The 288,358-nt window shown below is 41.0% G+C and overlaps 4 protein-coding genes and 1 pseudogene across 10 annotated transcripts; 2 read left to right on the forward strand and 3 right to left on the reverse strand.

Annotated features, from left to right (window-relative positions):
• The first annotated feature begins 3,428 nt into the window (after positions 1–3,428).
• Positions 3,429–104,071, forward strand: HECTD1 (HECT domain E3 ubiquitin protein ligase 1). 7 transcript variants are annotated; one of them, XM_056134463.1, is made up of 44 exons: positions 3,429–3,613; positions 5,203–5,346; positions 29,227–29,461; positions 35,356–35,583; positions 37,963–38,244; positions 38,343–38,613; positions 39,698–39,774; positions 39,858–39,956; positions 43,034–43,148; positions 43,690–43,864; positions 52,816–52,954; positions 53,136–53,306; positions 57,955–58,177; positions 58,685–58,948; positions 59,136–59,212; positions 60,923–61,057; positions 62,264–62,410; positions 63,527–63,621; positions 65,783–65,888; positions 67,059–67,193; positions 67,962–68,101; positions 68,330–68,653; positions 70,665–70,831; positions 71,187–71,363; positions 76,186–77,022; positions 77,696–77,917; positions 80,364–80,497; positions 81,595–81,666; positions 83,349–83,471; positions 87,825–87,981; positions 89,953–90,175; positions 90,457–90,511; positions 90,731–90,913; positions 91,493–91,700; positions 91,785–91,870; positions 92,064–92,191; positions 94,678–94,879; positions 97,514–97,651; positions 97,910–98,517; positions 100,698–100,776; positions 100,896–100,989; positions 102,102–102,252; positions 102,887–103,031; positions 103,115–104,071. In XM_056134463.1, the coding sequence occupies exons 2-44, from the start codon at positions 5,207–5,209 to the stop codon at positions 103,250–103,252; spliced, it is 7,905 nt and encodes a 2,634-aa protein (XP_055990438.1). In that variant the 5' UTR covers positions 3,429–3,613; positions 5,203–5,206; the 3' UTR covers positions 103,253–104,071. The 7 variants fall into 7 exon arrangements, with proteins under 7 accessions (XP_055990438.1, XP_055990442.1, XP_055990439.1 ...); XM_056134467.1 differs by having other exon boundaries at positions 76,327–77,022; XM_056134464.1 differs by having other exon boundaries at positions 38,343–38,571.
• LOC130041161 (40S ribosomal protein S25-like) lies at positions 21,886–22,268 on the reverse strand (annotated as a pseudogene).
• Positions 104,072–109,577: 5,506 nt separating the features above from the next.
• Positions 109,578–163,028, reverse strand: AP4S1 (adaptor related protein complex 4 subunit sigma 1). The gene is made up of 6 exons (XM_056133423.1): positions 162,803–163,028; positions 133,703–133,889; positions 130,219–130,305; positions 128,469–128,537; positions 123,000–123,011; positions 109,578–109,884 (listed from the first exon to the last, which is right to left on the reverse strand). The coding sequence occupies exons 2-6, from the start codon at positions 133,838–133,840 to the stop codon at positions 109,756–109,758; spliced, it is 435 nt and encodes a 144-aa protein (XP_055989398.1). The 5' UTR covers positions 133,841–133,889; positions 162,803–163,028; the 3' UTR covers positions 109,578–109,755.
• Positions 161,777–236,868, forward strand: STRN3 (striatin 3). Its single transcript, XM_056133422.1, has 16 exons — positions 161,777–162,604; positions 191,206–191,309; positions 192,270–192,343; positions 195,958–196,039; positions 201,949–202,122; positions 205,383–205,512; positions 206,214–206,355; positions 218,292–218,425; positions 220,326–220,501; positions 220,643–220,690; positions 220,943–221,064; positions 224,038–224,205; positions 227,802–227,942; positions 230,321–230,428; positions 235,057–235,143; positions 235,222–236,868. Exons 1-16 carry the CDS (start codon positions 162,296–162,298, stop codon positions 235,389–235,391), a joined length of 2,169 nt encoding a protein of 722 aa, XP_055989397.1. The 5' UTR covers positions 161,777–162,295; the 3' UTR covers positions 235,392–236,868.
• A 2,942-nt stretch (positions 236,869–239,810) lies between these two features.
• On the reverse strand, positions 239,811–253,303 carry COCH (cochlin). Its single transcript, XM_056133721.1, has 12 exons — positions 253,235–253,303; positions 252,842–252,904; positions 252,701–252,754; positions 250,765–250,921; positions 249,722–249,855; positions 249,137–249,199; positions 248,423–248,467; positions 248,189–248,336; positions 245,334–245,437; positions 243,888–244,114; positions 243,049–243,565; positions 239,811–240,286 (listed from the first exon to the last, which is right to left on the reverse strand). The coding sequence occupies exons 2-12, from the start codon at positions 252,873–252,875 to the stop codon at positions 240,111–240,113; spliced, it is 1,659 nt and encodes a 552-aa protein (XP_055989696.1). The 5' UTR covers positions 252,876–252,904; positions 253,235–253,303; the 3' UTR covers positions 239,811–240,110.
• Between the last annotated feature and the right edge of the window lie 35,055 nt (positions 253,304–288,358).

Genomic DNA, 288,358 nt, shown 5'->3' on the forward strand with positions numbered 1-288,358 from the left:
AATCGAACCTGAGTCAGCCGTGTGCAAGGCAAACGCCCTACCCGCTGTGCTGTCGCTCCAACCCCCATGCCTATAGTCTTTTAATAATACTTTTTTGTTCTGTTTTGGGGTTACACTCAGTGGTGTTCGGGATTCACTCCTGGCTCTGTGCTCTGGGATCACTTCTCATGGGGCTCTGGGGATTCTATGAGATGCTGGGGATTGAACTCAGGTCAGCCATGTGCATGCAAGGCAAGCACCTTATCCACTGTACTATCACTCTGGCACCAACACATTTTAAATAACTGGAAGTAGATTTTAAAAAATGCTTTGACATGAGTTGGAGAGATAGCATTTTTTTTTAATGTTTCAAGCAAAGGGTTTTATTTATTTATTTTAAATTTTTTATTTATTGAATCACAGTGAGAACAGTCACAAAGCCTTTCAGTTTAAGTCTCAGTCAGTCATACAATGATCAAACATCCATCCCTTCACCAGTGCACATTTCCCACCACCAAGGACCCCAGTATACCTCCGTCCCACCCCTCCCCCTGCCTGTGTGGCAGATTACCACTTCACTCTCTCTCTACACTGGTCACATTCAATATTACAACAAAATACCCATGACTATTATTTGGAATTTGCCTCAACAATCAAACCTGCCAAAAAGACATTATTAGATAATTTGTTTTCTATTGCTGATTATGAAGAGCATATGAAGTCGCGCGGCCGCTATTGAGGCCATGTGATTTTGGATTTCTGATATTTTAGTAATAAGCCTGGAGGGATTACTGCCAAAAGCTGCTTGGTTCTGAGATTGGTTTTTGCGTCTCTGAGATCATGTTCGTTCAGAAGCCGAAGGAGGTATTTGTGGGTGGCAACTCAGGGCTTTGTGAGGGCGGGGAGCAGGGCCAGTTCCACCCCCATCCCATGAGGCCCGTGCGCCTCGTCACTGCAGTCTCATACCTGGCTGTCCATTAGGCTCTGATGTCCACTGTGTGGCCGCCACCAGGGGGAAAAGGCAGAGGGACAAACACCCTTCCCCTCCCCGGGCAGCATGGTGCTATAGTTTAATGCACTGTCCAGATGTATTTCGGTTGGGCATTATATTTTGCTCAAATTTGCCCACCACCATTCAAGCCTGCTTCTAGGGACAGATGCTAGATAATTTACTTTCCATTGCTCACTTTGCATATCAGAAAAGGTCGTGTGGGGCCACATAAGTGGACGTGTGGTTCGGAAGAATAGTCCTGGTGCCCACATACCAGAGCCAGGGATCACTTCTGGCAGTGCTGGGGAGAACTGTATGAGCACAGGTCGGCAGTATGCCAGGCAAACACCTTATCTACTGTACTATCTTTTCTGCTATCTCAGTGCTATTTGCTACCTCAGTTTAAATTCTAGGTGCTTACTTTGGCTGGCACTCTCCTCTCCCTGTCATTAGTGAGGGCTGGTTCTTTGCTGGGGGCACAGCTCCTCTATCCTTTGTTTTAGAACACAATAGGCTTTCTTTGTATTCTCCCATCTCCCTTGTTTGGTACAGTCTTCAAGGCCCAGAAAGAAGGACACTTTCTCCTTGACAATTTTGCTGGCAGCCTGAAGTCACATTCAAGTAAAGTCACAAGCTTTCAATGCTTAAATAATTATTCTCATGTATTGAAGTTGTAGGAAGAGAGTGGAATTCTCCAACTTTTCCTCTTGATTAGTTAATAGATTTAGGGACCAATGCCAGCAAGTGTGGGTGGGACTTGTGCCTACAGCTATCTGAAGTATAAATCTGTAATTCCCAAAACACTGGTTCTTCAAACATATTCAGCATGTCCTCTGCTTAAAAGGAACATTTTTTTTCAAACTATCACTATCAATTTTGCTTGAAAGATGAAACAGTGGGAGTGATGTACCACTGCTTTACTTAATCCACAAATCAAGGAATTCATTGCCTAAATTCCTTGGTTTAAAAGAAGATGGGCTGGTGGGGCTGGAGTGTAGTTCAGGAGTTTGCCTTAAAGGCCTTGCCTGCATGCAACCAACTGCACAGACCCCTGCTTATTCCTGACACAGCATAGTCTCCTGGCACCACCAGGAGTGGTCCCTGAGCATACCGCGGGGAGTAAGCCCTGAGCACAACCAGGAGTGGCCCCAAAACAAAAAACAAAAACAAAAAACAAAAAACGTGAGCCTGACTGATGGCTCACAGAAGCAGCACAGCACCTTGCTCAGGGTTCCAACCCTGCCACTGCAAGGTCTCCCAACACAAGCAGAAGTGACCTGAACTCATGTGGCTGGAACTTTCCAAGCACCTAAATACATAAGTACGTTAGAAAACTAAATTCACATTTCCAAAGAACTACACCGTAAATACTCTCCGAGTGCATCCTATTAGCAAGCACGCTATTTTATTTTTTGTTTAGCATTCTTTTAAAATATTTCTTATATGTGTGAGACTGAAAAAGAAACCTTTGACGGAAATAACCACGGATGCGCTTGTAATCACAACTCACAGGAGAGTCGCTGTTGCTTTACAGGGGCCCGCAGTGACCCCGAACCGGTTGCTTTCTGGCGTCTCGATCCACTTGTCTTGCATGAGGTTTAAAACCGAGCCAGGTATTGACTGCCCAGGGCTGGACCGAAATTATTTTATGTTCTGGAAAGCAGGAGGGGCACTCTGCCTCCCGGGACCCAAGCTGGGGTAGGAGGGTGGGGGGTGGGGGGCGTTTTTTTCTGCTCGCGACAAGCTTCCGTGCACGAGGCCGGCGAGGAGTTGGGGGGAGGGGGGACTCGCAGCAGGGCACAGCCCACCCGGGCTCGAGGGAGGCTGGGCCAAGAGAGGCCCGGCCGCGGTCTGGTCGCGCGGCGCGGGGGCGCCCACAGCGGGAGCACGCTTGAGAGTGGACACGCCGTGCAAGTGTGCGTGTGCGTGCGTGCGTGTACGTGTGTGTGTGTGCGCGCGCGGGGGGGGGAGGGCGAAGGGGGTCCGAGGAGCACGCTCCGACTGACAGCGCGGCCCAGTAAAAGGCACCAGGCGGTCCGAGGCCCCGAAGGGCCAGGACGGCCGTGGAAGGCGGCTCCAAGTCCAGCAGCAGCCCTGCGTCCTCGGCGGGGGCCCACGCGCAGGCTGGGCCGCGCGGCCTCCGCAGCGCCCCACGTGGCGGCCGGCGGGGTCGCTGGCAGGAGCGGGGCTTCGCTCCGCCTACGCCGGGCTCGGCTGCCCTCGGCCGCCGCTTCCCCGCCCGGCTCTCGCTCGCCAGACCCTCCACCCATCCCCCCGCCCCCTCCCGGATCACGATGGACGCGGCCTCCCCGCGCCGCCGCCGCCGCTGCCGCCCGCAGCCGCGCGCGGGCCTCTGAGCAGCAGCTACGGCCTAAGGAGCCGCGTGCCCGGACGTGCGCAGGCTGCCGCCGCCGCCGCCGCTCGCTCGCTCGCTCGAGGGGGAGGGGGGGAAGCCCTCGCTTCCCTGTCACCGGGTCCCCGCGGAGGAAGGGGAGGGACGAGGCGCGGCTTTTCCTGTGCCGCCCGCCTGGCTCGACCTGCGCGGCCTGCGGCTTCCTGGGAACTCGAGGGCCGCGGCCGGGCCTAGCTCTGCCCGCGGCCTGCTTGGAACTGGGCCGGAGCAGTTGGAGACCACAGGCCCGGGTGAGAGCCCGGCGGGAGAGGGAGCGGGGCCGCCGGGGAGGCTCAGGGGGAAGGGCCGGGCCCCGGGCGGAGGGTGGCGGGGTGGGGGGCCCCACGGAGGAGCCGGGATCCCGGATCCAGAACGCGGGGCCGAGAGCGAGACCCGGGCCCCGGGTGAGCTCGGCGGGCGGTGCTTCCTCCCACTTGCCCTCTTTTTTTTTTTTTAAATCCCCTTTGTTCGTCTGCCCCCCGGATGCCCGCGGCAGCTCCCGGGCGGCCGCAGCTGGAGCGCCAGGCGGGCCCCCCGCGTCCTTGAGGCGGCGTCGGCGCCCGGCCCGACCAGGGACGCCCCACCGGGCCTCGGACGTCTGGGCGCTCGGCCGGCCCCTGCGGCCTGCTCGGGCCCCGCCGCTCGCCGCGTCCCCTCCCCGCCTCCCCCCCCCCCCCCCCCCCACCGCGTCTCTCTCGGCCCCGGACGCCACTCGCCGGGGTTTCGTGCCGGGGGAGCGGAGTGCGGGGCTCGGCTGGGCCCCGAGGGTTGGGTGCTTCCTGCCCGGCGCCGCCGTTGGGTGCCCACCGGGACCCCCCCCCCCCTCACCCACACACTCCCTCCCCCCTCACCACACACCCGGTTACGTGGGACTTAGAAGTGCGCGCCCGGCGGAGCGCCCAGCCGCCTCTGTAATGCCCGGCCCGTCGGGGCTGCTGCTCGGGGGTTGGTGTCGGGGTTTTGTTCTGTTTCCCCAACAGCCTGATTCCGTAGGGGTGGGGTGGGAGTGGGGGGCGCGCACGAAGGTCGGGGTAGTTTTTTGGCCTGTAGGCCGACCCGTAACTGTGTTGCTGCTGGGCCATTGCACTGACTCTGCGCATTTCTTTGAGAAAAAGTTTGAAGAACAGGTGCCCCGCATTGCCACGATTCCTAACTCTTAAAACCACCACATCGTGGTATTTGTTCAGCTTATATGAATAAGTACCTGGCTGGGAGTGGGTTTGGTGGCGGGGGCTGCGTGTGTGTGTGTGTGGGGGGTGGTGGGTGGGCAGGGGACCGGCAATATTGGTGAGGTTTGGAGGTTTCTTTGAAAGGAGCACTTAGTTTGGATCGTGGGGCTTTCAGACTGACCTGATTTTTATCGGAAGATGTGTTTGGGTGGCCGGGTGCGGGCGTGGGGGAAGTTAGCAGGGCAGAAGAGGGCCCGGCGCTAGGTGTTGTTGGCGTTTTTTTTTTTGCCAGAGGTGTTGGTGAGAGCAGTATTGGGGCTGTTGTGAACAAAGACAGCTCTGGTTTCTAGTTCAGTCAAGACATAATCAGCTTACGCTCTTGTGCGAACTAGATTTTATTTAGTGTGCTCGAGGAACGTTAAAGCCGGGAGGTAAGCAGAGTTGAAAAGCTGCTTTAAGCTCTCTATCCAAACACACTGAAGGAGTCCTGGCTCATTCCTAGGGGGAAGATCACCAAACTTTGGTTCTAGTCAATGAGAAAAGCAGTTTTGTTTTTCTTTTTTAAGCCACGTGAGTCAGTCTTGGAGTATTTAAAGGCTTTTTCTCCCCCCCCCTTTCCCCCCCCCCCCCCCCCCCCCCCCCCCCCGCTTTCTAAAAATTTAAACAAAAAGAACCATGGCAGACGTGGATCCGGATACGTTGCTAGAATGGCTACAGATGGGACAGGGAGATGAAAGGGACATGCAACTAATAGCCCTTGAACAGCTATGCATGCTGCTTTTGATGTCCGACAACGTGGATCGTTGTTTTGAAACGTAAGTACATCCCTGTATTTATCTCTCCTTTGGGTTTGCTGTGGTCACACCTGTTTTTATTTTTGCTGTCCTACGTTTCTGTAGGATTTTCTGTAGTGGATTTGAAAACGTATTTTTAAAAAAGTTTTCTGTAACTTTGCATTGCACTTAGGAAAAATTTTGAGGATGAAGTCACTCCATTGATAATTGTGATGATACAAACATATTTGATGAATGAATGGGAATTGGTAGGGCATACTCGTTTGAGAACATAGTTTGGTTGATTCATTTTCAAAGTACAGCTTGAACTAAGAAAATAGATTAAAGTAACAAAAATCTATACCGAGATAATGGTGTGAACTTGACCGTTTGAAAATGAGCTTGTATTTATACCTTCCCTCATTTCTTCATTAATATTTCTATAAACAATATATTTTTAATTTTTTTAAAGTTCTTTTTGGTCACGCTGGCAGTACTCAGAGGCTGCACCCCACTGGGTGGTGAGGGCTCAGTCCTGGTGGTGCTCTGGAAAGTATTCAGTGCAGTATGGAACTCATGTCTGCTGCCCTCTAAGTAAGCAGCCTAGCCCTCTGAGCCATCTCTTCTGCCCTAATAGTGTGCCTTAGTTAAAGCAATCATGGAGATCCCCGGGATGTGGCTTAGTAGCAGAGCACATGCTTTTCGTTAAAAAAGACCCTGAGTTCAATCCTGGACATACGGAGAAAAAAAAAAATGAAGTCACACAGCAGCCCCAACGGGCCGATTTGTAATATTGGTGTGGAGGTTAGCTGAATTGGGTGTTATACATACAGCATACTTTCTGGACTTCTAAAAACAGATTTTGAGGTATGGAGCTTTTAATATTATTTGTTCAGAGATGTAGAAGAAAATTTATTACTGGATTGATCATCATTATTTTTTTGATTTTGCATACCCAGAGGTACTCAGGAGCCCTTCTTTGGTCTGGGATCACTCTTGGCAGTGCTTGGTGGACCATTTGTGGTGCTGGGAATTGAACCTGTGTTGGCCATATGCTAGGCTAGCACCTTAATCCCTGTACAATCTCTCCTGTCCCTCCATTGTTTAATGCCATATTTTTATTCTCACATGGTACTTTCCCAGTGAGACTATTCTTTTGAATGCTGAACATAGGTTGTTTTTACTATGTATTTTATGCGTATGTTTATAATTTTGAATGCCAGTTAAAAGGCGTGACAACTCAGGTCTTCCTGTATTTGTTTTAATGCCATTTTGAGGTGTTTAGAAAATGTTTGAGATGCTGATTGGTTTATCTTTATTTCCTTGAAGTTGGAATAAAGGCAGTGACTGTATGACAGTTTTTGAATTGTCTACATTTTTGAATGAATCAGATGAATTAACATGGCTAATTATGTTTTAGTATCTAGTGAAAGAGTACCAGCATGATAAAAATCCTTATGAACAGTTTCTGAATCTGTTAATGGGATATTTATTCTCACTGTAACACTGTCCTCCCGTTGTTCATCGATTTCCTCGAGCAGGCCCAGTAACGTTTCCATTGTGAGACTTGTTGTTACTGTGTTTGGCATATCGAATACGTCATGGGGAGCTTGCCAGGCTTTGCCATGCGATTTATTCTACTCAAATTTTTTTTTAAATAAATAGTAGTAGTATTTATTCTACTATTTATTTTTACAAAAAAATTTTGAGTTCATAATAATAATTAGTCCTTTTATACACGTATTTTGGCAGGAATTAGAGAATAGTTGAGTAGTGTTTTGAATTTTCATAGATTTTATTGGAGATTCTTAATCTGAGACTTTTGGTATTTTATTATTATTGATTTGGTTTGGGGGCCACATCTGGCAGTGCTCATGGCTACTCTCAGCTTGATGCTCTGGCTTCTTGTGGCAGTGTTCCACATATGGTGCCAGGGGTAGAACCTGGGCCCTTTGCATGCAGAATGTGCACTGGGCTTGTTGCACTATCTCTCAGGCCCTACTTTTGATGTTTTAAAAAGTAAGTCATGGGACCATAACTAGTTACAGCAGGTAGGGCTCTTGTCTTGAATGTGGCCAATTCCGGTTCAATCCCTGGCATCACATGCAATTCCTGAGTCATGCTGGGAGTGGTTCCTGAGTGCAGAGCCAGAAGTAAACCCTGAGCACTGCCTGGTGTGGCCCTCAAACCAATAAACAAACAAACAAGCCATATTTGCCAGTCAAATTAACAAGTGTTTAATTTATTTTACTACTGACACATAGTAGAGGTATTTATAATGGCAATTAAATAAAAGTATAGTCATATTAAAGCAATTTCATTTTTGTTACAAAATGACTCTTTTTCTTTTTTTTTATTTTGGACCTCTTAAGTGGTGCTTAGGGGTCTCTGGTCCCCTCCTGGGCAGTACTGTCTGCTGATGTAGGTGGCAGTTTAGTAGAAGGGTCTCAGCATGGAAGACTGCTTGGGCTCTGTGGCTCTGCGGACCACCAGGGCTGCACTGGTATTACTGGCGGACTATGTGGTATTTGGGTTTGAACTTAGGTCCCAGTGTGTGCAGTGCCTTTACTTCCTGACCACTGAACTCGGATACCCCAGGTCCCGTGTTTTTTTTTTTCTATCTGTGGTATTGGGGCCACATCTGATAGTGCTCAGGGCCTACTCTTGGCTATGCACTCAGGAATTACTCCTGGCGGTGCTTGGGGAATCATATTGGATGCTGGGTATCTGACTGGGCATCAAAAGCAGGTCAGCATGTCAAAACGCCCTACCTGCTGTACTATCTGGTCCTGTGTTTTTAATTTATTTTTTACCTTTCCCTTCTTACTGTTGCTACTATGATAACTGGGGCTACCTACACTTGGTTGTGGTACTTTTATACTTGCTCTTGGAATTGCACTTTCGGCAGTGATGTTTGCATGAGGTAGTTGCGATGTTCACATGTACTTGGTTGGAATGCACTGAAGATCGCTCACTTTATTGTGATCCTGGATCCACAGTACAGCGATAACTGCTGGGATTGCATTGGGTATGTGGGGCTATTCAGGGAATTCAGAAGGGAACAGAATTTCTCATGCCTATAAGGCAGGTGCTTACCACTAAACTATCCTTGTCCCTTAAAACGATTTGGAGATTTTAAGGGAATAGAGAGACAGTACAAGAGTAAGGTGCTTAACCTTGTATGAGGTCCATCCTAGGTTGATCCCTAGGATATAGTTGATCCTAGCATATAGTTTCCTGAGTGTCACTAGGAGTGACTCCTGAACTCAGGGCAAGGAATAAGTCCTGAGCACTGCAGGATGTGGACCAACCTCACCTCCTCCGTGCCCCCCCCCCCCCCCCACACACACACACACAGGTTTTTCAATGGAACTTTTTGTTTGTTTTGGACCACACCCAGCAATACTCAGGGCTTACTCCCAGCTCAGCTCAGGGCTTACTCCTGGTGGTGTTCAGGGAACCATATGTTTGTGGTTCCAGGTAACATGGATCAGCTGAATGCAGGGCAACCTCCTGCTATACTATCTCTCCAGCCCCCAAACTAATTTATTGTTGTTGTTGTTTGCTTTTTGGGTCACACCTGGCGATACACAAGGGTTACTCCTGGCTCTGCACTTAGCAGTTAACCCCTGGCGGTGCCCAGGGGACCATATGGGATGCTGGGAATCAAACTTGGGTCGGCCGTGTGCAAGGCAAATGCCCTACCTGCTGTACTATTGCTCCAGCCCCCTCAAACTAATTTTTATTCTTCTTGTTCTCTTCCCTTTCCTCCCCCCCGTTGGGATGACCTCATATAGACTAAACAATGGTGGTTGTGCATTTTAGTTGTGGCAGTACTCTGGGGTTTATATATCAGATTTGTGTGCTTGTATTACTGGTTATGGTGCTTGCCCAGTAGTTGCAACTAAAGCACTGCAACCTTTAGTTGCAGTGCTTGCATGTGTGCTTGCTGTGGGTCACATTCCTTTTTGTTTTTTTTTTTTTTTTGCTTTTTGGGTCACACCTGGCGATGCACAAGGGTTACTCCTGGCTCTGCACTCAGGAGTTACTCCTGGCGGTGCTAAGGGGTCCACATGGGATGCTGGGAATCGAACCTGGGTGGGCTGCACGCAAGGCAAGCGCCCTACCCGTTGTGCTATCTCTCCAGCCCCACATTCCTTTTTTTTAAAAAAAAATTTTTTTTTATTAGTGAAACACCATGAGGTACAGTTGTAGACTTACGAATTTTTGTGCTATGGATTTCAATTATACAATGATCGAGTACCCATCCCTTCACCAGTGCTCATTTTCTACCACCACTGATCCTGTATCCCTCCCACCCCCCATCCCCCTCTGCCTCTGTGACAGGGCATTCCCTTTTGTTCTCTCTTTCTTTTTGGGTGCTGTGGTTTGCAAAAGAGGCATTGAGTGGCAATCATGTTCGGTCTATAGTCTACTTTCAGCATGCTTCTCCCATCCTGGGAGGATTCTCCCAACACCTTCATTTGATGCTCCCTTCTCTATCTGAGCTGCCTTTTCCCCTAGCATGTGTGGCTGGCCTCCAAGCCATGGAGCAAAATTCTTGGTACTTACGGGTATTCTTGGGTGTTAGTCTCCTATTTTGTTACTTTAAGGGTCACCTTCCTTTAGGTGTGGTGCTTTCATACATTTTGGTTGTGTTGCTTTGCGGGGGGGCGGTTAGGGAATCTCCGCTTACACATTTTAGTTGCATTGTTTGTACACACCTGGCCATAGTGCCTTGGGAAAACCTTTATGACTCCTTGAATCAGCAGTGCTGCTAGGCAGAAATAGCAGAGTTACCAGGGTTGTCTCTGGGATTGGATTTGAGTTCTTACACTTGGAAAACAGATGCTTTAAGCCACTGAACTATCTCCTGGTTACTTAATGAAATATTTTAAAATGTAAACTATATGCAGTCGTACTATTCTTTTGTTTGCCTGTGTAGCAAGTACTAGCTTGTACTAGTAGTTGTATGTCTGTTCAGTCTGAAAAGGCAAATCTTTTGGTAGATGTATTGACCTTTGCGATGGTAGATTTTTGATCAGGATGTGTGTTTTGATTTTTGCAGTTTGTGTTTGTATGTGTGTGTGTGTGTGTGTGTGTATGTGTGTGTGTGTTTTGGGATCAAACCTAGGGCCTAACACATGCAAAGCCTGTGCCCTTTGACAAGCCACATCCTAGCCTACCTTCCTGTTTGTGTTTTGTTTTTGTTTGGTTTTGGTTTCAGGTTTTATTTTTTGGCTCTGCCTTCAGGAATCACTCCTGGTGGGGCTCCTGCGACCATATATTTTGCCTCTGATCAAACCCCAGTCTGCTGGGTACAAGTTGCCTTATCCATTGTACTATTCCCTGCCTTGGTTAGGATTTTTGTAAGTATTAAATGGGAGAGTACATGTGAAATGCCCAGCATAATACTTTACATGTAATATTTAAAAGTATTTCTTTCTTTAACTTCATAATGTACATGGTTCTCCATTTCATTGTACTAGTTTGGTTAGTCTTCTCAACTTATGCTCTAAAAGGGGCTGGAGAGATAATACAGTGGATAGGGTGCTTCCCTGTCAAGTGCAGACATGTATTCAATCTCTGGTCCCTGCATCTGCATCTGGAGTAATCCCTGAGCACAGAGCCAGGAGTAAATCCTGAGCACCTCTAGGTGTGGCCCAGAAACAAAACAAAATATAAGGTCAGAGTTAGTTTTGCTTTCATTTGTGATATCGTTGAATTCAAAAGGTTATAAATATGAGTTTACATACTGTCATAAATTGTAATTTTGCCTTCACATCAAGTTCGGTGATCATTATACATGATTTATTTCCTTACAACAATATAAGCAGATAAGTTGTAGACTGGGTCATAGATCTAGCTGCTCAATTTTCAGATAATTTGTTATGTCCTAAGGATTTTAAATCTCCCTTTAAAAATCTCGAAAATGGAACACTAGGGGTATGTATATGTTTAGGTATTAGTTGAATTTTTTAAAAGGTGGTGTTTTCTTTCCTTTTAACTTCATTAAGAGTACATAAAGGGATAAACAGTGAAAAAAGTCAGTCTCTCCCTTTCCTGGCTCCTTTTACTTCTCCAGAGACAACCACCATCATTGATCATTTTCCTAGCATATCCTTTGAGAGATACCTAAGGACAGCTGTTGAGTCTTGTTTACAAAGTTATTGAACACTGTATAAAGGGGCGATAGTAGAGGTGATTAGAGAACACTCCAGGCATGTGCACAATCTGGGTTTAATTCCCTGCATCATATGGTCTCCTGAGCATCACTGGTTGCAACCGTGGAGACCCCCAGCACTGCTTGGGTGTCCCGGGTATCTGGCAGCTCAGGCTCTAATTGCACCTTCAGGTCCTTGAACTGAACCAATGGGCTGGTTGGCTGAAAATCACCCGTGAGGTTTCCTGACCTCCTGAGTATCATTTACCTTGTTCCTTTAAAAATCTGTTGAATGTTTGCAACAGAACAGAAGTCTTTGCAGTTCTCTGGTGCACTCCTTGGGGGAACTGTATTGGATCAAGAGTTTAACCTGGGATTTCCTCATGCAGAGTATGTGCTCCAGCTCTTTGAGCCATCCTCCTGGCCATGTGACAAGATGTTTAACCTTTTAATTGCCTTCCTACTTTATATTAGGTTTTAGAGTATAGTAATGACCAGAATAGGTGTAGTATTTTTAAGGTGATTAGTAGTCTAATAGGAGAACACAGATATTAAATAATTGTGGAAGTACAGTGGCAGCTCAAGGGCACTGAGACAGCATGTAGCAAGGTCAGGACTTGGAGGGGGCGGGACAGGGGTGGTCATAGAGGCCATCTTTGATGAAGTGTTTCCTAGAGATCAGAAGGATGAGTAAGCATTAAGAGATGATGGAATAGGATATGGGTTAGAAGGGTATTCAGAGAGAAGGCAGCATGTGAACAATTTAAAGTGGAATAAGCATGGCATGATTGAGGTGCTTGGAGAAAGGTAGGGTGACTGGGCAGACAAGAACATATGGAGTTCTTTATGGATGATAAGTAAACTTTTGGTTTCAAAAGCAAGGGGAAGCTGCTATTTCAGTTTCATAAATAAATATAGATGTGATCAAATTTGTCTTTAAAAACATTTCCCGCTCTTTGGAAAACTAGGTGGAAAGGATGGAGGAATGAATGCTTACGTGTACTTGGCAGGTAAAAAGTACAGTGAAAAGTAAAATTGTAATAAAAGCAAAAATAAATACAAGTATGTATGTAATAAAAGTAAAAAGGATTAATTTGATTTAGGAGGTAAAGTGCAGTAATTTCCCTCTTCTGCAGCATCTGTGCATTCATTATGGTGCATCATTTATTTTGATTAAAACTTAGGAGAAGAACATCCTGGGGCAAAAGAAATAGCTTAAAGGTCTTCCTTGCAAACATATGGTCATAAGTTCAGAACCCAGGTGTGTCTCACATGCATCTAGTGTGGCCCTGGCAGCTCGGTGGTCCCTGTCATTGCATGCTATTTCTGGCCGTACAGCTGCCAAGTATGTGTGAGCATCACAAAAAAGGGCAGGATCCCTGGCCAACCCCAGAAGTGCCACCTGCAAGTTCTTATGTGAACACTGTTAACAATTTCAGCAGGCTCCACACTCAGAACTTGTGCACCTCAGCTGAGCATAGTGATGAGTTGTGCCTGCATGGCCCCTGGCTGAGCCTGCCAGCACTGTGACCTGCTGTGTGGGAGCTATCCCCTGCATGTGCAACTCCTAGTCATCACAAGAGGGGTGGGAGGAGAACAAAAGATTTCAAGAAACAACAAAAAACGTGGTTATTGTATCATATATATTAAATGCCAAATAGTTTTTTTAAAAATGTGAATTTCTTTGAGGATTCCACATGTTTTCTGTGGTAGTTTCTGTGAGCTGTTTCTTTTCACTGGCCAACTGAGAGAAATGTGTGAAGATTTTCTTCTTCCCTCTTCCTACTGTTTTTGCCCATGGCCTGGGATGGAACTCATTGTGATGCTCACCCTGAGGGCACTCATTTTTAGTCCCAGCACTTATGCAAAGTGGGGCTCGCACTGTTGAGTTATGTTTGTGCACCTTGAGGTTGTGGTTCTCTCTAGAAGTCCCTGTGGTGTGCACCCATATGCTCACCACAGTGCTTGGCACATTTTTTCATTATAGTAGTGCTCGCCAGGAGTTTAAAGCTTTAGCTGCAGTGCTTGCCCATACCTAACTGCTGTGAAGATTTCATATCTTTTGGTGATGTCGGGGATCCCAGACAGCAGAGCCGCAGGGATTGTGCTTGATGTACATGGGCGACACACTGGGAATTGAATCTGGAGCCTCATGCTTGCAAGGCAGGTGCCTTTTCCTGCCCAGCCATCCCCTGTCCCCTAATCAGGTTTCTTAAACTTGGGCTCTAGAGGGCCTGTTAATGAGTTTTAGTGAGCTTTCCTTAAGATTACCAAAATGTGAAAAACAGGCCAGAGAGCTAGTGCTGTGGTTAAGATAATTGGCTTGTGTTCAGTCCCAACACTGGGTCAAATTCTAACACTGCTCATGTCCCCCTGAGCACTATTGGCTGTAGCCCCTCCCCCACAACTGTGTGTGTGTGTGTGTGTGTGTGTGTGTGTGTTGTGTAAACACTTCCAGTTTGTTTTGAGTTTTGGGCCACATCCATTGATGATTAGTGGTTACTCCTGGCTCTGTACTCAGGAATTACTCCTGGTGGTGCTCAGGGAACCATATGGGGGCCTACTCAAGTCAGCTGCATGCAAGGCAAATGCCCTACCTTTGTAATTAATGCTTTTGAGTTCTTCAGCGTCCTACACTGAATTTCATCTTTATATCCTACCTGCCTCCCTATCCCTTCACGCAACACACATTTAATGGAGCAGTTGGTGGATACTTGAATTACAGTCGAGTTTTTGTTTGCATTTTCAATTTCAAAGCAAGTTCTTTCCTTGGATTTAGACTTAGATAATTTTTCTTTGAGAGGAATGACTATAATTCTTAAAGGTTTTTGCCAGGTATTGATTTTAGTTAAGCAATAGAGTCAAGGTTAGAAGCAGGGGCAAATTTAATAAGACATGAAATGGATCAGCAGAGTGCTGGGGCTGTATTTCAGAAGAAGAACACATGCTTTTTTTTTTTTCCTCCTTTTTCCTTTTTGGCTTTTTGGGTCACACCCAGTAATACACAGGGGTTACTCCTGGCTTTGCACTCAGGAATTATTCCTGGAGATGCTTAGGGGACTATATGGGATGCTGGGAATTGAACCCAGGTTCGCTGCGTGCATGGCAAATGCCCTACCTGCTGTACTATTGCTCCAGCCCCAGTACATGCCTTATATGTTTGAGACTCTGGGTTTGATCCCTGGCACTTCAAAACAAAACCAAAACAATGTCAATTATAAAATAATAATAAATTTAGTTCTTGAGGATCGTTAATAATAGTACCTTTTGATGCATTTCTGGTTTGGTTTTTGTGTCACATCTGGTGATGCTCCGGAGTTTCTTTTGGCTAGGTGTTTTGGGACAGTGTTGCCTGGGAGACCATGTGGTACTGGGAATTAACTGGGCCTCTGGCATACAAAGGCCCTTTGAGTTATCTTTCTATCCCTGCAGTACTTCCACGTGTGCTGATTGGTGGCGGCGGTGGGGTGGGAGAGGGGGGGGGTCTTATTTATTTATTTTTGACCATTATATCCAGCTGTGTGTTCAGGGGTTACACCTGATTCTGTTCAAGGGTCACTCATGGTGTTCCTCGGAGGACCATATGCAGTGCTGGGTATTGAGCTGGGCTTAGTCACATATGAGGCAAATGCCTTAACCCTTGTATTACTGTGTCTCTGGTCTCTGATCTGATGCTAGGCCCCCCCCCCCCCCCCCACTTTAATTGAAGCACATTCTGATATTCTCATTGTACTTGCTAGGCATCACTGTGGTGCTCACTCACACAAATGCTTGCTTAGTTGTACTTCCTGGATGTGGTGCTCATCCAGGAGCGAGCTTACCGCAGTGTCATGGAAATTGCTTGCAGTGCCAGGGCTCAAACACTAAGGACACCAGGATTTTGCTTGGTGCCAGTGGCATCATTGGGCAGTGAACTTGTGACCATAGTTTTGTGAGATTGGCATGCTGGGCCACTGAGTTATTTTTTCTGGGCCCTGTATCTTTATTTCTATGTGCCTTTATTTATTTATTTGTTTATTTATTTATTTATGGTGGGAGCCATATCTGGCAGTTTTGGGAAGTGGGAGCACGCCAGCCAAGCTGGGGATGGGAGCCATGTATCAGGAGTTGAACCCAAGGCATTGTATATACAAAGGCTCTTTTGAGTTACATCTTTGGCCTTGTTGCTGGTTTGAAGATTTCACCCCCACTCTTTGGTTGTTTGTAGTTTAATTATGATTTGTTTCTCAAATTTGTCTTATTTGAGGTTTGCCAAGCTTCTGTTCTGTTTATTTATTTATTTATTGCTTTGGGGGCCATTTCTGGCAGCGCTCAGGGCTTCTCGTGGTTTTGAACTGAGGGATCACTCCTGGAGGCCTCAGAGGACCCTATGGGATGCTGGGGATTGAATCCTGGTTGATTGTGCAAGGCATGCGCCCTACCCACTGTACTATCGCTCTGGCCCCCAGTTTCTATATTTTCCCCTTTTCCTTTTGCTGTTGTTGTCTCACACACACTGACTTGGTTGCAGTGCTTGCTTGCACATGCGTGACTCATAAGAATCATAAAGGGCAGTGCTGCCAGGATCACACTTGGCAAGTTGGGTGGTGCCAGGGCTTGAACTTCTGGCCTCTTTGTCTGCAAGGGTTGCGCTCTACCACTGAGCTATTCCAGTACCCCTGCAGAACTTGTTGAATTTGTCTGTTTTCTACCAGACTTGAGAACTTTCTTCAAGCTCGTTTTTTGGATTAGTTTTCCCCCTCCTTTTTGGGGGGCATTCCTGCAGCACAATTGTTAGGCTTTTTATGTTCTTTCATTATTCCCTAGACTGTTCCTTTTCTTCCCTCAGTATTTTGTATCTGTGTTCCTCAAATTAGTTAAATTAGTTAATTCTTAATGATTATTGGTCTGTCATCAAGCTCACTGTACCTGTCATCCTTCTGCTGCAGCTCAGTTCATCCAGTGATGCTTTTTACTCACACAAATAGTATTTCTTACTTTTGAAATTTTCATTTGTTTATTTTTTAAAGGTTTTTTTTTTTTTGAGAAGTAATGTTTCTAGTTGTTTCAATAATGTTCGCATTTTTCTAGTGGAACATAGTTAAACTTTCTGAGAGACCTCTGATAATTTTTTAACACCTCACCAGATGTTCTTAAACTTTTTTAACCTACTGCTCCCTTTTCAGTTGAAAAGTGAAAAATCCGTGTGCAAGGATGATGGGCAGATTTGTGAAACATTCTACATTTTGGGAATGGAACTAGAGAATATCATACTGAATGAAGTCAGAATGAAAGGGGTAGATACAGAATGATCTTTCTGATATATGGGACTTAGATACACAGCTAAGTCACAACAAAGATCCAAAGATAACATAAGGCGGGAGGGAGGAGGGTATACTGGTGATGGGTGTGGTATTGGAATTATATACAAGAAAAACCATTATTACAAGAAAAACCATTATTAATAATAATATAAAACAAAAAGTAATTTTAAAAATGATAAAAAATGAAAAATCACTCAGCACCCTCCTGGAAATCTACCTTCACTAAGGGAATAAATAGAAAGCATCCCCTTGTTCCTTGTACTCACTATTGCTGCCCCCAGTCCTTGTACCAGTGACCCCCAAAGAGTAGTATCGATACGTCTTCTTGTGGGTAGCACTGATAATTGCTGTCTCAGATTTACATGTTGGCTTATTTTTTAAATAACAATCAGATTATATTGATTATGTTTTAATAACAGGATTTTATCTAAGATATAGAATATTGTGAGACTGCTTTATAAGGATCTTCTATAGAATGGTTTTTTCTTTATGGTGTATGAAGTTTGATTACCACTGAGCCACATCCACAGATATGCATAGAATGTTGTTTTTTAAATTTTTTTTAAATTTTGTTTTGGCATGCAGTCAACGGAGAATTTGACTCATATTTCTGTCTTACCCTTTGTGGGTGAAAGTTCCAGAGCCTTTGTTCATATATCTACTCTGAACATATCTACTCGGTCAGAGTTTAGTCTGAGATTTGGGTGATGAATTATACCATAATTAAGTTTCCAGTTTCATTTTTTGTTTGTCCCTCATTGGTTCTATCATTTTAGGTGCAGTCTGAAGGTGAATTCAAGACGTGTCAGAATTTTTTTTCTTTTCTTTTTTTTTTTTCCTTTCTATTCCCTTTGCTGTGATGATTGTGGTATTCACCAGGGCCTCACACATTAGTGGTGGTGCTTGCATCTGTGCTCGCTGTGGACTCAGTCCTTCATCGTGATGCTTGTGCGCTTTCTGATTGTAGTGTGCTACTGGGGTTGCTGTGGTGCTCACCAGGTGTTTGCACATTTGTTAGTGGTGATGTTCTCTTGTGCTGGTACACACAACTGGCCCCTGCAGTGTGCCAGAGATCCCACCCTGTGTTCTGTCAAAAAGCAGAGTTGCAAGAACCTGACTTGGTGCACGTGGGCAGCACCAGGGATCATAGTCATGGCTTCATGCTTGATAGCAGGGGCTTTTGTACTGACATTGCCCCCAATGGTTTTTTTTTTATTAGTGAAACACCATGAGGTACAGTTGTAGATTTACAAATTTTTGTGCTTGGGTTTCGATTTAACTTACAGAAGAATTTTGTTGTGAAAGTGGCTCTAATGTTGGTAATTGAACAGAAGGACCACACGTGGGCCTTGTTCAAGCCAGGTACTAATTTTATTTTAATGGGAGGACACTTTATTTTTTTTTTTAATTTTTATTAGTGAAACACCATGAGGTACAGTTGTAGACTTAAAAATTTTTGTGCTTGGGTTTCAATTATACAATGATCAAATACCCATCCCTCCACCAGTGCCCATTTCCCACCACCACGGATCCCAGTATCCCTCCCACCCCCCCATCCCACCCTGCCTCTGTGGCAGGGCATTCTCTTTTGTTCTCTCTCTCCTTTTGGGTGTTGTGGTCTGCAAAAGAGGCATTGAGTGGCAATCATGTTTGGTCTATAGTCTACTTTCAACATGCTTCTCCCATCCTGGGAGGATCCTCCCAACACCCTTTATTTGGTGCTCCCTTCTCTATCTGAGCTGCCCTTTCCCCTAGAATGCCCGGCTGGCCTCTAAGCTATGGAGTAAACCTCCTGGTACTTTTTTCGGCTATTCTTGGGTGTTAGTCTCCTATTTTGTTACTTTATATCCCCCAGATGAATGCAATCTTTCTATGTCTATCCCTCTCTTTCTGACTCATTTCGCTTAGCATGATACTTTCCATGTAGTACCACTTGTATGTAAATTTCATGACTTCATCTTTTCTAACAGCTACATAGTACTCCATTGTGTAGATGTACCAAAGTTTCTTTAACCAGTCATCTGTTCTGGGGCACTCAGGTTTTTTCCAGATTCTGGCTATTGTAAAGAGTGCTGCAATGAACAAACAAGTGCAGATGTCACTTTGACTATACATTTTTGCCTCTCTAGGATATATTCCCAGGAGTGGTATTGCTGGGTCAAATGGGAGGTCAATTTCTAATTTTTTGAGAATCGTCCATACTGTTTTCCAAAGGGGCTGAGCCATTCGGCATTCCCACCAACAGTGAAGGAGGGTCCCTTTCTCGCCATATCCGCGCCAGCATCGGTTGCTTTTGTTCTTTTGGATGTTGCCCCCAATGTTTTTCATCTACTAGGAACCTTGTACTAATGTTCTGGCTAGAAAGCTGAGACTCCTTAGATTTTAGCCACACTTCCTCACCTCTCGCCTTCCACCCTTCTTTGCAGCGACCTTTTTTTCTGGGACTGTTATTGATGTGAAAGTATTGAGAGGAAAGAGAGAATAAAATCACAAAATTCCTTTCTGGACTGTAGAGGTTATTGTTATTAGTTTCTAATATTAGTTAATTTTTTTAGGGCCTTAGGTGCTTGTGCTCCTCTCACACCATTGTACTGTGAATATGTCACTTAATGTTTATTCTGGGGTCTTAAACCTCGAAGTGGCTTTTTGGGGTCAGAATGGGAGGAAAAAAATTGCAGGAACTTTCCCCCATTGCCTCTGACTAACAGAGGACCCTTTACTTGGTTCTCAGCATTATTGTGACATAGTTTTGAGATTTTTGCCTATCCAGGGGTCAAAGCTGGTGGAGAAAAAAGGAGAGGAAAGAAGGACTTTCTCTAGTTCCTTCTCTAGTTTACCTGTGCTGTGTAGTCTTAGAGCCCTCAGGTGCTCTGATGCACCACATATGGTTTCCCAAGCCAGTCAGAAGGGAGCACAGAGACAGAGAGGAAGAGAGAAGAGGGGGGAGGGGGAGGAAAAGGGAGAGGAGAGGAGAGGAAGCTAGCCTCAAAATTTTTAAATGGAGTTAAATATGTGTGTTTTCAGGTGAAGGGATGGGTGTTTGATCATTGTACAATTGAAACCCAAGCACAAAAATTTGTAAATCTACAACTGTACCTCATGGTGTTTCACTAACAAAAATTAAAAAAAAAATGTAAATGATGGAGAATGGGCATTGGTGGAGGGATGGGTACTGGATCATTGTATAACTGAAACCCAAGCACAAAAATTTTTCTACAGCTGTACCTCATGGTGTTTCACTAATAAAAATTTTTTAAAAAATGTGTGTTTTGCAAATTTGGAAATACCAGAACTGTTTAAACATTAAAAAATTAAAAAAAATTTTAATTGAATCACTGTGAGGTAGACCCTTACAAAGCTGTTTATGATTAGGTTTCAGTCATACAGCGTTCCAACACCCATCCCTCCACCAGAGTACATTTCCTAGCACCAATGTCCTCAGTTTCCCTCATCACCCTCCAGCCTGCCTCTATGACAGATCCTCCTTCTCCTGCTCCTGCTCCTCCTCCTTCCTTTCTTCCTTCCTTCTTCCTTCTTCCTCTTCCTCTTCTCTCCTCCTCCTCCCCCGCTTCTCTCTCTCCCTCCCTCCCTCCCTTTCTCCCTTCCTTTCTCTCACTCCCCTTTTGGGCATTGTGGTTTGCAATACAAATTCTGAAAGGTTATCAGGAATATCCCTTTACATACTTCTAACACTCAGTTCTTCTCCAGAGTGAATCATTTTCAGGTATTTAAACAATGAAGATTTTCATACCATCTAGAAGTAAGACATTTTAACTTTTTGGTCTATCATCTCATCTACATTCTATCTCCCCCCCTCCCCAAAGTGTCACACCTGGCAGTGCTTAAGGCCTCCTTCTGACTCTGTACTCAGGAATCATTTCTGGCAGGCTTGGGGGACTATATGAGATGCCCGGGATTGAACCTGGTTTGGAGTTGGGCAAGTGCCTTACCTGCTCTGGCCTTATCTATGTATTTCTACATGATAAGTACAATGTTGGATATGATTTTAACCTGATATTTCTAGCAAACTTTTGCATCATAGCTTATTATGAAATTTAAAACTTGCATAGTGTTAGAGAAGTAGCTAAGTGGGTTGAATTCTGCATGCTTGGTTTGACTGTCAGAGGCCCAGGTTTAAACCCTAGCACTGCAAAATGCAACATCACCAGAAACCCCCTCCTCCTCCCAGCACCATCAGAAATTACCCCTGAGCACAGAGCAGGAGTATTTCCTGAGCACAGCTGAATGTGGCCCCCAAACAAAAACACTGCGTAAGAAAAATTGCACAATGCATCACAAATGTCTCATTATGTTTAGTCGTACTCAGGATTCATGAGCTATGTTGCAGTGAACATTCTGCCTGTACTCTTGCCTGATAATTTTTTTTTAAGTGCTGATTTTAAAATTATATTCAGAGTTGAAAGTTGATAACTTTGTCTTAGCTAATTCTATTTACAAGCTTGAAAATAACAGTTTTCCAAAAACTAATACGTTTTATGTTGGATTGGGAGTGGAAAAATAGGTACTCTGCTTCTGGTGTAATAATGCACTGGTATAGCATTTTTAAAAGTTATTTGATACGTATTTCAGACGGTACCGTACATAACAAACATTTCAGAGTTTCATTTTTGGTGGGGAACCCTTCCTGGTGATTTCTGGCTAATCAGATCCAGTGGTTCAGTGAATGCTAGACTTGAAGCTACTGTGTTACTATATCACCCCCTAGGTCACCTGTCCCATCAGTGCTTTGGTACCTTACATAAGTGATGCAGAGTATATTAAATGGGGGGTTGGAGCATACCTTGTGCCTTAACTTCTCACTGCTTCGTTTTTTCACATCTGAAAATCTTAAAATACTGGTAGTGTATAAAAAGAAGCTTTCAAGATTTTTCATTCTAGCATTGTTTCAGATAGTAAACCAGAAACACCTAAATGGTTAAAAATACATGGTATTAATGTGTTTTTCACTATATTGGACATTGTGTAGATATTATAAAGATTGGGCATAGATATTTTCACATTAATGTGGAAATTTGCTCAACATATCCGTTAAGGAAGTATGGAAATTATAGAATAGTATTTGTGATGTAATCCTTTTTTTGACTTAATAAATTTTTATTTTTCTGCCCACACATCTTCCTCTGCAGCTGGGGCGTCCCCACCCTTGGTGTTTCTGGTGTAAATTACTTGTGTTCTGTGCTTTGAAACCAGTTTAGTAAGTCCTTTACTAAGGAGCTCCTGAAGGGCCACTCTGGTCAACTACCCCCCGAATCTTCAGCCTCTCAGATACAGCAGCAGTTCTAAGCTTATAGTTGGGACTTGCTTGCAGAGCTTGTCATAGGTGGCTTTGTCAACTAGATGAGGTTATTGAGCTTGTCCTGAGCTTTGTGTTTGGACCACTTGTTTTTCGCCGTTCTCCTGGATTTGTTCACAAGTTCTTTGTCTTTCCTCGCCGGCTTTCTGGCATCTTTCCTTTTCTCATCATCTTTGGGAGGCATTGTGAAACTCCGAAGACAGCAGCCACCACCACAGCCATGCTACGATGTTGGGCAAAAAGCTTTGTGATGTAATCTTGTATGTAAAAGTTTAGTGACTAGGCATTGGAATCATCTGATGGCTTGTTCTCTCATGCTCTTGATACTTGCTGTTACTTGGAACCTCTCCTGGGTTTGGGTGTTGCAATGTTTTATCTGCATGTGACCTTGTGATGTAGTTTTGTGAACTTCCTCATAACATGGGGGCTATGACCCAAAAAGCAAGAGTCCCACGAGAATCAGAAGAAGCATTTATTATCTTAGCTTTAGAAGTCCCAAAGTCCTCACTTTCACCATGCTCATAAACCTACCCAGATTCAAGGATGGGATTCATAGCCTTTTTCAGAGGGAAGGTACAAAGTCACTTTATAAAAAATATATAGGCAAGCCTCACAGTTACTATGCAGTAGGTCCTCAGGCCACTGTAATAAAGCATGTGCCAATAAAGTGAGTTACAAGAATTTTTTTTTTGTTTTCCAGTCCATTTAAAAGTTTTTATACTGTGTGTGATTTATTACATATGCAATGGCATATTGTCTGAAGATGTAATGTGCTTACCTTAGTTAAATGTGACAGATGTAAAATGAGCACATGGTGTTGGAAAAATGGTGTGCATGCTTCATGCATGTTGTCATAATTTATAAGAAAGCCTATAAAATCTGTGGCTCAGTAAACCAATACATCATAAAACATGGTAGGCTTGTATCTATTTATAGAGTGGGAGATAATGTGGATGTGAATGAAATATAGGAGTGAATACTTTGCATGTGGATGGCCTCTCTATCCCTAGCACTGTATTGTTCCTCCCAGCACTGCTGGAAGTGATCCCAAGCACCGCTGGGAATGACCTCTAAGCACTGAGTAGCTCCTGAGCACTACCAGGAATGACTCAACACACAAAAGAAAAAGAAAATCACAATCTTTGCATATGATATTTTCTGTAGACTGTAATAACTTGCCTGCTCAGTCAACTTCTTTGTAGTTTATTAAGTATCTTTTATGTGCTGAACATTATACCGTTATACTACCTATTTTATACACTGTCACTGTCCTCCCGTTGTTCATCGATTTGCTCGAGCGGGCCCAGTAACGTCTCCATCGTGAGACTTTGTTGTTACTGTGTTTGGCATATTGAATATGTCATGGGTAGCCTGCCAGGCTTTGCTGTGCGGGCAAGATACTCTCGGTAGCTTGCCGGGCTCTCTGAGAGGGGCGGAGGAATTGAACACGGGTCGACCATGTTGGCTGCGTGCAAGGCAAACACCCTATCCGCTGTGCTATCGCTCCAGCCCACATAATCTCAAATTCTTAAGGCAGGGAGTTTGATTTGACTGACTTTTTCCTCTCTTCCCCCCCCCACCTCCCTAGTTCTAGGGATCAATCCAGGGCCACATACATGCAAGGCAGGCATGGTACACATCCCAGTCCCTTTTGGCATTGGGGTGTAAGAACCTCTCAGGTAGTACTCTGGAGACCTGGGGCCCCTCTTGGTGATTCTTGGCTAACCAGGCTGGCTGTTCAAAGTTGAGCATGCAGTACTATTTGAACTCTGCAGTTCTGGAAACTGCTTGGTTCACTGTGGCAGTACTTGGGGGCCTCCAGGGCTGTACCTGGGAGCTGTGTCATTCTAGGGATTGAATGGGATTAGACATGGCAAGTCATGTGCCTAAAACCCTGTATTAGTTCTCAGCCCCTTTTATTTTTGTGAAATATTTCTTTCCCCTATCTCCCTAATTGAACATCACTTCTCAGAATATTTAATGAATCTACCAATTTTAGGCTTAAAAAATCATAATCCTTAGTTTTATTTTACATAATGACTTATTCCATTATTTTACTCTTAAGACAATTTTTCTCTTGGGCCAGAGTACACTGGGTAACTTTGCGTGTGGCTGACTTGGGTTCGATTACCTGCACCTCATATGGAAGTCTCCCAACTCCCTCTAGGAATGATCCCTGAGTGCAAAGCCTGGAATAAGCACTGAGCACAAAGAACTCTTTTCCCAAAAACAACGGCAACAACAACAGTTTTTTTATTCTTTTATTTCTGGGGACTAATTCTGTACGGGGTCATTCCTGGAGGTACTAAGGAGACTGTGATGCTGGGGATCAATCTAGTATTGGCTTTGTGCAAGGCAAGCACCTTAACCCCTCCATATTAGCTCTCTACCTAAATCCCCTTTTTAAATTGTGGAGACCATACTTAGTGGTGCTGAGGAATCATGCTGATGTTGAGCCTTGCACATCACAGGTGTGTACTCTTACCACTTGAGTCACATTCTTTAGCCCTGAACTCTTTAGCTGGATTATTTTCTTCACTTGTATCATTTGTCATCCCATTGATCAGCGATTTGCTCTTAAGGGCACCATTTTAACATCTCTGTTTGTCCCTGTTGTGTGCTAGTGTAGCCTAATGGTATCTGCTTGCTCCAGAAACACGAAGAGTCTCAAACTGTTTGTTCAGGGTTTTGACACAGAAGCCTGACCATCTCATAGGTGGGTGGCCATGCATTCTTTTGACATCCCATGGAATCCAGTCAGTAACAGCTCTAGTCCAGTGATTGTCTCTAAATCGCATTACCTGTCCGGCCCATCTGATTTTCAATGCCTTGGCAAACAAGACAGCGTCCCTGATTCTTGGTCGTCAGTGGAGGTTGGAATTCCGGATTCCTTCTCTCACTTTAGTGAAACATGATATTCCAAGCATAGCTCTTTTGATTCTTCTTTGGGATAGCGTTCTCATCCTGTTTTCTTAGGGCCAAGATCTCTGAGGCATATATTAATGCAGGAAGAATGGTGGAGTCGAAAAGATGTGCCTGGAGCCGGAGGTTTTTCGTCCTCTTAACCACTTCTTTGACACTCTTAAAGGCGTTTCACGCTGCTCTCTTCCTCCTGTGCAGTTCAGGTGCCAGGTCATTTGTCATGTTGAGTTCTCAACCTACATACACAGAACTGCTGCATTCGGAGATATTTGTTCCATTGAGGGCAAATGGAACATCAGGAACTAGTCCGTTTCTCATGAATACTGTCTTTGTGAGATTCAGCTGCAGTCCAATCTTTACACACTCATGGTCAAAGTTGGCCAACATTTGTGCCGCTTGGCTGATATTTGGTGTTATTAGAACGATGTCATCAGCAAAGCGGAGGTGGTGTAGTTGCCGATCCTCTATGTTCACTCCCATTCTTTCCCATTCCAGTCATTGTATGATGTTCTCGAGGGTGGCACCGAAGAGTTTTTAACCCCTCTCATTACGTTGATGATCACTTCTTTGTAAAATGTGTAACAAACGAAGATTATTTTCTTAACAGTTGTTTTTCAAAATATTAAGTGAATGCTTGGTAGCAAGCAACTGGGTTTGATTGTAGAAAAGCAAGGCTGGGAGGAACACCTCAAGTGTGTGCTTTGGGTGAGGGAGGCTCACATTCGATCTCCTGTACCACATGGTTCCGCGAGCACCACTGGAGTAGTCCCATGGAACTACATGGGATGCCCCAAAAAAAACAGAAAGGAAAAGCAGTAAATAATTGACTCTATCTTCAACCTGCTCATGTTTTCATTCATGAGACTTTAAATAGGAAAAAATAATCGTTTTATGGATTCTTTGAGAGATGATTTTCATTGAGAATTCTATCCTGAAACCACCCAAGAATATAACTGTAAATAGAGGAAGCACTTTATGACTTGAGTTTTTATATATATGTGTATGTGTATGTGTATTAGATGTAGCACTGTCCTTCTGTTGTTCATCGATTTACTTGAGTGGGCCCAGTAACGTCTCCATTGTGAGACTTGTTGTTACTGTGTTTGGCATATCGAGAATACATCACGATTCGATGCACAGGCTTTGCCATGAGGGTGAGATACTCTCGGTAGCTTGCCGGACTCTCTTGAGAGGTCCGGAGGAATCAAACTCGCGTCGGCCTGGTCGGCTGCGTTCAAGGCAGATGCCCTACCCACTGTGCTATCCCTCCAGCCCGTATTATATGTATGTGTATACAAACGCAAACATACTCTATATATGTGTATGTGTGTATATGTACACAACACACACGCACATAGATATATATAGAGAGAGAGAGAAGAGAGAAGATAGATTTTGGGGACATAGCTGGTGGCACTCAGGGGTCACTCCTGGTAGTGTGCTGGTCATCACATGGAGTGCTGGGGATCAACCCTGGGGTGGCTACATGCAAGGTGAGTGCCTTCACTGCCATACTCTCTTCTATCTAATCTTAATAAAAGGTAAAAAAGGTAAAGGCCCTCCCGTTGATCATCGATTTGCTCAAGCGGGCCCAGTGACGTCTCCATTGGAGACTTTGTTGTTACTGTGTTTGGCATATCGAATACATCATGGGGAGCTTGCCAGGCTCTGTCATGCGCGCGAGATACTCTCGGTAGCTTGCTGGGCTCTCTGAGAGGGGCGGAGGAATTGAACTCGGGTCGGCCATGTTGGCTGCGTGCAAGGCAAACGCCCTACCACTGTGCTATCGCTCTTTATATATATTTAAAAAATTTTGTGGGAGTGGATTTTGGTGCTACAGACAGTGCTCAGGGATCACACCTGGCGGTGCTTGGGCACCAAGTGTGGTTCTAGGGGGCGAACTGAGATCTGTTGTGTGCAAGGCAAGTGCTATACTTTTTTTTTTTTTTTAATATCTCTGGCCCAGGATCTGGAAACTTTAGACTTGGAAGTATATATAGTTCTTACATGATAAATCAGGAGCAGAGTTTTTGTGGGGTGTGGAAAGGAGCAGTGGATGAGAGTGGTCACAGATCAAATCTGTAACCCTGATGAATTTGGATTATGTTCTGCATGGAGCAGAGTTAATGGAGAATTAAGCACAAAGTGACTATCAGATTTATTTTACAAAAACGGCTCTTAATAAAGTGAGTGGAACTCGAGACTCAACAGCAGTGAGCCTTAGAATTCAATGAAGCATGTGAGCACTACAATCAAGAGTGCATGTAACCTTTAGCAGCCATCATAACCGTGTGTGAGATCTCTGGTCATCTTAGAAACACAACAGTAAGGGAAAGGGAAAGATGATACAAGAAGAACCATATGGGAGGACTTGTGTGACTTTTCCTCAACTGGGTGGATGGATATAAATTAGAGCTTAAATCATTAAAGTGAGGTCATGTAACTGGGTGTGGGGGCCAGGAAAAGTAAAAACATATGTTTTAAGATAAGTTTCTCTGTTTTGTTAACTGTGAATGTTTGGTTTTTTGTACCTATTTTATATACCTATACACCCGTGATTGTGTAAAGTTTCTCAAGTAGAGAAGAGTAGAGTGGGCTGGGGCAGATTTTTCTTGGACAAGAAGGGGTTCCGAATGGAAAAGCTTAAAACCCTGGGTTATGAATTCGAATAACAATGTAAATTTTCAGTATTCACAGGGAAATTTCATTTAGTTTTGGGAAGGTTTGATTCCAAGCTTCCCCCCTTGCCCACCCATAAATCTGAGATTGACAGTAGTAATATTTAAGCTGAGACAGAAAGGATGACAAAGCCAAGTAGAGTTGGGGAGGGAACATTTTAGGCATTTTAGACAGCAGGACATTTGCACATCAGCACTCCCCCCCCATTTCTACTGAAAACCATATGTTCAGAGCTACACTTCTTCATTCTAGCCTAACCCCACAAGGTTCATTCTAATTTGATCAGTTTCCTTGTATATATCTATTGCCCATCACAGAGGTTATACCTTGCATAGATGCCCTCTTCACCTTTTGGTTTGGTTGTGCCCTCTATATAAAGTTGACGAGTTGGGAGTGGAAGCACATCATATCAGGAATGTTGTTTTGAACATGTTCCTTTTGTATGCTTGTGGTAATTCTAAATGGAGGAAAGGTGTCTTGTGGAGATGCCTAAGAAAATTTATGTCTGAGCTTTATATCCTTGGTATGCAAACTAATAAGGGAATAGATGAGATACTAGAGAGAGAAGGACTAATGCTGGAAAGAAAAATCGTGAAAGGGGCCAGAAAGATAGTATAGTGGGTAGAGTGCTTGCCTTGCAAGCTGCTGATTGTCGGCACCATCATGCCACCAGGAGTAAGCCCTGAGGATCACTGGGTTTGGCCCCCAAATAAACAAAAATCCCCACTGCTTCCTTCTTTCCCTCCTTCTGGTGGTGCTCAGGGGACCATATATGTATATACAGTGCTGTGGAATCAAACCAGGGTCAGCCACATATACTGCAGGTGCCTTATTCACTGTATTATTTCTCTAGCCTCAAAACCATGGTTTTAAGTTTCAAATCACCATTGCTCCCATAACACAGGAGTTATTTTGTCCCTCACCTTCACGAATTGACATTTCCCACTCTGTGCTCTGGAAGCTGTGTTGTTCTAATGGTGGAACCTGTGTGCTCCTGAGTGCAGAGTGTGTGGTCCAGCACTTTGAGTCATTTTTCACCCTGCTTCAGGAGTTCTCATGTAAATAACAAAATCGGAGTGATATATTAAACAAGGTAAGCACTTAGACAATTTTGTTGTTGTTGCCATCACCACACCTTGTAGTTCTGGGGAACTATGCCATGCTGAGGATCCTGCCCAGGAATATACATGTGGAGCAGATGAACCACAGTTGAACCACATTTCTAGCTATAGATACTATTTTTAGGAGCTTTTAGGAACATGAAAGTACCCCTTAACTATCCTGGAATTGAGAACATGTTATAGATCAGATAATGTTTGAACTGAGTATTGTCTAGGATTTAAATGCTACTCTTCTAAATTTTATGGCTTGATTTTTTTCAGCAGTAACGAAATAAATTGTTAAGTATTATTATAAAGGTGAAGAGCACCATAAGGAATATAACCCAATCCACATGCAGACTTAGTCTGAAAATTATGTATTACTCTGTTTTGTTTCTTTTGTTAACATTTTGATGTTAAGTATAATTTCTTTTATTACAGATGTCCTCCTCGAACTTTCTTACCAGCCCTCTGCAAAATATTTCTTGATGAAAGTGCTCCAGACAATGTTTTAGAGGTCACAGCCCGTGCCATAACATACTACCTGGATGTGTCTGCAGAATGCACCCGGAGAATTGTTGGGGTAGATGGAGCTATAAAAGCACTTTGTAATCGCTTGGTTGTGGTTGAACTTAACAACAGGACTAGTAGAGACTTGGCTGAACAGTGTGTAAAGGTAAGTTTGATTATTTCTTGGTTCACTTGAAGATCAATGAAATAAAAGCATGTTTTGCTAAATATTTGTTATGTTGGGGTCAAAGAAATAGAACAGTGAGTCGGGCATTTGCCTTACAGGAGCCGACCGAGGTTCAATCCCTGGCACTCCATAGGGTTCCCCCAAGCCCACCAGGAGTGATCCCTGAGTAGAGCGACAGGATTAAGCTCTGAATACTGCCAGGTTTAGCCCCTAAACAAAACAAAAATTATCATTATTGGGAATTGGGAACAGAACAGTGAAGGTCACGGTCCTTATGATGTGTAAGAGATCTTTTGCTTGGGAAAAACTTTCTTTGAAATTTTTATTACAATCTTTTACTTTTAAGTAAAAACACATTAATACTTTTTCTAGGCCTATTCATATTTTTCCCTTAAAGTTTTCTTAATTCTCCTTATTTCACTCTTACTAAATTATATTATTCATAGGGTTAATCTGTTTCATGTAGATTTTAAACTATATTAGCATAGACTTATTTATACCATTTAAAAAATTATATACCCATTAAAAAATAAAGATAGGGGCTAGAACGATAGCATAGTGGGTAGGGCTTTTGCCTTGTATGCGGCTGTCCCGGGTTCAATTCCCAGCATCACATATGGTCCCCCGAGCACCGCCAGGGTAATTCCTGTTTGCAGAGCCAGGAGTAATCCCTGAGCATCGCTGGATGTGACCCAAAAACAAAAAACAAAAAAACAAAAATAAAGATAGTTAAATATTGTTTTTATGAGGTTAAGAACTGTAGCACTGTCCTCCCGTTGTTCATCCATTTGCTCGAGCGGGCACCAGTAACGTCTCTATCGTGAGACTTGTTGTGACTGTGTTTGGCATCTCGAATACACCAAAAAGAAATATTTTGTTTGATGAAAATTGAATAGGTCACTAATCATGCTGTACGTACTGCCTTCTTGCTCTTCAGTTCCTGGTAGCTGCTAACAGTTTGAGATTTTTTAAAAATATTTTAATAGTTTTTAATCAACAGGTGGTGCTTGGATTTTTTTTTTATATAGAAAGATTTTGTATGAAAACAGCAGCAACAGCCATAACAACTAATACTACCAGAGCTAGATGTATTATACTGAGCATTTTCCTTGTGTTAACAACTCATTTGATCTATATTACAGTTCTGTGTGCCTATGTGCTAAGTACCACTGATACCGTTTCTGTGCTACGAGGAGGGTGGGGTGGGGGATAAAGTATATAATGGTTAAATAATTTACTGGGATGATGGAGGTTGTGGCAGAGCCAGATTTGAAGATCTGAAATTTAAAGATTAGGAAGTCAGCTGGTTCTGGGGCTCATGGATGTAACTATTTATAGTTATACTCCCTTTAGAGCTAGTTGTTTTGTTCTATTCCTGAGGGAACTAATTATAAACTTTATGGGATACTAAGTTTGATTACTGGATTAAGCATTATATCAGAAGTTTTGTGAACACATTTAACGTTTTATGATTCTCTTAGTTTCCGGTTTAAATCTTTTTATGATTCTTGCTTTCGTAGGTAAACACTTTCAAAATTTTTACCTTCAGATGCCTTTACAAGTTTAAATTTTTGAAGGGCCAAAATTAAATTTTTGGGATGCCAAAGATTGAACTCCAGTTCACTGCATGCAAGGCAGATGCCCTACTCACTGTACAGTCACTCTGCAGCCCCCTCCCCCAATTTTTCTTAAAATAAAAAACTCATTGCCTGCTATTATGCTTTCTATTTTCAGGGGCAGGTGGTGCTCAGGAGGCTTATGGACCCATCTGGGGATGCTCAAACCCTGCAGTGTCAGGGAGAACCCACACAACCTAGAAGGGGTGGGGGGGGTCTCTCAGGTTATAATCAGCAATGTTTGGGGGTATTAGGTGCTGGGTATCAAACCGGGTCAGCCACATGTAAGGCTTGTACTTTAACTCTTATCCTAATCTATCTAGCTGCCCTATGCTTTACTTGTTTTTTTGTTTTTGGACTGCATACAGCTATGCTCAGGGCTTAGTCTTGACTCTGCTTAAGAAGCACTCCTGGCAATGCTTAGAGGATCATGTGGGTTACCTGGGATTGAACCTGGGTTGACTGTGTGTAAGGCACATATCCCGCCCTCTATAAGTCGCTCCTTTCCCACTTTACTTTTTATTTTTTAATTAAAATTTTTTAAAATTGAATCTCCATGAGATACACTGTTAGAAGGTTGTTTATGATTGGGTATCAGTTATACTGTGTTCCATGTTCCAATATCTTCCTTCACCAGTATGCATTTCCCACCACTGATGTCCCCAATTTCCTTCCCGTCTTCCTTCCCCAGCCCTCGCTCTCTCTTCCCCTCTTCCCACTTTACTTTTTAAATAAATTATTTCTCAAGCAAATAGAAAATTAGTGAGAAGAATAACACTGGTAAGCATTTTTGCAAGTTAAAAATACCTGGTTTGGTGAGAGAGTTATATCCTTGTATTTGCTTCTGCATGTAGTTAATTGCTGTATCAGCCATCATTTATGCTTTGGAAAGCTTACTCTGAAAGAATAAGAATGAAAAAGACATTTGTATTACAGAAGGAGTTTTAATTTCAAGGATCCCAAGAAATGTCTTCATCTCGCGGTGATAGCAGCTGTTTACGGTGTTAGCATCATGTCTTTTTGCCAGCATGAATAGACTTATTTATATCTGGCTCTAGCCTCAAAGGTAGAGGTGTTATACTGTTCGGAGCTTTTTTCCCTCTTACTGTCTTAATCACATTACTTTATGTTTATTTTAGGACTGGGATTTTACTCCACAGTATTTTCAGTTTTTTCGTTATTACACCCTGCTTTCCTTTTTTTCTTTACAGGTGATTCTTAGCATTTTTCAATTTTCTATTATTCTGGTTTTGTTTTGTTTATGAGTAGCTTGTGGACTGCTTCTGGTAGTCGCAAATAGTCACTCCTGGTAGTTCTAGGGAACCATATGGTGCCGGTATTGAACCTGGGCCTCCTGCATGCAGAGTTTGCTCTCTAGCCTTTGAATTCTTTCTCTTGCACAATTCGCCTTGTTTTTACCTCTTAAACCTAAATTTGCCTTCACAGTCTCTTCAATCGTTACTATACTTTCATACAGAAGTTCTTCACACCTCTCTGTCTCTTGACCAACCTCTCTGAATCCGTGGTCTTCAGCCACCAAATCCATAACCAGTGCCAGTTCTAGGTGTGAAAAGGTTGAAACCATTCTAACACTTTGTTTGTAATGCTGACCCGGGGACCTGTGTACAGGACAGTTGCCAGTCCGCAGGTGTGAAAAGGTTGTAGAGGATTGAGAGAATGTACAGTAGGTAGAGTGACTTGCCTTTCATGTGGCTGACCCAGGTTCAATCTCAGGCTCTGCATTAAGTGCCCCGAGCACAGCCAGGTGTGGGCCCCACAAAAAAACAAGAAGATTGAAGAGCTCTGCTTTAGAGTAGTACTAAAACTTCAACTGTTTTTAGATCTATTTTTATGTATATACTCTTTACACCTTCATCTCTTTTTTGATGGGGGACTGGAGGCAGGGGTGGGGGAGGTTGGGCAATAACTGGCAGTGCTCAAGGCTTACTCCTGGCTATGTGATCACCTTGGCAAAGCTGGAGGACCACATACTTGGTTGCCTTGTGTAAAGAAAGCGTCTTAATCCTTGCACTGTCTGTATGGCCCCATGCCTTTATCTTTTATCCTGACCCTTCCCACTCCACCCCACCCCCTCTTGATTTCTAGACTTTCTATTCACAGGTTTTTTAAGCTCTCCGGTTGAATATTTGAATACATTATCTTTCATAGCAGGTCAACTCTTTGGTAACTGACATCCCATCAATACCCAGACAAAACTGAATGATTTTGAGGGCTGAATGATTTTGAGGGGGTGATGGCTCTCAAATGGTGCTTAGGAGGAGATTTGTTGCTAACCAGACCAGCTGTTCAGTATATGGGCCTGAGAATATGATTCTGCTCTTGCTCTGAGTGTCAGGGATACCTAAGCTACTGTGGGACTGGGGGCTTCCAAGGGCTTCACCCAGCACTGGGGTTCTAGGGACCATGTATTGCTAAGAATTAAACTTAGCTAATCCTGTGCTCTAACTCCAAACTATCTCCTGGACAATTTCTAAAAATGAGTGTTTTATTTCCTTTTTTAATACTCATTTAATTAATGGTAAATCATACTCAGGTTTATTTCCTCTTTTTCTGCCATAGGTAAGTCTTACACTCTTGAATACTAATAATTGAATATTTACGTTTGCTTTTATACTTTTCCTGTAGCCTCTTTTTCTTTCTATTTTTTTTTGGAGGGGAGGTGAGGGGCGTGCTCGAAGGGAGTGCTTGAACTTACTACTGCTTACTACTCTTGGTGGAGCTCAGGGTACCTTGTGGAGTGCTGAGGATAGAACCTGGGTTTGCTGCGTGTAAAGCGTACACCCTGCCTGCTATCCTGTCTTTCTGTCCCTGATATCTTAGAGTTATTAATTGGAAATTTGACATTTCTCTGCTTAAAATGTTTTTCTTACAGAATAAAGCCTTAAATTTGTTGCATGTATTTATTTATTTTTTATTTTTTTAATTTTTTTATTGTTTTTATTTTATTTTATTTAGTTTATTGTTTTTATTTATTTATTTTTATTGTTGCATGTATTATAAACTCCTAATTCTTTTTTATTGTTAGTTTTGGAGGGTCACACTTAGAGGTACCTGGGGGATTTGCTGTTCTGTGCAGGGGATTGAAGCCAGGCTTAACATGTGCAAGGCTTGTGCTCTGCCACTTGAGGTGCATCTCTGGTCCATTAACTTTACTTCTATATTGAATATCATAAATACAATATGAGTTGGAGAGTAAAAGTTGATTTTTGACTTGTAAGGGACCAGCGAGACAGACAGAGGTAAGGTTCAATCCCCGAACACTACCAGGAGTGGTCCCTGAGCACAGAGCCAGGAGTAAGCCCTAAGTACCACTGAGTGTGGCCCCAAAACCAAAACCAAAAATCAAACAAAATAAATGGTTAATGTTTTGGTTTGGTAACTATATATATAGTTAAAGATGTATCTTCATATGCATGTATATGAATGCATTAAAAATAGTAATAGCATTTCAATTTATTTTTTATGCTTAGGATTTTAGTAGAATTTTCTGAAATGTCTTAGTGTTTCTTAAGTTACCATGAAGAGCCCACCTTCTAATTTATGCTGTCCAGTATGATTGCACTTAAGACTATTAAACACTTTAAATTGTGATTTCCCAGACTAAAATGTTTCATAATGATAAAGTATACCTGAAGGGGCTGGACAGATAGTACAAAGTTGCTTGCCTAGCATGTGGCTGATTCCATTTTGATGGCCTGTGTATGATTCCCCGAGCACCACAAGGAGTCACACCTATCACTGCTGAGTACCGCTCCTGATGACTCCTTCCCATAGATATTCATAGAATTCTGAAGGCTAAGAGCATAAGGTGAACTACATCAATAGTATTGGGCTAAGTAAAGCCATATTAAAATTGATATCTTTGATTTTGCATTACTTTAAAAATATGCCTATTAGAAATTTAAAGGAGACGATTTTCTGGGCTGGAGCGATAGCACAGGGGTAGGACGTTTGCCTTGCACGCAGCCAACATAGCCGACCCGAGTTCGATTCCTCCACCCCTCTCGGAGAGCCCGGCAAGCTGCCGAGAGTATCTCGCCCGCACGGCAGAGCCTGACAAGCTCCCCGTGATGTATTCGATACGCCAGACACAGTAACAACAAAATCTCCAATGGAGACGTTACTGGGCTGGCTCGAGCAAATCGATGAACAACAGGAGAGCCTTTACCTTTACCTTCTGTGATTATAGAAAATTAAAATTGGACTTCCTATATTAATTTTGTTTTACTGTTACAGGTCTTAGAACTGATATGCACTCGTGAGTCCGGAGCAGTGTTTGAGGCTGGGGGTTTGAACTGCGTGCTTACCTTCATTCGGGACAGTGGACACCTGGTTCATAAAGACACTTTGCACTCAGCCATGGCAGTGGTATCAAGACTCTGTGGCAAAATGGAACCACAAGACTCTTCTTTAGAAATTTGTGTAGAATCTTTGTCTAGTTTATTAAAACATGAAGATCATCAGGTAAATAAATTATTGTTGTATTAAAAAATGCTATGAGATATATTATTTTTCAAAATTATTTTAGGGGTTCAAGGACATAGTACAGCAGCAAGAACCTGCTCATCAACACAAGGCCTTGGGTTATATTCCCATGGCCCCTGCAAAAAAAGCAGGTTTACAGTGTTCTCTTTTAATTAGTAATAAAGTTTAATTTGTTTCTTTCACTTGAAGTAGAGGTATACTTGTATTTTCTCCTTCTTACATTTTAAATCGGTACTGGCAGTTTTGTCAGTGAAATGTTAATTTTTATTTTGTTTTGTTTTTGTTTTGGGGCCGCATCTGGTGGTGCCCAGGGTTTACTCTTGGGTCTGTGCTTAGGATCACTCCTAGTGGGGCTCAGGAGACCATATGTGGTACAGGGGTTTGAACTTTGACCGGCCACATACAAGGCAAGTACCCTGTCCACTGTACTATCATTCCAGCTCAAGAAGCATTAATTTCTTTGCAGTGTTTTCCCAAAGTTTCCCCCCTAGTTAACTCTCGTTTAATTAGTTGACTCCATCCCATACTGTACCCCTAGCTTTATTTTTTTTTTCTTCCAGTTTTTATTTAGGCACCATGCTCATAGTACCATTCACAGTAGTGTTCAGGCATACAATGTTCCAACACAACCACCCACCACCAGAGTGTCAGCATCCTTGCCCCACCCCCTTGACAATCTCAGCTCTGCCTGCCCACTCTCAGAGGCTGTTACCATTAAAAGCACCAGTAAAAACACTGCTTTTACTGTGGTTTTTTTTATGTTCTACACACAGGAGAGATCATTCTGTCCCTCTCCCCCTCACTGACTTCACTCAAGTGTCATACCTTCTAGGGCATCCACATACAGTGAACTGCAGGATCATTGACACTTGGTTTTGGCAGGGGGCATCCCCGGCAATGCTGAGGGGATATTCTTGGCTCTGCACTCGGGAATTACTCTTGCTGGTGTTCAGGGGACCATAAGAGTTGTTGGGGATTTAACCTGAGTTGGCCAAGTGCAAAACAAGCACCCTACCTGCTATATACTGTCTCTCTAGTCCAGAAACATTTTAAATGAAAAATGTGATGTATGTTTTTCCTTCCAATTTAAGTGTTTACAAATATACATTTTTTCGTGATTGTGGGCAGATGTCTCCCAAGCAATGGATTCAGGTTCCAGAGCCACTCCAGGTGATGCTCAGTTATGAGACTGGATGGGTCTGTGCCAGGTAGTGCCGCGTTTAGGCCCGGTGGTGTTTGGAATCCTTTAAGGCTATACCTAGTAGTGTTGTGTGATTGTGTCTGAGGGAGAAAGGTGGTGTGGTGCTGTAGATCAAACATGAGCAGGCCCTCAGGCCCTTGGAACTATCTCCTTGGCGCCATAGAAATTATATATATATAAATTTTTTATTTTTGTGGGGAGAGAGCATTTGGGCAACACCCAGTGCTGCTCAGAGCTTATCCCAGGGATCTCTCCTGGTGGGGCTCAGGGAACCATATGCATTGTTAAGGTAGGTCGTGTACAAGGCAAGCACTTTATGCCCTGTACTATAACTTTGGCCCCTTGGGATTACTCCCAGCCCTGTGTTTGGAATTGATCCTGATGGAGCAAGGCACAGGCCTTACCCACTGTACTATTTCTCTGCAATACAGTTTTAATGGTGTGATTATACTGTGTTAGTTTGTTAACTCAGCACAATTTTGTTAATCTAAAAAGATCTTATAGGTGTAAATTTGTTGAATTAGCACACTATAGCACTGTAGCACTGTCCTCCCATTGTTCATCGATTTGCTCGAGCGGGCACCAGTAACGTCTCACAACAAATTGTGAGACTTGTTGTTACTGTTTTTGGCATGTCAAATACGTCATTGGTAGCTTGCCAGGCTTTGCCGTACGGGAGGGATACTCTCAGTAGCTTGCCGGGCTCTCTGAGAGGGGTGGAGGAATCGAACCCGGGCCGGTTGCGTGCAAGACAAACACCCTACTCACTGTGCTATCTCTCCAGCCCAGCACACTATAAAACTACTTTTTATGCTTTTGTCATTCAGTTGTAAAATATTTTAGTTGATATTATAGATGATCATGTTTAAAACGGTACATAATAATAAATATTGAGTTTTGTAAATTTAGGTTATTTATACATTTGTCTCATTTAAGCTCTGACAGTGAAGTAAGTGCCATTATTATCTCCATTTACAGAGAAGGAAAATTAAGGTTAACTGACTTCTTGGTTTACAAAGTTAGCAGAAAGTGGAGCAAGGATTCAATTTAAACAGATTGTATGCCTTATCTGTTTGCTACTGCTCTTTCTCTATAGTCTTAGAGTATTGAAATACAATTACATTACTATGTATATTATTCCTGTACACATTCATTAGGTTTCAGATGGAGCTCTCCGCTGCTTTGCATCATTAGCTGACCGCTTTACCCGTCGTGGTGTTGACCCAGCTCCATTAGCCAAGCATGGACTAACTGAGGAGCTTTTGTCTCGAATGGCTGCTGCTGGTGGTACTGTATCAGGGCCATCATCAGCTTGCAAACCAAGTCGTAGCACAACCGGTGCGCCTTCCACAGCTGCAGATTCTAAATTGAGTAACCAGGTGTCAACGATTGTAAGTCTGCTCTCAACACTTTGCAGAGGATCTCCAGTGGTAACACACGTAAGTGGTTTCTAAATCTCTGACTTAAAATCTTTTAGAAACGAAGTGTTTTTGTATGATTCAAATATATTGTTTTCCTTTTCCTGTTCTGTTTCTAGGATCTCCTGAGATCTGAGCTTCCAGATTCAATTGAAAGTGCACTGCAGGGTGATGAAAGATGTGTGCTTGATACCATGCGCCTGGTTGATCTTCTCTTGGTGCTATTATTTGAAGGACGAAAGGCTTTGCCAAAGTCTAGTGCTGGATCTACAGGCAGAATCCCAGGACTCCGAAGACTGGATAGTTCTGGGGAGCGCTCACATCGGCAGCTTATAGACTGTATTCGAAGTAAAGATACTGATGCACTTATAGATGCAATTGATACAGGAGGTTGGAAAATATTTTTTAAAATATAAAAAGAAAACTTTGAGATAAGGAATTACATAGGCATTTCTAGTTTTTCAAATTTGGGCAGTGTTTTAAACAAAATGCCTGAAAACAGAATGACCACCTCCTTCTATATTCTTCCCTTACCCCAAGTACATAATTACAAGTCTGTTTTATGGTCACACTTAAGTCTTGCTGAGTGAGAAAATGAAATTTACCTGTTTCATCACCAGAAGGTGATTATGTTAATTTTAAGTTGAAATATAATACTCATTTAGGGCTGTTAATTTTGTCTGGATTGGTGGAAATGGACAAAAGTGAATTATAGGAACGTATATAGTATTTTTTACTCTGGTTCATCAAGTGATGAATAAATACAAATTGTAGAAGGTGCTTTTGAATTGCCAAACTTGTCCTTTGTCTTCTGTTGACTATAGATGTGGATTAATTTCTTTTCCACAGTTAGGACATGAGACAACTCGTACTCTGACATAGTATTACATATGTTACATGTTTCTCTTCATGTGAATCATTTGAATATCTTTTGAATACTTTTTTTTTATAAACCAGATCTTATGTTTGCTGATTATATACTGGTTTGATTAATTTTTAAATTATAATTTAGGTAACATAGTTGCAGTAGTATTAATGTTGCTAGTTTTGACATATAGCGTTAAAGTTATTTACATTATCATTGACCTAAATATTTAAGATTTTCGTGACTATTAATAATTTTTGGAGGGCATACCTAAGGTGCTGGGGCAACCGTGTGGTGCCAGGGATTGAACCTGCTGCTCTCCATGTACAGCCTGATGCTGCTCCTTTGAGTCATCTCCCCTGCCCCATCGCTGTTTCCAAAAGGTTTCAGCTTGGGCTGGAGCGATAGTATAGTGGTAAAGCAATTCTTTTGTGTGTGCCCGGCATAGGTTAGATCCCGGCATCCCATTTAGTCCCCTGAGCACTGCCAGGGTCCCTGAGCATCACTAGGTGTGGCCCAGAAACAAAAAAAAATAAAAAGGTTTCAGCTTTAGAAGGTGTCAGTATTATGTTGGCTTTAAACATTTTTATTTTTCCTTTAAACTTCCAGCCTTTGAAGTAAATTTCATGGATGATGTGGGTCAGACTCTATTAAATTGGGCCTCTGCTTTTGGAACTCAGGAAATGGTAAGATAAATAAAAGCTAGTGTTTTGACTCAAAGATACAATGTTAATAAAGACCATGTTTATGATTCTTCTTCATTTTATAGGTAGAATTTCTGTGTGAAAGAGGTGCTGATGTTAATAGGGGTCAAAGATCATCATCATTACATTATGCTGCATGTTTTGGAAGACCTCAAGTAGCAAAGGTAAAATACAGATTTTTTTTTTTCTTTTTGAGTCACACCCGGCGATGCACAGGGGTTACTCCTGGCTCTGCACTCAGGAGTTACTCCTGGCGGTGTTTAGGGGACCATATGGGATGCTGGGAATTGAACCTGGGTGGTCAGCCACATGCAAGGCAAATGCCCACCCGTTGTGCTATCTCTCAAGCCCTAAAATACAGATTTTTAAAATGACTGATTGTTTATTATTTACATTTATGTTCCCAGATCACAGTGATATAAAATTCCATGCTTCCATACCATGTTCTTTCATCTGTATTCCCCTAGTCCACTTTATGGTAGAATATGTTTTCACTATTTCTAGTACAAGCAAACAAAATGTGTGTGTGTATTTGTATATAAGCACACACATACCCGTTTTATGAAGTGTAAAGAATGTACAAACTGATTTGTGCTTTGTTCTTTTTTTTTCCCCCTGCTTTTTTTGGGTCACACCCGGCGATGCACAGGGGTTACTCCTGGCTCTGCACTCAGGAATTACTCCTGGTGGTGCTCAGGGGACCATATGGGATGCTGGGAATCGAACCCAGGTTGGCCACGTGCAAGGCAAGCGCCCTACCCGCTGTGCTATTGCCCCAGCCCCACTTTGCTCTTTTAATTTAATATTATATAACGAAGACCTCAGTAATCAGAAAGTTTTTTACATCTAAATATTCTGCCAGTTTATTGAACCTGTTGTCAGACATTGGATTGTTTATAGTATCTTACTATTTGCCTTGAGTAATTGTACATATTTCTATTGTTTCTACTAATTAATAAAGCAGATATTTACAGAAGAATCAGAAAAGACTTTGGAGAGTATTTTTTACAATGAGGAGAAAATTATTTTCAGAGAAATCATATAATCAGGATTGAATCAAGGGACTGGGTGGTAGTATAGTGGGTAGGATTTTCCATGGCAAACCTGGGTTTGTACCCCCGCATCCTATAAGTTCTGCTGACCCCTCCAGGAGTGATCCCTTAGTTCTGAGCCAAGAGAAATCCCTGACCACAGCGAGTTGTAGCCCCAAAACCAAACCAAAAATAAAATAAATGAATTAAAAATATGATCTGAGTCTCTGGAATCTGAGTGAAGTAATTTGGCATATTTAAAAAGAAAAATCGATAAGCCTAGCAACTAGGCCTTGGGCAAGTTTTTTAACTTTGGCTTGCAGTAAGTTGTTCATGTATTTCTGTCATTTTTTTTTTATAATTTATTTATTTATTTATTTATTTATTGAATCGCTGTGGGAAAAGTTACAAAGCTTTCAGGTTTAGGTCTCAGTCATGCAAATATCAAACACCTTTCCCTTTACCATTACTTATTTTTTACCACGAAGAACCCCAATAAAACCCCACCCCCACCCCTCCCAATGCCTGCGAGGCAGATGAATTCTAGTTGACACTCTATCTGCTTTGATTAGATTCATTGTTGCAATAAAAGCTGCACCACTATTATTTAAGAGTTTACCCCCTCCCCCCATTTCTGTCATGTTTATTGTGGTAATTAGAAAAAATACAAACTTTTATTGTAATTGATACATTGTTGATGCTCACATGATAACTTCAATTATTGTTATCTTTATGTTATAAACATTTTTTCTAATAAGTGTTAAACCTGGAAAGGTGGTTTCTAAGCTCAAAGTTTGTCAATTTAAATAAGGTAGTTTTAGAGAGACATATTTCTTTCTACAAGAGAGAAAAAATAATTGGTAAAAATAAATTGAGCAGTTTTCCTTTTTACTCAGTGTTCTGTAATTAATAGTGGCTTGAGTGGGAGAGGAACCCAAATGAATTGTAGCTAATCTATCTTGATTATATATCAACCCACATTGAACTATAGCTGCTACTATAATGATACCATTGGTCATACACACTGAACAGTTACTCTGTACTGCTTTATGCATTTAGCAGGTCTTATCATTTACTCTCACAGGTTCTTATATTTTTGATTCTGAGATGTATCCCCCACGTCCCCATACACATTTAAACATCTTTCAAGTAGGCAAAAGTCTTAAAATTGTTGACTAGGTATTAACTGCAGCATGATTACCACTACCTGTTAATACAGTTAGCATTCCCAAATGGACTTAGTAACTGGGAAGAAAAAAATCTGTCTTAGATGTGCTACATGACTGTTACTCTTTATGGCATAGATGAGTATATTGCATGAAAAAAACAAATCCTGATGACTTGGAACCAAAAAGCAGTAAAAGAATTACGCTCAGGATGTGAAGTTAGAGAGATGTCTTTATTTAATTGCATTTACTTATATTCAGGTACTGTAGGAAAAAGTACTAAATGAGAAGGGTATTTTTTGTTTTGTTGTTTTGGTATTTGGGCCACACCCAGGAACACTCAGGAGTTACTCCTGGCTCTGCACTCAAGAATTACTCCTGGTGGTGCCTGAGGAGACCATATGGGATGCCAGAGATTGAATCTGGGTCAAGTTGTATGTGCAAGGCATGCATCTTCCTGCTATACTATTGCTATGGTCCCTAACGTTTTATCAGTTAAAAAATTTCAAGAAATTGAGGATCAGAGAGTACCAGAGGTAAAGCTTTTTTGCCTTGTACATAGCTGATCCAGGTTTCATCTGCTGCACCCCTTCTGGTTCCCCAAGCACCATGAGGAGTAATCCCTGAGCACAGAGCCAGTAGTAAGTCCTGAAAACTGCCAGATTTGGTACCTCTGTATCGCCCCTCCCCCCAAAAACCAACCTAGAAAATGAAGATATTCCCAAAAAAAAAGAAAAGAAATCATTGTTAGAAGATTTCATTGGCGTTGAGTTTTCTTTTATACTTCTTTATACTAGACTAGTGCTCAGAGACGTACTCTGGTGAGCTGCAACTCCCAGTCAGCCATGCAATCACTAAGGGAAAGAACTGAAATCAGCAGGATGTTGTATTGCTGGTGCTTTAGACTTAGGATAGTTTCAATTTAGGATGCACTTAGCAAGACATTAACCCATTGTAAATTGTGTCTTTAAAGATTGCACAGTTGCATAGAAGAAATAGGTGTTGTTAATTGTTGTACCCCAATTAAGTGCTTTTCTTTTTTAGACTCTTTTACGGCATGGTGCAAACCCAGATCTGAGAGATGAAGATGGGAAAACTCCATTAGATAAAGCTCGGGAAAGGGGCCATAGTGAAGTAGTAGCTATTCTTCAGTCTCCAGGTGAACTATATCTTTCTTGAGCCATCTGCTTTCACTCTTTTAGCTTCACTTGCATGGAAGTAGTTTTTTGTAGACACATTCATATTATATCATTGAACTATCCCCATGAAGTCAAAATAATTGTATATGTATGCCCTTAATGTTAATAAACCGTTAGCATTCTGATTTTGTATTCTTTAAGACTAAATGACCAAAAGTTTTCTGGATGTGGGAGTAGCATAAAGAACGATTGTGTATTGTGTATAAGAGGTACTTTGACCAAATCTTCATAGATTTCATAGAATAAATAAATGCAGAACCTCTTGGAGAAAAAAAAAATTGGGTGAATTTAGTAGAATATCCAAATAACTCTTGAATACATGTATCAGCTATCGAAGGTACTGATGTGTTTCAGTATACTTATAATGCCTTTGCTAAAACTTCCTTGATCATTGTTAATCAGGGATAATTATAATTAAAAGTTGCATACATCTTAGTATTTTTTTTGCCTTGTAGTAAAAGTTTTTAGAAAATTATTTTATTGAGCCATGATTGTTTGCAGGTGATTGGATGTGTCCAGTTCATAAAGGTGATGATAAGAAAAAGAAAGATACGAACAAAGATGAAGAAGAATGTAATGAACCAAAAGGAGATCCAGAAATGGCACCGATATACTTGAAAAGGTTATTGCCGGTGTTTGCACAAACATTTCAGCAAACTATGCTGCCTTCAATAAGGTAGTTACTTATATTATTTATATTTAGTGAGGAAAGTATGCCAATTTCCATTTTTAAGAATGATTTGAGGATTTAATAATAAAAAGGTAATGTAAGGAAGGAAAGATTTGGAAATTATTATTAACTTCTGATGATCTGATTTAAAAGACACAGGACAGTGGGGAAGGTACTTACTTGCCTTGCACATAGCCAACCCGAGTTTGATTCTTGGCACCATATGTGGTCCTCTAAGCCTGCCAGGAATGACCTCTGTTGATAGAGCCAGAAATAAGCCCTGAGCACTGCCAGTGTGGCCAAAAAAACTAACAACAACAAAAAAGACGCAAATTTGGGGGACGGAGTGATAGTATAGTGGGTAGGGCATTTGCCTTGTATATGGCCAACCCAGGTTTGATCCCTATCATCCTATGTGGTCCCCCAAGTACCACCAGGAGGAATTCCTGAGTACAGATTCAGGAGTAATCCCTGAGCATTGCCAGGTGTAGCCCCAAGACCAAAAAAATGGGAAAAAAAAATTACCTGAGAGTTCAGTGGATAAGGTGCTTGTCTTGCATGAAATAGACCCTGCTTTAATTCCCAGCACCCAGTAGTGTTCTCCAAACTATGCGAGGTGTGGCCCAAAACCCTCACCTCTCCAAAATATTCCAAGAACTAGATTTTAGAGTTTTTGTCGAGCTCTGTGAACAACTCTATAAAAGTGGCGGGGGGGGGGGGGGGTTGGTTAGTTGGTTTTTTTGAATTTTGGGCTCATACCCAGCGATGCTCAGTGGTTATTCCTGCTCTGTGCTCAGGAATCACTCCTGGAGGTACTTGGGGCACCATATGGGATGCTGGGGATTGAACCTGAGTCTGTGTGTACAAGGCAAACGTCCTACCTGCTGTACTATCACTCCGGTCCCTTTATAAAAGTTTTGGTAAGTACATGGGGCTGGAGTGATAATACAGTGAGCAGATCTCTTGCCCTGCAAAGAGTAAGCTCTAAGCATGATGGATATGACCATCTCCACTCCCCTAACTCCCCAGGAAAAAATAGTACAGTTTTGATAAGCACAGCAATATGTATATTTTAGCTTTGTGGTGGCTTTTTGAGTATGAAATGGTCATGGGGGGAATTACACAAACAAGTGAGACTGAGCTCCTGCTGACTGTGCCCTTATGAACGGTTGAGGAAGATAAGTGACTTTATTATTATTATTATTATTATTTGCTTTTTGGGTCACACCCAGCAATGCACAGGGGTTCCTCCTGGCTCTGCACTCAGGAATTTTCCCTGGCGGTGCTCAGGGGACCATATGGGATGCTGGGAATCGAACCCGGGTTGGCCACGTGCAAGGCAAATGCCCTACCCACTGTGCTATTGCTCCAGCCCCCAAGATAAGTGACTTTAGAATAAGTGATAGATTATCTGTATTACAAGAGCTCATAATCAGGGGCTGGAGCGATAGCATAGCAGGTAGGGTGTTTGCCTTGCACGCAGCTGACCTGGGTTCAATTCCCAGCATCCCATAATGTCCCTTGAGCATTGCCAAGAGTGATTCCTGAGTGCAAAGCTAGGAGTAACCCTTGTGCATTGCGAGGTGTGACCCAAAATCCAAAAAAAAAAAGTTCATAATCAGAGTTCTAGCTTTGTAGACAATTTAACTACTAGTTTATCTGGGCAAGCTAGAGATAGTTTTATGTCACACACATGGCCTGATTGTGGTGTTTACACATTTGACCATAGAATCGCACATCTTATGTGGTGCTTTCTTTAGTGATGGTGCTTGCATAAAGGTTGCTGGATGTTTTACTCCTCTGAGCAGTACTCGCAGTGTGCTAGAGATCTGCTGATGTGCTCAGGATCCCAATCAACAGAACTTGTATATTCCTGGGTCAAACTTAGAGCTTCATACTATAAGGCAGATGCTTTACCTCTAAGCCTTTCTTGGGGCCTCAACAACCATAGATTTAAAAAAATGAATCTGGACAGGGAAGAGCCCCTTTTTGTTTCAAGGCGTTTTTACTCCATGATAATGAGTGTGTACTTTCTTTTAAATTTCATTTTTAAAAAGTTGTTCACAATTCTTTATTACATTCAATATTCCAACATCAATCCTACCACCATTATACCTTCCCACCACCATGATTTCAAAATTTTCTACCACCACCCAAGCCTGTTCCAAAGGCAGATTCTGAATTTTTTTTTTTTGCAGGGGGGTCACACCCAGCAATGCTCAGGGGTTATTTCTGCTTCTGCACTCAGGAATTACTCCTGGCAGTGCTTGGGGGACCATATGGAGTGCCTGGGATTGAACCTGGATTGGATGCGTGCAAGGCAAATGCCCTACCCTCTGTACTATTGCTCTGGCCCCAGATTCTAAATATTTTTTCACCAAAAATGATCCAAAATGGTTTCCTTAGAGGAAAGTGTGTGAGATTATTGTATCTCACCGTGGAGCCATTAAGACTTTGTATAAGAGATTACTATCATGTTGTTAAAAGTTGAGCCTTGTTTACTAATACTTTATTTTTATCAAGATTGGTTGCCTTCTGCTTTATACCCCATTGAATGTGGTATGCTACTCCTGATACATCAGTGGTGTAGATTATGAGGTGTTGCTCCAGGAATTCTAAAATTTTAAGTAGGGTGATAAAGCTGGAGTTGAATTTTTAACTGGATGGTGACTTTGGGGTCCTAAGGCATCTCAGCAGCTTTTTGCTCTCTTCCAAGATTTATTTGTGTCGTTGGATCATGGTCATTAATGAACTTTAATGAGGTAGTTCGCCAGAGGTAGTTCATTAGTGTGACTGCCAGGCTCCTGGAAGAACAGGGTGATGGGGTGGGGAGGAGGTCACTCATTCCTGACTCTGTGACAGCATGGAGATTTTGGTCACAAAATCCTCATACCTGAGTTTTTCAGCAGGCTCAGTCTCATGCATGAGGGGCTTATCCTAAGCCTGTCGAGATGTGAGCATGGCTGTGAGCATGGAAGTGATTCGGTTCTGGGGGTTTTCAGTTGCCTGGGCTCTGTTGGGGTAGGTAGTGGGCTCACCCATCCCCCTCTGTGGTGGCCTGGATGGACTCAGCCTGGCGCTGGATGTGGAGGCATCTCTGTAGCTTGTTGCTATCTTCCGGGATTTGTGAGTCTGGTGAGTGCATACTTTATCCTACAGTTAAAGAAGGATTATTAAAGATTTAGGACAGAATTTGTCAGTCAACTTGTGATTTATTAAGATCATCTTGGCAGCTTATTGAAGAAAAATACTGAAGGAGAGCAAGAATGAAACGACTACTTACTGATTCTGCAACATCAACTTCAGTCACTTGCAAGGGAACTTGATTGGTGGGAATAAACTTATGAGATTAATAAATGGGCTGTATAGGGAATTGGCAGTTCGTTAAATGAGGGATAGAAGTACAGAGGGGTTAATTATGCCAGTTCTTTACTGCCTTTATTTTGTAATTTGTAGGAAATATGCCAGTCTCTTCTAGAATAATTTGAGTATTTAATGTTGAAATGACATGGCTTATGTAATTATTTCCATCTAAGTGGTAAACTGAGATAAAGTTATTAAATTATCTTGCTCATGGTAGTATTGACATTTGGATCCAGTTGGAGCTGACTCCAGTTTGAACTCTTAAAATATGCTATTTCCATTGCCACAGTTAAATGTGTTGCTATTATTGTTACCTGGGAAATAAGGATCAAAAGTAAAATTATTTTCAGAGTCTTCAAAAATTTAAAACTATAGTCGGAAGCAACTATCCAATAGGAAATTATCCTCTATCGTGACTACTTTATAACTATCTGATGCTCTTACCAAGAAACAGTTCTACTCCAAATATATCTTAAGATCTTTTAATTGGCACAATAGCTATTCTGAAAATTTCGGACAAAATTTTACTTGTGCGTTTCTTTTTGTGTCAAACCCGGCGATGCACAGGGGTGACTTCTTGTTCTGCACTCAGGAATTACTCCTGGTGGTGCTCAGGGGACCATATGGGATGCTGGGAATCGATCCTGGGTTGGCTCTATGCTAGACAAACACCCTACCTGCTGTTGTATCGCTCCAGCCCAACTTGTGCATTTCTTAAGATGACTTTTTTTTTGTTGGAGTGGACCATTAACAACTATACCTCTGAAGCTATTTGGGGAAGAATAATACCCAGGTTCTTAAATGTTCACAGTGAATTATATTATTACCGTTCTTTTATTTAAAGCAGATTGCTTGCACTTTAATGTCAACTCATAATAACGGTATTTAGGGCACTTGAAATCTACAACAAAAACTACATGCTATAAGGTTTTCCTAAACCATAGTCTTAGGGGATGGGTTGGGGGGCAGGGCATGTGGGCCAATTTCCAGCCATACTAGGGTAGCGGTGTCACTAAGTTCAGTGATCAGGGTCATTGGTAGGGTATTGGTAGGGTATTGGTATTGGTATTGCTTAGGTAATACTGGGGGCCACCAGGGCTAACTGGTGTCATGTGATAACCAGGAACCAAAGCCAGGACCTTGTACATACATGGTCCCTGTGAACACTCTCGCTTGTTGTACTCGTACTCTTCATTCACTTCAGGGGAGATGGCCGCACATGCAGTGCTCTGGGGCTGTCTGAGGGTTCCTCTGGGCAATATTTGGCCATCTGGGCTAGAAAGTACAATGCTAAAGCCTGAGGATGCACTGCTGCTCAGTGTTCTGTAGTTTTAGGGAACTCTACGCTGCACCTGGTTCTGGGGAAACCATGCAATGCCAGGATTCAAGCTTGGTTCTGGGTTTGAATTTGGATTCAAATTCAGGGCATGCTCAGCCACACGTTCTAGGGGAAAAAAGGAAGCTCAGATAGAGAAGGGAGCACCAAATAAAGGGTGTTGGGAGGATCCTCCCAGGATGGGAGAAACATGCTGAAAGTAGACTATAGACCAAACATGATTGCCACTCAATGCCTGTCTTGCAAACCACAGGACCCAAAAGGACAGAGAGAGAACAAAGGGGAATACCCTGCCACATAGGCAGGGGGGGATGGGGAGGATGGGGGGTGGAGGGATTCTGGGACCCGTGGTGGTGGAGGATGGGCGCTGGTGGAGGGATGGGTACTTGATCATTGTATAACTGAAACCCAAGCACAAAAATTTGTAAGTCTAAAAAAAAAACAGTAATTTGAAATGATGAAATAAATGTTATACTACTGGGAAAAAAAGAAAATAAATCGAGAAATTACTGAAATAAAAAAAAATTCAGGGCATGCTTTGTGGACCTTTAAGCTATCTCCCTGGTAGTTGTCAGTTTTATGTGAACTAATCTTATCCTGTTATTGAATATTTATGTTCTTTTATCAACCCCTGGCAGCTACTATTCAGTTTCTATGAGTTTTAACTTGGTTCCCCCATGCCCCTGCCCACCCCCCACCCCCCAAATTACACATATATCAGGGCTGGAGAAATAGTGCAGCAGGTAGGGTGCTTCCCTTGCACGTTGCTGACCTAGGTTCGATCCCTAGCACCCCATATAGTCCCCCAAGAACTGTTGGAGTGATCCCTAAGCACAGAGCCAGGATTATGCCCTGAGCATCACTGTGTCTGTGTGTGTGTGTGTCTGTGTCTGTGTGTCTGTGTCCCATTCCATATTTACAGATACAGGAATACATGTTTTGTCTTTTTCTGATTTATTTTTACTTATTAGCATTATGCTTTCAAGAGGCTCATTGTTTTATAGACTTCAAAATAAATTCAGCCCCACCCCCCAAAAATTGGGAGCTGGAGAAGTAGTGCTGCACCAATGTTAATGTATTTTCTTTGCATTTGGTTAAGTTGGCTTGATCCCTGACACCATATATGACCCCTGAGCAAGTAGCCCCTGACTGCTGCCGGGTATGGCCCAAAAGAAAAGAAATTAGAATAGAGTAGAATGCATTCTAGGGGCCAGCAACATAGTACAAGGATTCAAGCCTGTGCCCTGTATGTGGCACCTCCCTGGTTTGCTCTGCAGCACCACCTAGTGCAGCCCCAGAGGTCTCTGAGCATTGTTAGGGCGGCCCTGGTTAATCCCTGGCACTGGCATCCCAGAGCCTGGCTGGCATCATAATCCACAGGCCCTTATATTGACCCACCAGCCTAGATGACCAAGTTTTACCAGATCCTACAGCCCCCTGAGCACTTTATGGAAGGCCCCTTCCTCCACAGAATTTCAAGTATTAAGTGACATACAACATTAATTAAGTCTTCTAACTATGTTTTTAATGGCAGGGATTAAACCCAGGTCCTCCATATGTAAAGCATGTGTAAAGCATATCCCTGACCCGAATTTTATTTTCATTTAATTTTTGACTTTTTGGGCCACATCTGGCTGTGCTCAGAAGTTGCTCCTACTCTGCGCTCAGGGATCACTCCTTGCAGGGCTCTGGGGATCATAAGGGGTTCTGGGGATCAAACCCAGGTCGACCAGCCTTTTGCAGGCAAGCACCTTACCCACTGTACTATCTCTCTGGCCCCTTTCTAGTCTTTTTAAAAATCACTTTTTCTACTATGGTTTGGTACTGTTCTTCCAGTACACAAGAAAGTGTTTAGATTCTTAGAAGTTAGGTACAGGGGATTCTTGTACCAAAAAAAAAAAATTCCCCCCAAATAACATTATTTTATAAAATAGAAAAGTCACATATTCACAGTTTTGTATTATAGTGTGAAACTGGCAAATTTTAGTGGGTTGGAGAGATAGATCCCTGGGTGCAGAGATTGGAGTAAATTCTGAACAGTACTGAATGTGGCCCCCAAACCTCTTCCCACCCCCTTACTCCCCAAAAAAGAAACCAAATTTTGTAGCATGCAGATTATTTATGCTCTGCTAGTTGAGAGATGAGTTTGAATTTAGGTTATGTAATTTATTTAGCCCTGTGATCTCAGTAGATTTTCTTCTCTAAAACTGTGCTAAAAAGTTCTCAACGTTATAAGGTTTGTTACATGGATTAAATAAAATATAATTTTTTTTAATATAGAAAAGATTTGTTGGTCATAGAATGTCAGATAAATAATATTATACTGTTTTAATAAAAATCGATACAAAATTATCATGAATACTGGTTTTATGGCCAAATGTAAACAAATATGTCATTAAAATACAGATATAAAATAAATATAAATAGCCATTAAAAATTGGGAGGGAGTAGTCCATTCCGGAAAGCTTTTCCTCCTTTTGCCTGCCACTTTCTGTAGTCTACTTGAATTTGCAATAAGGTAGCTTATTTAATCAAAGTATGGTATTATGAATTTTAGCTAGAGATCAGGAACCACATTGCTGTAGAAATAGTTATCAGACGCCTCTTTTGCGTTTCAGAGGTTTTTTGGTTCTGTTCTTTTGCCATCCATGTTGTTGGTGGGAGAAGAGATGCTGATCTCAGCTTTTTCCTTTGGGCTCCCTGCAGTGTTAGCAGAAGCTCCTATCCTGTGTCATTGGGCCTCCCAAATAAAAATTTGTCTTTCTGCGGAAAATAATCTCATGGGTAACAGTATTTAAAGCTTGATTCCTGAGATATTGTTAGGAACTTAGAACTTAGTAAATTAATTGGCTTTTATATTCTAGATGAATTTTCTCAAAATGTATCTGTGTATGACTCTGTTTGTTTTATGTTGTTTGTACTGCTTTTGTGGGGTAATTCCTTGTGCTCAGGCCCAGCTATGTTCACCACAAAGGGTATACTTAGAGGTGTTCTGGGCTGTGGAATAGAGTTCCGGACCTTGCACCTGCAAATCTTCCTCTTTTTTTTTTTTTAATTTCTTTTTCTTTTTCTTTTTTTTTTCCTTTCTTCCTTTTGAGCCATATCCTCTGACCCTTTAAGGTGATTGTGGGGGTTTTATTTTATTTAATTTATTTATTTATTTTGGAGGGATCTCCCAAGTATTGTTTGGGAGGCCCCTAGGACCCATACTGGTGATTTTCAGACAACTGGACTAGTGGTTCGGTGCTACTCAGGCTGGCATTACCTGGACCACACCCGGACATGCTTGGGGCGCCTCCTGAGTTAGGTGATGCTAGGATCCAGCCAGGGTCAGCTGCATCTATGGCAAGTGCCTTAACCCTAGTATTCTCTCTCATAAAATTGGAGCTAGTTTCTATAACTTGAGTCCCTTGTTCTCAGTAAAGCATTGGATGACTATTCAAGGGAAAACTAATACATTAAACATTGAGGTATTTGATAGAGTGCTAGAGTATTTTGTTTTCATTTATATGAGTCAACAGTTGCAGTGAATATAGGTCTTAAATTTTGTTAAGGGCACAAAATGCTTAATTTGAAATTTGGTTATATAAATGAATATTAGCATTTTTCTCTTTGGGATTTTGCAAAATTTCAGATTAAAGTTTATGCCATTTATTTTTTCTTAGCAATTTATTTACTTGATTTTCAGAAGTTATTACTACGTTAAGTAGTTATACTAATTCAATATAAATAGAAAAGTACATTTAAATTTGGGGAAAGGGAGAGATAGTACAGAGATAAGGCATTTGCCTTGCAAGTTGCCTATCCTAGTTTGATCCCTAGCACTACATAGGTATCCCCCTAGCACCATCAGGAGTGACCTTTGAACACAGGGCTAAGAGTCAAGTCAGAGCACTGCCAGGTGTGACCCAAATAACCCTCTACCACCCCCCCAAAAATAAGAATTGAAAAAGTGACTGGGGAATGTTGCTCAGTGGTAGAGCATTTGCCTTCCTTATGTGAGTCTCTGGGTTCAATTTCTGGGGGAAAAAAATAAAGATTTATTTATGCTGCCAAAAATAAAATTGTTTTGATAAAATCAGTATATTAATATAGATAACAAATGAAATTCAAAGACATAAACTATATTGCTAGTATTAAGTTTACCTTTTAGTATAATGTATAAAACTTTGGATACTTTTATTTCATTAATGCATATTATATATTTTTTTTTAATGCTTTATCATGACTTAAAATTCTTTGTTACTGTTTTTTCAAGGAAAGCAAGTCTTGCGCTGATTCGAAAAATGATTCATTTTTGTTCTGAAGCACTGTTGAAGGAAGTATGTGATTCTGATGTTGGTCACAATTTGCCTACAATACTAGTGGAAATCACTGCTACTGTCCTTGATCAAGAGGTCAGTTTTTCATCTTTTTTTCAAACTCCTATTGCTTTGATTTTTTTTTCATGGTAGCCAGTAAAATAATGTCACCTTTTCCCCAACTTCAGTAAATCATTTAGGTTTGCAAATTACTATTTTTTTAACTGTGGCAGATAAACTTATTTTTATTATTTTCTTTTCTCGTTTTCTTCCCCAGGATGATGATGATGGCCACTTGCTGGCTTTGCAGATCATAAGGGATTTGGTAGATAAAGGAGGTGATATTTTTTTGGATCAGCTAGCCAGACTTGGTGTAATTAGCAAAGTGTCAACTTTGGCAGGTCCTTCTTCTGATGACGAAAATGAAGAGGAATCAAAACCAGAAAAAGTAAGTCATTTTAATTGCTGTGGTTTTAGGAATAGCTTTTGTATTTTTTTTTTTAGGAAATCTAATTTCTAAGATGAAATCTAAAATGGGGTTTGACACAATAACGGAAATATGAAGTTGTATAATTTTTTAACTGAATCACTGTGAGATAGTTACAAAGCTTTCATGTTTGAATTTCAGTCATACAATGATCGAACAACCATCCCTCCACCAGTGCACATCTTGCACCATGAATGTCACCAGTATTCTCTCCCCCCACCATCCCAGCCCTCACCCTGCCTCTATGGCAGACAATTTCCCCCATACTCTCTCTCTACTTTTGGACATTATGGTTTGCAATACAGATACTGAGAGGCTGTCTCGTTTGGTCCTTTTTCTACTTTCAGCACATATCTCTTATCCCGAACGGTCCCTCCAACCATCATTGATTTAGTGATCCCTTCTCTGTTCCAGCTGCCTTCTACCCCAGCTCATGAGGCAGGCTTCCAACTATGGAGAAATATTCCTGTCCCTTGTGTCTACTGCCCTTGGGTATCAGTCTTATTTTATATTCCACAAATGAGTGCAGTCCTTCTATGTCTGTCCCTCTCTTTCTGACTCATTTCACTGAGCATGATACTCTCCATGAACATTTATTTATAAGCAAATATCATGACTTCTTCACCTTTCCTAACAGCTGCATAGTATTCCATTGTGTAGATGTACCAAAGTTTCTTTAACCAGTTGTCTGTTCTTAGGCAAGTGGTGTAAATTTTAACTCAATTTTCTTAGAAAACGTTGATAAATTTTAAAACTTACAGAAAAGTTAGAAATATAGAATACCAGTATTTCCTCTACTAAATTCACTATTGATATATATACACATATATATATATATATTTTTTTTCTTTTTGGGCCATACCCAGCGGTGCTCAGGGGTTACTCCTGGCTCTGCACTCAGGAATCACTCCTGGTTGTGCTTGGGGGGGGATCATATGGGATGCTGGGGATCGAACTTGGGTCAGCTGCATGCAAGGCAAATGCCCTCCCTTCTGTACTATCGCTCTGGCCCCAACTACTGACATTTTTTTTTTCTTTTTTGGGTCACACCCAGCAGTGCTCGGGTTACTCCTGGCTTTGCACTTAGGAATTACTCCTGGCGGTGCTTCGAGGGGGATCATATGGGATGCCGGGGATCGAACCCAGGTTGGCCGCGTGCAAGACAAACACCTACCTGCTGTGCTATCGCTCCGGCCCCAACTACTGACATTTTTGTTCTGTTTGTTTTATCCTTTGTGCTGACACCTATGTGTGTGTATATGCATTTATGTACATTTTAAATATGATTTTAAAAAAATATCCACATCATGGTCCTCTGTTACTCTAAAAACATCACCAACTGGGGGTGCTGGAGAGATTGTATAGTGGGGTAGGGCTCAGGATCACTCCTTTTGTACTCGGGACCATATGGGATTCTGGAGATCAAATCCAGGTCACCCATATGCAAAGCAGTTATCCTCCCTGCTGTAGAATCTCTCTGGCCCTGAATTTTTTTTTTTAATTTTAAAATATGATACATTTTTGGAAAGTTTAAATGTACTTTATTCCTACACACACATTTGCCATGCACATGCCAACTTTATATGTTCATGGTGAATAGCCTTGATATTTAAGTACCAACAAAATTTTGGAATTTTTTTATTCAAAAAGTATGCAGATACTGTTTTTAAGTTGTATTTTTGTGTGTTCTAAAACAGGGCTTAAACTTTTTCTATTCATGACCTCATTTTGCTCCAGTAATGCAACAAGGGTGCGCCACCTTGGATTTATCATGTGTTTGATTTCGAATTGAGTTTTGGTCATTACATGTTCAGAAACCTTTTACTGTTGCCAAGCTTTTCATGATTGCATAGTCCATTTATATAACCACAAAGGAACTCATGACCCAAATTTTTGTTTTAAGGGGCTAGATTCTAAAATACGTATTTTTCAACCTTTTTATACCTGCAGACCAGTGAAAATAGGAATAGTTCAGAGACCACCAAGAAAAAAATAAAATATTTAAAAATATTTATGGATTAATAGTTATCGGTTGATATTTATATTAGTACCATGTGTTAAGTAGCAGTAACTTTTTCACATACTACAGGAGATTTCTGTGGACACATGATTGAAAACCACTGTTCTCAAATTATGATTGTCAGGGATGTGACTCAGTGATGAAGCCCAGGCCTTACAGACATGATCCCTCATACTGTCAAAAAGTGTGTTTAATATTAAGATACATATTTAAAATATTTATGATCTTATGTTCATAGGAATGATCCAACATATTTGGTTTAATTGGCTAAGATAGGGCCTTACGTTTACTCTTCTTGGGAGGGGCGACAGGTTGGGCCAAAACTCGTGGTGTATAGGGTGTACTTCTGGCTCTGTGCTCAGAGGTCATGCTCAGAGGAACATATAATGTGTCAGGATTGAACTGGGGTTGGCTATGTGCAAGGCAAATGCCTTAACCTCTGTACTGTCTATCCTGTCCCATTATCATTTATCTTCAGAAAGAAAGATTCCCTGTGACTGGCTTGCACCACTAGGTTTGCTGCCATGGATCTAGTTTGAACATGCTTTTTTACAAACTAGTCCTGAAGGAGTGCTGGAGATAGTACAGTGAGTAGGGAGATTGCTTTGCATACAGCTGACCTGGGTTTGATTCCTTACACCTCATGTACCTCAAGCTCCACCAGGAATGACCCGTGAACACAGAGCCAGGTGCAAGCACCCTGAGTGTGGCCTGGAAACAAACAAAAAGCCAAGTTTGTCCTGGAAATATGGTCAGTGTTCCAAGACAATTAACAGGTTATGTGTAGGCCTAGTCTATTAGTAATTTGTGTGTTGATCTAAGGCATTATTCATATGAATTTATTAATATTTTTATGACTTGTTTGATCTTTTAAAAGAATTAGTTGGGTGCTTGCTTCAGCAACATGTATACCACATGGGCCCGGTGAGGGAGTGTGGGAGTCTGGCGCACGATTGGAGGGCACTGGAGGCTGTGGGCCATGTCTTCGAAATCAAAAATCAATGAAACAATTACTTCAGTCAAATAAATATTGAACTACTGGCAACTATAGTTAAATATGTTTTTGTTCAAGATGCATTAATTCAAAATTTGATAGTTGTACTTTAAGAATACTTAGGAATATTTTATGGATTAAAGACCTCAACATCAGACCAGAAACCATAAGGTACATTGAAGATAAAGTTGGCAAAACCCTCCATGACATTGAAGCTAATGGTATCTTCAAAGATGCCACGCCACTGGCCGAGCTTCTGCACCTCCAAAGAAACAGTGACCAAAATACAAAGACAGTCTACAGAATGGGAAAGGATATTCACCGAATACACATCTGACAAGGGGTTGATATCCAGGATATACAAAATACTGGTTAAACTCCACAAGAAGAAAACATCCAACCCCATCCAAAAATGGGGCAATGAAATGAACAGAAACTTTCTCAAAGAAGAAATCCGAATGGCAAAAAAGCACATGAGAAAATGCTCTACATCGTTAATCATCAGGGAGATGCAGATCAAAACCACAATGAGATACCATCTCACACCTCAGAGACTGGCCCACATTCAAAAGAGCAAAAGCAACCGATGCTGGCGTGGATGTGGCGAGAAAGGGACACTCCTTCACTGTTGGTGGGAATGTCCACTGGTTCAGCCCTTCTGGAAAACAGTATGGACGATTCTCAAAAAATTAGAAATTGAGCTCCCATTTGACCCAGCAATACCACTCCTGGGAATATATCCCAGAGAGGCAAAAATGTATAGTCGAAGTGACATCTGCACTTGTTTGTTCATTGCAGCACTCTTTACAATAGCCAGAAACTGGAAGAAACCTGAATGCCCAAGAACAGATGACTGGTTAAAGAAACTTTGGTACATCTACACAATGGAGTACTATGTAGCTCTTAGAAAAGATGAAGTCATGAAATTTACATACAAGTGGTACAATATGGAAAGTATCATGCTAAGCGAAATGAGTCAGAAAGAGAGGGATAGACATAGAAAGATTGCATTCATCTGGGGGATATAAAGTAACAAAGTATGAGATTAATACCCAAGAATAGCTGAGATCAGCACCAGGAGGATTACTCCATAACTTAGAGGCCAGCCGGATATCCTAGAGGAAAGGGCAGTTCAGATAGAGAAGGGAGCACCAAATAAAGGATGTTTGGAGGATCTTCCCAGGAGGGGAGATGCATGTCGAAAGTAGACTATGGACTGAACATGTTTGCCACTTAATGCCTCTTTTGCAGACCACAACACCCAAAAGGAGAGAGAGAACACAGGGGATTGCCCTGCCACAGAGACAGGGGGGATGGGGGGATGGGGGTGGGAGGGATATTATCCATGGTGGTGGAAAATGGGCACTGGTGGAGGGATGGGTATCTGATCATTGTATAATTGAAACCAAAGCACAAAAAATTGTAAATCTACAACTTTAAAAAAAAATAAAATAAAATAAAGGGAAAAAAAAAAAGAGAGAGAGACTGCTTTAGACTTCAATAAAATAAAAGGGTTCTTTAAATTACAAAATAAAAAAGAATACTTAGGAATATTTTAAGTAGAAAATTGTTTTCCACGTTTTATTACCTTTTAGGAAGATGAACCACAGGAAGATGCTAAAGAATTGCAGCAAGGTAAACCGTATCACTGGAGAGACTGGTCAATCATTAGAGGAAGGGATTGCTTGTATATATGGAGTGATGCAGCAGCCTTGGAATTATCTAATGGCAGTAATGGATGGTTCAGATTTATCTTGGATGGAAAACTTGCCACCATGTATTCAAGTGGTAGTCCTGAAGGTGGATCGGATAGTTCAGGTAATATTTTGTTTCTGATAATAATGTTTTATTAGATTTTATAATTTTTATGATTTTCTCACGTTTTTGAACATTGTCAAAAGATGTAGCTAATGCTTAATGATCAGTATAGTGGGTAAGGCATCTGCCTTGCATGTACCCAACCCGGGTTCAAAGTGTGACACCCCTTGTGATCCCCTGAGCACACCAGAAATGATCCCTGAGTGTAGGAGCATAGCTGGTTGTGGCCCAAAAACCAGAAAAGAAGGAGAGAGGGAAGGGGAGGGAAGGTAGAAGGGGAAGGGGAAGGAGAAAGGTAAGGGGAGGAGAAAAAAATATGCCTGTGAGAATGCTTTTTGCTAAGCAAATATGTTGAACAAACTGGTAAGAGTATCCCAAAGGGGGAAAAAATGATAATTATTCTTTTTAAAATATTAAATTGATATTCCAACAAGTAGTTGCTTTATTTTTCTAAAAATGGGTATTTGAAAGGAGTGAGATTTTAACATCATCATTTTGTCTTTATAGAAAGCAGAAGTGAATTCCTGGAGAAATTACAAAGAGCTCGAGGTCAAGTCAAGCCGTCTACTTCAAGTCAGCCTATACTCTCAGCGCCAGGACCTGCGAAACTTACTGTGGGGAATTGGTCACTAACATGTTTGAAAGAAGGAGAAATTGCTATTCATAATTCAGATGGTCAGCAAGCAACAATATTGAAAGAAGATTTACCTGGTTTTGTGTTTGAATCTAATAGAGGAACCAAACATTCATTTACTGCAGAAACTTCTCTGGGTGAGTATGTATGTATGTAAGATTAGTAAATAAGAATATGGAACAGGAATTTAGCTCAGTGGCAAAGTGCAGAGAAAGCTGGATTCAATTACCAGTAACACACACATGTGCAGGCACACAAAAAGAAGTCATGCGTATATTAAATTATAAAATATGTTCTGTTGAAATGTCTCTTTTTTCTTTTAAGGTTCAGAATTTGTGACTGGCTGGACTGGCAAAAGAGGCAGAAAACTGAAATCCAAGTTAGAAAAAACAAAGCAAAAGGTGACATTTGTTGGAATGTGGATTCTTTTTTTATTAATATAGTTAAAATTTCAACGCAAGATTGCAGCTGTCAAAAAAATAAGCCATATCATAAATTGCCTGAATCTAACATTTTAGCATTTTTCCTGTGTGTTCATCATTTCTTTTTTTCTTGTTGTTGTTTGGTTGGTTTATGGTGGGGGTAGGGGGGGCTTTCCTTTCTTTGCTCAGGGGTTAGTGGTTCTGAACTGAGAAATTGCTTTGGGGGATCACATGGGATACTGGGGATTGAACCCAGGTCAGCCACATGTAATATAAGCTACCTACCCACTGTACTATCCTCTTTCATTTTTTTGATTGGACAGAATTTGTCTCCAATTCTGAAGAAGCAAAACAAAACATAAAGCTGCAAAAAGTATACATCTATCTTAGATGAAGTCACTAGATTCAGAAAGATGCAGCGACAATGTATTAGTGACTTTACCTACCAAGTCACAGTATTAATTATTAATTTCAGCCAATTAACCATTTAGCATACATAACTTTTTTTTTGTTATTCTTAATTGAAGTAGAGCATAAGGATACTATATAAAGTTTCAGGTGCTGTACACATTAAAAAAATGTAACCAGTATATTTTTATCTCTCAGTAATTCTTTTTTTGGTTTTGGGGCTGGAGGTGCTTAGGACTCTGAGCTCTTGGCAGGACTCAGCACCCCTATGGGTGCTGGGGAGAACTCAGGTCAGCGGCATGCAAAGCAAGCACCTTATTTGCTGTATGCTTCAGCCATATCATTTATTCCTGCATTTTGTTTCTTTTATTTTGTCTTTTTCTTCTATGTTGTTGCTATGGTACCAGTGTATACATTTGATACTATTGGGTAGGGCTGAGGATGTGAGGAGGTGGTAGTCAGACCTTTTCCAGCTTTGTTCATGACTTACTCCTGGCTCTGCTCAGGAATCTTTTTTGGCACTTCTTGTCATATGGTGCTGGTGATCAAATCCAGGTCAGCTGGGTACAGAAGTTCCTTACCCACTATACTATCTTACTGATCCTTTATTTTTCATTTACATAAAATTATATGTCTAAATTTGTTATTTGAATATATATCTTTTTTAAAAATAACAGATTAATTATATAAGATATAAGACCTAGTACATATATGGATTATTCTCTCAAAATATGTGTTTGTATGGATAGTAATTTTGACCCAGATTCACAGCCTTTCTCTCATGGTTACATATGTAAACATGAGGCTCATACATACTTTAAATTGTTTAAGTAGAGAAATAAACCAATCCAAAGTATAATGTAGAATGACAAGAGGGTCATCTTTGGTGTTTTTATTTATTTGCTTATTTGTATTTCTTATTTGTGTTGGTTCACCAGATTGCTTAAAAACTTTTTAAAAGTAGTTATTTTATTTTTTTACAGCTTATTTTAATTTAGCTTAAGTGAAAAGTTCCTGTTTGGTATATGTATGCAAAGTTTACTCAGAAATTGTAATTATGAGCACTTTCATAATGCTGAAGTCTAATAGATTTACTCTAGTAAAGTACTATTTCAGCCACTGTCTCTTTTTGACATGAACAGAAAATAAGCATTTTGTTTTAGAAATTGATTATGGCATGAGCATCTTCTAAAAATTACAAAGAAATACATGTAAAAGGGGAAAGTTGGTAACATTACTGATTTTAGTGAAAATTCACGTTTGCTACTTTTATTTTGCTAGGTCCGAACTATGGCTCGAGATTTATATGATGACCACTTTAAAGCTGTTGAAAGTATGCCTCGTGGGGTAGTGGTAACTCTCAGAAATATAGCAACTCAATTAGAATCATCTTGGGAACTTCATACTAATAGACAAGTAAGTTAACCTCTAGATGGTGCACTCTGATCTTGGAATCATATTTCTTTGTAACGTTTATATTTTGATATTTAGGGAGCAGCATACTAACACCCATGCATTACATTTGGTCTGCTACCTGGTTTTAAAATAATTTTCTTATTATTTGGCAATACCTGCCTATGCTCAGGGCTTAATCCTGGCTTTGTACTTGGGGATCTTGGGGGTGCTTGGGAACTGTCAGAATGCTGGGATTGAACCTGGGTCAGCTTGCAGGGCAAGCCCCTTTCTACTGTTCTTCCCATCCAATAATTATATTTTGTTTGGTTTTGGTTTTGGGCCACACCCAAGCAGTGCCCAGGGCTTACTCCTACCTCTGCACTCAGGATTTACCCCTTGGCAGTACTCAGAGATGCCAGTAATTGAACCCAGGTCTGCTGTGTGCGAAACAAGCACCCTTCCTGCTGTACTATCTTTCTGTCTCTAATTATGTTTCTGTAACTGGCTAAATTTTTTCATAATTTTATAGCACATAAAAGTTAAGTGAAAATATGCCTATTTATTCACTTTTTGGGTTTTTGGACCCCTCCCCCTGGTGATCACAATCTGCTTTGGGGCTGTTTCTGGCTCTGTGTGTGGGGAATCTATTCTAGGCATGTTGTGTCCGCTAGTGAACTGATGTCCACATACACAGCCAGTGCGGTAAACTCTGTGCTATCTCTTTGGCCCTAGAATTTATGTACTGTCATTATCTTAAGTTTTTTTTACTTACAACCCTGCTTTATATTTATTTATATATTGTCAGTGCCTGGGTTTTTTGTTTGTTTGTTTGTTTGTTTTGCTTTTTGCTTTTTGGGTCACACCTGGTGATGCACAGGGGTTACTCCTGGCTCTGCACTCAGGAGTTACTCCTGGCGATGCACAGGGGACCATATGGGATGCTGGAAATTGAACCTGGGTCGGCCGCGTACAAGGCAAACGCCCTACCCACTGTACTATCTCTCCAGCCCCAGTGCCTGCTTTTTGATGGCTTCAGTCGCCGATCTAAATAGGTGTGACATTATACAGCTCAAAATATATCCAGTTGGCCCTTTACAGAAATGTTTGCCGACTCCAGTAGAGATTATTCACATTAATAATTAAATTATTTGTGCTAGTTGCATTTTTGAAAATGAAGTATTTTTATTTATGTTTTAATTGTCTTTATTACAATTTTTTATCTCTCAGTGTATTGAAAGTGAGAACACCTGGCGAGATTTGATGAAGACAGCTTTAGAAAATTTAATAGTACTTTTAAAGGATGAAAACACAATATCACCATATGAAATGTGTAGTAGTGGCTTGGTGCAAGCACTACTTACTGTTTTAAACAATGTAAGTATATGAAGTATTAATAAAATATTACGAAACAAGGCATACTGTTTTAGTGATAGAAATTATTGGTAGCTGAATTTTTGTCAGTGCACTGTTTACTTGTTTTGACCAGAAATAATAAAAATCTGAGTAGGAAATACTAATTAAATTTTATGCAGACTTTAAATTGTGTCATTAATTTGGACCACTTGAATTTCAGTTTTTCTCATAATATATGAAAAATATGCTACATTAATCTGTGGTACTAAAATTATGTGCATAATTATAAATTTACGTAACATAAAATTTGAGAAATGACTAAGAATATTATGTGACTATTTTACAATTATTTACTAAGGACCTTATATTTCTCTAGTCTGTACATGTCTTCAATATCTTCATTGTTAGAAAAGAATTTCTTTCTGTTACAACAATTTCATATATATAGGAATTTAAAATAAAAAGTGAAAGTTTCCTGACTAGGGATATGACTTAGCTGGAAGGCCACATGCTTTGCATGTTTGAGACACTAATTTCAATCCCCAGCATTGCCCCAGTTCTCAAAAAATAGCAAAAGTAAAATAAGCTAAAGTGAAAGTTGATTCTCACCCTATTTTGGTTTTTTTTTTTTTTTTTTTGCCATTTCAATTTCTTAATCATCCTATGTAGTAATATCCTCTTAAGATGCACTGTAAGGGAACACAGGTGTGTCTGTTTAGAGTGCATGTCTTACATGGGAGAGGCCATAGGCCCAGTTCTTAACAGTATAACAATTTAATTTGAATTTTAGCAGCCTTATTTTCTTGTTTAATGTTATCATTTTCACTTATTCTTATTGAAATTGTTGGTTTTTTATGGTATATCATATAGTAATAGCTGAAATGATTATTATGATATTCCAATTTTATTTTCTCTAATACTTAAGATAGTCTGGTCAAGTAGAAAATATTCATGTTATACTGTAAAATGAAAAACGATCATTTCTAAATAATCTGAAATTCACTTTGTCTTATACTTGGCAAAAAGAAAATGTTGATTTTATGTATATTATACCAATAGATTTATAATGTTTTTATTTATGCATAATTTGTGGATCACTTTTTATTAACAGCCTTAAAAAATTTTTGTTTTCTTTAGAGCATGGATTTAGATATGAAACAAGATTGTAGTCAACTAGTAGAAAGAATAAATGTTTTTAAAACAGCCTTTAGTGAAAATGAAGATGAAGAAAGGTAAACCCCCAGATTTCTCTTAATTTGATATTTGTGGTGTTTGCAATTTTTTTAAAAAAATAGCTTAAATATAATGTTTAAACATGAAGCTCTTTATTCATTTTTAAAAGTAGCATTTGTGTAATAAGAGAAAAGCTTTTAAAACATTAAGTCTAATGGAATAAGAAAAATTTCCATTTGTTATGCATAAAACTAACTGCTTGTTTTAAATTATATATATTGCTTTAATATACACTTGGTAGGGGTGGACATGTAGTTCAGTGATAGATGCCTCAGTGACGCCCTAGGTTTGATATAATCCTACTCACACAAAAGCTGTAAGTGGAGATTTAAATATTGATGGAATATTTGATGATAATTATTCATTCTTAAATATGGCAGTGATGTTTTTCAGCATTTTTTTTCCTTTTTGAGTCACACCCAGTGATGCACAGGGGTTATTCCTGGCTCATGCACTCAGGAATTACTCCTGGCGGTGCTCAGGGGCTTGGACTCGAACCGGGTCGGCTGCGTGCAAGGCAAAAAAAAACGCCTTACCCACTGTGCTATCACTGCAGCCCCAAGCATTCTTTTATAGAAAAGCAAACTTATAAAATTTCTGGATGAGGAGCCAGAGAGATAGTACAGCAGATAGGGCACTTGTCTTGCACATAACCCACCCAGGTTCAATCCCCAGCATGCAAATGGTTCCCCGAGTCACTCAAGAAGTGATCCCTGAGTCAGAGCTAGGAGTAAATCCCTGAACATTGGTGGCTCCATATTTAAAGAAAAATTTTTTTCAGGATTAAATGGCATGCTCTCTCGTATTGTCTTAAACAATGAGAATAAGTGACTAGGGACATTATAAATATTGAAGTTGACACCTGGTTTGATGCTATGTGATTTTACTATTTTATTTATTTATTTTTTTAATTTTTGGGTCACACCCAGTGATGCACAGGGGTCACTCCTGGCTCATGCACTCAGGAATTACTCCTGGTGGTACTCGAGGGATTATTTAGGATGCTGGGAATCGAACCCAGGTCGGCCACATGCAAGGCAAATGCCTTACTTGCTGTGCTATATCACTCCAGCCCCTATTTCATTTACTTTTTTTTTTTTTTTTTTTTTTTTGCTTTTTGGGTCACACCCAGCAATGCACAGGGGTTACTCCTGGCTCTGCACTCAGGAATTACTCCTGGTGGTGCCCAGGGGATCATATGGGATGCTGGGAATCGAACCCGGGTTGGCCATGTGCAAGGCAAACGCCTGACCTGCTGTGCTATTGCTCCAGCCCCCTCACTTACTTTTAAGTATGATTAGATCTTTAAAATCAGATTTAAGTGATTTTATATTGCTATGTCCACTGTCCTATACATTGTATATTATGGATTTAAAACAATTTTTCAAGTATTACTGCATTAAACATTTTTTAACTTTTTGCGAGTAGCTGTAATACTTAGATATAATTGTTATAATAGGATTAAGGTTTAAATAAATATTTTTATATTATATTAAATAGAATAAGTGAACTTTTTTAGTGGTATTATTGAATTAAGTAATATTTTCCCCCAGTAATTTTGGATGAGGTCTCCCAAGTGGTAATGTGGTGGCCTTGAGAGGGCAAGGGGCATGGCCTGCATAGCGATTCTTCACTGTAGCTGGTAATTCAGTGCTGAGGCCAGGGTTGAGGTGCTTCTCGGACTCGGTGGTGCCAGGGATTACCTGGGTCAGCCTGATAGTGTGGAGGCCTCCAGGACTGCATCTGACAAGACCTGGGGCACTGAGAGGTGCCATAGATCAAACTGGCAAGTCTTGCTCCTTAACTCCTAATTCTTGATACAGATAGTCAAATTATTTTACCGAAAACTTTACATCATTGATGCCTTGCCAGCAAGTATTGCTTTCAGAATTTTGCCACTTTATATATTTTTATAGGTATCGTATATTATATAACAGATTAATTACATGGATCACATTTTGTGATGAGTTTTATGAGAAACAATATTTTATTAAGCGTAAGAAATTGAGAGTATTTTTGACTGTTTAGATGTAATCTAATGAAAAGTTAAATGTTCTTAAAGTGTGAGTTCTTGTTGATATTGGTTATTATAGTTTTTGCATGAACATTTTTATATGAAAGTATATAGAAACTCTTCACAGTTATTTTTTTCCCCCGTAGTCGACCGGCAGTTGCATTGATTCGAAAGCTAATAGCGGTACTAGAATCTATTGAACGCCTACCTCTCCATTTGTATGATACACCAGGGTCCTCATACAACCTTCAGGTAGCCATGGAAAATAGAGTTACTATTATTGCTTAGTGCATTTAGGGGTGGTTTTATACTATTCTTAAAAATAAAATCTACTTTCATGTTGTATTAAATGATTCTGCTTAATCACTAAATACTTAAATGTCATTGAAAATTTCTTTGATTCCTGAATGTTAATGGCATTTCTACTTTCATTTAATCAGTTCAATTTGGATAGTATTGCATTATTTATCAATAAATAGTGTAAGCAGTAACTTACATTTGATATGTTGTAAGTAGAAAAGATGCTCCCTGAAAGTAGCAGGAAAAAATTAGATGCTTTACAGGACCAGAATAACAAATTGATATACCACAATAACAAAGAATCAATATCTGTTTTCTAATAAATGTTTTTAATTCTTTGGGAGGGCCAAGTGGTAGCAGAGATTGGACCTGAAGCTTCACACACTCAAGACATTTCATGACTGCAGCAATAGGACAGTGGATTGGGTGCTTGTCTTGTATGCGGCCCACCTGGGTTGCATCCCATATGGTCCCCTGAGCACTGCCAGGAATGATTTCTAAGTGCAGAGCCAGGAGTAACTCCCAACATGTAGACCATATGCCTTGTCACTAAATATTTTGTATTTTAAAAAAGTACATTAAGGGGCTGGAGCAGTAGTACAACAGGTAGGGCATTTACCTTGGACATGGCAATCCCGGGTAATCCCCAGGACAGTGTATTGTCCCCTAGTTCTGCCAGAAGAGACCTCTGAGTGCAGGGAAAGGGGTAAGCCGTAAGCACTATCCCTAAGCCCAAAAGCCAACCAAAAAATAAAATGGAAAAGTAAATGATACTTGGTTTTCAAGACAGAAACAAGGGTACTTAAGTTTCTAAACAATTTTAATAACTTTAAATAAAATTACTAAAAGCCAGTAATCTTTAAAAATTGCAAGAAAGTATTAAGTGTCGTTTTACTAACAAATATGTAGGGATAACCATTTTAGTTAGCAGTATTTTCTATATGAATCTTAATTTCTGTAGACACATGAATAAATATATGTGTAATTGTATCACAATATAAACATATGTGTATATGTATCACTGTACACTGTGAGATTTACCAGATACTTTAGGGGAGTTTTACAGTTCTTAGGGGGGGAAAAGCAATCTATTTTCTAACCATTCTGATAACTTTTGTATAGATACTTACAAGAAGATTAAGATTTCGGTTGGAACGTGCCCCTGGTGAAACTGCATTGATAGACAGAACTGGCAGAATGCTGAAGATGGAACCCTTAGCAACAGTTGAATCTCTGGAACAGTATCTGTTGAAAATGGTGAGATTTTCTCAGCCACCCAGTGAATTCAAAACATTTTTGTCAGGGTTTAACCTTTTAGAAAAGTAGTTTGAGAAGCAAGTATCCAGAGTAATGGCAGTACAGTTTGACCCAGTGATCCTGCTTTTGGGGATCTTTCCTTAAAGTAATCTTTATATACCACAGATGGTTTCTTTTTAAACAATACTAGTGAACAAAATAACATTGATCCATAAAAGGGTATAAAATTGATGATTCTACTAATTGAAAAAATCATGTAACTATTAAAATTTATACAGATTAATGAGGAAAATGTTTTTAATGGTATGATCAAGATTTTTTTTCCCTATCTTAAAATATAAGCTAGAGAGGGGCTGGAGTGGTAGTACAGTGCATAGGGCGATTGCCTTGCATTCATCCAACCCAGGTTCTTATTCCTGAGAACCCATATTTTCCTCTGAGTACCACCAGGAGTAATTCCTTTGTGCAGAGTATCCCTAGGTAAGGCAAAACAAAACACACACACACCATACACACACACATAAAATGTGTACATATAAAATTTATTAAAGTCATGTGTTTAAGTGGTGTTGACATTCATGATCTTGGTGTACATGGTTACTTGATCACCAACAATGTGCCCCACCCATGCCTGTCTCTTTTTTTTTTTCCCCAAAAATATTCTTGAGTATTTGTATTAATGAAATACTTTATGTTAAAGGAATGGGGGAGAGTAGGCAGTGAATTTACTAATGAAATGATGTGTGTTACTCATTTTCTTTGGTGTAGGTAGCAAAACAGTGGTATGATTTTGACCGATCTTCATTTGTTTTTGTTCGAAAATTAAGAGAAGGGCAAAATTTCACATTTCGGCACCAGCATGATTTTGATGAAAATGGTATCATTTATTGGATTGGAACAAATGCCAAGTAAGTGATTCTATATAATATGGAGATCATTTGTGTTTTAAAAAAAAAAACTGTAGTAGAATAAAATTGTTAACTACTGAGTTTAATTTTTCTTGAAAGTTTAACTGAATATCCAAACTATTTTTAGGAAGGAACAATATCTATATTATTAATTACCAAACTTTAATGTGAACCAATATTGTTATTTTGATAAGGTAAACTACTAATTTTTCTTTATTTTTTGTGTAGAACTGCCTATGAATGGGTAAATCCAGCTGCTTATGGACTTGTAGTAGTAACATCATCAGAAGGAAGAAATCTACCTTATGGCCGCTTAGAAGACATATTAAGCCGTGACAATTCAGCTTTAAATTGTCATAGTAATGATGATAAGAACGCCTGGTTTGCCATAGATCTTGGTCTCTGGGTGGTACCATCAGCATATACACTTCGTCATGCTCGTGGTTATGGAAGGTCTGCACTGAGAAATTGGGTTTTCCAGGTATCCAAAGATGGACAGAACTGGACTTCTTTGTATACCCATGTTGATGACTGCAGTCTCAATGAACCAGGGTTAGTTGCGGAGTCTTTGCAAACTGGAAAACTCAATAAAGAGTTTTAAAATTTTTTATAATTATATGCTCTTAGAGCTTCCTTATTTGTGAGATACTTAAGCTAGTAAGCTAGTCTGTATTCTAAAAAATGTCACTTGATGTCATAATTTAGGTATGAAGGTTTTTTTGCTTGATTCCAGAGATAAAATTTGGGGCCTTAAAGACTGTCAAAATCTTTAGATTAAACATGAGTGGTAAGCTGGGCTTGCTTATTGAGTGAAATTGTATATCTATAGCAAACTAGTTAAAAAACAAAAAAATTAAATGATCGTTTTGCTCAGTCCTCCAGTCAATACATTTGAATGTTTTTAAATTAGTAGTGGCAATTGCTAGTTATAGAATGGTAACTGAGTTTAAATCTGTCTTATTTTTATGGATCTTATCCTAAATTTTAATCTTAATTCATTCTTTAGTTTTGAGCCACACCAGTTAGTGTTTCGGGGCTCAGGAAACCATACGGTACTGGGGGTTGAACTTGGAGGTCCATTGTGCCAGACTTGTGCACTCTTGAGCCTTTCGAACTATCTCCCCAGCCTGCCCTATGCCTGTTTTGTGTTTGTGGAGGCAGGTAGAGTCTACAGCTGAGCTTCTCCCTGCCTTGAGCTTACGGGGTTCATTTCTGCCACTGCTGGCAAACTGTGAGTGTCAGCGATTGAACCTTGGGCTCCTGCAAGGTCAGCGTGTACTCCACTTTTGGAGCTCACTCCCTGGTACCATAACCTGTTTTTGGAGGGCCACAGTGCCAGTGTTCAGGAAGCCAAGCCAAACTCCTGTGGTGCAGGGCACTGGGTTTGCCTTGGCTCCCTGCAGGCCTCCTTATCTCTTATACTACCAGGCTTGTACTATTTTTAAAATAATGCCAATATTCAAAAATCTTCAGTAAGTTTAAATTGTAGAGTGTGATAAATTTTGGGAGGTAGAGTGTTCATTTACTGTCAATGTAGTATAGTAGATGCCTCTTAACATTATGATCATATTTTTAAGCTTTAAAGTTAAATTGCTGGTGCATTATTTAAAACTTTGTAAGAATGAAAACTTTTTAGTTGTAGGATATCTATTATTCTTACCAGTTTGTCTTCTTTAGTTTACTATGAATGAAATTAATAGTATACATTTAAACATTTCACCGTAATTTTTCTTTGTTTTCATCTTATTTTACAAAGATCTTTATCACATCTTTTTTTGTTGTTATTTTGGTTTTGGTCTCCACGTAGCAGTGCTCAGGAGTCACTCCTAGCTCTGTGCTCAGGGATTACTCTTAGTAGTGTTTATATGCTGTGCCAGGGATCTAACCCAGCTCAGCTGCATTAAAAGGCAAGTGCTTAAACCCCTATACTAGTTCTCTGGCCCGGTTTTTTTGTTTGTTTCTTAAAAAATATATGCCTTTGCTTATTTTCCTCCTTCCCTTCCCTTTCTTGTTATTTTTGCAATGCCGAGGAGTCTTATACTGTCCTAGCTCTATTTTATTGTATTTTATTTTTATTTATATATCTTTGTGCTGCTGGGGGTTGAGTTGAACCCGTTTTCATGTATGCAATTCATGTACTTTGCCACTAGACAACATCCCCAGCCTAGTTGCATTGCAAAAGCTTATTTTTTTTTACTATGTTTTTTTCTTTCTTCTTGGAGGGGAAGGGGCTTTTTGGGTAACACCCAGCGATACTCAGGGGTTACTCCTGGCTCTGCACTCAGGAATTACTCCTGGTGGTGCTCGGGGGACCAGAAGGGATGCTGAAGATCGAACCTGGGTCAGCCACGTGCAAGACTAATACCCTGCCCACTGTACTATTGCTCCAGCCCCTGTTTTTTTCTTTTTTGATTTCTTGATTTTTCTAATAAACTAATAGCTATATGAAAATTAGTGGATTTTGCTATAATTCTTTGTTGTATAATTTTACTTTACCTATTGTGTTCGTTATTTTTATCTGTTTCAAAACATTACACAATTTTTACGCTAACAACATTCACAGGTCAACAGCAACTTGGCCTCTTGATCCACCAAAGGATGAGAAGCAAGGATGGCGACATGTCCGAATTAAACAGATGGGGAAGAATGCTAGTGGACAAACACACTACCTCTCACTATCTGGATTTGAACTTTATGGGACTGTAAATGGAGTGTGTGAAGATCAGCTAGGTAAAGAGATGAAAGTAGATTATTCTAACAGGCGGATTTATGGTTTTTCTTTTTTAAATTTTTTGTTTGTAACTATGATTTACAGACTTATTGATAGTTGAGTTTTAGGCATATAATAGTTCAATACCAGCCCCATTGCCAGTGTCTGTATTTTCTTCTACCAGTGTTCATACTCCCTCCCCACTCCAACCCCAGCCCATCCTTGCCTTACAGAGTTTCAGTGGTTGCAGTTTAGATCTCACGTTTTCAGTTTTGTTGGGTTTGTGTTTTGGATTTATGGCTGTACCTGATGCCTTGAACAGTTGAATTTAGAAAAAATAATTTTGTTCATGTTCCTCTAATTTCTGTATTATAGGAAAAGCAGCAAAAGAAGCAGAAGCTAATCTTAGAAGACAGAGGCGTCTAGTACGATCCCAGGTTCTGAAATATATGGTGCCAGGAGCTCGTGTGATCAGAGGCCTTGATTGGAAATGGAGAGATCAGGATGGCAGCCCTCAGGGAGAAGGCACTGTCACAGGAGAGCTTCACAATGGTGAGTGGGTGCCTAGCATTTGCAGTGAAATATTTAAAGAAAGTATCTTTTATTATTTGGGCAAAATTTATGAATTGTAAAAGTGTGGCGGCACTGTGTAGAACTGGTTTATTGAGTTTTAAAAAGGGAAGATTATTTAGAAATAACAAAATTAAAAACTTTCACGTTCAACTTGAAATTTACTGATACTTTTTTATGATTAATGAGCTAATATAAGTTTAATAACATTTTCTGATTTATTTTTTAATTCATAGTTTTTTTTGATCTTTGTTTTAAATTTTTCTTATGGTTTTCTTTCTTGTACTATTCTATATCTTGTTAGCGTGACAGAAATTAGGGCGTCATTTTTTTTGTTGTTATTCTGTATGGGTCTTTTGTTTTGGGGGGGGGTCATACTGCTTGATGCTCAGGGGTTAGTCCTGGCTCTGAACTCAGGAATCACTCCTAGTAGTGCTTGGAGGACCACATAGGATGCCAGGGATTGAACCCAGATTGACTTTGTGCAAAGCAAAAGCCTTACCCACTGTACTATTGCTCCAGACCCTAGTCTGTATAAGTTAGATGGAAAACTAGTAACATTTTTAGTTACTGTCCTTTAGTAATGTATAGAACAAAATCTGACATCTTCCTTTATTAATGCATTGCACAGTATTTCAATGTTCACCAGCTTTTTTTTTTTTTGGATGCATCATTATACTTTCCTTTTCTGTACGGGCTCCTTTTGTGTAAATCAAGATTTTGGGGCGTTTTGTTTATGAGCCATACCTGGCAGTGCTCAGGTTACTCCTGGTTCTGTAGCCCCTAAATCATCTTTTTTTGGGGGGGGGAGTCACACCCGGTGATGCTCAGGGTTTACTCCTGGCTCTGCACTCAGGAATCACTCCTGGTGGTGCTCGGGGGACCATAGGGAATTCTGGGAATTGAACCCGGGTCCACCGCATGGAAGGCAAACGTCCTACCCACTGTGCTATCGCTCCAGCCCCTAAATCATCATTTTTAACCTTAGATAATACAGATTTTAGGGACATTCATATCTATTTAATAAACTGCTGGCTATTTCTTTTTTCTTAGAAGTTAAAAGACTGATACATTAACAAATAATTTCTCAACTAGGAAATAGAATCTTACCAGTTTTACCCAGCATTAAAAGTGGGTAGGACGTTTGCCTTGCACTCAGCCAACCCGGGTTCAATCCCTGGCCAACCCGGGTTCAATCCCATATGGTCCCCCTGCACCTCCAGGAATAATTCCTGAGCACAGAGCCAGGAGTAACCCCTTAGCATCTCTGAGTTTGATCCAAGAAAGGGAAAAGAAAAAAAAAAAAGTGAAGAAGAGGGCTGGAGCATTAGTACAGCAGGTGGGGCATTTGCCTTGCATGTGACTGACCTGAGTTCAATCCCTGGCATCCCATATGGTCCCCTGAGCACTGCCAGGTATCACTCCTGAGTGCAGAGCCAGGAGTATACCCTGAGCATCGCTGGGTGTGACCCAAAAAGCAAAAAAATAAAAATTTTTTAAAAAATAGAAGACTTTTTTTTTTTTTTTTTTTTTTGCTTTTTGGGTCACATCCAGCAATGCTCAGGGGCTCAGGGGTTACTCCTGGCTTTGCACTCAGAAATTACTCCTGGCGGTGCTTGGGGGACCATGTGGGATGCCGGGGATCGAACCCTGGTTGGCCGCGTGCAAGGCAAATACCCTACCCGCTGTGCTATCACTCCGGCCCTGAAGAATAAATGTTTTAATTCTCTCAACTTATATCAAATATTTAAAGGATTATAATAGAAGCTATAATATTTAGGAGAATAACTTTTATTGTCTTATTGTATTTATCTCCTTTGTGATTAGATTTGTTTACTTGCGTAAACAATTTTATTTTAATATTTTGTTTCTTGAATTATAGCCAAAATCACTTCCCTATTTATACTTGCAAATCATTATAATCCAAGCAGATTTGCAATGAGTGAGCATATAGCTCCCATAATTTGTAAAAATCATAATAATAATCGAGCTGTTGATAGTAGCATTTAAATCAGCAACTTCACATGTTTTTAGGCATCTTCACGGTCACGGTCCTCCCGTGGTTCATCAATTTGCTCTAGCGGGCCCAGTAACATCTGTCGTGAGACTTGTTGTTACTGTGTTTGGCATATTGAATATGTCACGGGTAGCTTGCCAGGCTCTGCCGTGTGGGCGAGATACTCTCGGTAGCTTGCCGGGCTCTCTGAGAGGGACAGAGGAATCAAAGTCGGGTCGGCCATGTTGGCTGCATGCAAGGCAAACGCCCTACCTGCTGTGCTATTGCTCTAGCCCTTTAGGCATCTTAATGCTAATATTTTTTTTCTCCCCTACATTGTTTATTTTTGCTTTGAAGTATTTGTGGACTAATTAAAAATATGTCAAGGCAGTTTATTTTTCTTAGACTGGAAGGAACTAGCTAGGAAAATTGGATTTTTTTTTCTTTTTTTCAATACTTGTAAAGAGAATTTTTCTTTTATTTATTTTTTAAATTTTACTGAATCACTGTGAGATAGTTACAAGCTTTTATATTTGGGTTACAATCACACAATGATGAAAATTGGAATCTTAATATACAAGTGTGAGAGAGAAAGAAGGACAGTTGCTAATCTGATGAATGAGAGATCTGGTTTACCAAAATGGCCACATGTTAGGCCATTAGTTAACACATTTAAGCCTTCAGAAAGGGGTCTTAGCCTCTAAGTACTTAAGCCTGCTGTTTAGAGCAATGGCTATTTATTAGTCACTATCTTTTTTTAATGTTTTAGACATGGATGTTCACAGTTTTGTACTTTTATACTTTTGTATTTGGATTATATCCAATAGTACTCAGATTCTGTGCTCGGGGATATTCCGAACAAAACTCTGGGCTTTGTGTGGTTCCAGGATCAAACGTGGGCCTCCTACATGCAAAGCATGTGTTCAGCCTTTTGAGCTTTCTCCCCAGCCCTGTACTGAAATACTTCAGTATAGTACGTCTGCATCTTTTCTTGCTTCACCTTTGATATTTATATAAATATATTCTGAAGCCTAATATGAGTGGTTTAGCTTTTTGAAATTGTTTTATTAAATTGCTGTTTCCTTACTGAAGAATCTGTGTGTTGGTAGGAATATTTAGTTGTTTTTTTTTTTTCATTTTAAAATGCATTTATTTGTTTGCAATATTATAGTTTAGCTTCACAACTCTCTGTGTGTGATGCTTACTCCTTGTTCCACCAGTATTCCTGTACCATTCCAACACCAAAAATAACAGTCTGCTCATTTATCTCACTCTCCTCCCTTTTCGCTCTGGCAATCACCATAAGGTTTCCATGAATTGGAGGATTAGTTTCTGTGGCTTTTTTGCCAGTTCGTTTGTGTTAGTAGTTCATACTTTATGAGAGGAAACATACAGGAACTTTTACTTTCTTTCTTTGCTTACCCTCAGGTACCATCTGATTGTCTCAAAAGGCATTATTTCATCTTTTTTTAGTGCAGGGTAGTATCCCATTGAGTGTAAATGCCACAGTTTCTTATTATTTAAAGATTGTCGGACAATTATTGACAGTGCCTAACAAAAAAGAATGATCTGTATCCTGGTAAAACTTAAAGATACGGTTAAAATTTTTGTCATTTTTTAGATTATTTCCTATTTTTATTGGGTTTGGGCTACATGTTTGAAACTTTCCTTTCCCATATTACAGAAAGGAGACAGTTAAATATTGGTTCTTCAGAATTCATTTCAGTATACAGAATAGCTTGAGGCAATTTGAAGTAACTTCTAGATTACGTATATTTAAGGCTAGAATTTTTCTCTTTCAATTTCTCATATGCAGCTAATCCCTATGTGCAATTGGATATTGCTTCTGTCCCCTCCCGTGCCTCATCAAAAACTTGTCTGAACTTGTGTGTGCACACACAGGAGTATGTGTGTGTGGCTAAAGTGCTTTCAAACTTTCTAAGAACTTGTTACGTATTTAAAATATATAATATATATATATATATTTAATGTGTTGTATTTTTCCCTGGAGTAGCCTATAATACTAAAATCAGGTTGTAACATTTCTTTTAATTTCTTTTTTATTAGACACCTTATTTTATTGCTTTTGGAAGTTAACATTTTTTAAAAAGATTAAACGTTTTCTGAGTACGAGCAAATGTAGTTTGAATGTCACTGTTTATTAGGTTTTTACACATTATTAGTTTTAGCCTGTAGGTTCTAATTAAAGAACTTGGCATACTTTCCAACTTTGTTTTTAAAATTTTCTGTGTTTATTCAAATTTACTCAAACCTAAAAGAATCAAGTAACTACTGAACTTTGAGAACACAACCGAAATGCTAACTTAGTGTTATTTGAGCTGGTTTATTTAATATTTCTAGTCATATGTAAATATTACGTGTTATTTTTATTATATAGCCCAAACTTTGAAATGAATGTGGTAAACCAGCAGGTTGTTCTGTTTTATTTTCTGTAAAAGACATTCAATCACAAAATCTTCTTTAGCATCAAAAAAACCCTTTTACTTAAAATTCATGTATACATGCTTAAGCATCAGTTCTTTTATAATTTTAATGGTTCTTTCACTTAAAAAACACCCAATAAATGTAAACATGACCCTTACATTGTTTTTAAATCACCAAGAGTGAACAGAACAGGAATAAGAAAATAAATGGAAGAATTTAACTTTAGTTGGCAGATCTTAAATAACTATAAAACCTCAGAGAAGTACAGCAGTGATGAAAAGCTGATCCCATATTGTGGAGCTACTGTCTGACACGCTCCTATCTGCTTTCTGCTGGGTCTCACAAACTCCTGTCCCTTTCCAGGCTGGATTGATGTCACCTGGGATGCTGGTGGCTCAAACTCTTACCGTATGGGCGCAGAAGGAAAATTTGACCTCAAGCTTGCACCAGGGTACGACCCTGATACAGTGGCATCACCCAAACCTGTTTCATCCACTGTTTCAGGCACAACGCAATCATGGAGCAGCTTGGTGAAAAACAACTGTCCAGACAAGACATCAGCTGCTGCAGGCTCCTCAAGTAGAAAAGGAAGCAGCAGTTCTGTGTGTAGCGTGGCCAGTAGCAGCGACATCAGCTTGGGTTCGACCAAAACGGAACGGAGATCAGAAATTGTAATGGAACACAGTATAGTTTCAGGAGCTGATGTCCATGAACCAATTGTTGTTCTTTCATCTGCTGAAAACGTCCCTCAAACAGAAGTAGGGTCATCTTCCAGTGCAAGCACCAGCACCTTAACCGCGGAAACGGGAAGTGAAAATGCTGAAAGAAAGTTAGGCCCTGATAGTTCTGTTCGTACTCCTGGGGAGTCTAGTGCAATATCCATGGGAATTGTTAGCGTTAGTTCTCCTGATGTTAGTTCAGTATCTGAATTAACTAATAAAGAAGCAGCTTCACAACGACCCCTTAGCTCTTCAGCAAGTAACAGACTGTCCGTGAGTTCTCTGTTGGCTGCTGGGGCCCCCATGAGCTCTAGTGCAAGTGTTCCTAATCTGTCCTCAAGAGAAACATCTAGCTTGGAGAGTTTTGTAAGGAGAGTGGCAAACATAGCACGGACTAATGCCACGAACAACATGAATCTAAGCCGAAGCAGCAGTGATAACAACACTAATACTTTGGGGAGGAATGTGATGAGCACAGCAAGTAAGTGAGCTTTTCCTTATGGAACCCAATGCTTTTTCCACTCAGTGCTACCAAGTAGGGTTTCTTATCTAGTAGATTCTGACTATTGTCTTTAACTAGATTATTAACCATTTTAGCTACAACTACATCAAATTCAGCATTTCACGAATACAAAATTAAGTTCTATAGAATAATTTTAAGATTTCAGATCAGGTGTAATAAAGAACCTCTTATTCTGAAAGAATGAAACTTAAGTTGCTTCTGTTTTTCACTCTGATAAATCATTAAGTATAGTTGCATGAGGAAGTAAATGACTATTAACTAACATCACAGTCAGCTGAAACCAGAGCATATGCTGGTCTAACTTTTATTTAGACCTAAATTGATATTAGCTTGTCAAAGTTTAAATAATTTTGATTTAAGCTACTAACAACTCAAATGTAATTCCCTTGAATTTTATTACCAGTTTCACGTCTTTAAAAAGTTAGGCTTGATTTAAAAAAAAAATAATAACAGTTTTATAAAACTAAAAATTTTTAGTTGGATTTCAGTTGGGTTCCCAAAGTTGTTGCTTTTCAACGTTTTAATAATGTGTGCTAAGACCTTATTTTATTTTCTAAATACAAAATCTGTTTTATTTAAGGTTTTTACAGTCTCACCTATTTGTACTGACGTGCTTCATTTTTTTCTTTAGCTTCTCCTCTTATGGGTGCCCAGAGTTTCCCTAATTTGACCACACCTGGTACTACATCAACAGTGACTATGTCAACGTCCAGTGTTACTAGCAGCAGCAATGTAGCTACAGCAACAACAGTTTTATCGGTTGGTCAGTCACTTAGTAATACTTTAACCACCAGCCTTACATCAACCTCCAGTGAGAGTGACACAGGCCAGGAAGCAGAATATTCCTTATATGGTAAGTGACAGTTTTAAATATTTAGATATTTACCCGTGATGTATTCAATATGCCAAACACAGTAACAAGGCTCAAAATGGAGACGTTAGTGGGCCCGCTCGAGCAAATCGATGAACAACGGGGTGACAGTGACAGATATTTACTGAGTGATTCCATAATATTTTTCATTATATTTTTCTGTTGAGTGTTTATGAACCTTTGATTGGAAAAGAATTACTTTCACTTATAAGTATAGTACCTTTAAGATTGAAAAACATATGAGGCTCCGTGAATTGATTATAAGTAGACATCTGGGGCTGGAGAGACAGAACAGTGGGTGAGACATTTACTGTGAATGTGGCAACCCCACTTCCATCCCAGACTCTACACGTGGTCCCCCAAACCCTGCTGGGAGTGATCTTTGAGCATAGAGCCAAGAGTGAGCCCCTGACATTGGTTGGTGTGGCTCTCCCCTCCCCCTCACCAAAAAAAAATATATGTACCAATGAAATAACTATGGATAGTGTTGCCTTTTCTTATACCTGTCTAGTAAAAGGCATTGCATATTTAGTTCTAATTATTAGACTTAAAGTTATATATTGAGAAATATATGTGTGTGTATATATTTATTTGACCCAGAGCCTTTTCAGTTCTGGTTCCTAAACAATTAGGAATTATATTCTTCTTTTTCGGTGGACGGGCGGGTACTCTGAGCTGAGATGTGAGCCTGTCAAGTGCTGACTGGACCTGTAGCAGCGAGGATTGAGCTGGGCCATGGAGCTCATGGGCTCTGGTCCTTGTTTGCTTCTTTGTTTCTGGTCACACTTCACTGTGCGAAGGGACAGCTCCAACTCTGCCCTAGGTTCTCTTCTGGAAGTTCTCAGGGAATCATGAACTGTTCGGGGTTGGTCCCAGACCTGCTCATGCTAAGAATGTGCTTAGCCTGTTGAGCTCTCTCCAGCTCAGCGCTTTAAGTCTTCAGTTTGGGGGTGGGGGAGGCGCACCCTGTGGTGCTGGGGATTGCACTGGGACTCTTCCATGCAGAGTATGTGTTCAGTTCGGTTAGCCGTCTCTCTAGCCCTGGTATTTTCTTTAAGAGCCAGTAAATGTTTTAGTTTCACTTTTCCTTTTTTGTTTTCAGTTTGAGATATAATGAGACTGTAAAGGGATAATAAAATTGAGCATCTTTGTTATGAGAGACAATGTAAATTTGACCCTATATTTATTTAGGTGTGAGGCAGTAAGATCTTAAGAAGGAAGGCCACATAAAGGATTGTTTTGTTGGACTTCTTCATGCACAATATAACATGAAAAAGAGTCCTCCTTACTTCTGTCCCTCCACTATTCTTTCCCCTTTCCTTCCCTCTCTCCCCACACCCAGGGTGCTGAGAGTCACACCTGGCCTTGTTCTCAGGGGTTGCTCCTTCGATGCTGGAGAGCAAACCTGGAGTTCTTGCCTGCAAAGCCTGCACCCAGCCTGCTGAGCCATCTTAAGCCCAAATGTTATTCTTTAAGCAATAAGTTAGTCCTTAAAGTTAATCCTTAAGTAATCTGCCAGATCATATAGCTAAATTCCTAACTCTGATTCATTCTTTCAATCCTATTCTTTTCTCTCATCTTTCAGTCATTTTAAAATAAAACCCATATTGTTAACCAAAAAAAAATTCTTTTTTTAAGTGTTACGAACCATGATATATACGATGCTGTTGATAGCATTTCATGCAGAGACAATATTCCAGTGCCACACCCTCTGCTAGAGTGTCCCCCCCTACTCCTTAATCTACCCTCCTCACCCACCAGGGTAAACTTGTGCTGACCTTTTATTTATTTATTTTAAAAATAGTTTTTTATTTTCCATTACTCTAGTAATTTACATACTTTCGGGGGTGATGGGGATCACTCACACCTGGTAGTGCTCAGGGGTTATTCCTGACTCTATGCTCAGTAGTTTATGTGGTGCTGGGAAAAGAACCCAAGTTGGCCACATACAAGGACACTTACTGCTGCTGTACTGTCTCTCCAGCCCCCCCTTTTTTTAACAGTGATCATCTTATTTAATATTTGCACAAATCCTACAAAACAGATGATTATTGTGATAATTTCACAATTTATAAAGTCACTATCCTCAAGTCAGTGAGCTCACTCAGGTGTTCTACTCTTAGCTCTGAAAAGCTGAAATTTTAACCCAGAAAGACTCGTAACTACAATGCATATATTCTTCCCTCCACATTCTTCAGCCCCTTTTATAGAGTCATATTTAGTTGACGTCATCCTTTATCCTATGCTGTTTTCTGCCATCCTTATGGCTTGCTGATATTGTTTCTCGTCTTGTTTGTGTGGTGGTGGAAGAATTGAGTGGCATAATAATAGTTTTTATATTTGTTCATTTTGAATTTAATTTTTTTTTATAACCCATACACAGTTTTGTTTTTGTGTTGTGAATGCGGTTGTTTCTTTTGGTTTCTAGATTTCCTTGATAGCTGCCGTGCCAGTACTCTGCTAGCTGAGCTAGATGATGATGAGGATTTGCCAGAGCCAGATGAGGAAGATGATGAAAATGAAGATGACAATCAGGAGGACCAAGAATATGAGGAGGTTATGGTAGAGAGAAAATCCACCATTCTTTCTTTGGGCTGTGGAGCAGGGGTGGTACACCTGAGGGTGGTGCGCAGGGTTTACTCCTAGTTCTGTGCTCAGGGATCCCTCCTGGTGGGATTTGGGGGCCATATGTGGTGCAGGGGATCAAACCCAGGTCAGCCATGGGCAAGGCAAGAGCCCTTCCCACTGTATTATCTCTGGCCTCCCTCTGTTCTTTTAACTAAGATAGGATGTAATAATTGAAATAAGGAGTGGGAGAAAGATCTCTGGAGCACATGCTTTTGCATGGGAATGCTCCTGGTTTGATTCCTGGCATTCCATGGTCCCCCTCTCCCACCCACCCCCCAATAAGCACTGAGTCAGGTAACACCCATGCACTGCTGGTGGGGGCCCCAAAATAAAACAAAGCAAAAAACAATTGAAATGAGAAGAGGAAAAGCAAAGTCCTAAATGAACTTTGAAGTGAGGAAATTTGGTTCCAGTATAAAAAATACAGAAAATTACTCCCTTCCCCTGCACCCTTATCCTCCTTGAGTGCCATGGGTGGAAATCAAGGTCTTACACACACACACACACACACACACACACACACACATACACACACACAAACACTTAACCTGGACATTCATGATTCTTTTTTAAATGAAAATAAACTTGTTTATGGGTTGGAGAGATAGTATAGGGGTTAAGGGGCTTTCCTTGCATCCTGCCAACCCTGGTTATGTCCCTGGTATCACATATGAGGTCACTTCTGAGTACTACTGGGTGTGACCCAGCCCCTCCCCCATGATTTGTTTACGTTTGAAATATACAGTGCCACATGCTGATGTTTTGTAAGTTTTTAGAGCACATGTTTTATATATCAAAGTTTGTGTGTAGGAGCTCCAGGTTAAATATCTGGTACCTGAACAGTGCCAAGGGAGGCCTTTAAGGACAGCACCTTTGGGTGAGGGCCCCCTTCAAAAAAGAGAGGATGCACACACAGACACATACACATCACATACACACACAAACACACACACTACCCTGGTATATTTGTTTTGATGGGGGGGAGGGCAGACCTGGTAATGCTCAGGGCTTACTTCTGGCTCTGCGCTCAGAAACCACTCTTGGCGGTGCTTGGAGGACCATATGGGATGCTGGAGATCCAACCCGGGTCAGCTGCGTGCAGGGTAAGAGCCTTACCCACTGTACTATCTCTGAGGCCCCCTAATTCAGAAAATTTTTTGTATATTTGGGGGCCACACCTTGGTAGAACTCGAGGGCTGTTCCTGGGTGTGTGCTCAGGGGACCTTATATGTTCCTGGGGATCAAACCAGTGTTGGTAACATGCTGGGCAAGAAGAATAGAAAATTTTTACAATATTACACTTGAGATTTGCTAGTACCTACTGTTTATATAAATTATAACTGTATTAAATTGACATTCCTTACACAGAACTGTAAGATAGAGGCATAAAAATAGGTGTTCTCCAGGAAAATAGTACAGAGGACTGGAGTATATCCTGTCTTCCATCAACCCCAGGTGTGACTGCTGGCATCATAGATCCTCGGTAGCACTACGTGTGTAGCACCGATGACCCCCTGTGCTGTTTGGGGTCCTCCTCATCCCCCAAAAAATAATTTGCTCAATTTTCAATTTTAGGCTCTCTGATTTACAGTACTGTTAGTGACAGGGCTTCCTGCATAACAGCCCAGCATCACACCCTCTACTAGTGTGTCCCCTTCCCTCCACCAGTGTCCCACTGGTACCATACACCCTCACTCCAACCCTTTCTCTCCCTGTGGAAAACTTCGGCTAAAGCTCAGTTCTGTTTCCTTCCTGTTTCTGTTGCCTTGGGGCATTTGTTAATACCCTGCTATCATTCTTTGTATCCCACGAAGGGAGAGGTCATTCTGTGTCTGGCCCTTTGCTTCTAACTAATTTCTCTTAGCCTGATAATCTCCAGATCTAACCACATAGCAGCAGATTGCATAATTTAATCTTTTCTTTTAGCTGGGTAATATTCCATTGTGCATATGTATCATAATTTCTTTATCCAGTCATCTGTTATTGGATATGGATTGTTCTTAGATTTTGGCTATTGTTAAGTAGTGCTGCATTCAACATAGGAGTGTAAATGTCTTTTCTGAATGTTGTTTTTGAGCCCTTGGGTAAATTCCAAGAAAGGGTCATATGGAAACTCAGTTCCTGTTTTGATTTGTTTTGCTTTCGTTTTGGACCACAACCAGCTATTTTCAGGGTTTACTCCTGGCTCTGTGCTCAAGGATCATTTCTAGAGAGCTCAGGAAAACCATATGTGGGTCAGGGATTGAACCTGGGTCAGCCATGTACAAGGCAAGTGCTCCACCTGCTGTGCTACCTCTTTCTCAAGATGGCTAATGAATATAAAGGGTTTTTTTTTTTCCTTATTTTTATTTTTGAACGCACACCTGGCAGTGCTCATGGGCTAGTCCTGGCTCGGTGCTTCGGGGTACCAGATATCAAACCAGATTCACTCCAGCCCATTGAGCTATATCTCTAGCCCTGATTGTGAATATTGTTGTTTTTTTGGGGGGGAGCGTTGTGGGGACGGACCTATAATTGCTCAAGGGCTGTCCTGGTTCTGTGCTCAGAGTCACTTATAGCAGTGCTGAGGGAGCCACACACAGTGCACCAGATTGAACTGGGGTCAGCCATGTGTCAGGCAAGCACTTTAACCCCTGTACTATCTCCCAGGCCTCAGTGTGGAGTTTTTTTAAATAGCAGTTTTGGTGATTTGGTTGATAGTTTCAAGTCAAAGTTAATAAAGAGAGATAAATACACTGGCCCAACAATCGAATGCATCTTTGCACGTTTTCCTTTCTTTCTTCAGATTCTGCGCCGTCCATCCCTGCAGCGTCGAGCTGGCTCCCGCTCTGATGTCACTCACCATGCTGTTACCTCCCAGCTGCCACAGGTGCCTGCTGGAGCAGGGAGTCGGCCTATCGGTGAACAGGTAATAATACCTCAGTTTCTCTTCCCAACTGTGCATTCTCCTCTTCACAGTAAAGCATAAGCCAAAGTGCATAGAAAAACAAAAAAGGGTGGTACTGAGTCTCTAATGAGAGGAGCCTCCGCAGTGCTCGTGTCTCCCATGGAGTCCGTGATTGCAGTTTGTGTTGAATATATATTTCTTCAAATGCCATCTTGGCTTTTCTTTTTTCTTTCTTTCTTTTTTTTTTTTTTTGTTAACGTCTTTTTTTTAATGCCTCCCCCACTTTGTTTTGTACACTGTGGATCACACACTTGGCTGTGATAATGTCTAGTAACTGTTGTGGTCTGTTTCCTGCTACCCCTTTAAGGGCCAAGATGGGACTCGAAGGGTGGAGCAAGAGCCTAGGTTGTCTAGTGGTTGGAACCAGCCATGGTGCTCGCCAGGGATTAAACTCTCTAGCTGTGGCACACAGCACACACACTGTGATGCTTACCAGGGTCATGATGATGCTGCCACATGCCTGGCTCACAGCTCTTTCTGTGATGCTCACACACACTTGGCTGTCTTGCAGCCAGAAATCATTTTTGACTCTGGAGCAGAATGGACAGATTTCACTCAGTGTATATGAGCTTTGGATATCTGACCATAGGCTCATAAGGCAGGCATTCTAGGCTCTTGCTCTACTCCTCTGAGTCCTATCTTGGCCTTTGAGTAACAAGGAAACAGACCAAAATGGTTACTAGCGATTGTCAAGTATTTATAGCTTTTATAATAGCAGTAGAAGTAGTATTAATATTATATGATTTTATGTTTTAGACACAGTTCTCAATATATTAGATGTTTTTAGTATTTTAAGTCAGCTTAATTTTATGGAACTTTTTTTTAATGGAATCACTATGAGATACACAGTTACAGAGTTCTTTATGGTTGAGTTTCAGCTATACAGTGTTCCAGCACCATCCCTTCAGTACACATTTCCTGCTACCAATATACCCGGTTTACCTCCTGCCAGCTCCCCCCACCCTGCCTCCGCAACCTTCCTCTGTGGCAGATTCTCTCTCTCTCTCTCTCTCTCTCTCTCTCTCTCTCTCTCTCTCTCTCTCTCTCTCTCTTTCTCTCTCTCTCTCTCTCTCTCCCCCCCCTCCCCTTCTTTCCCCTCCTTCTTTCTCCTCCCCCCCATTTTCATCTCCTCTTTTTCTTTTAGGCACTGTGGTTTGCAAGTGTTACTGAAAGGGTAATATGTATATTGCCCTTTAAGCACTGTTTTTATGGAGTGATAATTTCTACATATCATTGTCATAATGGTCCCTACTTCAACCTAACTGCACTCTCCCCCCTCCCTTTTTGTGGCTAGCTTCCTATCTTGGACCAATCCTCCTGGCCCTTGTTTCTACTGTCTTTGGGTATTATTTACATGCTATGTGTTTTTGTTTTTGTTTTGTTTTTTCATTCTGCAAATGAGTGCAGTCATTCTCTATCTGTCCTTCTCCTTCTGACTCATTTCATTCAGCATGATACTCTCCATGTCCATCTGAATATAAGCAAATTTCATAACTTCATTTTTCCTAATAGCTGCATCATATTCCTTTGTGTAGGTATACCAGTTTTTTGTGTCTTCTCATCTATTCAGGCACTTGGGTTGTTTCCAGTGTGTACTAGCCACAATTTTCAGATTGTTTGTTAATGGTCATATATAAACTTTTGGATCCAGGATGAAAATTCAGATATTCTAACTCCAGAGCTGTCAGATATCAGTTTGGCTTGTTATAAGTAATTTCAGTTAAATAGTCAAAATACAAGAGTCTTCAGGTAATTAAATAGTCAGTAGTTAAATAGTCAAAATACAAGAGGCTTCCAAGGTGAATCAGGCTTTTAGGATTCATCTGTTTTCAAATGCCCATTGATCTGGTCTTAAACTCCTGGAAAGAGATGAGTGGAGCAACTGCTTCCTTTTTACCTCTGAAAAACGTCCAGAGTTCAAAGGTACTATATTGTCGATGGTCTGCTTGTTTGCTACAAGGTCCATAAGAATGATTTATGGGGGGGGAGGGGAGCCTGGAGTGATAGCACAGCGGGTAGAGGGTTTGCCTTGCACATGGCCTGACCCAGGTTTGATTCCCAGCATCTCATATGGTCCCCCCAAGCACGGCCAGGAGTAATTCCTGAGTGCAAGAACCAGGAGTAACCCCTGTGCATCACTGGGTATGACCCAAAAAGCAAAAAAATAAATCAATAAATAAAAAAGAATGATATATGGGGATCTGCAAGTTTTATTTCTTGCAGAAATAAAACTTCTGTCTGAAATTAGAGTTTTGAAGAAAAAGACAAGGTACATATAATTGAATCAGCTTTTAGAAGACATCAAAATGAGAACTCACAAGGCTCAAGGCTCTGGGTTTGATCCCCAACATGGCTCAGCACCCTCTCTCCCAGCACCACTTTATGTGGTGTTAGGTGGTGACCACCAGCATAACTAGGCTTGAGCAGCACATTGCAGTCTTGAGCGATGACTTTCGGGCTCATTGCCTGGCTGAGTAATGATGGGGTGCCTCCAGACTTCCTCAGTAATATTCAGGAGACTCCTCTGACCCCATCCCTATAAGAAAGACCAATCCCAGTTTGCTCCCTGGTACCCCCAATGGTTCCCTGAGCATCGCCAGTAGTGCCCTCTCCAGAAAAGAATTTTGAAGTTAAGTTCTTGTACAACCTAGCTATTTGACTTACTTAAAGAGCTGTGTGTACAGGACATAATATGATTTTATTTCTTAAAATTATTACAGTAGATACTTTAAAACATAGTTCAGGGGCTGGAGCGATAGCACAGCGGATAGGTCGTTTGCCTTGCACGCAGCCAACATGGCTGACGCAGGTTCGATTCCCAGCATCCCATATGGTCCCCCGAGCACCGCCAGAAGTAATTCCTGAGTACATGAGCCAGGAGTAACCCCTGAGCATCGCCGGGTGTGACCCAAAAAGCAAAATAAATAAATAAATAAAGTGTTGTTAAAAAAAAAAAAAACATAGTTCACTGATCTCTTTTTTTGCTTACTATAAAAGAGGTGAAGAGGAGACTGTTCCTTCAAGAAATTTTGTTACAGAAACTTTTTTTAAAGCTGTTTAACAAAATTGTTATGGGTAGTAGTTTAAAGTAGCTCCCAAGCATTATATCATTTTGTATATAATTTAGCATATAATGGGGTTTACTTGTTTTTTAGAAAGCAATATATTGAGGGATGGGTACTTGATCATTGTATAACTGAAACCCAAGCACAAAAATTTGTACATCTACAACTGTACCTCATGGTGTTTCACTAATAAAAATTTAAAAAAAGAAAAGCAATAGATTGGACTGGAGAGAAAATACAGGGATTAAGGCACTTACTTTGCATGTGGCCAAGCCTCATTTAATCTCAGACACTGTATATGGTCCCCTGAGCACTGTCAGAGTGATCCTAAGCACTGCCACCAGTGGTTTCAAATGTTGTTTCAAAACAAAAACAAAAAGTAGTATATTTAAAAATAATAAGTGTAGGCTCACAAGGTTACAGGAAGTTGCAGAGATAGTGCAGAGGGGTCTTATGTGCTTTTTGCCCAGTTTTTCCCAGTGGGTACAATTTATAGAGAGTGTGGCATCATACTATTTAAGTTGTCTAATTTGTTTAATATATGTGCAGTTCTTGGTTTAATATATGTGCAGTGCTTCTATTACATTTTAGCAAACATTTTGAATTGTTAAATACCACGAATGCAACTCCTTTTTTTCTTTCTCTTTTTACTTTTTAAAAATTTTGGGCCACAACCAGAGATGCTCAGGGATTTCCCCTGGCCTTTGAGCCATCTATTTGGTTCTGCAACTTACTTTTAATAAGTTAAAATCATTAAGTGCTATGTACGTTTATATTGGGTCATTTTTTGCTTAGGAAGTAAGGCTTGGGACTGAAAATGTAGCTCAAGTTAGGTAGAGCCATGCCCTGGACTAGAAGGCCATGGATTTAGTCCCGAGCACTTTGTGCCCCTACCCCCTGCCCTAATACCAACCAGGTTGTTCCCCACAAGCTGTTCAAAGACAGAAAAGAAGTCTGACTAAGAAAAGGCTAGTAACTATAGAGACTGCTTAGCATACGTAATTTCTGCAGTAATGGCAAGTTTGGGGTTGGTTTGTTTTGCAGCCACCCCTGGCAGTGCACAGGGCTTACCACCTTCCTGGCTCTTTGATGAGAGATCACTCCTGGGTGTGCTTGGGTGACCATATATGGTGCCAGGAAACAAACGGGTGCATGCAAGGCAAGCATCTGCCTTAACTCCTGTACTATCCCTGTGGCCCCAGTAATGGAAAGCTTTATCTTTCAGTGTTTGTGTATGGAATTTTAATAGGAAGAAGAGGAATATGAAACTAAAGGAGGACGCCGGAGAACGTGGGATGATGACTATGTGTTAAAGCGGCAGTTTTCTGCTTTGGTTCCTGCTTTTGATCCTAGACCAGGCCGTACAAACGTCCAGCAGACAACTGATCTAGAAATTCCACCCCCAGGTACAGTATGTTTTAGTTTCTGTGATTTAGTTTGAGTAGATAACAAATAAGGTAGAAAAATAAAGGGTCCACTGTTTGTGAATAAAAGGTTTCAGGAAAACTGTTTCTCTCCCAAAACCTTAAAATTATACAGATTTATTAAATAAATCTGCATAATGGGGGGGGGGCTTTTTGGGTCACACCAGCATTGCTCAGGGGTAACTCCTGGCTCTGCGCTCAGGAATCATTCCTAGCAGTGCTCAGGGGACCATATGGGATGCTGGGGCTCGAACCAAGGTCCCCTTCGTGAAAAGCAAATGCCCAACCCTCTGTGCTATCCTTTCAGCCTCAAAATCTGTATAATTTTAAACCTTACCTTTTCTGCTTTGTGTGATAACCAGGGATCACATGAGGTTTTGTTTTTTTGTGGAAGGCTTTATAATTGATTGTGGTGCTCAAAACACCCTTTGGTTGCACTGCTTCCCAGGGGTTACACACTTAAAGGGATCACTATTTGGATGTAGCATCAGGAATCACAAATGCCGTTGTCATAAAGGTCAAAAATGGCTGTGCCACTATGGGTGGGTCAGTACCAGGGATCAGACTTCAGCCTCAGGCCTTGTGCTTAATGCTTACAGAGCAGGTACTCTTCCACTGTCTTTTGGCTCCCTACAGATTCACGTTAAATAAGCAAATGTTTATGTATGAGTTTATGTATTTATGTATGAGTACTTCTATTTATTTGGGGTGGGGAAGCTACACCCGGTGGTTCCCAGACCTTACTCCTGGTTCTGTGCTCAGATCACTCCTGGTCGGGCTCAGGGAACCATATGGGTTGCCAGGAATTGAACACAGGTTGACCACGTGCCAGGCTAGTGCCTTATCCACTGTACTGTCTTTTCAGCCTTATTGGTGTACTTAAAGAGCAAGGTCTTAGTCAGAAGTGGTTAATTTATATTCTGTTTTCTTTTTGAGGGGAAAGGCACATCCAGCAGTGCTCAGGGGCTGTTTCTGGCTCTGTATCTGGGATTCGAACCATGGTGGGTTTAATCCATACTAGCTCTCTGTCCCCTGTATTCTATTTTCTACTGGGTCCAAATTGCCATCGATTTTTCTTTTTCTTTGGAAAAGCTATATAGTGGTTTTAGTTATGACTTCTGAAATTAGCTTGGGTGGTACTCAAATCTTTCACAAATCTATATTGGATATGCTAGGGACACTAGTTGCTCCCATCCCACAAAAGAGACTTGAAGTCCTTATCTGCTGAATCAGAAATAGGGCCTGATTGATAATATATTGGGTAAGACACTTGATATACCATTAGATATATCATGACCTAATTGTGTGTATTTGATATGTTTACAATCTACTTACTCATTGTAAGAAAAGGTTGACAGGCTATTCACCAGAATGTGTGGTTTTATATGAATATAGAAGGAATAATTTCTGCTTTCTCATTTATAAAAATGTCTCTAAAAATAATAATTAGCATGTTTTTACTAATAAAAATGGAGTTCATGTCATTATACAGAAATACCATATTTTAGTGTTCTGTCATCTCCATTTTTGGCAGTGCAGGTTCTCAAACCAATGGGATCTCATAGGTACAAGTATTCCCAACTTGCAAAGCAAAAAACAAATTGTGTTGAATCCAGGAGAGAGTTACGGAGTTGACATCTTAATTTTTTAAATTTTGGGAGTTTCTTTGTTTGTTTTCAAACCACACCTGGCATACTCAAGGCTTACTACTGCCTCTGCACTCAGGAATCACTCCTGGCAGTGCTAAGGGCACTGTATGTGTTGCCAGGAAATGAGCCTCGGTTGGCTGTGTGCAAGGCAAGTGCCTTACCCACAATACTATCTGGCTCCAGTAGTTGACATCTTTAGCTAATATATCACAGAAGAATTTGGATTTCATGTAACTATATCTCCTAATGCAGTCTTTTCTAAACTATTTTAATTCATTATTTTGCATGTGTTCTATAATTTTAGGAACACCTCATTCAGAGCTCTTGGAAGAAGTTGAATGCACTCCATCACCTCGTTTATCCCTTACTCTGAAAGTAACAGGTCTTGGAACAACTCGTGAAGTTGAATTACCTCTAACTAATTTCAGATCAACCATCTTTTACTATGTACAGAAATTGCTTCAGTTGTCTTGCAATGGCACCGTGAAATCAGACAAACTTAGGCGTATTTGGGAGCCAACATACACGTAAGAGATTCTAACTTAACATTTAAGTAAATATTTTCTTAGGAAGTATTCTGTAGAAGCATTGCAATTCAATAATTTGGAATGTAGGACCATTCCTTGTTCAGGAATACAATTCTTTATTCTATTTTCCCTCATGTGTAACAGTATTTTTCTTATAAATTCTCCCTGAGTTAGTGTTTGCTGTTAATATGGCTAATGATCTCACACATTTTTAAAGAAGCCTTATGAAAATAACCATAAATGATTTTATGAGTTAACTTGAATAATATTTTTATATCTAGAATCATGTACAGAGAAATGAAGGATTCTGACAAAGAAAAGGAAAGTGGAAAAGTGGTAAGCTATTTTTTTTTCTTTTTAGAAAAATCTGTTTTACCGGTACTTTGTTAAAAAAAAAAAACTGGTTAAAACTAACACTCTCAGTTAAACATTTGAGGGAAAAAAATACCATGAATTCTTTAGGTTAAATGCATGGTCCTAAAGCTACCTCATATAGTGCATGTGAAATAAATTTTACAGTAAGGAAAGGCCAACATTTGGTTTTTCCTGTTGTAGGGTTGTTGGTCTATTGAGCATGTGGAACAGTACCTTGGCACTGATGAATTACCAAAGAATGACTTGATAACCTACCTGCAGAAGAATGCAGACGCCGCTTTCCTGCGCCACTGGAAATTAACTGGCACTAATAAAAGTATTAGGAAAAACAGAAATTGTTCTCAGCTCATAGCTGCATATAAGGTATATTTTGGCATTAGAATAATACTTTGATTGGGAATGGCTTTGTGCTTTTTTGGGGGGTGACAGCTTTTTAAGATTTTTCATGATTAAAAATTCATTGGGAAAAACTAAAAAAATTAGAAAATTAAGTTAATCAACATTAACATGCCAAAGCTAAAAATTTCAAATATATGGTTTGTGGCATTGAAGCTGACTAATTTCAGATCTGTAGAACATAGTAGTTATGTTTAAGGATTTTATTTTGGTAAATTTAATTTTAGAACACATTTATTTTCCATTTTAATGATAATTGCTTTACAAAGGAGATTATTTGAAAAAACCATTTTAATAAGTTTTATTTTTATTTAAACATGTGGAGTTTCAGACAACAGTATTCTCAACTCCAGTCTCTCCGCCAGTGATCCCAGGTTCCCTCTCACCCCAACCTGCCTCCTAGACAGACATGTTTTTGAGGTTTTTTTTTTTGTAGTTTGGGTCCCATTTTTTACAATAGTGTTGTAAAAGTAAAAGTAATTTTAATAGAACAATGTATTATTTTTCTTGAAAATGTGATGACATGTTTTCAAATTTTATCCACAGGATTTTTGTGAGCATGGGACAAAATCTGGGTTAAACCAGGGAGCCATTTCTACTCTTCAAAGTAGTGATATTCTTAATTTGACAAAAGAACAACCTCAGGCCAAAGCAGGCAATGGTCAGAATTCTTGTGGAGTAGAAGATGTTCTGCAGCTTCTACGTATTCTGTATATTGTAGCAAGTGACCCTTACTCAAGAATATCCCAAGAAGGTCAGTAAGAAATCTTACTTCGTTTTTATCATATTTTTAAAAGTAAGTCCATTTATATTTTTATTTATTTTGTTAATTTTACAGAAGGTGATGAACAGCTTCAGTTTACTTTTCCACCAGATGAATTCACTAGCAAAAAAATCACAACAAAAATTTTGCAGCAGATTGAGGTAATGAAATTAGATAGTTGAAATTATTTCCTGTCCTTTCTTCCTCTCATGATCTTTCCTTCCCTCAGATTTGTTGATTTGGGCCAATGATTCCTTTGCATTCATTTCGTTACTGACACTTAAGAACTGACATCTTTCTTTTCTTTTTTTATCCAAATAATTGTCTTACGACAATGTTACTGTGAATTTGCAGGAACCACTGGCACTAGCAAGTGGAGCTTTGCCAGATTGGTGTGAACAGTTAACCAGCAAGTGTCCTTTTCTCATACCATTTGAAACAAGACAGCTGTATTTCACATGTACAGCATTTGGTGCATCAAGGTAGGAAAAATAGAACCTTTTTTTATCTTTAAAGATGCATTTATGTTATATAAGCTCAAAGTATACTGATACGCTTTTATGTATCAAGATTGATGGGAGTATATTTCTTTAGAGTCCGCAAGTTTATTTCGGTGTGTAGGTTGGGTTCGGCCACACCCAGCGATGCTCAGAGGTTACCCCTGGGTTTTACACTCAGGAATCACTCCTGGTGGTACTTGGGGGAATCATATAGGATGCTGGGGATCGAACCTAGGTCATCTGGGTGCAAGGCAAAGCATCCTTCACGCTGTACTATAGCTCCAGTTCCATAACTACAAATCTAAACATTTACTTCCAGTGGGACATGTGCTCTGTTGCAATAATGTGAATTGAAGTACCATTTTCTAGCTGCTGACATTTGAAGTACTGTTCTTAAGTAGATTGCATAAACCATTTCTTGAAATTCCGAACAATATAAAAATTAAAATGTTTATAAATAGTTTTGATAGCATTGAAACACATCTTTCTTCTGGCTACCATTTTTCTCTTGCCACATGGAATAAGTTTCATGAAAGCATTAATTTCAGTATTTCTTTTGTACAGTTTCCAAAGTAGTGTATAACATTGTATAAGTGCTCAAGTAAACATTTGTTGAATGAATGAGGTTCCCTCGCTAGTACTCTTTCATAATAAATGTTAGCAAAGTATAGTTTTAAATCAAGCTGCTTATTTCGTTGGTGAGTTTCTCTTAGAAATTTTATATCATTTGCAAAGCATTTGTATATACCTTAAACCTATAGGCTTGTGATAATTGGTTGTTATTTTTGCTTCAAAATAATATTGGGAGATGAGCAATAGCACAGCAGGTAGGGCATTAGCCTTGCATGTGGCTGACCTGGGTTCAATTCCCAGCATCCCATATGGTCCTCTGAGCACTGCCAGGAGTAATTCCTGAGCGCAAAGCCAGGAGTAACCCTTGAGCATCACCAGGTGTGACCCAAAAAGCAAAAAAAAAACTGGGGTAGAGGTACATTGGGCTGTTCTGGCTGATTTTTTTTTCCCCTTGTTTTCTGGGCTCACCCAGGGGTGCTCAGGGCTTACGCCTGGCAGATTCTGGGGTGATTGAACCTGGGTATGCTGCATGCAACGCAAGCACCTTACCAGTTGTACTGTCTCTCTGGCACCTGGCTCTGCTTCTTTAAGTTCTGAGATAGTGTTCCTTAGATTTTTTTTTTAATTGTTTTTTAAATTTTTTAATTTTATTTTTAATAAAAAGATCTTTCCTCACTTTATAAATAAAGGTTTTTTTCTCCTTACCTATATGAGTCATCTCTGCATTTTTTTTTTTAAATAAAAACTGCTTAAGTCATAATAGTATCTGGAGCCTTACATGTGATTCAGTGTAGGCATTGGATTCATTTCCTCACATGCCACAGATCATAAAATCACTAAATGACTTTGCATTTATTGTCGTAATAATAAATTAACTAACATTTATTTTCAGTCTGTTCTCCACCTCTCCACTTTGTGGGGAGGCGGGATTTGAACCTAGGGCATCAATATGGGAGACATGCAGTCTTATCACTAAGTTAAATCCCAGCTCCTAGCTTAGCCAACTTTTTTTTTGTCATGCAAAGTTAGTCTATTTATGTATAACATGTGGTTTGACCCCCAGACCTTTTTTCTTTTGTCTGCTAATTGCTAAATTCTAATGTGAAATGCTAAATTCATTCTGCTAAAATGAAGAAAGGAAATAGAGAATAAATATGTTCTCAGTTTATTGAAGGAATATGAGAATAAGGAGGGGTGGCAGGGAGGTAATACAATGGTGGGACAAGTGGCCTTGCAAGTGGCCTATCTGGACTTGATCCCTCGCACCCTAATATGTCCCCTAGGCCTTACCAGGAGTGATCTCTAAGAAGTACAGAGCTAGGAATAAGCCCTGGGGTCTTCTTGGTGTGGTCAAAAAAAAAATCTTTAAAAATCTTTTTTTTTTTTTTTTTTTGGTCACACCTGACAATGCACAGGAGTTACTCCTGGCTCTGCACTCAGGAATTACTCCTGGTGGTACTCAGGGGGCCATATGGGATGCTGGGAATCGAACCCGGGTTGGCCGTGTGCAAGGCAAACGCCCTACCCGCTGTGCTATCACTCCAGCCTCTCATTAATTTTTTAGGATCAGGGAGATAGCATAATGGCTCTGAATGCATGCTTTGTACCTGGAGCTCCTTTGCACAATTAATCTCCAGTACCCCATGGTTCCCCGGGCATTTCTAATTATGCTACCCCCCCGCCCCATTTTGTGTTGCAACCACTGGCCATGCTGTGGGGTGGAGGGCATACAGTGCCAGCAACACAATAACTCTGGGTCTCATGCTTATTAGTTGTGTCCTCTTAACCACTGAAGCCTTGGCCCCTAAATAGTCTTAAATCTTTGAATTAAAATGCCAGTTTAATAGTATATTCAGTTGTTGTCTTGTGACTGCATAGATATTTTTTTGTTTCAGAGCAATAGTGTGGTTACAAAACCGACGTGAAGCCACTGTGGAAAGAACAAGAACCACAAGTAGTGTCAGGCGAGATGATCCTGGAGAGTTTCGAGTTGGTCGTCTCAAGCATGAAAGAGTAAAAGTTCCACGTGGTGAATCACTGATGGAGTGGGCTGAGAATGTCATGCAGATACATGCAGATCGGAAATCAGTTCTTGAGGTACTCTAATATTAGAGATTTTTTAGTGTGCAGAAATGTCAGGGAACCAATCATCTCTCAGTCTGTATCCTCATTTGCATAAAACTGCATTTGATAAAAGTGGGAAATTTCTCTACCCTACTTGCAAAGGCTTTCATAAGAGGATGCCCGCTCAGTTCCTCAGGTCAGGACTTCATAACTTAATAAGCAGCAGAGATAATATTTTCTCAAGGTAGAAAGGGGTTTGTTTGGTCTGTCTGAAGGATACTATCCATTTCTTAATAAAGCTTAACCTAAATAGTGGTGCTCATGGGTTGGGGGGAGGATATTTTTTTTTTGAAAGTTTAAATTTTACCTTTCTATTTATCTGTGTATTAGGTACCTGCATTCTTGGAACACACTGATTTTTAATTTTTTTCTTTTTAATTATTACTATTATTAAAGTTGTGCTTGTTGTTATAGCATTGATTTGACTGAGAGATGTTACTGCACATGACTATAGATATGTTTTTGTGAATATGTTGATTATATTCTACATACATGTTACTATATAAGGGACAGTTACAGTTTCTTACACAGGCAAGAAATTCTTTCCTTATACATGTGAATCAGTTGGTGGTGGAATGGCTTCCAAGCTGTATTCAGGTGCCGTTGGGGACCATCCCCGGGTAATATTCAGCCAAATGGTAGGCAGGACAGTCCTAGGGCTTGAGAATAGGTTGCTGTTTGGACTCTGTGGTATCAGAAACCATTGGGGTCACCTCGGCAGTGTTCAGGAGCCTCCTGTCTAGTGCTCAGTGATGCTCAGTAGCCCTCTGGTGCCAGGATTAAATGGGGGTTGAATGCATACATTGCATACACCCTAACCTATGCTATCTCCCTGCCCCCTGGTTTATTTGCCTTTAGGGTCACATAGTAAGCAATATAAATACTGATATATCTCTTGGAAGTAGACAGGAAGACTTTTACTACTAACCTTTTTCTTCCTCTTACTGTTCCTACCATATATTCTTGTAATTGAGATGATCTTCAATCATTATTCATGTTTAAACCTTACTCTTATATTCTTGAGAGCTGTTTCAGGTCATTTTTGGAACAAGTAGCATACTGTTTTTCGACTTCTTTATGCCTGTATGCCCCTGTCCTGCACACTGGTCCATGGGTCAGCAGTTATAACCAAAGCAGTAAGCCAGTGGTTTTCAACCTTTCTACACCTGTGGATCAGTTGTTGCAGACCACCAATGCAGAGAATCAGTAAAGCCCTTTAAAGTTATTCCCTGGGGCTGGAGTGGTAGCACAGCAGGTAGGGCGTTTGCCTTGCACATGGCCAACCCAGGTTCGATTCCCAGCATCCCATATGGTCCCTTGAGCACCGCCAGGAGTACTACCTGAGTGCATGAACCAGGAGTAACCTCTGTGCATCGCCAGGTGTGACCCAAAAAGCAAAAAAATATTAAAAAATTTAAAAAAAATAAAGTGATTTCCTAAAGCTTTGGGATAGGCCTTGAGATAGGACACTTGTCTTGCATTGTGTAGGCTCTGGGTTTTATCCCTGGCAAAAATGTTGGTTCTGACCCCCACATATATTTGAATAGCACTACACTGTAGCACTGTCCTCCCGTTGTTCATCCATTTGCTCGAGCGGGCCCAGTAATATTGTGAGACTTGTTACTGTGTTTGGCATATCAGATACATCACAGGTAGCTTGCCAGGCTTTGCCATGCGGATGAGATACTCTCGGTAGCCTTTCAGACTATCCGAGAGGGGCAGGAATTGAACTCAGGTCGGCCATGTTGGCTGTGTTCAAGGCAAACGCCCTACCCGCTGTGCTATCGCTCCAGCCCATGTATTTGAATATAATCTGATTATATATATGAGAGAGAGAGAGAGAGAGAGAGAGAGAGACCATTGGGTATACATGTGGTGTTGGGGAGGTCCTTGCATACTTACCCGTATGACACACACCTGTGGTTTAAAAGTGAAGAACCACGTTGCCTGAGCTGGGGTTTTTTTGTTTGTTTTTGTTTGGCAGGGCAGGGGAGGGTTGTGCATAGGTGGGTCTTAGGATTTGCTCCTGGCTCTGTGCTCACTTAGGGTGGAGCTTAGTGCCAGGGATCAAGGGAGATCTGTCACATGCAAAAGCAAGCACCTTAATCGCTGTACTGTCTCTCTGTCCTACCCCAAGAATTTGTAAACAAGCAACTCTATACAAGGGATACTTAAAAAAATAAATAAATAAGGGGTGGAGCAATGGTATTGTGAACAAGGCATTTGCCTTGTACACAGCTGACCCAGGTTCAATTCCCACCATCCTGTCTGGTTCCCTGAGCCTCCAGGAGTTAATCCTGAGTTCAGAGCCAGAAGTAAACCCTGAACATCACCAGGTGTGTCCCAAAACCAAAACAGACAAACCCTACAATAAAAGTTTTTAGGATTATTGTGAGAAACAAATTCATGTATAACCCATAGTATTTAGACAAGCAGTACACTAGAAATTCTTGTCTTGCTAGAAAAAAGGAATACAGCCTCTCTGCTATTTATACCGCTGGTACATAAAAGGTTTTGCATGATTGAATATGACAAATTTTAACAAGAATATTAAAATATTTTAAGCTGCTTTCCCCCCCTCCCTAAATACATTTGTTCATATTTCAGGTTGAATTTTTAGGAGAAGAAGGAACTGGCTTGGGACCCACTTTAGAGTTTTATGCTCTTGTGGCAGCAGAATTCCAAAGAACTGACTTGGGTGCTTGGCTTTGTGATGATAACTTTCCAGATGATGAATCTCGCCATGTAAGATTTATTTCCCAGTTTGTAATTTGATGTGATTTTGCTTTTAGAAATTGTTATTCTCTTCAGAACATAAACTAGATATTCAGACTTTTGAATAATCTGATATTTAAAAATAACTCTAAAGATAAAATTTAGTCACTGAAAACTAATAAAGTATGTAAATAGAAATTCTGAGCTGACTAAATTAATGGGAGTGTTTAGCAATATCTGTGTATGTTTTGTTTAACTATTTTCATCTCTCCCTCTTAAAAAATACAGGTGGATCTTGGAGGTGGATTGAAGCCTCCTGGATACTATGTACAGAGATCATGTGGACTGTTTACAGCACCTTTTCCACAAGATAGTGACGAGCTTGAAAGGATCACAAAACTCTTTCATTTCCTTGGAATTTTCTTGGCCAAATGCATTCAAGACAATAGACTTGTGGACTTACCCATTTCTAAACCTTTCTTTAAACTTATGTGTATGGGTGACATTAAAAGCAATATGAGTAAACTGATCTATGAATCACGAGGTGATAGAGACTTACACTGTACTGAGAGTCAGTCTGAAGCTTCTACAGAAGAAGGGCATGATTCACTCTCAGTAGGAAGCTTTGAAGAGGATTCAAAATCAGAATTTATTCTAGATCCTCCCAAACCAAAGCCTCCTGCTTGGTTTAATGGAATTTTAACTTGGGAAGACTTTGAACTCGTAAACCCACATAGAGCCAGATTTTTAAAAGAAATTAAAGACCTTGCTATCAAGAGGCGACAGATTTTAAGCAACAAAGGACTTTCTGAAGATGAGAAGAACACTAAATTACAGGAACTAGTGTTGAAGAACCCATCAGGTTCTGGGCCTCCACTTAGCATAGAGGATTTAGGGTAAGATTCATACGTACATTCTTCAACTTTCTTATCCATTGATGGGTAAACTCTATTTCTTTGTCCCACTGACTTGCAATATCTGAGCATATAGTATATAAGGAATAGTAATGGGATCTTTTTTCATTCCTTCATTCATCATCCTGTTATTCGTCGATTGCCTTGAGCAGGCCCCAGTAACGTCTCTTTCATCCTAGCCCTGAGATTATATTCAAGGCTCTTTAGGAGAATGAGACTCATCATTGTTACTGGTATTTGGCATATTTGGTACGCCACGGGGAGTTTGCCAGACTCTACCCTGTGGGCAGGCTACATTTGATAGCCTGCAAGTTTGTCCAAAGTAGGAATGAGATAATAAGATGTCATAAAAAGATGTCCTGATAAGATGTCCGGGAACTGGATTTTATAGTCTCTGAGTCTTGGCCGCTGATGGGATTACACGGCGCCAGGAGGCCAGGTGGTGGGTGTGACCCCCGCCTACTGGAATTTGGAGGATCTGGGTGGAGGATGCTCAACTCCAATCCGAGTAGGCTTGGAGATCTCGGCCCCGGAACCCGCGTGGCTTTGTCCCTCTGCCAGTACCTTCATGTGTGTGGAGAGTGATCTCGGCATGGTGGTGGCTGGTCCTGGGATCTAAGGAATTGATTATTGGGGCTAGAGAAATAGTCAGTGTATAGGAGATTTGCCTTGCATGCTGTCTACTTATTTGGATTCTATACCCAGCACCCTGAGCTCCCTTCAGGAGTGATCCCTGAGTACAGAGCCAGGAGTGAGCCCTGAGCACTGTGAAACGTAGTGCTTCCTCCCACACACACAAAATGAGAGAAATGGTGATTACTGATTTTTAAATCTTTGCTTTATTATTATGAATATAACTTTCCAAGTGGAACCAAAGATGATCTGTGGCTTATTAAATGTGATAAATGTATATTGAAATCTGGGGTCTGGGGATGTAGCCAGTTGGCAGAACACTATCTCATGTGTCTGATGCCTGTTTTTAATCCCCAGCACCAAAAAAGATAAATTCAAAATCAGAAATATTTTGACAAATTTATTAGCTAATCAATGCATATAGCTCACTTGATAATACTTAAAGCTGTTTGTATTTAAGCCTTATCCCCAGTGATTGCATTGATTAATTCAGGCACTGCAGGCTTTCAGAAATTCCTTTAGTTTGTGTTGCTTGCATGTATTTGTTATGTATATGTACGCAAACAAATACCTTGATATATTTCAGACTAACCTCATGTTGACTGCGAGGCTAGTTTAACCTCCTTCACTCACTTCTTCTCTCCCTTCTGTTAATAGTGTTAAGAATTTGTTCGACGAGGGGGAATAGTTTTAAGAATTTGTTTTGCGAGGGGGCTGGAGTGATAGCACAGCAGGTAGGGCGTTTGCCTTGCACAAGACCAACCTGGATTCTATTCCCAGCATCCCATATGGTCCCCTGAGCACCTCCAGGGGTAATTCCTGAGTGCAGAGCCAGAAGTAACCCCTTGGCATTGCTGGGTGTGACCCAAAAAGCGAGAAAAAAAAATTTGTTCGATGAATTGCTCTATAATCAAGGTTTGACGGAGAGGCAACACAGTCAGTATGTGAATAATTATATTCATTAATTTTATGTGTATATTTAAGGCAGAAGTAAAATATGGAATGGTGACATCACACAGTCTTTGCAGCGTCGGGTTTGGTAACTGTTAGCCTAATAGTTTTTGTTCAAGAAGGATTATTTTAACATTTAGTCTTTTCATGGAGTTTTGTTTTTACAAAATTGAGCTGGTGAGCCAGAGAGATAATGCTGCATACAGCCAGCCTGGTTTCGATCGCTGGCATCCCATACAGTCCCCAGAGCCCACCAGGAGTGATTGCTCAGTGTACTTCGCATGCAAAAAAGAATTGGGCTAGAGAGATAGTACAGTGGGTAAGACCTTTGCCTTATAAGCGGCAAATACCTGGCACTTCATATGGTTTCCTAAGCCCCACCAGGAGCTTGAGCTCCTCCTGAGCTCATAGCTAGGAGTAACCCCTGAGTACTGCCGGGTGTGGCACCAAGAACAAAAATGTTAATAGTAATAATAATCTTGTCATAGAGGGTCAGTTTTATGCTTTTGACAGTGGTGTAATAAATTTATCACTAAAAGCAACTGAATATTGATCTAATTGGTTTTCTGTCCTCCTAGTTTAAATTTCCAGTTTTGCCCTTCCTCAAGAATATATGGTTTTACAGCAGTGGATCTTAAACCAAGTGGTGAAGATGAGGTAAAAATTTAGCTTTTAATATGGTTGTTTAAATTCAGAAATATCCTTTTAATGAGTCTAATTGTATTCCAGGGACTCTTGAATTCTTAGCAATAAGTTTGTTGACAATTTTTCTGCAGATGATAACAATGGATAATGCAGAAGAATATGTGGATTTGATGTTTGACTTTTGTATGCATACGGGTATTCAGAAACAAATGGAAGCTTTTAGAGGTAATTTCTGTTTTTCTCTTCGGGCCACCTGTGGTGGTAGACAGGGGCTATTTTTACTCTGTGCTAGGAAGTTGCTTCTGGTGGTTCTTAGGGGACCATGTGGATGCTGGGGTTAAAACCCTGGGCCTCCTCCGTCCAAAGCATATGTTCAGCTTGTTGAATTATCTCTGGTCCCAAGAGATAAGATAAAAATTTTAAGGAATCTTTTTTTAACTAAATCATTGTCTTTTTGAAATAGTTTACATTTGGGTACTGCTAGAGTCAGTAGATTTGTGGATACTTAGGTTTGCCTTCCAGTTTTTTGTCTTCCAGGCAGATCCTGTTGAGTATCCATAGCAGATCAGTACAGTCGCAAACTGCACCCCTAGTCTTAATTAGCATGTTCCTTCTGGGTAACTCACTTCTGTAAGTGAACATAAGACTGTATGTTTTCAGAGTCAGAATTACTAAGTCGTAGGTGAAGGTGGAGGCAAAACTTGATAGACTGTCACTAGTAATTTTAAGAGAGAACATAGTTTTGGCTAGCTTGTCCAGACAACACAGAAAGATGACTGGGTAATTGTGGGACTTTGGCTACTAACAATAGTAATTGAGTATGATGTCTGATCACACTTGTGACATTAGGCAGAGATTATGTACCTTAAAAGACCCTAGCATACTGGGGCCAGAGAAATAAGAAAGGGGGCAAGACACTTGCCTTGCACACAACTAGCCCTGATTCAATCCCAATACATATCTTCCTCTCAGCACTCAGGATGTAGCCCAACCACCCCACACATTCACCCAAAAAAATCGTAGCAGAGGGCTGGTTATAGTAAAGGGGCTTAAGGTGCTTATTTTACATGTAGCTAATCATGGTTTAATTGCTGCCACCAATATGGACGCCCCTGAGCAATTCAAAGAGTGACCTCCCCCAGAACATAAGGCCAGGAGTAACCCCTGTACAATTTTGGATATGTCCACCCACACCCAAAACAAACCAAAAAAACCTAGCAAAGTAACATCCGTTAATATTTTATTCATTTTCTGTCTAATTGCTATTGGGTATTTTACCTTGAAATTAATAACTTTGGAAACTAAGTTTAATTTTTTTTCTTTGTAACGTAATGTAGATGGGTTCAATAAAGTTTTTCCAATGGAGAAATTAAGTTCCTTCAGCCATGAAGAAGTCCAAATGATTCTTTGTGGAAATCAGTCACCATCGTGGGCAGCAGAGGATATTATCAATTACACTGAACCCAAGTTGGGTTATACTCGTGACAGGTATGTGTTGGTATTTTTTTTAGATAACTAAATTGTTTATATCCCCAGCTCAATAGCAGGTTCTCTTAAGAACTCTTGGGGCTCGGGGGAGGAGAGGTTTCGGCAACACCCAGTGGTGCTTGGGGGGGTCACTCCTACTGATGTTTTGGGGTCTAAACTTGGGGCTCCAACATACAAGGCATGTGCTCGGCCTATTGAGTTATCTATCCAGCCCGTATGTCCCTAATATTTTGTCCCTATATCATTTCTGTTTTAGTTATTGCCATTTATAAGTACAAAATCATCTTTAGAGGATTTTTTTTAAATAGCTTTATCAGCTCTTTTCCTGATTAGCTCATTTCCTGATTACTCAACAGTACTGGTTTTCTGTCATATGGTTGTTGGCTTATTTTAATTGGTACTAGCTTCTAAAGTTGTGATTGTCATTTTCATTTAAATCAGATACTCTGGGGGCTGTAGCAGTATTATGTGGGAAGATGCTAGCCTTCATGTGACCAACCTCGTTTCTATCTCCTGCACCACATCTGGTCAGGAGTGATCTCTGAGCAAGACTCAGCCTGGAGCACCATCACTTACTGTCCTAAAACCAAAAAAATCAGATATTAAATCATAGTAACTGTGTTTCTTCTTTTAGCCCTGGTTTCCTGAGGTTCGTGAGGGTTTTATGTGGCATGTCCTCAGATGAAAGGAAAGCATTCCTGCAGTTTACCACTGGTTGCTCAACTCTGCCCCCAGGTGGACTGGCCAACCTACACCCTAGGCTCACCGTTGTACGCAAGGTATAGACTCTTAGCTGGTGGGGAATATGGTTGTTTTGGAGTAGAAAGAAATTTGTTTTTCATATATTCACTTCTCTGTGTAGGTTGACGCCACTGATGCCAGCTACCCATCAGTGAATACGTGTGTGCATTATCTCAAGTTGCCTGAGTATTCGTCTGAGGAGATAATGAGAGAGCGCCTTTTAGCTGCTACGATGGAGAAAGGGTTTCATCTCAATTGAGTTTTGACGTGCAATGAGAGAGACATCACAGACTTTTAAATTCTAGTGAAGCCTCTTGTGTTTGTGTGCAGAGAAGTACATGATTCTCCACGCTAATGACACCTGCCTTTTTTTCCACCATTAAGGCTTTAAGAACATGTGGAGTAAGTTTGTTAGCTGCTAATGACAAAACAAAACCCTTTAACTACCCAGCCAGCAAGTATATAGCACAGAACACTATGTGTTGCTACAAGGGCTTATGTGACTGGAATAAGGTGGTCCTACTTGACTGTTCCAAAGAGCAGCTTCTCAGATCTTCAGTGTTCACTGGTAAATTTCTAACAGTGCATTTGTGTAAAGTTTGTCATTTCATACTTCATACACTACAGTTGCCATCACTGATCCCTGTTTTGCTGGCTTTTAAGCTACTTGGTCAAAAAAATCCTACTTCCTTAAAACATAGTTAATGAGCATCTCAAGCTTTTTCTTTTCCTTTTTATTGATGCCTGCACTATCAGAGTATTCTAGTGTTCTCTTTTGTTTGGAATATAATCATGCACAACCTTTTTATTTCTTTGAGGTGGGAGTATATTTTTATTTCCTAAATGCCATACTATAAAGATCAAATTCTTAAGTGTGTTTGTGCAGCTCAAAAATAAAGATATATTGGGGGGAGGGGAACACTGGTCTAGGTGCAAGGCACACTTAAAGCAAGTTTTACTTTTGGTTGTATTTTCTTTGTATATTATAAACATTTATTTAACTTGTTGCAGTTTGAAGTAAAAAATTTCCAAAATGTATGCTCAACAATAATCATTAAAATGTTTGCAGCGTACAAAACTGTGTCATGTGACTATTTCACTGCAATCACTAGGCCTAATAGCCAGTCTTCATTTTGAGTTATTGAGACTTGGTATTTTGTAATTACAACGTGAAGAAACATATTTTTCTATAGTAAATATACTTATTATATGTATATAAGACTAGGGAAATATATGTTTACATGTTTGTGATCAAACTGCTGTTTTCATTTTCAGAGTTTTCAAGTAAAATGGCCATTTTATTTCTATTAGCTTTTTTTAACATCAAGTCTGCTACTGAACATTTATCTGCAAGAATGTTTAAGCCTATATTCCAAGAATGATTTTTGAATTTTGTACTAGTGTTTAAGAAACTTCAGGATAGTGATATTTCTTGAAGGCACTCTACTCCCGTTTTCCAAGTTCCCATTTGTTCACAACTATGTGTACAGATGAAAGAAATGTTACATGTTTCAAGGCCTGATTTAGCCAAGTAATTTTTTTTTCTTTTTGGGTCACACCCAGCTATGTTCAGGGGTTATTCCCTGCTCTGCACTCAGGAATTACTCCTGGCGGTGTTGGGGGGAACAATATGGGATGCCCGGAATCAAACCCGGATCTGCTGCATGCAAGACAAACACCCTACCCGCTGTACTATTGCTGTGTCCCCCCCTCAATACTTTTTTTAGTGATAAAAGCATTGTTGAAATTGCCCATTATTTTCCTGTTTAAGGGTATGTACCCTTTGTACGTCAAAAAGATTGTCTTCCACTTGAGTATTTGAACACTTTTTATTCTCTGTATGAGAACATTGTGATTATGCTGAGGCAGCATTGAAACAGTTTTTCTTGCTCAGTTCTCTTTGAGAATAAAAATTAAGTGTAGCATCAGTATTTAAAAATTTTTAAATACTATGCTTTAATACGATGTCAGTGGTGGCAATTGTCTCAGTTTCATGTATGCATGGCCAAAACGCTACAATAGTGTTAGAGTTAAAGTCCAGGTTATGAGCACTAGCCAACTTTTCACCCAGACTAGTCTAGCTGTGAGGTCAGCCTACTCAGACTAGGGTCTCACCATTTTACGAACAATAAGCAAAACATACTTTAAAATTTTTCAAATGATTGATTTTAAAAAACTTCATGATGTGAAATTACATGGAATTCAGATTTCAGTATCTATAAATCTTTATTAGAATGAGCCATGTTTACTCATTGATGTTTCCTATGACTGTTTTAGTTCTACAGTGGTTAAAACTTAATGATTACAGCAAAGACACTACTGTTAGCCCACAAGCCCAAGATAACTTCCTATATAGCCAGAAACAGTTTGCCGAATCATGGTCTAGTAGTTTTGCCTCAATAGGTGAAATTGATGAGTGTTATAAAAAGAAAAACACCAGTAACTTCTTGAAATGTCAGGAATTTTCCTGAAGGATGAAAGATCAAGGACAAGGTAAAGCTGACCAATCTGAGACTGGAACTACTTTAACAGTAAACCTGAAGTGAGATGTGTATCCAGAGAACAGTCAAAATAGTTCACTTGTATGAGTCAAGTGTTCCATGAAACCATAAGATCTACTTAATACTATAGGTTTCAAATATTTCTCCCCTATAGTTTTCTACCTAGTATTTTTTTTTTTTGGTTATTCTCTAAAGGTATTAAAATCTGTGCCAAGATGTTATTCCAGTGCTATTTTGGTGTGACCCCAATATTAATTTTATTCACTCCCTTGTTACTTCTGGTGTACCAGTTTCAGCAGCTACCTGAATGTGCTACTGATTAAGTGCCTACCAACTAGGACAGTGTTTCCCAACTGAACTGTCTCATAAAGACCTCCAAAGTACTTTGATCAAGGTTGGGCTTTCCCCAGACCCAGGCTACCCACTGCAAGGATGCATCTATAATCTACATAAACAGATCACTCTGAGTAAGTCAGAAGTATTTCCCCTGCCCTCCTGAATTAATTCAAAACAACTTAAATTTTGATTCCAGTGACCATCTGGGTCTTTATAAATGTAGACTTTGAACTGTGTTAAGTATATTTTTAGAAAGGATAAAGAACTAGACAGTTCATGTAGTATCAAATGAACTGTTGGTGTTCATGTCCGCTTTAGTCTTTTTTAAGACCACATAATGTAGTAGATGAATGAACTCTTGGAATTTTGTATGAATGCACAATGTGCCAGTATTTGAAGAACTGTATTATATTTTTCTCCAGTGCCTAGAATAATTCTGTGTTTTAAGTGACTGAGGAGTATATAGAAACACTTTAGGGGCTGGAGAGATAGTATAGGGAACTCTAGCCTTGGTTGCAGTTGGGCCCATATGGTCCCCCAAGCCCTAGTAGAAGTGACTTTTGAGTGCAGAGCCAGGAGTAAGCCCTGAGTATAGTCCCAAACCAAAAAAAGTTTTAAAAACCTGGTTCCATTAGCACCTCCAACATATGTGTGGACCCTGATTTTTCTACTTACTTTTTAATAGAAAAAATTTAAAATGAAATATAAATTAACTATAAAAATTCTCTTAATGCATAAATATTTTAAATTATTCTCTGTAGAGCTAATTATATGATAGCCTTATAACTGCTCAGTGGTCACAGAATGACAGGCATTTCAAAGTTGCAAGTAAAACTCAAAATTCTGCAATTTTAAATACATAAGACAGTAGACCTTTCACTTTGTAAGGGAAAATGTATCATTTAGAAAATACTGTTAAAAGTGCCAAATATGTTGGGGGGTATGGTACCACCAGCAGGTCAATCTGTACCTGTGAGGCGAGTGCATCAGCAGCCTGATGGCACCTTCAGACTTCCAGGTACCCCAAAATTGCTGCTGTGCCTTTCGCCAGACCCCAAAAACTTCAGGCAAAGTGTACCAAGAAAGTAAACGACTTAAAAGTTAGGTATATGGAAGACACACACACAAACCACTTCCAGCTCAGCTATAATTGGAGACAAGGCCTCTCTGGTTCCTGATTGAACTGCTTAATGACCATGATCCCAGAGACTCGGAAACAAATCTCGAAACCCAGCAGCTTTTGGCAGAAATGCATCCAGTCACTGCAGTAGGTTATAGGCGCCGAGCCACCCAAGGTGGGAATAGCTTTCATGCCTTGGCCTGTTCCTCCTGGTGGCCTAGTGGCTGCCATCCTCCAGAGGCCATGGACAGTCAGATTTGGGCCCACAGTGACGAGACACACAGGGCCTCACGGGATGGGTGTGGAGCCGGCCCTATCCCTCCCACCTTAACAAGACCCCAAGTTGCTGCGAACGAATGGCCTCTCTGGCTCCTGATTAAGCTGAGAAACAAACCTCGGAATCCAGTGGCTTTTGGAGAAATGCATCCAGTCCCAGCAGTAGGTTACTGGTGCTGGGCTACCCCAGGTGGGAATAGGTTTCGTGCCTTGGCTTGTTCCCCCTAGCGGCCTGGTGGCCGCCATCCTCCAGAGGCCACTGCAGAGTCAGGTTTGGTTCCGCAGTAATGAGACATGCGAGGCCTCACGGGATGGGGGTGGAGCCGGCCCTTTCTTCCTTGTCCCAGCGAGACCCCGAGTCACCATCCACAAATGGCCTCTGTGGCTCCTGATCAAGCTGCTTAATGACCATGATCCCAGAGGCTGAGAAACAAACCTCAGAATCCAGTGGCTTTTGGCAGAAATGCATCCAGTCCCAGCAGTAGGTTACTGGCGCTGGGCTACCCCAGGTGGGAATAGGTTTCGTGCCTTGGCCTGTTCCTCCTAGCGGCCTGGTGGCCAACATCCTCCAGAGGCCACTGCAGAGTCAGGTTTGGTTCTGAGTGACGAGACACGCAGGGCCTCATGGGGTGGGGGTGGAGCCAGCCCTTTCCTCCTCGTCCCAATGAGACCCCGAGTCACCATCCACAAATGGCCTCTTTGGCTCCTGATTAAGCTGCTTAACGACCATGATTCCAGAGACTCAGAAACAAATCTGGGAACCCAGTGGCTTTTGGCAGAAAAGTGTCCGGACCCCACAGTAGGTTACTGTCACAGGGCCACCCCAGGGGGGAAAGGGTGCTGTCCCTCCACCTGCTCCCCCTTGGTGGCTCGTTGGCCGTCATCTGCCAGAGGCCACTGGACAGTCAGGTTTGGGCCCACAGTGACAAGACACGTGGGGCCTCATGGGATGAGGGTGGAGTCAGCCTTTTCCTCCCCATCCCAACAAGACCCCTGAGTCGCCTCGCCGTTCAGGAACAGCCTCTCTGGCTCCTGATCAAGCTGCTTAATGGCCACAATCCCAGAGACTCAGAAACAAATCTCAGGACCCAGTGGCTTTTGGCAGAAATGCGTCCGGACCCGATAGTAGGTTACTGTCGCCGGGCCATTCCAGGGGCGAAAGGATGCTGTCCCTCCGCCTGCTCGCCCTTGGCAGCTCAGTGGCTGACATCCTCCAGAGGCCATTGGACAATCAGGTTTGGGCCCTCAGTGATGAGACACAGGGCCTCATGGGATGAGGGCAGAGCCGGCCCTTTTCTTTCCGTCCCAATGAGACCCCGAGTCGCCGCCCATGAACGGCCTTTCTGCCTCCTGATCAAGCTGCTTAACGGCCATAATCCAAGAGACTCAAGAACAAATCTTGGAACCCAGCAGGTTTTGGCAGAAATCCCTCCAGATTTGTTAAAATTTCAGAATTTCAAAATCACGTGGCCACTACTGCAGCCACATGTCATGTTATTCATAACCAGCAATAGAAAACAAATTGTCTACTGTTGCCTTTTTTTCAGCAGATCTGAGTGTTGGGGTAAAATCCCAAATAATGGTGGGTCTGTTGTCAAAACATTGAATGTAATCAAAGTAGAGAGAGAGGAATGTGGAAATCATCTGCCCCACAGGTAGGGGGAGAGTGTGGGATGGGAGTATACTGGGGTTTTTGGGTGTGGAAAATGGGCACTGATGAAGGTATGGGTGTTTCATTGTGTGACTGAGACACAAACCCGAAAGCTTTGTAACTGCTCTCAATGGTGATTCAATAAATAAAAAATTATAAAAAATGGAAAAAAAAAGTAAGGTGGAGTTCATGCCCAATTCAATCAGCTAAACAGTGGCTGAATAAATAGCAGTACTCCTGCATTAAAAAAAAGTGCCATATACGTTGAAGTCAGTTTTTAAATTTTTATTGTGTGTGATAGAACTACACATTTATTTTCTTACCCAGGCTACTTCTCTTGAACTTAAATCCACAAAGGAAAAGAGTCCTCCAAAATTCCTCAAAATTCAATAAAATATAAACAAGCAGGGGGCAAAAGCTTATAGTTAGAAAATACAACTTCTGGGGCTGGAGCAATAGCACAGCGGGTAGGGCGTTTGCCTTGCACGCGGCCAACCCGGGTTTGACTCTCAGCATCCCATACGGTCCTCTGGGCACCACTAGGGGTGATTCCTGAGTGCAGAGCCAGGTGTAACTCCTGTGCATTGCTGGATGTGACCCCAAAAGCAAATTATATATATATATATATATATATATATATATATATAATACAACTTCTGAGTTTAGAAAAAAAATTTTCTTTGGACAACATATTTGTAAATGTTTTATTTTTCATTTAGGAATTGGGAAGAACACCTATGTAACTTGACTTCAGACAGATACTCTTTATTTTGCAGTATGTGATCCTCCAGATTCTTCTGGGTTAAGTAAGACATGAGAGGTATTCCATGGTGTTTCCACTTCTCCTGTAGGTCATTGTTTGGTAGAGCCTTTTATTTTCAACTTTCTGACATCTTATCAAGAATCAGTAGAGGAGCAAGAATTCTTGCCCGATTAGTTTCCACAATGCAGCCATTTAACACCATCTCATCCAAAATGATATGTACTTTGTCTAAATTAAACATTATCTAGGTTCACATTAAGGAAAATTCAAATTTATAAGATGTTGTTATCATTCAGTAAGATACTTGACTTTGTCTAGAATTTTTCCATTAGAAGGGTTGGGGGGGGTTGCTTTTTGGGTCACACTCAGCAATGCTCAGGGGTTACTCCTGGCCCTGCATTCAGAAATTACTTCTGGCGGTGCTCAGGGGACCATATGGGATATTGGATCAGCTGTGTGCAAGGCAAATGCCCTACCCACCATCGCTCCGCCCCCCCCACCCCCAGTGTAATGTTTAGCGTACGATTTTTTTTCCCACACACTTAGTTTACTTTTGTTAAGGTGACTGGGCAATGTGCACAAAAGTGGAGCAGCTGGAAGAAGGGAATCCTGTGAAGAGGTGGAGACAAAAAACAGGTTAATAACTGACTTAAGTATGACTGGACTTCACGAATAATGTCTCCCAGATAATAGAATAGTGGAGCCAGAGCGATAGTATAGAGGTAAGATGCTTGCCTTGCACATGGCAGACTAGGTTCAATCATTGGCACCACATAAGTCCACTGAGCCCCAACAAGAGTGATCACAGATGGGTGCGGCCCATAAACCATCCTCCCCCCCCCCCCAAAAAGGATAATAGAATAGTTATGGGAACAACTGACTTCAGAATCTTTCAGGTACTGCATTGAATGTTTTACATTTATGTTTCAGTCTCTCTACAGCTCCCATATACATACTAATTTTTATTTTATTTATTCATTTATTTTGCTTTATGGGTCACACTCGGCAATGCATAGGGGTTGCTCCTGGCTCTGCACTCAGAAATTACTCTTGGCAGTGCTCAGGGAACCATATGGGATGCTGGGAATTGTACCCGGGTTGGCCGCGTGCAAGGCCCTACCCGCTGTGCAATCACTCCAGTCCCTCCCATATACAAATTATAGGAGCAAGAATTCTTGCCTGATTAGTTTCCGCAGGGCAGTCATTTCATGCCATCTCATCCAAAATGATAAGTAAGTGTTGTCATCTAATTAACAGGCTCAAAGCCGTATCTGATGTGACAAGTAGTAACTGCCACGAGTTGTGTGGGTGTCCTGCTCTCATCCTTCTTCCAGAGGTGCCTGAGGCTATTGCGGCCACACCCACCTTTACCTTCAAACCTCTCCCAATCAGATGCCTTTATAACCTTGTACTTTAAGTAAATCTCCAGACAAGCCTAAGAATAACCATAAGGAGAAATAATGGAGAAGGCATGCTGACTCAATTTCAAACATAACTCCTGAATTTATAAATGGATAGCTCTTAAAATACTCATTTGCAAATTAAGGATCCAATTTAAGAACTGACATTGGTGGGCCGGGAAACAGGTGTGAGTGCTCCGCATTTGGGAGGCCCACGCTCCATCCCTAGCACTGCATGGTCCCCCAGCACTGAACTGGGAGTAATCCAAACACCAGAAAAAGAAAGAAAAAATTAAAAAAAAAAACAAAACTGATACTCTTATGGCCAGGCATATAGCTCAGTGGTATAGCACTTGGCCTGGCATTTATGAATTCCGTTCCTAACACTACAAAAATAAAACACCAAGTTAAATGGTCTGAGAGAAGAAAATATTGTTAGGTTGCAATGTCCAGCTAGGCAGTCTAGTCAAAATCTCCCCAGAACCCTTAAAGTTGCATCCTTTTATGAAGATAGAAGGAGAGCTGAAAGTGGTTCAAATGCTTATGAATTCTACATTTTAATACCTTGAGATTCCAAATCTATTTAAAGGGTACAATCATGGGTCTGCTGGAAGAACAACAGCAGCTATGGCACTCAGGGGCTCTCAGAAGCAGGAATGCATGCTGCCTCCCAGCACTGCTCAGGGACAGGTACTGCTGGTAGACCCAGAGCCTGCTGAGCACTGTCTGGGAGAACCTACCTCCTCTCTCTGCCAAAACCCATACAGCTAGACCTTTTCCAGTAACCATTAAACAAGTGATTAAACAAGGGAGTTTATAACAGTGAATCTTTGTGAATTGTTAGCACCTTACATTTTATCAACTCCAGACGTTCAAGCCTGTACTGTGTTTGCTTTAGTGAAGTACATATATTGAGAATGAGTCAATACAGCAAATGACTTTTAAATTTCTATTAGGCTTTGTGTTAGTACCTCATTAAGCTCTGAGCAAATAGTCCTTCATCAGAATAAACTGTTTTATAGGAGCCCAGGGGAACTGTCCTTATGTGGCCCAGAAAACAAAAAAAAAAATCTTGACTCTGATATATCTATTAATGTCTTCCAATTATATAGATGATTGCTTTGAACATAGCCAAATAGGAGCTGGACTAGCAGGTCCTTGACTCAGTCCTGCCCACCAGACCCAGAAACCAGAACAGAGGGGATGAAGACTTCCTACAGGGGATTCGAGGAAAAACCACCTGCACAATCCTCTGTTCTATTCACTAAGGTCAATGAAGGAAAAGCTGAATGCCTTTTGAAAATGACAGCCAAGATGGTTTGGTTTTGGGGACACAACTTGCTGTTGGGTACTATATGGGATGCCGGGGATCCAACCTGATTGGGTTAGGTGCATACGAGGCAAGTGCCCTACCCGCTGTACTCTCTCTCTCTCTCTCTCTCTCTCTCTCTCTCTCTCTCTCTCTGGCCCCCAAGATGATTTCTTTTAAGATATTTGGGAACATCATTTTTTTTTTGGCTTTTTGGGTCACACCCGGCGATGTTCAGGGGTTACTTCTGGCTCATGGACTCAGGAATTACTCCTGGCGGTGCTCGGGGGACCACATGGGATGCTGGGAATCGAATCTGTGTCGGCCATGTTGGCTGCGTGCAAGGCAAACGCCCTACCCGCTGTGCTATCGCTCCAGCCCCAGGAACATCATTTTAATCTATTCGATTCTAAATGGTTCTAACAACTCCAAACAGACAGTCTTTAGCTAGTAGTAGATGATCTGCAAGTCAGATGTTATCTTGAGCAAGTGCTCAGTTTAGAAATTCACATTTCTAAACCAAATTCATCAACCTCTAATAGCTTCACATAGCAAGAACAAGGCCCTTTAGCTAAAGTCTGAATTTCCCAGAATCTTGGAAACAGGATTTGCTCAATCAGGTCCTTCTTTATTATTTAAACATGACTGCTCGTCTGTCTGGGTATCTGGTTCAAACCCTTAATATTCATGTAGTTTGCTGGCACTATACAGGGAAACCACCAAATTCAGCACGAGGCAAATGCCTGGATGGTGATTTCCTTCCAGAATCATGTGATGCCTTTAAAATAAGAATCCAGTTGTTCATATCTTGATTTGGTTTATGACTAACTAGTGAAGCCAAGAGGAATGGCATGCAGGCTCTATGCCAAGTGAGTAAGGACCAAAAAATACCCCATATGATAAGCCCCATGGCAAGAGACAAACACTTCAACCCCAACATTTGGATGCTAGGAAGTAAAAGGCCTAGGCGGTTGGTTGTCTAGTGTATGGAGAGTGACTATTCCTTTTGGGGTCACACACGGGGATATTCAAGGCTTAATCTTGGCTCAGTGCTCAAAGATCATTCCTTATGAGGCTTGGAGCCATATGTAGTGCAGTGCCAGGAATCAAAGGGGTTGAAGCAAGGGGTATAAGCAAGGAAGCACCTTAACCTCTGTACTTTCTTTCTGGCCCCTGAGTTAAAGATTCATAAAACAATTTGTTTCCCCATGGTAGAAGCTGGGTGATCCACAGTCTCCCAAAGAGCAGGTGTGTTAAAAGCTCCACATTCTCCCACCCTAAAACCCAAGAGCTTTCCTGAGTTTCTATGCAGAGTGGACCAGACTTGAACATCATAGGGCCCCAATAATGCTAGCACCATTAGAAATATGCTAATAAATTCAAACAGCACCCCTAAAGCAACCCCAGGGTAGAATCCAGCCTTGAAGTTAAAATTTCCAACACTTATTTTTAGTCTCTAGATCCCCTTTCTGGGGCCAGAGAGAGCGCTCAAGAGGCCAAGTACATGCTTTTTACAGCACAGAAGGGCAGGGTTTAATTTCCAGCACTGCATGGTAACCTGAGTGACACCCTGAGCACAGAACTGGGAGTAGATCCTGCTACTGCAGGGTGTGACATAAAAACCAAAAAAGTAGATTGCTCATCTTGATTTCTGTTCTTTTAAAGGTCCTTACTTGATCGGAGAGTGCTCAAAGGGCTGAGTGTGTGCTCTGCATTCAGAATGTGGAGGTTCACACCCCACGCACCAAACTGGTAGTACCTTCTGTGCAGTACCAAGTGAAGCCCCAAAACAAAAAGATTTTAGCTAACTCCAAAAGGTCTTGTAATCTGTCACCTACACAAAACCAATACTAACACTCTCTACGAAAAGAAACACCTTTTGGGGGGCCAGGGAGACAGGGCAAAGGGCTGGAATGCAGCTTTGCATGCTGGAGGCCTGGGTTCCAACCTTCACACCACATAGCCCCTTGATCATCGCACAGAGTAGCCCCTAAACAAGACAGATGTATCCCCCCTCCCCCACAAACCTCTGGGGCCAGAAAGAGTTCAGAAGGTAAGAGTCCAGAAGCTAATCCCAGTTAGCGCCCCACCACCATGTCTGGTCCCCCAAGCACTGCAAAGCACTGAACACAAAGCCAGAGACAAAAAGGCCCAAAAAACACCACCCACTCCCCTCAAAAAAAAAAATCCCATATCTCTCTGGTAAAAAGAGAAAAAAATTTATACATGACCTTTATGATGATTATATTTATGTTCATCACAGAGTTGAATATATCTTGCTATTAAACACTGGTTTGTTTCTGTAGGTATCTTAGAAAATAGCAAATACTTCTGATGAAAGCATGATAGTTTAAATGTGTATGTGTCCACTGGAAAAAAAACCCTAGTTAATTTTTTTTTAATACACACTGAACAGGAGATTCTATCCGTGACGTATTCAATATGCCAAGCACAGTAATAACAAGTCTCATGATGGAGACGTTACTGGGCCCGCTTGAACAAATTGATGAACAATGGGAGGATGTGACTGACTGTGACTGACTATATCATAGTAAAGAATATATCATATATGCTAGAATACATTCTATATGCTAGTTAAGTAAAGTTTTTTTTTGTTTGTTGACTGGTTGTTTTTTGGTTTTTTTGTTTTGTTTTGTTTTGTTTTTTGTTTTTGGGGGGGTTTTTTGCATCATACCCGGCAATGCACAGGGGTTACTCCTGATTCTGCACTCAGAAATTATTCCTGGCGGTGCTCAGGGGACCATATGGAATGCTGGAATTCGAACCCAGGTTGGCTGCATGCAAGGAAAACACCCTATCCGCCGTGCTATCGCTCGCCGCCCCCCCCTTTTTTTAATATGCTGGAGAAGGCTTAATTCTAATTCCATTTGCCATTCAATTAGATAAGCTATCAAGGGTTATTACCTCTGCACTCTCACAGAAAATCAAATACTGCAGTACAGAGTACTTATCATGAAGACTGCTTTATCCCTGACACACTCTCCTGTACCACAGTCTTCTGTTCACTTTGAGACTTAGAATTGCCTCTTGTTAATTAGGCCTCTAAAAAAAGATTTGATTTTTTTTTTCTTCTGATAGGTTTTCCTCAAAGATCCTTCCATTCATACTCTGAGAGTAGCATCTTGTGCATGGTCCTCCAAGCACTGCTGGGAACTGTCCTGAGTACAGAGCCAGGAACGGACATTGAGCTCTGCTGGGTATGTGCCCCACGTCCCCCCTAAAAAGGGGAAAATAAAAGGTGATTTTTTTCAAGTCATATTCAGCAATACTCAGGGGTTACTCCTAACCCCTGAGTAACCTGGCTATGCACTCAGAAATTACTCCTGGCAGGCTTGAGGGACCGTATGAAATGCAGGAGATTGAACCCACTTAAGTCACATGCAAGGCAAGCCCCCTACCCACTATACTATCCCTCCAGCCCCAAGGTGAGGTTTTTTGATTGTGCTGTTTTGTTTTGTTTTGGGATCACACCCAGCAATGCTCAGGGGTTACTCCTGGCTCTGCACTCAGGAATTACTCCTGGCAGTGCTTGGGGGACCACATGGGATGCCGGGGATCCAACCCAGGTCGGCCACAAGCAAGGCAAACACCCTACCCGCTGTACAGCCCCGAAGATGAGTTTTTAACCTAATGACTGTGTAGGTTTCTTCCAGCTCAAAAGTACTTAAATCCTATGCCTAAATGTAAGCTTTAAGGAGAGGGGATCTAGTTTTCTCTTTCCTAGTACTACCAAAATTTCCTGATGTCATATCAATGCCTTAAAAAAAAAAAAAAAAAACAGGGCTAGAGCGATAGCGCAGCCGGTAGGGCGTTTCCTTGGCTACCCCAGGTTCGATTCCCAGCCTCCCATATGGTCCCCCTAAGCACCGCCAGGAGTACTTCCTGAGTGCAGAACCAGGAGTTACCGCTGGGCATTGCTGGGTGTGACCCAAAAAGAAAAAAAAACAAATCCTTTCATAATGATTTGATCATTGCACCTGAGAGAACGCTTAGAAAATTTCAGTTCAGGAACAACAGCATAGCGGGTAGGTCATTTGTCTTGCATGCGGCCAACCCAGGTTTGATTCCCAGAATCCCACATGATCCCCTGAGCACCACCAGAAGTAATTCCTGAGTACAGAGCCAGGGGTAACCCCTGAGCATCGCCAGGTGTGACCCAAAAGGAAAAAGAGAAAATTTCAGTTCATTTAGAAACTGCTCTAGTGCTGGAGGCTTCCATGAAAAATTTCTTTATTCTGGTTACTATTTTCATTGCCCCTAGTTGAACAAGTACTTTCATAATGTCACTGAGTCAGGCTGAAATTGCCTCGTGCTTGGAGAACTCTGCTCTGGTTACTGATATAAAAGAATGTGGGATTTGAAAAAAGAGGAAGAAGGATGAGAGGGCATTGCCCCACAGGGATCTGAGTGCCCTATCTCCAGCGAGCATCAGGGAGACCCTTCCCCTTCCCCTGGAAAGAGGGCGTGAAGGGGTTTTCACATCACTCACATGGATTTTTATGTTCTCCAGAATCCAGTGCTTTGGGTTTTGAGTTTTAAGGATTTAAAAACATGAATATTTGGGGCTGGAGAGATAGCACAGTGGGTAGGGCCTTCCACGCAGCCTTGCACGCGGCCAACTCAGGTTCGGTTCCCAGCATCCCATATGGGCCTCTGAGCACCGCCAGGAGTAACTCCTGAGTGCAGAGCCAGAAGTAACCCCTGTGCATTGCTGGGTGTGACCCACAAAAGCAAAACAAAACAAAACAAAAAACATTCTAAAGATACTTGTTTCACGGGCTAGAAATGTAGATGGAGCTCAGAGGTTAAATGCATGCAAGGCAAGTACCTTACCTTTTGTACTAGCTCTCTTGGCCCTGTGATTTAAAACAAAAAGGAGAGAAAGAAAAAAGAAACAAAAGGTTTATTGAAAAGCAGAAGAGGAATAAAAAATAAAAGATTAAAAAAAAAAACACTTCCCCAACTGGGGAGGAATTTGGCACAGGACTTAAGTTCTCTCATGAATCTTTATTTATTTATTTGTTTTGCTTTTTGGGTCTGACCCAGCGATGCTCAAGGGTTACTCCTGGCTTCGCACTTAGGGATTACTCCTGGTGGTGCTCAGGGGACCATATGGGATGCTGGGAATTGAACCAAGGTCAGCCACGTGCATGGCAAATGCCTTACCCACTGTACTATCACTCCAGTCTCTCTTATAACTCTTTAAAGGCACCAAAATATCAAAAATATTATTAATATCTTCTGTATGTACACATTGCTCTGAAATGAAGGAGTTGGACATTTCAGGCTATGCACTGGTGCTATCCTCAAATATTTAGTGGAATGGGATGAAGACAGTTGCTTTGAATTCTGAGCTCTATGAAGAATTCAGCAACCCTGAAGTTCTAGCTCAGCATGTTTTGGTAAGTTCCTCAAGTAGTTCCTAAAGCCTCTCTTAACTCACAAAATCTGAAATTTGCACTGGGCACACTCCACTGAATCTGCTGGTACATTTCAGCTCAGTGACTGAGTGGAGTGTGAGAAGCGAACCGTACTGGGGCTGCTCCAACAGCATCTGAGTGATGTAGGTCAGTGATGAGCTGGGTCCCAAGGGCGCCCCACCTGACACCATTGCACCAGCGAGTGACACTTAGCAAAAAGGTTTTTAACACCAGAATTTCTGTCCTGTTTTCTTATGCTGAGGTCACTTCTTTTTTACTTATTTTATTGTTTTTCTTTTTGGATTTGAGCCCTACCCATTGGTGCTTGGGGATTACTCCTGGTGGGGCCCCAGGGTCCATATATGAAGCCAGGAATCAAACTCGAGTCAGACTTGTGCAAGGCAGCGCCCTACCTGTTGTACTCTCTCCAGTCCCCATTTCCTTTCAAGGTCTCATTGTCTTCCTTTGTAATCTACTAGACGTAGAAAAAGCCCATACCAGGGATACCTCTATAAAGGGTGTTTTTATTTCTCAAAGTCTCACTGTGCAGGCTTGGGAAATGGTCCCTTTCTTAAAAGGCCAGCATGATTAGGGTTTCTGGAAAGAAAGATGGCAAATGAAGGGCTCTGTGGGAATTCACTGAGGTTCTGACTTCCAGCCACCTATTATTGCAGCTGACTGGAGCCTTAAATCATCAGTTGCACTGATAAGACTTTGCTGAACCTAAGCAAACTCTGATGGAAGCATCCTGAGTGCTGGAGAACCAGCTCCAGGCTGCAGTGATACCAGCATGTTTTTCATTTCTTTGCAAGGCCTATGCTTTCCTGGGCTGGAGCGATAGCAGAGTGGTAGGGCGTTTGCCTTGCATGCAGACAGCCCGACCGAGCCTGGTTCAATTCTTCCGCCCCTCTCGGAGAGCCCAGCAAGCTACCGAGAGTATCACGCCCACACGGCAAAGTTTGGCAAGCTACCCATGACGTATTCAATATGCCAAACACAGTAACAACAAGTCTCAAAATGGAGATGTTACTGGGCCCGCTCGAGCAAATCAATAAACAATGGGGCAATGACAGTGACTCTTTCCCAGCACTGCAAGTGGGGACATGGAAGGTCTGGGCTTCCCCAGAAGGAGCATAAAGTTAAGACTGGCTCTGTTTGGCCTGGAGAGGTCCTGGACACATGACGGTGCCAAGGAACTTTCTAAGAGGCTGAGTGGAGTCAGGTTTCTAGCATGATGTTTTCCTGATGCCTGAGCGAGAGACTTTATAATGTCAACAGGAGAGTTGTCTCCGTAGGCACTGCCCATCCCACAACTGCTCCTCTGGAGCTGCGTGCGAAATCCTATCTAGAGCAAAGACACACACTTCCTGGCGGGAGTGATTTCGTCCTCCTGACTAAATAATATAAAATTCCTCATCTGTCAACAGATATGTTCTTCAGTCAATTCTGAGAGGCAGTAAATATGTATTTTAATAAGAGAAAGGGAAGACGAAGTGTAACGAGGTAAAGGGTGGGGAATAAAAGGGCTGGGGAAATAGTATAGGAGGTAGCACATTTCCCTTCCACCTGGCTGATCAGAGTCCGATACCCAGCACCACATATGGTTTCCCCAGGCCCCATGAGAAGTGATCCTTGAGCACAGAACCAGGAGTAAGGAGTAATCCCTGGGCACTGCCAGGTATAACACCCCCAACTCCAACCCAAAATGTGGGGGAAAGATACAAATAGTGTGTTTTGGTGTGTAAACATGAAAGAAAGAAAAAAAAAGTCAGAGGTCAGGGACGTGGCTCAAGTGCAGAGCACAGTTGAGGCCCTGGACTGGATATCTCCAGCCTCGTAGGTCCCCCTCCAGCAACAATCAATAAAGTGATCGAAAAAAAAAATAAGTTCAAACCAAATGCTGGAGCAATTTATGAACTTATGATAGACACCAAAAGAATATAAAACAAATTTACCTTCTCATAAACATCTAGTTAGGGGTCAGAGTGATAGTACAGCAGGTAAGGCGGTTGCTTTACATTGGCTGACCTGGGTTCGATCCCTGGCATACCATATGGTCCTCTGAGCACCGCCAGGAGTGACCCCTGAGCACTACCCAGTGCGGCCAAAACAGAAAAAAAAGACAAAAATAAAAATAAACATCTATTCAATATAGTCTAATGATACATATCCTATTTATCTAATTTACTTCTTTTCTTTGACTTTTCAGTGTGACTAGAGTACGGTAATTCAATTCAGCCAGAGTCATGGTAACATTAAATATTAAAGTCAAGAAGGTACTACTGCTCTTCTGGTCTAATTATATCATTTGAGCACAGTGGATTGCGTGTCTTGTTTAAAACAAAGCTTGTCAGTAGCAGAACCAAAGGTGGATCCTGGGTTTCTGTACTACATTTGAAGTGTGTATTAGTCTTTGCTGTTTTCATGATGACTTGTTATATATAAAGGCATGTTTCTCACTTGTTGCTGAGCTACAGCCCCAGATGGAATTTATTTTTAACTGCTTTAAAGGGATTAGCTAAATGAAATGCTATCTGCTGAATAAAAATATAGTATCATGTACCTCCTAGTCTGGGGGTCTGATCTAATGTACAGCCTATTTGGAAAGGGGTCTTGGTTTCAGGTCACTCACCGCTAGAGGGCACTCAGATTGTCCCACTTAATTTATAGAGGCTGCCAAATCCAGCCTGCAAGTAAAATTTATCAATGTGATGACATTGTCTATGAATGAAAAGGGTAAATCGCCATTTCTCTAGAATATGATGACTCTGGACAAAGAGTCTTTTATGTATTTGTGATCTGTATATTATATGTATGACTATATGATTGAATATATGCATATACACATACATATTAACATGTATACATATTGCAGATACATAATTCTGTTATATGTTATATTCTATTAAGTACATTTTGCATATTATATTTTTCTTCTTCTTCCCTCCCGTTGATCGTCGATTTGCTCGAGTGGGCCCAGCAACATCTCCATTGGAGACTTTGTTGTTACTGTGTCTGGCATATCGAATACTCTCGGTAGCTTGCCGGGCTCTCCGAGAGGGGCGGAGGAATCAAACTCGGGTCGGCCATGTTGGCTGCTTGTAAGGCGAACGCCCTACCCGCTGTGCTATCGCTCCAGCCCTATATATTATATTAATGTTATAATTAATGTTACTATTCAAGCCTCATGATGTATGCTCAAAAAACTTTTTTTGTTGTTGTGGTTGATATGGTTTTGGTTTTTGGCCCACACCTGGCAGTGCTCAGAGATCATTCCTGGTGGTACTCAGGGGGCCATGTGGGATGCCAGGGATCAAACCTGAGGTGGCCAAGTGCAAGAAAAATTTGCCTTATCTGCTATACTATTGCTCTGGCTCCCTCGTAATTTTTACTTCTATATTATACTTTGTTTTTTTTTTTTTTTCTGGATCACACCCGGCAATGCACAGAGGTTACTCCTGGCTCTTCCCTCAGGAATTATTCCTGGCAGTGCTCAGGGGACCATATGGAATGGTGGGAATCAAACCCGGGTTGGCCGCGTGCAAAGCAAACACCCTACCCACTGAGCTATTGCTCCAGTCCCAACTTTGTTTTTTATTTTAGGGTTTTGGGGCCACACTTGACAGTGCTCAGGGCTTACTCCCAGCTCTGCTCAGGGATCACTCCTGGTAGGAGTCCGGAGACCACATGTGGGTGCGGGTCTATAAGGCAAATGCCTATTATCTCTCCTGCTGTTACTTTAAGTAAAATAATTAGGGGAACAGGGCTGGTGAGAGAGTCAGCAGGTAAGGCACTTGCCTTGAATGTGCCTGACTAGGGTTCATTCCAATCCCCATCACCTCATATGGTCCTATAAGCCTGACCAGGAATGATCCCTGAGTGAAGACCTAAGAATAAGCCTTGTGCACGATCAGGTGTGGCCCCAAAACTACAATCTATAGGCCTGCAGTATTCTGCACAAAGAATATCTGTAGGGACCCCTAGATACTGCACTTTAAAATGAGGAAGAAAACAAAGGAGAGTTTTCTCAGCTATAAAAAGAAATGAATATAAGCCAAGCAATTTCTTTAACCTTCCATTTATCATCTCAGAAGCTTTATTCTGATCTTGTGAGGGATTTCTGAAGATTTATACCTGGAGCCATGAATAGCCCGTCTCTAGGAGCACCATGCCTTCTAGCTGTGTTATTTAAACTCTAAAAAAGTCTATTCCATAAGCAGAACAAAAGTTAAATTAAGGGGCTGGAGAGAGAGTCCAGCGGGTAAGGCATTTGCCTCTCATGCAGCCAGCCTGATTTCAATCCCCAATCCCTGACACCACATAGGATCCCCTGAGCCCTGATGGGTATGGACAATGATCACCCCCCCGCCAAAAAAAGCCCACAATAAAGCCTCAAAGTTCAAGTAATATTATTAAAGTTAAGATTAACAGCTTCCATAACATTACCTTGTCTGCAACAAATCTTTTCCTGAGGGAGCAGAGTGTTTCATAAGCAGGGTTCAGATGCCAGGGCTACCCCAGACATTCAGCCCAGCTCTGTGGGCCAGGCAGAAAAAGAAAAGAATCTTACAGTCCAGAGAGAGGGCTCAATGGGGTGGAGTGCATGCTTTACACATGGGAGCCCCAAGTTTGAGCCCCAGTACTGCACAGTCTTCAGTACCACCTGGAGTGGACCCCACCCCATCCCCAGCACCACTACATGTGGCCAAAGACAAAAACCAAACCAACAAGAGACCCTTCATAAGAGGTCTGTGAAAGGGACCAGAACAGGAGTACAGTGAGTAGGGCACTTGCGTTGCACGCGACTGACCCAGATTTGATCACTGACATCCCATATTGTCCCTGAGCACTGTCAGGATTGATCCCTGAGTGGAAAGCCAGGAGTAAGCCCTGAGCATGGCTGGGTGTGGCCCCAAAATAAAACAAGAAAAAAAAGATCTGTGAAAAAAGGAAATGAAACTCAGTATGTGCTTTGCATGCATCCGGGAGGACGAGATTCAGCCCCTGCACCACGTCTCTCCCGAAAGAAAGATGGGAGGGGGGTTCTGCAAAGTGTGTGTTGTCACCGTTGCCTACCAATAACCACTCCACAATCCTCCTGTATTCTGCTGAATCATTTTCCTCCCCCATGGCACTTACCTGATCAACATTAGCATGTGCTTTGCCAAAGGTGGTGAAAACCCTGGCTCACAGTAATGAAAAAGGATACATCTAATTCACTCTAGAAAAGAGAAAAAGAGGACAAGGATGAGGAGGTGGTGACACAGAAGGTTAGCAGCTGCCCTGGAGAGGCTCTAAGGAAAATCCCAAAAGGCACCTTGAGTCTGGAATTGCCATTTATTAAAAAAAAAAAAAGACTGCAGTTTAGAGGAATTTACTGGTCAGAACAATTAATATTTATTTGTTTACTTTTGGTTTTGGGGGTACACTCAGTAATACTCCGGGGTTACTCCTGGCTCGGTACTCAGGAATCACTCCTGGTGGCACTCCAGGGACCATAAGAGATACTGTGGATGGAACCCGGGTTAGCTGTATCCAAGACAGGTGCCCTACCTGCTGTGCTATCGTTCTGGTCCCAGAACATTCATCTTTAGACTATGGAACACCTCTTTAGAATAAGTCATCAGAGGTGTAACATACACCCTGGTGACAAACACTAATAAAGTAAAGGCCCTCCCTTTGATCATCGATTTGCTCGAGCGGGCCCAGTAACGTCTCCATTGGAGACTTTGTTGTTACTGTGTTTGGCATATCGAATACATCATGGGGAGCTTGCCAGGCTCTGCCGGGTGGGCGAGATACTCTCGGTAGCTTGCCGGGCTCTCTGAGAGGGGCGGAGGAATCGAACTCAGGTCGGCCATGTTGGCTGCATGCAAGGCAAACGCCCTACCGCTGTGCTATCGTTTGGCATAGCACAGCGGGTAGGGCATTCGCCTTACAAGCGGCCAACATGGCTGACCCGAGTTCGACAAACACTAATGTAGTTAATAATACTTCAAATGATATTACCTATTTGAAAGATAAGAGAATAGACCTTCAGGGATTTTATCACAAGAAAAAAAAGTCTGTTATCCATGTGGTGATAGCTGTCTACCACATCAATTTGATCAATTCACAATGTATATAAATATTTATGCTGTATACAACTGAAATCAAAATATGACAATTATACCTCAATTAAAAAAAAAGAAACAGTGGGGCTGGAGCGATAGTACAGCAGGTAGGGTGTTTGTCTTGCATGTGGTCGACCTGGGTTCAATCCCTGGCATCCCACATTGTCCCCCAAGCATCACCAGGAGTAATTCCTGAGTGTAGAGCCAGTCCTGAGCATTGCTGGGTATGGCCCAAAAAGGGAAAAAAAAGGAACAGAGAGGGAATGATTCAAACTTTACAGGTATTTTGATATGTGGATATGTGGATCAAAAACCTTAAAAATGTATACCATTTTAATTCATCAATTTATTTCTAGAAGTCTATCCTAAGAAAATAATTAGATAATAACAAAATGCTTTGTAACAGGATATCAGTCGCTGGAGGGGGTGATTTATGTATTGCATAAATCATGACAGATCCACAAACAATGCTGTAGCATTGCCTGAAAGCAGTGAATTAAAAAGCAAGTGACAAAAAGGTACAAACAATAGTTTTCTACATATATGTGCATATGTAAGTATCACTTGCTATAGATAGATGAAGTTAAGAGGAGATGTATCTAAAAGTATATGTCAAGTTATCAGATCAATGAATGACCCATTCCCCCTTTATTCTGCTTATTATCATATTAATCTTTCCCAACGGACATAGTAGTTGTATCATGAAAAACTGAGAGCTTCGATGTGGTGTAGGATTATCAGTGCTAAAGCTCATGCTTTGCATGTATGAGACCTAAGTTTGACCCTTGGCACTGCAAAGCAGAAAAACTGTCAAGGGGAAACAGTAGCGAGAGGTAAATTCCTGTCTGAGAGCACTAGAAGCCTGTGAGTGCAGCACACAGTTCTTATCCCGCTTCCTAAACAGCAGCAGCCTTTGTTTCCTGCAAGACTGCCTCCTTTGCAGCTACCAGGGAAGCAAGGACTTGTTTGTTTTGAAATGTGATGCTGAGATGCCTCTCTCTGTCCTGGCAGCATGAGACTGATGTCCAAATTTAAGATTTGGAAACTCTCAAATTAAAAATAGTCCCAAAAGAATGTTTAAAACTCTCAAACCTAAAAATAAACCCTAGATGACAAGGCACTCTCCATGCAGAGGACAGGCTGAATTTCCTTTCCCATTTAACTTTTTCCTCCACTTTTTTCTCTTTTAGCTGTGGTCATCCTAAACCTGGTCATCCCTTCCTCCGCTCCCCGTCTGATATAATAACCTGGCCTAAGTGAAATTCTAATCTTTACCCCTGTGTTTTCTATACTCTCTAGGATTATAGCAAGAATTTAACTGTCTGCTCTATTCTCAATTACCAAATACAATCTTAATTATTCAAAAGACCTGAGCAACCTGAGTAAAGTACCACCTTTGATTCTGCCAAGTTTAGAACACTGGTATGCAGGGAATTACATTTTTCTCCATAGGTGTTGCCTTACAGTGCCAACATGGCTGTCTCTAAATCACAGACCCGGATTTGCGATCAGTGTGTCCTAAGACAATTGTCCCAAGACAAGTGGGAGCTAGGGCTTTGCCATCCACTATGGTAAACAACAAGGGATGACCAGGTTTAGGATGACCTCACAGGCCACTTTACATTGAAATGGAGAGAAAAGTTCAACTTCTCAGTTACACTAATCACATTTGAAATGTTCAAGAGGGACATGTGGCAAGTGCCCCAGTGTTGGATGGCACAGGACGGGATGTTTGGTCACTGCATAAGGTTTTGTTGCTTCCCTGCTGGTCCAGAGTGTGCTCTCTGAGCAATCAATTCACAGATGAGTTGTTTGGGGGGCCAGTTTTGGGACTCAGCTTAGCTATGTTTACTAGCCTGGCTCTGTGCTCAGGAACTTGGGGGAACCTATGCAGTGCCAGGGATAGACCCAGATTGGCCACATGCAATGCAAGTGGCATACCTGATGTACTCTCTCCAGACTCACCCCCTCCAAAGAGCATTTTAAAGCCAGACTTAATCTCTCTCTGGTACCTCCCAGCCAATTGCTAGAATGGCCTGATCTCTTACCCACTTTCTGCTTTGGAACATGCTAGTCCCTTCCTAGTTGGAAGTATTTCCATGTCACAGACCATCAGGAAGATTCCTGGGCCACATCCTGAATTAGGAAACGGCTGATAACAGGCAGTGGTATCTATACTTTAGGCACCAGAACCAAGTGGAAGTCTTGTTAAGGTAACCGTCTCAACCTACATTTCTACTCTAAGATTAGAGTACTAGATCATATAGCCAGAACGCTTATTTCTAACAAGTCCCTAAGTAATGCTTATGCTGCTGATCCAGGAAGCACCATTTGATACCCACTGAGTTAAAGCAATAAAGACTGAAGACTACTGAAGGACCTTAGCAACCTTCATTTTGAATAAGAGGAGTTAACTTGAAGGTGCAACTATGCATTTGTGCATGTGTGTATGTGGGGCTTTGCTGGGGTTTGAACTTGAGGCTTCATGCATACAAAGCATGAGCTTTGCCACTGAGCCACAAATAACTTCTCAACATGAGTTTTCCCTTTTCTAGGCTTTAGTGTACCTATTATGACTATTTGTAGAACAGATATTGCAGACTGCCTCAGGAAGAACAACTTAGAAACACTTCCTTCCTAACTCTTTTATTTAAAAACAAAATTAAATAAACAAACAGCTTTGAAAAATCAGCATGCATCACTATTTCACTACTTCTCAAGAATGCTAGCCATAGGGCTGGAATGATAACTCAGCAGATAGGGCATTTGCCTTGCATGCAGCCAACCAGAGTTCGATTCCCAGCATCCCATATGGTCTCCTGAGCACCGTCAGGAGTAATTCCTGAGTGCAGAGCCAGGAGTAACCCCTGTGCATCGCTGGGTGTGACCCCCCCCCAAAAAAAAAAAGAATGCTAGCCATGGCTTAGGAAGGTCTACAGTAGTCGAGTAAAATGTCTTCACTGACTCTCCTTTTCAGAAATAAATAAATATATATGTGTATATATTTGGCGCAAGGGAACATCAGGTGGTGCTCAGGAGTTAGTCCTGGTTCTATACTCAGGAATTATTCCTAGTGATACTCAGGGGATCACATGTGATGCTAGGGATTGAACCTAGGTCCACCGCATGCAAGGTAAGCATTCTACCTGCAGTATTACTACTGTGGGCCTTATAGATTTTTTTTTTAAAGACTGTTGGAATTTCAAATTTATTATGAATCTAAGTCATCAAACTGTGGTAGTGGAAGCAGGACAAACATAATGATTGAAACAGAACTGAGAGTTCAGAAATAAACTCTTACATGTATGGGTAACTGATTTCTGATATGGGTGCCAAGATAATTTAATGGGGGAACAAATAGTTTTTTCTCCAGATGGTATAGGGACAATTGAATAGCTACATTTAAAAGAACAACAGTAGATCCTTTCTTCATATCATATACAAAAATAACTAAAAGACCCAATAACTCAAAGGGTTAGTGTGCATGTTTGTATGCCAGAGACCAGGGTTCAGTCCTTGGCACCACATGGACACCCAGCACTGCCAAGACCCCCAAAGCACTGTCCAGGAGTAGCCTGTGAGCACCACTTTGGGTATGGCTCCCCCAAAACATCCCAGACCTAAATTTAAGGGCTAAAACTAAATCTAAAAAGAAAAAATAAGAATAAATATTCATGACCTTAGATTAGGCAAGGCCTTTTGACACGACACCAAAATCATAGATAAAAAAAAAAGATTAAACTTAATAAAAAATAAAAGCTATTGTGTTTCAAGGGGGACCACCAAGAAAATGAAAATAAAATCAATGAGTAGGATAAAATACCTTCAAATAATATCTAGTGAGAGATTTGTATTTAGAATACCCAAAGAATTCCTAAAAACAAAGAAAAGGAAAGAAATAAAGAAAAAAGAAAAGAAAAACAAAATTAACTCTTCCAGTTCTATAATTAGAAGGCTAATGCTGTACAAGCAAACTTTTTATTTAAAGACTGGGGGAAAACTCTTATTTCCTAAAGAAGAGTTGGTTTTGATCCTCAAAAGAAAGGTTTGGAAATGCTTCACAAACTAAAAAGAGGTCTGATTTTTTTTTTCAAGGGTAGAATCATAAGAGGGGCTGGAGCGATAGTACAGCAGGTAGGGCGTTTGCCTTGCACACAAAAGATCCGGGTTCAATTCCCAGCATCCTATATGGTCCCCCAAGCACCATCAGGAGTAATTCCTGAGTGCATGAGTCAGCAGTATCCCCTGAGCATTGCCGGGTGTGACCCAAAAAGAAAAAAAAAAGAGTAGAAGCATAAGAAAGAGAGAAAAATCTCTTAATAGTGAGGAAGATATCAGAGGATCAGAGGTTAACAGTTTTGTAGAACAGCTTCTTTATAACAGCCAGGGGCACACATAGATTTGTAACACTTTTGGATGAGACAGCAGAAAGGTCAAGAAAATATGGCATCACTGGAAGTTTGACTTTTCCATATAAAAGGTCTATATGACACATAATCCTGATATAGTCCCATTATCTGGGAAATTGGACAGGACCCAAACCATTTTTTGGTCATCAGACTTACCACTCGGCTGAAATACTCATCTAAAACTTCCACAAAATTATGGATGAATTCATAAATTGCCATCTCATTCTGGAAAGGAAAAAAAAAGAAGGGTGCAATTTTTCAGAATGTTCCATGTGTAGGTCAGACTTGGAGCTGCCCTGTCAGAACCTGCTTTTAGAACATGTGGTTTGGCCAGCAGATGAGACCAAAGTAGTTTCCACTGACAAATAGAGTAACTTTGTGACTTGTTTGTTTAACAGAAACCACTAGGGAAAATGGAGGAAACCTTACTCTCTAAGATTTTTCTCAAAGTTCAAGATGAATCCAGGTAGATTCAAGCTGGATTGAGTATTTAGAGTTCTGCAAGTTTAATTCGTGATTTTTATCACAAGTAAACTGAAATAAATTTTCAGGTTCTTCCTGACATTTTTTCCCCATCTGTGAAGATGGAAAACCATCTCAAAGCTTGGCTAATTGATTAAAAGAAAAAACACCAATTAGAGAGGAGACGGTCAGAGAAGGAAAGAAATCAAGGGGAGAAGAAGAGAACAAGAAGTAATGGGAGAACAGACATCAGGTCTTCAGTTGTATCAGTGACATGGTTTAGGGGTATAGCCATATACAGATTCAATAAAACTGGAAATATGAGACAGAAATCACTGAAACTTTGTAATGTGCCTGTCAAGTTGACAGGCGGGGGGTAGAGTAGAGGATTGGGGTGGGAGGGAATCTGGGAACACTGGTGGAGGGAAGCTGTCATTGGTGGACGGATGGGTGTTGAATTATGCCTAAAACTCAACTACCAGTAACTTTGTAAACCATGACTCTTTAATGAAAATTAAAAAGAAAAGAAAAGAAAACAATCAGGCTTTCAACATATTTTAGGTTTCAACCTTTCTTCAGGGTTATATGGCCATAGGTGCTGCAGATCTGGAACCAACACTTTTCTTTGGGGGGAAGGCTACATCTGGTGATGATCAAGGGTTACTCCTGGTTTAGTGCTCAGGGTTCATTCAGAGGACCTGTTAATGCTGAAAAGCAAATCCAGGTGTCTTGCACTCAAAACAAGCACTGCAGCCATTTGAGCCAACTCTCTGACCCCTGGAACTTACATTTCTGAAAAGATAAACTACATCTAGGGAAAGGTGGTTTCAATGCCATCAAATTTTTAGTTTTCTCTGGCTTTGATATGTCAAGTTAGGTTTAACGTCCCACCCTGTTTAAGCCTCCCCACTGTACCACCCTTGCTTTGGGTTCAGGAAGGCATTCTGTGATTATATGCTTCTCTACTAGCTGCTGGTAGTAACCAAGAAATACCTTAGGTACTTTTCTTGCACATGGCTTTACTGGTTTTGTTTAGTCCTTTTTATTAAATGTTTTTTGTTTGTTTTCTTTTGTTTTGCAGTACTAGGGATTGAACCCAGGGTTTCACACAAACACATGCTCCACCTTGGAGCTATAACTAGTTCACATGCAGTCTGTCCAGACCATGATCCTTCAGAAGAGTCTGGATAATACTTTGGGAGGCAAATAAGGAAGGAAATGTCAATTAAAGGAGAAACACGGAGGCTGGAGAGATAGACCAGAGGGTAGGTTCTTGCTCTGATACTGTGTTTGATGTCCAAACCTTGCCAGGAGTGATCCCTAAGTGCAGAGCCAGGACTAAGTTCTGAACACTGCCAGGTGGGGCCTCAAAACAAAACAAAGAAGGAGGAATACAAATCAACTATTACTCTTGCATTTTTCATAGGCTCCTCTATCATCTTACCTCAGTGTCATTAACTCCAACCACAATGAAGAGAGCTGCATACTGTCGATAAATCAGCTTAAAGTCCTTATATTCGATGAAAGAGCACTAGACAAGACACAATTTGGTATCAGTTCCAAGGATTGACAGGTTTGTGAATTTCTTTAAAACAGCACTCATAATTTCTGGGTTCTTGTTTGACTATGTACACTTTGTAGAAATAATTTAACATTTAAATGTTAGACAACCTTTGCTGGCCTTGTCCTCACAATTTGTAGGGTCTGAGAACACCTCTAACTAGGGATATAGAGACAAGTTGTCTGAAATAAAAGTATCCACTCAGGTTTCACCTGCCTCATTCTTTCATTTGGCTCTGTGTGGAATTCAGTATTATAAATAACCACCATCTTATTTATTTTTTTGGTGGGGCCAGGGTTTAAACCCAGGGCCTTCCACATGGAAGGTTGCATTTGTTTCCTTAGCTGAGCAGGTACCATCCTGGTACTAGGGTGAGCCCAGTGCTGTAGACTGAGGCTATCACCTTCACCCTAATTTTAAAGTAAAGCCTCAAATCTTGCCATGTTTTAAAAGAATTCCTTGATCCAAAGTTGGAAAGCACCAGAGAGATAATATCTTAGTGATGGAGCAAATGACCCTTTTTAAAAAAATTTTTTTAGAAAATTTGTTTTCATAAGGTTGTTCACATTGATTACATTCATTATTTCAATACCAATCCCACCACCGTTACACTTTCCAATCACCATTATTTCTAATTTTCTCACTACCATTCAAGCCTGCCTGCCAGGAGCAGATGCTGGGTAATTTATTTTCTATTGCTTATTATAAATATCATGGGATGTCAAGTGGCTGCAAACTTCTGGAATTCTAAAATTGTAAATGGTTGGGGTCCAGAGACATCTCTGTAGGGAGCTAATCCAATTTTTTTTTTATTTTTATTAGTGAAACACCATGAGGTACAGTTGTAGATTTACAAATTTTTGTGCTTGGGTTTCAGGTATACAATAATCAAATACCCATCCCTCCACCAGTGCCCATTCTCCACCACCAGTAGGGAGCTAATCCACTTTGAGATTCATTTGGGATTCTCTGGATCAAGGCCGATGATGTGCTGAGATGGCGCCTGGAGACAGATCGTGAGTGTGACAGCCAGGATCCCAAGTGGGTAGGGAGATGGGAAAGGACTGTCTGTCTCCGCTGCCTCCATGTGGCCTGGAGTCGTAGTCCTTGATCTGGGGTACCTAGGTTTTGCTTCTGGAAGCTCTTGGCCATCAGGGTTTCATCTGGAGTGGGTGGAGAGGGCACACCTGCTCCATCTAAGGTGCAAATGGCTCTTAATTATGTTTACTTACTGTTACATTTTCACCTTAAGGTGATTTCAAAAGAGGCATTGAGTTGCAATCGTGTTCGGTCTAAAGTCTACTTTCAGCACGCATCTCCCATCCTGGGAGGATCCTCCCAACACCCTTTATTTGGTCCTGCCTTCTCTATCTGAGCTGCCTTTTCCCCTAGGGTGTGTGGCTGGCCTCCAAGCCATGTTTCACTAATAAAAATCTTTACAAAAAAAAAGTGGTTTCAAATGCTTGTTTATTGACTTATAGGGGTCAGAGAGATGCTCAGTAAGCTGGTATGATCCCTGACACCACAGAGTTCCCTGTTAACCACTGGGAATGACCCCCAAGTACAGAATTGGGGGTAGCCTTTCAGCACTCCAAGATGTAGCCCACAAAACAAAACAAAGCACAGTAGGGCTGGACAGTGCAGTGCATAGGGCACTTACTTTGTACACAGCTGACCTGGTTCAATCCCTGATATCCCATATGGTCCCCCGAGCACCAGCAGGAGTAAGGAGTAATTCCTGAGTGGCAAGCCAGAAGTAACCCCTGAGCATTGCCAGGTGTAGCCCAAAACACAAAACAAAACAAAAATGCTGATTACTGGATTGGGGGTGTGACTGGGGGTCCTCAGTTGAAAAACTGAGGACAAATTTCAAAGAGACATTAAAGAATGTGGAAGGCAATTTTTTGGATTAAATTAAAATGAAACTAAAGTTGTGTGACTCTTTGCCCGATTATGCCCAAAGCCCATAGGATTCCTTTGAAAATCTAAAATAATTTAGGACACATTGAAAATGCCTAACATGGAGCCGGAGCGATAGCAGAGCGGGTAGGGTGTTTGCCTTGCATGCGCCAACCCGGGTTCAATCCTCAGCATCCTCAATGGTCCCCTGAGCACTTCCAGGAGTAATTCCTGAGTGCAAAGCCAGGAGTAACCCCTGAACATTGCTGGGTGTGACCCAAAAAGGAAAAAAAAAAGAAAATGCCTAACATTATTAATTAAAATACCAAATATTCATTCCAAAGCACAGATTTCAGTGGGTAACCTCCTATAAGTGCAAAAAAATTGAAATTATGGTGTGCCTCCATTCCACAGGACTCAAACAGGCATGGTGCTGGAGTGTCTGCTTTTACTTCAAGTACGTGGCAACTGACACAGTCCAGTAAGAGTTTCTGTTTCCTTTGACAACTACATGAAACAGTGTGTGCCTGGTCAGCCAAAGATGACTGACTCTGCGATGTTCCTGCTGGAAAATTAATTTAGAAGCCAAGAGAAACACATTTCTAATGTGTGACTTCTGATCTCAGAGGGAGTTGAGTTTATGACTTAGCAGTGGTTCCCACAGCAGTTTTTCCCCCCTATGCAGGGAAATGTGGAGAACCAGCAAGTTGAGCTGGTAATATCAACACCCTGATTTCACCTGTTTTTTCCCCCTAGTCATTTCCAATGAATTTGAAGTTTACGACCCGAATTAAGTAATTCGCCAATAAAATTTTTTTATCAAGATAGATTCAGTTTAAAATGTTTTGTAATAAAAAATTGGGAAATAAAAATTTCCCATTATTTTAATGATTGTATTTACCCTTCATTTGGCACAATGGATAGACTTGTTTCACATGAATTTAAACCTCCATTTCTCCCATCAACTTATTAACATAAGAAACTTCAAGAGAAATTTCTTTTTGCTTGAACAGAATTATATTATGATATTCTGGCACAAAAAAATCTTAAATGTTCCCCTCTATTCCAGACATCTGTCCTTCATCCTTGATTTAAAGAAAGCCACCTGCTATAGAGACACTCCTAAAATTCCAAGGGCTGAATTCACATGAACAAAAAAAAAAAAGAAGTTAAGTTAGCAGGAGTGAATCTGAGCTACCATTTCCACAGAGCTTAGACAGATCTGCTGACCTAAAGAGAACCCAAGATCTTTCCTGGTTTCCTTTTTTGACTTTCCTGAAGGGGATGTAAAAAGGGCTAGGTTGCAGTTTTTCATTTCACTTCGTCTGTTATGTTTCCAAACAGCTGTTGAAATAGTGTGATTCAAACAACACGATGGTCCTTGAGCCACGGAGTAGCCTATCTGCAGTAATAGCAGACTTGCTATACTGTTGAGGGGAAGAGAGGAGAAAGAGAATATGAAACGGACCTGCTCGCTGGACCGAGAGAGGCAGCTCTTTATAACTTCTGTTTCCAGCAGTGTCCGCTTGCGGATCTCCACATGTTCATAGTACTTAGAGAGCCGGGTCTGCCCTTGCTTATTCACCATGAGAAAAAATTTGATCATTTTTCCCTTCTGCCCAGTGTTAAAGGCAACTTGTGGCTGTAACTTGAACCTAAAGGACATAAGAGCAATAAAAGGCAAGATCAAATTTCTCAAACAACCGTACTATTTCAATTGTTTTGGTGTGCTGGGGGCCCCAGTGTTGTTGGTCCTGATGGAGCCGATGGAGGGGGTAGTTTAGTGTTAGGGTTTGAACCCAGATACCATGTAACATGCAAGGCCTGTACTCCACCACTTGAACCGCATTCCATACACACACACACACACACACACACACACACACATCCCCGTGGTCAAATGTCTAAGCACCACAACTAAGTGTACGACCCCTGGCAAGTGAGTGTTTGAGTAGCAATCACTGCAGTAATAGCCACAAGGAGGAGGGATGGGCCAAAAGAATCACACTATACAAAACCAAATCAAATACAGTTTCTACTGATAACACGGGTATTTATTTTTATGAACAAAATAAGTTTTTAATAACTAACATTAAATTTTCATTATTTTACAAAACACTTCCCCCCCCTCACACACACACACTTGTTCCAGTGACCAGGAATGTGGGTAGGGAGCAGGTGGTCACACATTCGGCTGCACTAGAAACCACGTGGGCAGCACCAATCAAATGAAGCACAGGGGGCTGTGCTAAGGATCAAACTCATGGCCTCATGCCTGCAAGGCAGGTGCTCTATCAGTAAGTTGTATCCCTGGCCCTCCATATTTGAGTCACTGCTCTCTTTCCCTTCAAAACTGTTCAATTTATTCGCCAATCTTGTTGGGCACCAACTGTGTGTCAAGCAGCAGAGGATGTAGAAATGAAGGAATGATTTCTGATATTTTGATACACCTAGCAATAGTAATCAAGTAACAGTGAAGGAACAGGTAGATATCTATGGGTATAAGGAGGGAGGAATAAGGAACATCACAACAGGGTTAGCAATGGTTTCCCAAAGAAAGGGCATTTTCTCTGGGACAGTGGGTAGGTCCTGAAAATGTCAAGAAGAAAAAGCAAAATATGGGAATCTGAAAGTCCTGGATTGCTCAACCTTGGTGGTCAGCTATAGAGCAGGAAGATGGTAGAAAGGAACTGGGCTGGTCACATAAGATGAAATTAATTTTACGATCATGCTAAAAACTTTAGGGTCTGGAAAGATAATATGGTGGGTAGGGTGTTTGCCTTGCACACATGGACAACCTGGGTGGTCCCTTGAGCAATGCCAGGAGAGATCCCTGAGTGCAGAGTCAGGAGTAAGCCCTGAGCATCAGTGGATATGGCCCCAAAATAAAGCAAAAAACAAAACAAAAAAAAAGATGTTTATTTTATGAACAATGAAGACAAGATATAGATGAAGCTTTTCTTTCCTTAGCCTTTTTTAAAAAATGTAGACAAAACCCATAACTGTTTATGGAGTTTCTAGAGTTGAAATTAATTAGCTAACAAAGATCCAGTATTAAAAGTCAGTAAGTATAAAGAAAATCCATTTTTGTTATATTGTTATATCAGATGACAGGGTTGTGAAGTCCTTATCCATGAATTTATTAAGCTGTTTGTTGCTAGTTGAGCCTTCTGTGTTATTGTTTTTGTTTTTTGTGTCTACGTTAATTTCCTATATAATATGGTGTACTCCTGATAGAAGTATAGAGGAATTAGGAGGTGTTGGGCAGCCCAGAGGTCAGGTTCATGGTCTGGCTCTTTCTTTAGTCTTAAAAACATTCAAAGAAGAGGGAACTTGGGGACACTGGTGGAGGGACACTGACACTGGTGGAGGGATTGGAGCTGGACCATTATATGCTTGAAATTCTATTATCATTGTTGTTGTTATTATTTGGTTTTGGAGCCACACCGGCAGTGCTCAGTCCTTACTTGTGACTGGGCTCAGGGATCACTCCTGGTGATGTGAAGCTTTTCTTTCCTCAGCCTTATTTTTTTTAAAAAAAAAAACGTATTTATTTCATTATTTGATTAAGCTGGTTGAATTGGGCATGAACTCCACATTACTTTTTTTTTAATTGAATCACCATGAGATAGTCACAAAGCTTTCATGTTTGAGATTCAGCTGCACAATGATCGAACACCCATCCCTCCACCAGTGCACCCCTCCACCACCAGGGTCCCCAGTATATCCCCTGCCCCCCCTTCCCCCCTGCATCCCAGTCCTCATCCTGCCTCCATGGCAGGCAATTTCCCCAATACTCTCTCTTTACTTTTGGGCACTATGTTTTGCTCGAATTTTCCCACCACCATTCAAGCCTGCCTGCCAGGGGCAGATCATTTATTGTCCATTGCTCATTTGGAATATCTTGGGTGCCACGACCATGCGCTTCTGGAATCCTAGATTGAAAATGGTTGGATTCCAGAGATATTTTCGTAGGGCACTAATCCATTTTGGGATTCAATTGGGCATCTCTGGACCAGGGCTGATGGTATGCTAAGATGGCGCCCAGAGGCACATTGTGGGTGTTGACAAGCCAGGTTGACAAGTGGTCAGGGAGCCAGCAAGGGACAGCCCGGAGCCTCTCCTGCTATGCGGCATGGATATTTAGTCCTGGAACCTGTATACCTGGGCCTTGCTTGTGGAAGCTCTTGGTCACTGGGATTCCATCTGGAGTAGGCGGGGAGCCTGCACCTGCTCCATCTGGGGTGCCCCAGTGAAATTGGCTTGGTATGGGACCTGGAGAGATCTCTGACTCTGTGGTGTCTTCCGGGACTCACTGCAGTGTCTCTGGACCAGGGTCCTTAGCCTTTTTTTAAAAAAAATAAGGGAACACGTAGGTGCTAGGGATTAAACCCAGGTTTGGCATAAGCAAAGCAAGCACTTTAACCCCTGTGCTAACCTCTGATCCTGAAATTCTATTATTAACAGCTTTGTAAATCATGGTGCTTACATTAAACAATCTTTAGGAGCAGTAGTAATAGTAGATATTAGTAGTAGAATCGACTATTTATTAAGGCCCTCTAATAAAGCCCTACAATAAACCCTAGCAGGACTTCTACTGAGCAATTTATATGTATGCTATTTAAATATCACACTTCTTGGATTCCTACATTAAGCATAAACATTTAGGAATGTTAAGTTACCCGCAGTCTTGGATTACCCAGTCAGGGGTGAGCTCTGGGACAATGCACACAGGGATCCCAAATTTGTCCTCCTCATTCAGTTGTTCATGTGAGTGATTTCAACTCTAGATAAAATAATTTTATATCTAGGGGCTGGAGTGATAGTACAGCACATAGGGTGTTTGCTTTGCACATAGCTATTCAGGTTCGATTCCCAATACCCCCATATCATATGATCCCTAGTGCCTGCCAGGAATGATACTTGAGCAGAGAGCCAGGAGTAAGCCCTGAGCACCACTGGTTATGGCCTAACCATTGCTCCCCAAATTTATATATAAAATAATTTAAAATTAAATTAAAACATTTTTAATCGAGACACAATGAGATACAGTTACAAAGTTGTTCATGATTGGGTTTCAGTTATATAATGTTCCAATGCCTGTCCCTTCACCAGTGTACATTTCCCACCACCAATGTCCCCACTTTCTCTCTTGCCCCTAACCCTGTCTGCCTCTATGGCAGATACTTTCTCTCTCTCTCTCTCTCTCTTCTCTCTTGAATTTAATTTTAAAAAGAATATATTTGAAAATTTTTTCTTCTACTTAATTTTTTCCTCTTTGGAGCCATATCTGGTGGTGCTCAGGGACTACTTCTGGCAGGGCTCAGTGGACCATGTGGTGCTGGGAATGAAACCCAGGCTTTAGTATGCAGAGTCTGGATTCCAGTATTCTGTGCTGTCTTGCCAGCCCCCAGTTTCTGTTTGTGAAATAAATAAAAATCCAGTAATGTTGACTCCCATTTCCTCTCATCTCAACTATGCATTTTGAAATAGTGCAAAATAATACAGGATGGTCAACAGCTAATCCTTCCACATGGGCATCAAAGCCACCCAAATACCCGATCATAGTGCCAAAGATCAGGATGAACAGTGACTCTTAAATAACCTTTTCATAGTAGTACTCTTACCAAAAAAATAAATAAATAAATAACCTTTTCACATTTGCAATAGGCACCAGGAAGAGCCAGGCAGCAGAACCCATATGGCAATCTGTGGGAGGCCCTGAGTTCAACCCCCAGACCCCTGAACCCCTGACCTATCAGGCCTGCTCTGTCTGCTGAGCACTGCCTGAAGTGGCCCCAGATCCCCAAAAGCACTGCTGGGCTGGGTGGGGTGACATGAAAAAGTGAAAAATGGGGCCAGAGGAATAGAACAGAAGGTAGGGCACTTGCCTTGCATGTGGCTGATGTGAGTTCCATCATCCCTGGCACCACATATGGTCTCTTATTTTTTTTTCTTTTTGGGTCACACCCAGCGATGCCCAGGGGTTACTCCTGGCTCTGCACTCAGGAATTACTCCTGGCAGTGCTCAGGGGACCATATGGGATGCTGGGAATTGAAACTGGGTTGACCGTGTGCAAGGCAAATGCCCTATCCACTGCGCTATTGCTCCAGCCCCCACATATGGTCTCTTGAGCTCCCCAGGAGTGATCTCGAAAACAGAGCCACTAGTAGGCCTGTCATATGTCCCTCCCCCAGTCCCTACCACCCCAAGAAGTAAAATATAAAATAATAATAAAATCTGGAATCATTTTACAGAAAAATTGCTGTCATTATGAGGGTGACATTTGAATTCTGTTTCTCTTCAGTTTGCCCTCACAGCTCATTTCTTATCTCCTAAACCCTAGCAGACAGGTGGTGATCTCACAGTTATAAACACCAACAGCTAAAGAGAGCCAAGCCCAGTCTGCAAAGCCCAGGGCTGCAGTGTTCACTCAATAGCAGAACAGGATGGTGTTGAGACCAGTTCAGCTGGGGCCATGACAGCTGTGCCATGGGGAAGCCTGCGGTCATTCACTCCCTTTTCCAGGAAGAAAGACTCATGACTGTAGGTGGGGCTGCAACAGTCTGTGATTTTTAATGATTTGGCATAAAGTGTTGCTTTTAATTATAAATTATTGCCCAGAAATTAGGATAGGTGACTTGAAAATGAAGAACACTAACTTCTCTATTATTCTCTTTCAAGAAGTTGTTTTAAAATCATTATTATGGAGAAAGAGAGAGAAAAACAGAGAGAGAGAGAGAAACAGAGAGAGAGAGAGAGAGAGAGAGAGAGAGAGAGAGAGAGAGAATAGCAGGTAAGGCACTTGCTTTGCATGTGACTGACCTGGTTCGATTGCTGGCATCCCATAAGGTCCCTGAGCACTAGTAGGGACCCTTAACACAGAGCCAGTAGTAGCCACTGAGCATTGCTGAGTGTAGCCTCCTAAATTGATCACTTGATCACTTGACTTCCCATGAATCGTCTATTTGCTCAAGCGGGCGCCAGTAATGTCTCCATTTGTCCCTGCCACGTGCTAGTGTAGCCCAATGGCGTCTGTTCACTCTAGGAACATGAAGAGCCTCAAACCGATCGTTCATAATCTTGATGAAGAAGTCTGATCATCTGGTAGGTGGGTGGCCACGCGGTCTTTTGATATCCCATGGAATCCAGTCTGTAACAGCTCTAGTCCAGTGGTTGTCTTTAAATCTCATTACGTGATCAGCCCATCTGATTTTTGACACCTTGGCAAACGAGACAGCATCCCTGATTCTTGATTCTCGATGGATGTCGGAACTCCGGATTCTTTCTCTCATTTGAGTGAAATGTGATACTCTAAGCATAGCTCTTTCAATTCCTCTTTGGGAGACCCGAATAGCATTCTCATCCTGTTTGCATAGGGCCCAGGTCTTTGAGGCGTATGTTAATGCAGGAAGAACAGTGGAATCAAAGAGATGTGCCCGGAGCCGGAGGTTCTTTGTCCTCTTAGCTGTTTCTTCGACGTTCTTGAAGGCGTTCCAAGCTGCTCTCTTCCTCCTGCGCAGCTCGGGTGCCAGGTCATTTGTCATGTTGACTTCTCGACCTAGGTACACATAGCTGTTGCATTCGGAGATGTTTGTTCTGTTGAGAGTGAATGGGGTGTCAGGAACGAGGCTGTTTCTCATAAACATTGTCTTCGTAAGATTAAGCTGTAGTCCAACCTTTCCACACTCACGGTCAAAGTCGGCCAGCAATTGTGCCGCTTGGCTGATGTTTGGTGTTATTAAAACAATGTCATCAGCAAAGCGGAGGTAGTGTACTTGCTGACCATCTATCTTCACTCCCATTCCTTGCCATTCCAGTCGTCACATGATGTTCTCGAGGTTGGCACTGAAGAGTTTCGGTGAAATGGTATCACCTTGCTGAACCCCTCTCTTGGCATCAATGATTACTTCTTTGTAGAATGGTGAGATCCTGGTAGTGAATCCATAATACAGCTCACAGAGGATCTTGATGTATTGAGCTTGAATGCCCTGATTGGCTAGGGCTTCAATGACCACTTCCATCTCAACAGAATCAAAGGCCTTCTTTAAATCAATGAACGTTAGACAGAGCGGCATCTTGAACTCCCGAGAAACCTCAATGAGCTTGGTTATCGTGTGGATATGGTCAATGGTGCTGAATCCTTTGCGGAACCCGGCTTGCTCGCATGGTTGTCCTTCATCTAGTGTTCTGCTAATCCTATTTAGGATGACTCGGGTGAACAACATGTAGATGATAGACAATAGGCAGATCGGGCGATAGTTGCCAATGTCATGGATGTCTCCCTTCTTGTACAGTAGTACGGTCCTGCTGGTTTTCCATTGGGATGGAACCTTGCATTCAGACAGGTAGAGTGTGAAGAGCCGAGCCAGTGTATTGATGAGTACTGATGGTAAGTTCTTCAGGTGTTCAGGTCTGATTTTGTCTGGGCCAGGTGCTCTTTGTTTCTTTACCGATGAGATGGCATGTTGGATTTCGGAAGGGAGAACATTGGGAACGACATATCCATCATGTGGAATGTGGTATGTCGGCAAGTGGACATGGCTGTCGAAGAGATGTGAGTAGAAGTCATGGATAATCTTCTCCATTGCCCTTCTGGAAGATGTGATAGATCCATCAGGTGTGATAGATCCATGTGTCAGATCCTCCTAAATTAACCGCTGAAAAATCATCATTATGAAAATTAAAGAGTATATAATCTTATACTCTGGATTTCGGGCTGGAGTGATAGCATAGCGGGTAGGGTGTTTGCCTAGCATGTGGCCGACCTGGATTCGATTCTTCCGCCCCTCTCAGAGAGCCGGCAAGCTACCAAGAGTATTCTGCCCGCATGGCAAAGCCTGGCAAGCTCCCCATGATGTATTTGATAATGCCAAGCACAGTAACAAGTCTCACAATGGAGATGCGACTGGTGTCCGCTTGAGAAAATCGATGGAACAACAGGAGGACAGTGCAGTGCAGGATACTCGGGATTTCAATTGCCATACGAAGGAAAAAATGTTGCCTTAAAGGTATTCCTGGCTGCAATAAGAGTTAAGATGATATGTAAAAAAACAATCCCAGAGATTTTATATCAAGGGATCAAATTGGTTTCTACATTCCAAGCATGATATTCATTCCCACTGTTTTGATGGCAGGGAAGTAGGAGACTATACTCAGAGCTATAAATATAAATATGCAAAAATCAAAATCAAAGCCAAGGAAGAACCACGAAGAACAACTCTATTGGGAGAAACATTAACCAAATGGTGTTAGGATGCTTAGAGATCAAAAAAAGAGAATTTGGAAGCTTCACAATACAATATGAACAGATCGATGTCCCAACACTGCATGCTGTTAATGTAATATAAACTTAATGTCTCAAGAAAAGACTCAAAGGAGACAGAGAGATAGTACAGTAGGTAAGGTGTATGCTTTGCACACGGCCAAACCAGGTGTGATCCCTGGTATCCCATATGTTCCCCTGAGCAGACCAGGAGTGATCCCTGCATGCTGAGTCAGAAGTGAACCCTAAATACAACCACGTGTGACCCAAAGACCAAATAAATAAATAAACCAAAAAATTATTAAAAATTGAGGCTGGAATGACTCAAGTAGATATAGAATTGGTTATGGTTTTCATAATTCAGTTGGTATATTACAGGGCATCAGAATGGCAGTCTTTACAGATTATCATATCCAAGATGACAAATTCCAACATGGCTGCCAGCTGTGACTTATTGTCTGAGCTGCTGTAAGCACTGTTTTGGGAAGGATTCAGATGCTGTTTGTAGGTTCTGAACAAAGGATGCCAGGAATGATTAGTGATGTCAGTCATGAGTTAGGGAGCAGAGTATGGCTCACATGCATCTTGTATCTGTCATCCCTGATGTACACGACCTTCATTTTGCAGATGGAAAAACTTCTTATCACGGCAATAGATTTAAGTGCTGAATTTTGGTCTCATGACTAATTAAATAATGCTATCTTTAATTCACCATATTGTCTCCTTGCCTTACTCCATGTATTAGTGTTGTTAAATGAAAATTTAAGTTTAATACATCAGCTTTAGGTAACTTCAGGAATTATCACATATGTTTTTACAAATAATAAACACAGAACATGCCGTAATATTCCAACTCTTGACCTAAACCACATCCACCTTCTATAGACAGAGCCAAAGTATTTAAGATAGGTATAAATCTTTCTTTTCTAGACATTTATATGTAAAGATGAATGAACAGCAGCCTTAATTTTAATTTTATTTCGACCACATTGGCCAGTACTTGGGGTGGGGGGTCACTTCCTGGCAGTGGCTTGGGGGACCATGTAGTAGTGCTGAGGATCAAACCGGGGTCGACCACATGCAAGGTAAGCACTTTAACCTTTTTGTACTACTTCTCTTGCCCCTTCTACCTTATTTGCTTTCATTATGTTTTGGGACATCTGATCAGGACATCTTATTATCTCATTCCTACTTTGGACAAACTGGCAGGCTACCGAATGTAGCCTGCCCACACGGCAGAGTCTGGCAAACTCCCCGTGGCGTACCAAATATGCCAAATACCAGTAACAATGATGGGTCTCATTCTCCTAAATAGCCTTGAATATAATCTCAGGGTTAGGATGAAAGAGACGTTACTGGGGCCTGCTCGAGGCAATCGAAATGAATGTTTTGGGAGCACATCCGGCTATACTCAGAGCTTACTCCTGGCTCTGCACTAAGGGATCATTCCTAATGGGCTCAGGGGACCTTATAAGGTGCCAGGGATCAAACGTGAGTTGATGTTCCAGTGTCCTACCTGCTATACTATCTCTTTGGCCCAATTCTACCTTTTAATTTAAGCATTTCAGTTGTGGGAATCTATCCAAAGGCATAATTAAAATACTATATACCACATTTGTCAGAAGTGATCCTTGAGCACAGAGCCAGGAATAGTCCTACCCCTCAAATAAAAATAATGTATGTGAAAATGTTTATAGCAATATCATTTATAAGTGAAAAATGAGACAAGTCCAGATACTATAAACTGAGAACTAAATGTTAAATTAATAGCAATTTGATCTATTTTAACCACTGAAAGAAAGATTCAGGGATGGGGGATAGATCAAAGGGATAATGTGTGTGCTTCATATACTGGGAGATCCTGCACTGCCTGAGCTCCTTGAGCACAGCTGGAGCTGCCCTGAGCACTGCTGCGTGTTACCCAACAAAAAAATAAATAAATAAAATAAATAAAGGGACAGACTTACAGAATTGGAAATCACTTAATCACTTAACTTCCCGTTAGTCGTCGATTTGCTCGAGCGGGCGCCAGTAACGTCTCCATTTGTCCCTGTCGCGTGCTAGTGTAGCCCAATGGCATCTCTTCGCTCCGGGAACATGGAGGGCCTCAAACCGATCGTTCATGACCTTGACAAAGAAGTCTGACCATCTGGTAGGTGGGCGGCCACGCGGTCTCTTGACATCCCGTGGAATCCAATCAGTAACAGCTCTAGTCCAACGGTCGTCTTTAAATCTCATTACGTGACCAGCCCATCTGATTTTCGACACCTTGGCAAATGAGACAGCGTCCCTGATCCTTGATCGTCGACGGATGTCAGAACTCCGGATTCGTTCTCTCATTTGAGTGAAACGTGATATTCCAAGCAGAGCTCTTTCTATTCTTCTTTGGGAGACCTGAATGGCGTTCTCATCTTGTTTGCGTAGGGCCCAGGTCTCTGAGGCATATGTTAATGCAGGAAGAACAGTGGAATCAAAGAGATGTGCCCGGAGCCGGAGGTTCTTCGTCCTCTTAGCTATTTCTTCGACGTTCTTGAAGGCGTTCCAAGCCGCTCTCTTCCTCCTGCGCAGTTCGGGTGCCAGGTCATTTGTCATGTTGACCTCTCGACCTAGGTACACATAGCTGTTGCATTCGGAGATGGTCGTTCCATTGAGAGCGAATGGGGCGTCAGGAACAAGGCTGTTTCTCATAAACATTGTCTTCGTAAGATTCAGCTGTAGTCCTACCTTTCCACACTCACGGTCAAAGTCGGCCAGCATTTGTGCTGCTTGGCTGATGTTTGGTGTTATTAAAACAATGTCATCAGCAAAGCGGAGGTGGTGTAGTTGCCGACCATCTATCTTCACTCCCATTCCTTCCCATTCCAGTCGTCGCATGATGTTCTCGAGGGTGGCACTGAAGAGTTTTGGTGAAATGGTATCACCCTGCCGCACCCCTCTCTTGACATCAACGATCACTTCTTTGTAGAATGGTGAGATCCTGGTAGTGAATCCGCAATACAGCTCACGGAGGATCCTGATGTATTGGGCTTGAATGCCCTGATTGGCTAGGGCTTCAATGACCGCTTCCGTCTCAACAGAATCAAAGGCCTTCTTTAAATCAATGAACGTTAAGCAGAGCGGCATCTTGAACTCCCGAGAAACCTCAATGAGTTTGGTTATCGTGTGGATATGGTCGATGGTGCTGAATCCTTTGCGGAACCCTGCTTGCTCACATGGTTGTCCTTCATCTAGTGTTCTGCCAATCCTATTCAGGATGACTCGAGTGAACAACTTGTAGATGACAGACAATAGGCAGATCGGGCGATAGTTGCCAATGTCATGGATGTCTCCCTTCTTGAACAGTAGTACGGTCCTGCTGGTTTTCCATTGAGATGGAACCTTGCATTCAGACAGGTAGCGAGTGAAGAGCCGAGCCAGTGTATTGATGAGTACTGACGGCAGGTTCTTCAGGTGTTCAGGTCTGACCTTGTCTGGGCCGGGTGCTGTTTGCTTCTTTACTGACGAAATGGCGTGTCGGATTTCGGAAGGGAGAACGTTGGGAACGACATACCCATCCTGTGGAATTTGGTATGTCGGCAAGTGGACATGGCTATCGAAGAGATTTGAGTAGAAGTCATGGATAATCTTCTCCATTGCCGTTCTGGAGGATGTGATGGATCCATCAGGACGTCGGAGGGCAGTCATCTTGGTCTTATAGTTGGCGAAGGACAGGCGGGCGTTACGAATACTTTTCCCGGCTTCTGCCGCATCTACCAGTACTTCTGCTCTTCTCTCTTTGAGGTCTTCCTTGATCGCATCTCTGCACTGCTTTGCAAGCTCGGATGTTAGCTTGCGGTTGCCTGAGGCATGCGCCAAACCACGCTGGCGAATTAGCTCAAGAGTTTTCGAAGATAGGCGACTTTTTGTGGCTATCTCTCTCTTGGCGTTCCTCGCACATTCATGGAGGTGCTGAACCAGTCGATCGTATTCCTCGTCAATGTTGTCAACAATGGCATCTTCCCATGTTGCCGCAATAGTACCAAAGAGTTCCCAGTTGGTGGTCGTTCTGGGAGTTCTCTTTTTGAACTTTGCAGCCCTTTCTCCCCGCTCTGTGAAGTAGAATTTTGCACGAAGGAGACGGTGGTCCGATCCCGTTCGAAATTTTGGGACAACAGCGACATCAGTCAGGCAAAACCGTCGATTGAATATGATGTGGTCTATTTCGTTGTGGAATCGTCCACCTGGAGACTCCCATGTCCATCGTTTAGATTCTGCCTTCTGGAACTGTGAGTTACCATGAATGGTCTTGGTCGACATGATGAACTCAGACAGTCTCTCACCCTGTTCGTTCCATTCTAGGCCATGGGTTCCGATGTGAAGTTCTTCAGCTGATCTTCTCGGTCCTATCTTGGCATTAAAATCACCCACAATGATCTTGTAGAAGGTGTGGTCTTCTTTATAGAATTTCTCTAGCTCCATGTAGAACTTCTCGATTTCTCTTTCATCATAATGAGATGTTGGTGCGTAGACAACGAAGATAGAAACTGCAGGCAGTGAGCCACATCTATTCAAATGTAAACGTCCGATTCGGGTTGTTAGGCATTCGAATGAATCAATGCTCTTGGCCAAGTTTGTGTTGATAAGGACACCGACGCCTCCAACACCTCTTTTATCGCATGTTCCGAGGAACAATTCTTCTCCAGTGTCGAAAACGGCATGGTGAGATTCATGTCTTCTTGTCTCGGTCAGACCAATGATGTCGTACTTGATCATTCGCGCTTGTACCATCAGGTCCTCGATGGATGCATCTGATGCTAGCGTACGTGCATTGAAAGTACAGACGATCATTTTTGTCTTCCTTCGTTGTGGCAGCCTAGGTCGGCCTTGAGATTTTGTTGGCCTCTCCTTTCTCATCCTTCTCAGTGCTGCCATGTCGGTGAAGCCTTCAGGGTCAGGTGAATGAGACCAGTTGTAGTTACTGGTTTTGGCATATCGAATACACAGCGGATAGCTTGCCAGGCTCTTCCGTGCGGGCGGAATACTCTCGGTAGCTTGACACTACTTCCACTACCCAGCCGTCGCCACACTCCAGGACGCTTTCCGGACCCGCGCGGCAGCTCCGGCCGAGACCCACGCACAACTGAAGACCCACAGAACAAGGTAAGCGGAACTCTCTGAGACCTTGGACTCCAGGCTCGGCGGACCCAGGGACAGAGCTTCTCTGCTTGCTCCCACCACCACAGGTGACAAAGGGATTCTAATCAGGAGCCCCACCCTACCCTGCCCTGTCTGCTTCCATCAACCACCCAGGGATCGAATTGTGCACAGGAGACCCACCCTACCCAGATAAATACCCCACTGGCAGACTTCCACTCTTGACACTACTTCCACTACCCAGCCGTCGCCACACTCCAGGACGCTTTCCGGACCCGCGCGGCCGCTTGCGGCCGCGCGACACATCATAAGACACTAAATACCCGTCTTCTGGAATTGTCGTACCATATTTGATAGGGTTCAAATATGGTAACACCTACAAGGGTGATTAGAGGTCACCCCAAAAGCCTCTACAGAATTGGAAAATCTAAGTGAAATTATGTTGATTCACAAAACTAGAACACCAAATTCTAGGCCCATGTGGATTACAACTATGGAGAAGGAACATCTAAATAAAGATTAAAAAGAGATCAGACAGATGAACCTTGAAAACACTGTGGCAAGTGAAAGAAGTCAGTCCCAAAGAAAAACATATGATATGATTCCCATATATGCCAAATATCCAGAACTGGCAACTCTGTAGGAACAGAAAGCAGGTTAAGGGTTGCCAGGATTGGAGATCAGGGGGTGAGGACTATGAGGTTATCCTGATGGCTGTACAAAAAATGTAAGCATATGAAAGTTACTGAATTGGGTATTTTATAGGTGATTGTGTGATGTGAGTTTTCTCAATAAAACTATTTTAAAAAGACAATTTGGAAGGGCATTCAATGGCTAAAACTGGAACAATATAAACAACTAATAACATACTTATTGGATTATAATCCAAGAATAGGAGCAAGAGAGTACAGAGGTTAAGATGCTTGTATGACATGCAGTTGACCCCTTTTCCATCCCTGGCATCATATAAGATCCCCCTTCCCATTTGAAGATGAGCTGGACTTAGTAACTCACTTCCAAAGAATGGAGTATTAAATAGATTGTAGCAACTTTATGGCTGAATAACCTGGCACTCTTCACTTTAGGGGAGTGATGAAGGCTACTACTCCCTTCACGATGTCATATCATATGCTGTGACTTGATAGGAAAGGAATTTCACTTCTGTGCTACACTCCCCCAAATCCTAATCCCAACCTAACAATGAGGAGAAACATTATATTAAACATCTACGGCAAGGCACATTCTCAAAAACATCTGGAGAACCATCAGGGTCATGAAAAACAAGGAGAGACAAATTATTTGCAACCAGAGGAGATTAAGGATAATGATGACTAAACACAACATGATGTCTTAGAGAGAATTCTAGGCCCTCTTTGCACTGTTTAGAAGACTTCCAAAATTATATAAAGCAGAGGTGAGTTGGAAGCTTTACCAAAAAAAGAGCTATTGTATTTTTATGGGTTGTGGTTGGTTTTGGTTTTGTTTGGGATCCACACTCGAAGATGCTGGGGGCAACACCTAACTTTGTACTCTGGGGTCACTCCATATGGTGCTCAGGGGACTATGTGGTGTCAAGGATAGGACATGGGCTTCCTAAATGCAAAGCATGTGCTCAGTCTGCTGCACTATCTCTCTGCCTACTCAGAGAAGCCCAGGCAACCTTCAGGGCTTGCAAACAGGGTGAGAAGGAGGACAAAGAGGCTCCTCCCCACTCTGTGCTCAGGGGTCACGTGTTGCAAGAGAGTAAAGCCTACTGAGCTATCTTTCCATCCTCAAATATTGATTTTTTTTTTTGAGAGGGGTGGTGGTGTTCGGCCCATACCAGCAGGAGCTAATGGGTTATTTAAGCCTGGCTGTTTTGAGGGGAACATGTGTGGTGCCCAGGAATTGAAAGGGTTTGTAGCCAGAGAAGTCTCACTATAATTCCTTACCTTCAGTACTCTCCTCTCAGCCCTGGCTATTGTGTTTTTTTTTTATTTGGGGGTCACACCGGCGATGCACAGGGGTTACTCCTGGCTCATGCACTCAGGAATTATTCCTGGTGGTGCTCAGGGCACCATATGGGACGCTGGGAATTGAACTCGGGTCAACTGCGTCCAAGGCAGACGCCCTATCTGCTGTACTATTGCTCCAGCCCAGCGATTGTGTTTTTAGTTTGTTTGTTTGGTTGGTATTTGGTCCACATCTGGCTGTGTTCAGAGCGTACTCCTGGATCTGCACTCAAGAATCACTCCTGGTGGGGTTCAGGGGACCTTCTGTGGTGCTGGGGATCAATCCTGGGCTGGCCTCATGCGAGGCAAGCTCCTACCTGCTATACTATCTCTCCAGTCCCTTGTTGTGTTTTTGATGTTCAAGTGTCAGATTTTTTTTATCATAAGTGGTAAGATGAACTAATGATTTATTATTTATATATTTGGGGGCCTGTTCAAAAAACTGAGGATGAAGACTTCATACACTATGAACATGACATTGTCTGAAAGTACTTTGTTCTACTTGTATTCATTAGTCATCGTGTGAGTATGGAACGGGGGTTGGAGGAACTGAGAACAGACTGTCCATCAGTCATCTGACAGGGAGGCCTGGACTAACAGTTCTGGTGCTGGTGGGCGGTGTAGGCACAGCCACAAACCTGATGGCTGGAGTTCACAGGCACTGCGAATTATCCCTAGCTTATCTCCCACTGTTCTTTTTATTTATTTTTGTTTTGGGTAAACTTGGCGGTGCTCTGAACTTACTCCTAGCTCTGTGCTTGGAAATTACTCCTGGTGGGGTTTGGGAGACCATATGAGATGCCAGGGATAGAATCCTGGCTGCCTGCATGCAAGGTAAGCGCTCTAACTGCTATATTATTGCTCTGGCCACAGCTCTCCCACTGTTCTTACGTTAAAGTTTTTGATCTCTGCTGAGAGTAATCTCGAAGTCCCAAGAACAAAGTAAACAGACCCTGAGCATGACAACCCCCCACCCCCAAAGGAAATGGGCATAATTTATTATTATTATTATTATTATTATTATTTGCTTTTTGGGTCACACCCGGCGATGCTCAGGGGTTACTCCTGGCTCATGCACTCAGAAATTACTCCTGGCGGTGCTCAGGGGACCATATGAGATGCTGGGAATTGAACCCGTGTGGGCCATGTTGGCTGCGTGCAAAGCAAATGCTCTACCCGCTGTGCTATCGCTCCAGCCCCGAAATGGGCATAATTTAAGGTGCCAAAAATGAATGTTCTATGGCTAAAAAGATAGTGCAGGTGCTTACTTTGCACAATGCCAACTTTGTTCAATGACCAGCACTGCATATGTCCCTGGAATTCCTGAATACCATCAAGAGTGATTCCCTGAGTGGAGTCAAGAGTAAGTCCTGTGCATAGCTGGGTGTGCTCCAACCCCTGCAGCCTCCCCACCCCCCATCCTGCAAAAAAAGGAAAGAAAAATGATGAAAGTTATATTTCTAATTGCAAATTAATTTTGTAGATAATTTAAGAATAAACATAAAAATTATAGTATCAAATGTCAATTCATGGATCAATTTGCTTACTTAATTAATGGGACTTTTTTTTTTTTTTTGCTAGTGACATGGCCACACTAATTCAACTGAGTAACTAACACTCCCAGAGCTGAATGGTGTGGTTGTTAAGTGATCGCCACTGTTGTTACTAGCTTGAAAGGCATTGTTCACTCTTTGTAATACAATGTGCTAATATAACTGCACAAACCCATTTCTATGAGAGAACAGTAGAAAACACACACTGTTTCCTAACCAGACAGGTGTTGCTCTTTACCTACAACGATTCAATCCTCATAGTATGAAACTATGATCACAGATGCATAATCACAGTGAGTATAAATACAGCTCACTTTATTTGGCAATTTCGATCTTGACACTGCAACAAAGGCACAATTATTACAGATTAATTGACTGAACTTAATCTTTATTTTCTTTTTTAAAAAACTTATGATTGAAGCTAATGGTATCTTCAAAGATGTCACGCCACTGACCAAGCAAGTGAAAACAGAGATAGACAAATGGGACTATCTTAAACTAAGAACCTTCTGCACCTCAAAAGAAACAGTGACCAAAATACAAAGACAGTCTACAGAATGGGAAAGGATATTCTCCAAATACACATCCGACAAGGGGTTGATATCAAGGATATACAAAGTACTGGTTGAACTACACAAGAAGAAAACATCCAACCCCATCAAAAAATGGGGCGAGGAAATGAACAGAGACTTTCTCAAAGAAGAAATTCGAATGGCTAAAAGGCACATGAGAAAATGCTCTACATCATTAATCATCAGGGAGATGCAGATCAAAACCACAATGAGATATCATTTCACACCACAGAGACTGGCCCACATTCAAAAGAACAAAAGCAACCTGTGTTGGCGCGGATGTGGAGAGAAAGGGACCCTCCTTCACTGCTGGTGGGAATTCCGACTGGTTTAACCCTTTTGGAAAACAGTATGGACGACTCTCAAAAAATTAGAAATTGAGCTCCCATTTGACCCAGCAACACCACTCCTGGGAATATACCCCGGAGAGGTCAAAAAGTATAGTCTAAGTGACATCTGCACTTGTTTGTTCATTGCAGCACTGTTTACAATAGCTAGAATATGGAAAAAACCTGAGTGCCCGAGAACAGATGACTGGTTAAAGAAACTTTGGTACATCTACACAATGGAGTGCTATGTAGCAGTTAGAAAAAAATGAAGTCATGAAATTTACATACAAGTGGTACTATATGGAAAATATTATGCTAAGTGAAATGAGTCAGAAAGAGAGGGACAGACATAGAAAGATTGCATTCATCTGGGTAACATAAAGTAACAAAATAAGAGACTAACACCTGAGAACAGCTGTGATAAATACAAGGTTGTTCACTCCATGGCTTAGAGGCCAGCTGCACACTCTAGGGGTAAAGGCAGCTCAGATAGAAAAGGGAGCACCAAATAAGGATGCTGGAAAGATCTGCCCAGGATGGGAGATGCCTGCTGAAAGTAGTCTATGGACCGAACATGATTGCCACCCAATGTCTCTTCTGCAGACCACAGCACCCAAAAGGAGAGATAGAACAAAAGGGAGTACCCAGCCACAGAGGCAGGGTGGGATGGGGGGTGGGGGGTGGGAGGAATACTGGGATTGGTGGGGGTGGAGAATGGGCACTGGTGGTGGGATGGGTACTCGATTATTGCATAACTGAAACCCAAGCACAACAACTTGTAAGTCTACAACTGTACCTCATGGTGTTTCAGTAATTAAAAAAAAAAACTTATGATTTTATTTTATTCTTAATAAGACTACAGACTTTTAAAAACAGGAGCAACTTTAGCCATCAGCAGGATGACTTCTCCATGGGTCTCAAGGCATCTTATTCTTACTCTTGTCTTCCTTCATTCAGACAGTTCCTGGAATAATTTTTTGTTTGGTTTTGGTTTGGGGTTACATTTGGCTATGCTCACAGCTTACTTCTGGCTCTGTGCTCAGGGATCACTCCTGACTGGGTTCAGGAGACCAAATAGAGGTCCCGAGAATTGAACCCCAGTAGGCCACATGCAAAGCAAGCTTCTAACCTGCTGTACTTCACTCCAGCCCCAGATTACTTATTTTAGCTGAACTTCACATGAAGCCGAAAATGTCTCAGAAGAAGCTCAATGAGGTGATGCTGAGGACTGAAAACCCCATAGCACTGGATTCACTCCAGTGTATTTAACATTTATGAATTAGAACTAACTTTACAAATCCTTTTTTTCCCCCAAAAAAATACCAACCAAATTCATTTAATGGCAGCTGGTAATCATTCAAATTAGCACTGATTATTTTCAAAAGTATTATACTGCGGCTGGAGAGATAGTATAGTAGGTAGAGTTCTTGCCTTGCACATAGCTGACTGAAGTTCGATACCCGGTACCCCATATGGTTCCCTGAAGCCCCGCCAAGTGTGATCCCTGAGCAGAGAGTCAGGAATAAGCCCTGTGCACTTCTGGGTGTGGCATCCAAACTAAAAAAAGTATTATACTAACTACGCTATTAGTTCTCCAAATGGACCAATGAGATACCAAGAGCCACTGACCTCTCCCATGAGACTTGGTTTTGCACTATCTTTTAAGTCCAGACGTAGGTTAAAAAAAACTAGGTTTCAGGGACAGAGAGATAGTGCAGTGTGTAGGACACTTGCCTGGCATGTAACCAACCAAGTTTGATCAGCCCTAAATATTTTCAGGAATGATCCCAGAACTCAGAGCCTTAAACATTGCCAGATGTGACCCCAAAAACCAAAAAAAGGAAAAAGAGCTAAGTCTGGAAACAAATTTGTTGCTTACGCTAACAGATGTTTAACCTGTCCTTAGCTCTTAAAAAATCAGAACAAGGGTGATAGAGCTATAGTACAGTGGGTATGGGATTTGCCTTGCATGGAGTCAATCCAGGTTCAATCCCCGCATCCCATATCCCGAGCAATGCCAGAAGTAATTCCTGACTTCAGAGTCAGGGGTAACCCCTCTGCATCGCTGGGGATGACCCAGAAAAGAAAAAAAAATAAAACTGAGAACAGGGATGTAGAAAGCACAGTTGCCTGGAGCACGGGCTGTGCAGGCAGGAAGCCCAAGTTCTACCTCCAGCACCATGTGGTCCCCCAAGCACCACCAGCAGTGACCCCTGAGCACTGAGTTGAGAGAGTTACCTGAACATTAACCCCTGTTTCCCAAAATCAGGACAGCAAGAATTCCTAGTTGAGTGGTCATACCTAGTGGGTCTCAGGAGCCACTCCAGGTTTGGTGTTCAGCTCTCCCTAGTAGAGCTCAGGAAACCATGTGGTGCTAGGAATCAACCTCAGAGCCTCACACATGCAAAACCCACTCAAGGCTTTATTACTGAACCACTCCATGGTTCTCAAAATTGGGGACAGGGGCAGTGAGAACCATACCAGATAATGGGGCTACTCCTGCTCAGGGGATGCTATGCAGTGTCAGGGAACAAACAGGGATCTGCTGTGTGCAAGGCAAGAGCATTAACCCATGGTACTCCCTTCAGCCCCAATTCCCAAGTTCTTAAGTCTGATTTGTTTTCAGTTCAGTTACCCTCCCTTTCTGGTTCTAATAAATAAAACATACTTGGAAAATGCTGCCCAAGGCAAATATTCAGATAAGTATCTAAATTTAGTATCATTCTCATTCTGATCAGATGTCAGGGTGGCCTGCTTGGCTGAACCTCTGCCCCAGAAGCACTTTTTGCTTTTCTGAATTTCATAATAGAGTAGTGTAATATATCACTCCTCTCACTGACAATGTAAATGAGAGATTAAAGTCAGACAAGAGTCTGCCAACCATAGCCCAGAGGATAGTTATGCTGAAGTTTACACTCACTCAGATCTTACACTGTCTGAATAGCGAAAAGGCCACCATTACTTTAGTAGTGGTCAAATAAAAATATTTCAATATCAGGGCTATAATAAACAATTTTAGGTTAAGAAGCAAAAATAAATAAATAAATAAATAAATAAATGGAAAATGCCCAGAGTGAAGTGCAGCAAGAGAGCCTTGACAGAGGCAGAGTTGTTTGGGGCTCTCTGATTGCCGCCACAGAAGCAGAGAATGGTTAGACAGACCCACTCAAAATCTACAGGTGGGCAGGACGAGGGTGCAAAAGGCTGGCTGATCATGTGCTTTCCATGCAGGAGCTCTGGGCTCCATTCCTAGCACCAAATGGTTTCCTAAGCACTGTCAGGAGCAACCTACCTCCAAGCACTGAGCTGGGAGTAAGTAGCCCTGGAACACTAATGACCCCAAACCAATCAAACAATTGTTGTTTCCCCAGCATGACCGGTTCCCCAAGCCCTATCAGAAATCTTCCCTGAGTACAGAGTTAGGAGTGAGCCCTAAGGATGGCTGATTGTGCCCAAACACCACCTATAAATAAATTAAGAAAACTGTGATGAAGGAGTTAAAGCGCCTGCCTTGCATTGGCTGACACTGGTCCTCAGCACTGGGTGTGTCCCCCAAACTAGTAAAGTTTAGGTAAGGTGTTATAGTATTGTTAAAGTTTATGCTATTGATGTACAAACTTAATTGCACCCTTTCCCCCCAACAAAGTGCTCAAGACCCTCCACCCTTGTATCCAGGTCAACTTCAGTCACCTCTCCTTCCCTGCAGTGCTCCGCAGGGCAGTGGTTTTGTAAACCAAAGTGTGGTTGCAGGGCATTATCTATTCCCTTGTTTTCTCTCTGCTGTCTTCCAGGTTTGTTCTGTTTAAGTGGGGCCACACCCAGCGATGCACAGGATCAGGTATTTGGGGTGTGGCACCAGGGCTAGCTCATGGGAATGTGCTGGAGAGGAATTGTGGGTGTTAAATATGCTAAGCATGTCCTCTCTCACTTCAGTCATGTCCCTAGACTGGTGTGAGTGTGTGTGTGTGTGTGTGTGTGTGTGTGTGTGTGTGCTTGAACATATGCCATCTCTTCTCAAAGATTTCGCTGGGCTCTAATAATTGCTTGTTCATATATACATATCTGTATATGTATATATACATATCACTTGATCACTTGACATCCCATTACTCATTGATTTGCTTGAGTGGATGCCAGTAACGTCTCCATTCATCCCTGTCACGTGCTAGTGTAGCCCAATGGCATCTGTTTGTTCTAGGAACACGAAGAGCCTCAAACCGATCGTTCAGGGTTTTGACAAAGAAGTCTGGCCATCTCGTAGGTGGGTGTCCACGCGGTCTTTTGACGTCTGTGGAATCTAGTTGGTAACGGCTCTAGTTCAGCGGTCATCTCCAAATCTCATCACGTGTCCAGCTCATCTAATTTTCGACGCCTTGGCAAATGAGACAGCATCCCTAATTCTTGACTGTCGACGGAGGTTGGAACTCCAGATTCTTTTTCTCATTTGAGTGAAACGTGATACTCTAAGCATAGCTCTTTCGATTCCTCATATACATATATGAGTATATATGTGTGTGTGTATGTGTGTAAACACTATAAATCCCTCCAAGAGGCTGAATTACTCTAGAATGAAATAGAAATGATTTCAAATGGGTAACTGTTATCAAAATAGTGATAGGAGGGGCTGTAGCAATAGTACAGTGGGGAGGGCATTTGCCTTGCTCATGGTCAACTGGGTTCGATCCCTGACATCTCATATGGTCCTCCAAGCACCACCTGAAATAATTCCAGAATGCAGAGCTTCTTAGCATCTTTGTTGATATATACCCAAAAAGCAAAAAAAGAAAAAAAAAGAAAAGAATACTGATGGGATAATTTTATTTATTTCCATATACCCTTATATTTGCCTTGCACATGGCCGACCCAGGTTCAATTCCTCCACCCCTCTCGGAGAATCCAGCAAGCTACCGAATCCTGCATGGTAGAGCCTGGTAAGCTTCCCGCAGCGTATTTGATATGCCAAAAAAGGAACAACCAGTCTCACAATGGAGACATTACTGGTGCCCGCTCAAGCGAATTGATGAGCAACAGGAAGACAGTGCTACAGTGCTACCCTTATATATTCACAGAGAAGTGGAAACCCTTTCTTATTCCACTTGTGGAATAAAGGCTTGTGGAAGTGACTAAGACCTCTTTTCTTTATTTTATTATTGGGCCAGACCCAGTGGTACTCAGGGTTTACTCCTGGCTCTGCTCCTGGTGGGGCTCAGGAGACCATATGGGTGCTGGGGTTGAACCTAGGTTGTGTGTGAGCATCTTACCCACTGCACTCTCCTCTGGCCAACACTAAGAACTCTATCTTAGTTTTCTCCCTGTTGTTTCCCCCATCACCCTAAAATAGAAGTAATATCTTTCCAGAGATTGGAAATGATGGATACAATTAGTGTTGATGAACCAGTTTGAGCTCTTTGTTAGAAGAATGTTAGGCTCACAGTGAGACAGAAAACTGGATGGTTGGGTAATGATGGGAACCTTACTTCTTTAAGGCAGGGCTAAAACTTTTTTGTTCGTAACTCAGGTGTGCAGTAATTAGGGAGAAGATATTGATCCTTAACTACTAGCACACTTTATTCTTCCTTACTAGGGACCCTAGAACTCAGAGCAGTAAGGATTGCTTTCAACATGCCTGGCACCAGTCACTAGGTTCACCACCTCATGCTTGCCCTGGCTTCTTCCCAAGCCCCTGAGCTGTCTTCTGGGCCCTTCCTCACAGAAGAAGTCAGGACTGTCTCAGCGCTGTGGGCAACAATGGGGTATGAATTCTTAGTTTTGTGCTTGCTGGGCAAAGGTTTTAAGCCACTGAGCCATTTTCTGAGCCTCCCTGATTTTAAAAGCCTGGCACTCCTTAACAACTTTGCTGATATATATGCAGATGAAATACAAGCTCCTTTTTTGGTCTGGTAGAATAAGCACTTAGGTATTTAACATTAGTTGCTGGGAAAGGGGTAAAAAAAAAAAAACCACCTGAAATTCCACACCGATAAAACATGTCTTGTTCTGTTTGGGAGATGCACCCAGCTATCTCTCCAGCCCTTAGAAGATACTTCTAGACAAGTATTCTTGTGGACCACCAGCAGTGTAATGAACTGAAACAATCAGTGGGCTTCAGTAGTGGTTCGGGGAACATGAAGGGAGGATCCTAAGACAACTGTGGAGGGAAGGGGACACTGGTGGAGGGTATGTTGTTGACTCATTGTATGCATGAAATACTACTACCAACAGTACTGTAAATCCTGGGACACAAATAAAATTTTTTTAAAAAGTAGAAAGTGGAAAAAAAAGTAGAAAGCACTGTTTAACAAATCAAAGGAATTTCAAAATCTGTCACTGTCACTGTTCTCCCTTTGTTCATTGATTTGCTCAAGCGGGCCCAGTAACGTCTCCACTGTGAGACTTGTTATTGTGTTTGGCATATCGAATATGTCACGGGTAGCTTGCCAGGCTTTGCCATGCGGGCGACATACTCTAAAAAGGAAAAATATCAATTTATGGCATGAATGTGACTCAGAGACATGTAAAAGGCTGTGCGTTTAATTCCTGATACCAAATGATCCCCCTAGCTTTACCAGGATTTCTGAGCACTGAGCAGTAGTTTCTGAACACTGCTGGGTGTGGACTCCCCCAGAAAAAAAGAGGGGCTGGAAAGCTAGCACAGGGATTAAGGCACTTGACCTGGTTCAATTCCCAGTATCACATATATATGGTTGTGTCAACACTGCCAGGGGTGAGCCTTGAGCAGGAAGTAGCCCCTGAGTATTGCCAGGTGTAGGCCACACACCCACCACACCCCCCAAAAGAATCAAAGGGAGTGGGGAAGGATGAATAGGCCTGATGAAAGAACAGAATAAATGAAATGTTGCAATAATGGGATGAGAGGGAGGAAATGACTCAGCCACCATTTGAGAGGGAGTACTAGTTAGGTGAGTTGTAGGTAATAAAATGGCTTGGGATAGCTCATTACCTACAGAGAACTAGATTCTAGAAACTCACTGCAGAGTGTCCACTCACTGCGGGAGTCATAAACACAAAGTACAGTATCAATACTGTAAAAAATATTTTCCCAACATAGGTCAAAGTCTTGGTGTACTTTCCTCTCAGTATGCTGGTCAGTTCTAAACATTGAAATTTATCTAATAGCTCATATGGTAGTGGGAAGAGCTCATAAAATGGGGCCAGAATTATAACTCAGTAGTAGAGCACATGCTTTGCATGGGTGAAGCTCTGGGTTGATCCTTGGCACCATATAGCCACACACATACAAAGCAAAAAAGATGATACTGAAGAGAAAAATATTTATATTTGTCTAATTATAAGTTATTTATCACATATATATTGAACATCTCACCATCACTGACACTTAATCAATAGCTGCGAATAAGAGGGCCCTGGACCCTGCCTCTCTATGTGGGTACCTGCAGGTAAATGACTATGATCTGGAACAACAAAAACAAAGAAAATATTACTGAATTTTATGGAACCAAATATGAATGTAGACATGTTTGGTTGGAAATTTTAAAAGAGGGAACCTACTTCTACTTGAAATCTCAAATACTACAGTTCGGGAGGGATGCGGACCATACAGAGGATGCAGCGGTATGCTGGTGACTTAAGAGATGGGGATGGTGGTGTGGGAACCCAGACTTTAAATTTACATGCAATGCTAAAGTCTAGCTTTTCTCAAAATTAATCATGAAATTTTGGAGGGTCTTCATCCAGTGGTGCTTGGGATCCTGGGACCACTTCCACTGATACTCAGCACAGCAGTCTGGGCCTCATGGTGCTGGAGGTCACCTGGGCTACACCTTGAGACCCTCCAGGAACATGTAGTGCAAGGGATGAAATCCTGAGACCCCAATCTTTACTTCTATGAGCTATTTCCCAGAGATAATAGGCCCCTAAATAAGGCCCCTAAGACCTTTTTAAGCAGCAAATGACAGGACCAGATCGAAATTTCAGGACCAATACTTGAGCCACCAATGGTAATGGGAAGTGGAAAAAGAGTAAAGGAGGGAAGGTTTAAACTAAGACATGCACCAGACTGGAGAGTGAGTAAAGGTAGTTGGCTTGCATGTGATCGAACCCAGTTTGTTCCTGCAACTGCATGATCCCCTGAGCACTGTCAGGAGTGACTCCTAAGAACAGAGGTAGGAGTAAGTGCTGAGCACTGCAGGGTGTGGCCCCAACTCCCTAACAAAAAAAATAAGACATGTGCCAGAGATGTGGTTCAGTGGAAGAGTGACCCCTTTGCAGCTGGGTTCAATCCCTGGCAATACATACATACAGTCCTTAAGAAATGAATGAATAAATAGATATAATGGAACGGATATGAAAAATGTTACTGAGAAAGACATTGGATGGGGGATAAGTTTGAATGTAGTACCATTTAACAAGGTAAGAGAAGAGTAGCAGAGTTGGTCATCCACCCTTTTAGAAAAAGGCGTGGAATAAAAATGTTTTTTCTCTTTTCTCTTTTTGGGCTTACACCCAGTGATGCTCGGGGGTTACTCCTGGGTTTGCCCTCAGGAATGACTCCTGGTGGTGCTCGGACCATATGGGATGCTGGGAACTGAACCCAGGTGGGCCGCATGCAAGGCAAATGCCCTACCGGCTGTGCTATTGCTCCAGCCCCCAAAATAATTTTTCTTGAACTCAATTTACCAGTGAGAATATTTTCTTCTCGTTGACACTAACACTATAAAGGTCAACTATACCCTGTCACCAATGTTCTTGGTGTATATGGGGCACATAGGACTTCAGGTATCAGAGTATTCTATACCTTAAAGACCAGCGCAAGAGGCTAAGGATGTGACTTGCTGGTAGACTACATGCCTACTATGTGTGGGGCCCTGGGTTAGATTTTGTTTGGAAATAAAAAAACCAGGACTGAACAAGCAAGTTTTATGTTGATTGCTATAAAATGGACAAACAGTACTTTTACAATATGTAGAAATAGTTCCCAATAATAATGTAACCTAAGAGTTCACTTAACGTATAAAAAAATTATGGCATGGTAGGTAACAAGTTCAACACATTCTTCATGAAACTATAGTAACAACAACAAAACCAAAATAGGATAAAATGTACTACTTTATTTCTTTGAAATTAAACCAAGTTTATGTCCCATTAATAAAATTCTATTGCTGGAAATAGATAAGAGTGGATTAGGTTCTTGTTTTGTATGTGGCAGACCTGGGTTCTATTTCCAGCACTGAATATAGTTGCACATATGCACTATGCACTCTCCCCCCCCCCCACAAAAAAAATCCCAACTTTACTTTTAAGAAAATTTTATTGCTAGTAGTGAAGAAAAATTTTAATGCAATGTTTTTATTCTATATATACTCTAGCATGGTAGCACTGTCCTCCCCTTGTTCATCGATTTGCTTGGTGTCTCACAACAAATTGTTAGACTTGTTGTTTCTGTTTTTGGCATAATGTTATATACAAATTCCTATAATTACATTTTTGTTGTTGTTGTTCGGTATTTCCTTTTTTTTTTAGTAGTTATTAACTTTAGGAAACGTAATTATATTTAGACTTTTTTTCTGGCAACCTAGGCACATAAAACACTACGGTATTTAATTGATTAACGAGCGATAGCACAGCGGGTAGGGCGTTCTCCTTACAAGCGGCCAACATGGCCGACCCGAGTTCGATTCCTCCGCCCCTCTCGGAGAGCCCGGCAAGCTACCGAGAGTATTCGATATGCCAGACACAGTAACAACAGAGTCTCCAATGGAGACGTTACTGGGTCCGCTCGAGCAAATCGACGATCAACGGGAGGGCCTTTACCTTTACCTTTACCTTTTATGTGTCACTGTCACTGTCCTCCCGTTGTTCATCGATTTGCTCGAGCGGGCCCAGTAACCTCTCCATTGGAGACTTTGTTGTTACTGTGTTTGGCATATCGAATACCTCACGGTAGTACGCCAGGCTCTGCCGGGCGGGCGAGATACTCTCGGTAGCTTGTGTAACAACAAAATAATAGAAAATCTCAAAAAAATTACTCAACAAAATACTCTGAATTACAATTGGAGACCATTCGTCTCTAAATGTATATTCATGTTTTATGTCTTTTTCTCGATCTCCATCAAAATCCTCTGCTATGAATGACGATATCTGTCAGCGCATTCACTTCCAGAACAAGAGTTAGCCTTCAAAGTGATCTTTCTCCCTCTTACTACCACCACAGTCTTTTTTAAATCGCCCCTTTAATTCCCAAGGGGGTAAAACAAACAAACAAACAAACAAACAAAACACATCCCGTTCCGAACTAAGCAAAAAAAAAAAAAAAAAAAAAACAAGAGGAAAGGAAACTTGGAACGCGTCGCGCGGGCGACCAGAACCGAAGTGAGCCAAAGCAGAGACCCTGACGCTTGGTCCGTCAGTGCTATTGGGAAGGGTCTGCGCTACTTGCCCACGGAGCCGGTCTCCCCGGCCCCGGGACAGCGGAGCAAAGAGCCGGTGAGCAGGCGGAGAAGAGCCAGGGGTCCGGTCCCCCGGGGACGGCCCGAAACACGCCAAGAATGCCAGAGCAATGTCAGGAATCTGGGAGCGCGGCTGCCGGCGCGACACCAGGCGGGTTTCTCGGCCCCAGCTCGGGAGGGCCCGCAACGCCGCGGAGACGCCTGAGGAGGGGGAACCACGTCGGAGAGTCGAGCCGCCCGAGGGCCACCCGCCAGCCGCGTCCCGGGGCGCACCGGCTCCCCCAGAGCGGGCGGCGCCTGAGGGCGGGGCGGCGGGGCGGGGCGGGGCCTCTTCCCCGCCCCTTCACGGCCCGCCGGGCTGCGTCCTCAGCGCGCCTGCGCCGGGGGAGGCCCGACTCCTCGCCGGCCGCCGGGCGTGCGGCGGCGTCTCTACCCGGCATGCCGCGCGGGCGCGAAGGACCTACGTCTCTCCCCTTCCCGGCCCAGCCTCCTCTCCCCCCTCCCGCCCCGGCCCCCCCCTTCCCCTAAAGTGAGTGAGACGGGCAGATGGAGGAGGGACTGTAATGGCGGCGGCCGGCAGCTCCCTGCTCTGACCCGCGGGCCGGCGTACGGCAACGACCTTCCCCTCCCACCTCGCCCCTCTCCCCCGCCGCCCTCCGCCCCGCCGCCCGCGCGGGGCCACCCTCCCCGGCCCTCCTCCTCCTCCTCTCTCCCCAACCCCTAACCCCCTCACCCCCCCGCCCCAGCCGTCGGCGTCTCGCCCTGCGCCCCGACCGGGGCCCCACACACAATGGACGAGCTCGCCGGAGGTGGTGGTGGCGGCGGCGGCAGCGGCGGCGGCCCGGGGCTGGCGGCCCCTCCAAGGCAGCAGCAGGGACCCGGGGGAAACATGAGCCTTTCTCCCGGGGGCAACGGCGCGGCGGGAGGCGGCGGCGGCGGGGGTCCTCCGGCCGCCGAGGGAGCGGCCCCCGCGGCAGGCCCCGAGCTGTCCCGGCCGCAGCAGTACACGATCCCCGGCATTCTGCACTACATCCAGCACGAGTGGGCTCGCTTCGAGATGGAGCGGGCGCACTGGGAGGTGGAGCGGGCCGAACTGCAGGTACCTGTCCGGGCTGGGCGTGCGGGACGGCGGCGGCGGGGTTCCGGGCCGGTGTGAGTGTGTGTGTGTGAGTGTGTATGTGAATGTGTGTGTGTGTGTGTGAGAGAGAAAGTGTGAGTGGGGAGGGGGTGGGGGGTGGGGCCGGGACGCCCCCTCCGCCGGAACTTGGCGGCGGCGGGGAGGCCGACCCGAACCTACCTGCGCGGCTCGGTGGGGGGGGCGGCGGTCCCGGCGACGGCTCGGCGGGCGTCCCCCTCCCCCTTTCCCGCAGAAGCTCGGCCCCCGGTCCTCAGTCGCGGCGCGGTGCGGGCTTCCTCGGGGCAGCCATTTTGGCTTTTAGTATGGCGTCTGCGGGGGCGCCTCGGGAGGCGGCCTGGCGGGGCGGCGGGGGCCCGGCGCGGGGCTGTCAAGCCTCGGCTCGCTTCACTTCAGCGCTTCCGGAGCCGGGAGCCCGCGGACGAGGTCGGGCGTGTGGCCCCGAGTGCCCCTCCGTCCCCTCCTCTCCAACCCCCGGTGCGGACTGGACCCGCCGGGTCGCTGGTCCCGGAGGGCCTCGCCTTAGCGCCCCCCCTCCCCCCAGCTTGACAGCCGCACCGCTCCGGGCGCCCTGACTTTGGCGCCCACCTGCCAAGTCCGCCGGTCTCCGCGCCAACTTGGGGATGTCTTCCCGGCGGCGCTGCCGCCTCCCTCCGCTTCCGTCCCTCTCCGCGCTGCTTGGGCCCGGGGCTCCAAGTGTTTCTTTTTTTCCCGAGAGCCCCTCTCGCCACATCTCTCCGGTCCCTCCTGGCCCCGTCCAGAGCCAAAGCCCCAACTCTTAACGGGGCGTGCGGGGCGAGGGGATCCCGCTCTCGCTGTCCGGACCCACGAGGGGGAGGGAAGCCCAGTGCAAGGTCCCCCTGACCCTTCGAGCACCGAGCAAGAGGGGCAACCGCCGCCGCCGCCGCCACCTCTGGGGGGTTAAACTCTTGGAGAAACTTCTCGGACCTAACTTTGGGGGAATGACGATCCCGTGGTTTTGCAGAATGGCGGTCTCCTACTGTAAAATGTTCAACTTTGGGGGAGTTGGGGTTTCTTTTCTTTCTTTCTTTTTAAAATTCCTTTGCTCGGCATTGCATTTAGGAGATGAGGAGGGCTGGGGAAGAGGCGTGTATCTAAGTAGGGGTGCACCTGTTCTTTCACTCTGGTAAAGAACATTGTGAAGCGCTGTTTCACACTGGTAAAGAACACACTGGTAAAGAACAGTGTGAAGTTAGGAGGTAAGCGCTCTTGTGCACTGACAGCTAACGTCCGTGCCTGCATCCTCTAGAAGTGTGGGGAGAAGTAAGATTTGGGTGAACTTCCAAAGGGTGTCTTTAGAGTGATCTCTTCCTTGTTATATTGAGCGAGTAGAACTACTTTGATTTTGATTCTCCAAAACCAAAATTCCCTTGAGAGAGTACTACTATTTTTGTGGCAACAAATTTCTTTTAAATAACGCCCGTTACAGTTCAGTGCTTTTAATTATTGGGGAAAGTTTAAGTTAAAAGGATGCGTTTAAATGTATGTACTGTCTGTTTTAGGTATCTGAGTACTGTCGAGTTCTTTTATGCAACTTTTTGTTACACCGTGTTACAAACTTACTGTATGTGAATGATGTTTGTAGCATTTGTTTTTAAAAATTGCACTTCACCATGCATTGAAGCACAGACTTACTAAATAATACTTAACCTACCCGAAATAGCGTTGGTGACCTTTGATACCCTTGTTGAAAGCTTGTATTCTTACACTTCCCAGTTAGATGTTCAGAAGCTTCACCAGTGTAAATAGCTGAGGAAATACTTGTGTTTAGATTAGTCAAATCTGTAATGCTGTTTCTGTCCTCTGTTTTAGTCCTTGCTTTCTCTTCGGGTTTTCTCCTCCTGCACGGTAACAGAAAAAAGTCTTGGGGGAGATCCTTTTGCTTTCTTGGTTTCAGTTAGTTCCTCATCTCTTGGCATATTAGTTCTGATAGTTACAATAAGTTTTTCTGTTTGCTTATTTTGAAGAAGTTCTATACAAATCATTTTTTATAGGTATTATTTCATAGTAATTCTTTTGGAATAGTTCATTTTGTTCTTTTCATACATTTCTCTAAAATGCATTATTGAGTCACTTAGTTAATAGGTTTTCAGTTTTCCTTTAGAATATTAAATTTGCTTTTTTGGGGGCCACTCTAGGGGTGCTCAGGGCTTACTCCTGGCTTTATGCTCAGAAATTACTCCTAGTGGTGCTTGGGGCAACCATATGGGATGCTGAGGATCAAAGCCTGGTTGACCACTTCAGGGCACTTCAATACCTGCTGTACTATCTCTTCAGCCTGTAAATTTACTTTTGTTGCCTTCAATTTTTAGTAGAATTGCTTGTGAGATATATGTTTACAACTGTGTGTTGAACAAACCTGTTGTGGAAAGGTGTAAGTGCAGTATTAATGAATTTTTAACTTTAAATATTTTTAAGAAAGCATAGGAATCACATGTTAACATACTATTAACATACTATCTATAGCCTTGGGTGAAATGCTTATTCTAGTCATCTACATACATGTTTAAATGGTCCAACATTAGAGTTACTTGTCTAGTAATAAACACAGGGAGGCCAAGGTCTTTCTAAATTGATATAAAATTTCAGTATGCTCTGAGTCTGGGGAGAATTTTCAGTTGAAACTTTGCAGTATAGTTAGTGTCTCTGTAAATTAAAGTAAAAGACTCTCTTCCTCATTCTCCAGCAGTTTGAATAAATTTGGTCTAGGACTTGGGAATAAACAGTTGTTTGTGGGGCTTTGGCTATTAATGCTATTATAGTTGCATTTTAATCAACCTTAGTTTTGATAACTTTGCCAACTTCGCCCAACTATGAAGTATTTCAGCTAAGAAGTGAATGCAGATTTATCTAAACTCAAAAGCCTAATAACCACTCTTGTAACCAAGTTTATGTTGTTTTCATAACTTTTTTTTTAATAGAAATGGATTCTGACTTAAGTTCTTTACCATTATGGGGCATAAAACACTTAAGTACATTTCAGCAAAAGTTTTATAAAACTTCCTATATATCTCTATATCTATATACACATGTATATAGATATAGATTTATATATCTTATTGCCAAACACAGTTAAAATACATATTATAAAACTGCATTTGGTAAGCAAAAATGACGTTATGGCATGTACAAATTTTTTTTTACTAATTAAAAAAATGTAGCTTAGATAACTGTCGCTGTCAGTGTCCTCCCGTTGTTCCTCGATTTGCTCGAGCAGGTCCAGTAACATTGTGAGAGTTGTTACTGTGTTTGGCATATCAAATATGTCACAGGTAGCTTGCTAGGCTTTGTCGTGTGGGCAAGATACTCTCTGTAGCTTGCCGGGCTCTCCGAGAGGGATCAAACTTGGGTCGTCCATGTTGGCTGCGTGCAAGGCCAACACCCTACCCGCTGTGCTATCGCTCCAGCTTGGCTCTGTGGGTTAGTGGATAGCGCATTGGACTTCTAGCTTAGATAATACATAAGCTATATCCAGGAGTTTGATTTTTTAAACTAATCCTGGTAAATTTTATTAAAATTAAAACATTACAAATATTATTCAATAATACGTGTTATTGGTATTTAGATTTGACATAGCATAGCACAGCAGGACAGACATTGCCTTTTGAAGATCTTTTTTCTTGTTCTTGTCTTTATTTTATTTTATTTTTTTGGACCACACCCAGCTTTCTCAGGGCTTACTCCTGATTCTGCCTTTAGAGATCCATCACTCATGGCGGTGTGTGGGGTACCATAAGTGATTGAACCTGGGTCAGCAGGTACAAGGGAAGTTGTTTAACTCTTTGTGTTCCCTGGCACCACTACCATGACCTTTTTACTTAATGACTATTTTCTGCTATTATCTTTGACTGTCCTTAAACTCTGGGGACCAAACCTGGGTCAGTTATATGCAAAGCAAGCACCTTACTTGCTCTACTGTCTTTACGGCCCTATTGCTTACATTTTATCATCTTTTCTATTACTTTTGCTACAGAGATCAGGGTTGCCTACCTGCCTTTGTATATATTGAGTGAATTATTCATTCTCATATAATTTAACAGTGAATATTTGAATGCTATTTGTGCTAGCCACTGCATATATAATAATGTATAAAACTGTGTCCTTGGGGCCAGAACCTAACAGGTTAGGGCTAAGTGGCTATCCCAGTTCAGTCCCTGGTACCACATATGGTCTCCTAGAGTACCCCCTGAGAACAGTCTTATCTCTGAACATCCCTGGGTGTGGCCCAGATTCCCTGACCCCCAAAATAGTCCTTGCTGTCTTTTCATTTATACTCAAGAAATAATAAAATTTGACAAGCCAGAATTTGATAGGATGCTAAGAAAATTAATAATAATTGGAAACCTATGTAGATAATGAACATTTAGCTAAAAAATTATTGAACACTTTCTTGCACCAAATTTTGTTTGAAGTTACTCATATCAAACTCTTCTAAGTCTCAAAACTCCTGAAGGATAAGCATACATTTAGAGTTGATGTACTCAGCTCTACATATTTCAGTTGTAAGAAACCATCATTAGCAGGAAAGAGCTTTAAGTGAGTGAACTTGACTGAGTGATTCAAGAGGAATAGTATTTTTTTGTCATGTTTTTTTCTCCATGAAATATATTTTATAAGATTTGGTGGAGGGTAGTAAAATAGAGGTAAGACACTTGCCTTACATGTAGCCAACCCTGCTTCGATCCCTGGCTCTGCGTATGCTTTCTGGAGTACTGCCAGGGGTCACCCCTGAGCACAGATCCAGAGCAAGGCCTGAGCACAGCCAGGTGTAACTTAACTTCCCACCCCCAAAATGAAGTAAAATTGTTTTTTTCTTTTCATCCTTCTCTTCCATCTTTTCCTCTTACAGACTTGTGTGTGTGAAGGCTTTATCAAAATTGAATAATTTTAAGTTTTATCGAAATTGAATAGTTACTAAATAAATCTCCATCAAAGCTCCCCAAATGTTATCAGCCTCTACAGGCTACGTTTTTTCATGAACTGTCATAAATCCATCATTTTCAACCAGTCTTTATTTTACATTGGGATTCATTCTTTGACTTTAACATTCTTTGGGTTTTTCAAAATGTATGATGCTACGTTATACATCCTTAGTAAGTATAGTTTCACTGCCCTAAAATTACTGTGCTTCACCTTTTCTTCTCCTACAAATTCCTATCAACAACTGCTCTCACTGTTTCTTTATAGCTTTGCTTTCTCCTTAATGTCATAATTGGAATAATATGATATGTAGCCTTTTCAGACTGATTAGTAATGTATGGTAAATTAGTAATGTATGTGCTTTAGATGTCTTTGTGACATAATTTTTCTTTTTTTAGTGCTAAATAATTTCCACTATCTGTATTTACCACAGTTTATTCATTTGCCTATTGAAGGACGTCTTTGTTACTGTTCCTTGTATGTTTTGGCATTTGCAAATAAACATTTATTTGAAGATATGATTTTTGGTACCAAGGATCCTGTCAGGCTTTATTTGTGTGAAGGATGTGCTCTGCCATTGGGTTCTGGGAGAATTTGATATGTGTGTGTGTTTTTTTTTTGGACCACACCCAGGGGTGCATAGAACTTACTCCTGACTGCACTCAGGGATCACTCTTGGCAGGCTTGGGACCGTATGGAATGCTGGGTATCGAACCCTGGTTAGCTGCATGCAAGGCAAGCATCTTACCCGCTGTACTATCACTTTGGCCCTAGAGGATCTTATTTGCTTGTTGTTGTTTTGCGGCCATACCCTACTGTACTTACTCCTGGCTCTGTTATTAGGTATCACTCCTGGAAGTGCTTAGGGGACCATATTCAGTACTGGGAATAAAACTGGGACCATCTGTATTCAAGACAAATACCTTAAACCCCGTTTACTTTATCTCCTGTTCTATCTCTTCAGTCTTTACTTTTTTTCCAGAGCCCTCAGACCTGCTACTGACCGTTCTTGGCTTGACAAATTTTGAGAGAGATGGTTTGGTGCTCCTGGGCTATCAGGGTTTTGAGGAGCAGAAGGATATTGGACTTTTAAAGTTATCTAAAAGCCAGTGCTTGGGAGCAGTACTAAAAGTACAAAGATGCTACTGTAAAGTAATAATAAAATCAACTTCTGGAATGTATCTTTTATTACCCTGTAAGTTATTTTGTACAGATGAGTGATTTATTTTTAACCAGCTTAGAAGATTTCATAATGTTTTGAATTTTTCCTTCAGTTCTTTTATCAGGTAATTAGTTATCAGATAATGTATTTGCTGACAGGACCATGCATTGAACATAAGATTTTCAGATAATGTCTGGAGGGCCAGGGATCTAACTCAGCAGTAGAGCACTTACATTGCATATGTGAGGTCCTAGGTTCAGTGCACAGCAGTGCAAAATAAAAGTGACATCTAAAAGTGCTCTTAATGGGGCTGGAGCAATAGCACAGCGGGTAGTGCGTTTGACTTGCATGCGGCTGACCTGGGTTCGATTCCCAGAACCCCATATGGTAGCCTGAGCACCGCCAGGAGTAACCCCTGTACATCGCCAGGTGTGACCCAAAAAGCAAAAAAATAAAATTAAATTAAAAAAATAAAAGTGCTCTCCAATTTTAAAGATGTGTTTTAGTGTCAATGATTATTTAAAAATATTATGTATCTTCTGTTTAAGAAAAATCTATATTATTTTAATTTGCCATAATTGAAAACAGTTGGGTGACTTGGATTAAACTTTTTTTTTTTTTAAGTATGCTGTACAGTGTTATTGATGGTTGAGTGTAAAATCTTAGCACGCCGAAGGTTGTGTGTTTGCGGTCAGCTCTCTCTCTCCGCCTGCGTTCGGTGCTCTTGAGCCACTGTGTGTGGCCTGGATCGGGATGGCTGTTGGCCAAGGACAGAGGAAGGAAGAAACAAGGGCCAGGCTGCTCGGTATCAATTGTAGTTTATTTCAAACTTCTTCACTCCTGTCTCTCCTCTGCCTCCTTTTCTCCTGGGCCCCAATCTGGAACCCCTTCTCCTTCTGGCTGACTCTGCTCCTCTCTGAGCTTACATTCTTAGTTTATATAGCAGTCACTTAGGGTGGTGACTAAAAGGTGGGTTGAACATTAACAAATCAACAAAGAGAGGTAAGACCACTCCTCCAGGAGATTAACTCAAGGATAAAATCTCATCTAAAGAGATTACTCCAGATTACTAGGAGATCTACTCAAGGGTGGGATCCTAACAAGGGTTTGTTCTTTCCTCAGCTAGTAATCTACTTAAATAGTTGTAGTAAATCTACTTCTAGTATTTCTAGCAGTGTCATTCTGTGTGAGCACAGTAAGAGATATAGACATCTCACTATACATTCCACAGTCCTCAGGCCAGGTTAGTCTTCCTAGCCCCAACAGGGTCCTAGTCTTGTCGTTACTTACTTTTGGATCATGACAGCATTTGTCCATGATCATGCCCTCAGCTTATAGTTGAGTATCGTGGCGTTTTGGCCTGGCCCATCTCGATGCCAAGGTAGCTCACAGCTTGCCCTGGTCCATTCAGTCCCTCGTCGGGACCCTGCTTTTGGGGTGCTAGGAACTAAGAGCAACTGAGTCAAGAAAGCAGATGCCCAGGAGTAAATATTATTCGGAGTCAATCAACTCCCAAGTTACAAAGCATAATATTAACTGTCTTCCTGTGTCCATACAGAAAGGACATTGCTTACAATACAAATTCAGTGCGCTGGGATGGGTGTGACCCGATAAACATAAGCTACCTGAGGAAGGACAAAACAGTGTTATCCTACAGTTGAGTTTTAGATACAAAATGTTCTGCATCAATTATATATCACCAGTGTCAACTTCCCTCCACCAGTGGTCCCAGGTTCTCTCCTACCTGTCCCTAACCTGCCACCTGGACACACACTTTTAAAAGTTTGATTATTGTAGTTTGGATCTCATTTTCTGTGTTGTTGGCTCTGTGGTTTACATTTGTATTTGCTTTTGGTGATGTTATTATTTTGATTGTTGAGAATTAATTTCGGGGAGTTGGGACCACATCTGGTGATGCTTAGGACTTACTCCTGGCTTTGCACTTGGGGATTATTCCTGGCAGGTTTTGGGAACTATCTGGGGTGCTGAGGATCGAAACTGGGTCGGCCATGTGCAAGGCAGGAAGGGCTCTACCCGCTGGATTATTGCTTCAACCTAAAAAATCTTGAAATGTCAATATAGTATTACTATATTTTGTTGTGCCAGGTATTGAAACCAGGTCTGTACTTTACTGCCAAGTCACATCCCTGACCCAGATATTCTTACTGAATAAATGCCTTTGAATTAAAAGATAACCAAGTGAGTTTTCTAGTGTATGGAACTGTTTAACAGTGCCATGCAATCAATTTATTAAGTATAGCTTTTTAGAGATGTTTATCAATAAAGCCCTTCACAACATGGCCTCTGTTAGTCTTCACTTTATTTTTTATTTTTATTTTTTTATTTTTTTAATGTAGGAGTACTACTATTTATTCAGCCACTGATTAGCTGATTGAATTGGCCATGAACTCCACCTTACTTTTTTTTTTCATTTTTTATAATTTTATTTATTGAATCTCTGTGAGAGCAGTTACAAAGCTTTCGGGTTTAAGTCTCAGTCATCCAATGAAACATCTGTACCTTCACCAGTGCCCATTCTCCACCCCCAAAAACCCCAGTATACCCTCACTCCATACCCTCCCCCTACCTGTGGGGCAGATGATTTCCACATTACTCTCTCTACTTTGATTACATTATTTTGACACCATACCCACCATTATTATTTGGGATTTTACCCCAACACTCAGATCTGTTGAAAAGACAACAGTAGACAATTTGTTTTCTATTGCTGGTTATAAATAACATATAATGTTGCATGGCTCTAGTAGTGGCTGTGCGATTTTGGAATTCCGAAATTTTAACAATTACATCTAGAGGGATTTCTGCCAAAACCTGCTGGGTTCCGAGTTTTATTCCTGAGTCTCTGGGATCATGGCCGTTAAGCAGCTTGATCAGGAGCCAGAAAGGCCGTTCGTGGGCGGTGACTCAGGGTCTCGTTGGGATGGGGAGGAAAGGGCCAGCTCCACCCCCATCCCATGAAGCCCTGTGTGTCTCATCACGGAGGGCCCAAACCTGACTGTCCAATGGCCTCTGGAGGATGGTGGCCACTGAGCCACCAAGGGGGAGCAGGCGGAGGGACAGCACCCTACCCCCCACCCCTCCCCCTTGGGTGGCCTGACGACAGTAAGCTACTGCAGGGTCCGGATGCATTTCTGCCAGAAGCCTTTGGGTTTCAAGATTTGTTTCTGAGTCTCTGGGATCATCGTCGTTATGCACCTTGATCAGGAGCCAGAGAGGCCGTTCGTGGGTGTCGACTCTGGGTCTCCTTGGGATGGGTAGGAAAGGGCCGGCTCCACACCCATCCCGTGACACTCCTCGTGTCTCATCACTGCGAGCCCAAACCTGACTGTCCAGTGGCCTCTGGAGGATGGCAGCTATGAGGCCGCCAGGGGGAACAGGCCAAGGCACGAAACCTATTCCCACCTGGGGTGGCCCAGCGCCTGTATCCTACTGCAGGGACTGGACACATTTCTGCCAAAAGCTTTTGGGTTTTGAGATTTGTATCTGAATATCTAAGATAATGGCCGTTAAGCAGTATGATCAGGAACCAGAGAGGCTGTGTCTCCAAGTATATAGCTGACCCTGAGGTGGTTTGTGGGTGTGTCTCCCACATACCTAAGTTTTGGCCGTTTGCTTTCTTGGTAAACTTTGACCCAAGTTTTTGGGGTCTGATGAAAGGCACAGCAGCAATTTTGAGGTATCTGGAAGTCTGAAAGCGCCATCAGGCTGCTGATGCACTCGCCTCACAGGTACAGATTGACCTTCTGGCGGCACCATACCCTCATGTTAGTTTTCACTTTATCTCACTGATGTTTCTTCTTCTCTGCTACCTTGTTCAAACAAAGTTCCATTCATGGGTGTGGAGATAGTGCAGAGGACCAGTGTATATAATTTGCATGTGAAGTCTTGTGTTTGATCCCTAGTACCATATGGTGCCTCAAGCACTGCTGGGTCAGGTCCCCCAAACAAAAATATTCCACACATATTTTGTTTCTGTAAATTCTGACAAAGTTAAGGTATTCTCTTGCTCTCCAGACTTTATTTATGCTGTTTTCTGTACCTAGAATACTTCCTTTTTTGTATGAACTGTGTTTTTCAGCTCAGAGTTTAATAGCCATTTCATGTGACAAGCCATTTTTTGACGGGAGGTGGGAATCCACATCTGAATATGGTTTCACTGGTAGTGCCCAGTGATCTTATGCTATGTCTGAGATTGAGTCAGGGAAAGCTGCATGCAAGGCAAGTATATTGACCCCTATTCTATCTTTCTAGGAAACCTTTTTGAGCCAGCAAGTATAAAAAATATTCCCTTGTGGTGAATACCCTTTATCATAATATTTATTGTTAATTTGCACAGGCCTGGAATTTTGACTCTTACATTAGATACTGTGAGAGTAGAGAATGATTATATAATGACCTTGTATGTCATCATATTCCCAGATTGTAGGAGACATACAATAAAGAGTGACTACCAGTTACATGATTCTTTAGATAGATGCACATTTCTAATATATTCAGGGCACTCTAGGAGATAGAAAGTAGGGGCCACACCCAGTACTGTGGGCTGGGTGTGCACATGTAGTGAGGTTCAACTCAGTGCCTCATACTATTTATGTGCCTTACCAATAGAGTAGCTCCTTGGCCTCTACATTATTTTTGGTAGAAATACAGGTTATTGAAAGATAAACTATGGTATATTAAAAATTGAGAGTATTTGAGAAAAAAATTCATCTTTAACTGTGGCTAGGGGAATCGTTTTTGTAAAGAAGAGCCAAAAGCAGAGCAAGAAAAAAAATATTTTTTGGGTTTGTTTTTGGGCCACACCTGACAGGATTTAGGGGATGCTCCTAGTTCTGTGCTCAGAGATTGATCCTGGTGGTTTTTGTTTTGTTTTGTTTTTATTTTCCTGGTGAATTCTTTTTTAATTTTTATTAGTGAAACACCATGAGGTACAGTTGTATGTAGACTTACAAATTTTTGTGCTTGGGTTTCAGTTATACAATGATCGAACACCCTTCCCTCCACCAGTGCCCATTCTCCACCACCACTGATCCCAGTATTCCTCCCACTCCCCATAACCCCGTTCCACCCTGCCTCTGTGGCAGGGTATTCCCTTTTGTTCTCTCCTTTTGGGTGCTGTGGTTTACAAAAGAGGCATTGAGTGGCAATCATGTTTGGTCTGTAGTCTACTTTCAGCATGCTTCTCCCATCTTGGGCGGATCCTCCTAACACCCTTTATTTGGTGCTCCCTTCTCTATCTGACCCTGATGTTTTAGGGACCATGTGGTGCTAGGGATTGGACCCGACTGAACTCTCCTTCTGGCTTGCAAGGAAACACCTCATTGACTGGCAATGACTTATGTCATAGCATTATTTGGGAAAGTCTGGTAGGAAATTTGTGGTTGATTGTCCTTGTTTATTTTTGGTGCCTGGGACCGCTCGAGCAAATCGATGAACAACGGGAGGACTGTGACTGTGACTGATTTTTGGTTGGGGTAGCTTAGATTATATCGCGGTGCTGAGGCTATTATTGGATCTGTGCTGGGATTTGTTCATAAAAAAGCTTGGGAGACCACGAGGCGCCAGACAAATGAATCAGGGTTGTTCACCTGCAGTGCAAGACCCTTAACTCCTATACTGTCCCTCCAGCCCAGCACTTAGATATTAATTAATTAATTATTTAAACTTTTTAACCACAGCTTGCAGGTTTAGATTCTGTATGCCTGCCTGCCTCCTTCCTATCCTCCTTCCTTTGGAAGGGAGATGTGGGCAACATGCTCTCGGGCACCACATGCGTTGCTTATGGTCGCCATGAGCTCTAGCAGTGGTTACTCCTGACTACAGAACCAGAAATAACCCTTGAACACCACCAAATATGGTTCAAAAAAACCTCCCAAAATAAAAACATAAAATCAAGTCTGTACTCTATCAAGGACTTTCTTGTTATAATACCTTCGTGTAGGACCTAGAGCTGTACTGTCAGTGGTGACTATAATAAAATCCTTATTGACCTGTTTTCTTATTAACATAACAAATATATCCCAAGGGCTGGAGTGATAGCACAGCAGGGTAGGGCATTTGCCTTGCAAGCGGCCAACATGTGTTGGCCAACCTGAGTTCGATTCCTCTGCCCGTCTCGGAGAGCCCGGCAAGCTACCCAGAGTATCTCACCTGCACGACAAAGCCTGGCACACTACCCATGACTTATTCGATATGCCAAACACAGTAACAATTGTCACAATGGAGACATTACTGGGCCCACTTGAGCAAATCAATGAACAACAAGAGGTCAGTGACAGTGACATCTATATAACTACTTATGGATGAATTCTGTGCAGTTATTACTACTATATTTGCTTGTATTCTAGAAGATGTTTTCAGCCAGATGCATATAATTTGTGTATTTCTATGTTTATGTGTGCATGTGTAAAACTACTCTACTTGCAGTATTCTATAATGCCTCTTAATTCTGACTACAAATCTGTGATTTTTTTTTCGGGGGTGGCACCCAATGATGCTCAGGGGTTACTCCTTGCTCTGTGCTCAGGACTTATTCTTGGTGGTGCTCAGGGGACCATATAGGGTGCTGGAGTCAAGTCAAGGATGACTGCATGCAGGACAAATGCCCTACCCACTGTAATATCTCTCTGGCCCAGATACGTGAGCTTTTTAAGAGCTATGTAATTCTTCCCGTATTGGGTGTCCTTGTTTACTCAGTTCTTATTTTGTATGTCAGGAGATCGGACTTCATAGTTAAAAACTTAGTTCTAGACCTCTTCTCCCCTGCCCATTCAGACACTATTACAAATCTAGGTTGTCAGCTGTGTTTCTGACAGCTGTAAATCTGAGAGTCTCATGACCCCTCTTCAATATTGATAAATTTGCTATGTGGCTCTTCATTACAGAGGCTATTAAAGAACATTATTAACAGCTGAAGAGATGCATAGTGCAAGATCCAGAAGAATCTGAAGTATAGGAGTTTTGTCTCTTTGTAATTTGGGGGTACAGCCATCCTCCCAGGAAGTGATGAATTTTTTTCACCGATGGGACTAGCTACTAAGCACCTCTTTGTGTAGCACAAAAACAAAACCACAGGGGTTGGAGCAATAGCACAGTGGGTAGGGCGTTTGCCTTGCACGTGGCCAACCTGAGTTTGATTCCCAGCATCCCATATGGTCCCCTGAGCACCGCCAGGGGTAATTCCTGAGTGCAAAGCCCCGTGCATCTCCAGGTGTGACCCAAAAAGCAAACAAAACAAAAAACAACCCACAGGAGCATTCAAATGAAGACTTTATATACATACAGGAAGATAGTGAATAAACTGGGAATGTAGTCTGCCCAGCACAGGCTATAGTGAGAGCTTTGAAAATGGTAGGTTAAGTGGTTCTTGACTTCCTTACCTACTGTAGAATCTCTCTGCCCCCGATTATGTTTTTAATGTATAAAGTTTCTGCACCATTCTTCACCATCACCAAAGAGCCTAAGAGCCTCCACCACTGTCTTTATGTCGCATCTAATTTGCCTCTTTCTCTTCTTTCTATCTCTTAACCTTCTCCCCATCTTGATAATCTGTTTTATAATCAAAAGGCCAAGGGTTCGACATCATTTGATGCTGCTGTATTCCTTTTTCCTCCATGTACATCACGTATGAGTGAGATCATCAGCTATGTCTTGGTTTTGAACAGAAGAAAGGGGGAGAAAAGTTATACAAATTCAGTTATGATATGTGTTATAGTTATTTTCAATTTTTATAGTTGAGAAAACTGAGAAGCTAATTATAACTTCATTTATTCAGCAACAAATAATGAGTCCTATTATTATTAAGACTGTACTCATCCCAGAAGACTATTCTGAGTGATAGGAATAACATCATCCAGATGCAAACAAATTCTGATAGCATCTAACTAGTGGCAAAACAAAGACAAGTGATAGTTTAGTATTTCAGTTTTCTTTTTTGGAGTTGGGGGCACACCTGGTGATACTCAGGGAACTTTATGGGATGCTGGGGATCCAACCCAGGTTAGCCTCGAGCAAGGCAAGCATTATTCACTGTACTATTGTTCTGGCCCCATTGTTTCAATTTTCTTTCTATAAAATTGGGCTGGTGTGAAAGTATCTCATCCTGCTGCTGGCCAGTTCACAGACCTCAGTCATGCTGCCTGGAGCCTATTTTGTTGTTCTTTTGTAGTGTTTTGTATGAAACCCTATCAACAACAGAACTGTAAACAATTAGTGCAAAAACTTAGAAGCAGACTAGTGGGTGGGAGGTTAATGGATGTGGGTTATTGGTGGAGGGAAGTAGACACTGGTGAAGGGAAGGTATCTGTGTTGAAACATTGTATGCCTGAAACCCAATCATGAGTAACTTTGTAATTTTTATGGTAGCACTGTAGCACTGTCCTCCCATTGTTCATAGGTTTGCTCAAACAGGGACCAGTAAGTCTCCATTGTGAGACTTGTTACTGTTTTTGTCATGTCCAATATACCACGGGGAGCTTACCAGGCTCTGCGGCTCTCCGAGAGGGACTGAGGAATCAAACCCGGGTTGGCCAGGCAAACGTCCTACCCGCTGTACTCCAGCCTTGTGTATGTCCAACAATCCCAGTTCTCTCAGCTCCTCATTTAGGGCTCTGCTCTTTACTGTTATTCTGTCTAGTTGATCTGTCCAGTGGGAAAGTGATATGTTGAAGTCTACTATTTTGTTTCCATTAATGTGTTTCTTTAGATTTGTGAGCAGAAGAATTATGAACTTTGTTAAGCCTTCATTTGGTGCACAAATGCTAATGAAACTATTTCTTGTCCTGTTGTTCCACTGACCAATAAGTAATGTCCATCATTGTCTCTAATTACTTTCTTTATATTGAATACAGTTTGGTCTGATACAACAGCTTTTTTGGTGCTGTTGTTGCCCACTCGCTAGTATGATTGTTTTCCATTAATTCTGTATTTATCATGTGAGTTGAGCTGTGTTTCCTGTAGGCAACAAATGGATGGATTTTCTTTCCTGATCCACCCAGCTACTCTATGCCTTTTTATAGGGTAGTTTAGTCGACTGACATTCAGAGATTACTAACATAAAGGTCTATGTTGCCCCGTGTGTGTGTGTGTGCATTTTTCCATTTTACTGTATAGGGGACAATTGGTGATAGCTTATAGAATATAAGATGTAAGGAGTTAAATGCATTTATACACTAAATGTTTAAAACTCTGTTTGGCACATACCATACTTGACAATTTTTTTTTTTTTGCTTTTTTTGGGGTCACACTCGGCGATGCTTAAGGGGTTACTCCTGGCTTTGCATTCAGGAATCACTCCTGGTGGTGCTTGGGGGACCATATGGGATGCTGGGAATCGAACCCTGGTTGGCCACATGAAAGACAAACACCCTCCCCATTGTGCTATGGCTCCAACCCCGACAAATCAATTCAGAAGTTCATATGTCCGGAAAACTAGGGGTTTTCTTTTGGGGGGGGTGGGGCTACACCAGTGATGCTCAGAGGTTACTCCTGGCTCTGCGCTCAGGAATTACTCCTGGCTATAATGTAATGCCAGAGATCAACCCTGGATTGAGTGCAAGGCAAACACCCTTTCACTGTAACCAGACCCCGAAAACAAAACCAGATTTTTGTTAACAACCAAAGAACTATTTGATGACAGAAACTTTACTTGAAGGGACGTCATATTCCTAGTTGTATTTGTGATTGCCCAGTTTTTACTGGATGAAGTATTAACTTCAGACCTAGGTTTAGGTAAATGTATTTGGACCTACACTAGTGAAAATCTAGCCAGGTCTTTTTTCACAGTAGTAGTCTCAAGATTTGTGATTTTCTAAATAACTTAAGTGATTAATAAATTGCCTTAATCAACTACCAAACGTGTTTTGAGTTTTAAGAGAAAGAGTAAGAAATTCAGCTGTTTTTGAAAACTTGCTTGGAATCTCTCCCTACCAGTTTTTATAATCTGTTTGTTCTCATTAAAAAAAAAAAATTTGGGGGGGGCTGAAAAAACCCACCTGGCTGGGGCCTTGAATGGCACCTGGAATTGGATTTTCAGTTTATTCCCACTCACATGATGACTGCTGTCCTGTCAGCACTGCTACTTTTGATCCCCCAACCAAACATGGGAGTGCCATAGCCCCATGTGTGGCCTCCAGTTTATCCAATAATAACAAAGGGAAACAGAAGGAGAGAGATTTATTTTTTCCACACCCGATAATCAGGGGTTACTCCTGATTCAGGAGCAACTGAGCACTCAGGAATTACTCTTGGTGGTTCTCAAGGGTTCATATGGCATGCTGGGGAATCAAACCCTGATCAGCCACATGCAACGCAAGTGCCCTACCTGCTGCACTATTGCTCCAACGCCAGGAGAAAGATTTTAAAAATAAAATAGTGTATTTTAGTTAATAAATGTTTTAAAATAAAAGAACCACACCTAACTTTATATTTGAAAATAGGAAAGAAACAAAGATATAAGTTTCGGCTTGCTTTTCAAGTTCATGTTTTCCCTTGAACAAGTTATCTGGCTTGCTTGTCTTTATGTCTCTGTTGGCTCTTAACGTGTGGTTTTCTTGTCGTTCTTTTGGCTCTTAACGTGAGGTTTTCTTGTCGTTCTTTCCTTACGTCTTTTTATTGTTGCTATATTTTGCATCACACCTGGTGGTACTTGGGTTACTACTGGCTCTGCCCTCAGGAATCACTGCTGGCAGGTTTGGGGGGACCATATGGGATGTTGGGGACTGAATCCTGTCTGAAGCATGCAGGGCAAGCACCCTATTTGCTATACTAGCTCTTCAGCTCCTCCCCTCATGTCTAAGTAAATTTCATTCAATAAAAATTACCTTGCTTTGAATAAAAGAATGATACAAGTCTTGAGAATCATGTTTGTCCTCCAGTAACTAGAGACGGCGCTTTTTGGGTCACACCTGGCAATGCACAGGGGTTACTCCTGGCTATGCATTCAGGAATTACTCATGGTGTTATAGCTCAGGGGACCATATGGGATGCTGGGAATCGAACCCGGGTTGGCCGCATGCAAGGCAAACGCCCTACCCGCTGTGCTATCTCTCCAGTTCCCTAGAGACGGCTCTTTTTCTGTAACTGTAAAGTGCCATGGAACCATTCTGTTGTTTTTATTTTAGTACAGTGATCATTTGCTCCACATTTTATTATTTTTCTTATTGCAGAGGATTCTTGCAACTGAAAATTTAGGTGACAACCACGTGTACAAGTCTTTGACAGATATTTAAAAAATGTTTTACCTAGTTATATTCTCCAAAGTTTCATTTTCGAGTACACGTAAATAATATATTAATTACTAATTAATGGAGTGATAGCACAGCAGTAGGGCATTTGCTTTGCGTGGAGCCGGGTTCGATTCCTCCGCCCCTCTCGGAGAGCTTGGCAAGCTACCAAGAGTATTTCGCCCCGCATGGCAAAGCCTGGCAAGCTCCCTGTGACGTATTCGATATGCCAAACAAAGTAACAACAAGTCTCTCGATGGAGACGTTACTGGGCCCGCTCGAACAAATCGATGAAGAACGGGAGAACCAGAACCGTGACCGTGACCATGAGTAATTAATAAATTACATGGGCTGGACCGATAACACAGCAGTAGGGCCTTTGCCTTGCATGCAGCTAGCCCGGCCGAGCTGGGTTCGATCCTCCACCCATCTCGGAGAGCCCGGAAAGCTATGGAGAGTATCTCGCCCACGTGGCAAAGCCTGGCAAGCTACCCGTGACGTATTCAATATGCCAAGCATGGTAACACCAAATATCAAAAAAATGGAGGCATTACTGGGCCCACTCGAGCAAATTGATGAACAATGGGAGAACAGTGTGTGTGTTTAATAAATTACATAAATAATAATAAAATATGTTAGCTATAGTGGTGTCTCTTTATTTCTTAGTGTAGATATAATTTGGATGTCTGTGTTGGTACAAAATAGATTTACGAAAAAGGGCACCTCAGTAACAGAGAAAAGAGAATCTACTGAGTATCATTTTATTCCTCAGAGTTTTGTTTATGAAAAATGGGTTTACCTAACATTTAATTACCTACACTTCTCATAAAAAAGATGAGAACTTAATTGGAACACAGTATTTATTTTGGTTTTGGGCCACACCAGCAGTGCTCAGGTCTTGTTTCTGGCTTTGTGCTCGGGGATCACTCCTGGCAGTTTTGGGGGACTATATGGGATGCTTGGGATGGAACCTGGGTTGAACTGTGTGCAAGGCCAACACCCTACCCACTGTATTATGGCTCAGCTTCTACAGTCTTGTTTAAAAATTGAAAATCTCTTATGCTTTAAACCTGTAGTTATTAAACTTATTTGATCTAAAACTCCATTTTCATAAATAATAATAAAAAAAATGACCCCTGAAAATCTATCTTTAAGCACACAAACAGAAAGCTCCCATTCTTAAACTCCCATTCTTTCTATTTTTGTTGGGTGCACAACTGCACCCAAGGCTCCTGTTGTGTCCCAGTCTCCTCCCTGCTTTCTGTGCTTACGGCAACATCACCCATTGTGGGAAACACAGCTTTCAACCAATGATTGCTGTTTAAAACAGGACAGGACTTTAAAGGATTGTGGGCTGTTTCATTGAATCTTGTTTTAGGGTCTTACTAAATTAAAACTAAATGTTATAATTATTCTAGTGTTAAATTATTTTAGTGTTTAAATTACTAAATTATTCTAGTGTTTCCCTTTTCTCTTTTCCCCTGGAATATTTACCTATAAAATTGGAAAATGTTACTTGAATGACAAGTTTAAGCTATGGCAAGTAAGCGCTTCTGTTTACTTTCCTTGAAAAGAGAGCATGTGTTTTCAGTGTGTACTGTTGAACAGGGAACTGTTAGCTAGTTGATCAGATAAGTTTGTTAAATTTCATCTCACTGAATGAAGGTGAAGTGTGTGTGTATGTGTGTGTGTGTGTTTATGTATTTTTTCGGTCACACCAGGAAGTCCCTGTGGCCCTAAGACACTAACGCCAGTCCCTCTGCACAGGAGCAATTGATCAGTAAGTGATGAACATGCATTGCTGGGATTGAACCTGGGTCAGCTGTGATCCTTTCAGTGATCAGGGGTACACATGTGTTGCGGGAATTCGAATCAAGGTCAGCTGCATGCAAGGCAAGCAGCTTAGCTCTGCACTGTTTTTCAAGAGGGGACGTGCCTAACACTACCAGAGAAACGGGGAGCATGTGGTGCTTTCGATTGAGTTCAGGGCATTGCAAATGCAGACATATACTCTCTACCACTTGAGCTATCACTACAGCCTGTTCTTTGTCTTGTCTTTGCTTTAGGGGCCATACCTGGCAGTACTCAGGACTTTCTCCTGGTTTTCTGCTCAGGGATCACTGCCTGGCAAGGATCAGGGAACCATATGTGGTGCTAGGGATCAAATCTCCATCTCCTATGTGCAAGACAAGTGCTCTACACACTGTACTGTCTCTCTGGCCCATGTCTTTATATGCTTGTATCTTAAGTTCCATATGGCTGAATGTTTAGTTCCTCATTTTAAAGTATTTTGGACAGAATAACATAATTTTAGTTGACCATTAGTGGACTACTAACATTTTTTAAGAGAACTGTTTTAACTAGTGGTGTTATGAATTTATTATTGTTACTTTAGTTATTAGTTGTTAATAACCTGAATTTTTTTATTTTTTAAAAAATTTTATTTTAATGATTCATCATGAGATACTGTTACAGACTTACAAACTTTTGTGATTATGTTTTAGTCATACAATGTTCAAGTACTCATCTCTCCACCAGTGCCCATTCTCCACCACCAATATTCCCAGTATCCCTCCTGCCATCCCCCCTCCCCCCCCCCCCCACACACCTCTGTGGCAGGCACATTTTCTCTTACTCTCTCCTTTTGGTTGTTATAGTTTGTAATATAGGTACTAAGCGGCCATCATGTTTGGTTCATAGTCTACTTTCAGCAGGCATTTACCATCCTGAGCGAGCCCTTCAACTACCATTTACTTAATGGTCCCTTCTCCATCCCATCTGCCTTTTCCCCCAGCACATGAGACCTGCTTCCAAGCCGTGGAGCGATCCTCCTGACCCTTAACTCTACTGTCCTTAGGTGTTAATCTCCTATTATGTTACTTTATAATTCACAAATGAGTGCACTCTATCCCTCTCTTTCTGGCTCACTTCACTTAGCCCTTTCTCTTCTATTTCTTCCTTTAAAGCCAGTACTTCCTTGCTGAGTTTTAGTCTTGCTGATCTATCAAGAGGTGATAGGGCGGTGTTGAAGTCTCCGACTACTATTGTGTTGCTACCAATGTCCTCCTTGAAATCTATTAGTTGTTTTACGTATTATTTATTTATTTATTTATTGAATCACCGTGGGAAAGGTTACAAAGCTTTCAGGTTTAGGTCTCAGTCATGCAAATATCAAACACATTTCCCTTTACCAAAACTTATTTTTTACCATTGAAGAACCCCAATAAAACCCCACCCCCCACCCCTCCCAGTCCCTGTGGGGCAGATGAATTCTAGTTAACACTCTATCTGCTTTGATTAGATTCATTGTTTCAATAAAAGATTCACCACTATTATTTAGAGTTTACCCCCCCCAATAACCTGAATTTTGTCTTCAGTTTGTTTTCAAACTATTCTTTGTTGATGCCTTGGTTTTTTTATATATATAATGTAGGAGTACTACTATTTATTCAGCCATTGATTGAGCTGATTGAATCGGGAATGAACTCCACATTACCTTTTTCTTAAAATTCTGAATGTTAATTTTATTATTTTAGTACTATTTTCCCCCGCCCTCTTTTTTTTGTTTCACCATGAGATACAGTTACAAAGCATTCATGTTTGAGCTCCAGTCATACAATCATCAAACACCTATCTCTTCACCAGTGCACATTTTCCACCACCAAAATCCCCAGTATTCCTCCCCACCCATCTCCGTTCCAACCCTTCCCCTGCCTGTGTGGCAGACAGTTTCCCCCACACTAACTTTCTACTTTGGTAACATTCAATATTTCGACATCAGTCTCACCACCACTCAGACCTACCAAAAAGGCAATGCTAGATGATTTGTTTTGTAATGCTTGTTATGGATAGAATATAATGTTCAGGACATTCTGTGTTGTTTTCTTCTGGGAGCTTTAGATTATAGTCTCTGGGTCTTGGCCATTGATGAGATTACATCGTGCCGGGGGCAGTTTGTGGGCAAGACTGTCAAGCTACCGGAAAACTGGGGACCTGGGGGAAGGAGACCCAGTCCCGATCTAAGTGGGCTTGGAGATCTCAGTCACGGGTTTCTTCATATCTGGGTTTTCCTGTGGGGCTGCTCTCTGGTGAGGTTCATCCTGTCTTGGGTAAGGCTCGTTCCCTCTTGGGTGAGGGTTGTCCAAGATTGTGGAGGGTGGCCTTGGGCATGACTGCGGTTGGATTCTGGAGGTTTTTGGCTGCTGGGGTTCTGTTTGCAGCGAGGAGGGATACTCAGCCCGTTCCCCTCCAAGGTGCCCCTGTGAAGAGAGCCTGGCATAGGGATAGGACATTCTGTGGTGGTCTCTTTCGGTAGTTTTAGTTTATAGTTCCTGGGTTTTGGCCATTGATGAGATTACATGGCACTGGGGGCAGTTTGTGGGTGTGACTGCCAAGCTACTGGACCTGGGGGGGAGGAGGCCCAGTCCAATCCACTGGCAATCTCAGTCAAAGGTTCCTGCTGCAGGCCCTAACTGTCTTTTGATTTCTTTCAAGATTTATGGGTCTCTGAAATAAGGCCAATAAATGAGCTTATATAAGCTGAGCCAGAAGTAGTTTGCGGGTGTGGCTCCCACATACCTAACTTTTGGCTGTTTAATTTCTTGGTAAACTTGACTCCAAGTTGTTGAGGTCTGGCCAAAAGCACAGCAGCAATTTTGGGGCATCTGGAAGTCTGAAGACACCATTACCTGCTGATGCACTCGCCTCACAGGTACAGGTTGACCTGCTGGTGGCACCATACCCCCTGATTTCTTGGTCCTTAATGTTTTTTTGGGGGGGGGTCACACCCGGCGATGCTCAGGGGTTACTCCTGGCTCATGCACTCAGGAATCACTCCTGGCAGTGCTTGGGGGACCATATGGGATGCTGGGAATCGAACCTGTGTTGGCCATGTTGGCTGCGTGCAAGGCAAATGCCCTACCCGCTGTGCTATCGCTCCAGCCCCCGTCCTTAATGGTTTAGTTGCTATTTCTCAGTTTCTCCTGAAGTGCTAAAAATGTTTTAAGGCTTTTCTTGTTTTACTTGTTGTTATTGTTGTTGTTGTGTGTGTGTTTGGTGTTGTTGTTGTGTGTGTGTTGGGATTACATTTGGTGGTGCTCAGGAACCACTCCTGGTTGGATCAGCTCATGATGGGATCAGACCAAGGCCAGTCACTGGCAAGGCTAGCATCTTAACCCCATACTCATTTCTCCAATACTTTGTTGATATTTCATCTGAAAAAAAGAAAACTCTTTAGAGTGAAACATTTTATTAAGTAATTTGTTTTGAGAAAGATGCTAAGTAATTTTTTTTGAGAAAGATGCTCTTATTTTGGAAAACTTGGGAGTCTCTGTAATTGAATAACTAGGTCTTTATGAGCACAACTTGCGTACAAAGTTTTGCTCTGGTGACCTCTAGTGGTCTTGCACTTTTGAGAAAATCTAAAATATCTAGTAATTGATTTTGATTTTGATTGATAATCACATGTTGATTTTTAAAATAACTCAATAAAATGCTTTCAATACTACCTTTATCTATGTCCAAATAAAAATTAATCTTAAAAATAAACATCTTTCTGGAGGCTGGAGAATGTTATGCTAAGTGAAATGAGTCACAAAGTTAAAAGCAAATATTCAATAATGTCACTCATACAAAAGTATAAAAAAAGAAAGGAATTAGAATAATATTTCTCAGTCTTTTTCCAGCTGTGTCCCCTTCTGGCCTTGTTTCCTTTCTATGAGCCCTGGAGTGTGTAGGGGGAAAGGTGCTTATCTTGCATGCATGTTTCAATCCCTGGTTCGTGGCCTTCCAAATACTACCAGGGGTCACTCTTGAGCTCACACATCCTTCCTCTCCCCCAGTAGGCAATGAGATAGCTCCTGAACAGGGGCAAATGCCTTGCATGCATAAGAATACTGTGTGGTAATCCCCAGTAGCACCTGACTTTCCATTCACTACTGGGTGTACTCTTGAAGGCCCCCCAGCACCACAGGGCCTCAACAGTGTCACATTGTCAGACCCTAGCATTGATCTGATTGGCCCAGTGGACTGAGAATGGCTGTGAGTGAACCTTATGTCTCCTGAGCTGCTGGGAGCACTCCTCACCAAAAGAAAAAAAGGTTTTTTTAAATTTGTGTCACTTGGTATCAGTTAAGACTAGATATGAATTTAAGGTTATAGTTTTTTTTTTTATGTTCAGTAAGTTTGTAGTAATGAATTTCTAGTTAATTTTTTTCCTCACTTTTTTTTCTTTTTTGGCTTTTTGGGTCACACCTGGCGATGCACAGGGATTACTCCTGGCTCTGCACTCAGGAGTTACTCCTGGCGGTGCTCAGGGGACCATATGGGATGCTGGGAATCGAACCCGGGTCGGCTGCGTGCAGGCAAACACCCTACCCGCTGTGCTATCTCTCCAGCCCCATTTTTTATCACTTTTTAAAAGAAATTAAAAACATTGAAATTTAATGGCTTAGGTACATAAAAAGATGTATTTTTTTAAAATGCTGTTTCACCTGTAGTCAGCTTTATCATTGTTATTGTAATAGATTCATTTTATTTCTTCTCTACTGTTCATTGTTACAGTGATAAGGGGTTATATGCCGTGCTGTGATACTCACCAAGTTTCGCACTCTTAGTTGAGGTACACAAGTTATGGTTGTGATGTTCATCAGGGTTGCTGTGGTGTTCACACATGTCCTTGTCTGTCTATGACACTCACATGTCTCTTAGTTATTGTATATGGCAGGTGGTCATACACCTTTTTTTGGTGCGTAAACATATCTCGTGCAAGGAGACCAGCACTTTCTGCAGCTCCAGCAATTACAGATAGCAGAATTACCTGAATGTGGATGTGAGACATTGGTGATTTGAACTTGTAACCATCTGCTTGCAAGGCAGGTGCCTCTATGACCCTACTTTATTCCTCTGGCCCAAATTTATAGTTCCTACTAAAGTCCTTTTACTGAGACAATTACCCATTCCATTGTAGAACCTTTTGATGCTCTTAGCTTTGATTTTATCTCCACAATAAACACAATAAACAGTCTCTTAACTTTAGACTAATTGTTTAACTTAAAAATAGTGAAATAAATTTATATACAAGATTGTGCATAAAACGTCATTCTGCAACTTATTAGACAGAGAACTATTCTTGGTCAAGACAAAGTACTGCTAACACTGCAGCCCATTCCTTCCAAATCATCTATTTGCTTCCTTCAGGACTCCAGGGTCTGATGTTGCTGGTGTATGAGAGGGGCCTTTGAAGTGTCAGGGATCTAAATTGGAACTTTATGTTCTAAAACCCCCAGAGCTGTCATTCAGGATGAATTTTGAATGTTGTTTTTGTGTCTCAATGTTTTCCTTTTTTACCCCTGGTGCTAGCGATTGGACCCCCCCCCCCCCCCCCCCACACACACACACACCACTTTCTCAGTTCCCCAATTCTGGTGAGCATATTTCAGATTTGTTTCTATTGAGAATTGTATAAGCCAACGTTTCTCTGCCCAGGACCATGAGCCTAGAATAGCCCAAGAGCACCAGAGGTGAAAATCTCGTAAGTGGGGCTCATAGCACTAAAACAAAGGGGTTCATAGAAAAGAAACAAAGTCAGAATGGGACACAATTGGAAAAAGATTGAGAAAGACTAGTCTGATTCCTTTCTTTTTTATACTTTGCAGAGTGAGATTATTGAATTATTTGCCTTTATCTGTGTCACTTCACTTAGCATGCCATTCTCCAATTCCATTGTTCTTGACAATTTCAGAGTCTTTGTAAATTTTAGAATCAACTTACCAAGTTTCACACCTGTACACAAGTTGGCAGTTTAATTGGAATTATACTAACTGCCTGTCTCAGTTTTTTTTTTTTAAATACATTTAATACTGGGGATAGAATGCAGGCCATCGCTTGTTCAAAGCATATTCTGTACCACTAAATGTTAAATCTTTTATTTAATTAGTCTTAGCACAGCGGGTAGGGCGTTCGCCTTACAAGCGGCCGACATGGCCGACCCGAGTTCGATTCCTCCGCCCCTCTCAGAGAGCCCGGCAAGCTACCGAGAGTATTCGATATGCCAGACACAGTAACAACAAAGTCTCCAATGGAGACGTTACTGGGCCCGCTCGAGCAAATCGACGATCAACGGGAGGGCCTTTACCTTTACCTTACCTTTATTAGATATAACCATTACCTTTATTATTGTTAGTTTCGTGTTTGGAGGGCTCCCAGAATGCCAGAAGCCACTTTCTGAGATAGTCTGCTGAGTGACTGGTTTTATGCTGTGGTCCAGGAATGCAGCTTGGCCTGGTGGTCCTGGGAGATGTGGTGCTGGGGATCAAACTCAGGTCCCTGTTCATGCAAGGCCCCTTGACCAGTGAAATATCCTAACCTCTGATCTTTGTCTTAATGAAAGTATATCTGTCTAGGTAATGTCATAAAAGGTCATAAGGTCAGTTCCATTCTTCATTACTTAAGTGTCATCTGCTTTTCACTCTCATCTTAAAAGTATTTTTAGTTGGGCTATGTTTCCATTCAGAGGTTTCATTTTAATGATTTCTCACCTTTTTCTTGTCCTTTCATCTTGTGAATTATTTTCCTTAGCTTCTGTTCAGTAACTACTCTAGAAGTCCTTTTTTTTTTTTTTGTGCATGGCTTTTTTGCTTAATTTACTAGATTCTCCTGAGAATGGGTAATTTCTAATACGAAACTGCCAAAGGAAAGACATGATAACTAATTTTCATAATAGTATGGAATTGCAGTAAGAAACATTGCCATTTTTATTTATTTTTTTAATCTCATAGGAAGCATTATGACATTAACTTAGTTTTGTAGTTTCAAACTATTTCAAACAAAATGTTCAATTTCTACTTTAAATTTTAAATAAGCAGCTTTCAGTTTTTTTTTCCCTTCCCTCCCATCCCTTTGCTCTTTGTGATATGCTTTTGAGATCTAAAAGTCACAAGATGGTTCTATAGCGTGTGATTTATGTTTGGAAAAATGAAACAGCAAATATAGGAAGCAAACTCAATTTGTTGAACCTGTATAATAAAATTGACATATTTCACCTTTGTCTCATTGCTTTAGTCTTAAGTGCTACTTTTCCTTTTCGGGTTTTATGCTACCAGATTTTGAATTTTTATCATTCCACTCAGTCTTCTATTTTTGTTTTGAAACATGCCTTAGAAGTATTATACAGCTATCTGTAACTTTTCTAGAGTTATAGGTGGTTTCAACTGATGCTTTTTCTATTGGGGGTAATTGGGATTTGTGTTAGACTCAGCTGTACTGAAGGGCTGCTTACTGCCGCCTCTCTGCTCAGTAGTCATTTTCTGGCAATGTGCTGGGGATCAAGCCAAGATCAGCTGCATTCAAGGCAAACAGCACATTAACTCATACTATTTCTCCTGTCCCTCACTGTTTTTCTTCTCTCTTGCTCGCTTGCTCTCTTGCTCTCTCTTGCTCCGGCTCAAACCTAAGGCAAGTCTTTTGTTGCTGTGCAACATCTCTGGCCCCTTCAGGTTATTTGTTCATTTATTTTGGGACCATGCCTGGTAGTGTTCAGGGGGGCTGCTACTGCTGTTACTCAGGGAACCATGCAGTTCTGGGGAACAAACCTGCAGCTCTCATATACTAAGTTGTGAAAGGGCTTTCTTTCAATGTGTAAAAAATAGTGGGCTTTCTTTGAATGTGCAAAAATAGTGAGCATTTATTATACTTTTAATTAAGCTGATGTGTTCTGTTCATTTATTTTAGAAATGATTAGATCCCAGTCTAATGGATTAAATCATTTTACTTAATTTCTTCTAGTTCATATTCACGAAATTTATTTATTTTTTATTTTTAACCCGGTGATGCTCAGGCTACTCCTGGTTCTGCACTCAGAAATCTATCACTCAAGCCCCCACTGAATTTTTTTAAACTAAAAAGTTTTAATGGCTAAGGGTTTCATTCCTCTCCCACCCCCCTTTTTTCTTTTTTTAAATCATAACTGTGATTATTTTGATTAGTTTTTTCTTATGAACTAGTAATACACATAGAATCTCAGCAGAAGCAATCGTCCCAGTGTAAAAATTCATTTTTTAGGTTAAAGTTCTGTTGTAAGTGCACATATTATATCAACACATCATCTATGATAGTTTTCTTTTTTTTTTTTTAAATGTAGGAGTACTGCTATTAATTCAGCCACTGTTTAGCTGATTGAATTGGGCCTGAACTCCACCATAGTTTTCTTTAACTACTATTAACATGGGCTTGAATAGCATTTAGGTATTTTATGATTATGAAACGTGCTTTTTTGAATTATAGCATGTTTTAAAGCAACATCATTTTAGGAAAAATGAATGGACTATGTTTTGTGACTTAAATTAGGGATTGGTATAGTTTTTAACACATAAACTGAAGATTTGTTAGTGTTAGACACATTCTAAATACATCACGGTCACGGTCCTCCCGTTGTTCATTGATTTGCTCGAGTGGGCCCAGTAACGTCTCCATCGTGAGACTTGTTACTGTGTTTGGCATATTGAATACATCACAGGTAGCTTCCAGGCTTTGCCGTGCAGGTGAGATACTCTCAATAGCTTGCCGGGCTCTCCGAGGGGGTGGAGGAATCGAACCCAGCTCTGCCGGGCCGGCTGCGTGCAAGGCAAACGCCCTACCGCTGTGCTGTCACAGCTACTTTATTTTGTTATTTATTTATTGGCTTGTGGGATCCCACCCATTGATACTCAGGGGTTTCTCCTGGCTCTGCACTCAGTAATTACTTTGACAGTGCTCAGGGGAACATGTGGGATACCCCTGGTCAGCTGTGTGCAAGGCAAACGCCCAAACTGCTTCAACTCCCATAGCTATTTTAAAGTTAGCTGTTTGATTTGTTTTGGGGCCACACCTGATAGTGCTTATGGTGCTGGTATATTTTAAGGTACCTCCCTGTCTCGTGCACTATTCTTGGCTCTGTGCTCAGGAGTGAGTCCTGCCTGTGCTTGGAAACCATATGCAATGCCAGGGATTTAACTAGGGTCAACTGCGTGCAAGTCAAATTACTTACATAGTTCACCTGTATTATCTCTCTGGCTTTACATCACAATTATTTAAGTTATTGTATTACCTACAAGTGAGTGGATTACTTCTGATTTTTAGGTCTTACTGTCTTGAATAAAACTAAAAGTTTCTACTTGGTGTTTACCTGTTTTCAATTAAAAAATGTAAAAGAAGTAATTGAATCTTCCTATTTTCATTTTCAGGCCCGGATAGCATTTTTGCAAGGAGAAAGAAAGGGTCAAGAAAACTTGAAGAAGGATTTAGTAAGAAGAATAAAGATGTTAGAGTATGCATTAAAACAAGAAAGGTATGTGTGCCTCATTTTTATAATGAAGTAGAACAATATTATTACTATTCAACAGTTTTTTGATTGAATGCAGTTTAAAACTCTTTGAAAGATCACTGTATCACTGTCATCCCGTTGTTCATTGATTTACTTGAGTGGACGCCAGCAACATCTCCATTCATTTCAGCCCTGAGATTTTAGCAGACTCTCCTTACTCGTCTTTCCCAATGCTGTCATATTGGAGGCTCTTTCAGGGTCAGGGGAATGAGAACCTTTATTGTTACTGTTTTTGGCATATCGAGAATGCCATAGGTAGCTTTACAGGCTCTGCCGTGACTTTGATACAAAATTATATTCAAAATACAAGGTGAGATTTTGTTTCTGTAAAAATCTTTATATTGAAATCATTTTATGAAATATAAGTTTATGATTAGTATGTGTGGGGGGGTATTGTGGTTGGGGGTGGCGTTGTCCACACCTTGCAGAGCTCAGGGGCTATTTCTAGCCCTGTTCAGGTGTGATCCCTGGTAGTACTAGATATGTGATACTGGGGATTGAATTGAGGTCTGCCACATGCAACCTTACCTCTCTGTAATATCTCTCTGGCCTCAAAGTTTGTGATAGAAAAAAAAATAAAAGAAACTTTCATGTTTACTTGGGTGTACATGTTAGATTATGACATCTTGGTTATATTTATTGTTTTTGGAGTCCTACCTGGTGATGCTCTGAGGATCATACAGTGCTGAGGTTCCCACTTGCAAAGCATATGCTCTGGCCCTTTGAGTTTTCTTTCTTTCCCCAGCTTTTGTTTTTAATCACTTTTATGGTGATACACTTTTTTCTCCAGCTCCTTTGCAGATAAAATTTAAGAAGTAAACATTCACTATGTTTTGCTTGTTATTGGAAATTATGTACCGCTATTTACATTACTGTGTAGCAAGAATAACAATGAAAATTAACAATTTGTTATTAAATTTTCAGGGCAAAATATCACAAATTAAAATATGGCACAGAACTAAACCAAGGTGATTTGAAAATGCCAACTTTTGAATCAGGTAATCACTAGTCTTGTTAATTTTCTCTGCCACTCCTAGTTCAAGACAAATTGCTTTTAAGTTTATTTTTGTGTGATAGGCTTTCCTTTACCTCCATTTTTCTTTTTTCAGCATTCGTTAGTCAGATAGGCTGTCTACTGTGATACTGTTTGGAATTTGGTGGAAGATAGTAAGTAACTAGAACCTAGGAAGTAGTTTGATCTGCTTCTTAACTCATTTTTCATGTGCTAAAACTGTATAAACTATTTTTATAGTGATTTGAGTTGAAAGATTTTCCATCTGTAGACAATTTTTGTCATACTCTATAAACTTTTTTTTTTAGTTTTCTGAGTTATTTTAGAGTTGGAGTCTAGTTTTATTTTAATTAATTAATTTTTTGGATTTGGGGCCACATCTAGCGATGCTTCGAGTTACTCTTGACTTTGTACTCAGGAGTTACTTTGGGGATAGGACCTGGGTCGGCCATGTGCAAAGCAAAAGCCCTACCCACTATACTATCACTCCAAACCCTAGTTTTAAAGAAATTAGAAAACTTTAGTTGAATTTTAAGACTACAGATGCAGGCAATATAAGAGAACAAAAATTTATGTCCAGTTGATTTGCCTTTTATTAAACAGAGTTAAACTAAACTGATTTAGGGAAGAGAAGTCAGGATATAGGAAAGGCTGATCATTTAATATTAATTTTAGGTTTCCACTTTATTACTTTAATATGAAAGTCATAATAAAAAATCAATCATGCAGTATTTAGGAATACTATTAGCAATTTCTTATTTCTTTGGTATATTTAAAGCCTATTTATGTATATTATTTTTTCCTCCTTACATTGGGGATTGAACCCAAGTCTATTGCATTCATGTGTTTTGCAGCTGAACTACACCCCCCAGCCCTGTATATACATTTTTGAGGACACAGTTTAAATTGAGCTCTAGATCGTAAGTGCTGGTTAATAAGGCAAAGGGGAAAAACATCTAAGGTTAGATTTAGTAAAATAATTTTCATGCCATATTAAAAAAATGTGCATGTTTTCTTTCCTTTGTATTGTTTCTCTACCTAATTGTTAGAAGGTATGTGGTGGGGAAAATAAAGCTTAGTATAGATGTTTTTAGTTAGGTATTGTAGCACATTTTGTTTGTTTTTGGTTTAATTTTAAGGCTTTTGTTGACAGGAACACTTCATACATCAGTTGATTTATTTTTACCATCAAGCTATTTGTCTTCTGATTGTTGGTATGAAACAAACTTTTAGACTTGCTGATATTTGAATTGTAAATAGAACTGCTTTGAAATTGATACATCCATAGTACTAAGGAAAATATAAAGTACTTTATGATCCAGTAATTTTGTTCCTGGGTAATTCGTTTTCTTAAAATGCTTATACATGTTCAACCTAAGATTGTAAAAGAATGTTCCCAGCATCGTTTTTCTTTCTATAAAAGCACTGAACTCAGATGCCCTTCAACATTAGTGAGTAGATATATTGTAATGTTTTAGCATAGCAGTGCAAGTTAGCAATGAAAGTGAACAAAAATAATAACTAAACTTGATTACATAAGGTCACATAAAATTGAAAATTGACATAAATGACTTCATTTATGTCATGAAAACAGTTTTTAGAAATGATTATAGAGTTGAAGAAAGAGTACCTAATATTTGGTTTTGAAAAATAGTAATGCTTTTGGAATGCTGATAATGTGTTTCTTCATCTAGGTACTGGTTACATGGATGTGCTCAAAACTTCATTGGAATATAAGTTTACAGTTGACTTTAAAAAAAACAGCATTATATTTATAATAGGAACAAGTGGACATGCATTTCACTGTTAAGGGACTAGTTAAATCGACTTTCTATAGAAAATTACATAATTTGTATTATCTTAATCTTTATTGTCATAGATTGTACAAGCTACATTAAGGGTCTAAGCAGTTTGTAGTGCAGCATACACTTCAGCTCACTCTCTTTGTTTGAAAGGTTTGGGAGCCCTCCCCAGCAAACCTGGAGGCCTTGGGAACTGCTCCCAGCCTTACTTGGCCAGCGTTTGCTGACAAGATGCTCAAGCCAGAAATGCTGGGAGCCACCACGGTGTCATCCAGTGTTGCTCTGGGATGTTTTGGTGTGGGGAATAAAGTTTGGCACTTCTAAATACAAGGCATGCACCATAGTTCTTTGAACTGTCTCCCTGACCTTGTTGCACTCTTTCTTCTTAATGGTGGGAAGGACACTTGTGCATGTATTTTCAGGGGAATTGGAATGATAAAGTCTTAAGTATCCATTGATGATGGAATTTTTGTAACTAACTATTTTTCCTCCTAATTGGACAGGGGGGATTATATGTATAATTAAATTAAAAATTATTATATGTGATTTAAATATAAACAAATGACAAATAGAATTCCACGTAAAAATAGGAACTATTTGAATGAAATAATTGCTTCTGGAAGTTATAAAACTTTGTCATGGGAAGAATGAAAGATAATAATAATGGAATTCATAAGTTTAGAGAAATACTTCTGCAGAAAATATTTATTTACAAATTTTATTTTGGGGCCACATCTGTCCTGCTGGTACCCAGAACTTACTCCTAGCTGCACTCAGCAGTCACTCCTGGTTACCATATGGGGTGCCATATGGGGTGCCAGGAACCAAACCCTGGTTAGCCGCATGAAAGGCAAACATCCTATGTGCTGTCCTATTGCTTTGACCCTGCAGAGAATATAACAGCGAAGACTTTTCAGACTCCTAAACACTTGGTTGTGGGAGATGATTATCTCTGACCTCTTCCTTGTCTACTTATTTTTTATTATTTTTTTTAAAGTAGGGAGAGCACTCAGTGCCGAGATATGAGGTGCCAGGCATCAGACTCGGGGACTTGACCTTGCTGTGCATTTGCTCTGCCACTTTAGCTAGCACCCTTACCCCAACTTAATTTTGTTAATGGGAGTATATGGGAAAATGCTTCTTTATGTCATTAGTGGTCATAGTTTTAAATTTCACGTCAGTGATTGTTGACAGGTTAATTTACTTGAAATTATACTATTTATTAAACTATAATGCCTGCACATATTATAATACGTAACCTAGAGCACTTGAGAGTATCTCACCCGCATGGCAAAGCCTGGCAAGCTACCCGTGATGTATTTGATATGCCAGAAACAGTAACAAGTCTCACAATGGAGACGATACTGGGCCCGCTTGAGGAAATCGATTAACAACGGGAAGACAGTGCTGCAGTGCTACCTTAGAGCATCAGTATCTCTACCTAGAATAACAGCTATTTTCTGGTTTAACTTTTAGATCTGAAAATGAAATTGTTTATATAAGATCTTGTTTCATAAACTTAGAATATAACAATCTCCAGTAGTGATAGTTAATGTACTCTTTGGTTTAACCAGTGTGAAAATGAGGGATGGTGGTACATAAGAGTTTAGATTATCACAATAAGCAAATTTAAAATGAGTGTCCCATAGTAAATGCTCAAAATTTAATTTTTTGTGTCCTCTATAAGAATAGGTACATTTTTTTGGGGGGGTGGGAATTTATTCATTAGACAACTGGAAATATTTTAAAGGAACTAAAATGTGTTTAAAACTTTCTTTGTTCTATTATTAATTTTTAGAAGAAACCAAAGACACAGAGGCTCCCACAGCACCTCAGAATAGCCAGTTAACGTGGAAGCAAGGCAGACAGCTGTTAAGACAGTGAGTAATGGTTCATTTTTGCCTTTTTAAAGGATCTAGGTATGAGAGAGTTTATATCCAGTCAGATTGCACCTAAAGAATTGATTGTAGTGGGACAGTGTGTATATTTTCCTGTCGTTTCTATAGATGCTTGGGTCTTTTAAAACTTTGAGAATGACACTGGGGTTTTTTTTTTGTTCTATTTTTTTTTTTTTTTAAAGATGATACCTAGTGGTGGTCTGAGTCTAGGACTGCTAAATTCATGCTAGGCATCTAGGCATGTGCTTTATTTCTTAATCTATTTTTCTGGGCTGCTATATGTTTGTTTGTTTGTTTGTTTTTTAATTGAATCACCATGAGATAAAGTTACAAAGCTTTCATGATTGAGTTTCAGTCATATAATGATCGAACACCCATCCCTCATTTTCTACCACCAATGCTCCCAGTATCCCTCCCACCAACCCCACCCCCTGCCTCTATGGCAGACAGTTTCCTTCTCTCTCTCTCTCTCTCTTTCTCTCTCTCTTTCTCTCTTTCTCTCTTTCTCCCTCCCCCCCTTTTGGACATTATGGTTTGCAATACAGATACTGAGAAGTTAACATATTTGGTTCTTTACTTTCAGCACATATCTCCCATTGTGAGTGATCCCTCCAATCATCATTGACTTAGTGATCCCTTTTCTATCCCAGCTGCCTTCTCTACCAGCTTACGAGGCAGACTTTAATATAGTTTTCTTAATTGCAGAGAAGAATGTTTTAAAGATTGGAGGTATTGAAGGCTAGAATAAAAATGGTACGTAGTTCATACTTGTACAGTAGAGGCTTCCTAAACTTACTTGGTCTACCACTCCCCTTTCAGAAAAAAAAAAATTAGCCTGTGCCCTCCTGGAAATCTTATCTGTAGGTAAACAAACAAATGCTCCTGGATTGATCCAGCTCCAGTGAAAGGTGTATCCATTTGAGAAGAGATTGTTGTAGACAACATTCATTCCCATGATTACAAAACTCAGATACTTCATTTCTCTTTAGAGCAGGAATGTGATTGTTTTAAAGAATGAGTAGAGTAATTATTTGAAACTTTTACCAAACCCTGCATGAATTTTTTGAGGAACATTTTTGATAGTTGAATTCTTTGTTGTATTTAGAAGTAATTTTGTGACTGATCTCGTTTTACAGTCTTTTACTGATTTTTTCCCCCCATTTTACTGTCTTTTATTGATTTCTTTTTTTATATTTTGAAATCATTGGAGCTTGCACACTGCTAATATCCTGGGTAATCTACAGGTGTTCAGCCTCAACTCTAGATACCTTTACTCTCATTTCAGTAAACCAGTGAAGTCCAGTCAGACACTTGATTTTGTCATCTAGATGTCTGGAATAATATGTGGTCTGACACTGATTTATATTTCACCTCACTAATTATAATTTTTAGGTTAATTTTCTCTATGACCTTACCTTGACTTATGTATTTGTGAGTGGGGAGTGGGGCCTTACCTGGCGGTGCTCTAGGCTAATTTTGACTCTGCTTGGGGTTTGCTCCTGGTGATACTTGGGTCAGGGGTGAGGAAGGCAAGTTTGTAGTGTTGAAAGTAGAACCCAGGTATTATCTTTAGATTCCCCCTCTCCCTCAGTTTTGTTTTGGGGCCACACCTAGTGATACTCAGTTTGACTCAGCACTAATGAATTACTCCTGGTGGTGCTCAGGGGACCATATGGGATGCTGTGGCTCAAATCCTATGTGCAAGGTCAACGTCCTACCCACTGTACTATTGCTCCAGTCCCTTTACTTTAGTTTCTTGACTTCAGCTTGACTTAGCTTCTCCATAGTTGCTGGTTTTTGTCTCACTGTAACTTAGACCCCATTTTTTGTTAGACCTCCTTTGCTCTCTTGCTACCCCTTTCACACTAGTTCTTTTGCTGTGCCTACCTGAAAACCCCAGCCTTAGTTCAGTTTTACAATCTGTTGCTTCCAGAAAAGTCATAAATTGTGTACATATCATTCATTATATGCTCCTTTCCAAACATAGAAAGACTTCCTTTCTAACACTGGTCGTCTCTTGCTCTCATTCCCTTTGGATTTCCTTTTTTGTCCCCCTCCTTTTTTTTTTTTTTTTTACAGGGGGCAGTTTATTTAAAATTTTTTATTTTGGGATGGATTTTCTAAATTTAACACGTCTCATTTTCCCCTTTCCCCATTTTCCCTTGCTGTTATTAGAGCTTCTCGGGTTCTCCGTCATTAAAATAGGAACTCTCTTAGGTGAAAACTTCATTATATTTTTGCTTTCCGGGCAGCTCAGATAGAGAAGGGAGCACTAAATAAAGGGTGTTTGGAGGATCCTCCCAGGATGGGAGATGCATGTTGAAAGTAGACTATGGACCGAACATGACTGCCTCTCAATGCCTCTTTTGCAAACCACAACACCCAAAAGGAGAGAGAGAACAAAAGGGAATGCCCTGCCACAGAAGCAGGGTGGGATGGGGTGTATGGGGGTGGGAGGGATACTGGGATCCATGGTGTTGGAAAATGGGCACTGGTGGAGGGATGGGTATTTGATCATTGTATAATTGAAACCCAAGCACAAAAATTTCTAAGTCTACAACTGTAACTCATGGTATTCCACTAATAAAAATTAAAAAAATTTTTTTTTTTGCTTTCCTTCTGTTAATGTATTTTACTGTCATACTCTTCATGCTGGACTCCTGAGTGACTAAAAGTTTATGTTTTGAACTTCCTGTTATTTTGGTATTTGGCCATATCCGGTAGTACCAAGGGTTTACTCCTGGCTCTGTGCTCAAGGATAATGTATGGCATAAGTAGTGCCAGGGATTAAATTCAGGTGATGACACCATATGCAAAACTCGTTCTTTACCTGGACTGTACTTCCTGATACTCAGGAGGCTCTACTATTCTAGGATCAGATCTGCCTTGTGCCTACCAGACGTACTACCTGATCTTTCAGGCTATTCCCCCCAGCCCCAGCTCTACCCAAAAAACTTGGACAAGGTTTTCAAAGAATTAGTTGTTGATTGAAGAATTCTAGGGGGAGGTATCAGAATTGAGAGAAGTGCTGAGCACCTTAGTGTTGGGAAGACAATAGCGATTGTAGCATGTCCTGAAATGCCACTGGATTTTAAACTTGAATATTTTTAGGTGGGGGAGGAAACACAGGTTATGTGGTTCAGTGATAACATGCATATATCTCATGCTTAATCCCTGCCCCACAAAAGAAAAGAAAATAAGTGGGGGAGGGGCACACCTGGCTCTGTGGTTAGTGATCATACAGGGTGGTGCTTTGGGGAATGGACCATATATGTTACTGAGATTCGAACGATTGTCATAGCCATAGCCACATGCAAGGCAAGTGCCTTAACCTCTGTACTGTCTCTGTGACTGAAAAAAAAATTTTTTTTTCGCTTTATGTGTATCGCTGGAGCAATAGCACAGCAGTAGGGCATTTGCCTTGCATGCAGCCAACGTGGCCGACCAGAGTTCGATTCCTCCGCCCCTCTCAGAGAGCCCGGCACACTACCGAGAGTATCTCGCTTGCACGGCAGAGCCTGGCAAGCTACCCATGATGTACTCGATATGCCAAACACAGTAACAACAAGTCTCATGATGGAGACGTTACTGGGCCCGCTCGAGCAAATCGATGAACAACGGGAGGATCGTGACCGTGTTTTATGTGTATTTTACTTTTAAACAAGGAAATGTGAAAAGTTGAGGTGTGAGGGGAAAAAATCTGTCTTCTGGGGCTGTGGTGATAGCACAATAGGGCGTTTGCCTTGCACACGGCCGACCTGGGTTCCATCCCTGGCAGCCCATATGATCCCCTGAGCATGACTACGAGTAATTCCTGAGTGTAGAGTCAGGAATAATCTCTTAGCATCGTGGGTCTGACCCAAAAGGCAAAAAAAAAAAACCCTCAGCTTTCTTAAACTTATTTTCCAGACAGGTCAGAGAGACAAATTAGTGGGCTGGAGCTCATGCTTTGAATACTGGAGATTGGGTTCAGTCCCTGGCACAACATGGTCCCCTGCGTACCAGAAGGAATGACCCCTGTGTACCACTGGATATAGCCCCAAACCAAAAGAAAACATTTTTTTCGGTTTACTAGAGACTAATATAGAAAACTAGAAATGTATGATGTTCATTGTGTAAAAACCCCTTTTGCTCTGCAAAAAAACAAAACAAAAATGGATGTAACATTGGGGAACTAGAAATACCTCAAGGAACTAGAAACTCGTGTGTTATATTCTCTCTCTCTCTCTCTCTCTCTCTCTTTCACTCTTTTGTGATTAGTTTTATGTCTTCGTATTGAAAGCCACTTTTTTCCTAGATACAAAGGAAATTCCTATTTTAGTCTGTACAACTTCTGAGGATTTGAATTGTCTTACTTCATTACATAACTGCTTATAAATCTGTTATTTTTACCTGGGTTATATAAGATCTTGGTAATTCATTCAGACCCTATGTTTAAAATGGGGTGGAAATTACACCTTCCACAAAGGGATCACATAGATCATAAGAGTGGGACAGTACACTTTTAGAGTAGTTCTCTAAGAATTACCTAATCCCATTCACTGGATTCATATTTTCTTTTGTTTGTTTTTTGGGTCACCTGTACGTTATCTCATCTTATCTCACTCCGAGAGTAGTTTATCTACTGTAGTCTTTTGTCTTCTTTGTTCATTTCTCAGATATATAATGTGTTTTCTATTTTGATGTTCTCCTGAAGCAACTCACAAACATAATTAAGGGGTGTATGGGTATGTGTGTGTAGCTGGGGTGTAGGGCATTGGTTTTTGGGCCACACCTGCCTGTGCTCAGGGATTACTTCTGTCTCTACAGTCAGGGATCTGTTTTTTTTTTTTTTCCCCCATTTTGGGTCACACCCGGTGATGCACAGGGGTTACTCCTGGCTCTGCACTCAGAAATTACTCCTGGCGGTGCTCAGGGGACCATATGGGATGCTGGGAATTGAACCTGGGTCGGCCACATGCAAGCCAGACCCCTACCTGCCGTGCTTTCTTTCCAGCTCCCAGGGATCCATTCTTTGTGGAGCTAGAAACCATGTGCAGTGTTGAAGATTGAACCCTTTGAATCATTTTTCTAGCCCTTAGTGTTCCGCTTCCCAACTTATTTTAACAATATGTTTTTGTATGCCCTCCCACACCCACTAAATCTTGTACTGTACTCTGCTGTGCTCAGGGCTCATTTCTGGCTCTATATTCAGGAAGTCTCACCTGGTGGTACTCAGGGACTGTTTGCAGTGCCAGGGTTGAAATGAGTCAGCCAGGTATAAGACAAGTTCCTTAACCCCTGTAGTAGCTTTCTGATCCTGTGCTACAATTTTCTTTGTTTTTTTTTTTTTTTTGTGTGTGTGTGTGTGTGTGTGTGTGTGTGTGTTTGGACTACAGTGGTGGTTAGGGGCTATTTCTGGCTCTGTATTTAGGCATGATCCCTAGAGGTGCTCAGGAACCATATGTGGTGCTGGTGCTGGGAATTCAAGCCAGGCCACAAGCAAGGCAAATAATTTGCTTTACCTCCTATACTATCTCTTTGCCCACAACCTTTTTCTTAGAGTTAACATAGCTTATGTGATTGTGTATGTTTTCAGCATATAATTTTTTTTTGCCTCATCAGAAATGCATTATGAGATTTTAAAGGTTTCTTAAGGTTCAAGACTTTTTAGGTTTCTGAATAATTGACCCTTTAGTGTCAGCCATACAGTATGCTATCTCAAATTTTCATTTGTAATTGGCTCTGTCTCTTAGCACTTGAATTAGTCTAGAGAGAAGAAAATTATTTCAAAGTAATTTTATAGGATTTTGAGTTTGAATAAAAATCTTTACGTATGATTTTTATTTAATGTGTGATTTTGGCATCTATTAACAATATATATGATTTAATATTTTAAATTTTTCTTATAGATACCTTCAGGAAGTAGGTTACACAGATACAATATTAGATGTACGGTCTCAGCGGGTAAGGTCATTACTTGGATTATCCAATTCAGAACCAAATGGATCAGTAGAAACAAAGAATTTAGAACAGATTTTGAATGGAGGTGAATCTCCTAAGCAAAAAGGACAAGATATCAAAAGGTATGAACTATACTTAGTTGGTTGATACTGTTTATATAATGGGCCTTCTGTATATGCTATCTCTCTATTATTGTTACTACTGTTAAATTTTTTATTCTTTTTATTTTTTAATTTTCTCTTGGTGGGGTCCTATACCTTAGGATGGCAAGAATTATCTTGACAGATGTGTGACTGTGGGGATTAAACACAAAACCTCATACTTGGCATTGGGAGTTACCTAAGCCACCAAGACATCTTCTGGCTCGTCCCCTGGGGATCTCTAATAGCAGATTTGTCAGTGTTGCCTCCAGACTTGGTCACAGTCACTGGGGATTGAACTCAGTGCCATGTGCTTGCCTGGCAAATGGTTTAAGTCCTTGAGTCATCTTCTGCACCCCAAAATGTAGTTTATAAATTTCCCTATGTTCCCATACATTTGCTATCACAAGTAAATCAGTTATATTTACTTTAAATTTTTATGTTAAATTTAGATGCCAAGAGAATGATTGTAGTTCTGAAGTAGGTACAGAATTAAAATTTGGAGTTATTTCTTGCAGTTCAAAATTATTTTAGCTTCATGGTATTTTGATTGAATTTTTTTGTGGGTGGAGGCTAGAGTACTTCTAGTAATTTACAATGCTACTCTAGAATAACAGTGGTTATTGGACACTAATGTGAAAGAAATAAGTCTGTTATGCTTGATCTCAGAAATCTACCAACTACTTAATGCTTTTTATGACAAAGGTCATATTATCATAAATTCACCCATTTAAAGTATTGTCAATTATTTTTAGAATATTTGCAGAATCATTCAGCCATTGCCACAGTTTTGAACATTTTCATCACCCTAAAAAAACACATCTCCTAGTGGAGACCTGCCCCTTTCTATTGTTCCCTATACCTGTTACCTCTATTGGCATTGGCAATGACTAATCTCCGTTCAATGTATATAGTGTTTCCTACTTTAGATTCTTCATATAATTGTGAGTGACATCTTTGACTTAGCTGTCTTGTGTGTCATTGCCTGGAATATTTTTTTCTATGAATATGCCAGATTTTGTTTATCCATTGTTCATTTTATAAACATGTTGCTTGGGTCCTCATTTTTATTTTGTTTTGGATTTTGGACCATAGTCAGCAGTGCTCAGAGGCTACTCCTGGCTTTGTGTTCAAGGACTATTATTGGCAGTGTTCAGGGAACCTTTTTTTGGTGCAGAGGAGCAAACTAGGGTTCGCTGCACGTAAGGTAAATGCTTTACCTTTGTACTATCTCACTGGCCTTGTTGGAGATAGTATACCATTATATGCATTTTTGAAATAGTATATAATACATTGATCATTGGTATTTACATTAAAATTTCTTTTTTAGTATATATCAAGGAATGGACTTTTTGAGTCATAATTTTATGTTTACTTCATAGAGGAACTTCCAAGTTTTTTTCCAAAATGACAGGACTATTTTGCTTTCATACCCGAAATTTGTACGGATTGAAATTTTGGGGGGCTGGGAAGGAGGGGTGAGAGGGGTTTGGTCCATATCTAGCAGTATTCAGAGTTTACTCCTGGCTTTGAGCTCAAAGAACCATATATAGTGTAAGGGATCTGAACCAAGGCTCACAGCATGCAAGGTAAACCCTTAATCCTGCACTATCCCTTCAGCCCCAGGATTCCGATTTTTTTTTTTTTTTTTTTTTTTTGCTTTTTTTGGTCACACCCGGCAAATGCACAGGGGTTACTCCTGGCTCTGCAATCAGGAATTACTCCTGGCGGTGCTTGGGGGACCATATGGGGTGCTGGAAATTGGAACTCGGGTAGGCTGTGTGCAAGGCAAACGCCCTACCCGCTGTGCTATCGCTCCAGCCCCAGGGTTCTGATTTTTTATATATTAATTTCAGCACTAAATTTATGTCTGTCCCATATTTTTTTTTATTAATGTAGGCTTGATAAATGCATGGAATCAAACAGATGACTTAAAAAATAGATTTTTCAATTTTTTACCTGTAGATGTTATCTGAGTAACAAGATGGAAGGACAATAACAAAAAGAGACTGGTGTGGGTTTCCTTTGAGATAGCATAGAAATCAAGAAATTCATAAGATCTATAGTTGAGTATAGGTTCTTCCCTCAATCGTGTGTGTATTGGGGTGAGAGCAGGCTTTATTATTCAAACTTTTATGAATTTATGATTTAATGATATAAGTACAGTTTATAATCTAGGATGTCAGGTTTTTATTTGTTGACATTATTATGCAGTTATCTAAAATATGTTCTATCACTATTAAATAAGCGTAATCTTTAGTTAGAAATTTTATTTCTGAGAAGTAAGGTCTCTTTAATAAAAAGTTTGACTTCTTTTAGAGACTTTATTTTCTTTCTTTACTCTGGATTTCAGAAACATACAGCCTTTTTGTTTTTTGTTTTTTGGACCACAACTGGCAGTCTCAGGGCTTTTACTCATGGCTCTGTGCTTAGGGATCTCTTATGGCGGGGCTCAGGGACCATATGGATTGCTGTAGATCAAATCCAACTTGGTCACGTGCAAGGCAAGTGCTGTACCTGCTGTACCTTTTTTTTTCTTTTTTTTTCTTTTTGGTTTTGGGGCCACACCTGGCAATAAATAAGGGTTATAGCTAGTTCTGCACTCAGAAAATAATTCCTGGCCATGCTCTGGGGACCATATGGAATGCCGGGGATTGAATCCAGGTCAGCCACATGTAAGGCAAGTGCCTTTCTGCTGTGCTATCTCTGGATCCCTTCTACACTATTTTTCTAGCCCCACATGAAACATTTTATAGCATAAGAGAAAATGTAAATATGTCAAAGATTGTTTGGGGAAGAAGGAAATTTTGGGGAAGTTCTCAGGGGATACTCCTGGTTCTGTACTCGGGCATCACTTGCCACTGATACTCAGGGAACCACATAGTGCCAGGGATTGAACCTAGATCCCCTGCAGGAAGAAAGGTGCTTTAGATAGTACAGGGGTTAAAGTACTTGCCTTTCATGTGACCTACCCCATTTTGATCCACAGCATTGCTTATGATCTCTTGAGCACCACCACGAGTAGCCCCTGAGAACCGCCAGATATGACCTAAAACCACAAAATGGGGGCCAGAATGATAGGTCAGTGGGCTAGAATTCATGCTTTGCATGCAGGAGCCTTGAGTTCAATCCCCAGCTTTTAAACATCAAGTTTTTTGTTTCTTCTTTTATTTAAATAGCAATAGGAAGAAACATTAAAATTAACCATTCGAATGTTTGGGCTCATCTTTCCCCTTCTGTAGGCCCTCTGGTGATGTTCTTGAGACATTCAATTTCTTAGAAAATGCTGATGACAGTGATGAAGAAGAGGAAAATGACATGATTGAAGGCATCTCAGAAGGAAAAGATAAACATCGGATAAATAAGCACAAAGTAGGAGTTTGAATCTATATTTTATTAGCAAGTATATCTATATATGTAGATAGATAGGTAAATACTCTTATGTTTAGAATAAGAATTTTCAAAATGTTTTGATTTACATTGGGAGTATAATCAGTTTTTAATTTATCATCTTACTTGAGAGTTTTATGTAGTCATTTCATACTTATCTACATGTGGATGGAATTGTCCTTTGCTCACTAGTTTTATAAAGTTAGCCTAGTGGTTTTGAAACCATTTTGAATAGAGATGCTGATCCTTTTCTGAAGTTGCTAAAGCACTATTGCAGTGATTACAGCTATTGGCATACTTTAGTTAATTTCCTTATTAGTTGCGTGTTTCATATCCCTATAAATCATGGATTTTATGTATAATTCTTAGTAAGACCAATTCTAGTAATATATCAGTATGTAAGCTAGTAAATGGGCATTTAATAAGGGTAACTGAATCTTTCGTAATTAAAGAAGTTAACTAATTTTAATAAGCACTGTAACCCTACCTAACTTCACATTTTAAAACTAATTTTGTTCACATAACTGTGCTGAGAACCATTTATCCAGGATATAATTTAAAACCGGTGAAGTCTACGAAAAACATATCTAGTGATTTTGAAAAGGGAATTTGAGGATGATTGTGTGAAATATAATAGATCCCTTTGAGCTTGAGGATAAAACTTAAGTCTGTTCCATTTACAGATAGGTAATGAAGGTTTAGCTGCTGACCTAACTGATGATCCTGATACTGAGGAAGCCCTGAAAGAATTTGATTTTTTAGTGACTGCTGAAGATGGTGAAGGAGCTGGGGAAGCACGGAGTTCAGGGGATGGCACAGAATGGGGTAAGATTATAAGGAATTATGGGGGTGGGAGAGAACTTAGAACTATATTTTTGTTAAATATTATATTTTTCTTAAATATATGTTGAACGTATGTCTGCATGGTGATAGAAACTGAGAGCAAGAAAATGTGATATTGAGTATTTTCAACATATTTCGCACCAGTTTATTGAGATTGGGGAACTAAATTCTTTAATACGACTTTTGGTAGATTTCAGCCTTAAAATTTATTTTGATTTAATTTTTAAACATCTAGTCAATGCCAAAATTAAATTCACTTCCTCTTTGCAGATTTTTTTTTATAGTGCATAGTTTTTAACATTTCTCTTTAATATGGTATGAATCTTGGTTTCAAGAAAATCTCTTTGTGATGCCTGTATAATGTTAAGACTTACTGCTAGGTAGTGATAAAACTACCAATACTGAATTACTGCTCTATATTGAGCAATATTTAATGATCATATTAAATTTTGTTATGATTTATTTTATAAATATTAGATCCTAGATTTTAGAACTTGATGCATTATGCAATAATAATCCAGACATAAATAAAAGGGAAAGAGAGTCAGTCCTATTTGTATGACTATACTGTTTATACCCAGTTAGAAAGTAAAATAGAGATAAAAAAATATAATAGCTAGAAGGTAATAGCTGAGATCTGCTATGATGTTCCTCTTACATCTGTTAATTCAGTTGTCTTTACAGAATCAGCATGTAACTTGGTAACTAACTCAAAATTGTGCTTACTGAGCTTTATTACTAAATAATTTTCTATAATTTCATATAGTACACCAAAAACTATCTTGATGATAGAAAGTACACTTGGTCTCCCCTACTGCCACCAGTGTTTTATTTAAACACTATGGTTTTCAAAGTTTATGATGATTTGTTATAGGCATTAATATTCCAACACCAATCCAAGCACCACTACACTTGTTTTTTAAAAAAGTTTCACTTATGTCTTGAAACTGAATCTTGCTTAATAGCCGGAGAGGCAAAGCCTAATAAATAACACTCATTGAGTATCCTGTCACAAAAAATCTGAAAAGATCTGAATTTTGTTACCTGTCTTTTTATTGTATTTAAAGCTCAAGTATTATTTGGAGGGGACAGTGTTGAGATCACACCCAACGGTGCTTAGGACTTGCTCCTGGCTCTGCACTCAGGGATCACTCTTGGTGGTGCTCAAGGGACATTATGGGGTTCTGGGGATTGAACCCAGATCATCAGTGTACAAGGCAAGTGCCCTACCCACTGTACTCTCACTCCAGCCCCATGATTTCTCTTTTCTGTGTGAAAAGACAACTATTAAAAACATGAAAGGACCCACAATTCCTTTCTAGATTTTATATATATACATTTCTAGTTACCATTTAAAAATTACTATACTGCAGGTTATCCCTTTTTTTAGGGCCACAACTGTTAATTCTCAGGGGTTACTTCTGGAATTACACTCAGGAATTAATCCTGGCGGTGGTTGGGGAACTATATGGGATGCCTAGGATCAAACCTGAGATAGCTGCATGCCGGGCAAGCACCTTAACTGCTATACTACCTCCAGTCCCCCACCCAATTATCCTTCTGGCCTTGCTTTGAGAGAAATTTACTTCTTAGTATCTGGGTATCTTTTGATACATGTAGGTATTTTTTTACTTTATATATCTTGATCTATTGTACTGTGAAAGTGTAAATTTTGCAGTAAACATCTCTTTAAAAAGAAGTGAATTAATTTTTATCTTGAGAATCAAACTTAAAAAGAGCTACATGTAAAGCCTTTTAAGACTTAGAGTATCAAGTGAAGAAACTTGAAGCATATTTTTGGAAAATTTTATTTTGAACTGGCAATTGATTCCTGCTAATCTAACCTTTTTTATTGTATAAAAGGGTAAAAAGAGGATAACAGGCAAATATCATATAAACTTTTTTTATATTAGAAGGCAAATTCATTATTAACTTTTAGGTATAATGTAAAAGAGTTTTAATTTCTTTAATAAAGCATTTTTTAATGGTTTTATTTATTTATTTATTTTGCTTTTTGTGTCATACCCAGCGATGCACAGTGGTTACTCCTGACTCATGCAGTCAGGAATTACTCCTGGCTATGCTCGGGGGACCATATGGTATGCTGGGAATGAAACCCGGGTTGGCAGCATGCAAGGCAAATGCCCTACCTGCAGTGCTATCGCTCCAGCCCTCTGGTTTAATTTGTTGTGGAGGCTTACTGTGGAGTTTTGTGTAGTGTTTACCTGTTCGATATTTTGATTTATAACTACTTTTTTATTGCATTAGTATAAAAAAACCACTATTCTCTAAGAAGTTTAAGCCTGGTGAACTGTTTATTATAGTTAAGAAAATGCAGTGTATTCCGTTCTTAATGTCACTTACTGTATAGATTCTGAGCGTCATGATATTAGAATTTGAGTTTTGAAAAAAATCTTTGATACCTAGTATTGGACCCAGGGACCTACACGTGCACTCTATGCATTCTACTGCCCAGCTAAATTCCTTGCCTTAGCTTTATTTTACAGAAATAAAAGTTTAATTAGATTATTTATTCTGTGTTGATTATTCATAAACTGACCTATCTGCTGAAGTTTTCTTTAGATGATCTAACTCTTGCTTCTAATTTAAAATATAATACCCTATTTTTCCTGATAAAATAAGGAAAGCAGTGCTCAGAGTCCTGGGGACTTGCCTCTTGTACTGCTTGGGCCAACTGGTCTAGGACTTAATGCTTGGTTCTAAAGATTCAGTGCTGCCCAGCCATGCCAGGAACCTCTAGGGCCAAAACCACTGGTGCTCAGGGGTCTCTGGGGCTATGCCTAGCATTGTTCAGGTGGATATGCTGGGGAACAAACCATAGTCCAGCAGTCCAGCAGATGTGTTCCTGTTTCTTCATTAGAATATTTTTGGGGCCAGGGAGATAGTTCAAAGGGGGGGGTGGGGAATGGGAGGGAACATGCCTCAAGTGTGCTCAAAATCCCTGTTCAGTCTCTGTCATCTCTGCCTCCCAAGCCCCACCTAGTATGGCCCTGTTCTGAGTAACACTGCACTGCCCACTTCCCTGCCAGGCTGACCACACTGAGGACATCTATGCAGGAATGAAACATGCTTTTGTAAACCTACTTGTTTTTCCAGGTTTTTAACCTAGATATAAGGATGTGAGTTCCAGCAAGTGTCTTAGGAACATTCAGTTAGGAAAATATAAAAATTTTCAAGTTGAGTAGTCATATGATTCTAAGGATCTTTATGCAGCATAATTGCATCTTTCTATTGGGATTGTAGCTTATAGTAGAACACTTGCCTTCCACTTATAAGGCCTTTCAGTTTGATCCCCACCAAAAATAGAGAAAGAAAAAAAGAAAAATAACCCCTACCCCAAAACTATAGCCTTTTACTCTTTTTTTTCCTCCCTTTATTCCAAAATATTAGTATATCACCGTACTTATTAGATTATTGACTGCATAGTTCCTCTTCCAAGTTCTTAACGGTTAAAAAATTTTTTTTGTTTGCCTTATGGAATCAGCAGATGTAGTCTAATGTGAGTGCTATTGCTTTTTAACAGAATGATAAAAGTGGCGAGAGTGTCAACTTCTAAAATTTTGTGATGACATTAACTAAAATTTGATTCTCTTTTTTTAAGTTTTTATTTTTAAAAAATTTTTATTAGTGAAACACCATGAGGTACAGTTGTAGACTTACAGATTTTTGTGCTTCGGTTTATGCAATGATCAAGCACCCATCCCTCCACCAGTGCCCACTTTCCACCACCACGGATCCCAGTATCCCTTCTACCCCCCATTCCCCCACCCACCCTGCCTCTGTGGCAGGGCATTCCCTTTTGTTCTCTCTCTTCTTTTGGGTGTTGTGGTTTGCAAAAGAGGCATTGAGCGGCAATCATGTTTGGTCTGTAGTCTACTTTCAGCATGATTTTCCCATCCTGGGAGGATCCTCCCAACACCCTTTATTTGGTGCTCCCTTCTCTATCTGCGCTCCCTTTCCCCCTTCTTAAGTGGAGAAATGCTTATAAAAATCAGCTAAGGTGTGGGAACCATAGTATGGTGAGTAGGGTGCTTGCCTTGCACGTGGCTGATCTAAGTTTGATCCCCGGCATCCCTTATGATCGCGAAGCCTATTAGGAGTGATCCCTAAGTGCAAAGCCAGGAATAAGCCTTGAGTGCATGTGGATGTGGCTCAAGATGAAATAAATCAATTGCTAAGAAGCTAAAATTGGCCAGCTCATAATACAGCAGGTAGGGCACTTGCCTTACACATAGCTAACCTGGCTTTGATCTTTGGCATCCCATATGGCCTCTTGACCACCACCAGGACTGGACTAATTCTTGAGTACAGTCAGGAGTAACCCCTGAGCATCACCTGGTGTGGCCCAAAACAACCTCAACTACCAAAAAATAATCTAAAACTTATCCATCATCTAGCTTACTTTCTTTTTTTACCTTTTTATTTCCCACCAGAGGTAAAGTTGTCATTTTTCTGCTAGGATTATAGATTTTATTCTATATTTATTACTGAGATATAGTTAAGAGTACTTTACTAATTCACTTGCAAGTTCGAACCATTAAACCAAGGAAGTTTTTCTATTATTTTAGTCTAAGCTACAAAGGATTAACCCTCATACTCCTTTTTAGTTATTTTGACATAATTTCAGACATGAAAAATGTCAAGAATAGTACAGAGAATTCCTGTGGGTTTTTACTCAGATTCTCCAAATATATTTTTACGTTGGTTGTTCTGTCTTTTTCTTTTTATAAATATGTACAAATTTATTGCTTTGAACACTTGAGAAAATCACTTGCAGGCACAATGTTCCTTATTTGCTTCAGTATATGTTACATGATCACAAAGACCTTTTTTTTTTTCTTTCTGCTTTTTGGGTCACACCTGGCGATGCTCAGGGGTCACTCCTGGCTCTGCACTCAGGAATCATTTCTGGCATTGCTCGGGACCATATGGGATGCTGGGAATTGAACCTGGGTTGGCTGCGTGCAAGGCAAACGCCCTACCCACTGTACCATTGCTCCAGCCCCCAAAGACCTTCTTTCATATGATCACAAACAATGAGGAAAATCAGAAAATTAAGTGGTTCAGTACTATTTTTTTAATCATTTTAAATTTATAAAAATTTATACTCATTCCAACGAGTAACGGGATGTCAAGTGATCAAGCTTTCTATAAATGGGTTGAGAGAAAAGGATAAGGTTCTGAGTTAATCTTTCATTGAATCTTGGTTAGGATTTTCTCTAGTTTCCTTTAATCTTCATATTTTTACATTTTATATCAAAGGAAAACATGTAAATAGGTAGCATTGTAGCAGTGTCCTGTGTTCATCGATTTGCTCGAGCGGGCACCAGTAACGTCTCCATTGTTAACTGTTTCTGGCATATCGAATACACCACAGGGAGCTTGCTAGGCTCTGCCGTGGGGGCGGGATACTCTTGGTAGCTTGCTGAGCTTTCTGAGAGGGACAGGAATCAACCCTGGTCAGCTGCGTGCTAGGCAAACGCCCTACCCACTGTGCTTTCGCTCCAGCCCATGTAAGTAGGTAATTGAAAAATTGCTCTGACATATGAACTGGTGGAGCATCAGAAATTTGAAATGTTTATTTAGAATATAGCACAGTGGTAGGGCGTTTGCCTTGCACACACCCAACATGGCCGACCCGAGTTCGATTCCTCCGCCCCTCTCGGAGAGCCCGGCAAGCTACCAAGAGTATCTCGCCCGCACGGCAGAGCCTGGCAAGCTCCCCGTGACGTATTCGATATGCCAGACACAGTAACAACAAGTCTCATGATGGAGACATTACTGGGCCCGCTCGAGAATATGAGGTAAAAACTAAAAATCTTTTAAGCACTCAAGTTTTTTTAACTTTCGTATAAATTGTGGATTTTAATATATATTTTCTTTTGATAGGTACTCTTGGTTTGATATGTATTGTTTTGCTTATAAAAATGTCTTAATCAAATTATTTGAGGTCCTTTCTTCGAAAGTTTTAAAGGTTTGAACTGGGAGATAACTCAAAGGGCTGCAGCTACAATCCTTGTACTGCATGGTTCCTCCAAATACAAGTGAAAAAACAACTTAGATACTCCCCAGTTTAAAATTTCATATTATGGGGATATGTATATATGTATGTATGGTTACAGTTTTAATTTTCAGTTGATAGCTTACTTTGCTAGTTAATTTTTCCTAACTTGTCTCCTTTCCATGCATACAATACCATATTTTCCCCTTTTTTACTGGTATTATAAAATTGCTGTATGTGATTATAAATACCTCTTGAAACATGATTACAAATTCATTGATGAGGGAAAGTTTTTCAGTTACCTTTTTCAGTTTTTACTATAAACTATAATTGTACCCCCCCTGATTATTTTCTAATTTTTTTTCAGTTTCATTCGAGTGTCATGTATTATTCTAGATTAAAGATAAAAAAAACTGTCAATAGGAAATTCAGTGTTTTAGAAAAATTTAAAGATTTTAATTTTTTTAAAGCATTTTAAAACATTTGAGGAGAAATTATTCTTTTGTAACAACAATTTTTATCAGGCTTTCAAAAATACATTAGCACATGCAATAAAATACGTGAATCTTCCAGAAAGTATTAATTTGAAGAGCCCCTGAGAGTGATCTCTCTCTCTTTTCTCTCTCTCTCCCTCTCTCTCTATCTCTACTGCATCAAGTCAAAAATAAAATACAATTTCTTTCATTATATCTTATTCTTTTCAGCTAAATGATGCAGTAATTTTATATTTCTGATTTTTAATTTCACAATTTTTTGTTTTGTTTTGGAGCCACACCTGCTGGTGCTCAGGGTTTTGTTTCTGGCACTGAGCTTAGGGATCACTCCTGCAGGACTTCAGGGGACTGGGTGCCTGGCAGTGATTGAACCTAGGTTGGCCGTGTGCAAGGCAAGTGCCCTACCTGCTGCACCACTATCTCTGTGTGTGTGTGTGTGTGTGTGTGTGTGTGTGTGTGTGTGTTGCTCTCTGCTCAGGGGTCGTTCCTGCCACTGTTGGGGTATGTTGGTGTGTATGCACGCACACGTGCTTATTTCTGGCTCTGTGCTCGGATCATTCGTGCCAGTATGATTGAACCTAGGTTGGCTGTGTGCAAGGCATGTGCCCTTCCTGCTGCACCATCTCTCTGGCCCGTGTGTGTGTGTGTTGCTCAGTGCTCAGGGGGGTTTTCCTGCCAGTATTGGGGTATGTTGGTGTGTATGCACGCACATGTGCTTATTTCTGACTCTCTGCTCGGGTCAGTCATGCCAGTATTGGGGCAACCTGTGCCATAACGGGTAAAACCCAGGTCACCTGCATGCAGGTCGTGCCATGACAGGGATAAAACCCAGGCCACCTGCATGCAGGCAAGTGCCTTTAACTTCTGTATTATCTCTCTTGCCCTAATTTCACAGTTTTAAAACAGTGACCACTAAACTCAGATCCTCTAAGAAAGTACTTAGGATTTTAGGAATTTTAGTTTTGGCTGGAGTCAAAATATAAGATTTTCTTTGTTTGGATTTTGGACCACTCTGCCTGACTCTGGGCTTATTTCTGGTTTACTCCTAGTTCTGCACTCAGGGATTATCCTGGGGGGATTTGGGGGTCCATATGGGTTGCCATCAATTGATCCCTGGTTGAATGTTTACAAGACAAGCTTCTTACCTGCTGTGCTGTCTTTCTGGTCCCTGAATGCTCAAGATTTACTCCTGGGTCTGTGCTTAGGAGTCACTTCAGCAGTTTTTTTAGGAGACAGTACACGAAGTCTGGTTTCAGGATGTGAAGGCAAGTACCTTAATCCCTATTCTACCTCTGTGATCTCTATTTTTTTGTACTTTGACATGTTTAGAGAATTGTGTATTTTATAGGCTTGTTGGTCCTGGTTAAGAAAAAGATGTGTAGGGCTAGAGAGATAGTACATTGTGTGGACATTTGCCTTACATATGGTTGACCCGGGTTCGATCCCTGGCATCCCATGTGATCCATCAAGTATTGACAGGAGTAATTACTGAGCACAGAGCCAGAAATAAGCCCTGAGAGCAGCTGGGTGTGGCTCATAAACTATTAAAAGAAAAAAGAAAAAGGTATGTAATGTTTAATAATTCATAATAAAAAAGTTATTTCTTCTTACAAAAATTAGATGTATTTCTCCTGTGGATTTTGGCAATAGTTGAAAATAATTTTTTATTTAATGCTTAGCTGGTCTTCAATTATGCCCCTAAATATTTTTGTACATTCTAGTGTTAAAACTTTCTCATTTGTTGCTGATCAGACTTGGGTTTTATTTATTTATTTATTAGAGATGGCATTTAGTTGTAGTCTTGTGTGAAGATCAAATGCTCTACATGTTTGAGCCCTGTGTTTGATCTCAGGGATTTGGTGGAGGTTAGGGTGTGGGGAGAGAGGATATTAAGATGCATTAAATATGTGGTTGAATGATGCTGTATGGAGTAGGTGCTTGATGATAAGATTGTTATATCTATTTACAAAATCTGACTAATCTTTAACAGCTTTTGAAAGGGGATATTAAAGTGAAGATGTTATATTTTCCCTTGTGTTGGAACTATGCCACGTCGACTATTTGTTGTAGTATGAAATAAGTAGTAATTACATAGTTTTAGCTCTTCAGTTTGAATAACTTTAATATGTCCCTCCCCCCCCCACATCTCTTAGTTCAAGTATTTAGGAATTTAGTGGTTTCACATTATATATAATGGTAGGTAAATATTTTTCCTTGTCTTTAGTATACTTGACATTAGTTCTCCTTTGTTGAAATTTTAAGCTAATATATAATGAAGTTAGATTTTTATTGCACATAGAAATTAGAGTGACCAAGAGAGAAAGTTAAGGCCCACCTATTAGAATTTAGTGTTTATGTATGTGCGCTTTTTAAAGAAAAAAAGTGTCATACTAGAATTTGTTTGTAAAACCAAGTCCAATTTTGTAGCTGAGAAGGAACTTATCAGCTAAACTCAAGGGAGTTCATAATTTCTTATTTTTCAGTGGCAACCTTCAGCCTTATGCATTTCTGTTGAAGTTAATGCCTTACCTTGTTTCATAATAAAAAATTGTTTTTGAGGATAAAAACTTCTGCATTACAGTCTTCTAACTTCTTTTAGTAAAGATTTGTTCAGTCCCAAGCATCACAGAAATGAACAAGGAGTGGGGGATTTAAGACACTATAGCATAAATGCAATTATCTATTGGATACATTCTTTAGGTTTGATTAAGAGTAGAGAAGAAAGGATATTAATTTCGTATGTCAGTTCTGAATTTCTTTGGTCATTTGTGTCGACAAAAAGAAAGTTTAGAAGTACAGAAAAAAGGAATTATGAGATACCATTTTATAAACCTTAAATTTTTTTTAAAGGGGAGTGCTAAAATGATGATAGTATTAAGTTATTTGATGAAATCTTTTGGTTATCTAATAAAGCTTTAAATTTTCATCATTAAAAACTGCCCCTTTTTCTATTGTATACTTCTTTGCATTGTTACTATCTAATGCTTATGTGCTCATGTGCTAAAACTATCTTTAAATGAATGTATAGAAAAGAACTTTATTCCCTCTGCAGGGGAAACAGGGTGAATAAATTGTCAACTGCTGTATTCCACAATATTGGGTGTCTGTGGAAGGTAGAAATACATCTTAAAGGATTTTCCCCCCCAACATGGATCTGAATACATAAGTAAATGTACATTTATTTAGTTGTATATTTACTTATACATTTACATACATAAACATATAAGCAGAACAACTTGTATATAAATGAGTTTGTCTATAACGAGAAAGATAAATGTGATCATACATTTAATTAGAAAAGTGTATATAATACTAACCTTTTACTATTTTAATAGTAATTCTAAATTCTAATAAAACACTGCAACATTGCGTACTATTACCACTTCATATGCCCTAAATTTGTGAGCAGTTAAGAAATGTCTCTTATATGTAGTAATGCAAAATAGTTTGCGATTCTGTTATTTTATAGGATATTTTTCAAGGTTTGTATTACTATGTGTATAATTGTGAGAGTGAGTAATTATGGGATTTCATTCTTATTTTATATTCTTGAGCTTAAAAGAAAAGTATTCTTGGAACTCACAGAAAATGCCTGGAATAAATACCACTTGAAGAATTATATATATTTGATCTTAAGCATAATTTAAAATTTAATTTTATAGTTGTTAGTTGCTTCTAATGTTACTAACACTTCATGCTAGATATTGAGAAGAAGGATCAGTGTAGATTGTTCAGTCAATAAACATTGAAAGGTTAATAAGATCATTAGAAGGTTATTTACTACTAATATTCTTGAGTTTTATTTTCTGTCAGAGTTAGTCCAATTACCGACTTACAACTTTGTTTTAGCAATGTTTTTGGGCCCTACTTGACTCTGTTTTTATATGACTAACTTTGGTAAATAAGATACTGTTCATAGAGATGAATTTTACTTTTGCTCTATTATGTATTTAGGAAAGTTGAATTGCATCTTCTCAGAATTATTTTCAATAGTATTAGTAAAGTCATAGATAAATTTCATTAATCCTTCTGTGCTTCTTTTAAAATATTAAATTTATTTAAAAATTTTTATTATTGTGGTTTGAGGGCCATACCTGGCGGTGCTTAGCACTTTGCTTCTGGTTCTGCACTGGGATCACTCCTGGTAGTACTCATGGAACCATATTATGTGCTGGGGATTGAACCCAGGTTGGCCACATGCAAGGCAAATGCACTACCTGCTGTACTTTTATCACTCTGGCCCAAATTATATCATCCCCGTAGAAAATCTTCAAAGTTAATAATTCGCCCAAGATTTTTATTGTTGTTTGGTGTACTCTTGAATTGTAAATGTGTTGTGAATAACTTTGTAGATGGTGACTTTTGGTGTTTCCCCTTACATCTTAAAATTTCGTTCTCAGAACATGTTTGGAATTATATTCAATTTATTGCTTATGCCATTATTGTTAGAGAAAAATATAGTATAGTAATTCATATTATGACAACTGGGTTTGATTGAAGTATATATAAAGAAAAATATGTTAATAACTTAATTGAAGTAGTTACAAGGAAAACTATAGTACACATAATGATATACCTGATAAAACTCAGTCATATGAAGCTTTCATTCAAGTTTGGTTTGAAATTAAGATAGCAAATAATTTGGGCCAAAATTTGAAGTATATTTAAGCAATATAGAATATTTTATTTTAGAGTTATTGTGGAATATAAGAGCAAGTTTTAGTATAGCTGAAGGCATTCTGAAAATTACATGGGTTAACCTTTTATAGAAAGATGATAGCATTGTTGATATTGGGAGAACTGCCGTTGGTCATTGCTGTGGTTCGAGAAATATAAGCAATTTGAGACCCATAGCCATTTGTGTTTTTTACCAACTACTTATAAAACCTGGTGTCTTTAAAACCTAACACTTTTAAGTAAATACAGCATAAAGCAAAAGGATTTTAGCAATAGCCTTTAACATTTTAAAAATCCTGTACGAGCTGCTTGAAATTAATGATAGTTTATTCCTATGAATAGCTGAAACCTGCAATATAATGCCTTTATATAATCAAGATATGTCATGTTTCTTATTTAGCATGTAAAACTATAGTTAAATTGTACCAAAGCTATAAGTGATTTAAATAAATAAAACTTTTGTACTCTATTTTTACCTTGGGGTAATATATCTTGTACTCATTTTATTTGTGGGTGATAATGTTTCAGTTCCTAATAATAAAAAAAAGAACATTTAATAATTACTAAGTAACAGGTTTTCTGAGTGGAAGAAATAATGGAACTGGGAAAATAAGAAAATTTTATTACTATATATTGTAACTGTTAAGTGCTTACATTTCCCCCCACAATATTGTCTTGTACTGTATGATTTTTCAGCATTTAAGAAGCGGTTTTGTTCTTTATAGCTGAACCAATAACGTTTCCATCTGGAGGAGGCAAATCATTTATTATGGGTTCTGATGATGTTTTGTTAAGTGTACTGGGCCTTGGAGACCTTGCAGACTTGACGGTAACAAATGATGCAGACTATAGTTATGATGTAAGTGCAGTTTTATTTTTAATTTTTTTAATGGTTTAATAGACAGCTCCTTATTTTTTTGGAAACAACATAAAACAGAAATAATTTTCAAGGTGCATGGAAAAGATAAGTTTAGTGTGTGTCAGTATGTTGATTTGAAGTGACATGTAGTTTTCTTTCATAATTGCTTTGTGGTATTTAAGTTTTTCATAGGTATTATGGTGTATTAGCTAGGACTTTTGGGTGATTGATTACCTTAATGTATTGGTGATACCTTGAGTAGTCAACTCTCAACTACCTACTCACATTAAGCATATATTGGTGCTAATAAGGAAAAAACCAAAACGATAACCCTAATTCTATAATTGCTTCTGGGATGCTCTTTGAAAATCCCATTTTACTTTCTTTTTTTTTTTTTTAAAGGATAAAGTTAAAGTTAGTATATCATTTCTGTAATACTTAGTCCTTGGGAGATGAGATGTGGATGGAAAGGGAAGGTGGGAAGGACAGTGTAGAGGTAAAGCTGGTCTTGCATTAAATTTTGCATACAGCACTCAATTGACAGTAAACTATACATTAAGATGTCTGTAGTAATGAATTAGATTTTCAGCACATCAGTTTTTTTTTTCTTTTTGGGGGAGGAGGGAAATATTTCATTATCATTTTTTTACTGTTACAAAACTGTCATATTTGAGTTTCAGTCATACAGTGATTGAACACCCATCCCTTCACCAGTGTACATTTTCCATCACCAATGTCCCCAGTATCCCTCCCCCTCTTTTTTCCTTTTATAGCAAATACTTTTTTCCCCCATACTTATACTTGTGTAAGTATACTTTTTAGAGACATCAGCTTTAAGCTGGATTATACTTAGTAATATTTTTAAAATAACAAGTAATTAAATGTTAAGTTTTTATTTGAAAATGATTTCATAGCTTATATATACAGAAGGAGAAATGAAGGTTAAAAAACAATTAACCTCTGACTAGTATCAACATTAATGAAAATGGGAGTAAAATATTCTTAAATTATCTTTAGTTCACACTTTTGGAAAGTACCTTATCTTGAAAATTTTCACATGCTAATTTTTTTTTTTTGGAAGTAAAGCAAATTTTATTTGGAGGTTTTGAAGGGGAGGAGGGAGAGAAAGTGAGAGAGAGTAGAGAGTAATGCGCTCAATAGAGAGTGCTGGCTTCCCCAAAGGCAGAGAAGCCCACTTACTAATTTTTTTTATCTTTTTTTTTTGCTTTTTGGATCACACCCAGTGATGCACAGGGTTACTGCTTGCTCATGCACTCAGGAATTATTCCTGCTGGCAGTGCTCGGGGGACCATATGGGATGCTGGGAATTGAACCCGGATAGTCTGTGTGCAAGGCAAATGCTCTACCCGCAGTGCTATTACTCCAGCCTGTACCAGATTTTATTTGGAGGTTTTGAAGGGGAGGAGGGAGAGAAAGTGGGAGAGAGTAGAGTAACACGCTCAATGGAGAGTGCCGCTTCGCCAAAGGTGGAGAAGCCCACCTTTGGTACTAATGTTTTTACTATTTTTTTTTAATGGCAGTTGTACTGTTAGAATGGTGCACTTGGATTTTTTAGAGAATTTATGTAAATCTTACTGTTTCCATGTAAGATTTTATACCATAGTACTTTTTTTTGCTACTCTCTGACATTTTAGAGGACCTTTTGGTTTAGCTTAAATAGGTAAAATGACATGTTTGACCTTAGTATTTAAAAAAGTGATACAATTAACAATTTTTATTAAGTGATAAAAGATTTGTTGAAAAGATTTTTAAGGTACATTAAATTTCCACTGGACTTTTTACCAAAGCACTTCAAGTGTGTTTTAAGCACTCCTAAAAACTCCACTGGTCTATCAGCTTATTCCTTTTACCACTAAATATTGTACTCTTTCTTTTTTAGTTGCCTGCCAATAAAGATGCCTTTCGAAAGACATGGAACCCCAAATACACACTACGTAGCCATTTTGATGGAGTCCGGGCATTAGCATTTCATCCTGTAGAACCTGTGCTGGTTACTGCCTCTGAGGACCATACTCTAAAACTATGGAACTTGCAAAAAACAGTTCCTGCCAAAAAGCAAGTATTTCAATATTAGCCTATATTTATTCCTTCCAAATTTGCAGATTTATTTTTATTTATGATTCCATATATTTTACACACTGATTTTATGTCAGCCTGTGGTTTCTGGTTGTTTAACTTTTTTCCCTCTTTCTTTAGGAGTGCCTCTTTAGATGTAGAGCCTATCTACACATTTAGGGCCCATATGTAAGTTCTATTAAATTATTACTTAATATCATAGTTGCTAGCTATTTATCAATTATAAACAATATAATTCTTATGTTTTACATTTTAAAATTGGTAGTTGAGTATTAATTTGTTTAGTAATTATTGAGATTAATTAGTGTTCTTCAAATGTTTGTTTAGATACAATTTTTAGATATTACAAAAATTTAGAGGCTAAGAGGTTGAGTTTCTTCTTAGGATTTATGAATTACTTTTCTCATTTTTCTGTTACAGTGGTCCAGTTCTGTCATTAGCTATTAGTTCTAATGGAGAACAGTGTTTTAGTGGTGGTATTGATGCAACCATTCAGTGGTGGAATATGCCTAGCCCTAATGTAGATCCTTACGATACATATGGTAAGTAAAAGGCTCCCCAACATGGGGTTTTGTTTTTTGCTTTAGGTAATGGAGCTGAAAAAAGTAATAGCGTAAAATATTGTCATTATTAAACATCTTTTTGTTCTCTCATTTAGTTCTTATGTCTGTTAACATTTTATTTTGTTTTAAAAAAAATCACATTGCATCAATGGTTTATGAATTGGCATTTGCTTTCTGGTGTCCCCAAGAAACCTATTAAACCTTTAACTTTGGTCCTAATTACAAAAAATAAATTGATGTAAGGGAAGAAAAAGATCAGACTTTTTTTGATTTTGTTTTGGTCCAAACCTGGAGGTGCTCTGGGGCTATTCCTTTCTCTGCACTTAGGAGTCATTCCTGGCAGGCCCTGGGGACCTTACCGGACACTGGGGATCCAACCTAGGCTGCTGTACTATGGCTCCAACCCCCAAAAATTCAAACTTAAGATATAGTTTTTAACCAGAAGAATAGTTCAGTGGCTTAGATCATCTCCCTTGCAAATGTATGATGATGAGTCCAAATCATTGGTGCCCAATATGTACAAAGCATGGACCTGGCCGTTCTCTTAATTGAGCCTGATACTCTGCTGTCTACACATTCTGGGCACTACAGTTTCTGACCTCACTGCAGCCACCCCACAAAAAGGAGTATGACCTAGGCAAGTGTAACCATATTTGTCAGCAACACAGCCAATGATCAAGTGCCTGATGACAAGGTGTGTGAGCACCATAGTGACTCCTGATGAACACCACAGCCACAACTTCAGTGCCCCAACTAAATGTGAGAGCCATGGTGGGCACCACCATCAAATGTATGAGCACTTCAGTCCGATGCCCATGCCTAGTGAATATTGCAGCAAGATGTGCAGCCACCACAGACAGGCATGTGGCAATACTGTCATCATCATCATCAACAAAGGGCGACAGGGATGAAGATAGGGAGATAGTGCAAAGGACTATGGTGCATATGCTTTGCATACTGGAATTCTGGGTTTGCTCCCAGAACTGCGTGCTTCCCTATAACCACCATGCCAGAAGTGACCCCTGAATAGTGCTGGCATGGCCTCAAAACAAAAAGAAATAGTTTATGTAGTTTGGCCAACCCAGGTTCGATTCCTCCGCCCCTCTTGGAGAGCCTGGCAAGCTGCCAAGAGTATCATGCCCACACGGCAAAGCCTGGCAAGCTACCCGTGACGTATTCAATATGCCAAACACAGTAACAAGTCTCACAATGGAGACATTACTGGTGCCCGCTCAAGAAAATTGATGAACAATGGGAGGACACTGCTATGTAGTTTGAAAATATTTAGTGGAAGATGCTCATTAGTAAAATGAGTATAGCACTTTGAGGACAAAAGTTTTTTTAATTTACTCTTGGAGAGCCTGGCAAGCTACCAAGAGTATCTCGCCTGCACAGCAAAGCCTAGCATGCTACCTGTACCGTATTCGATACGCCAAACACAGTAACAAGTCTCACAATGGAGAGACGTTATTGGGCCCACTCGAGCAAATCGATAAACAACGGGAGGACAGTGCTACAGTGCTACCAAAAAAAACAAGTGAGAGTTGTGAATATGACTCAACAGTTAGAGCATTTGCTGTGTATATGTGAGAGGCTTGATTCCCTGCTTGCCCCAAACTTTTAATTTATTTATTTATATTTATTTAATGGGCTGGAGCAATAGCACAGTGGGTAGGGCGTTTGCCTTGCACGCAGCCAACATGGCCGACCCGAGTTCGATTCCTCCGCCCCTCTCGGAGAGCCTGGCAAGCTACCGAGAGTATCTCGCCCGCACGGCAAAGCCTGGCAAGCTACCTGTGACCGTATTCAATATACCAAAAACAGTAAAAACAAGTCTCACAATTTGTTGTGATATGTTACTGGTGCCCGCTCGCTTGAGCAAATTGATGAACAATGGGAGGACAGTGCTATTTATTTATTTTACTTTTTGGGTCACAACCCGGCGTTGCACAGGGGTTTCTCCTGGTTCTGCACTCAGGAATTACTCCTAGCGGTGCTCAGGGGACCATATGGGATGCTGGGAATCAAACCTGGTTCAGCCGTGTGCAAGGCAAACGCCCTACCTGCTGTGCTCTCTTTCCAGCCCTCCCCCAAACTTTTTAAGAAAACAGAATTTTGAGGGCTAGAGAGAAAGTACAGGGATTACCTTGCTTGTCTTGCATACAGATGTCCCTGGTTTGATTCCTAACATCACTGTGGTTCCCTGAGCCCCACCAGGATTGATTCATGAGCACTGCTTTGTGTGGCTGCCAAACCACAACCTCCTGTCCCCTGCCCCCAATCCTAAAAACATTTGTTCAAAAAATCCAAAATACCACTTTCAGAAATCTAACAGAAATTCTTACACGTTTTCAGAAATATTTACGAGGACATTAATTGTAATATTTTTTAAGTGAATGTTAGTATGAAAATGACTGAATAGTTTTCTATTTTATGGTTGGCTCATTTAAAAGGAATTAAAGGGCATTTCTTTTTTTAATCTCCTCATAGTTACTGATGTTGTTACAGTAGGGGTTGCACACAAATTTGTGGTGGTTATACCTAAGGTCAAGTTGCTCACACCCATGACCGTATTACTCACCAAGTTTTGCACTCTTTAGTTTAGTACTTGTACACATGTTCTCCAGGGGTTGCATTTCTTTGCTATTGTGCTCACACATCTTTGGTTGTTTTAGGCCACACCCAGTGGTGCTCAAGATTTATTCCTAGCTCTGCTCTCAGGAATTATTCACTTAGTACTCACTTAGTTCATACCCCTGTTTGCGGTGCTTATACATATCTGACTGCAGTGCCATTTAAAGATTGTGTAATATATACTTTGATTTCTATTCAGTTGTTATTGTTAAATTGTTATTAAATTGGATTGTTATTAAACACTTATTAATTGGTAAATTGTTATTAATGTTTCTTTCAAAATTTTTTTTCAGCTAATTTTTTTTTTTTCCCCCCCAGAGCCAAATGTTCTAGCTGGCACTTTAGTTGCTCATACAGATGCTGTCTGGGGTCTTGCCTATAGTGGCACAAAAAATCAATTACTGTCTTGTTCAGCAGATGGCACTGTTAGGTTATGGAACCCACAGGAAAAATTGCCATGTATTTGCACATACAATGGGAACAAGGGTAAGTAAATTTTGCCTTTCAGAAAAGGACTTACTTTTTTTTTTGCTCCCTCTTTTTTTAAAAATTGGAAACTAAAAATGCAAAGCACTGGATTTCTTTTTGCTGCTCTAGGAGATTCATTAAAACAGTTTTACAAAGTTTATGTTAATCTTTTTTGCCTCGGTTTTTTTGTTTTGTTTTTTTTTGCTTTTTTTTTGGCGATGCTCAGGGGTTACTCCTGGCTCATGCACTTAGGAATTGCTCCTGGCGGTGCTCAGGGGACCATATGGGGTGCTGGGAATCAAACCTGTGTTGACCATGTTGGCTGCGTACAAGGCAAACGTCCTACCCACTGTGCTATCACTCCAGCCCCAAGGTCTTTTTTTTTTTTAATAAACAAGAAAAACACTTTGCAAGTTTATTCTTGCAAAAAAAAGAATTTTGACCTTTTCCATAAACATGTTTTTATTTATTTGTTTATTTTTGTTTTAGGGGGGCCATAACTGTTGCTTAGGACTTTCTTCTGGCTCTGCACTCAGGGATTACTGTCTCCCCCCCCCCCTTTTCTTCTTTTTATTGAGTCACCGTGATATACACAGTTACAATGTTATTTATAATTGGGTTTCAGTCATACAACTTTTCAACACATCAGATATCACTTGATGAAGCTTGGGCAACCATATGTGGTACCTGGAGTCGAACCCATATTGGCCTTGTGCAAGGCAAGCACCTAACCTGCTCTGCTTTGTAGCTCTAACCTATGAAACATGTTCTATTTGAAAAAGAAAAGTTACATGTTAAATGTTTGTAAGATGGGGGAAGACAAATCAAGCTACTTTGAGGCCCTCCACTTTCTGCAAACAACTGCTCACAAGATTGAAGGAATTATAGATTCCAACTAGTATTGTCCGTAAACTGCATTGACACACTTATTGAAGAGGTGGTCCACTATAATCTTTGACTAGGGAATTAAAATTGGTTATTTGTGTGATTTCAGACCCTTTTCTCTCAATGCTTTAATATATCTGTGGTGATGTGTATTTGCATGAATATATGTACATAATTATATTCCTATTTTCCAAATTATTCAATATTTTTAAAAGTTAGATCATTTGTTTTTATTATGAAATGTTTCAAGGGGCCGGGGCTATAGTACAGAGAATAGGGTGTTTGTCTTGCATGCGGTTTGACCTTGAACTCCATCTAGTCCTTTGAGCCCGGGAGTCATCCTTGAGCACAGAACCAGAAGTAACTAATGTTTTGATTACCCAGACTTTTGAAGTAAAAATTCACATTTTGAAGTTGTTTCTTCTTTCATCCAGGTAATTGGTTAGCTTAGGACTCACCTATTTGTGCATTGATCTGGTCAGTTGAATTTATTTTTGGGGGGAGTGCCCACATTTATTGATGCTCAACAGTTACTCCTGGCTCTGATCTCAGGAGTTAGTCCTGGCCATGCACCAAAAATGATATGGGATGTTGGGGGGTTAACTCAGGTTGGCCGCATGCCAGACAAGTACCCAAGCCTGTACTATTCCTCCAGTCCCAAATATAATATGTCAAAGAGAAATCGCTGCTCAGGGCACTTTACGAAAGTACTGCACAAGTCTGGTCTAACATCCATGTGGCTGATTTTTATTTATTTATGTTAGAAACAAAAGCCACACCTGGCAGTGTTTGGAGTCCCAGGGCTGCTTCCTGCTGGAGGTGGGGCCCAGTGGCTGGCATTCCAGCTCAGAGCCTGGCTTATGTTTTACCACTTAAGCCATATCCCCACCGAAGTTTCATTTGCTTACATCCAAAATTTGACTTAGTTACTTATGAGGCTCACAGATCTCAGTTGAATAGTATCCCAAGACATTGATTTGAGAGTGCTAATTAATTTGTGGGCCAGAGGGTTAGTACAGCACATAAGGTGCTTGCTTTGCACACGGCCAGCCTGTTTCAATTCGTTATTGCATACAGTTGTTCCCTGAGCACCACCAGGACTGATCTTGAGTACAGAACTGCGGTACAACTTGAGTGCTTACAAATAAAGCCAAAAACAAAAAAGAAAAATACTGTTTGCAAGGGGGTCAAAAGACTCAAATGGGTTGTTTTTCGTCTTAAAAGGAAATGTATGGGGGCTGGAGAGACAGAGTGGGTAGGGCACATTCCTTGCATGTGGCCCACCAACCAGGTTTGATCCCCGGTATCCCATATGGTACCCATGAATATCTCCAGGAGTGATTACTGAGTGCAGAGTAAGGAGTAAGGAGCAAGCTCTGAAATTGCCAGGTGTAGCCCAAAAACAGAGGGAGGGAGGGAGGGAGAGAGAGAGAGAGAGAGAGATTGAGAGAGAGAGAGAGAGAGAGAGAGAGAGAGAGAGAGAGAGAGAGAGAGAAACAAGTAACTTTTATGTAGCAGTGTCGTCTTTAAGAGCTTTGCCTACATGGCTAAGGATGCTCAGAGGCTCCTCAGGACTATATACAGCAGAGCTGGAGTGGGGATGAGGGAAGGCATGACAGTGTCAGAAATCAAATTCAGAGCCTTCACATGTTTGAGCTCTCTTCTTTTCCTCTAAAGTGGATATTTTTATTTTTATTATTTTTAAATTTATATATATTTTAATGTAGGAGAGTCTAGAATGTCTGTGGACTTTGTGAACAACAAAACGTTGTTCACAATAATTTATTACATTCACTATTCCAACACTAATCCTGACATCATTACACCATACCACCACCATTATTTTGAATTTTCCCATGACCACTCAAACCTGCCTCAAAAGCATGTACTAAGTAAGCTATTTTGTATTGCTTGTTATGAATAATCCACTGAAAAAGATCCAAAAAAGTGTGTGAAGAGTGCTCTATCTCACCCTGGAGCCATTAAGCCTTTGTATAAGAGATTATGAATATGTTGTTACAGGTTGCCCCTGTGTGCTTATACACACACACACACACACACACACACACACATATATATACATATGCACACATAAGCATGTATATATATTTTTTCAATCGAAATTTGCCTTCTACATTATACCCCATCAAATATGATGTGCTACTCTTTGTACGTCGGTGGGGCAGAGTATGAGATGTTGCTCCAGGAATTCTAAAATTTTAAATAGGGTGATACAGCTAGAGTTAACTTTTTAACTGGATACTGACGTTGGGGTGTGGAGCCATCTCTACAGCGTGTTGTTTAACTTCCAATATTTATCTTTGATTCTCTGGATCATGGCCATTAAAGAGCTTATATGATACCAGGCAGTTTGTGGGCATGATTGCCAGGCTCTGGGAAGCACAGAGATGGGGGAAGGTCACCATTCCTCACTCTGTGAGAGCCTAGAGATTTCAGTCACAAAACATGCATGCCTAAGTTTTTCAGCAGATTCATTCTCATCGGTGAGGCTTGTTCCAAGCCTATGGAGATCAGCTATGAGCATGGCGACATTGGGTTCTGGAGGTTTTTGGCTGCCAGGATTCTGTTGGGGCGTGGTAAGGGACTTGCCTGCCCCACTCAGGGGCACCAGGGATGGGACAGCCTGGTATGGGGTCAAAGGCATCTCTGTGGCATCTAATGTGGATATTTTTAATTGCTGTCCTTACACTGTTTTCTCTTTGTTTCAGAGCATGGGATACCAACTTCAGTTGACTTTATAGGCTGTGATCCAGCTCATATGGTGACCTCTTACAGCACTGGTAACACAGTCATTTACGACTTAGAAACATCACAGTCATTACTGATGCTTTCATCACAGGCAGATTCTGGTAAGTTTCCATGAAACGTAAATGAAGATGATTACAGAATAGTTGAATTCTCTTTGGGGCCATACTCTGCAGTGCTGGAAGTCACTTCCAGTGGTGCTTAAGAGACCATGTGGTACCAAGGCTCTAATCGGGGCTTCTGGATGCACTTATCAATTAAGGCTGTCTCTCTGGCCTCTGGCTCCTATTTTCATTTTAACTGAAGTTAGGGTGGAAAAAATTAGAAACTTGCACTCAGTGTTTTTCTCTTATTATTTTTAAGCAATTTCTTCTTTTGTTTTGTTTTTTGGGTCACACCCGGCGGTGCTCAGGTGTTACTCCTGGCTCTGTGCTCAGGAATTACTCCTGGCATTGCTTGGGGGACCATATGAGATGCGAGGGATCGAACTCAGGTCTCCTGCATATAAGGCTAACACCCTCCCCACTGGACTATCACTGTAGCCCTCTACTTAAAATTTTTTAAATATGTTTTTAGCAAGACTAGTGATTTGTTAACATCAGAAAAAAAAAATTGCCTGTGTGTGTCTGTGTTTGCAGGGGAGTGTGAGTATGCACGCACATGCACCCCCGAGCGCATATGTGTACATGCACAAACTCTGAATCTAACATTGTCCTGATTTTATGATTTTTTTAAGGATGCTTTGATTGTATCGTTCCATCTCCATGTAGCAAGAATATTTATATAAAAAGGGATATCACTCACCAGTAATTCGATTACCTTAAAATTAGTGAAATTTTTTTTTTAAATTCTTATTAGTGAAACACTGTGAGGTACAGTTGTAGACTTACAAATTTTTGTGCTTGGGTTTCAGTTATACAATGATCAAGTACCCATCCCTCCACCAGTGCCCATTTTCTACCACCACGGATCCCAGTATCCCTCCCACCCCCACCCCCCCATTCCCTCCATACCACCCTGCCTCTGTGGCAGGGCATTCTCTTTTGTTCTCTCTCTCTCCTTTTGGGTCCTGTGGTTTGCAAGACAGGCATTGAGTGGCAATCATGTTTGGTCTATAGTCTACTTTCAGCATGCTTCTCCCATCCTGGAAGGATCCTCCCAACACCCTTTATTTGGTGCTCCCTTCTCTATCTGAGCTGCCTTTTCCCCTAGCATGTGTGGCTGGCTTCCAAGCTATGGAGCAAAGTTCCTGGTACTAATCTCGGCCATTCTTGGGTGTTAGTCTCCTATTTTGTTACTTTATGTTCCCCAGATAAATGCAATCTTTATGTCTATCCCTCTCTTTCTGACTCATTTCACTTAACATGATACTTTCCATGTAGTACCAAAATTAGTGATTTTTGAAGGAAAGTAAGATACATGATTTTTCTCCCTTTTACAGTCTAGGGGTTTTTTGTGTTCCTTTTTTTTTTTTGGTGAGGGATGGGGAGGGGAGAGTGGCTTTACCTGGTGCGCAGAACTTACTCCTGGCTCTACATTCAGGGATCACTCCTGGCAGGGCTCAGAATTTTTGATGGGGTGCAGGGGATTGAACTCATATTGGCCAACTGCAAGGCAAACACCCAAACACCTCACTGTATTGTCTCTTCTACCCCTAACTTACTAGCTTTTTTAATATGGAAATGATTTCCTATTCTAGTTTATTTTTTTGGGGGGGGGGTGATTGTTTTAGTATAGCACAGCGGTAGGGCATTTGCCTTGCAGGCAGCCAACATGGCCGACCCGAGTTCGATTCCTCTGCCCCTCTCGGAAAGCCCGGCAAGCTACCGAGAGTATCTTGCCCGCACGGCAGAGCCTGGCAAGCTCCCCGTGATGTATTCGATATGCCAAACACAGTAACAACAAAGTCTCCAATGGAGACGTTACTGGGCCCGCTCGATCAAATCGATGAACAACAGGAGGACAGTGACAGTGATTGTTTTAGTATCAACATAGTTTCTTTGGGATACAAATGTATTTGACATGTCTCAATCTATTGCAGGAATTATTTTTATTGCTGCTCAGATTGTTTTATTTTTGTTCAGTTGTATTTTATTCAGGTTGTCTCCTGAGTCCTTTTGCTAACCTTACTTTCTAACTTTCTAGTATGAACCTAGAACACAAGATAGGTTTATCTTTTATTTTGAGGCATTTTTGTACATCAGGTCTAGTAACAGCATTTTCTCTGTGCAGCTCTGGTTTCTTTTAGTAAAAGGACCCAATGTGGTACCAGGGTTCACTCAGGACCTTGCATATGTGCCAAGGTTTGTACTCTTTCCACTAAGTTTTGTGCCTCTTTCCACTAAGTTATTCTCAGAAGCCCCACAAGCTTACATTTTAATTTTATTTTGCTATATTTTGATAAGACTTTAAAATTAAAAGTCCATCAATGCAACTTCTAACTAAAGGCTTGACATTTAATGACTGTTTCTTCCCTCTGCAGGTTTACAATCCAGTAATCATATTAACAGAGTAGTAAGTCATCCCACACTTCCTGTCACAATAACTGCTCATGAAGATAGACACATCAAATTTTTTGACAATAAATCGGGTAAGGATTTTCAGTTAACTTTTCAGATAACATTAATAGTATAAGTTTAAAGTGGTTGAAAAAGCTATTTATATAATGTATGGTAATTATAGCCTAACTTGAATAAGTTAAACCATTTGAACTAATTTTTGTTTTAAAGTATATTATGCTGTTTTATCCTTAATGTATATAATATAGTTAAATACAAAAGTTAATGTTAAATACAAATCCTTTCATTTAGTGAATAGAAGATAACTCTGGTGTTTTGTTTGAATATCGTATAAAATTACTTCTTAGTCTATGTAATAATTACAAATAATGGAACCTATGTTCAGATACATTGTTTTCAAAGAAATTCTTAAAGTTGATGGCCCTTTAAATATAGTTAGAATATTCCCATAAATACTGTTGTTGGTGACTTTTTACTATTATTGCTAATTTTGGTAAGGAGATTCCCAAGTGGTACTTAGTGGGTCTAACAATCACTCTTGGTGATATTTAGCCAACTGGGCCAGTAGTTTCAATGCTAAGCCCCACAGATTTAGTGCTATTATCTCCATTTTGTAGGAAATAAAAGACTTGAAAAAAATTTTTGTAGTAGTATGCAGCAGAAAAAAAGGTAGAGTTGTGATTCAAACCAATATGCCCTTCTCTGCCAGAATCTTCCTGATTACATCAGCCTGTTTCTTTTCATTTTATGGAAGCTCACCCATAATATTGATTACCTAAAGGGCTTAAGATGGTAAGGAGAGGAGAACTATTGACTACATTTGTCTATTACCTCAGTTACATGGGGAAAAGTTAAGTTCAAAAAGCTGCAAGAATATGTTCGTGAAAATGTGGGTTCCTAATTTCAGGAGAGAGCAGAAGCCCCGCATCCAGCTTGGTTAGGTATCACACTTTGCTGCACATGGTTCATTCTGAAGGGGTCAGTAATTTTTCAGTGACTTCATAGTTATATAGAGAGGGTTAGCTCTAAGTTGACTTTATCAGAGTGATGGTTAGTTCAGTATATGGGCAAAGGGACTAAAGTTAGGCGTGGTAAAATACAGTAGCCTTAAAGAAATGGATAGATCTACGATTTGGATGAAAAGGTGCTGGAGAGATGGTACAGATAGACCCTTGCCTTTCTTGCTGCCAAGCCTGGTTGAATTCCAGGCACTGCTAGGTGTGGACCAAAAAGCTGGGTAAAAAAAAATTCTCTTAATGTTAGATTGAGGGATAAAGTTTAGGAGATGAAGGTTCATTCTTAGGGGAGAAGTCAGAACTAGATGTGTTAATCAAAAGTTATTATCATAGGGGCCAGGGAAATAATAGGTTGTAGAGCAGATGCCTGGCAGTTTGATCCTTGACACCACATTCTCTCTCCCACCCATACTTGTGGCCCAGTACCCCTAAGAAGCAAGCCATTGGGCCCCAGTACCAAATTATCATTCTGTCACTAAGTAACACCAAGAGTGGTCCTGGGTATCCTGAAACCTTCTGAGGGGTCACCGATTTATTTTGGATTGGGATTGGGGCCACATCTGGTGGTGCTTTGAGGCTACTCCCAGCTCCAGTGTTCAGGGGACCATATGGTACCAGAGAAAAAATCAAGGCTTCTCCCATGCAAAGCATGTGCTCAACCCATTGAACTGTCTAAATCAGTGGCCCCTGTTTAAAAATTGTCATCATAAATTTGAATTCTATGGGAGGCTAATGATGCTTCATACCTAATTAACAGTTTTGAATTGTTATTTCATTCTCTGGTATATTAATACTGAGATTCTGTGAGTAACATGTATTTTAGAACTGACTGATAAATTCTTTTAGACTAAATTAAAGATCCTATGTTGAATGATTTTTCTGTTCCTCAAGAGAACTGGTAATTCTAAAATTATTCTTTCCTGTGAATGAGAAGCAGGTCATTGTAATGATATTTCAGTTTTGTACTCAATTGATAAATGTTTAGTGTGCCAAAAAGTGACATTACTTTTGTGTTTGTTTTTTAGTAATTATTTGCACATTTGTAGTTGTAGTTTTTGTATTCAGGTCAATAATTGTAGCTTGGGGCCAGAGAGAGGTAGCTCAATGGGTTGGAATGAGTGCTCTTGAAGGCAGGAGACCCCCTTCAGTCCCTGATACCACATGGTCTCCCAAACCCCTGAGCTTACTAGTTTTGACTCAAATACAAAAATAAATCACTGTATCACTGTCATCCCACTGTTCGTTGATTTACTCGAACGGATGCCAGTAACGTCTCCATTCATCCCAGCCCTGAGATTTTAGCAGCCTCTCCTTACTCATCTTTCCCAATGCTGCCATATTGGAGGCTCTTTCAGGGGTTAGGGGAATGAGGTCCATTATTGTTACTGTTTTTTGGCATATTGAAAACGCCACAGGTAGCTTGCCAGGCTCTGCCATCTGGGCCAGATACTCTCTCAGCCCAAGCGTGTGGAAGGCATCCTGGAGTGTGGCGGGGTTGGGTAGTGAGGTTGACTGCTGGGGCTGGGTCCCTTGGGGTAGGGAGGGCTCTCATTCTTCCCCCCTCTGGGACACCCCGAGTGAAAACAGCCTGGCGAGTGAAAACAGCCTGGCGTGGTGTCTGGTGGCATGGTTATGGGGGCCTCCTTTTATACTCCCGGGGAGAAGCAGCCATGAGTTCTGGAGGGTGGCCAATGAGGAGATTATCTGGCGCCAGCAGGAGGTAGCTGATAATTGTGATCCCTGGGTCGCCAGAGACTGGGTGAAGCAGGCAGAGGATATCTGCTCCCAGGTCCCATTGAGCCCAGAGTCCAAGGTCACAAGGTTCCACATTACAAAAGTAAATAAATTTTAAAACTTGTACTCCTAATGTAGTTCTTTCATACCCCATTGTAGAATGTCATTAAGGGATCAGAAACATGTCAATTTTTCTTTAATTGAATCACCATGAGATACACAGTTACAAAGTTATTCCTGGTTGGGTTTCAGTCATGCAGTGTTCCAGCACCTGTCCTTTCACCAGTGTACATTTCCCACCACTGATGTGCCCTGTTTCTCTCCCACTACCCTACCCCTAGCTGCCTCAGTGGTTCTCTCTTCTCTCTCTCTCTCTCTCCCCCACTCCCCTTTCCTCTCCCCTCCCCTCCCTTCCCCCTCTTCTCCCTTTTTCCTTCCCCTTCCTTTTATGTATTATGGTTTGCAGTACAAGTTAGCTCCTTTTCAGCATTAAATTCGTGTCCAGAGTGATCATTTCCAACTCTCATCGTCATAGTGGTCCCTTCTTTATCCTAATAGTTCTCCATCCCCACCACTCGTGGCATGCTTCCAACCATGGACCAGTCCTCCTGGCCCTCATTTCTATTGTCTTTGGGCACTAGTCTCATACTACACTTTTTTATATCCTTCATGGCAAATAATTTTAGCCAGGATTCTGGAGAATTGGGAGCAGCCAACACATTTTAATATAAACTCATTACTGAATGAAAAGGGAAGACATTATTATTTTCCAGTGTCAGCAGTTGGTATTTCATTCTCCACCCATCAAAATATATATATTAGCATTGCAAGGTTGCTGCCCTTTTCCCAGAGTATTTGTGCAACACAGCTTTGTAGTCACAATCTTTTTTTTAAAATAACTCAGCTTACTGTTGAATCCCTCTTGCTTGCAAAATCTTCAGTAATAATCCATTTAATTATATTTTTCAGAATACTGTTTTTGTTATTATATGGGGAAATCCAGAGAAATTTCTCTTGATGTACTCCTACCCCTCTCTTCTTTCTTACTGCTAATATATAAATGTTGACATTCAAAAGTTTGACGATATTGGAAATTTTAGGTAGGAATATATTTTGTTTATCATTATATAAAATATTATGTCTTCTAATGAGAAACATTTTGTTTTCATTTTAATTCTAGGTCACATGTGATCTTAAGCATTGAGACAACCTGATTTATTATATTTTCTACTACCTTCCAAATACTGTTAAATTCATGCCACATAGATGTATATGTTTTGTTTTTGTTTTTTGGCCATATCCAGTGGAGCTTAGGGGTGACCATGTGGTACAAGAAATCAAGTCTCAGGCTCCCATGTGGCAAGCAAGTGCTCCAGTCCTTTGAGCAATCTTCCTGGCCTCTAGATGTTTTCTTAGGTATAACTGGGAATGTTATGTGTTGAAATTCAGAATATCTTTATTATTTCATCATAATGAATGTACGTTTAAAATATAAGTGACAAAAGACAGACACGAAAAGCTGCATTATTATATTTTACTTGTCCAGAGATTCCGTAATAATACCTCTTTTTCTTAGAGAAAGCAGAGTAATGGTTTCTAAGGACTTCGGGGTAATAGCAAGAAATTGCTTTAATGGGAATGGTATTTCCTTTTCGTTGCTGAAAATGCTCTGACCTAGATTATAATGGTCAGTTTCATCTCAGTGTGAATGCTTTAAATGCTGTTGAACTATACCTTGCATGTAGTTTAAATGGTAAATTTTATGTGTGTTTTCTCAGAATTTTAATTTAATCCTTTTAAAAATTCTTTAAAAACTGTTTATTGAAGCTATTTGTTTATAATATCAGGTATATTATAGTCTATTTTTAATGTTGGTGTTATATTATGGTTCTAATCTCTCTAGATAGGAACTTTGAGAAACTTACTCTTTTTTCTTATGTTTCATTTAGGTAAAATGATCCATTCTATGGTAGCTCACTTGGATGCTGTTACAAGTCTCGCAGTAGATCCTAATGGAATCTATTTGATGTCTGGAAGTAAGTCTGAACTTCCTATAAGCCCACATTCTGTTTTGAAGGATTATTATTCAGTAACATACTTTTATTCTTTTACAGGCCATGACTGTTCAATTAGATTGTGGAATTTAGACAGCAAGACTTGTGTGCAGGAAATAACAGCACATAGGAAGAAATTAGATGAATCAATATATGATGTTGCATTTCATCCTTCAAAAGCATATATTGCCAGTGCAGGGGCTGATGCCCTTGCCAAAGTATTTGTGTGAATCAATGAAAATTTACATCCTAACATCTGATTTGCTTGGACAGAAAGAGGGTTCTGCATCACTGCCATCAAAAAGGTTACTGACATGACACTACTTGTGATCTACCTGGTGAAGGATACTTGGGGCAGGCATTAAATGGTGGACATCACATCTTAACGTCAGGTTCATTAATTCACTTGTAATTACTGTATTTTGTGGGACATAAACTAAAAGGACTTCAGAATTTGTGGCCTGTACTGGGTATTAACTGAGAGTGTGTCTGTCTTTTAGGTATCTTTAAGCCAATGTGGAGTCTGATCTTACAAAAAGACTTTTGTTTTGGACTCTGTGTGCTGCCTTAGGGTTAGGAATGTGGTGCTCTTGTGGGGGGGAAGTGAGCTCCAAGAGTAGCTTTTTTTTTTTATTCATCTCTTAGTGATTTTGTGTTAATCAGTTGAATGCCACAGATTCCCTTTTAAACTTATTTTGCTTTAAAAAAAAAAAAGAAAGAAAATTTAACTTAAAATATTTTAGCATTAGTTGCACAAAATGTTTGGATAAAATTCTAGTTTTTATAAGTCTTTTTATATAATTAGCCTGTCACAACAGTGCTCAAGATTGTATTGAAGTTTTTCTGCATTGTAAAACTCTAAAACACAGAGATCTCACTGACCCGCTGCCGTGTAACCACTCTTTCCTTCTTTTGCCTAATACAGCTCAGCTAAGTCCTTCCATAAAGATGCTAAATCACCTTCATCATCACATATTTGTCTTCATAAACCAAGGACTATTAAGTGTATTAAATAATAAACAGTGGAGTTTAGTACTCCAGTTGAACTCTTAAAACTAATCTTGACATCCTATCACTATGTGATATTTTGTACATCTTACTGTATTTACAAGTTTATTTATCGAGGATTATCCATCTTGCTAATAGCCTATTATTTATTTCACTTTTTGTTGGTCTTTATATCCTTTTTATTAATGTGCTAAAGGAAACTGTATATCTATTTTGGAACTCTTTGAATAGTCTAAAATAGACTAAAAAAGAATAATAGTTTATGTTAGAAACCAAGGTAATCTACCCCACCCCAGATACATATCTTGGTTTACCATGATCCAACCAAAACTTATCTTGTTTAAGAATATTTGGCATAAATTTTATTTGCATTACAAATAGTATACAAAAATAGTTGAATCAGGATACAGAAATCTGTGTTTGGACTAGTTACCCCTGTTTTATTTTTCAGATGTGCTTAATTTTATAGTGTAACTAAAGATTTTGTTTGTGTAATGCATGATTAAGACAATAAAGTATTTTTTCTAGTCTTCCAAAAAACTTTTCTGATCAGTTGCGGTTTTGATGAGTTTTGTAAGGTTTTTGTTTTACAAACTATGAATCAGCAAATTTTTAAGATTGTACGACTTAGCAAACTACAACTGTTGAAAAATAATGTATATAAAATGCATATAATAAATATTAAATTGTGTACCTGTATGTTACTGTTGGCTACATTATTTTGTGTTGAATAATAAAGTGCAATACATTCTCCATCGTTAAACTATCAAATGGAGATAATTTCTCCGTGCGTTCTTCATTTTAATGCTGTTCTGAAGTTTGCACTGATTATGAATAATTTAGTAAGATTGACACTGTTAAGAATGCCTTTCTAAAAATTTCACCCCACGTGGGGATAACAAATTTATCAGAATAGGTTAGATAATTCAAAATAACCAAAAATTATAATGATTTCGTTATAAATAATTTTGTTATTAAATCTAAATTTCATTAGCTTTGTCGTTATTACCTAGCCTTACATGTTTCCACAGAAAAAGTTTAGCGAAGAATAAACTGCATTTATTAAACATTCTTACAATATTATATGTTAATATCTTAAAATTTTTCTTTGAAGGAAATTACAAATGAAATTAGAAGGTTAACATTAGCAAATATATGTAGCAAACTTTTCTTTGCCTGGTGCATTGTGTGTACCCATATTGAAAAATTGTGATATATATATACCATGAAAATCCAAGTAGCAGCCATTGATGAAACACTAAAAATTTTCAGAAATTTACTTTAAATATCAGTTATTCTGGCTTTAGAGCTGAGTGTCAACTATTGAACAAATTATAGGGGCATTTTCTTTTTCTTTTTGAAAAAACAGCAGGAACAAAAGCTTGTTCCAATCAATTCTAGTATTGTTTATGGTAGCTATTAAAAACTAATGCTTATTGTCTAACTGAAATGTAATCATGATTGCATTGCATAAAAACATTCACTTCTTTTTGGAATGTATTAAAACAAATTAATAAAATAGTATATTTGTTAATTTTTCTTTTATACTTTGGTAATATTTTTGCTACAATATTAAATATTTGAAAGAGACAAAGTTATTTAAATAGAAATTTTTTGTTACTACCAATGGACTTGAAGAGGCTGGAGCCATAGCACAGCGGGTATGGTGTTTGCCTTACACGCAGCCAACCCTGGTTCGATTCCTCCGTCCCTCTCAGAGAGCCCGGCAAGCTACCAAAAGTATCCCGCCCGCATGGCAGTGCCTGGCAAGCTACTCGTGGCATATTCGATATGCCAAAAATAGTAACAACAAGTCTCACAGTGGTGATGTTACTCGTGCCCGCTTGAGTAAATCAGTGAACAATGGGAGGACAGTGCTACAGTGCTACCAGTGGACTTATAGGGAATTATGTAGACTACTAAGTGCTTTTTTGTATAAAGGTTAAGACATTTTATATACAAACTCCAGTATGTTGACTTCAGATACTTAGTTGTATACTGCCTTTTTAGTATTTCAGTTATCCATGTACTTTTCTTATATTTTGATTAAGTTAATACTGCAGACCAGCATCACATTAAAAATTATTTATAAATGAGCTAGTGTATTTGAAGTTTAGGCCTATCTGCTAAAGTTGGGTTGCGGTACAACTTTTTAAAAATATCTCTTTTACTTTCTGATCCTTTCATCTTGGTTATGTATAAAGCTACTGTTAACTTCTACAAATAAATTAAAAACATCTTTTTTTTCTGTTCTCACTTCTACCCCCTCTAAGTTAGACTGCACCTTTGCTCAAGGAGATATTCTACTCTGTGCTGGGACTTTGTTCCTTGTGATACTTGGTGAACCAGTTGTGAAATCAAACCCAGGCTTCCACATGCTTTTTGCTCAGCCCACTGAACTCTGGCCTCTCTTGTTACCTCAGATGATGCACAAATGATAGAAAAGGCTTCTTTAAAATTGTTTTTGTTTTTGGCCATACCTGGTGCTGTTCAGAGGATACCGCTTGCTGATGGGGGTTTCTCCAGGAACTTTGCAGTGCCAGGGATCAGACCTAGGCCTCACAGTGGAGTAAAGCATGTGCTCCAGCCGGTTGAGCCATATCCCTTGAAAAGGCATTTTAAAAAAGAGCTAACAAGGGGCTGGAGAAATAGAACAGTGGGCGGGGCACTTGCCTTACACATGGCTGACCTGTGTTCAGACCCTAGCACTCCTTAGGTCCCCCAAGCCCCAACAGAAGTGATCCCTGAGTGCTGAACCAGGAGTAAGCCCTGAGCATTGCTGGATCTGGGCTGGGTTTTCAATTAAATATGTGTTCAGAGAAATGGGGTACAAAGGTCGGGTGGTGGTGGGGGGTCTGTCAGAAGCAGCTAAATGCCTGGAGTGATGGAGCCACCATTGAGAGAGAGCCAATATTCACTTTTCTCAGGAACCAAATTCACAAGCATATTTAAGTTCCCATAAAGTAGTTGAGCACTTTTGTTGCACTAGGTAGCCAAAACTGTCTTGTGCTATATTGCCTAGAACAGTAGGTATTCAAAGGTAATTGAAAGTAAAAATGTCTTACTGTATGATTTTAAGAAAAAAATGCTGGTTGGTCTTTCCACAGATATAAATGTTGCTCCACAGTTACTTTAATAGAAGTAAGGCAGCTGGTAATATTAGTCACTAATAATTTTATTGTGTCTGTATTCCCATACAATACTCTTCCTGTGTCTGCTATTTGAGATGTGACTGAAGCTAAATGTAAGTGTTAAGCAAGAATTTTACCAACTTAATCTTTTTCAGAACATGAATGACTTTTAGATTAAATTTTTTATATATGTACATACTTAATATATACACAGACACACAAGGATATAAAAGAAAAATATTCCTGATAACTTGTTCTGTGTAATATTTCATTGGAGTTCTTATTGAAAATGTACAAGAGAAATTTGATCATAACCATATGATCCATATCCATCCCTTCCATAACCGTAACTTCTCTGTATTAAGTATAACCTTATGTTGTTGATTGCTAATAAGCCATCTACTTGGGTCAGAAGAGCTTTCTATTTTTTTCATTTGCCGTAAATATTTAATACACAATGACTTAGAAAAGGAGTATTCCTTAGAGTCTAAATACTAAATATTTTATTGAGCAAGGTATAGAATTTGCATATCTACATTTTAGTAGGTTAGAACTGATATTTTAGTCCGTGATAACTCATTTTTCCTGAGTTTTTAAGAATCATGAGTATGAAGCCTCAGCAGTGTCCTGAACATGTGTCTTAAGTTGTAGTTAGAAGGTAGTTTTAAATAAATGCTTATTTGCTTAAAACAGCTGTTGACATCTTTAATAGTTTTGATTCTGACTCTAGTATGCTCTATATTATCGCAATAGTACAAGAATACAACTTAAACATTAGATTTCCCTTGTGCTTTTTCAGTTGACAAAATATTATTGCTGGGATTCTAAGAAATCTCTACAAATGCCTCTGATAACATCAGAAACAATTGGTTCTAATCCTGTGAACTCTCTTGTGAAGAAAGCATGAGACTCCTTTGGTTTAGAAGCCATATCTTTCAGGTCATCCAGAGGTGCCCAAGCCACACCAACAGAGAAAACGGTGATACCTACAATGAAAAGTATTTGTAGAGTAATTAAAACCAAGTTCCATCTTTGTGTGTGTGTGTGTGTATACATATTTCATATACTTGTACACAGTTCCAAAGAAAACTGCCTATGTGGATTTATCTGTAGACCTATTTGGATCACTCCAAATAGGTTTAGCAGCCATTTCGTTGAGTGGCTAAACAGTTTTGGTAATATCTGAAGCTTATATTCAGTGTAATAAGCCACGTTAACAGGATAAATTAGTTCATGTGACTGCTATTACAGGAAAAAATTACATTTGTGATAGAGGTAAAAGGAAAATTCTTTTTTTTTTTTCTTTTTGGGTCACACCCGGCAAGGCACAGGGGTTACTCCTGGCTCTGCACTCAGGAATTACTCCTGGTGGTGGTGCTCAGGGGACCATATGGGATGCTGGGAATTGAACCCGGGCCGGCCGTGTGCAAGGCAAACGCCCTACCCGCTGTGCTATTGCTCCAGCCCCGAAGGAAAATTCTTTAATAGTATTTTTAAAATAACCAAAATCCTACAGCTTACCTCTCTAAAACTGGTGTGAGAAAAATCCTGAAACACCCTCTGAGACTGGCACAAGAAAAAACTTGCCTGCTTGATTATTCCTACTAGAGCCATCGCCAGTGCATAAAGAATTGCACAGAAGATAACATTGTACAAAAATTATGTCAAGTTTCCTAGGTTGTTAGATTAAGGAATGGTCCTCTGAAAAATACCTTTCTTTCATTTCTAACTTTATATACTTTATACAAACCGACCAGTTGTCAGAAATTGTCTTCAACAAAAAGTCTGGTTAAAAAAAAAGTCAAACTAATGTTTTTGAAACTGAAATTCTTCCAGTTATATTTGAGTTCTTCCACTTCCACCTCTATAGTGTTAAAAGAATGCTTTTAATATAGATGTACATTTTATTTAGGGTAGTATTTGACTTACCTTCATAACTTGTAGAAATAGTTTTTAGCAGGTTCTTAGACTATTTTTTGGTGGTGCCAGGAATTGAATACATCATGTCAGAGGCATATGCTCTAATACTGACTTTATTTAGTCATCATCTCTCTGGGTGGAATTCCCTGTAACTGTTTTTGAAATAGCTACTTCTTATCTTAAGCCTTAATACACTACCCAGATGTAAAATATCCAGATTATTTTAGCCAAATTTAAGACCAGGGCTGTTATTCAGCGGTAGAGCATATAGCTTATACACCAAGCCAAATACAGAGATTTTATCGCATGTATTAGATATCTGTCCTAATCAAAATCTTTTAAGTCTGTAAACATGTAAATGTTTTAGCACAGGTACTTGAAAGGACAGAGAATGTGACAAAAGTGGTTGTAGAACCCATCTTAAAAGTGATGCTCAGGGTTCAATCTCTCTCATGGAAAAAAAAGGGCTGGGGGTCATTATATAGATTAAATAGGGGGAAAAGAGTAAAGAAAGATGCAAGGCTGTTGCTTGCCCCCTACTATGTTAGCAATTTTGGTTTTAGACCTGATTGAACTTCAGTCACTCAGTTACATATCTCAACAAAGGGACGCTCAGCTTTTTGTTGGCCTGTTTGATCTCAATAACATATTGTGTTAAAGTCTTCAGGAACTAGTGGCCTTAGCCAAAAGTAATAAGGATGGTTTAAGGGAGAAAGGAAACCTTTTTATACCCTTTCATAACATCAGAATGTTTTATTTGTCTCAAAGAGAAGGATGTTTTTATGGAATAGGATTAAAGCTAGCAGTAACCTTATCTTAGAAAAAGCATGCCAGCCTGAAAACTTAAAAAGTACAAAGCTGGATCTCAGGAATCTGGTGTATAGAATAACAACACAAGCTAACGGAAGTTATCAAAGGTGGGCAAACTCTTGGCCCTAGATTATAAAAATGAAAATGTCAGGGAAGGAGAGAGTGGAGGGGGTGAAGTGAGAAGAGACAGTTTGGAGAAAACAGCCAATGTTCAGAGGCCTTGGGCACATGGATGGTAGAGAGCTGAGGTAATTTGTACATATCAAAACCACTAGAAACAGCACTAGTAAACAAGGGACCCAGACTACAACAATTAAACCTAAAAATGCATCTGTATGGAGGTGGACTGGGATGGGGTGAGGAGTTTGAGACATTGAAGGGATGCTCATACTGGTGGTGGGTTCGGATAAACAATTTTGTAAATAAAGCAGACTAAGCACTGTGGCACTGTCATCCTGTTGTTCATCGATTCACTTGAGCAGGCACCAGTAACGTCTCTATTGTGAGACTTGTAGTTACTGTTTTTGACATATCGAATACGCCATGGGGAGCTTGCTGGGCTCTCCGAGAGGGACAGAGGAATCAAACTTGGGTCAGCTAAGTGCAAGGCAAATGCCCTATCCGCTGTGCTATTGCTCCAGCCTGAAAGCAGGCTAAATAACTAGAATTATTAAGGTTTATACTGTTATGATAAACTGGGGTTAGGAGGTTATTCATTTTGGGCTAAACGGCCACTGATAACATACTTCCTCAACACATGGCACGGCTCTCCTCAGAATTGGGTGAACTATATTAGTGATCAGCCAGCTTCACTACTACTATTAATTTGAGGATGTTTATTTCCTTTCCACAGAATAAAGTTTATAGGGCTACTTTGACAAGTCAGTAAATACTAAGTAAACTCTGAGTAACAACTCCACACTGTTGATGCCTGTTCAATAAAATGTTTACCTTCATCTGTTTAATCATAATTTTACTGGAGCCACCTCAGTTTCTTTTCAAAGTACAAGAACCTTACCTGCATCATGGGCAGCAGCAGCTGGGCCTCGGACATCGTCATAGGACTGCCCATCTGTGATGATTACCAGGAAGTTCTTGTTGGGGCTATCCCTCACAGGACCAAACACATTTCTAACAGTAAAGGAAATGGCATCTCCAGTAGCTGTTCCACCGCTCATATATCGTATATTTCTAATAACTGCTAGGACATTCTCTTTCGTGTTGTAATCGAAGAAACTGAATTCTGTGCGCTGATCATAGGTGAACTGTACAGCAGCTATCTTTGCTCCAATGTCTGAGATTTCAAAGGTCTTGGCTATGTTGGATACAAATTCAAGCATAAGGTGGAAATTGCTGTCTCCAACACTACTAGAGCCATCAATTAAAAAGGCAATATTCACTGAATTATAACAGGTCTTGCTGCACATCATTTGCTCGTGAGTGCACAGTTTCTGTACCAGAGGCTTGACATATTTTGTGGTGCCAAACCAGTTTGGCATGTGGTAAGAGAAGAAACCATTATTCCGACAGACAGCCTAAGTATGGGGAAGGAGAAAAGAGTCAAGGGAATTAGAAGTTTCTTCTTCAGAGTTAGGCCAGAGAGATAGTTACAGGGGTTGAGGTGCTTGTGTTGCACATGGCCAACCCTGGTTTGGTCTCCGGTAGCACATGGGTCTCCCATGCACCTCTACGAGTGACCCCTGAGCACTAGCACGCGCACACACACACACACACACACACACACACACACACACACACACAAATTAGACATATTGTGAATGCTCAAAGTCTATCCAGATAGGTACCAGTCACCTCTCTGCCTCAGTTGAATTTGCAAGATACCTGCCATCTCCTTACCTTGTCAACAAATGCAACATCCTGAACCATGCCCAGTTCTTCAGGGATAGGCTTGGCCACAGAAACGATAAATACATTGACACCAAACTCTCGGGCCACAATGCCTGCTTCCTCAATGTCATCAGAAGGCCAGCCATCGATAAATACTACCACCACCTTGGGGATCCCTTTTCTTACTCCAGTGTCTGCTGTGAAAAATTTCTGGGCTGTATGCTTCAAGGCTTTTCCTAGGTTTGAAAAAGAAGCAAAATGGAGGATCACCCCTTGCTCAAATAATATTTCTGTTCCCCTGTATCAGTGTGATGCCACCAACTTTAAGAATTTAACTTTCATAGAATTCAATCCTAAAATAGGTGCATCAGATGGAAATGTTTAACTATTCATCAGCCCTATTTTTTGTCACAGCCCACATAACTTCCCCCATCAGCTCCCAGAAGCTTCATATTTCACTTTTTCACATCAGTCAAAAACACTACAGTGACTCCCACTTTTTTTTTCTTTTTTCTTGTTGGTATTTGGGTCATACTATCTGTATTCGGAACTTATTCCTAGTTATGTGCTCAGAGATCATTCTTGGTAGGGCTGGAGGACCACAGACAGTACTTGGAATTGAACCCTGGTTGGCCACATGCAAGCAGATACCTTAACTCCTGTTTTGTCAATGTTGTGCTCCCTGTCTATCCCTGAGTTACTGAGTAAATACCTATTATTATTATTATTATTATTATTATTATTATTTGGTTTTTGGGTCACACCCGGCGATGCACAGGGGTTACTCCTGGCTCTGCACTCAGGAATCACCCCTGCTGGTGCTCAGGGGACCATATGTGATGTTGGGAATCGAAACCAGTCAGTCGCATGCAAGGCAAATGCCCTACCCGCTGTGCTATTGCTTCAGCTCCTGAGTAAATACCTTTTAAAGACTCAGAACATCAGCCTCTCTTCAGAGGGTCCTGACCTGAGTCACAGTCACTCTAATTATATTCATCACAGCAGTGTTCACTAGATAAATTTATTGATCTTTGTTTTTAACAATTTGTTCTCTACAGCGTCTAATAAAAGGTTTATAATTTCCAATGCTCATTTTGTTTTGCTTTGGGACCACAGCTGGCTGTAGACAGGGCTTACCCCTGCCTCTGTGCTCAAGGGTAACTCCGGTAAGGTTCAGGGGACTATATGGGCTTCTGGGGATTGAACCCAGGCAGGACACATGCAGGGCAAGAAACTTACCTGATCTACTACCTCTGGGGTCCCTGCTTTGTTTTTTTAAGCTATATTTTCCATTGTAAGTTGCATGTTTATCCCAGAGGATCATTGTAAACCTAATCAAGATTTTATGCCAGGAAGTAGCATTTCACATCTTATACAAAATGGGTAATCACTGTTTACATGCCTGATAACTCATAGCCCTCTTTTGTCACATCCCAAATACCTGATTTTACTTACCTGTATTGGAATTACCCCCTCTGAAACCTACTTCCTTTATGGCAAACAAAACATCTTTGGCTGATGTAAAGTTTTTCAAGTAAAATTCTATTTTGGGATGTTCACTAAGAATGAAAAAATGAAAAAAATATGTTATCCAGGGTAATTGAAAAGATAAACATATACCTGTTTTAAAAAGTCTTTATATCATACACAGCCCTTTCTTAATTCTATCATATAGAATTGTATTGCATCTTAAATTTAAAATTTCAGGTGCATTTGTAGCATACAAAAAATTGTTAGCTTGAGGGTTTGCTATATTCTAGGAAACATGCTAAATAGTATATTAATGATACAGCATATTATGTATATTTATAAGTTATGCAAATAAAAAATAGGTAATTTGTCCAACAAAAAAGCTGCATTTTACATTCAGATTTTCCTGGCTTAGAGCACCTGGCTTTATAGAAGCTTAGTGGAATGTAATTTTCATTTTGAAAAAGAATTGGGTAAAAATATAAAAAAAATGAAATAATGGTATAAAACTCAAAACATAGTAGAAAAGACCTAAAGAATTAGCATACATATCAAGAATACAGATTTGCCCAAAGTTGAATATATGCCAAAAAATTCTATCTCAATTAAAAGTCAGTAATAAAATATTAATGTAAGAACAAAGTTCAAATTAACACTGCTGATAATTTCAACTTTATCAATTTTCTAGAAAGAAATTAAACTTTTGAGTTAGAGAGAGCTCAAGTTTGATCCCAGGTACCACATTGTCCCCATAGCACCATGAAGAGTGATCCCTGAGCACCAAGCTATGAGCAGCCCTTGAACACTGCTAAGTGTGGCCCCCAAACAAACAAAAATAGAGATGTAACTGGTTATATAAAAAACCTTGAAAATGTCAGTACCCTATGAAGTAATTTCACTTTCAGACTAAACAAGAATGCTATGAGGATGTTCCTAATAGCATAATGTATTAACAGTGAAAAACCAATAGCAGAATGACTAAATAATGATGACAAGAGAGAGATAGTACAATGGGTAGGATGTTTGCCTTGCACACAGCTGACTGAGCACTGCCAGGAGTAATTCCTGGGCACAGAGCCAGGGGTAACCCCTGAGAATCATCAGGTCACCAGGTGTGCACTTCCCCAGCCCCCACAAAAAACCCCAAAAATCCATTTCTGAAGAATATTTATGTTAGGGTCATATATTAATACTAAGGTACTATACAAGATAGAAGACAGTCTGGGGTTTTTTATAGTCTGAATTTTTGAAAAATTAATCTGTATGGTTAAACATTTTCTTAAAGCACTAGAACGAAATAAAACATAGTTATTATATCAGAAATATTTGGGAAATTTGTTTTTATATTTATTGTTTTCCCAGCTTTCTATAATCAGTATATTATCAGCCTAAAATTTATATTTATTATTTTATTTATTTACTTTTGCTGTTTGTATTATATTTATTTATTTTTGCTGTTTGGGTCACACCTGCTAATGCACAGGGGTTACTCCTGGCTCTGCACTCAGGAATTATCCCTGGCAGTGCTCAGGGGACCATATGGGATGCTGGGAATCGAACCCAGGTCGGCTGCATGCAAGGCAAACGCCCTACCCTTTGTACTAATTGCTCCAGCCCCACCAGTATTATTTTTAAATGAATGAAATTAGAAGGTGAATCTTCAGATCATGAATCAAGAGCACATGAGAATCAAACAATAGAATACAGAGGAGGAACAGACACACCACTGCTTCCTTTCGTGAAGAAAAATTAGCAATTGAGCAGAGTAGATGTGCAGGGTTAACATGTTTAAAACTTTCAGTCTACTTTCTGGTACTTAAAGACATAGCAGATGAGCCTCTAAGTCCTTTCATAAGAAAGGAAGGAAGGAAGGAAGGGAGGGAGGGAGGGAGGGAGGGAGGAAGGAAGGAAGGAAGGAAGGAAGGAAGGAAGGAAGGAAGGAAGGAAGGAAGGAAGGAAGGGGAGAAATAAAAAGAAAGAAAAGAAAAAAGAAAAGAAAGGAGAAAGAAAAGAAAAAAGGAAGGGAAGGAAAGGAAGAGAAAGAAAGAAAGAAAGAAAGAAAGAAAGAAAGAAAGAAAGAAAGAGAAAGAGAAAGAAAGAAAGAAAGAAAGAAAGAGAAAGGAAAGAAACAAAGAAAGAAACAAAGAGAGACTTAAACAATTCAGTCTTTCCACACAACTCAACATGTTTATACTGAACCTGCTAAAAAGATCAATCATTTGTCAGCATTTAAAGTGTCCTCCCACGAAGTCATGAAATTTACATACAATTTACATGGTACTACATGGAAAGTATCATGTTAATCGAAATGACTCAGAAAGAAAGGAATAGACATAGAAAGATTGCATTCATCTGAGGAACATAAAGTAACAAAATAGGAGACTAACACCCAAGAATGGCCGAGATTAGTACCAGGAACTTTGCTCCATGGCTTGGAGGCCAGTCACATATGCTAGGGGAAAAGGCAGCTCAGATAGAGAAGGGAGCACCAAATAAAGGGTGTTGGGAGGATCCTCCCAGGATGGGAGAAGCATGCTGAAAGTAGACCATAGACCAAATATGATTGCCACTCAATGCCTCTTTTGCAGACCACAACACCCAAAAGGAGAGAGAGAACAAAAGGCACAGAGGCAGGGTGGGATGGGGGGGTTAGGGGGTGGGAGGGATACTGGGATTCGTGGTGGTGGGAAATGGGCACTGGTGGAGGGATGGATACTTGATCATTGTATAATTGAAACCCAAGCACAAAAATTTGTAAGTCTACAACTGTACCTCATGGTATCTCACTAATAAAAATAAAAAAATAATAAAGTGTCCTCCCATTAAAATAAAATTAGTACCTGGCTTGAACAAGGCCCACATGTGGTCCTTCTGTTCCAATTCCCAACATTAGAGCCACTTTCCCAACAAAATTCTTCTGTAAGTTAAATCGGCGCTGCCCGATATTAAAACTTCCATCAATCAGAAATGCAATGTCTGCTTTACAGTCTGTGAACACCCAAACAAGTTTTTGTGTTAGCAGTTTCAAAGGGAGACAGGGAAGAGAAAATGGCTCCTCCCTCAAACAGGCTCACCTTTATTACCAGCTTTCTTCTCAGATGTTTTCTTTAGTCGTTTACCTGAGACAAAGGAAACACTTGGAGTTAGCAAAAAGAAGACAGTTGCTTAGCAAGAGATCTTTGTGGGGAATAACATGACATGTCATTTTCATGTCATTCTTGAAAATACTTTAAAAGTTAATTTCCTCATAATTTTCTGGAAGGAAGAGGCAATCTCTACCCAAGGAAAGTCAGGACAGCAGCAGGCCTCCAATTTCACCTGCCTCCAATCCACAGCTTTGTTTCATCAAGCCACACTTGAGGCAGGACTGGAAACTCAGTGTTAGGTACTAAAACATTTAATTTATTTGACTTGGAAGTCTTAGAAAAGAGTTAAAATAGTTACACACTCATTCTTTTAATAATATGATAATGAATCTAGAAAATACTGGATTCTTGGTATTTTCACTCTGGCCAGGTTCTCAGAGGAAAACTGGTAGCAGTTCAAGAGACTATTTGGTAGTGGAGTTTATTATTGAAAAATAGAAGAAATGGGAATTTAAAATATAAAATGGAATGTTTCACATATAGTATTGACATTTTCTTTGTGTTCCCTTAACATCAATTTTTTTATAGGGGTAACACCCTGTAGTGATCCAAGGAGCCACATTTTTTAAAGGAAAGTGTCTATCAAGGAAACAAGTATAACTCCCAAGTACTAGGCTCAGTTATAGCTTCTATATCTCATACCTGTTGGTGGACGTGCTGTGGACACGATTCGTCCTGTGGCTTCCTGGGGACCACTTTTGCCTTCTGTGAAAATAAAGAGATCAATATGTCCCTTTCCATCTTTACTAACAAAGCATCAAAGCTCAATTAATCTAAGATTCTATGGGTTGATGCACATATTTGGAGTGGGGGCATTTGCGGGAGTAATTGCTCCATGCTCTTTCTAAGAATCCAGATGGATTATTCTCTTATTCTTATAAGAGATTGCTTTGAAGAATAATCCAAAGTGAATTCACATTCCCTCACTAGTCTTTTTTTTTTTAATTTAGAGTTGCATGGTAAATGCCAGGACACTTCATTGTAAAAAATACAAATTTCCATTTCTGACTTGTGATGGCAAGATTCTTCTCTTGCCCCCACCTCCACACATTTGATGAGTGAATCCTGGATCATCAGGTGTGAAACTCTAACCTATAAGTTGACCTCATCCGTCCTGCTCACAGCTGTTTTCTCTGTGTCAAAGAAGTTGGGTTGAGGAAAACAGAAAACTTTTTCCTGGGTGGGAAGCCATTTTTACCCGAGTAAGAACAATATAATTGTACCTACTTGTCACTGTGAAAGAAGCTGACCATCTGGAGAGCGACTGAGATTGGATACCATTGGCAACTACGGAGGAATAGTTTTCTCTGCCTGGCAGACTATAGATCCGTACTGGTCCCCCTGCGTTGCTGATGACTCCCCTATAACATGAAAATGACATGCTTTCCCAGACATCTGGCCCATGTAGAATGCCATGTTGCACACGAAGCTCTTAGTTAATTCAGAAAAGAGCAGCAGCAGAGATGCCATCTAAGGATGATGCCTGTCTTTGTAAAAACTTGCTTATCCAGGTACAAAAATCTGTCCCAGATGGGGTGGCAGCAAAAGTTGTATGTGGGGAGTTAGGGTAGTGGGGATGAGGGATGGTTTTATTCTGTCAAATCAGGGATTACTGGCTCTGTACTTAGGAATTATTCTTGGGGACCATATGGGGTTGGGGACTGAACCCTGAAAGGCTCTATCAAGGCAAGCACCTTATTCACTATACTATCTCTCCACTCCTCTGTCAAATTTCTTAAACATTATATGAACATGTAGTAGCATCCTGTTCCCTACAGCTCAGAAATTCAGTGCTCATAACTATTCTCTGAGAATCCTTGAACTACATGTTTTCTTGGATTTGATTTTCAAAAATGGTTTGCACTGGCCATTCTGTCGGAGGCTGTCCTGGAAACCCATTGCAGTCTTTGGACTTGCTGACTGCAGTGACCTGAGAAAAGGAGCCATCAGGCTCCAAATCCAGCTTCTTCCTCTCCATAGTGGAGTGACATGGTGAAGGTGGTAGAGTTGTCCCACAAGCTAAAACATTGGGTGGCAAGAATGCCATGAATACAGAGATGTAATGAGATGTAAGGCAATTGTTCTTTAGTCAGAAGTCCCTGGACCAGTGGGTGTTTTAGGTATAACCAGGGGGAAGAATGTAAATGCATCTGTAGTCTACAGCCAAAATCAATCCCACAAAGAGAAAAGGGTGGTGGAAGTCATGGATTCCTCAGGAAGGGAAAGAAATCAACTTCTGTTGTTTCACACTATCTGGCTTGTTTGCTTACCTGTGAACTGCAGCACCACAGATGCTTGACACGGAAGCATACACGATGTTGCCAAACACAGGGAACTCCTCCAGGGGACAGTCGCCTGGGCACAGCACATCTGCTTTCTCTCTCCGGATGTCCAGGCCTCTGGTGAAGCATGTGATCGCGATGGGAACTGAAGAGAAAGGAGGAAATGTAACCTCCTTCCTTAGGATTCGAAACTGCCTAATGGTGGTAGGAGTGGTGTGGAATGAGCCTCTGGGGTGCAAGCCCTCTAGTCTCTATAACTGGTAAGAATACTGAAGTATGTACCATTCCACCATTCCAGATCTGGAAAGCCCCAAAATTTCCAGCTTAATCTAGTCTTCAGACATGAGATGCATAAAGTCACTGGGAGCATTTTCTCAGATATTTCTCTCATTTTCGGTGGGGGTCCAGCAGTACCCAGGGGACAATGTGGTGCCAGGGATTAAAGTCTGAGTTTCAGCCTGTTACATGCTTTCTCTGGCCCTAAAATGTCAGCTATTTTTGGAGGAGTGGCTCTTTTTTTTTTCTCTTGTGGTGCCAATGATCAAACCCAGGTCTCATGCATGCACAAGGCATGTTCTTTACCCTGAGGCTAATGTCTAACCCTTAACTTTTAGAAAAGCACTGTAAATACTCTCAAGTTTTACACACTCAGTGCCACTAACAAGGAGTTAAAGCTTTTATTACATGTGTATTACATGCTTTTATTACATTATTTATCCTGGTAAATTTATCAAGATAATATAACAAGTTAATCCACCCATTTACTGTGACTATTAAATTGCTAATATTATTAAGAAAACTATTTTCTAAATACTGGAAAAGGTTACTAGCCAAATCTTTTTGAAATGTGCTAAAAAAAACCCCAAAAAACCCCTAGACCTTCCCAAGACGACATACTACTTAGTACCTGGTCATATTATTGAATCCCAGTAGAGCACTCGCTGCGAATCTGTACCTTGGCCTGTCAGGTCCAGAGTGGGGTGCAGGATAGCAGGGACTAGCCCCCAAATACACTATAATGCTCAAGAACTCAAAATCCTCGTCGAAAACAGCACCTCCAATCCGTAGCAAGGAGCCCAGGTGAGTGAGTCTGTGTGTGTGTGTGTGTGTGTGTGTGTGTCCCGGTGTGATACTTACCTTGATTCTTTCAAGGAAAACGGATTTTAGAAAAGACTGTCTTTTGGAGGTGCGGGTGTAGGGGGCTCTGAGCCATAGTACAGAAGGTATGGGAGCTTACCTTGCACGCTGCTAACCCGTATTGGATCTGCGGCACCCCTGGTCCCCCGAAACCTCATCAGGTGTGATTTCTGAGCGCAGAGCCAGGAGTATGGTCCGAGTAACCCCCCCTCCCCCGCCCAGTTCTACATAAAGGACATTTCTTTTTCAGATGCTCCGGCAATGAAAGGAACGTGCAAAAATGCTGCTTTTTATAGTGGTTTGTCTTAAGGGGGTGGCGGGGGGGGGGGGATCAAACAAAATGGGACAGCATGGGAAGTTCGTTTCTCCCTCTGCGTCTCTGCCTCTGCCGTTCGCCATCAGCTTTAACTTTGAAGTCGTGAGTTTCTGACCCCCAATACAGCGCAACACCCGGGTCGCGACTCCCCCAAGCCCCAGCCTCGACCTTCAGCTGTCTCTGTTCGACGTGCGGGAGCTCCTGGCGAGGCGAGGCGAGGGCAGGGGGGCTCTGTGGCACTGCCAAGGACGCCCCCATCGGTTGTGAGGGCAGAGACCGAGCCGGAGCCAGGAGCGGGGGGCGCGGGGTGGGTGCTGCAGGCGGGAGCCCCGATGCCCGGGCAGTTGCGCACTGGCACCGACTCGGGCCGTCGCACGGTGGTAGGTCGGATTGCGGGGTGGGGAGACTCGCAGAGCGGGTCTCACCCTCCCGCCGCGGGACCGAGCCCTTGGGTGCGGATCCGCCACTCACCCGCTCCCTCGGCGGCCGCGGGCTCCAGCGGCGACATCAGCAGCAGACACACACCTGCGGGCAGAAAGGACCCGGGATTGCTGGGGTCTGCACCCCGCTCGGCGTGAGGGGGCCACGGCCGCGAGTGGGGAGCGTACCCACCGACACAGAGGAGCGAGGTCCAGCCTGCGGACATGGTAGATGGGAGTCCAGGGGTGCTGACACCTGGGAAAGAGGGAGAAAGCGCAAGAGGCTGGTGGAGACCGCGGTTTCCACGTCCTCGCTGTCCCGTACCTCCCTTCTTCTCCTCGGAGCTCTGGTACCCCGCGCAAACCCAGGAACGGCCAGGCATGCGGGACCCTCAAGAAGCCCTTCCCCGCCCCCCGCATCGGGGAGCGGACGCCCCTCGCCACCTAGAAGCTGTGATGCTCCCGCTGCAGATGGAAGCAAACGGAGTGTCTCTGCACGGCCAGCAAGCAGCACGCCGGGGTGCACTCTGCAGACAGACAGTCGAGGGAGAAGGGAGGCGCTCGAACCGATGTCAGGGCTCTGCACCTGACTCGGATCCGCCCCGCTGCGCCCGAGTGCGGAGCGCCGGGCTCCCGCGGCCGCTATAAAGGCCGTGCCGCGCGCATGAGCACTGTGAGGGGGGCGCGGGAAGGGGGCTGGGAGCTCCCCGGGGGCCGGGCGGCGGCCTTCCACCCAGCTCCGCCCTCCCGGCTCGGCGACCCGCCGAATCCAGCACAGAGGCGCCTCCATCCCCCACAGCCCCCAGGGGCGCGGCGCGGGACACGGCCACCTGGACGCCACAGCAGTCCCTGCGGGGCGCGGGGGGCGTGGGCGCGAGCGTCGGGCCACACCGGGGCTGCGCCTCCTGGCGTCCAGGGAGAGCCCCGAGCCCCGGTGTTGTGGCCGCCCCACGTGCAAAGACTGCGCGAGCAAGCAGACACCCCCAGCCTCGCAGAAACAAAACAAAACAAAACAAAACACAAACTTCCCAGCCGCCTGCTCCCCAGAAAAACAGTTTCACTGCTGTCAAGTGAGACCGGTCAGAGTGAGCCAAATGCACTCACTCCCCGTCGAACGATTGGTTCTGCGGCCTCAAGGACCCGGCCTTGCTGCGGGAGAGGCGTGGGCTTTCTCCTAGCGGGCTCTAGTCCCCGCTCAGGACAGCAACGCTAAACATTTAGGAGGCCCCTTATTGTAATCTTTGCTTTCTCTTTTTTCAACCAGCCAGGAGAAAGGCCAAACTTTCGGTAGAACTAAAACTTGTCTTTTCCATCACTGTTTATCGAATGAATGCTCTCAGTTAGGGTTGGGCAACCTACTCCAGTTTGGCTGTCCAGATTGTCGGGATACTATATAATTAGGGACAGTTTACATGCTGGCCGAAGGAGTAAAATCCAAAGAACAAACAAACATCAAAGTCCCGCTCAGCAGGCAGGCGGCCCAGGGCCACGGAGAAAGCTAGCTCAGGCACCGTGAGAGTGAGCGCGCCCACGGGGCTCAGCCCCCAGGGATGTCTTCTCACCGAACCCTTTGGAACTTCAGGGCTCTTTTATCAAGGACTATTTAAAAAAAAAAAAAAGAAGAAGAAAAGAAAAGAAAAAACTAAAGGACCTACCTCGTTGACTTGCATGAGTTTACCCAAATTATTTTGCTTTTGAAACGCTGAAGAAAGCGAACTTTCATTTATTTATTTATTTACTTCTGCTTTGAAAGATCAACCCAGGAGACTTCTCGTGCTCCGAAGTCAGTACCTCATGCTGACTACAAGCCTGTTGAAGAAAAATCTCTGCACCCGAGGAGTACAGGCTTCTGCAGTGGATGTGCCTGGAAGAGAGTGGGAAAGTAAAGGAAACACTGGGTATGTTTGCCTTAAAACAGACAAATCATTAAGATGATGGGTTTTTTGGCGGGGGAGGGGGCGGAGATCAGGATTCTGGAGAGGTAGTGTTGCAGATAGGGCTTTTGCCTTGAGTCCAACTAATCAGTGTTCAATCCCTGGCACCACCTGGACCAGTCAGTCAGGAGGGATCACAGAGCGCACAGCAGGAGTAAACCCTGAGCAGCCCAAACCTAAAAACAAACCAAAATGTTAGTTTTGCATTCAGCTGGGTGACATTTTCATGCTCAGGTATGCCTGGTTTGTCCTGCTTTAATAAGAACATCTCATATTCAATATGGAGGGCTCTCTTAAGCACCGGAGCAGCCCACATCCCACCCTTGAGATTCTAATGGGAGTTGATTTGTGATGGTGCCATGGCATGCACAGTTTTTAAACTTCGTCCATGAGTCTTATGTATTTCCTTGACATAAAATACTTAGTGTATGTTAGAAGTTAAGCAGATCATTCTAGTTTCACATTCATCGTTCATTACATTTTCATTAAAAATCCACCTTCGATGGGCCTTCTGTGTCCCCTTGGTAAAACATGTTGCCTTCTCTGACCTGCTGGCCACTCGAGAGCAAATGTGGAAGTTCAGTTTTAGAAGTAATTTTTCAGAGCGAGTTGTCTTTGACTTGGAGCTGAATAACTAAATGACATCATTCGGCTTCAGGATACCACTGGCAGATGGAGAGAAATTTCTCTAGAACAGCATGGAGATCCAAGAGGGTTTGGCTCATTTTTCACATAGAGATGTGTCATTTTGTAGGACCCTCCTCTTGTCCTGTTCTTACCTAAGTAGGAGTCTGGAGTTTTGGGGGTTTCTTTTGGAAAAATACACATATTTTTAATTTTTATGATTTTTACATTAATTCTTCTCTCTTTTTTGCCAGGGGCAAAGTTATAGTTCTTTGGGATCACTCTTGGTAGGCTCCTTATAGAGTATCAGTAATTGAACTTGGGTTAGCGGTGTGCAAGATAAGCCCTACTCATAGTACTATCGCTCTGCCCCCAATTCTTTCTTTTCATTGAAGTACCATGACTTACAAAGTTATTCATAATTGAGCATCAGACAATGTCCCAACAGCAATTCCTTCAACAGTGCTCACTTTCCTTTACTAATGTCCCCAGTTTTCCTTCTACCCACTTCCCCCCACTCCACATCTATGGCAAACATCTTTCCTTCTCTCATTGGGCACTGTGTTTTTACAATACTGTTACTTACAGGGTTTCATGCATAAGATCTCTTTCTTTTTGTTTTAATTTTAAAGTAATATTAATTCTGTCTCACCCCCTATACATTTTTTTGGAGGAGTGGGTTTTGGGTCACAACCAGCTGTGTTTAGGCTAGTACTTCTGGCTCTGTGCTCAGGGATCACTCCTAGTGGTGCTCACAGGACCAATATTATAGTCATAGTGAGTGAATATACATTATTATATTGGGGATTCCATATCTCTTCCTATAGTATGTTCAGGGGACCATGAGTTTCTTGCCCAGGTAACATGTATAAAGCACACTCCAGGTCTTTGACTTACCCCTTCCCCAGTATACAGTATTATTGGCTAAGGCTTATAAATGATCCACATTTCCCTAAGTTTTACTTAATGTCCTTTTTCTATTCCTGAATCCCATTCAGGATATCACACTATATTGAGGGGAAACTTTTCTTAGAACCTCTGATGGGTGATGTTTTCTCAGATTGTCTCCAGACTGCTGACCTCGACAGTTTTGCAGAGAACTGGGCAGGTATTTTGTACCATGTTCCTCAGTTGGGATTTGTCTGGTGATTTTCTTATTAGACTGGCATTCTGTGTTTTTTGAGGAAGACCACAGAGGTGAAGCAACATTCTTATTCTATAATATCATGGGGACATACTGTCAACATGACTTATCACTATTGATGATGACCTGGGCCGTGTTGCTGAGATTGTGTTAGCTGTGTTTCCCCTCTGAAAGTGCCTCTTGCACTTCGCTTTTCTCTGCTCTTCTCTTTGGAAGGATGCCACTGTGTGCAGCCTGGCCAGTGGGGGGCTCTGTTCATTCCTCTGATAGGCACAGCTGCTATAAATGTTTAGTCATTCTGCAAAGATTTGTCTCTTCTCCCCTATTTGTTTACCTTTTTTTAAAAAGAAAAATGTGTGACAGTCTTTAGCGAGACTGTAAGCTTGAAGACTATTCTGTATGCTTCTCTATACTACAAAAGCTTGCACAATGCTTTGGAATACAGAATGAACACTTCAGTAAAGATGGGCCCATAGTTTCAATCCTGGGAGATTTCTGCAGATTTGGACCAGGAAGTTTGACATTTGGCTCTTGGCAGGGGTGTAATGAAAATGTTAATAATAGTGATCCTGTCACTGTGTCAAGATCTCAATACTTGTTCTTCTGCAAGCTTGGTGACATTTCTGCAAGATGGATATCATCTGAATTTAGAAATGAAGACACTGGCACCCAGATTGATTAAAAAAGGTGTTTACAGACACACCGCTAGAAAGCAGTGCTGAGACCAGATCTCTGAAGCTCATGCTCTCAATCACAATAAAGTCATAAAGAGGGCTAGGGATGTGGCTCAGTGAGAATCATACCTCACATGTCTGAAACCATAAGGAAAGGCTTCTGTAGGTATCAGAGGGTAATAGAAACAACAAGGGCTATAAAAATATGGAGAAAGAAGGACTAATTCTCTGAGTGGGAGTGCCTATGAGCTCTTCCAGAGGGGTTTGGCCTTTTCTGCTATGAAACTGGTGTATCCGCAATAGAAATGCATAATTTATGAGTTAGCATAAAACAATGATCAAATATTACTAGGTATTTCTAACACAAACCAGCCAATTCTGCTTATATTATTAACATTCAGGTCAAGCAGTAATTTCTAAAATATATTTCTATGAAGGAAAAAAACCCCTACAGTGTACGATTGGAGGGCTAAGTGCTAATCCCAAGCCCTTTTCTCCAGAGATTCACTTAGAAATGACTTTTATAACATGCATATTAGAGGTCTATTCATGCTCTGCATCCCTGGGAGATGCGGTTGATTTGTGGTATAGCAGTCAGATGACAGTGACAGTGGTGGTTGGTTACTAGGAGTCTTTTACCCAGTAAGCTTTGTTGAGTGAATCACTGGGATCTGAAATACAATATGTTGTACATGTGTTCTTGGGGAATTATATGTTGATGATGCAGTTAAAATATGAAGTTCTTAGTTTCTTATGGAACAGAGTATCAGCTGAATACAAATTATTATACATAGCAAAGGTCAATTCCTCTGTTATACATTAATTGTTAAAGGTTTGGGCATGGAAAGCAGCTCTCTGAAACAAAGTAAAGATAAACTGAAACATTTAATGAGTCTTAATTCCATCCCTAGTCTTCCAGTTTTAATGTTGTACTGTAAAAGTATTTATATATTGCAGATAATCATTGAAGGAATTCTAATATTTTTCTAATATAAATTTAATAAAATATAAGACACATTATTATTAATGTAATTTTATTTTTATGTTATATTTTAAATGTAATTTTATTTTTATTTATTTATTTTTTTTGCGTCACACCTGGCGATGCACAGGGGTTACTCCTGGCTCTGCACTCAGTAATTACCCCTGGCGGTGCTCAGGGGACCATATGGGATGCTGGGAATCGAACCCAGGTTGGCCGCGTGCAAGGCAAACGCCTTACCCGCTGTGCTATCGCTCCAGCCCCCTTAAATGTAATTTTAAAAACAAAAAATGATCTTGGTAAAACCGCTGATTGCAAAATGCATATTAATTTCATAGGGGTTAAAATGTGAATAAAATATGCATTTATTATGTATATATTTTTAATTCTAAAGAAAATAATTTTATAATAAATGAGTCATTTTTAAGTAGAGAGTTCTTTAACTGTATAAAAGGGAATGGGGAAAAATAAAAACCCAGAGTAGTAATTAAATTTAGCTTTAGGCTTCCTGGATAGTTAGACAAAAGTAATTCATTATACTAATTACTAAATGATAGAAATATTTATCTCTCTGAAAGAAAAACTTTTTTTCTTCAGAAACTGAGTTATAAAATAAATCGTTGATTCAGAGAATATATAAAGAATTGTAGGCTATATAAGGATATTTTCTCCAAAAAAAAGGACTATGTTAAAGGAGACACTTTCATTTGACCATTTCTTCAACCTTCAAATGAGGGAAGATTGGCCAATGTATTTAGAAACTTGAAAATAAAATTCACTTAAATTGCTTAACCAACACTTCACACTAAGGAACATCCTTAATGATAGTGTTGCACCATGTATGACAAATAGATCAATGAGATTTGCCGAGCTTTATATCAAACTGGAAAGCCACAATTATTTGAAATGTAATTGGTTTCAAAATTTATTTTCATGAATGGGGGAAGAAAAGGACAAGCTTCAGAGTATTTAGATTGAATTATTTAAGATTAACAGTCTTGTTTTGTTTTGTTTTTGAGTCACACCGGCGATGCTCAGGAGTTACTCCTGGTTCTGCACTCGAGAACTGCTGGAGGTGCTTAGGGGACCAGATGGGATGCTGGAGATCTAATGAGGGTTGGCTGCATGCAAGGCAAAGGCCCTACCCACTATACTATGGCTCCAGACCCTAACTCAACAGTTTTTAAGTTGTAATTCACCAAAGCTAAATCAAATTATGTGACAAGCCAAAGTGTTTCATTTTGAGTTTTAGTTCTATTTCTTTAAAAGACATTGTTATATAAAGTTTCAAAGATGTAAAAAAGTAGAAAAATATTATAGTAAACTCCTTTTTATCTATTATTGTGAGTGATAATTAATTGACGCCATTTTTGTTTATTTTTGTTTATTCTATGTTCTTACTCTTGACTATTTTGAAGAAACAACAAACATTATACTCTTTAATTTTGAAAGATCTTTCTCCATGACAAAGGCTCTTTTTTTTCTCTCTCTCTCTCTGTTTGTTTTTGGTCCACATCAGATAGTGCTCAGGGATTCCTGGCTTTTTACTCAGACTTACTCCTGGTGGTTCTCAGGGAACCATTTGGGGTGCCTATGATTGAGCCCTGTTTGGCCAAGTGCCCTATCTGCTGTACTATCGACCCAGCCTCAAGGACTCTCTTTCAAAATATAATCACATTGCTATTGTCGTACCTGAAAATTAATTCCTTAATATCATAACCACCTATGGTTTACATTGTCAAAATGATTTTGCGGATTTTGTTTTAAAACGGATTGCTTGTTGAAAAAAGATCAAAATTAAGTTTATGCAAAATATTCTGATATACTTTTTTTGTTCTATAGGTTAAGTCCCTTTTGATATATACATTTTCTTTTTTTTTAATGTAGGAGTACTGCTATTTATTCAGCCATTAATTAAGCTGATTGAATTGGGCACGAATTCCACATTACTTTTTTTAGAATGTTAATTTTATTTTATTGTGCTGCTTTTATAATAAAAAATAATAAAATAATAAAATGAAATAAAATAAATAAATAAAGCAGCACACATGTGTTTGGTTTTAACATACTTGCTTGTATTCTCTTATATACATTCTCCATCCCTCTCAAACCCGGCAAGCTATTGAGAGTATCCCATCCACATGGCAGAGCCTAGCAAGCTCTCATTGGCGTATTTGATATGCCAAAAACAGTAACAATAACGGTCTCATTACCCTGACCCTGAAAGAGTCTCCAATATGGCACCGTTGGGAAGAACGAGTAAGGAGAGGCTGTTAAAATCTCAGGGCTGGGACGAATGGAGATGTTACTGGCATCTGCTCAAGCAAATAGATGAACAACAAGATGACAGTGATACAGTGATTACTTTATTATTTTTTTAAATCAATGTGAGATACAGTTACAAAGCTTTCCTGTTTGAGTTCCAGTCATACAATGATCGATCACCAAACCCTCCACAGTGCACATCTTCCACCACTATGGTCCCCAGTATCCCTCCCTTCCACCCCTCCCCCTGCCTCTATGGCAGACAATTTCCTCCAAACTCTCTTTTGTTTTGCTTGTTATGAATAGCATAAGATGTTGTGTGCTCCTGGAACTCCAAAATTCCAGATAATTAGAGTCTGGAGAAATCTCTGCAGTGAGCTGCTTGGTTAGGAGATTCTTTTGTGTGTCTCTGGATCACGGCCATTAAGGAAATTAAGTAGCAGCTGGAGTCAGTTTGTGGGTGTGACCTCCAGGGTCCCATGGGGACGAGGGGATGAGAGGGACTGGCCCATCCCCAACCCTTGAGGCCTGGCATTTGCTATTACTGTACCCACATACCTGCACTCTCAGTGGATTCTGGAAGTTGGCGGCTGCCAGGGCTTTTAGGGGGAAGGTGGAGGGACGAGGCCTGCCCCTCTCTGAGGCAACCGGGTAAAGTCGGCCTAGCTTAAAATCCAGAGGCATAATTGCATTGAACTGCTGGGTTCGGAGATTCGTTTGTGTGCCTCTGGATCATGGCCTTGTTTCCATCTTTGCCAGAGAAATAAGCTATTGGCATATGCCCTGCAGGGTGTGTTTGTTCACCCTCATTGTGCTGCCAGCCCTGACTGTGGCTTTTTGTCTCTTTCGAGATTTGTGGGTCTCGAAATAAGACCACTAAATGAGCTTGTATAGCTGAGCCGAAGGTGGTTTGTGGGTGTGGATCCCACATACCTAACTTTTGGCTGTTTAATTTCTTGGTAAACTTGGCCCCAAGTTTTTGGGGTCTAGCCAAAGGCACAGTGGTAATTTTGGGGTATCAGGAAGTCTGAAGGTACCATCAGGTTGCTGATGCACTCGCCCCACAGGAACAGGTTGGCCTGCTGGCAGTACCATACCCCCATGATATATAAATTTTCTTAACTCTCTTAAGTATTGTTTTATCTGCTTTTTATTGAAAAAGGGTCATTTTTTTTAGCTTTCTTCAGAGTCTGTGTTTTGCTGACAGTATATTTGTGGTGTCATTAAATACATTGCTCTGTCCCCAATATTTCTTATAAACTTGAGAATGATCTGTAGAGGCTGAATAAGATTTAGGTCATTTTGCTGCAGTTGCTAGTATATACAAGGGGTGTGTGTGTGTGTGTGTGTGTGTGTGTGTGTGTGTGTGTGTGTTTACTTTGAAACATCAGGAGGTATAAAATGTTTTATTTTGTAATGGTATCAGCCATTAATAATCACTGCCGTAATCCATTCATTTGTTGGCATGATATTCTTTTTTTTCTTTTGCTTTTTTTAAGTCACACCTAGCGACGCACAGGGGTTACTCCTGGCTCTGCACTCAGGAGTCACCCCTGGCGGTGCTCGGGGGACCATGTGGGATGCTGGGAATCAAACCTGGGTCGGACACGTACAAGGCAAATGCCCTACTCGCTGTGCTATCGCTCCAGCCCCGGCATGATATTCTTTTTTTTTTTTTTTACCATTTAAAAAAATTTTTTTTATTAGTGAAACACCATGAGGTACAGTTGTAGATTTACAAATTTTTGTGCTTGGGTTTCGATTATACAATGATCAAATACCCATCCCTCCACCAGTACCCATTTCCCACCACCACGAATCCCAGTATCCCTCCCACACCCATCCCCCCCCATCCCACCCTGCCTCTGTGGCAGGGCATTCCCTTTTGTTCTCTCTCTCCTTTTGAGTGTTGTGGTCTGCAAAAGAGGTATTGAGCGGTAATCATGTTCAGTCTATAGTCTACTTTCAACATGCATCTCCCCTCCTGGGAGGATCCTCCAAACACCCTTTACTTGGTGCTCCCTTTTCTATCTGAGCTGCCCTTTCCCCTAGAATTCCCGGCTGGCCTCTAAGCCATGGAGTAATCCTCCTCGTACTGATCTCGGCTATTCTTGGGTATTAATCTCCTATTTTTGTTACTTTATGTCCCCCAGATGAATGCAATGTTTTTATGTCTATCCTTCTCTTTCTGACTCATTTAGCTTTGCATGATACTTTCCATGTAGTACTACTTGTATGTAAATTTCATGACTTCATCTTTTCTAACAGCTACATAGTACTCCATTGTGTAGATGTACCAAAGTTTCTTCAACCAGTCATCTATTCTCGGGCACTCAGGTTTTTTCCAGATTCTGGCTATTGTAAAGAGTGCTGCAATGAACAAACAAGTGCAGATGTCACTTCAACTATACATTTTTGCCTCTCTGGGATATATTCCCAGGAGTGGTATTGCTGGGTCAAATGGGAGCTCAATTTCTAATTTTTTGAGAATCGTCCATACTGTTTTCCAAAAGGGCTGAATCAGTCGGCATTCCCACCAACAGTGAAGGAGTGTCCCTTTCTCGCCACATCCACACCAGCATTGGTTGTTTTTGTTCTTTTGGATGTGGGCCAGTCTCTGAGGTGTGAGATGGTATCTCATTGTGGTTTTGATCTGCATCTCCCTGATGATTAATGATGTAGAGCATTTTCTCATGTGCTTTTCTGTCATTCATATTTCTTCTTTGAGAAAGTTTCTGTTCATTTCATTGCCCCATTTTTGGATGGGGTTGTATGTTTTCTTCTTGTGGAGTTCAACCAGTACTTTGTATATATCCTTGATATCAACCCCTTGTCAGATGTGTATTCGGCGAATGTCCTTTCCCATTCTGTAGACTGTCTTTGTATTTTGGTCACTGTTTCTTTTGATGTGCAGAAGCTTCTTAGTTTAAGATAGTCCCATTTATCTATCTCTGTTTTCACTTGCTCGGCCAGTGGCATGACATCTTTGAAGATACCATTACCTTCAATGTCATGAAGCTAAGGGTTTTGCCAACTTTGTCTTCAATGTACCTTATGGTTTCCGGTCTGATGTTGAGGTCTTTAATCCATTTTGATCTTACTTTTGTACATGGTGTTAGGCAGAGTTTTGAGCCCATTTCTTTTGCATGTAGCCGTCCAGTTTTACCAGCACAATTTGTTAAAGAGGCTTTCCTTACTCCACTTCACATTTCTTGCACCTTTATCAAAGAATAGATGATCAGATGATTGAGGGGAGATGTCAGTGTATTCAACCCTGTTCCATTGGTCTGCAGCTCTGCCTTTGTTCCAGTACCATGCTGTTTTAATTATTACTGCTTTGTAGTAGAGTTTGAAGTTAGGGAGGTTGATTCCTCCCATTTTCTTTTTCCCAAGAATTGCTTTAGCTATTCGTGGGGGCTTATTGTTCCTTGAGTTTCAGGAGTGTTTGCTCCATTTCTTTTAAGAATGTCATGGGTATCCTTATAGGGATTGCATTGGATTTGTACAATGCTTTGGGAAGTATTGCCATTTTGACAATGTTAACTCTCCCGACCTATGAGCAGGGGATATCTTTCCATTTTCTCATGTCCTCTTTTATTTCCTGAAGTAGCGTTTTGTAGTTTTCTTTGTAGAGGTCCTTTACTTCCTTAGTTAAGCTGATTCCTAGGTACTTGATTTTCTGGGGCATAATTGTGAACGGGATTGTTTTTTTCATGTAGCTTTCTTCTCTCTCACTGTTTGCGTATAGGAAAGCCATGGACTTTTCGGTATTGATTTTATAGCCTGCAACTTTACTATACAAGTCTATTGTTTCTAGGAGTTTCTTGGTGGAGGTTATAGGGTTCTCTAAGTATAGTATCATATCATCTGCGAATAGTGAGAGCTTGATTTCTTCCTTTCCTACCTGAATGTCCTTAATATCTTTCTCTTGCCTAATCGCTATTGCAAGTACTTCCAGTACTATATTGAATAGCAGTGGAGAGAGTGGACATCCTTGTCTCGTCCCTGATCTTAGAGGGAAGGTTCTCAGTTTTTCCCCATTGAGGATGATGCTTGCTGTAGACTTGTGGTAGATGGCTTTAACTATGTTGAGGAAAGTCCCCTCTATACCCATTTTGGCGAGGGTTTTCATCATAAAGGGGTGCTGGATCTTGTCAAATGCTTTCTCTGCATCTATTGAAATGATCATATGCTTTTTATCTTTTCTTTTGTTGATATGATGGATTATGTTGATTGATTTCTGAACGTTAAACCATCCTTGCATCCTTGGGATGAATCCTACTTGGTCATGGTGTATGATCTTTTTGATGAGTAGTTGGATTCTATTTGCTAGTAGTTTGTTGAGAATCTTTGCATCTGTGTTCACAAGGGATATCGGCCTGTAATTCTCTTTCTTTGTGGTATCTCTGTCTGCTTTTGGTATCAGGGTAATATTTGCTTCATAGAAACTGGAAGAAACCTGAATGCCCAAGAACAGATGACTGGTTAAAGAAACTTTGGTACATCTACACAGTGGAGTACTATGTAGCTGTTAGAAAAGATGAAGTTATGAAATTTATATACAAGTGGTACAACATGGAAAATATCATGCTAAGTGAAATGAGTCAGAAAGAGAGGGATAGACATAGAAAGATTGCATTCATCTGGGAAATATAAAGAAACAAAATATGAGAGAAATACCCAAGAATAGCTGAGATCAACACCAGGAGGATAACTCCATAGCTTAGAGGCCAGCCGGGCATTCTAGGGGAAAGGGCAGCTCAGATAGAGAAGGGAGCACCAAATAAAGGGTATTTGGAGGATCCTCCCAGGAGGGGAGATGCATGTTGAAAGTAGACTATGAACTGAACATGTTTGCCACTCAAAGCCTCTTTTGCAGACCACAACACCCAAAAGGAGAGAGAGAACACAGGGGATTGCCCTGCCACAGAGGCAGGGTGAGATGGGAGGGATGGGGGTGGGAGGGATATTATCCATGGTGGTGGAAAATGGGCACTGGTGGAGGGATGGGTATTTGATCACTGTATAATCGAAACCCAAGCACAAAAAATTGTAAATCTACAACTGTACCTCATGGTGTTTCACTAAAAATAATAATAAAAAAATCATGCATAAAAAAAGATGATTGAGCTTTTTTGTTATTCTCTATTATTTTAAATGTTATTCTGAACTCAGATATTTTAGTATATTTTATGTATTTCAAACACATGTTTTTCCTCATTCTTACTTAAATTGACCTTTTTTTTGTTTATGTGGCATTTGTAGTTGACTCCTGAATCCTTTTGACATCTACTCTACTTGTCTTTAACAGTTTTCTTCCTCTGTAGTGTGACAGAATGTTCCAGGCTCATCTTGGAAATGCCTTGTTCACGAAAAGAAACTAGCTAGTTCTCCAAGGAACTCTGGCTCCCTGTAATGATCTTGAGATTATAATCTGGGTGCTAGACCTGATTGTGGATGTTGAGTTGATAATTGTTTTTAGTCCTTTTAAGTGAATATTATTAGAGATAGCTTTTTCCTTTTTAAAGGCATTATGGCTTTGTGGTGAATAGTTCAAATTTTAACTCAGGATCAAATGTTATTTGTTTTTTGGGCAACATCCAACTCAAAAATTACTCTTGGTGGTGCTTGGGGATCACATAGGATACCAGGGATCAAACCCTGGTTGACTGTGTGCAAAGCAAGCACCCTATCTGCTGTACTGTCGCTCCAGTCTTAGACTTAAACATTTTTGTTTTGTTTTAGAGCCACACCTGGCGATGATCAGGGGTTACTCCTGGCTTTTGCACTCAGGAATTTCTCCTGGGAGTGCTTGGGGGACCATATGGAATACTGGGGATTGAAACCAGTCAGCCTTGTATGAGACATGTGCGTTTCTTACTGTACTATGGCTCTGACCCCAGGACTTAAACATTTTTATAATCTTTCAAACACACCTGAAATCTTAATTTTCAGTAACACTATTTAAATCTATTTAAATTATTAGTTTGATGAACTTCACATTACCTAAAATGGTTCTAGAACAATAGTAGTTAAAATATACAACAAAATACATGAAGTTTTGACTGATTTAATTTTTATTCTTACCATTATGGAAGTCAACCAGTTTGGGACACATTTCAAATAGATAAACAAAAACTCAGCAAAAATCAAATGAAAAAATAAGGAAATGTATTTTCTGTTGAGGGAGTTAATATTAAGACTAGCAGTAAAACTATTTAATAAATTTGTAGAAGTAGATACCCCCTCCATTAATGTCAGTATGACCTATTCTGTGGTTTATGGGAAGCACAGCTTATTGTGAAGAAGTAGAATGTACCTTTCAGGCACTGCAGAGTAGCAATTACTGAATCAGTTTTTTGGAACTCATTTTCAGAACATGATTTGACCATTTTCTCATTTCTTTCAATGAAGGTACTTTACAGATGCAAGAGAATATTACTATGGATGCCTTAGGACATAGGGTGTGGGGAGTGGGTTGAGAGCCCCTAATTTAATTGTTTTAACAAATTCTAGTGAATTCCTCTCTTTGGCAAAAGTTCTTTAAAATTAAAGGAACTTTGGCTTGCTTAACATTTCTATAAAGGCTAAAAAAATTCTGATCTGTTCTTTTTTTTTTCCTTCTGTCAAAAAAACTTTTTTTGGATTGAGGCTTAATTGAAACAACTATTTCTATATTCAGTGATGTTTGTTTGCTTGGAACTCTAACTAACTCAGCTGAATAACACATTATTGAATCTGACACTGCAATTTTGCTGTTTTGTGTTACTTGGTTTAACTTTTTACTGACTTCTTTTCTTTCATTCATTTTGGTGGTAAAGTTGACTTGTAAAATGTTTTGGTGGGAGGGGTCTTTTTAATTTTAATTTTTGAAAATTTTTTTGATGGTTCCACATTTGTTTCATTGTAGTGGGTTTGAAGAAGATGGGACAGATTCTTTCAGTGTTAAAAAAAAGTTATCTCAAGGTGTTGTGTGTAAAGTTCATCAATGAATACATGGCCAGATACATGAGTCCTGGATTCAGTTCCCAGTACTCTATCTCTATCTCTATCTCTATCTCTATCTCTATCTCTATCTCTATCTCTATCTCTATCTCTTATCTATATCTATATCTATACCTATATAACAGACTTGTTGTGGGGCGGGGGGCGGGGAGACACGCTTGGCAGTGTTCAGGGATTACTTCTGGCTCTGAACTAAGGATGGCTGGGGATTAAACCTGGGTTGGCCACTTGCAAGGCAGGTGACCCACTGTACTCTCATTCTGGCACCTACCAGATTTGGGGGGCAGGGGCCACACCTGGCTGGGCTCAGGGAACCATGCAGTGTTGGGAATTGAATCTGGGCTCCCACACTAAAGCATACACTCTCTGTCTCTTGAATAATTTCCTCAGCCCTAAAACCTCAGATTTAATCTTTTCGTTTTTGCTCATTCCGTGTCCTTCATCCCCCCTCACCCCCTTTCCCCCAGGAATTGAATCCAGGACCTCACAGTGCAGGGGGAATCATATGCAGTATCAGGAGGTGAGTGGAGCTTGCATCTTAACCTGTGCACTATCTCTCTGGCCCCATAACTCTTTTTTCTAGGTACAGTAATTCTAAGAACCTAGTCCCTGCTTGGACTAGGTGATGGAACTGCAGTCCTACTCAGCAAACTTCTTTTTAATGATTTATTGATTTATTTTATTGAGTGACTGTGAGACACACACTTACAAAACTGTTTATGATCAGGTTACAGTCACACAATGTTCCAATACCCATCCTTCCACAAATGTACATTTTCTATCACCAATGATCCCAGTTCCCACCAGCCATGCCCCCACCCCCCAGCCTGCCTCTGTGGCTGGCAGTTTCCCCTCCACCCCTGGACATTATGGTTTGCATCCTTTTGGGCATTATGATTTGCAATACAGATACTGAGAGGTTATCATGTTCGTTCCTTTACCTACTTTCAGCATGTAGCGCTTACGTAGAGTGATCATTTCTAATTATCATTGTGATAGTAGTTCCTTTTCTATCCCAGCTGCCTTCTTTCCCAGCACCTGAGGCAGGCCTTCGACTGTGGAGCAATCCTCCTGACCCATGTTTTTGCCGTCCTTGGGTATTAGTCTCATACTATGTTTGTTTTTCTTTGTGGGTGTGTGTGTGTGTGTGTGTGTGTAACACCCAACAATGCTCAGGGGTTACTCCTGTCTCTGCACTCAGAAACTGCTACTGGCGGTTCTCAGGGAACCATATGGGATGCTGGGAATTGAATCCGGGTCAGCCGCATGCAAGGTAAATGCCCTATCCACTGTGCTATCGTTCCATCCCACCCCCCCTTTTTTATGCCCCACTAATGTGTGTAATCATTAAGTCTTTCCTTCTCTTTCTGACTCACTTCAGTATGATACTCTCCATGCCCATCCATTTGTAAGTGAATTTTAGGACTTCATTTTTCCTAACAACTGTGTAGTATTCCATTGTGTAGATGTACCATCTTCATCTGGTCGTCTATTCTCGGGCACTGATCAAAAACTTCCTCGAACAAGAAATACAAATGGCCAAAAGGCACATGAAAAAAATCTCTACATTGCTAAACATCAGGGAGATACAAATCAAAACAACAATGAAATATCTCACACCACAGAGACTGGCACACATCCAAGAGAACAAGAGCAACCAGTGTTGGAATGGATGTGGGGAAAAAAGGGACTCTCATCTGTTGTTGGTTGGTATGCTGACTGTGAAAACAATATAGGCATTCCTCGAAAAATTAGAAATTGAGCTTCCATATGATCCAGCAATATCACTTCTGGGAATAAACCCTGGGGGTGTAACAACACATAGCAGAAACACCATCTGCATGTCTATGTTCATTGCAGCACTATTTACAATCACCACCCTTCTTAACTTTTCCATTTTACAAAGGAGGAAATAGAATAGGAGATTCTGAGCGAGGTACTTACAGTGAGATTGCCAGTTCCTGCCAAGATCAGAACCTTCCCAAGTCTCCTGAACATTGGCCATTGTGTTATGCTGCCTTCTGCTGTGCTAGGAGCTCAGCCACTGCCCTGAATACAGCAACTAGGATTTCTGATGATCAACAAAATCAGGCCCAATCCTAGTGAGCAGATTAAAGGACATAGCAATGAAGCAGATGTTGGGTCAATGGGAGGCCACCTTAAAAACAAAAACAATACGGAGAGATATTGCCGTCAGAAGACCCCCTGGTAGTTCACTAAAACAAAAATAGGGCTAGAGAGATAGTTCAGGGGAGCAGGAGCACATGCTTTGCACATGGGACGCCTGGGTTCAGTCCCCAGCACTGCCAGGAGCAACACCCAAGCACCCAGCTAGGGTTATCCTCACCCAGCTAGAGAGCATGGTGAAATGTGCCCTCAAAACAAGAAAACAAGAGGAAAAAATGAAAAGACCCAACATTCTTACAGTTGGTACATGTGTAAAAAGGGAGGAGGTAAGTGAAATGTTCTTTTGTCTCCTGCCCAGGAACTGGTTTCTTGTTCAGAGAAGGGATAACAATGGCTGCGGTCTCAGCTTCTGCATGTGTCCTCAGACACCTTGACTGAGGGCCCACAGGCACAGGTCATGCCAGGAACAAGCAAACAAGGAGGCCTTGAGCCCCAACATAGAAGAGTGCAGCATGCCAAGGAGTATAGAATGCTCCTCTTAGCCGGGCATCTTTTTGCACCCCTTACTTCCCCACTGGATTAGAGAGGAATTTCTCTCTAATCCTAATCCTCTGTCACCTGTTTCCGCTGTTTTTGTTTTTAGTGCACAAAGAATGCCTATCATTCCACACCAGTATTATTGCAGAGAACAATTTTTGTTTACTTGCAGAAGATGAGGTTTCCTTCTGTGTTTGCTGAATTGTTGAGTTTTGGTTTTACCTTTCGGCCCTTTTGTTGCAGTGCTCCACTCTCCTACCTGCCATGTGATTTGTAAAACTCTCAGGCCCACAATTCTGTGGGAGATGTATTATCAGTTTCCATTTGGAGAAATAATCTAAAATGGATGTCTTGACCAAGGATCCTGAACTCATAAGTGTTTCCATAGAAACAGAGGGGTTTGAGTTGGATTCAGAAGAGATGCTTTCTAGTGTATAAAGTATAAATGGCAGCTTAAAAACTCTTACTTTCCTTCTCAGAGTTGGCTGATTCTACTTTTTCTTTTATTTTCTTCTCTTTTCTCTTCCTTAGCTCCCTCCCTCCCTCCCTCCCTTTTTTCCTTCTGAGTGAGGTACTTACAGTGAGATTGCCAGTTCCTGCCAAGATCAGAACCTTCCTTCCTTCCTTCCTTCCTTCCTTCCTTCCTTCCTTCCTTCCTTCCTTCCTTCTTTTTCTTTCATATCTTTCTTTCATTTTTGGGGGGCCATACTTGGTGGTGCTCAGGGCTTACTCCTGACTCTGGGCTCAGGGATCACTCCTGGTGGGGCTCAGAGGATCACATAGGATGCTGGGATCAAACCCAGGTCTGCCACATGTAAGATCAGACCTTATCCACTGTACTCTCCTGTAACTCTGATCCTGCCTTTTCTGAATCTGTAGCTAACCTACCTTGTGGACCCTGCCCTTCCCTGAGACAGTTGGTGGCCAAGAGCAGACATCTAGCTCTAATGTAACAGTGGGCTCCTTGAGGTTCTAAAATTAGCTTAGAAACAGTTTTCTTTTTTTTTTTCTTTTTGGGTCACACCTGGTGATGCACAGGGGTTACTCCTGCCTCTGCACTCAGGAATTACTACTGGCTGTGCTCAGGGGACCATATGGGATGCTGGGAATCAAACCCATGTCAGCCACGTGCAAGGCAAATGCCCTCCCCGCTGTGCTATCGCTCTAGCCCTGAAAAAGTTCTTTTTTAATATCATTTTTTAAATAGTAACGGCTTTTGAGAAAGAATTATTAAAGTGAGGGTTGATCCATGGACAAACTAAGCTAGAAAAGCTGGTTGTGACAGAGAGAGACTAAAACAACCAAACATCCATTATTTGGTCAAATGAATCCAGTCCCTTTCAAAGCCAGCCTCTCCTCCTGAGCAGGAGGGCTTGATATTCATTCAGTGAGGTTCTTCTTTGCTTAAGTACTTTAGATATATTTCAGTTCCATGCAGTCAAATGAGTCTCAAATCCCAACCAAATGCTTTACCAAGGCAAATTTAGTCATCTTTTTGTTTTTCTGAGGGGCCACACCCATAGGTGCTCAGGGCACTCTCCTGACTCTGTGCCAGGGATCAGTGCTGGCAGGTCTGAGGGGGGCATGTGTCGCCTGGGATTGAATGCGGTCTTGCAAGGCAAGCACATTAACCCCTATTTTATCTCTCAACTCCCAAAAGTTTAAGTCATCTTAAATTCATTTCTCCTGGCATTATTTTCTTTGTAAATTGAGACCACTTTTGTGTCAGTGGTACTGCTGGAACATTCTCATGGAAAAGAAAGAATAGGAACTTTCATTATTGAAAACATGCGCAGCAATGGGAACTTTTTCTTTTGCTTCTCAAGTTCATTCAGATCTGGAAGAATCAGAAGGAAGGACTGGGCCTGGTTCTCACCTTTTTGACCTTCAGAACTGCCTGGAAGTTGACAGTGCTGGAATTCCAGGGAGCCCTGGGACACATCTTTGCAGGGTAGGATCACAATGGAGATTCTTTTGGGCATCTAGATAGTCCTGGTCAGTTCCTTCCATGCTCCTCTTTCCTGTCTTCAAGGTTTAATTTGCACTGTAGCATTGTCCTCCCATTGTTCATCGATTTGCTTCAGTGGGCCCAGTAACATCTCCATTGTGAGACTTGTTGCTACTGTGTTTGGCATATCGAATATGACATGTGGAGCTTGCCAGGCTTTGCCCTGTAGGCGAGATACTCTCCGTAGCTTGCCAGGCTCTCCGAGAAGGGCAGAGGAATCGAACCCGGCTCAGCCTACCGCTGTGCTATATCGCTCCAAGGCTTAATAGGAGGCTAGAAATCAGAGAATTCAACTTTATTTATTCTCAGGTCACAAGCACCAGTTTACTTAATTTGAACAAATAAGTTGAAAATTTCTGTAATCTGTAACATAGAGTGTCAGCAGTTTCCCATGAGATTAATTTATTCTAATTGAGTTATCCAGCTGACTTAAATATATATATATATATAATTTCCTTAAAGAAGATTTTGGAATGCACTGTCACCCATGAAACATTCCCTGAGTTATCACAGTGGATCTTGTGGTCCTGGGGGATGCTTATTCATTTCACCCTTTCCCACTGGCTGCCTACTCTTGCCACTTACACTGGCCAGTGCACAGTCTTATCACAATGGCTAGTTCTAGGGTCTCCAGACTCTGGTTCATTGTGCAAACTCATGTTCTCTCTTCCTACAGGGTCACACCTATAGCTGCTGGTAGGTATCTACAGTAACAGGAAAGCAGCCCTGAGAGAGAGGATGACTTAGCTGACCATATGTGGTGCTGGGGGTCAACCTGGGTTGGATACATGCAAGGCAATGCCTTACCCCCACTGTACTGTCTCTCTGGCCAAATTTTCTTTCTTTTTTTTAATCCTAAAATGTGCTAATAGATATAGAGCTTTTTTTTTATTTTTCTTTTTGGGTCACACCTGGCAATGCACAGGGGTTGCTCCTGGCACTGCACTCAGGAATTACTCCTGGCAGTGCTCAGGGGACCATATGAGATGCTGGGATTCAAACTCGGGTCGGTTGCATGCAAGTCAAATGCCCTACCCACTGTGCTATCACTTCAGCCCCAGATATAGAGCTTTTCAACTCACACACTTCTTTCAGATTTCGTTGGTAAATTTAGATCTAAATATTGAGTTACCACTTAGTACCTCAGTGAACTAAACAGTACTAGGAACTCCTCATATTATCTTTTACCTAGACAACAACCTTATGAGATAGATACTGTTTGATGGAATTTCTGCTTTTCAGGAGAAGAAACACAGGTTCTGATTGAAGGTGACTTCTCTAAAGACATAGAGCCTTTAAGTAACAGTCTGAAGTTTAGCCTATTGCAAACACTTTATTGCACTGATTGATCAGAGCAAAAAATTCAGCTTTGTGGGAAGCTGACAATCACTTGTATTTATGAAATGCATTTCCTTTTTTCAAAGAGAGTTGAATCTATGCTATCACTATGTTGATCACTATCAACAATAGATTCTTACTTGCATAGAAGATATCAAAGTCAGACACAGTTACACAAATGCTCCCCTGAATGAAATAGGTCAAGAGGTATTTCTCTAAAAGATAGGTAGGGATGGGAGGAGGAATATAATAAGGATACACAGTAGAGATCAACAAAATTTCCCAACAATAAACATAATCTTCTGGGATTCTTTTTACCTCATTATATTAGCAAGTCTGAATGAATTAGGTTCATACTGGTTCTTGGGATGGCAGCAATGCCTGTTACTGGTTAATGGGCAGAATCACCCCTTTCAACCCTTACCCAAGTACAGCTGTATCTTTATGATCAGATCAACAGTCTTGGAGTCACACAGTCTTTTCATGGGGACTGATATATACAGTCTACACATCAACACACCCTCTTTGAACATCTTTATTCCCTCCAGGCTCGCAGAGTCTGATTGAAGTCTTTCCTCCACTGTTTTGTTTTAGTTTGTTTCTGGCCACCCCCAACAGTGCTCAGGACTCACTCCTGGCTCTGCACTTAAGGGGTACTCCTGGTGGGGCTCAGAGGAGCATCTGGGATGCTGGGCATTGAACTCAGGTCAGCTGCATGGAAAGCAAGAACCCTACCTGCTGTACTATTCCCCCAACTCTGGCTGAGAGTCTTTTCTGATTTTGGAGGTACAGAAATAGAGCAAGAGCAGTCATCCAGCTGTCTCTGAGAATCTTGCTTCCCTCAGAATATCTATATTCTGTCAGAGCTCTGATGATAATTTAGAGGTGAGAAAGTTAAAAACAAAGCATTAAAATTCATTTTTCCCTCCAAGTGCATATAGCTAAGTGGTAGCAGAACTGAATGAGAACTGAGATGCCTTAACTTGCTGAGCAAGGTTTACTTAACTAGACTGTATTAATGTTTTGACTACAAGAAATTACCTAAGCAAATATTGTTGTAATTGAAGCTCAGAGTAAAGGAATATGATTATAAGACCAGGATTGTGCTCTTAAGTACAAAACCTGCAAAGATTTAAGCTTGGATTAGTTTGCCTTGATTAATATTAAAGAATTGATGATGAGACTATAAAGTGGTTTAATCAGACTGTCTGTTGATAAGCCAGAAGAGAGATGCTAGGGCAGACTGTTACATAAGTGAGGAAAAGCCATGGCTTCTTTGTTAAGGGACTGATTGTCAATTCCGAGGACAATGTGGGTTTCCAATAGGATCAGTGGCTTCAGGCTCATAAGAAGATGTTCCATTACTTTTTCAAGTTTCTTGATTAGTATATTTTTGATTAAATAAAAGAATGCTATAAATACACATACAGGGGAATCATACTTTGGAATATTTGGGCACCATTTTTCTGAGCAAGTAATGTTTATGATGAGAACTGAGAGATCAAAAAGAATCACTAGGTAGAGCAGGACTAAGAGTTTTTGAGACATAGAAAAACCCTGTGGGGTTTAACTGACAGGGAAGGAATGAGATAAATAAGGAGAGTTAGTGGGTGCCAGTTCTCTGGTCACTTGAGCTTTGTGACCAGAGGATATCTGGGGTTTTTGACTTCTACTCATATTTAGGGTCCTGGACATGTGACCTAATTTGACGGTGAGTTTATTTCCATTGCACTAAAATAGTAAACTTCACCACCATGCCAATGATAGCAGACTCAGTGACTAAATGTCTGATCCACAGCCGTGTTTGTTACTGTTTTCTACTATTTTTTCCTTTTCATTCCTGCATTTTTACCCAGAGGTATTGTGTCCACCTTAATGGTCATTTCCTGATCATTTTCTTTGCCTTCTACCACTATCTCGGATGGAAGCCTTTTACAACCTGGATGAAAAATTCAGAGTTTAGTATAAGAAATTTTCGTTACCTGTTTGACATTAATTACCTTTATTAACGATGCCAAATGGGTTTAGAATCAGCCATCAAAGCTTGGTTTCAAGTCTGCCCTTGAAAGATACCCAGGCTTGTATTTACTTAATGTTTTATTTATAAACTATCTCTGATTTTTGTACATGTGGAAAAGATGGTCTATTTTGATGCATAATATGAAAGTTTCCTGTGTGACTTAGCAAATCAAAATATTTATTTGGGAAATACTTCATTTCAGTCATGTATCATGGTGGAAAGGCAGCTTTCGCTTTAGCATCAGCAATGTCATGTGGTGTGTTTTCGTTTGTCAGCTCTGCTCTTTGGAGAAGTTATGAGAAAACGCTTGGGAACCTTTCCCAAATATTACAAGTTCTCTGGTGCTTAAACATTAGGGAGATTTCATAGGATATACCTATTTTTTTCCAAGTAAACGAAATAAGTCTGGGGCTGGAGCAACAGCACAGCGGGTAGGGCATTTGCCTTGCACACGGCCGACCTGAGTTTGATCCCCAGCATCCCATATGGTCCCCCCGAGCACCGCCAAGAATAATTCCTGAGTATATGAGCCAGAAGTAACCCCTGTGCATCGTGGGTGTGACCCAAAAAGCAAAAAATAAAAATAAATAAATAAATAAAAATAAGTCTTAGGTTCTTCTATTTATTTTTCCTTCCATTCTTATAATCACAAAACATATCATGAATGGATTTTCTGAAGTTAGAATAAGCACCAATGTATTTCCAAAAATGCTTTTAGAGGGAGTTAATGCTTCACAGCATCTTACTTTTGTAACCTACAACTATTCACAGAGCATCAGGGGCCTTGGTGTAAAAGAGAAAGCTGTTCTATTCCCTACCAACAGGAGTGCTGGGGGAGTCTGGAGATGCCACTTATAAAGTGGGTGAGAGAGGGAACATTCATTCAACAAATCTGACTCAATGGAAAGAATTAAAAATGTTCTTTACCAATCCGCTCCAGGCATATTACCTTTGGGATTTATTTATAATAACCTTCCTAAGTAGTCAGGACAGGTGAGTGTATGGTGCCAGACAAATAATAAGTGTTGTGCGGTACAGGTTTCTTAAGAGTACTTTTTTGCTTTTCTCCAAGTAATTGCATTCCTAAACTCAGTAACACATTTTTGATGTTCCATCAACCTATTTGGCCAATGGGTTCTTTTCACCATTAGCCCCCTAACCTTTCATGTATTACTTTGTTCTTTTATTTTTCTAACCATTTTTTATCGAAGTACCATGATTTACAATATTGTTAATTATACTTTTTCCATGCACACACTATTCCAACACCACACCCTCACCAGAGTTCTCACTTTTCTCCACCAGTGTCCCAAGGGCCTCTCCCATCATTCCCCGGTATGGTCTGTTCTGTGAATAAATCTCCAGTTCTGATCCCTTTGGCCACTGGTTATTTCTTTATTATATTTCTTTATATCCCTCATATGAGAGAGATTTTTTTCCAATTACAGAGGGACTGATCCCTATTCATATAGTTGTGTAAATCAATGATAAGTTGATAAAATTATTTTTCAATAACTATACATATTTCTTTTTCTTTATTGGTATGTAAGTTTAAAGAGCAATAGTATGAGTAATTCTATACCAGTATATTTTAAAATGTACATGAAAGATGGCAGAGCCCGGCAAGCTCCCCGTGGCGTATTCAATATGCCAAAAACAGTAACTACCAGTCTCAGTCTCACAATGGAGATGTTACTGGTGCCTGCTCGAGCAAATCCATGAACAACGGGAGGACAGTGCTACAGTGCTACATGAAAGATAAATCTTACAAATGTAATTTAATAAGAGTAAGGAGAGGAGTATTTTACAAAATTAAGGAAAATTAGAACAGACTATAATAATATGAAAGTTCATTTTATCCTGGAAAATGAATGTTGGATTTATATTAAAAAGTGTTATATAATATTTAAGTTTCTGCATTAATAAATAAAAGAGAATATCTCTACAGATGTAAAGGAATCACTGAATTAGTCATTTAATATAAATGAAACAATTATTGAAAAAGTATAAAATCCTTAGCAAGCTATGAGTAAACTGACAATAAAAGCACCATGAACAAATACCATACTCAATGGCAAAGTGCTGAGAAGTTTTTCTTGTCTTTTAAAGAAGCTTCTTTATTGCTTTTTGCAAAATTGGTTTCAAAGCTTTGCATTTCCGAAATTTTTGCCTAACCATGAAGTTCTGTATCATTCCTTTAAATATAAACTATAATTGGATACAGTGCTCTTGGTAAGGTCTTTATTTCACTTTTTAAAGTTTAAAAAATATTAAAAAGATTTTTTTTTACTATAGCCCATCATTCTTTTTTGGTTCTTAGAGTCACATTTGATAGATCTGCCATGAATCTTATGAGAGTTCCTTTGTACTCTTTAAATAGTCTTGCTGTTTTCAATATTCCATATCTTTTTTTTGTCATTCTGAGTACAGTGTGTCTTAGAGTTTTTCTGTTCGGGCCTATTTTCCCAGGGACCCTTTGGATCTAGATCCCATACTCCTTAACTCTGGAAAATTCTTGTCTAACTAAAATTCTTCTCTAACTAATGGTTTTTCATCGAATTTGCCTTCCTATTCCTCAATTTTTTTTTAAATATGTTGCTCCTCTTGAGCTCATGCTATACTTCTAGTATGTGTTTATTTCTTTTGAGATATTTTCCATCTTCTGTTTTTTTTTTAGAGATTTCTTGCATCTCATCTGGGACCTTTCTGATCTTTTCCTCAGCTGCTGTTATGCTGATCAGACCTGCTACTGAGTTTTTATTTCTATCTCTTCTGCTTGTTGTGTTTTCATTTTCACTCTTTTATTTCTTGTGCTTTGTTGACTACCTATACCACATTTTCCTTTTGAGCACATTTAAATATCCTCAAAATGGTATCAGTGACGTCTTTCTCTAAGAGCTTACAGAACTGACTGGTACTGGTAGAACCTTCCTTGCTACTGTTTTCATTCACTGAGCTTAGTGGGCCTCCAAGTGGCTTCCCCATTGTAGTTCCTGTGATCCGGGGATGAATAAATTTATAGTTATTACCTCTGAAAGTCTCTGAAAGATTTGGCGGGGTGTTGCCCTGCTGATCTGCACCCAGTGACAGGAGGTAAAACTGTATTCAGTTTGAGATGCCGTGAGTAGAATTTTTGTGGCTGTGTGGCTCTGGGTAGCAAGAGAAACTATTGGTGGGGCTGGAGCGATAGCACAGCAGGTAGGGCATTTGCCTTGCATGCAGCCGACACAGGTTGGATTCCCAGCATCCCATATGATCCCCCAAGCACTGCCAGGAGTAATTCCTGAGTGCAGAGCCAGGAGTAATCCCTGTTCATCGCTGGGTGTGATCCAAAAAGAAAAAAAAAAGGAACAACTATTGGTGTGTGGGTGGATGTGGGCCCGCTGAGATGGCCGAGGTCGAGTGCGGAGGCCACTGAGGGAATTAAAAACAGCCTCAGAGATGCCAATGTGGAGGTTAACCTCACCTGGATGGTTGAACGAGTAAGAAGAGGATCTGCAGTGTGGATGTAGACCTGTTGAAGTGGCAGAGATCAAACAGAAGACTCACATTACCTTTTACTTTCTTCTTTCTCTTTCTTTCTTTCTTTCTTTCTTTCTTTCTTTCTTTCTTTCTTTCTTTCTTTCTTTCTTTCTCTCTGTCTTTCTTTCTTTCTCTCTGTCTTTCCTTCCTTCTTTCCTTTCTCTCTCTCTCTCTCTTTGAGGGAAAGCCCACTTGGTAATGCTCAAGGCTTACGCCTGTGAGGTGCCGGAGCCCTGCATGCAGAGTTATGTACAACTAACCCTTTGAACTGTTTTACTGGTCTCACCCTATGACTTCTTTTTAAGGCAGTAGGGTTTTGGAGCCACATCTGGCTGTGCTCAGGACTTATTCTTGGCTCCGTGTTCAGGGATTACTCCTGGTGGGGTTTTTGGGACTATATTTGGTTCTGGGGATCAGACCTGGGTGCTGATTTCTTAAGTTTTTGAGTAAATTCTTAAATAGTTCTCAAGGACTTAAAAACAATAATCACATTGTTTTGCAGAGGGTGGAGCAGGGGATGGGGGGAAGTGGGTTTCCTCTATTCCTCTATTCCTCTCAGCCCAGTGTTCAGAATTCCGGGGGGGATGGGGGGAGCTCCTGGTGATACTTGGCCAACCCTGCCAGGAGTTTAGTGTGAGGCCCAAGCATAGGGTGCTTCTGGGCTCTAGGGCTGCAGTGGATAATGCTCAAGGGACCGTGTGGATGGGGCCAGGGTCAGCTCATGCAGGCAGGTGCTTTAAGCCCCAAACTATCTCTTTAGCCCTTGTCATTCATCTTTTAACCTTTGTTTAAACATCATAGTTCTATTACATCTTAAAGTTTTCTTTTCTATCCTTTCATTATTCTAAATTGATCATTTTCCTCCCAAGTCTCTGAACATTTCCAGCTGAATCTTTCCTCTTTCCTAGTTTCCTTGTGTCTTTACAAAGCAGTCAAATCCTTCGCAGGAAGTTTGCAGCTTCCCCTTGAGCCCCTGAATGAGCCGCCCTTGTTTTTCTGGCACACTGGGCAGAACCCTGCTGGGTGCTTTGGGGAGCCTCCTGTTGTTTGGATGGAAAACTACCACTGGCTTAGCATACCGGCTGTTGACTGCCCCTGCCAACCGAGGGCGCCCCAATGCCGAGCGGCGTTCTCACCGGGTAGCGGTGAAAATCTCTCTCCTGCTAGGCGGGCGGGCAGGCGGGTGGCTGCTGCATTCAGTGCACAGGGCCGCTGGACTCGGTGCCTGGGAGCCCCTGGCGGTGTGGGTGTCGCTGGAAGGAGCAGGACACCGAGGTGGGTGTTTTGCTGTCACATTTCTGTGACCGAACTTTTGTGGTGTGTCTTTCTTGCCCCCAAGCTCGTCTTTCTTTCCCAGAGGTTCCCGCATAGAGTGCCCCCAGCAAGGTGATAAAAAAGGGAAAATACGACGGGATCCCAGACAAATGGGGAGACAACAGGGTAAATGTCTCCCTGAGGTTGAAAAAGTCCCAGATGGAAATTCTTGGAAACACACCCTGCGAATATATTTTCACCATTATTTTTCTGAGACTTTTTTTTTACCCTGGAGAAACAAAGAGAAAAGAGGTAGAAAAGAGAGAGAAAGAGGAAATAGCCAAGAAAACATAGGAACTCGACAATTTCAAGGTATCCATTTGAACAGTGGTGGCCTTCCTGCACTACCAACTGTTGAATGGCTGGGATTTGATCAGAGCAGAAATTGGTTCATTTTTGGAAATGGCTAAAGAATGAAGTGTGTTAAATTGGTTCATTTTTGGACATGGCTAAAGAATGAAGTGTGTTATAGGGTTAAAAAATAAATAAACTGCTATTCAAAAAGAAAAATGGGACCTGGACAACAGCACAGTGGGTGGGGCATTTCGATTTCCAGTATCCCATATGGTCCCTCCAGCACCGCCAGGAGTAATTCCTGAGTGCAGGGCCAGGTCTAACCCCTGAGCATCACCAGGTATGTCCCAAAAAGCTAAAAAAAAAAAAATCATATTCAGCTTTAATCAGGGATCCCTCCTGACAGTGCTCAGCAGACTTATGCGATGCCAGGGATGGAACTAGGGATTAGGAAATACCTTAACCCTGTACTATCTCTTCAGTCTGAAATTCCTTAAGAATTGAAAATGTCTTCCTTATTGAAAGTAAGGTATTTATAGCAGTAAAATACTATTCCTGGTGTTTAAAAGATAGGTATCATTTATTGATCACTTGACTTCCCGTTAATCATCGATTTGCTCGAGCGGGCACCAGTAACGTCTCCATTTGTCCCTGTTGCGTGCTAGTGTAGCTCAATGGCGTCTGCTCGTTCTAGGAACACGAAGAGCCTCAAATCGATTGTTCAGGGTCTTGACGAAGAAGTCTGACCATTTTGTAGGTGGGCGGCCACTGGGTCTTTTGACATCCCATGGAATCTAGTCAGTAACGGCTCTAGTCCAGCAGTTGTCTCCAAATCTCATCACGTGTCCAGCCCATCTGATTTTCGATGCCTTGGCAAACGAACAGTGTTCCTGATTCTTGACCGTCGAAGGAGGTTGGTTCTCCGGATTCTTTCTCTCATTTGAGTGAAACGTGATACTCCAAGCATAGCTCTTTTGATTCCTCTTTCGGAGACCCGAATAGCGTTCTCATCCTGTTTTCGTAGGGCACAGGTCTCTGAGGCATATGTTTATGCAGGAAGAACAGCGGAATCGAAGAGATGTGCCCAGAGCCGCAGGTTCTTCGTCCTCTTAGCTATTTCTTCGACTCTCTTGAAGACATTTCAAGCCACTCTCTTCCTCCTTTGCAACTCAGGTGCCACGTCATTCATCATGTTGACTTCTCGACCTAGGTACACATAACTATTGCATTTGGAGATGTTTGTTCCATTAAGAGCGAATGGAACGTCAGGAATGAGATTGTTTCTCATAAACATTGTCTTCATGAGATTCAGCTATAGTCCGACCTTTCCACACTCACGGTTGAAGTCGGCCAGCATTTTGTTCCACTTGGCTAATGTTTGGTGTTATTAGAAGGATGTCATCAGGAAAGTGGAGGTGGTGTAGTTGCCAACCGTCTATCTCACTCCCATTCCTTCCCATTCCAGTCATCGCATGACGTTCTCGAGGGTGGCACTGAAGAGTTTTGGTGAAATGGTATTACCCTGACGAACCCCTCTCTTGACATGATGATCACTTCCTTGTGGAATGGAGAGATCCTGGTAGTGAATCCATAATACAGCTCACGGAAGATCCTGATGTATTGGGCTTGAATGCCCTGATTGGCTAGGGCTTCGATGACCGCTTCCATCTCAATAGAATCAAAGGCCTTCTTTAAATCAATGAACGTTAGACAGAGTGGCATCTTGAACTCCTGAGAAACCTCAATGAGCTTGGTTATTGTGTGGATATGGTATATAGGTACATAGGTATCATTTATTAATATTTTTTTGAGAAACAGTACAACAAATAAAAACTGTCTCTAAAAATAAGGCTCCTACCCTGTAATTTGAGAACTACCCTGTTTGAATATGAATTTTTTTGACGAGCTCTGTTTCTTTTGTGAGAGAATGTCTCTTTTTGGGTTGAGTCATCATTGCACATTAATGAAACCTCACAGCACTGTTCTCATACAGCCTGAGGTATCTTGGTCAAGGTGATGAGGGAGAGATTGTACAGTTGGCGTGATCCAACTGGTGGAAAAGGTTGGTGAAAAGGCTTACCTGGAGGTGGAAAAGGGTTGGAGGGGGCACAGAACCACCAAAAGTCCACTTACCTTTACCACTTTGCCTGCCTCTTGAGTTTGCCACTATCCCAGGCTGTGGATCACACCCATACCTTACTCTGTAACTAACCAAAAAAGGAACTTGCTCTGCAGCCAAGGCTACGGTTCTGAAATGGGAGTTAGGGGTTAATTTCCACCTTTCTCTACCAAGTGAAACTTTCAGTTCCTTTTAACTAACAATGATGGTTATCTTGGGAGTAAAGCATGTGTGTGTGGGGGTGGGGAGGGGTGTCTGTTTTTGTTTGTTTCCTATTCTTATTGACAAAATATCAAGGGCCAGATTTCTTGGCGTGTGGGACCTGAGGGCTGTAGGAGACTGGGGAGAAAACGAGAATTTCTCATGGGCTCTCTTGCAAAATTATCACCAGCAGCCTGGCATTTTAGCATTGGAAGCCCACAGCTGTGAATGCAATGAAAGGCCCTTACATTTGCAAAAAGCACAGATCCATAAACTGGATGACGTCCTTTTTTAAAACGTGTGCCATATTTGGGGAGGGGAGAGTGTAAAAAAAAATAATTCACAGGCTGTGTGGGATTATGTTTAAAGCAGATAAATATAATTGTAATATGTCCTGGGATGGGGTGGAGCAGGGGAATGACCAACTCTGCCATAACATAGTAAAATCTGCTGGCATTCTGGATTTTTTTTAATGGTCACATCTGTGGTTTCTGCATGACCTCTGCCTTCTCTCCAGATCTAGATCAAGGTCCCTGCTAGTAAAGTAGCAACAAAATGGTTCCATAGGTTACAAGCACCTACATTTTAGAAAGCAAAGTCAGGAAGCGTCTAGACGTTGGGAATGTGATTTAGTGGCAGAGGGTTCACCTTGCAGGCAGGAGGCTTTCAGCTGGACTCTCAGGGCATGTGATGCCAGAGGTGCTGCTGTCCCTGGTGCCACTGCAAAAACGCATGATCTCTGCACCCCAGCAGCCCAATGTGTACAAATGCCACACAGGAGTTGAACCAGTGTGTGAACCCTCGAGATTACCACAACCAGAGGAGGTGTGATCCCATATTCCTTGCAGCAACAGCAATAGACAACAACAAAACAGGACGAAAAGGTAAAAAAACAAACAAACCCAATTCTGTATTGATTGAGATTTTGTGGTTTGCAATACTATTAATAATGGTTTTTCATGCACATAATTTTAACACAACACCCAATCAGTGTACCCACCTCCCTCTCCCAAAGACCCCAATAATCCCTTATTCTTAGGTTTCCCCCAGCTCAGTTGTGTGGATCAGTTCTTCCACTATGTTGTCTTTAGATCTTTGTTGATACTTTACCGTGTATCTTTAAGTCTCACATACTTTATCTGATACATTTTTTTTTAAGTTATTGGGCTTGTTCTACAAGCCGGTGTTCTTTCTTGAACATGTATCTCTTTTTCTGCTTTTTTCTACTCTGGATAAAACCATGTTCTGTCTTGAATACCTATATCCTCTTATTCTCTTCCCTCACATCTTTCTATGTGAATTTTGTTGAATAAAAACTATCTTGCTGGAGCAGCTTTTTTAAACTGTGTGGCAGCTTTGGGGGTATGGATAGCTTTGTAATGGTGGATCTCACAGAAATTCAATAATAATAATAATACCTTTCTCTCTCACACATGCACACACACAATCTAATGGACTACTTTTCTTATCAGCTTAACATTATTTTCTTTAATTTTTTGGGGGGGATTGTCTACTAGATTGTTTACTACTATACTCCTTCATAATAGTGACAATATCTTTTTTAAAAATGGGGAAAGAGACAATCCCGCCAGTGCTTAAGGCTTACTCCTGGCTCTGTGCTCAGGGATCACTTCTTACGGGACTTGGGGGACCATTTGGGATCCATCCTGGGTCAAGCGTGTGCAAGACAAGCTATCTAGCTGCTATACTCAGGACCTTAACAATATCTTTTGTATTTTGTTTTTGGGCTACACCCAGCAGTACTCAAAGCTGACTCTTGGTTTGCACTCAGCCATCACTTATGATGGGCTCAGGGGACCATACAGGTGCCAGAGACTGAACCCAGGTTGACTGTGTGCAAGGCAAACACTGTACTTACTGTATTATCACTCCGACTCCCCTGACAACATATAGTTGTTTTTTCTTGTGGGGAGAACTTTTGAGATCTCTTAGTAACTATCAAATATATGAAAAAATATTCACTATTAACATGTTTTGTAATTCATCTCCAGGACTTATTTTGCCTCTTTTTTGGGCACACCCACACCTGGAGGTCCTCAGGGTTTACTACTGGCTCTATACTTAGGGATCACTCCTGGTGGTAGGTAAGGTACCATATGTGGTGCTGGGGATTGAAATTGGGTCAGCCATATGCAAGTGCATCTCTCTGATCCCAGGACTTACTATTTTTGCAGTACAAAGTTTGTACCTCTTTGATGACCTTTGTCTATTTTGCAAACCGGCTTCTCATTTGTGGCAACCACCAATCTGTGAGCTGTTTTTGCTTTGTTTTTGTTTGGGTTTTTATATTTTGAATTCCACATGTAAGTGAGATCATATGGTATTTGTCTTTCTGTGACTTATTTCATAGCACAATTTGCTCAAGTTTCATCCATTATCACAAAATGACAAGATTTTATTTATTTATTTTCATTGAGTCATGGTGAGAACAGTTACAAAGCTTTCGGGTTTAAGTCTCAGTCACACAATGACCAAATACCTATACCCTTCACCAGTGCACATTTTCCACCACCAAGAACCCCAATATACCCCCATCCCACCCCTCCCCCTGCCAGTGTGGCAGATGATTTCCACTTTACTCTCTCTCTACTTTGATTACATTCAATTTTTTGACAGAAGACCTAACATTATTATTTGGAATTTCCCCCCAACATTCAGACCTGCCGAAAAGGCATCACTAGGCAATTTGTTTTCTATTGCTGATAATGAAGAGCATATGATGTCCCGCGGCCGCAATAGTGGGTGCGCAATTTTGGATTTCTGATATTTTAGTAATTAAGTATAGAGGAATTTCTTCCAGAAGCCCTGGGTTCTGGGATTAGTTTGTGTGCCTCTGGCATCATGGCCATTCAGGAGCTGGAGGAGCCGTTCATGGGTGGCAACTCGGAGTCTTGTCGGGGCAGGGAGAAGGGCTGGTTCCAGCCCCCATCCTATGAATCACCGGGTGTCTCATCACTGCAGGCTCATACTTCCCAGTCCAATAGGCTCTGAATGATGGCAGTCACCATGCCACCGAGGGGAAGAAGGAAGAAGGGACAACGCCCTTTCCCCCCTGAGGTGGCATGGGGCCGTAGCTTAATTCATAGTCCAGAAACATGGGCCACTGTGAGATACAGTTACAAAGCTTTCATGTTTGATATTCAGCTATACAATGATCGACCATCCATCCCTCCACCAGTGCAAACTTTCCACCACCAATATCCCCGTTATCCCCTCCATTTCCATCTCAGTCCTCACCCTGCCTCTACAGCAGACAATTGCTCAGATACTCTCTCTGTAATGTTGGGCATTGTATTTTGCTTGGATATTCCCACCAGCATTCAAGCCTGCCTTCCAGGGGCAGACACTAAAATCATCCATTTTTCATTGCTCACTTTGTATATCAGGAACGGTCACGTGGCCACGTAAGTTCAGAGGAATTGTCCTGGGACCAACATACTGGAGCCATGCTTGTAGAAGCTCATGGTTGCTGGGATTCCATCTGAAGAAGGTGGGGAGACTATACCTGCTCCATCTGGGGCACCCCGGTGATGTCTGCTCAGTTTGGGGCCTGGAGAATTCTCCAGTGTTGTGATGCCCACTAGGATTCTTCATTGCTCAGGATTTATTTTTTTAATGACAGGATTTGTTGGACAAAGTAGACCTGCTGTAACAAGAAGCTTTTTAGTAATTAATTGAACAAAAGAATTTGAAGTTCTGTTTGAGTAATGCATTATTGGAACTGTACTTTTATTTTCTGTGATGCCCTGGAAAATGATATTTGTCAGCCATTCCCATATGGATTAAATGGGAAAAAATCAGATGTTAAACATGAACCTCAGTTTCTTAATATCTGAATAGAAATAAGAAGCCAAAGCGGACATATTTAGTCTGGACTTTCGAATGAAAAAAGAGTTCCTTGTTTGTTGACAAATCCTTTGGGAGACTAACTGCCACAAATACCCACCTCCCATGACTCTCTTTCTCTACTCTGATGTTTTTTGTTTGGTTTTTGGACCACACCTGGTGATGTCCAGGGTTTACTCCTGGCTCTGCACTCAGGGATTTCTCCTGGGAGTGCTTGGGGGAAGCGTATTGGATGCAAGGAATGGAACAATGGTCAGCTACTTGCAAGACAAATGCCTTACCCTCTATACTCTCTACCTCTTCAGCCCTTATTCAGGCATGCTTTTTTAGTTTTTCTTTTAGTTTTATCACAGCTGACACCACAAATTTATTTATTAAACCACCTGTTAACAGTGAATGGTTGCACTCTGAGGGCAGGGATTCACTTTTGTTCATTGCTGGGTCTTTCAATGCCAAACAGTTTCTGTTATGTTATTGTTGCTGGATCAATATTTGATAGATGAGTAGTTAAATCTTGTTCAGCAACTTTCTGCATGCATTTTATAATGACTTACCAACCAGCAGATCTGGCATTTTAGTAGTTAAATCTTGTTCAGCAACTTTCTGCGTGCATTTGATAATGACTGACCAGCAGATCTGGCATTTTTCCCTTTACAACACAGATCACCAAAATCTAATGAGTGTGTAGGACTGTTTTCTAACAGCAGTGGGTGAGGAATAGCAATGGTTTTCTAAAAGAAACATTTAGACTAACAGATTAAAGAGCTCTGGCAGAAGATGGGAAAAGCCAAGCAATTTGAAATTGTGAGATTATTGAAATTACAAGGATGTTTAAAGGATTATCAGACCCAATGCTGAGAAAGGGCTTGCATGTGAGCTCAGAGATCCTTGTAGATGCCAGCTCATCAATGGGACTCAGTTGATACAGAAACAGTGAAAATAGAGATGAGATGAAATGATTATGATATTGTCAGCATGACTTGGTGATTGTGTCCTGGAGAAGAAAGTAAGATGGAGAAGGAGAGTGAGCATTTAGGATGACTCCCCGGCTTCTCAAGCCTGTGGAACAGGGATTTCCTTTGGGGGCATATTGATGTATATACATCTATGTAGACCTCTATAGAACCTTGCATATTGCCATTCCAGGTTCAATCCCTGGCATTTCAAGCCTCCCCAGGAGTGATTGCTGAACACAGAGTCCTGAGCACGGCTGGATGCAGCTCTAAAATCCAAACCAAACAAAAAATAGCAACTTGTGTTACCTTGCATTATGCATATGATGTTGCTTAAATATGGATATACATAAATTAGGTATAACTTGTTATTAATCTCATGAAACCAAAATGTATATGCAAATTAAATCTAAAATATTGTAAAACTAGTTAATTTGAAATTGATAACTTTGATTTATATGACAAATGGTGTTTTGATAAGACGAAGTCACTACTTGCAAACTAAATATAGCACAAGCTGGCAGTAGAGGGTATTTTGTATTTGAATTTTAAAAAGTGATAAAAATTGTTAATACACAGCTCATGAACAAACCAGACTGTCTTATTCTATTTTTTATTTTTTTATTGACTTATGATGGTTTACAACCTTATGCAGTTTGAGGGATTAACCTCACATGAGTAATGTGTGTGTAATTTCCAGTCCTTCCACCAAAAGTCCAGTGTCCTCCTGCCACCAAAAAGGTCCTCTCCCTATTCCTCCCCCCACCCCCGCTGCCCATCCT

This window comes from Sorex fumeus, unplaced genomic scaffold, assembly GCF_029834395.1.
Source record: "Sorex fumeus unplaced genomic scaffold, SorFum_2.1 ptg000098l, whole genome shotgun sequence".
In the NCBI taxonomy this organism is placed as follows: Eukaryota; Metazoa; Chordata; class Mammalia; order Eulipotyphla; family Soricidae; genus Sorex; species Sorex fumeus.

Bases quoted from the DNA above. Each gene is read 5' to 3' on its own strand.
- HECTD1 (XM_056134463.1), top strand. From the start codon at position 5,207: ATGGCAGACGTGGATCCGGATACGTTGCTAGAATGGCTACAGATGGGA. The intron at 59,213-60,922 runs GTGACATTTGTT...TTATTTTGCTAG, and splicing joins TAGAAAAAACAAAGCAAAAG to GTCCGAACTATGGCTCGAGA. The intron at 97,652-97,909 runs GTAAGATTTATT...TAAAAAATACAG, and splicing joins CAGATGATGAATCTCGCCAT to GTGGATCTTGGAGGTGGATT.
- AP4S1 (XM_056133423.1), bottom strand. From the start codon at position 133,840: ATGATCAAATTTTTTCTCATGGTGAATAAGCAAGGGCAGACCCGGCTC. The intron at 130,306-133,702 runs GTCCGTTTCATA...TGTCTTGTCTAG, and splicing joins TCTCTCGGTCCAGCGAGCAG to TGCTCTTTCATCGAATATAA. The intron at 128,538-130,218 runs GTAAGATGATAG...TTTCCTTTCCAG, and splicing joins TTGGAGTTAATGACACTGAG to AATGAGATGGCAATTTATGA.
- STRN3 (XM_056133422.1), top strand. From the start codon at position 162,296: ATGGACGAGCTCGCCGGAGGTGGTGGTGGCGGCGGCGGCAGCGGCGGC. The intron at 220,502-220,642 runs GCAAGTATTTCA...CTCTTTCTTTAG, and splicing joins AAAACAGTTCCTGCCAAAAA to GAGTGCCTCTTTAGATGTAG. The intron at 230,429-235,056 runs GTAAGGATTTTC...TGTTTCATTTAG, and splicing joins ATTTTTTGACAATAAATCGG to GTAAAATGATCCATTCTATG.
- COCH (XM_056133721.1), bottom strand. From the start codon at position 252,875: ATGTCCGCAGGCTGGACCTCGCTCCTCTGTGTCG. The intron at 244,115-245,333 runs GTAAGTAAAATC...TTTCAAACCTAG, and splicing joins AGGGGGTAATTCCAATACAG to GAAAAGCCTTGAAGCATACA. The intron at 243,566-243,887 runs GTAAGGAGATGG...CCCCATACTTAG, and splicing joins ATGTTGCATTTGTTGACAAG to GCTGTCTGTCGGAATAATGG.